Genomic DNA, 241,032 nt, shown 5'->3' on the forward strand with positions numbered 1-241,032 from the left:
TGCAGTAGTCCAACCTCGAGGAGATTGTTGCATGGATCACCGTTGCCAGATCGTCACGCTCCAGGAAAGGGGCCAACTGCCTCGCCCGCCTAAGATGAAAGAATGCGGACTTAGCAGTGGCTGCTATCTGAGCCTCCATTGTTAAGGAAGGCTCCAATAGTACCCCCAGGCTCTTGACCTTGTGCATCGCTGTCAACGGCGCACCGTCAAAAACTGGCAGGGGGATTTCCCCTCCCGGACCCCGACAACCCAAGCAAAGGACCTCTGTCTTCGCCAGATTTAGCCTCAGCCCGCTCAGCCTGAGCCACCCAGCCACGGCCTGTAACGCCCGGTCCAAATTTTCTGGGGCACAGGCCGGCCATCCATAAGCAGATAGAGCTGGGTGTCATCAGCATACTGGTGACAACTCAGCCCACATCCTCGGGCAATCTGGGCAAGGGGGCGCATATAGATGTTAAATAACATTGGGGAGAGGACCGCCCCTTGAGGCACTCCGCAATCAAGCGTGTGTCTCCAGGACATTTCACCCCCAATCGCGACCCTTTGTCCCCGACCCTCAAGGAAAGAGGAAAGCCATTGTAAGGCCAACCCCTGAATCCCCGCGTCGGCAAGGCGGCGGGTCAGTAACCGATGGTCGACCGTATCGAACGCTGCCAATAGGTCCAACAACATCAGCACCACCGAGCCGCCCCGATCCAGATGCCGTTGAAGGTCATCTACCAGGGCAACCAACACCGTCTCCGTCCCATGGCCCGGGCGAAAGCCGGACTGAAGGGGATCAAGGACGGAAGCATCCTCCAGGAAACTCTGTAGCTGCATTGCCACTGCCCTCTCGATGAGTTTGCCCAAAAAGGGCAAATGCAAGACCGGCCGGTAGTGTGCCAATTCGGCCGGGTCTAACTTTTTTTTAAGAGAGGACGGACCACTGCCTCTTTAAGCGGTGTTGGGAAATGCCCTTCCATCAGGGATCTATTTATGATATCCCGCACAGGATATCTAAGCTCCCTCTGGCAGGATTTAATAAGCCAGGAGCGGCATGGATCCAATTTGCAAGTTGTTGGGCGTGCAGATAAGAGGATCCTGTCAACTTCCTCCAGGCTGAGAGCACTGAAACCATCCAGAACACAATCCGAAGACAGGCACGGTGCCTTGGGTTCGCTAACTGTCTCTAATATGGCAGGGAGGTCGCAGCGGAGCGATGCGATCTTATCTGCAAAAAAATTCACAAAGGCCTCACAGCCAATCTCCAATTCATTAGAATTTGGTCTGCCTTGTGGCAGCGTTGTAAGACTCCGAATTATATTGAACAATTGTGCCGGGCGCGAAATTGCGGATGCAATCTTGGCCGCAAAGAATGTTTTCTTTGCAGTTTTGACTGCCATCTCATAGGACTTCATAATCTCTCTATAAGATGTTCGAGTCGCTTCATCTCGAGTACGCCGCCATTGCCTCTCTAGTCATCTGAGTCCCCGTTTTAATTGCCGCAAGTCTTGGTTGTACCAAGGTGTCGACTTTAAACGAGGGCGCAGAGGACGCCTAGGTGCGATCGATGGCTCTGGAGAGCCTATAATTCCAAGACTCCACCAGATCATCTAAGGAATTGCCAGGGGGCCAGGGATCCCGCAGGGCCGTCAGGAACCATTCCGGGTCCATCAGGCTCCGTGGGCGAGCTAAAATACGCTCTCTGCCTAAACAGGCTTGGGGTGGCACATCCACTCGAGCCTTGAGGGCATAGTGATCCGACCATGGCACTGCTTTAGCAGTAATATCGTTCACTAAAACTCTCGCCGCGAAGACCAAGTCTAACATGTGCCCTGCCTGATGGGTGGGCGTTGTAACAATTTGGGAGAGTCCCAGTGTCACCATGGATGACACCAGGTCCATTGCCCGGTTGGAGGCCACGTCATCGGCATGAACACTGAAGTCGCCCAAGATCAATAGCCTTGGGTACTCCAATGCCCAGCCTGCCGCGGCCTCCATCAGGGATGATAAGGCGGTGCGTTAGGCGGATGGTACACCAGCCAGATCGCCAACCCCTCCCCAACGTCCCACATCAGACATTGAACGTCCCACATTCAATGCCCTTGATCTCCGGGGCTGGGAGAGCCCGAAAGGAGTAAGCTTCTCATATGAATAGTGCCACTCCTCCTTCCCGCCCGCTAGTCTGTGACTGGTGAAAGACCGAGTATCCTGAGGGGGCCATTTGGGAGAGAGCTACGGTCTCCCCATCGCGCATCCAGGTCTCGGTCACGCATGCCAGGTCCATGTCCTGCTCCAGCAGGAATTCCCGAAGGATAGCAGTCTTATTATTGATGGACCTGGCATTACATAACACCAGTGACGGAGGCGAGTAATTTCGCCTGGACCCATCTATTTATGATGTCCCATATAGGACATCTTAGCTCCTCCTGGCAAGCCTTAATTAGCCAGGAGGGGCATGGGTCCAGATCACAAGTAGTTGGGCATGCAGTGACGAGGATTCTGTCAACTTCCTCCAAGTTGAGTAAAATAAGTAAGTAAGTAAAATTTTATTTGTATCCCACCCTCCCCCGCCAAAGCAGGCTCAGGGCGGCTAACAACAAGAGAAATAACAATACATTAATAAAACATTACATTAATAAGCGTTAAATTAACCTTAAAACCACTTAATACATTAATTAAACAATTACTAATCTGATAACATTAAGTGAATCGAAGCAATCCAGGATCAAACCAGAAGACAGACACGGGGCCTCGAGTTCATATACTGTGTCCACTATGGCAGGGCAGCCATGGCAGAGCGACTGGACCTTGTCTGCAAAAAATTTCGCAAAAGGCTCACAGCCAATCTCTAATTCCTAATTCCTTAACATTTGGCTTGCCTTGTGGCAATATAGTAAAATTACGGATTATCCTAAACAATTGTGCCGGGCGCAAATTTGCAGATGCAATCTTAGCCGCAAAGTATATTTTCTTTGTGGTCTTGACTGCCATCTCATAGGACCTCATAAACTCCCTATAAGATGCTCTGGTCGCTTCGTCACGAGTACACCGCCATTGCCTCTCTAACCATCTGAGACCTTATTTCAGCTGGCGCAGCTCCGGGGTATACCACGGCACCAGCCTAGTCCGAGGTCTCAGAGGGCATCAAGGTGCGATCTGGTCAATGGCCCTGGAGAGCTGGCTATTCCAGGTCTCAACCAGGTCATTGAGAGAATCGCCAGTGAGCCAGTGATCCCATAAAGCCATTTGGAACCGTTCCGGGTCCATCTGGCTCCGTGGGCGAGCCATAATAAGCTCGTCGCCTAAACAGTGGAGTATCTACATGAGCCTTAAGGGCAAGGTGGTCCGACCATGGCACCGCTTCTGCGGTTATATCGTCCACCGTAACCCCGGCCGCAAAGATCAAGTCTGGCCTGGTGGGTGGGGGATGTAACAAATTGAGAGAGTCCTAGCGTCGTCATGGATGACACTAGGTCCGTCGCCTGACTAGAGGCCGGATCATCAGCATGGGCATTGAAGTCCCCCAGGATCACCAGCCTTGGGTGCTCCAACGCCCAGCCTGCTACAGCCTCGAGTAGGGATAGTAAGGCACTGGCTGGTGCGTTAGGCGGAAATTGCCAACGCCTCTCCAACCTCCCACGCCAGACCGGCGCATTCAATACCCTCAATCCTTGGGGCCGGGAGCACCCTGAAGGAGTAAGTCTCTTGTATAAATAATGCCACTCCTCCCCCCGCCCACTGCTCTGCGATTGGTGAAAGACTGAGTAACCCGGGGGAGCTGTTTGTGAGAGGGCCACTATATCGCCCTCTCGGACACAGGTCTCAGTCACACAAGCCAGGTCTATGTTCTGTTCGAGTAAAAACTCTAGAAGGACAGAGGTCTTATTATTAAAGGACCTGGCATTGCATAACACCAATGACGGAGGCGAGTCATTCAACCTGACCCTACTACCTGTCACCCTCGGGATGGGACACAGACTGGAAGGTGATTGAGCACTGACTTGTCTCGGTCTCCTTCCCTTATATCGTTGTCTATTCCCACAGCCATACCTCCCCCTCCCCAGGAGCACTGGAATCCCTAGGCCAGTCAGCCCCCTCTAGTGGCAGCCGCAGTCTTAGCCACCACCAATGCACACTAACACTCCCCAATCCGCTCCGCCCCGCTAGATCCCAATATTCAAATCAACCCAATAAAACCCAACCCACAATCTCCCTTGTACATTGATTGGTAAAACATATAATTTAAATCTGATGGCAGTAATTAACTATAAATCCCACCCTAATTAATCACCCTCAAATTAATTTGCCAAAAAAATTATATAATTCAAACCCAATCTGTACAATAACAGCTAATCAAAAAGTTAATTGACAAAAACTCAAATTATAAACTATGCGGTTCATGAGTGGATGGAGGTAAAATGTTGTTGGGTTTCTGATGCAATTTCACTTCCTGTTGTCATGAGTTAATTAAGTGTTTGTAGATGCATGCTGAGGTTTAGCCAGTGAGAGGTAGAGCCAATGAGAATGTGTGCATGTCCTTCCCGCCAAGGCTCGGTGTCAATATGCATAGTGACCATTGAGGGAGAACCCTAATAGGCTAATCCATATATTTGGGCGGTGGTCTGAGGGAAACCATTTGGTCAGTTTTATTGCCCTTTGTGTGAAGCCCTCAGATCTCCATGCAGCTGAAGTTAGGACTCCAGAGAGTCGAGATGTAGTCTAGAAGCTAGACAGGATATTGAATCCTTCTTTGTTTTCTAGAAATCCCAGCCATACCTTTTCCTCATGAGTAAAGTAAACTACTTTGATTCTTAAGCTAAACCGTGTGCCTGGCTGTTATTCGTGGCTATCTCCATGTTACTCTGCTAATGGTATATCTAAATCCCAACAAATGTTGTTAAAAAGTGCTATTGTGCTTGTTAGTATAAGTTCTTCCAATTTAGAGTAAGTACGAGGTAGAGTGCTGAGAATGGTAAAATAGGAGGTAGAGTGCTGAGAATGGTAAACTGCAGAGTCAGGTGCCGGCTTCGAGGCAGTGCCGCGTCAGGTGTAACACTGAGAGCAGTGGTCGTTCCCCCTCCTCAAGGGGCTGCCCGTCGGGCTAATCTTGGCAGAAGGAAGCGTGGCGGGTGCCCGCCGCAAGTCCCCTGCAAGCCCCACGGCCTGGGCGTCTCCCCCTCCCCTCGGCGGGCTCCGGGGCCCAGGGAGATTTAGAACCTGGGAGGGTCTACATGGAAGGCAGATGCTGTGCCCCTGGGCCACAGGCCCTGGCCTGAGGGAGCTCCCTGCTGCCGCCCGCAGGCCTGGTCGAGGAGGGGGAGGATATTCCTGGTTCTTAACCCTGGGTGCTCAAGGGAATGGCTGCGTTCCCAAGCAGGGCGCCAAGAAGCTGCCGCTCCTGGGAGGCTGGGCTCTGCCTCTCCTCTCTCGCAGGGGCTTCTGGGCCAGCAGCCACACCCTCGCGGCCTTCCCCACTGGGAGGGGGGGCAAAGGGAGAAGGTGGGAAGCTGCTGCTTTGGGTCTCCCCTGGAGCAAAGCAAGTCAGCCCGGAAGGTTTCCGCTGCCGGCAGCACCTGGCTGAGGAGGAGGAGGAGGGCCACCCCACCGCCTCCAGCGTCCAGTTCTCCCCAGCCAGGTGTGGCCAGGAAGGCCTCTCAGCGCGGAGGCTGCCCCCGCCCGCCTGGACCTCCTCCCACTCGGAGCCGCTGAGCGAGCCGAGGAGGATCCCTGCGTGGCCCTTTCAAGGCCGGCGGCCCCACCTGGCGGCAGCGAATCCCAGCGGCTCCTCCACGCCAAGTCCTCGGCCTCCCCTGTCCCGAAGCCGCCGCCCACCCCCCGACGCTGGCCTTCCTACACCAAGGGACAGCTCTGGAGCCAAAGGGCTTCCTTCGCCAGGCCCGCCGGCGGGCGGGCGGCTGCCTTTTGGAGGCTGCCCAGGGCGTCGGAAGGGTTTGGGAAGGCCGGGAGGAGATGAAGCTGCTCCAGGAAGCCGGCGTGGGGGAGTGGCGACTGCCGCAACCCGTCCCCCCGTCTCCAGCAGCTAGTCCCCTGCAAGCCCCCGGCCGGGCCAGCGAAGGTCTGGGCGGGAGTCCTGGAGCAGAGCTCGCCTCTCCCTCAGTCCCTCTCCAAGGCGCGCTCTGCCCCAAGCGCCAGGCCTGCCGCTCGGCTTTCTGAATCTCCGGGGGGGGAGGGTGGGCGGGGGGGGGCAGACAGACAGGTTCTCTGCTGTTGGGTGCGGGGGCTGCCCTGCCTGGGGCTGGGGGCTGGAGAAGCGGGAAGGAGCTGCTTTGGCCCTCCGGCTCCTCGGTGCGCTCTGGAGAGAGAGCCCGGGCGCGCCTCCTGGCTCCCCGCGGCCCTTGCGGAGGGGGAGGGCGGCTGGGTCCCCTCCCTGCAGCTTCTGAAGCCCCACAAGGCCTGGGGGGAGCGGGGCCTGACTCGACGTTCCGCCAGGACTTCCCCGCCCCGAGAGGGAGCCGCTTTGCAGGGCGCCGGTGTCGGTGGCCCGCCTTGGGCATCTTTGCGCACGCTCCCCCGCCTCAAGGGGCTGCCCGTCGGGCTAATCCTGGCAGAAGGGAGCGCGGCGGGGGCCGGCCTCGAGTCCCCTGCAAGCCCCACGCCCTGGGCGTCGCCCCCTCCCCTCGGCGGGCTCCGGGGCCCAGGGAGAGGCCGGCGGGCTGGCGCGGAGACGGGGCTGGCCGGGGTTGGCAGGGAGGCGACGCGGGCGGGCGGGTGGTTAATGGATAATTGGGGCCAGATGGTGGCCGCCTCCCCCCGCCTGGCGCAGCCTTCTGGCTGGGGAGGCCGAGCCGGGGCCGAGGGGGGTCGAGCGCTGCCGGGCCAGGGCCAGCCGACGGGTGGGGGCCAGAAGGGCCCACTGTTTGCTCGTCAAATACGCTCGGGGCGCTTTGGCGGCGCTGGCCTGGCCTGGCCTGGGGAGGCGAGGAGAGGCGCGGCGGGGGCCATCTGGCTGGGCGGCCTGGGGGGATCTCCCTCCCCCCCCTCAAGGAAGAGCCGCTTCTGTTTGCTCAAGGCCGCCTGCCCCCCCCCCCCAGCAAGGGACTGCGCCCGCCTCGCTGCTCCTGGCAGAAGGCGCCCCGACGCTCCTGCTCCCGAGGAAGCGCGCCGCCGGCCCCGCCGGAGGAGGAGGGATGCCCCTTCCAGCAGGTGGGAAGCTCCGGGCAGCTTGGCGGGCCCCGGACGGAAGGAGAGCCCCGCCAAGAGGAGCCTCCTGCCGCCACACTCCCCCCCCCCCGGTCTGCTGCTCCAAGAGGCCCGGCGCGCCGCGTTTAGACGCCCCCCCCCCCCCGCCTGCCTGCCTGCCCCGGCGCCGGAGTCAGAGCGAATCCAAAGGGGAAAGGCTCTGCCGTCGCTGTCCAGCCGCCCCAGTGCTGAAACTCCGCAGCCGCTGCGGCTCCCGCGGGGGGCAAAGAGAGGCGGGCGCGGAGGGCTCTGCGGATGCTGCCCTGACCCCCACCCGGCCAGGCCCCCACCCCGCCTCCCCCCCTGCCGAAGCCGGCCAGCGAGCCCAGAGCCCGGGCCAGCTGGAGGGGGGCATCTCCTTTCCCTCCCTCCCTCCCTCCCTCCCTCCTTCCTTCCTTCCTTCCTTCCTTCCTTCCTTCCTTCCTTCCTTCCTTCCTTCCTTCCTTCCTTCCTTCCTTCCTTCCTTCCTTCCTTCCTTCCTTCCTCCCTCCCTCCCTCCCTCCCTTCCTCCCTCCCTCCCTCCCTCCCTCCGGCGGTGGAAACTGAAGCTGGGGGTGGGGGGGAGGGGCAGGTCAGCCCGCCCCGGCCAGGAGGCGGACTCGGAGGCCACTAGCAGGGCAGCTGCAGGCCCCCAGCCATGGCTTGTTCCTCAGCCTCCTGGGTGTGTGATTCCTTTCCGGAGCAGCTGCCAGTTCTCCCCTCTCTCCTCAACAGACAGGCAGACAGGCAGAGTGCCTGAAGAAACCCCCCAGCAGCACCTCCTTGGGGCAATGCAGCAGCACCACGGTAAGGAAGGGGCTCTCCCTCCCCCCCAATACCTTTAGCCCCCTCATGTAGGATGGAGAACTAGGAACCGGGAGGGGGAGAGGGGGGTCCCTTGGGCACCAGCAGCCCCCCCCCCCCTTCCCAAGAAGCAAGAGGCAGGGCTGGTTCCGGAAGTCCTGCTCAGCCGCTTCCAAGGCAGGCCAGGAAATCCCACAGCCTCAAATTGCACTTGACACCCACACTCACCCACCTCCCCCAAGTCAGACCAGTCTCTGGCCTTCTCCATTTCAGGCTACTGCATTGCTCTGTCTTGGCTTGCTAGGCTCCTCCTCCCCCCTCCTCTTTAGGCCTTTCTCTGCTGCCCCCTCCTCTCCCCCCTCTTCGGCACCACCAGGCCTTCCTCCTCTTCCTCCCTTATCCCCGCAGACCCTGCCTGCCTGCCCCCCCCTTCTGGACTTGGTGGGTGCTTCCTCCTTATTGCGGTCTGTTGGGTCTGGCTACAAGGGTGTGGAGGCTTGTGCTCTCTGGCCTCCTGCCTCTGCCAGCTCTCATCTCTCCCCGCCGCCCCTCCCGGTCTTGCCTGCCTCCCCCCCACCTTCCTCTTCCTTAGGAGGCAGAAGTTGGTCTCCAGGCCCTGAGGTGTGAATCCAGCCACTGGTGCTGGGACTCCAAGAGATCTGTGCACCAAAAGCCAGCTAGAGGACTCCAAGTCACGGGGCTCCGTGCTGTTCCCCAGTCTAAAAGCAGGTCTTCAAGTTAAAGGCTCCCAAGCCAGGCATGGGACGGCGCGACACGACCAGGAGGCTGGACTCAACGGACTTTTGGGGGTCAGACCCAGCAGGGCTCTTTTCATGTTTTAACTTGAGCAACTTGGGGGCAGAAGCAGCTGAGTCCAGTTTTGTGTTTTTGCTTTGTTGCTTTCAAGTCACAGCTGACATCTGGAGAGGAGACTCCGTGGTGCTTTAAAGCCCAGATACGCTCTGAAGCAGCTTGCCTTTGCCTGCCTCAGTGTGGCCACCCTCATTCCTTTGCTGTCTCCCATGGAAAGACTGGCCAGGACTAACTAACCTAGCTTGGCGTCAGGCCAGCCAAGGCTCTCCAGGTCAGAGTAAATCAAGGCAAAGGCCACTCGGAATCCTTTCCTGCAAGGGGACCGAGACCGTCTCCCCGCACAAAGCCCCCCTGAACACACACATCAGGTGTCCTGAACAGGGGCCTGGGGCAGCTGCAGCCCCCCTGCACCCCAAACATGCTCTGAACCACCTCAGATCATACGCCCCCCTTCTCTGGGAACTGTGCCCTACAAGGACACCTGGACGGCTCCCCAGCCCAAATCCTAATGGCTCCAAAACAGGGTGCCCACAGGGCAAAGTGGTGCATAAGATGCTTGGGGGAGCTACGACCACAAGAGAAACTCTGGCCCCACAAAACCAGGCCTCCTCCACTGCTTAGGGGACATGGACTGTAAGGGGGTGTACTTCAGGGAAAACCAGATTAGTTTCATTTGGGGATCTCAGGAAGGTGCATTGTTCCGTATCCCAGAATGTCAACTGGCTGAGCAAAGTTTGGTCTGTTTATGAACGACCATCTTTACAGGGTGCTTTTCTTTTTGACTCCAGTAGCCCAAAGCCTTCCTGCAGCCCAAGGGGCCACTTTCCAACTGAAGCATCTCTCCATCGGAGGAAGGCTCCCTTCTTACACTGAAGGAAAGTGAGGTGGAGACTGGTGGGACTAAGTTGCTGGCTGCTGGGCCAGGCAAAGTGGAGGAGACACCCCCCTGGAAGAGCAGCCCCTGTCCTGTGAGCCCGGAGAGAGGCTGCTGCTTCGCCCACCTGCTCTGCTGCTCCCTTTCCTTCCCTTGCAGGGCACGTTGGTGCTGCCAGGTGCCTTCCTTGTGTTTTGGCACACTGGTAGTTAAGGCTTCTTGCCTTTGTGTATGGTGAGCACTTGGAGCCTGCACTCAGGGGAGAATCACAGAAGCATAGAGTTGGAAGGGACCTCTAGGGTCATCTAGTCTAACCCCCTGCACAATGCAGGAAACCCACAAACTCCTCCCCCTAAATTCACAGGATCAGCAATGCTAGAGGGCCATCTAGCCTCTGTTTAAACACCTCCAAGGAAGGAGAGCCCACCACCTCCTGAGGAGGAAGCCTGTTCCACTGAGGAATCGCTCTGTCAGGAAGTTCTTCCTAATGTTGAGCTGGAAATTCTTTTGATTTAATTTCAACCCATTGGTTCTGGTCCTACCTTCTGGGGCCACCGAAAACAATTCCACCCCATCCTCTGTATGACAGCCCTTCAAGGACTTGAAGATGGTGATCCTATCACCTCTCAGCCGCCTCCTCTCCAGGCTAAACATCCCCAAAAGGGTCCAAATGCTGGCCCTGGTTTGGATGGCCCAGGCAAGGCCTGTCTGCTCAGATCTCGGAAGCCGCCTTTGGTGAAAACTTTGATGGGAGACTGCCCAGGGAATGGGGCTGCTGCACAGAGTCCGGCACAGGCAAGCCACTGCTCAACAATGTCCCTTCCAGACCCCTGGAGGGAGGTCAGTTGTGATGTGAGAGAGAGAGGGGCTTCTGCCCTTTTGAAGATTGCAAATGTGGATTTCCACACCCTTTTCATTTTCAGTGTGAATACAATATGAAGTGATCCAGCTTTAATTTCCACCAAGAAATCATGAATCCAATGTGATTCAAAGCTTGAACACAAACTTCTATAATCATCTTTTCACAGACCAGTCTTTTGAAGGAGACAGCTGTTGACGTTCCGTAATTAACTGTTTACAAGTCTTGCTTTTGAGTACATGATTCAATATATGGCTGATCAACGCCTGCATTGTGATTGTTTTTTTGGAAGAGTTATTTATAAGTAAATGATTGTACACGGTATTTACACTGTGCATTTTGTAACTGTATTATCACAAATGCTCTACAGTAACTTTTCCATGGGCTAAGATACCTAGTATACTTTAATAGTGAAGTCAACCAATCTTTAGATACTTAAATCTGGTGATTGGAGCTGTGAACAGCCAAGACAGATTGTTCTACAAACCTGGGAGGGAAAAGAAAAAAATACTGGGGAGTTCAAGAAACACAGAAATGATAAAAGGAGGCCTTGTACCTTTAAGCAACAGATTCCCTCAGTGGCCCTTGCTAAGCAACCACAGTATTCCAGGCTAGGTTCTGTCATTAAAAGGTGGGGATGTGGAGAGGGCTTTCTTCAGGCCTATTTTGGCCTTTGAAGAGGATTCATTAGGGCCAGACCTGACTAGGGTTGTCAGGTGCAGGTTGCAAAATTTCTGGAGATTTGCATAGAATCATAGAGTTTGCAGGGACTTCCAAGGTCATCTAATCCAACCCCCCGCACAATTCAGGAATTTCAGAAATACCTCACACACACACACACACACACACATCCTCAGTGACCGCTGCTCTATGCCCAGAAGATGGCCTGGAGAAAAACTGTTGACTGACCCCAAGGTGGTCACCCCCAAACATTTCCCTGGGTGTGTAAGAAAGGGCCACAAGAACTAAGCCCTGATGCAACACTTCCTGCCCTCTTTTTCATCGTCTGCCTAAGTTCACCAAATCAGCACTGCAGTCAGATGGCCATCTGGCCTCTGTTTAGAAACCTCCAAGGAAGGAGAGCCCACCACCTCCCCAGGAGGAAGCCTGTTCTACTGAGGAACTGCTCTAAACTCACAAACCCCTCCCCCTAAATTCACAGGATCCTCATTGCTGTCAGGTGGCCATCTAGCCTCTGTTGAAAAACCTCCAAGGAAGGAGAGCCCACCACCTCCCGAGGAAGCCTGTTCCACTGAGGAACCTCTCTAAACTCACAAACCCCTCCCCCTAAATTCACAGGATCCTCATTGCTGTCACATGGCCATCTAGCCTCTGTTGAAAAACCTCCAAGGAAGGAGAGCCCACCACCTCCCCAGGAGGAAGCCTGTTCCACTGAGGAACCCCTCTAAACTCACAGACCCCTCCCCCTAAATTCACAGGATCCTCATTGCTGTCAGATGGCCCTCTAGCCTCTGTTTCAAAACCTCCAAGGAAGGAGAGCCCACTACCTCCCGAGGAGGAAGCCTGTTCCACTGAGGAACCACTCTAAACTCACAGACCCCTCCCCCTAAATTCACAGGATCCTCATTGCTCTCAGATGGCCCTCAAGTCTCTGTTTCAAAACCTCCAAGGAAGGAGAGCCCACCACCTCCCCAGGAGGAAGCCTGTTCCGCTGAGGAACCCCTCTAAACTCACAACCCCCTCCCCCTAAACTCACAGGATCCTCATTGCTGTCAGATGGCCCTCTAGCCTCTGTTTGAAAACCTCCAAGGAAGGAGAGCCCACCACCTCCCCAGGAGGAAGCCTGTTCCACTGAGGAACCCCTCTAAACTCACAAACCCCTCCCCTTACATTCACAGGATCTCCATTGCTGTCAGATGGCCATCTAGCCTCTGTTGGAAAACCTCCAAGGAAAGAGAGCCCACCACCTCCCCAGGAGGAAGCCTGTTCCACTGAGGAACCGCTCTAAACTCACAAAGACCTCCCCCTACATTCACAGGATCCTCATTGCTGTCAGATGGCCATCCAGCCTCTGTTGAAAAACCTCCCAGGAAGGAGAGCCCACCACCTCCTCAGGAGGAAGCCTGTTCCACTGAGGAGGCGCTCTAAACTCACAAACTCCTCCACCTAAATTCACAGGATCCTCATTGCTTTCAGATGACCATCTAGCCTCTGTTTCAAAACCTCCAAGGAAGGAGAACCCACCACCTCCCCAGTAGGAAGTCTGTTCCACTGAGGAACCCCTCTAATGGTCAGGAAGTTCTTTCTAATTTTGAGCCAGAAACTCTTTTGATATAGTTTCAACCCACTGGTTCTGGTCCTGCTTGCCATGTTCTGTTCAATCCACCATGTTGGGCTGTCTGCAGGGACCGGCAGGGTGAACCAGCTGGGCAGGGTGTTTGTGAATGGCTGCCCTCTGCCCAACCTCACAAGGAAGAGGATTGTGGAGCTGGCCTCCTGTGGCTTGCGGGCCTCAGACATCTCTCGCCACTTGAAGGTAGGTAAGAGTGACCCGGAAGAAGGGAGACTGGGAAAAGAAGGGCGTCTGTCTCATCTCCATCCCGTGAGAAGTGCGGGAAGAAAACAGAAGGGGGGGATAGAAGAGTCCAGGCCAGAGGGCAGCCCTCTTGAGGGGGCCAGGCCAGGGGTGTGGCTGGAGAACCACAACCATGGGAGGGAGGGAGGGAAGGCCTTGTGGGGGTCTTCGGCTGAGTGAGCCAAGGAGACCCATCTTCTCAGCACCCTGTCTGAGTGCTCTGGTCCATCTCCCCCCCCCCCCCGCAACACACACAGACTCTGCTCTCTCTTTCTCTCCCCCCCCCCCCAGGTGTCCAATGGGTGTGTCAGCAAGATTCTCACTCGCTATTACCAGAGTGGAGTGATCGAAGCCAAGGCTGTGGGAGGCAGCCGGCCACGCAAGTCCACCCCACAAGTGGTGGCTCGGATCGCCCAGCTGAAGCAAGAGCAGCCGTCCATCTTTGCCTGGGAGATCCGGAGGGAACTGCAGAATGAGGGTCTCTGTGCCACCAGCTGGATGCCCAGTGTGAGTTGTTAAGTGCTTACCCGGGTGGGCTCCTGGGGGGCACGTGGGCCCATGGCTCAGCGGCAGAGCCTCTGCTTTCTATGCAGGAATTCCTGCTGGTCTCATTTCCCACTCAGGAGCAGGAGGCAGGCGTCCAGTGCATGTGACCCTCCTGTGGGGCAGTTACCTGGCCCTGCCTTACCTGGATTTGGTCCCAGGAACCCTCCAAGGAAGGAAGGAAGACACACCATAAAGCAAATGGAGCCTTGATGGAGGGAATCCAAGGTCCATCATCCAGGGGCAGGGAAATGGAGGACAAGCGTCACAAAACTAACCTGCTGCGCTTACTGGAATCCTCACACAGCACTGTTGACTCTTCAGACAAGGAGTCCCAGATAATAATGCAAATATCTTCTGGGCAGGGTGGGGAAAGGACAAGGGTTCTTGTCTCTACCCACACTTCTAGCAAATGCCGGCTATAGCCTCTCATGGGCAGCATCTGTGGTACTCTCTGGGGTGAGAGGGAGTGCCGCCTACCATGCCAGACTCTCAGCCGCCCGGGGTGAGCTGATTAAGCAGCCGAGCGGAGGGCCTCCAGGAGTAGCCGCCAGGGTGTGTCCGGGGTGGGGGGCTGACATTTGCAGAGCATCAGAGAACTTACTGGCTGGAGCATTCCTCTGGGGTGCCTTCTCTCTTGACAGTCGCTGCTAGGAAAGGCCTCTCCTGGAGAGCCACTGCTAGTCAGAGTAGACCAGGCTGAGCTGGCTGGACCAAGGGCCTGAGTCAGTCGCTGGTGTTCCAGTCGGGGGCCACACAGTGTCAGACACAGGAGTGTCTTCCTTCCTCTTCTCCACGCGGATTCTGCAGCGGTTTCCAGAGGATCTCAGGTGTTAGAAGGGTCTGGAGGGAAGCTTCGCCTCTGTAGTAGGTGTGATCCTCCGCAGGTCTACTCAGAAGTGAGTTGAGCGGAGCCTCTAGGGCAGACTTGGGCGTGGCCGCAGGTCCTCCTTGTCCCCTCTTGCCTCTGCAGGTGTCTTCCATCAACCGTATCCTGAAGAGGCTGCAGAGGAGGGACCCCCCTGCCACTCCCCCGGGTAAGCCGCCTCTGCTCCCAGGGAAGCCTGCCCAGCCAGGGTCCCCGTCCGCTGCTGCCTCCCTCGGGGCCGCGATCACTGGGCAGACAGGCGGGCGGGGGGGGGTGGCCTGCATCTCCGTCTTCTGCAGCAGCTGCAGGTAGGACTGCAATTAGGGCCAGGCCTGGGCTCCGACCGGGCCACTCGATTCCCTCCGTGAGGCCAAAGTGGGCCCTTCCAAGGTCAAGGCAGAACCAGGGCTGGACAAAGCGGAGGAACTCGGCCGATGCACAGGCTCTGCTGCTGGATCCCCCCCCGGGTGACTCAGGGACCGAGAGCGGTTTGAGGGAGGTCTGCTAAGAGGCCTGCTCTGGCCCATTTGGGGAGGGAAGGGTTCTCGGGGGGGGGGCTTGCTGGAGTCTCTCTGCTGGGAAGCCTGGGGCCTCCAAAGGCCTCCCTCCCTCCCCCCAAAAACAGGCAGGACCAGAAGTTGGCAGCAGATTTATTTATTATTGTATTTTATTTTAGGCAGTTTATAGTCCGCCCTTTCCCAAGGATGGGCTCAGGGCAGATAATAATATTCTAAAAACAGTATTAAAACAACAGTTAAAACCAGAGCAATTTGGACAACAGTTTGACAGATCAACTCCAGACCAACATTTTGCTTGTTTTAGATTTGGGATCATGTAGCTTCTTCTTCTTGCTGGGTCCCTCTTGTTTTGGGGACAGAATGTATAATAGAGTGGGTTCAAAGCATCAAGAAGACGAGGCAGCAGTGATGACAGCTCTTTGTTAAAGGCAGCGTGGTATAGGGCTGCCTGAACAAGACTTCTGGCTGGCCGGTGGGGCCAGAACTATATACAACTCTGGTTTCCCACATTAGCAGGTCATTGGGCCATTCTAACTGGCCGGGGCCCTCTGATTGGTGCAGGGCAGCAGGTATCAGGATGCTGCTCTCCATTGTCCCTAGTTCCCCAAGCTCCGTTCTTCCGGCTCCACTAAATAGGGATACCCAGATCCTTGATACAATTCAACATACATGACAGAATGGCTGACGGGACGTGTTCACCTTCCTTTCTGCAGGCCCCCCAGGCCCTTCCAAGGGCTTTGCAGCAACTCCAGAGCCCCCGCCTGCCCAGCTGGAGGGAGCTGGGGGGCAAAGGGGCAGGAAGAGACAGTCCCTTTCGAAGGAGCAATGGGAAGCCTTGGAAGAAGGTGACTGCGGGGGGCGGGCAGGGGGCCCAGGCCTGTCTCTGATGCACAGCTCCTCTTCTCCTGGGCTCCATGTCATGGGGGGGGGGCACATGCAGAGTGGAACGCACAGCTCCAGCTGCCCCCTCTCCAAAAGGCTCTGCCCCACATGATTGGGGTAGAGTACAATCTGAGAGAGGTCACTATAATGGATAACACAACAAAAAATGAAAGCTTGTGACCAATTTACTCAGAAGTAAATCAGTCCAAATCATGTACATTCAAGTCCCAAAGTAGTGGGGTGACAAGGCAATCGATTAAGTACTTGTTTCTTTCCAGTCTTCATCAGACGTGGGACCACTAACAAAAGAAAATATCAGGACATTCAGGCACCACCAACCCTCTTCCAGTGAAAAAGTATATCATACTTACATATTGATTCAATTATATGGATTTTTTACACAATTTTCAAAAAAGAGGGACGCGGAGCGTCTCCAGCATCAATTTCACCTCGGCTACAGCTATGTGGCTTCTTCTGCATATGTAAGTATGATATCCTTTTCCACTGGAAGCGGGTTGGTGGTGTCTGAATGTCCTTCTGATATTTTTGTATAATATTTTCTTTTGTTAGTGGTCCCAGTCTGATGATGACTGGAAAGAAACAAGGACTTAATCAATTGGCTTGTCACCACACTACTTTGGGACTTGAATATACATGTTTTGGACATTTGGACTGGTTTCTATATACTTCTTAGTAAATTGGCCACATGATTGGGGAGCTGCAGAAGAGGCTAAGGACTTTGGAAAGGGGAGGGGGTGGGGGAGGAGGGGACAGGGTTTGCATGAGGTAGGCAGGCTGGCTGGCTGGCTGTGCCCTCTCTGTGCCTCCAATGGGGGGGGCCTGGTGACCTCTTTGCAGCCTCTGCCTTCTTCAACAGAACAAGGGTTTGCTGGAGGGGGTTGCTTTGGAAGGCAAGGGGGTGGGGCTGAGGCCCTTTCAAACTCCCTTCCAGAATTCCAGAGAGGGCAGTACCCAGGGACAGCAACGTGGGAGAAGCTCTCTGCTGTGACCCAGCTCCCCAGGGCCACCATCCGCGTGAGTGAAACTGTCCCCACAGACTGACATTCGCATGCAAGCCCGGAGGACGTGCCAACCGACCCGTGGCTGCACTCCCTGCTCTAGACGCCCTCCCAGCAAGGGGTCCAAGGCCTGGCTTCTCCCTCCCGCCCAGCAGAGAGAGCCTCTTCCTGGGCATGCGGCCTTCTTGGCCAGAGCAGCAGAACCACTTGGCTGCCGCTTCTGCCAGGCTGGGTGGGCCGGGGGCGAGTCCTGCCTCCCTTCCCCAGACGCTCACCCACTTGGCATCCTCCCATCCCCTGGAAGCAGAGAGGAGTCCCCAGCGCTCCGCCGGCCTCCTGAGCAGCAAGAGACAGGGTGGAAGGGCTACCCAGGGAGTTCTGGACTTAAGAAAAACTGATTGGCATTGCCCCCCCCCCCCGTTTCTCTTCCTGCTGCGAGAGCCAGAGAGAGACTCCTATCAGGAGAACCAGTTCGATTCTGCACTCTCCCACATGCAGCCCGCTGGATGACCTTGAGTCAGTCACAGTTTTCTCAGAGCTCTCAGCCCCCCTCATCACCCAGTGCTGCATAACACTAAAAGACTTAGAACTTAAGGATGCCAGACGCTCTTCAACTCTCCTGTCTATACTACACACAATGCCGGATGAGGAGGATACTTATTATTCTTCCGGCTGCCTGGGCTCCCCCAAAGGGAGCAACCCCCTACCCCCACCCTCTCTGTCCCTGGCCAAAAGAGAATCTCGGGAGTGGGAGAGCCGCCTTTAGGGCTCCCTGGGAGGGGCCATTGGGTAGGCTCCTGACTCCCCCTCTCTCTGCCAGGGCCCCTGCTCTGGCTTGGCCCGGCCCCCACTCTGCTGGGCACACAGCAATCCCCAGGGGCCACTGTCCCCACACCCATAATGTCAAGGGGTCACTCCGTCCAAGAGGGATCTGGGACATGTCTCGTTAGTGGTCCCACTGAGACAAATGGCCTCCCTTTCTTGCTGCTAGACATTGGCCGGGGTTCTCCCCCATGTGCAGCCAGCCCCACATCATCACTGGCTCTGCAGGGACCCCCTTGAGCTGGGACAAGAGCGCCCTCTGCAGCTCACAGGGAGACAGAAGTCCAGCAGGTGAAACTTCCCCCAGGCCTGAAGGGGCTCCGGACTGGACGGGGGGGGGGGGCTGGAAAGGTCCTGCCAGGCAGTGGGCGTGCTCCTTGGGGTGCCAGCCAGGGTGGGCAGTGTTGTCCTGGGGGCCCCTAGGCCCAGGCCCTGGAGTCTGTCTTGTGGACGGCCTCACATCACTTATTGTCTGCCTTTGCTTCTGAGACTCAAGGAGGTCTGCGCGCTTTCTGCGGGGGGGGGGGGGGTCCTACTTTGATCCAGCAGCAAGCAAGGCAATGCAGCACGGGCAGGAGAAGGACGCAGCACTAAAACGGAACAGAGCGCCAGCAAAGCCAGGGAAATGGCCTCCAACACCACAGGCCGTCCCCCAGAATCCCCCCCCCCGTGCAGAGAAAGGGGACCCAGAAGCCTCCCAGGAAAAAGAAGAGCGCCACGTAGCCCCCCCCCCCCCAGACTCACTGCCTGAGATCCCAGGATGGGCAAGACCAGCTCCCCTCAGGACCAGCCCTGCAGAACTGGCTTCTGGTTGGCTTTGCAGGGGACCCCAGGCTCTGCTGTGCGGAAGGTGGGGGGTTGGGTCCCTCTAGGGTGGCTGCCTGTCCTCCTCCAGCAGGCCAGCCAGATGCCCCAGCCAGGCACAGCCTCCGCCTCCAGCACTCGGAGGGAGACTGCCTTGACCCTGGGAGGCAGCACTCACTCCTTGGAGTGTCCCCTCTAGGGTGTTTCTTGGGGGCCTCTGCGGGGGGGGGGGCTCACCCATCTGCCGGCTGACCCCGACTTCTCCCTCTTGCCAACTAGGTCTGGTTCTCGAATCGGAGGGCGAGATGGCGGCGGGAGACGCCTGCGGACTGCTCAGGTTCTGCTCTGCCCACAAAGGAGCACCCCCTCCCCTCGCACTGGGAGAGCCAGCCGCTTGCCCTGCCTCTGGGCCCCTGCTCTGGGGGTCTTGTCCCCTGCATGGCTGAGCAGGGGCCCGACGTGAGCTCCTCCTCCTCCTCGGCAGCCTGGCCCATCCCAAGATGCTCCTCCCAGGATGGGGTGGGGTGGGGCTGTTGCCCTGACACCCAGGGGGCATCATGGCGGGGAGCCCCCACGCAAGGGGCCCTTCCTTCTTCTCCCCCCCCCGCAGGGGCCGTGTGGGGCTGGGGGCTCTCCTCCGTGGCCCCAGCTGCTGCCCGGGGATGGGCTCCCGTCCCATCGGCCCCCAGCCCTGCTTCTCTCTCTGAGCAGGTAGTCAGACGCCTCAAGGCCCGGGGGGGGGGGAGTGGAGGGTTGCCCCATCCCTCCCTGCTGGCCCCCCCTGCCTGCCCTCCTGGCCAGAGCCCTCCCTCCTCCTCGGCCTGCCCCCCCCCAGCCCCAGCTCCCCGGGCCCCTTCCCCACCCACCAGGCTTCTTGGCAAGCCAGCACTGTGCTCTCCAGCAGCGCCCCTTCTGTCCCCACCACCCGCCCACTCCCGTCCTGCTCCACCATGGCCAGGCTCAGCCTCCATGACGCGGGGGAGGGGGGCTGCGGCTGAGGGGAAAGGACGGAGGAGGTGTCGGGAAAGACCTCCAGCGGAGGAGACCCCTGAGGGCTGACCGGAGGGTCTGGCCCAGCAGAAGGCAGCTTCTTGCCTCCATGGCCAGCTGGCAGGGAAGAGGGCTGGTGTGGAGAAGAGGGACTCCTCGTCCAGTCCTGCTGGGGGAGAAAAGAGCCTCTCCTGCAGGCCACGGAGGACGTGGAGCCCAGCCAAGCGGCTGCCACGAGGGCTTCCGGGGGCAGGAAGGACCCTCTTCTCTGCTCAGCTCTGCCTTTCCCGCTTGGTCCTGAGCCAGGCCCACTGGCCAGCAGACCCTTGGGGCCCAGCCCTCCTTTTGCGGCTCCGGCCGGCCGGCAGGGAGAGCCAACTGCCCCCCCTCTGCAGGGCCAAAGGGCCTCCGGCCTCCTTGCCCTCAGCTCTGCTGCCTGCCGCAGCTTCCTTCCTTCCTTCCTTCCTTCCTTCCTTCCTTCCTTCCTTCCTTCCTTCCTTCCTTCCTTCCTTCCTTCCTTCCAATGGCTCCTGCCATGGGGCATCCCTGAGATCCCTGGAAAGTCTTGCTGAGGGAACCCTGAGCAGCTGGGCTGGGTCAGCACCGGAGCACAGACAGGCCCACAACTGCTTTCCCCAGCAGCAGCAGCAGGAGGTGCAATGACTCTGCAAAAGGGGCCTCACTGTGGCCGCTGCCTCCACCTCCTTGGGGAGCGAATGAAGCCCTTCTGTTGTTTCCGCCCTCTGCAGCTGAGCTCGTGCCTGGCCCAGAAGCCCAGGGCTCCACCGCCTTCCATCTCCACCCGGGAACGGCACCTCGTTTACACCTGACCCCCTCCACGCCTTCTGCCTGCACGGAGCCCTTCTGCGGTAAGAGCAGCCTTCCGGGGGGGCTACTCAGTGGGGGTGGGAAGGGGGGCAGGGACAGGTGCTCCTTGACACCTGGGCACTGGGGGGGGGGCACTGCTCCACTGAGCAGGGGGCAGGTCTTTCCCAAGGCATGAGCTCTCCCTGCTCCGTCTGCAGGGCTGGCCGCTGGAGGGACCTTGCCTCCCTCACCTGGGAGACTGGAAGCCCCCCCTCCTCTGCCGCCTGGAGCCATGGAACCCCTGCCCCCCCCCCCCAACACGCACAAAGGCCTTTTCCTCCTGGAACTCTGTGTAAGTCCCCCTTCCTGCCCAGAGAGCAGACTTCATAGTTCAAGGGCTGTGCTGGCACAAAAAGGCTTCTAAACCCCTGGCTGAGGAGAGCGAGCACCAGGCTGTGTGGCAAGAGAGGCCTCCAGAAGCTCTGCATCGGGAGGAGACCTCCAGCAGGGGAGGTCCTCCCGGCCAGATCCCAAAGGGTCTTCTGGGGCCTTGGGTTGGATCGGTTAGCCGTGTCATTTTCTTTGTTGGTTGTCACTGAGCAGCCACAGATGGGAAATTCTGCTCAAAGGAACCACTCGTAGTCTCTGCTGCAAGGAGACAGTGTCCCAAGAGACCAAGCCCCCCACCCACCCCCTGCAGCATTCTGCTCACCCAGGAAGCCCCCTCCCCACCCAATGTGCACAGGGGGCGTTCCAGTGCCTTGTGCTCCAGGTCCTTCACCTCCCTTGGGCAGCCTCCCAGCTCTCAGAAGCGATCCGCGCATGCTGGGACTGGGTCCTGTGCCAGGGGCTGCAGTCGAACACTCGGACCCTGCACCCCCCCCCCACCGCCACCAACGGCCAGCCTTCTTTCCCTCGTCTGAGGCCTCCGGGCACCAGCAGCCCGCAAGCGGTCTCTCCTGGGTCTCCCCCCCCCCACCCCGAGGTGCCTTAGTGGCCTCATCCCTGGTCTTCTGCTTCCCAGTGGCTGCTTCCTGCCTTCACCCGACACTGGGGAAGGAGTGATGTGCCCCCTTTTCTCATTATTGTGTTCAAACAGTGGAGGTCTGTGGGGCACAAAGATCAGCAGCCAGCATTCAAAATGAGAAAGCACTTATTGAAAATAAAATATCTCCACACCGACTCTCAGACAGCACAAGTTTGGGCAAGAAATCCCAAAGCACAGGTGGGAGCAGGTGATCCTTTTGTCCCTCAGCCTGGCTGACCTTATGCTGCCCATTGCCTGGCTCTTGGTTCAGGCAGGCAGCCACGGATGGAGCCCAGAGGAGAGCCGCTTCCTCCGGCCGAGGTGGTGCTCCAAAAGGAGCCTCTCTTCTGTCTTCCCACTGCAGCTCCCCGCAGAGGCCCTGTTGCTGCAAAAGGAACAGGGCTCCTGGGATGGGGAGGGGTGGCCAGTTCTCACCCCGAGCTGCTTTAAGTCAGAGAAACAGCATGCGAGGGGAGGCAATTAACTCCCCCTTGAGGATGCCATGGGGCCCAATGGGTTGGGGTTCTTGGGGCTGCTATATCCAGCACTGTCATTCAAACCAGAGAGGCTGCAAGGGGGCGGCCCCCTTTCCGCCTTCGTGATGCCTGCCTGCAAGCAGAAATGGTCTCTGGGCCTTTGCACTGTTTGCCTTGGGGGCTGAGTGTGAGCCCAGGCAGTGAGGAAGCCGCCCGTGGCAGACACAAAGACCTGGGCACCAGGTGGGCTCTCCATGGGAGGGGCTTAGACCTGACTTTCTGCTATGGCCTGCTGGCTTGTTTCCTGATGCCCAGTGCTCCTGAGCCTTCCTCTGGGCATTGCACAGCACCCCGCAATGTCTCTGCTTGGGCTGCTGCCTGCCTTCTTCCAAATGCCACTCGCTCGCTGAAAGAGACTCCAGAACCAGCTGTCTGGACAGGGAGATCTGAATCCAGGGGGCTCAGCTGGCCAGAAGTGGAGAAGAATCCTCTCTTTCGAGGGGCTTTCTGTGCACCACAGTGGAGGGGAGGATCCTATAATGCAGAGATTGGTTTACTGCCTGTACAAAGACATCTTTTTCTCCCTTTCTTTTTTGGGGTGGGGCACAAGAACACTTCGATGAGCCCTAAGCGGGGCTGCAGCCTCTAATGCTGGGGCTGCTTTCTAGCTCTCAGTGCCGCCTGCACAATGTTATGCCGTCCCCTCCCCTCCCCCCCTTAGCTGTCTTGTTTGCTATACGGAACCCGCCCCCCCCCCATGCTTCGGGCTGGCCGCCTGGGGAAGGTGCTCTGGCTCCTGGATCCTTTCTGTTCCCTTCCCACACTGGCCTCTCAGTCTTTGCCTTCCTCCAGCTCTGCTATGGGGAGTATGTAAGGGAGACACTGCGCACCCCCCCCCCCCACATGCCAGAGGCACTTCAGGCATGCTCAGAAGCTAGAGCTGGCCAGGCAGCAGCAATAGGCCCCTGCCACTGGGACTCCTCAGAGGCAGCTGCCCCCCCCACTGGCTTACGGGCCAAGTCTGCTCCTGCTGGGCTCCTCCCCCCCCTCCCCCCCCCAGTCTTCTCCCAGACTGTGTCTGCGGCAGAGTGACCACGTCCCAAGGCATGCAGTGAGGGACGGGAGGGGCCTCCCTCCGAGGTTTAGCCACGGATGCCAAACCAAGGACCCCAGCAAAAGGGGAGGGCTGTCTCTTTCTTGCCAGTGCAGCTGCAGTGAAGGAGCCATCAGCCTGCCAGGCATGAAATCCGCAGGGGATTCATCTGCACGGATTTTCACTTCTTTTGGACCCCCCCCCCCCCCGAGTTTCTTCCCACCAAAGCGATTTTCATTGTTCTTCACTGGCCCACTTTATAGGGGAAGCATCGCCTGCATCCTTCCTGTAAGCTAAGCTGCTGGCAGCACCCAAAACCTTCACTGAGGACCCTCCCTGGCAAGTCCCAGCCCTCAATGGGATGCCCCTGACCCCTCTCCTGCCACCAGCCCAGTGGGGAAGAAGGGCTGTGGCTGCACCCTGGAGCAGGCTGGGCACGTCCTCAGAAGACCCGCCCCAGGGCCAAGCCCTCAGTTTCCAGAAAGGTCTGTAGGCCCTACCCCAGAACTCCGGCCACCCCCCCCCCCAGGCAAAGGTCACACGTTCAACTGACATGGGCCTGGGCGGTGCAGCCAGTGAGGGTCCACCCAATCCAGCATCCTGTTTCACACAGCAGCCAGTTGCCCTGGAAGGCTGGCCACAGCACATAAGAGGCCAAGGCCTTCTCCTGGCAGCAATGCAGATCCTGTGAATTGAGGGGGAGGTGTCGGAGAGCTTCTTGCATTGTGCTGGGGGTTGGACTAGATGACCCTGGAGGTTCCCTTCCAGATTCTCTGCTGTTGCCTCCTTCCTGGCCCTGGGATGCAGCGGCTGCCTGCCTCTGAAGGCGGAGGTGCCCTTGAGTCGCCACTGACAGACCAATTCCCAGGGCAGATGTCCAACTCCCTTTGCAAGCTGCTTCTTTCTGCATCCTCTGGCATTTTAATCCCTCTTTCCTTTGGTCCTTGCAGGATCAACTGGCCACCGACTTCGCTGGATGCCCTGGAGTGCTCCAGTATTTTGAGAGAGACGCAGGAGCCAGAGCCCACCAGCCCAGCATTCTGCTTGAGGGGCCACTTCTGATGATGCCTTGACCTGGGAACGGGTCAGTGCCGGCCTGGCAACACCCCCGCTGGCTCTGTGGAGGCAGACTCCACCCTTGGGCAACAAAACGGTCACTCAGCCTCTTTGACTCAGGAGGGCTTTTAAAAGCCAGTTTCCTTTTTATACACTGCTTTGAATGTTGAAATACAGCTTTAGAAATGTTGTAGAGGGGAAATTCTATATAAAGCACAGTTCTAACTCGGGGGAAGCGGGAGGGCGGGTTGGAAGCCAGTTCTTCTGTGTTCACTGACCCCAGCTGGGGCAAGGAGCTGGGCAGATGCATCAGCCATCTCCGGGGGGGGGGGGGGTCTGATCTCCTGGTCTCACCTGAAGGTGGGCGAAGCAAGAGCTTCCTGCACCATCCCCCCCCCCCTCAGTCTAGAACTCCCAGAGGCTCTCGCCGGTCACTTCCGTGCTGTCGGCCATGAGGGCGCCTTCCCGGTCCCCCCGCAGATAGTAGCCGTTGGGGGCCAGGATGGCCAGACGGTTGTTCCCTCGGACCTCCAAGCAGAAGTTCAAGCCAAACTTCCCCCAAGTCTGAAAGGTCTTCTCTGAAGTCAGCGACCAAAAGCTCTTGCCGTGGGCTGCAGGAGGAAGCCAGGCATGAGAAGACAAAGGGAAGAAGGGGTGGCCCCTTGCCTGCCCCCCAGGGAGGGGGGGTCTCTGGCCAACATAGCAAAAAGAGACAGCTGACCGTGAGTTCTCTCAAGGACCCCCCTGCAGCTGCAGCAGGAAGGCGGCAGCCCAGCAACCTCCCCACCACCTTGGGGGCATGCAGCATCACGCAGAGAACCAGCCCCGCCTGGCACGGGAAGCCGGGCTGCACTCCCCACGATTGAGGGTTGGGGGGAGGAAGGGGCCCTGCAGGGAGAGCCCCCCCCTTACTCTGGAGGTGGTAGACGCTGTGCTTGCAGGGCAACAGTTCGATGCAGTCGGGCTCCAGGAGGTTGCACTGCAGGACCTCGTGGCCGGGGGCACTCCCCACGTAGCCGTAGCAGCCGCGCAGCAACAGAAAGGAGCGGTTGGCCAGCCGCAGCTCAAACTCCTCACTGGGCCCTGCAGCCAGAGACAGCCGCGGTCAGCAGGAGTCTCTTGGCCAGAGACCCGGAGAGAGGAAGCAGGAGGCCTGGCCCGGGATGTGCTTCCCTGGCTTCCAAGGGCCCCTTCGTGGAGCCACAACAGCCACACGGAGCCTCCAGGCTCAGAGGCAGTCTCTCTGCAGCCATTGCTGGGGGAAGCAACCCACAGAGGGGGGCTCTTGTGCTCCCTCCCAAGTCTCTGCCCAGCCGGCAGGGGAGCCACCTCTTCCCCAAGGCGGGCACAGCCCTGGCAGGGCTGAGGAGGCAGCCGGACTCCCCCCTAGAGAGACAAGAGAAGGAGCTGCCTGCTGCTCTCCTCACCTGGGCGCCTGGCTCTGGCCACCACCAGCCCGACTGGGACAGTGCCCAGGAAGCAGCCGTTGGAAGCCCTCAGGAAGATCTTCCCATAATGCCACAGAATGTGGAAGCAGGTCTTGGCCTCTCTGCAGCAGCCGTTGGCCAATACACGCTTGCCGTCTCTCTGCAAAGAGGCAAAACGGGGCTCTTCTCTGGAGCAGGCAGTCATCTCCCTCCCCCCGCCCCCACAGCCTTCTCTTATTATGGTTGGAAGCTGTTTTGTTTTACTTCCTAAGCAGCCCCCCCCTTTTCCCCGAGACGGAAGGTGGGTCACGCAACTGAAGACAAGGCTGCCAATAACACAGGACATGAACAGCGCCTTGAAGCGAAGCCAAGAGTCTCAGACGGGAGGCAGGAAATGGCAACGCCACACTAGAAGCCCAGGCAGTCAGAGACGGGCGATCCACACGGTCCTGCGTACAGCCAGCCAGCTAGTCCACCCTCCCCTGCTTTGCAAAAAGCACCTTCGTGACCCTTCTGCCCCACGCCCTTGATGGAAATACTCTCCCCGTGCAATTCTGTTTTACGCAGTTTGGGGAAGTCTTCCTGACCCCCCCAGGCAGCCCATCCCACAAGGCAGAGGCCACCACACAGAAGGCAGGGGTTTATCTGGCTCCTTTCCGGGGGGGCCCTGCCTTGCAGGTGGCCCCCCCATGCCTGCAAAATGGCCTCCCACAGCAGGGGGTCTTCACACCCAAATAACAGCCTATACCTCTGCGCTGAACATCATCACTATAACAGATATACTTTATCTCTATTGTTTCAATGATGAATCTCAGAAAGGTCCCAATCTCCTTCACCAACCCGCCCCCCTGCCACCCACAACAGACACACTGTGATGTGGGTGGGGCTGAGAGGGCTCTCACAGCAGCTGCCCTTCCAAGGACAACTCCTACGAGAGCTCTGGCTGACCCAAGGCCATTCCAGCAGCTGCACATGGAGGAGTGGGGAATCAAACCCAGTTCTCCCAGATAAGACAGCTCTGGCTGACCCAAGGCCATTCCTGCAGCTGCACATGGAGGAGTGGGGAATCAAACCCGGTTCTCCCAGATAAGAGAGCTCTGGCTGACCCAAGGCCATTCCAGCAGATGCAAGTGGGGAGGGGGGAATCAAACCCGATTCTCCCAGATAAGAAAGCTCTGGCTGACCCAAGGCCATTCCAGCAGCTGCAAGTGGAGGAGGGAGGAATCAAACCTGGTTCTCTCAGATAAGAGAGCTCTGGCTGACCCAAGGCCATTCCAGCAGCTGCAAGTGGAGGAGTGGGGAATCAAACCCGGTTCTTCCAGATAAGAGAGCTATGGCTGACCCAAGCCCATTCCAGCAGGTGCAAGTGGAGGAGTGGGGAATCAAACCCGGTTCTCCCACATAAGAGAGCTCTGGCTGACCCAAGGCCATTCCAGCAGCTGCAAGCGGAGGAGTGGGGAATCAAACCCAGTTCTCCCAGATAAGAGAGCTCTGGCTGACCCAAGGCCATTCCAGCAGGTGCAAGTGGAGGAGTGGGGAATCAAACCTGGTTCTCCCAGATCAGAGAGCTCTGGCTGACCCAAGGCCATGCCAGCAGGTGCAAGTGGAGGAGTGGGGAATCAAACCCGGTTCTCCCAGATAAGAGAGCTCTGGCTGACCCAAGGCCATGCCAGCAGGTGCAAGTGGAGGAGTGGGGAATCAAACCTGCTCTCCCAGATAAGAATCCACACACTTCACCACTACACCAAACTGACTAAACTAGTGTTTTTATCACAGTATCTACCTCCTGCTGTTCAGTAGTCTCTCATACTGTAATCCTCTGTTTGTGTGTTGCACAACAGGAGTTCTAGCTTCTCATAGCAACTAAGCTGCAATGTTCTGCACCAGCTGCAGTCTCTGACCAATTCTGCACTAGACCCTTAATCCCGGTTTAGCCCTGGCCTATCCCCAAACTGACATTCTACACTAGAATCAGAGAAACCAACTCTGTGATTCTAAGAACGTCAGCTTGGAGGCGGGGCTAAAGCAGGATTAAAGGTCTAGTGCAGAACTGGTCTCTGCCTTTGAGGGGAGACCTATGTAGAGCGCATTACAGCAGTCTAGTCTGGATGTCACCACAGTGGGGATCAGGTCGCCAGAATTGACAAGTCAAGGTAGGAGGGAATCTTCCAGGCTAAATTAATGCTTCCTTGTCTGGAGGGTCCAGTATAATCCCTCAGCTCTTAACAGACTCCGCAGAGGTCAGTTTTAATGGTGGGAAGCACAAAATCTCCTTGGCCTGCTACTGCAGACTGGGCAATTTCCACCCTGCCCCCGAAGACAGTTTCCCAGCTGCTTCACCAGCCCTGTTGGCAACAGCCATACCAGGGGACCTGGGTAGCCCCTTGGAAACCATTCTGTGCCCTGGGCAGGGAGGATGCACAGCCGTAGGCCCCCGCTCTCTGTTCCAGGGCAGAAGGGATGGGACTTGAATCCCCAGCAGGAGATTTCTGGCATCTACAGAATGAAGAAGAGGCATCTGATCTGCCTCACCAGCTGCACTGAAGTTTTGTGTGGGGGGCGGAGGAAGTAAGGAGAAGAGGCTCTGGAGGAACCCCTCCCTCCCTCCCTCCTCCTATTCACTGACCCATTCGGACCCCCCCCAGCAGAACTGCTGGCCCCCATCCAGCCCTTGGCTCACAAGAACAGAAGAGAAGCCATGTTGGATCAGGCCAGTCGCCCATCCAGTCGAACTCTCTGGGTCACACAGCGGCCAAAAAACCCAGGAGCCATCAGGAGGTCCACCAGTGGGGCCAGGACACCAGAAGCCCTCCCACTGTGGCTCCCCCCCCCCGCCCAAGCACCACGACTTCTGGCACACCACTCACTTCCCCCTCCATACACCAAAGAGCCCCTACCTGCTTCACTTACCTGAGCCAGGTAACTGTGGTTGATGCCTTTTAACTGCACAGATTTGGACCTGGAGTTCACTTTCAAGTGAAAGATGGACATCGGGGTCACCTCCCTGGACCCCGCATACACATCTGAATCTGGAAGGGGGGGGGGGGAGAGAATGTGACAGGGAGGCTCGCTTCCCACTGATCTTATCCACCAGCACAGAGCGTTTGAATCGGCTCATTCACAGATTGCAACTTAAAATGCAGGTTTAATTAGAGCTGCCTCTTGGGAAAGGCAGTTTGTTGCTCTGGATCCACGCCAAACAGGCATTCCCCACCCCCACCCCCAGTCCACCATAGGCCAAGACAGCTCACAAAATGTAAATATATGCAATTATAAAACATAGCTAAAACACAAATTCAGACTGCCAGAGAAGTTCATTCAATAGTTGACTTCTGCTAAAAGCGTGGTAAAGTCAGTCCACTTGAGGGGGGGAGCTCCCTACACCAAGGAGGCTGGCAGGGGATTCCAGCCAGGGGAAAAGCCCAGTGGGTTGCAGCTGAATGAAAAGGGAGAGGTCTGAAGAAGAGGAGGCGGAGACTGGATTTCTCCCCCCCCCCCTCGCTCCATCTGGAGTCTGTCCCTTCCCCTCCCAACATCAGACACCCTGAGAGAACTTGTGACTGACCCAAGGTCACCCAGCTGGCGTCAAGTGGAGGAGGAGGAGGAGTGGGGAATCAAACCCCGTGCTCTTACCCACTACACCAAACTAGCTCTGATGAGTGCATTGAGGGCACGAGCTCATAAAGGGAAAGAGATATGGGAATCCCAGACAAGCACAGCGTTCTCTCAGCCAGTGATCAAATGTCTGCCTTTTGCACCAGCCGATGTTTCTTGAACAGTTTACAGGAGCAGCCCCGCATCGATCCCCACAACACCCTGTGATGCTGTCTAGACTGAGTAACGGCTTAAAGGCATTATGCTGCAAGGTCTCTGGCTGAGTGGGGATTTGAGCACGGGTCTTCACAGCTATAGCTAACAGCCACAGCTCTACACCAGCTAGACGAGCCCAGGCCTGTCTGCCTTTGTGAATGGGAACCACCTCTGCTTCTTGTGCGAGAAAACAGAGTCTACTTGCCGCATATGACCGTGACGTATCGTTTGGCCCTTGTCCTCAGACTGACCCACTGCGGACACCTCCTGATAACAAACCACTCTTCATTGTTCGCAGGGCTGTCTCCGAGGCAGAGGAGCCCCCGACTTCCATGTGGATACAGGAGACGCCCCTCCCTGTCCGCAAGGACCGCCAGGCCTCCTGGCTTCAGGGTCAAGTGGAAGGCAGTCTCCACAGACGGCTTCTGCACCAGCTTCTCTGATCTGGAGACAAACTTGTGGTTGGCCGTCTCCAAATGATAGAGCCCCCCCCTGAACCTCAGGATAAAGCTGCACTCCTCCAGGGACGGCACCTGCGTGTCCACCCAGACCCGGCTGAGCTCTGGATCAGCTCGAGCGTAGCGTTGCAAGTGGGGGTTGAAGAGGACCACGTGGGCGTGCATGGCCAGCTGAGGCATCCACATGTGCTGGGAGGTCACGGCCCGGGCGATGCAGAAGACATCTTCTCCGTCCGACTCCAAGTACTTCCCGCTTTGGGCCTGCTGGAGGGTCCATGTCCTGCTGGGGTGCACCTCCAGGAGGAACTGGCCCTGCTTCTCCGGCTGGGCACACCAGACTGCGCCATCGGGGTCCACCCAGAGAGCTTGTCCCTGGTGCCCCCACAGTTCCACCACCGTCTGCTCCCCGCACTTCCTGATGACCTTCAGCTCCCAGGTCTGCAGAGGCCAGAAGAGACCCTTCAGCCAAGCCCTCCAGACCCCCTCGGGCAGCCCTCCCTGCCCCCAGGCAGGACCAAGGGGCGGAGCAAAGGGCCACTAGTCAGCCTCAGGAAGGGGGGCAGGAGGGCAGCATCGTCGTGCAAACCTGCCTCCCCCCACGGCCCCTGGGAAACGCAAACCATGGGAGGGGGGCAGGACCAGCCCACCCCCTCCTCTTCCTCCCGAGAGCCCCGGGCAGGGCAAGGGCGGGGGCTGACCTGCTTCTTGCCCAGCGAGGCGCCCAGGGCGGTGAGGGCGCCGCCGCAGCAGCCCTGGGCCGTCAGGTAGCCGCCCGTCCAGTCGATCAGCCCCACCTGCATCGCCCCGCCCCGCCCCGCCCCGAGGAGGCACCACAGCCCCCGCCCCTCCCTCCCTCTGTGACCGCACAATGCCCCGCCCCGCCCCGAGAGGAGGAGGAGGGGGAGGAAGAGAAGAGGAGGAGGGAGAGGCCCCTCCGCACAAAGGGGGGTTTTCCCCCCCCCCCCCGGGCAGCTCCCGGCTCCCTCCCCCCCCCCCCGCCAAGACTCGGGAAGCGGAACTTTAAAAATTGTCGCGTGCGGACTTCCCGTCCGCTCTGGCTCCCTTGCCGGTCTCTATGACCCCGCCGCGCAGGCGCCCTCCGCCCCTGCCCCAGCCAGCCCGGAGAGCGCAAGCGCGACTCTCGCCCGACCCGGAAGGGGTGGGAGGAGCCGCCCTGTGGGCCAATCCGGGCGAGCGAGGCGGCCGGGCCCGGGCAAAGAGGCTCCCTGCGGCGGCTGCATGGAGAAGCTGGGCATGGCCTTCGGGGGGGGCGGCCCCAGCCGGCGGGAGCTGCAGGAGACGGTGGAGGCGCAGCAGCAGCAGCTGGCCCAGTACCAGGCCCGCCTGAAGGACGTGGTGCGCGCCTACAAGAGCCTGCTGAAGGAGAAGGAGGCGCTCGAGGCCAGCCTCAGGGTCCTGGGCGCGGGCAGAGCAGAAGAGCCGGGCCCCCGGGAGGGGGAGGAGGAGGAGGCCGCCAGCGCCAGCGCCCCCTCCCCGCCCAGGCTGGACGAGGCCAGCGGCTCGGAAAGCGGCAGCACCGGGGAGCCCAGCGAGGCAGACCGCAGGCTGCTGCAGCTGAAGACCCAGCTGGCCACCGTCACCAGCGCCCTGGCCACCGTCACCCAGGAGAAGTCGCGCATGGAGGCCTCCTACCAGGCAGACAAGAAGAAGATGAAGCAGGAGCTGGAGGAGGCGGGCAGGAGGGCGGCCGAGGAGCTGAAGGCCGCGCAGGAGCAGCTGGCCGAGACCAGGGCCCGCCTCATCACGCAGCAGCATGACCGGGCCCAGGAGCAGAGCGACCACGCGGTCATGCTGCATGAGCTCCAGAGGCTGCTGCAGAGCGAGAGGGCCCAGCGGCAGGAGGCCGAGCTGAGCCTGGAGGAGACCAGAGAGGCGCTGGCCGGCAAAGCGGGGGTGGCCGGCCAGATGGAAGGCTATGAGCGCCAAGCCAAGCAGCTGGCCCAAGAAGTGGACGGCCTCAGGAGGGCCCTGCAGGCCGCCCAAGAGGAGAGCAGCAGGCCCGACCCGCAGCTGCAGGAGCTGCAGGCAGAAGTGGTTGCCCTCAAGAACAGTTTCCAAGCTCAGCTGCTGCAGGAGATGAGAAAGGTGCTACTGTTGGTGCCCTGGGGAGGGGGGGCACCAGAAGACCCCTGGAGGCTGCCTGGGCACCTCTTTCAGCCTCTCTCTGGCCACAGACAGTTTCCTTTTCTGCGCTTGGGGGCTTTGTGAGGTTGCTCCTAGTCTCCCCTGGGGTTCAGACTCCTGTTGCTCCTCAGTGTCTCTTTTCTAAACCGAAAAGTGCCAAAGTCCTCAGCATTCCCTCAGAGGAAAGGAGCTCCAGGAACTCTTCAGCATCTTGAATGCTCTTTTCTGTACTTTTTCCAGCTCTGCAAAGTCCTTTTAGATACATGGTGAACTGCACAATAGTCCAGATGAGACCACACCATAGGTTTGCATAAGAGTGCTGTAATATTGGCCTTTTATATTTTTGCTCCCTCTCCTAATAAGTGCCAGCATGGAGTCTGCCTGTTTTGCCACTGCAGCACCTCGACATCACAGTCCTCTGCAGAGTTGCTTCCATCTACGCTAACTGAGGTGATGAGCTTAGACTGAAGCAGCTCTGCAGTGGATTGTGTGGTGGGTTTTAACTGAGCTTTCCGCTATGACCCCAAGAAGTGTCCAGATCATGCAAAATGATGGTATCACTTTGCTCTGGTTAGGCCTCTTGCGTTCAGCTTTGGGCACCACATTTTGAGAAGGATCTAGACAAGCCTGAACATGTCCAGAGGAAGGCAGTGAAGATGGCGAGGGGTCTGGAGACCAAGTCCTGCGAGGAGAGTGGAGAGGGAAACACGGGGACTTGCTGTCTTGCTCTTGATTCTCACCAACAGAGAAGAACTGGTTGATGAGGTGGAAGCAGTGGGCACCCTGGGGAGTAGGGACCGCATGATTGTGGAATTTACAAGTCTTTGGAAAACTGTACATAGTCAGATGTATAGGTTGGTCTTCAGGAAATGAGCTTAGGGGAATGAGCATAGAGCCAAAGGTCACTGGCGATGTATGTGTGTGAGGGAGTTTTGACAAACTTAGAGGGATGCTGGGTAAAATCCCATGGGCAGAAATACTAAAGGAGAAGGGAGCTCAAGAGAGATGAGAGTTTCTTAAAAGGGCAGTATTGAGGGCACAATTGCAAACAATTCCTATGAGAAGGAAAAATGGAAAGAGCCTAAAGAAGCCAAGTTGGCTCCATAGAAAGGGCTTATCATAGAGAGGGTGGGGCAGATTAGTCTTCTGTTGTCCCAGAAGGTTGGACCAGAACCAACGGGTCAAAATTAAATCAAAGAAGTTTTCAACTAAACAGTAGGAACAGGCTTCCTCCTGGGGAGGTGGTGGGCTCTCCTTCTTTGGAGGTTTTAAAGAGAGGCTGGATGGCCACCTGACTGCAGTGCTGAGCCTGTGAACTGAGGCAGATCAAGAGAGGGAGGACAGGAAGGGCTGCATCTGTGCTTGATTCTTGTGGCCCTTTCTTACATGTCACGGAAATGTTGAGCACCACTTTGGGGTCAGGCAGCAATTTTTCGCTGAGCCAATTTGGCAAGAGATCCTGGAGGTTTTTGCCATCTTCTGGGCATAGAGCCAAAGGTCACTGGTGATGTATGTGTGTGAGGGAGGTATCTGTGGATTTCCTGCATTGTGCAGGGAGTTGGACTACATGAGCCTGGAGGTCCCTTCCAACTCTAGGATTCTATGATTCTGTTCCTGCTCTTATCCTGTGACTCCTAAGTTTAACTCAGGAGTCTTTGGGGAGCTGCAGTTTGGCCACCCCTGGTGTATGCTGTCAGGGCCTGGAGACATACCGTTTTTAAATTTTCCCAGTGGTCTAGAACTTGATCTCTGGGCACCTCACTTGGGCTGAATCCTTCAGACTCCCTTCCTGAAAACAGTGGCTCTACAACTCCAAGATCTCTTTCCCTCTCAGTCCTGGCTCCATCATGGCAGCTCTGTTCTCACCCCATGTGAAGGAGGGGCGGGTTCTGCCTCAACACGCAGTACTTATTTCATCCTGTCCTGGGACATTCTGGCGGGCAGGACTCTTTGTGCCCATGGAGCTGCCTGGATCACATGATGCTAACATGGAGCCTTCAGACAGAAGAGGTTTCCCCTTTCTGGCTGCCGCCTTCTGGGGTTTGTGTTTCTCCGTCTCCCTCTGCAGCCTGTGTCCCTCAGAGCTCTTTTAGGCTTTGTAGTGAGGGAGCCATCTAACGCAGTGCCTGTCTGCTTTGTTCTTTCCAGACGGCTCAGGCAGAGGAGCGGGTCCAGATGGAGGAGCGGCGGGTCACCAACCTGGAGGTCCAGATGTCGGAGGTGTCCGAGCTCCTGGGCGCCTATGAGAAGGCCAAGCAGAAGGACCAGGTGGCCATCCACAAGCTGAAGGAGCGTGTTGCCCAGTTGGACCTCGAGAACAAGACGCTGGCCATGGCTGCCTCTGGCCGCTCCCCCCTGGACTTCTCCCTCGAGGAGAGCAGCTTGGACGTCAACATCCTCAAGGAGAAGATGGAGAAGCTGCAGCAGCTGCTGCAGGCGGCTGCCAAGCACGGCCAGTGCCCTCCGGCCCTGGAGACCTTCTGCCTGCCGGAGCTGCCTGCAGGTGGCGGCACGGAGAACGGAGACGGGGAGAAGGCCTCTGCCGCCTACTACCAGCAGGAGCTGAAGCAGCTGAAGGAGGAGTTTGAGAGGTACAAGCTGCGTGCGCAGGTGGTCCTGAAGAACAAGGCGGCCAAAGACGGGAGCCTGGCCAAGGAGCTGGAGGAGGCCCAGGAGCAGCTGGCGGAGCTGAAGGAGAAGTACGTCTCCCTGCGGCTCTCCTGCGAGGCGGGGGAGAAGCAGCACCGAGCGGAGCTGGAGGCCAAGAAGCAGGATCTCTCCCGCCTGCAGCAGCTCCACCGGCAGGAGCTGGAGAGGGCCCAGGCGGCCTGCCAGGAGCGGCTGCTCCTGCTGGAGGAGGAAATGCACAAGCAGCGGGACCGGGCCCTGGCCATGCTGGCCGAGAAGGACCAGGAGCTGGAGCAGCTGCGGACCGTGGTCTTGCCCTCCGGCCTCCAGGGAGCCAGGAAGGCCCTTGCCGGGCCAGGCCCTCAGGCCAGCAGCAGCAGCAGCCAGGAGCCGCAGCCGGAGGGGACAGAGTCTCTGGAGAGCCTCACCCAGGCGCTGCGCCTGACTGCTCCCGGCGAGCCCGGCTTCCTCCTGTACACGGAGCAGCTGGCCCGCCAGGAGGTGGCGGTGGCCGCTCTGAAGAAAGAGAAGCGCCGGCTGGAGGCTGAGGCCCACCGCCTGCAGGCCAGGCTGCTGCAGGAGGGGGAGGAGCACCGGGAGGAGGTGGCTGCCCTCCAGGGCCGCCTGCAGAAGAGCCTCCGGGACCAGAGCAGGGAAGGCGCCAACCTGGAGTACCTCAAGAACATCTTCTATCGCTTCCTCACCTGGACGGACCTGCTGGGTCGGCAGCAGACACTGACGGCCATCCTGACCATCCTCCGCTTCAGCCCCGAGGAGAGGCAGGCGGTGCTGAGGCACGTGGCTGGCAGCCGCAGCTGGTGGCTCTCGGGGAAGAGGTGAAGCGCCCTGCCCCTTCCCCTGCCTTCCCGGAGGCCTGCCCCCCAGGGGATGGCTGTGGGTATTCTTGTGCCAAGAAGGGGGCGACTGCCCCTCCACCTGGCTCAGGGCAGCAGGCTTCCCTGCGGAGCCCGTTTTCCTCAAAGGAGTCTCTGCTCAGCAGGATTGAAGCTCTTTTCCAGGACTCTTGCTTGAACATGAGAAGGGGGGGAGGATTCTGGTGGGATTTCTCCCTGTTTGCGACTGGCTAATAAAGCGAGCCTCCCCTGCCCTTCCTGCCCTCGATCTGCGGGCCAAGGAGCACAACAGCCTTCCAGGGAGGGGGAGGGGCGGCACACCTTGGCAGCTGGGGTGGGGGTGGGGAGGTGGGGCTTGCCAAGGCAAGCAGACTCTGGCTGCAGCAGCGACCAGCCAGCCGCACTGCCAGGAGGCCGTAAGAGCCAGGGTTGGGCCTGCTCCCCAGAGGAAGAGAAGCCAGGCGGTTCTTTATTCCGGGCATCAAGTCCTGCCGTGTGTGCCAGCCCAAGGTCACGCATGTTTCTCACTTAAGACTTGCATTTAAAATCAATCTTAATCATTCTTGAAATGAGTAAACATGAAATAATCAGTATGATAGAAAACACATTTGTTTCGTTTATACCTTGCACCCCCTTCCCCACGGGGGACTCGGGGCAGCTCACTCACAGCAGCTCCAATCCAATAGACAGAAGTGCAATACAAACAAGTAGGATAAGTCTAAAACAAGGCGGCCAATTAAAGCGTCAGCTTAACCGACAAGCTCTTCTGAAGGGTTAACCCAGCTGGCCAGCTCCCTGCTTCCTAAGGCTGACCAAAGGCCACCTGAAACCGAGCAGCCTTGCATGCCCTGCGGGGTGGGGGGTGGTGCTGAGAATGCCATTGCCCTGGTGCTGGGCAGGTGGGCATCTAGTCGGCCAGGTCCCTGTAGAGGGCTGCCCAGCGAGGATGAGCTGAGAGGTCTGGAGGGATGAAACTGGAAGCAGAAATCTCTGTCTCTCGTTGCTTATCCCATCTGGAGATTAGAAGATAGTGTGCAGTTCAGCCTCCTGCAGCAAGAGTAGGCAGCCCCACGCAATCTACAGCTGGGGAAATTCCACTTCTCCCCGTTTCCTGAACCTGGCAACTAAAACAAATAGTCCGTCGTGCTCTTTGTTCAGCCAGTGCCTGGAACGGGCAGGGGTCTCTTCCCTTCTAAAGTTGTCCTCCTCTGCTCTTCCATTCTCTACAGTTCCAGCTTTCATAAAAATACTCCCCGGGTTCTTTTGTGGGGGCTTTCATAGGCCCCCCGCCCCAGAGAAGGCCCCTGAATGGGCAGTTGCTGAACGTCCCTGTTGGCGAGGTGGGGGAAGCCGCTGCTGCGGTGGGAGGCAGCCTTGCAGGTCTGTGGCTCCAAGGCCACGAGGGCCATTGGTCTTAGGAAAGAGCCGTCCCCTGGGCTGAACTCGGCCACTGGGGAAGGGGCGAGAGGCGTGTTTTGTTGAGCCCCCGGTGGCAAGTGTGCTGCAGCGCTCTGTGCCAACTGGAGCTTCCCAATGTACTTGAAGGACATACCCAAGTGCCACGTGGTACAGTAGTCCAGTCACGCAGGGACTGTGGCTTGGATCACATGAACACACGAAGCTGCCTTCCACTGAATCAGACCCCCCTGGGTCCATCCAAGTCAGCCTTGTCTCCTCAGACTGGCAGCGGCTCTCCAGGGTCTCCAGCTGAGGTTTTTCACACCTATTTGCCTGGACCCTTTTGAGTTGGAGATGCCAGGGATTGAACCTGGACCTCCTGCTTCCCAAGCAGATGCTCTACCACTGAGCCACCGTCCCTCCACGTGGTCAGATTGGCTGAGCTGCAGTATGGAGCCATCTTCCAGAAGAAATGAGATGGAAGCAATCTTTTTTGTTTTATTTTGCAGCTGCATTAGCTTGTCTCTCCAGTGATACTGCTGGGCCCAGTGCAGTCTAGGCTCTGCAGGACGGACGTGCTGGCTGGCCAGGTGTCTGCATCCTGCCTTGTGGGGGAAGCCTCAGCTTTAGGGCACTTCTGGAGGCAGCATGTCAAAAACTGACATGGGGCTGATCTCCCCACACACACACACCCCTTTGATTTTCAGCTGCATGTCGAGCAGCTTGAGATACTCCAAGGTGCAGAACAGGAACAAGGGGATCCTGGCACGTCACTTGGGCACCTTGCAGGCCAGCGGGTGGAGGCTGTCATGCGCCTGCTTCCGCCCCCCCCCCCTCCGCCCTCTGTGTTCTGTCGCTCCACACCCACACAGCTGTCCTGTCCGCCTGAATCACACCTAACGTTCAGCGGTTGTGATTAAATTCCAAATGACATCCTGGTGCCATAACAAGAAGTTTGGGGTTCAAAGTCCGAGCAAGTCCTTGTTTCCAACACCTGGTCATTGCTTGACCCCCTCAGCTGGCCAGATATTTCAGAGCTGACCCGACGGGCCCATAAACAGGACACATTGTGCAGGGGACTGCAGGGGTATCTCCTGTTCACAGCACCAACTGTAGAATCCACACAAATATACTTAGAGGTTTTATTATTAAATGCAATTTCATCTCACAGTCCCACGATTCCCAAGGTGGCGAAGGACAAATGTAATAAAGCCCCCCACGCCCACCGCTAGCAGCAGCAACATGAACACAGCAGAAGCCACCAGGAGAGGCTGTTTGGCAGTCAAAAGAAGAGGGGAGAAACGGCATGCAGGTCATGGAGTGTTCATGACGGCCCAGCAGGACAGCTCTGTCGGGGGGGGGGGGGGTTGCCCTGTGCAGGTGTGGGCAGTTCCCCGCAAAGGCAGTGCCCCATTGCTCAGACACACGGGGCGGGGGGAGCTTTCCAGCCACTCGCTGCTCTCTCTCTCACTCGTGCCAGGCCCAGCACCGCAGAGGGGAACATTTGTGCCCCAGCAGCCCAGGCCCAAAGCCCCTGCTTGGCAGAGGTGCCAAGGGAGCTCGTGACCAGTCTCCTCAGATCCAGTCGTGCATCGATGCCCTGGGGGCTGCTCTAGCTGAGGCTCTGCTACTCTAGGGAGGCTGGGCTCAGGGGGGAAGCATCTGCTGCAAGCACTGGCGGGCTGAGACCCAGTGGAACGGTGCCCGTGGGAAAGAGGCAGCCTTTTGCCCAGGCCTGCCTGCCCGCCCCTCTCCCTGCCTGCACAGAAGTGGGGAGTGTGGCACGCAAAGGAGCCCACGGGCCATTTCCCCTCCATTGCTGGAAACGGCCTCTGACACCACTGCTGTGGCACAGCCTTAGCACGATGCCTTTCTTAAGCACTGTCCATCCAAATGCTCCCTGCAAACTCAACAGAGATGGTGCACGGCCTGGCCACCTCCTCGGACTGCCAGTGTTGATGGAGGCTGGAGACAAGTGGAGATGCCGGTGGGTGCATGGACCTGAGGCCCCAAGGAAGCATTTCACATGCTCCTCTAGTGCAGCTCCCTCCCCAATGCCGGGTCAGCCATCTTCAGGGGAAGGAGAAACCTTCTCAGCACCCTGGATGGCAAAGCAGGCAGCCCACGGGGTGGGGAGGGGAGCACCAGCCGATTCACACCTGAATGTGGCTCAGGATGAGGGAGGGAGCCGTGTGTGTGAATGAGGCAAGCCCTGCTCAAAGGAAGGGAAACCCTGTGCAGGAGAAAGGTTAACGGAAGATGTCCAGTAGACAGTCTTTGTCCCTTCAAGGAAAGCACATTTCCATAAAATACCAATGGCATTTAATGTCCCAAATTAAATCGGGTGTATTCTGCTCTCTGTGGGAAATGCAGCCATAGCAGATTTCAAGCATGTTTGGGAAGTGCTCAGTAGTGCGGAAATGTCAGGAAAATGCTCTCTCTGAAATGACCAAGTAATTCCAAACACCGCAAGGGCCGCTGGCCATCCCATTCAGAAAATTCATAACTGATCTTTTGATTACAGCAAAAATGTTACTTGGCACAGAACCAGTTAAAGACGGAAAGCCTGACGATTCGATCCTGGCTAAACAAGTCTGCAAGAAGACAGCGACATTGTCGACTCTGCCTGGATGGATTCAGCTGAGCCATTGAGCCTACCTTTCTAAGAGCTGCAACCCTTTTACTGAATAGCAGGGAAAAGAACAATGTTTAGATCTATTCAGCTGTGCTTTCTGGAAAAGAATGCAGAATAGAAGGAAGCAACGAGTGGTAGAAGAATGTGGGGCAGATGGCTTGTTCGTACAACGAATATGCAGCATTTAGCTTCTGCTGTGTTCTGTACAGGATGTGTGTTCTGATTTATTTACCACTGGCTTGGCTTGCTGAAGCTCATGTCCTCATGCCCATCATGAGAAAGTCCAACTGGTGCAGCACATCTTGACATGGCTTCTGCTGTTGGGTCACTTCCTGGGAGACTGCCCCTTCACACACACACACACACACACACACAGCCCATCCAGTTGCAGGAAAGCTCCTTCAGGGCAGCTGCTGGCTGGAAGGTGTCAGCTCCCCCCCCCTCCAAAGTCTGCATCCAAGCACAAGGTTTGGGGAGCAGATGGGCGGCACCACTGCTGCCCAGATCTGCTCTCCACAAGAGGCCGGCCTCTGGACACCCAACCAGCTCTTCTCCGCATCCCTTTCAGTGGGAGGGTGACACAGCGCTCCCCCCCCCCCGAAGTCTGCATGTGAAGCCTCCGTCCTGAGCCAGTGCAGCAGGACAGAAATGGTTCCACAAATAGGTAGAGCGGCAGAGGAGCAAAGGGCCCTCTCCTCTTCCTAGAAAGAGGTGCCAGCTCTCAAGCTCCCCTACCCCCCCCCCACTGGGACCGCCTCCAGGGCTTCCACCCAGTCTGATCTGCAGGCGGCTGAGGAAACAGCCCCTCCACCCCACCCAGGCAACGCTCCTCAGATCCAAAGCCTCTGAGAAGCAGCCCCGCATTCTCCTCAGCCTCTGGCCTTCACTGCATCAACCTGCTCGGGCTGCTGGGAGCAGGAAAGGCAGGCCCACCCCCCCATCCCCCCCCCCCTTTGCCTCCAGAGCCCTCCTGCCCCCAAAGGCCTCAGGGCCTCCCTCTGACTCCCTGACGTTGCTGCGGAGGCTTCCTGGACAGCTGAGACCCCTCCTGAGGATGGGCCGTGCCTGGTCCGTGGAAGCCCCGCCATCTCCTGCAGGGCAGCCACAACACAGCAAGCCCCCTGGCCCCCCAAGGGTATCCTGCAACTCCTGCCTTAGGCTCCAGGGGGGGCTGCTTCTTGGGACACTTGGCTGTGGTTCAAGGGAGGCAAAACACAACACAGCAGAAAGGCCTCCTGGACTCTGCCTTTACTCCTTGGGCTCTGCAGAACGGGAGGAGGAGGGCCCAATGACTGCAAGGGGGCTTGTCCAGAACAGCTGCCTGGGGGGGGGGTCTGCAAGCCCCTCCTCAGCCCAACAGACAGAAGCCCCAGGCCCAGTGTGGGCGGTGCATCGCAGGCAGGCAGACTTCCCCACGAGCCCCCGCAGGCCAGGCTGCAGACTGCTCACTGCGGACACAGGAGCGCCCGGAGATCCTCGGGCAGGGACCCAATGATGGTGGCGATGAACTGGCTCACGTGCTGGAGGGCCTCTCCCTTCACAGGCAGGTGGTGGTGCCTGGCTTGTGCCTGCAAGGGGAGACCAAAGGCCCGTTCAGAACACCCACCCCTCGCTCCATCCCAGGGCTTGCAAGCAGCCCCGGAACAGGGCCCACCCAGGGTGCCTTCACCAGGGGGCCGCGGCTGCCCCCCTTCCCTGCAGGCAGGTGCATCCCCGCGCAAGCCTTGCCAAGGAGCAGGTGTGGCTCAGCAGCCCCCGGCCTTGGCGCACAGGAGCAAAGGAAACCGAGCTGAAGCCGGAACCCTCCACCTTTCTCCCTCTGGGCATCAGGACTCCCAGAAGGCCACGGGGCCAGGAAGCGCTTTGTGGTTTCCTTGCTCATGGATCACAGACTCTCCAGGGTCTCTATCTTGGCAGTGTTCTCTTTACTTATTATTCCTATTTGTTATGTTATTATCCTGGTTGCTCATTTGATCCCTATAGCCATACTCCTTAGCATGGAATCCCCACGTTTATTATTCATCGCTCATCATCATGCAGCCCGGCTTTAGTTTGGAGTTTAACCTCGTGAGCTACAGGAGAGGCCTTCAAACAAACGTTCTCTCCAGGGGTGCTGTTCTCTGGTATCCCTGGGGCTGGACAGCTCCTACCCCTGGGAGGAACCCGAGGCCATGTAAAGGGCAGCTGAGAACGGTTCTGCCTGTATATAACTATGTCCCTTGCGGCCAGGATCTCCTTGCGGGGGAGTGTTTGCTGCTGATCTTTTCCTGCAGTCATCCGAGGAGCCTCCTTGACTGGATCTGGGCAGAAGCTCCAGAGGGGGAGGCAGAGCTTGGCTGGAGGCCCCCTGGAGCCCTCACACTGCCCCTGGACCGGACCATATTGCACGGGGGGAGGGGGGAGTAGTGTCTGCACACCTGACATTTATCCCAAGTGCTCCTGAAGTGGCTCTTTGGCTCCCCCCTTGAACGCAGTCCTGCCCGGCAGCTCCTCGCCGTTTCCCCCCAGGGGGCAGCCTGGAGTGGGACTCTACAGGAAAAGGCTTCCTTGGTTCTGCCGTCAACTGGGCTGTGGGATCTCGCCTCCTAACTCTGCCCCACTCCTTCCGTGGGGCCACCAGCCTGTGGCAAGTGGATCTCCCCATGGGCAGCAGGATGGAGCCTCAATGGCTGGATCCCATGAGCACAGCTCTGGCCGATCAAGCTCCCCGTCCTGTGGGTGGGGGGAGGCAGCTTACCAGCTTCTCGCGGAGTTTCAGCACCAGGTCGACCACCTCCACCTCAGACTTGTGCTTCACCCAGGCCCCGATGTTCTGCAGGAAGAGCAGTCCGCTCAGAAGGAAGGAAGAGAAGCTGCCCCCTGCCTCATCCCAAGACTGGGGGTGGGGCAGGCAGTGTGGGGCCACATCAGAGACCATTCCCCCGATACTCCGTCAAGATCCCCATCTTGCATGGCCAGCTTCAAGAGGGGACAGGATCAGAGGTCCATCAGTGGCCATTAGTCACAGCATATTGTTGGAACTCTGTCTGGGGCAGTGATGCTCTGTATTCTGGGTGCTTGGGAGGGGCACAGTGAGAGGGCTTCTAGCCCCACTGATGGACCTCTTGATGTCACTTGGGGTTTTTGGCCACTGTGACTGGCTTGATCCAACATGGCTTCTCTTCTTCTCATACCTCTGCAAGCCCAGCTCTTTCCACAAGAGGAAACCAGAGACCCTGAGGATGGCCTTGTCAAGGCAAAGGTGGGCATGGGAATCCCAGGACAATGAAAGAGGGTCATGCAGGGCTGCTCAGCCCCCCACCCCCTGCTGCAGAAAGACCCGCCTCTTTCTCCGAGCAGAAGCCAGCCAGGGGAGGAAGGAGGGATCAGAGTGGCGGCGACAGGACAGGCCCCTTGCCCCCTCTCTGCCAGGACCAGTGGGCCCCGCAAGGACTGGATGCCACCCTCCCTGCCCCACACCCCCCTGGCCCCATTGCAGGCTCTGCTGCTTCCCCACGTACTGCCTCCGAGATCGCCTCCAAGTGCAGCGCCTCCAGCTTGTGAGCCATCTCCTTGTGTCTCTGGCGGTACCAGCCATCAAAGTTGGGGGACCTGAAGAATCGCCTGTCCGGGGGAGCGGGGGGAAGAGAGGTGTCAGCTGGAAGAGGCCGGGCGGCAGAGAGAGGGCCCCACAGCCAGAAGCCATCCTCCTCTGCACAGTTGCCAGCCTGAATCAGCTGCGCAGAAGGCAAGAGGCTGTTCCCATAACGATGTGGCCACTGGGCAGAGAGCTCCAGCCCCACAACTGCAGCCAACTGCGATTCACTAGAAGCATGGGAGGAAGGGATGCCTCCCCCAGACATCCTGTTCCCGCATCACCAGGGAGCAGCGGAGAGCTGTGAGTCTGTTGCTAGGAAGGCGAGAAAAGCAGAAGAGCGCCTGTGGCAGGGGTGGCCAAACTGCCGCTTGGGAGCCACATGTGGCTCTTCACATGTATTGCGTGGCTCCTGAAGCTCCCACCGTCGGCCAGTTTGGAGAAGACATTTGTCTTTTTAATCACTTTGCCAAGCCAGCCAGTTAAAACTGCTTTCTTCCCACCTCTCCCTTCTTCCCCCATCTATTTTCCTTCCTTCCTTCCTTCCTTCCTTCCTTCCTTCCTTCCTTCCTTCCTTCCTTCCTTCCTTCCTTCCTTCCTTCCTTCCTTCCTTCCTTCCTTCCTTCCTTCCTTCCCTCCCTCCCTCCCTCCAGTCTTGCGTCTCCCAAACATCTGACGTTTATTCTAAATGGCTCTTCCAGTAAGCAAGTCCTGTTGCAATGTCCCTGCTGCCGGTTGTGGAGTAGCTGCCTCTGGAGCACCACGGATGCTCCTGGTTGCCTCGTCTCCGAAAGAGTCAGAAGAAGTGTGAAACAATCAAGGGCAGGATCCAGAAGACCCCAGGGCCTCCTTTCAGTCTGGAGATGATATTGGCAGGTGGGGGGTGGAGAGAGAGATGAAACCGCCCCTGGCAGGCATAAAGGGCTCTTCCTGCATGTGCCACAGAGGGAGGGGCAGCATCCAGGGGAGCTGGTGGGCAGGAGGTTCAGGCCAAAGAGAAGGATGTTCTGCTTCTGCACACGGCCGCAGCCTAGGGGATTTGTCCCCACAGAATGCCGGGGTGGTTACCTTCAAAAAGGGAGCTGCCAAAAAGAGAGCCAGTTTGGTGTAGTGCTTAAAGTGTGCGGACTCTTATCTGGGAGAACCGGGTTTGATTCCCCACTCCTCCACTTGCATCTGCTGCCATGGCCTTGGGTCAGCCATAGCTCTGGCAGAGGTTGTCCTTGAAAGGGCAGCTGCTGTGAGAGCTCTCTCCAGCCCCACCCACCTCACAGGGTGTTTGTTGTGGGGGAGGAAGGTAAAGGAGATTGTGAGCCGCTCTGAGACTCTTCGGAGTGGAGGGCGGGATATAAATCCAATATCTTCTTCTTCTTCATGGAGAAGAAGCCTGTCCTTGGCTCCTAGGCATGGTGGCTCAATGGAACCCCTGAAGACTGACGGCTGGGAGGTGGCTGTGGTCTCTGCCACTGGGTGGCCCCACCTGCATCAGGACGGGGCTCACCTGCCCTGCAGAGCTTGTCTGAAGGTCTGAGAGGAGGGAAGAGATCTTGGGATCAGGAAGGGCAGGATCAGTTCAGGGGGTTCCACCAGATGGGGCCACAGACTACCTGAAGGGTCACCAGACAAAGGGTGGAAAGGAGAGCGGGCAGCAGGGGCATTCCTGGCGTGTACAAAGGGACAAGGGCATCTCCCTTGGGATGGCTGCTTGCCCAACCTCTCCCAGGAATTGGGTGATACCAAATGGAAATGTAGCAACGTAAGCAGAACCCTGCTGGATCAGGCCAGCGGTCCATCTAGTTCTGCCTCCTGTTTCCCACCACAGCCAACCAGCTAACCTGGGGGGGGGCAGCAACAGGGCATGGAGGCCCAGGACTTCCCTTGATGGGCGCGGAGGCCCAGGGCTTCCCTTGATGGGCGCGGAGGCCCAGGGCTTCCCTTGATGGGCGCGGAGGCCCAGGGCTTCCCTTGATGGGCGCGGAGGCCCAGGGCTTCCCTTGATGGGCGCGGAGGCCCAGGGCTTCCCTTGATGGGCGCGGAGGCCCAGGGCTTCCTTTGATGGGCGCGGAGGCCCAGGGCTTCCCTTGATGGGCGCGGAGGCCCAGGGGTTTCCCATGATGCTGCCGCCTCCAAGCGATGGGAGTCCAGCGTTTACTGCCTCTGAGTGAGGAGGTTCCTCTCGTGACCACTAACGGACGTATTCTCCATGAATTGGTCCAGCCCCCTTTAAAGGTATCCATCATGCCCACTGGAAATCCCATAACTGGCATTAAGTAAGATTTATTTTAGTCTGTTCTGTGCCTGTTGGCCAAGAACTCCATCAGGTGCCCTCAAGTCCTGGTGTTATGGGGGAGAGAGAGCCCCCTCTATCCACCCCATGTATGATGTTATAAACCCCAGGGTGTCTTCCCCTTGCCTTCTTTACCCCATGATGTCAAAGGTCTGAGTCTCTTCAGCCTTTCCTTACAGGAAAGAGGCTCTGTGCCCCTGGTTGCCCCTTTCTGAACTCTACCCAGCTCTGCAATGTCCTCTGCAAAGATACCATGACCAGAAGTGCACAGAATCTTCCACACGAGGCCTCAGCAGAGCTCCATCTGGGCAGGACAATACGGGCCCTTTTGCAGCCAATCCCTTTCTTAATAATTCCAATTACGGAGTGTGCCTTTTTCACTGCTGCCACACACTGAGCTGATGTTTTCATCAAACAATCCACCACAACCCTGAGACGCTTCTCGTGGGGTTTTCCAGTCTCCAGGGAAGCCAGCTGCACAAGGCCAGAAAGTCCATTCCCTTCACAGAATGTTCCTGGCCTCTGGGAGTAACTCCCCACCCCCCGACATGACTGCTTTTGTTCCAGCGGGTAAAACAAGGTCCATGTTTAGCAGCCGGCCTCGAGCCCTGCTGAGAAGCAAGCCAGGACTGTCTCACCCCCGGCTAGGCTTGCCAATCCCCAGGTCCCAGCGAGGGTTCTTCCGCTTTCCCAGGCTCCTTCCTGCCCCCAGTCAGCTGGCCAGCGGGGGGAAGCCCCGCCCCCAAGCCACCATGTGATTTCCCCCCCCCCCGAGGCTTCCTCTTGGGATGGGTGTCTGTGTTACTTGTAAGAAGTTGAGTAGAGAGGCCAATCCCTCCCTTCAAAGTCACCAGAAAACGGGGGGGGGGGGAGGAATGTCTGCTGAGCACTTCATTATTCCTATGTGGAGATCGATTCTCATAGGGTATAATGGGGAATTGATCTGGAGGTTTTGGGGGCTCTGGGGGAGCTGTTTTTTGAGGTAGGGGCAACAAATTTTCAGTATAGCATCTAGTGCCTCTCCCCAAAGTACCCCCCAAGTTTCAAACGATTGGACCAGGGGGTCCAATTCTATGAGCCCAAAAGAAGGTGCCCCTAGCCTTCATTATTTCCTATGGAAGGGAGACATTTAAAAGGTGTGCTGTCCCTTTAAATGTGATGGCCAGAACTCCCTTGGAGTTCAATTATGCTTGTCACACCCTTGTTCCTGGCTCCACCCCCAATGTCTCCCGGCTCCGCCCCAAAGTCTCCTGGCTCCACCCCCAAAGTCCCCAGATATTTCTTGAATTGGACTTGGCAACCCTACCCCCGGCTCTTCCTGCTGCTCAGAGACCTCACGAGATCCCCCCCCCCGCTCCCGCCTGACCCCTGGAGAGGCGGAAGGCCAGGAGGGCTGCACGACCCCCAGCTGGTGCTGAGCAACAGGCTCTGGGCCTACCTGTAGAGGCCCATCCAGTCCCCTTTCGTCCCACAAGTCAGCTGCGGCCCAGCCTGCTCCAGAGTTTTGAGGAACTCCTCCTGCCGGAAGGGGCGGATGGGAGGGGGCTTCTGTGGGAGGGAGGGAGAACAACTCTTGCAGCACGGGTGCCCCCCCCAGCCAGATCCCAGCAAGCGCCTCCACTCGCCATCTGGACTGTGTCCTGGCCCACCCCAGCCCAGGAGAAGAGAAGCCCCTGAGCTCCTGCTGCTGCTTCCCTGCAGGACCCGGAAGCACCGGGGAGTGGAAGAGCCGCCTCCAGGTCCCCCCAGCAGCCCAGAAGAGGGGGCGCCCTCACCTTCCACGGCGTGATGGCTCTCTGCAGCGGCATGAGGCTGGCCAGGTAGTGCTCCTGGGAGGAGGGAGGGAGGGGGGAGGAGAGGAGGTCAGGGCCAGCCACACAGGGAGGGGGGGCAGAACCCCCAAGGGAAGCACAAGAGCAACACACCCTTTTTGGCGGGGGGCAGGGGAGAGAGGCGATGCGGCTGGATGCCACGGGAGGGGAGGGGGGGTCTTCTTTCCCCATCTCCTCACCAGGGGGATGATGAAGCTCTGGGTGAGTTCCAGGAGGTGTCTCCTCAGCAGGGCACTCTGGGCTTCGGAGGAGCGCTTCTTGTGGATGCCCTGCAGGGGGCAGAAGAGCAAGGCGTGGGGGGGGCTCTTCTCAGGCCTGGGCCCCCCCGCCAGTGCCTGCCCACGGAGAGGAGGGAGGTGACTTCTCCCTTGTCCTGGCCCCACCTGGGTGTGGGGGGGCATGGGAGAGGCACTGCTTCTGAGATGCAGGCCTGCCCGCCTGCAGCCTTGGATGCCACACAGCACCGTGGCACAGCCGGGGCTTAGTGCTGGCACATCTCAATCAGGGGCCGCTTCTCCTTGTGACACTCGGTGCTGGAAGGGCAGGGGCATGGGGGGCCCCAGCTGCAGAGACCTGCCTGGTTCCCGCCCCCCTCGGTAAGATCCCACAGCAGGGGAGCTGGGGGGGGGTGACCTCTGAGCACTCCTCCCTTCCCTCCTTCCTTTCCACCAAGAAGGGGCAGGGGGGTCAGAGCAGGAGCTTGGGCAAGGGAGGCAGGACACTGAAGCATGCCCCCCGCCCCCCCCCCCCCCGCCGACAGCAAGGTCAGGTGCTTTTGCTCACCTTCAGGAGTCTCTTGAGGAGGCCTTTGTCCTTGTGCAAGAAGGGTTTGTACGACGAATAAAGTCCTAGAGGCAGCGAGGAGCAAGAGACAGGGAGAAGGCAGGAGGGGGAGCCCTGCTGCCCCCTCCAAGACCGCCAGATACCACCACCACCACCACCCCTGGCACCCAAGCCCTCCCGAGGCCAGGCTAGGGGAGGCCGCAGCACCCAGGGTTCACCTGCTGGAAGCGTCTGGGGCCACCAGCAGCCCCTCCCCGGCTGGACCACCTATCTCTCCAGCCACAGGCAGGGGCCCTGCTCCAGAGGCTAGATGGGGCATGCCAAGGAAAGGGCTCCTCCGCACTGACACCCCTCCCCCCAGGAGAGGACTCCGTCTCCTTCTGTTGCTCTCGTGCCCACAGCAAAAGGCTTTCCCTTAGCACACACCCCCCCCCAGGCTTCCCACTCATTTCATGCACTGCTGCCAGAGCCGATCTGAGTATCTTCTTAACCATTTACCACTGTGGGGCTCTCACTGCACAGAAAAGAAGGATGAAACTGTTCTTAAATGCATTTGTTAAAAAAATACCCCTGCAACAGCTTCTACCCATGTAAGGGGGGTGCGTCTGCAGAAAAAGGCACTTCCCCAGGCCGGGCTGGACCGGAAGGCTCCTCCACCTCCCGCCCCCCCCCCCCCGAGGGACGGGGAGGCATGGGAGACAGAGCCCAAGGAGGCTCTACCTGGCTTTGCATCAGCGACTTCAGCTTGGCCAGTTTCTTCACCTTCACCTGCTTGGGCAGGTCTCCTGCAGGGAAAGAGAAGCACAGGCCGTGCCCAGGGACTCCACAGGAGCTGCCCCCCCCCCCCGCTCAGCAGTCCCAAGAAGAGCCCAGCCTCCTCCTCCAAAAGCCCCCCTCCTTCCCCCCCCGGCTCTCCACCCCCCCCAGCACGCCCTTCTCAGAGGAGCCTTCCTCCCCCTCCTGCCCTTGAGCCCCCCCAGACCTTTCTGCCCCCCCGCCAAACCCCCCCTCCAGCTCCCCACCCCCCCAGCACGCCCTTCTCAGAGGAGCCTTCCTCCCCCTCCTGCCCTTGAGCCTCCCCCAGGCCTTTCTGCCCCCCGCCACACACCCCCTCCCCTCCAGCTCCCCATCCCCCCAGCACGCCCTTCTCAGAGGAGCCTTCCTCCCCCTCCTGCCCCCAGAGTCCCCCCCCACAGACCTCTCTGCCCCCCGCCACACACCCCCTCCCCTCCAGCTCCCCATCCCCCCAGCACGCCCTTCTCAGAGGAGCCTTCCTCCCCCTCCTGCCCCCAGAGTCCCCCCCCACAGACCTCTCTGCCCCCCCGCCACACACCCCCTCCCCTCCGGCTCCTCACCCCCCCAGCACGCCCTTCTCAGAGGAGCCTTCCTCCCCCTCCTGCCCCCAGAGTCCCCCCCCCAGACCTCTCTGCCACCCCCGGCCACAGACCCCCTCCCCGCCCCCCCCCAGCACGCCCTTTTCAGAGGAGCCTTCCTCCCCCTCCTGCCCCAGAGCCCCCCCCCCAGACCTCTCTGCCACCCCCGCCACAGACCCCCTCCCCCCCCTCCGGCTCCCCACCCCCCAGCACGCCCTTCTCAGAGATTTCCTCCCCCTCCTGCCCCCAGAGTCCCCCCCCCAGACCTCTCTGCCACCCCCGGCCACAGACCCCCTCCCCCCTCCCCTCCGGCTCCCCACCCCCCCAGCACGCCCTTCTCAGAGGAGCCTTCCTCTCCCTCCTGCCCCCAAAGTCCCCCCCCAGACCTCTCTGCCACCCCCGGCTACAGACCCCCTCCCCCCCCTCCGGCTCCCCACCCCCCAGCACGCCCTTCTCAGAGATTTCCTCCCCCCTCCTGCCCCCAGAGTCCCCCCCCAGACCTCTCTGCCACCCCCGCCACAGACCCCCTCCCCCCCCTCCGGCTCCCCACCCCCCAGCACGCCCTTCTCAGAGATTTCCTCCCCCTCCTGCCCCCAGAGTCCCCCCCCCCAGACCTCTCTGCCACCCCCGCCACAGACCCCCTCCCCCCCCTCCGGCTCCCCACCCCCCAGCACGCCCTTCTCAGAGATTTCCTCCCCCTCCTGCCCCCAGATCCCCCACACACAGACCTCTCTGCCCCCCAGCCACACACCCCTCTCACCAGCCATCTTGAGCTCCCCCAGCCGGAGGATGTGGGGCCAGTGCTGCAGCATCTTGATGAAGAAGGGGTTGGTGACCCCCAGCACAACATTGGGCCTGGGGGTGGAGGAGGGGGAGAGAGAACCCTCAGATGTGAGCCCCTTGCCCCTCCCTCCCCACAGCAAAGGCCTGGGGGGGCTACGGGGCACTCACGGGGCCTGGGTGCGGGTGGTGTACTCCTTGAACTCGCTGTCGTGGATGGTGAAATAGGGCCGGTAGTCACAGCAGTACTTCAGCGGAGCCAGGCAGCTGGAGGAGGAGGAGGGCGCATCAGGCACAGAAGTCCAGCTCCCTGGGCAGGGAGGGGCTCTCTGGGGGGGGCAACCGAGGTGCTCTGAGTGACAGCACAGAGCCAAGCCCTGACTCGGGCCCAGCAGCCTGCCCATTACCTGGTGAGGGCCAAAACCATTTCTGAGGAGACGGCAGGTGACGGGGCCAGGACCACCAGGGGCTCCGCCAGCAGCATCAGCTCCCACAACATCTGCACGTGGCTCAGCACGGGCTGGAAACACCTGGGGGGGTGAGGACAGGTCAGCAGAAGCCACATGTGGCTGTTTGCAAAGCCCAGAGAGGCAAGCCCCGCCCTGACTGATGTGAGAGACGCCGTCCAGTAGCAAAACACACACGGTGCAGGTCCCAACCCTGCCATTTAAGACCCTGAGGGAGAAGATGGTGCGGAAGAGCCTTCTGGGCCTGAGAGCCTTTTTCTGGGGGGGGGGGGGGCTGTCGCTTGCACTACACTGGTTGGGCCTCAGAGCGCTCCCGGTCCCTGGGCCGCCCTGCAGGGGTTTGGGGGGAGGGGAGGGCAAAGCACTCACCTGAAGAGGTCCAGTTCGTGGACGCTGCTGAGGACAAGGGGGGCCGGCGGGAGGTTCTGGACACAAGACAAAGGCAGAGGACGTTCAGCCCCTCCCCTCCCCCCTGCAAAAGCTTCAGCTGGACATCGGAGTGTGGCCACCTGGGGAAACTGGGGTGGGGGTGGGGCAGCAGGCTGGCAAATCTGGAGGGTCAGTGCAGCGACACATCCCATCTCCTCAGTTCCAGCCATGGGGCGAGAGCACTTCAAGCTCTCTGAGGGCCACACTTGCCAGCCCAGAGAGAGAGACTGGGGTGAAGGCGCTCCCATGGCTTCAGCCTGGGTAGGAAGGGGGGTGGCGCTGGGAGGCAACGAGCTTCGCCAGGACAAGAACCTCCACAGTCTGAGGCAGCCAGGAAGCAATCTTGGGGAAGGCCTGGCCTCTGTGCCCTGAGCTGCTCTCTGGAGGAAGTGGCTGGCCCACACCCTTATATCTTCCCCTTCCCACCTCCAGACTGACGGGCTTGTCTGGGCTGGAGCCGGGCTTGTCTGCCCTCGAGGGCACCCGCACCTGCGTGGAGAGAGTGAATGGCATGAGGATACAGAAACACCGGCAGGACACACCCTCTCCTCCCCACCCCCGTGGGAAGCCAACGCCCCCCTCCCCGGACACCTGAATGACGACCCCCATCACGGGCAGGTTCAGCATCCGGCCGGGCACGGGTGGCGGCCACTTGTCAATCTCGCTGCACACTGGGGGGGAAACCAAACCACAAAAGCAGCCTCAGATGCCTTCCCACCCTCAGTGTGGCTCCACAGCAACCCCCCCCCCCGGCCAGGCCCCCCCTCGGCTTCACAGCAAGAGACACGACTCATTTGGAAAGGAAACTGCTTGTGAAGCCGATCTGGCAGGAAAAAAAGAGCATGCAACAAAACCCCAAAGGTAAAGCGCAGCAGCAGAGGCGAGACAGACGGCACTCTGGCCCATCATCCGGGACACACCAGCGAAGGCGCGCTTCAGCCACAAGTCTGGCAGTCCCAGCTGCCGCCAGGCCTTTTGCCCGCGTGGCACTGGCCAAGGAGGGGCTTTCCATCATCAGCCAGCTTGGCTGCTGGAGAAGGAAAACGATGCCACCACCGGGCAACCACCCCTTCCGTTGCTTCCAGCGGCCTTCTGCCAGCTCCAAGAGCCATGGCGCAGCTGAGCTCTTCTCCTACAGGCGAGCAAAGCATTTGTGTACCACTGGGAGGGAGGGCTCCCACCAGCCCCTGCCTAGGAGAAAGGAAGCAACCCCACTCTGCACCATCCCAGCAAGGCCACGAGGCTCTTGGACACATCCTCACGGCCCCCTCTGCCCCTGGAGAACAGCGCTTCTCTGTCAAGGAAGCATCCCCACCCAGCTCTGGGCAGGTGTAGCAATGAGCTGCCTCTTGGCGCTTAGGGCCTATTTCTCAGCCGGGACCACCTCCTCACCTGCCTCCAGGCATGGGTCCAGCTTGTCAAAGTACTCCGGAGCAATCAGCTGCAGCAGGTGCTGGAAAAGATTCACAAAAGGCAGGCGAGAGACCAGCACCAGGGACTGGAGGAAGAGAGAGAGAGAGAGAGTGAGAGAGAATGGCAAGAATGTGTGTGGGGGGGGTCGCACTCCAAAGCTCCGCCCACCAGGATGTCCCCTTGCCCAGGTGGTCCTGCAGGGTGGGGGCTGGGCTGCTTTGTTCCCGTCACCCTCCCAAAGTGGCAGCAGTGGGCGGTCCCTTCTTTGTGAAGCCTCAGGGCTGGTGCTGACAAGAGTGTTTGACCAGCAATGACACAGCTGCAGGCAGGCCACTCGCTTATAAGCAGATGCCAGCCTGCTCAAAAAGAGTACAAAGACTTCTGATGAAGCAGCAACCAGACTACAGCTAGTCACTAATGGAATGAATGCTGTTGGAAATGCTGTGAATGAGAGTTGTGAAATGTAAAAGTAATTCCATTTTAAAAAATAAAGTAGCCTATATATCACAGTCACAGAATGTTTTTTGTATTCAGTACGGGAATCATGCTGTGATCCAAATGTATTGCCTTTTGTTCCCTTCAGTGGCAGGTGTGTGTGGTGGTGGTGGGGGGGGGGGGGGCTGGTGCTGCACTGGCTGGATTTCTAGCCTGCATTTCTTCCCAGGGTGCTCTCAAAATCATCAGCAAGGACGCGTAAGTCGGGTGAGAGTCTGGCTGTTCTGTGAGAGAAAAGGATCCCTGCGTAGGAGTAGAGCTCTCCGTGGGGCAGGCTAAGAAGAAGCCTCTGGAAGAGCTGCCCCCCCACCACCACCCTACATGCCCAAAGGGCTTGTTCTCAGTAGTATTCCCAGCGGGGCTGACACACTGGGGCGTCCCCCAGCCAGGGCACCTTCTGCCCCCTTGGGATGAGAGGCCAGCAGGATCCAGCCACAGGGAGCACCTCTCCCCCCCCCCCCGCTTCAATCTCCTCCAGGTGAGAGGCCTGCCTGCCAGGGGCCCCTCCCCTCCAAGGGCTCAGGAGGTGGGGAGGAGGGAGAGGGGGGCAGCCTGGCCCCCCTGGCTGGGCCCTCACCTTCTGGAAGTAGCCTCTCTTGACTGACTGGTCCTTCACTTGCCGGAAATACACGTAGCCAAAGTAATGGGCAGGATCCCGCTGTGGGACAGAAGGGGGGGGAGAGGTGGTCCCTGGGTGGAGCTGCTGCTGCTGCTGCTGGCCCGCAGCCCCTCCCACCTACCTCCCACCAGCACTGCCCCACCCCCACCCCCCTCCCTCTACTGGAGCGCTGCAGTTTCCCCACTGAACCCCCCCCCCAGGCACCTGGTGGAGTGAGTGGACTTGGGGGGGGGTCACAGAGGGGAGGCTATTCTCCTCTGCCTCCCTCCTCCTCTGGGCCAGGAGTAGGATTGCCAATGGGGGGGGGGGGGGCAGGATACTAGCCCAAGCAACTGTGCCACAAATACGAAACACTTGATTCAAAATAGAAAAATATCACATTGTTTATGAATGCGTAAGCATCGAAAAATTTTTTACAGCAGTTCCAAAGATAATTAAAAATAGAAAGACCCCCCCACACACACACACACACTTCAGGGTCATCAGAAAGCAGAGGGGGGGGGAGAATTGATCCACAGGTATCAGGGGCTCTGTGGGGGGGGCTGTCTTTTGAGGCAGAAGCACCACATTTTCAGCATAGCATTTGGTACCTCCCCTCAAAACACCCTCCAGGTTTCAAAAAGACTGGACCAGGAGATCCCGTTCTATGAGCCAACCCATGATTTCCAATGGAGGGAAGGCGTTTCAGAGGTGTGGGGTCGTGATGGCCACGACTCGCGTTTGGAGTTCAATCGTGCTTGTCCCTCCCTTGCTCCTGGCTCCACCCCCAAAGTCGACTTGGCCCCCCTAGCCAGGAGCTGCCCTGCTCCGCCCCGCCCCCCCCCGGGCCTGCCCCCAAGCGCCGGACGGACCTGCAGGGCCGGGGGGGCGTCTCGGCTGCAGCCCTCCTCCTCCTCGCCCCCCCGCCGGAGGCCCCCCCCGCCCGACTGGCGGAAGCGGAAGCTGAAGTGGGTGTCCCCCAGGCCGCCTGCAGGGAGGAAGAGGCGGAGGGCTGAAGAGGGGGGAGGGGAAGAGAAGCCCCCCCCCCGCCCCCGCCCCCCACCCACCTGAGTAGGAGTCCGGGAAGGCCAGGTAGCACAGGCTCGTCTTCTGCAGCAGGAGGAGGAAGCGTCAGCTCAGGGCCCGAGCCCGGAGAGGGGGTGGAAGGAATCCCCCAGCCCAGCCCACCTACCTCCTTCTCGGTCAGCGGGTAGTCCGGGGGGTAGACCAGCTGCGCCACGGGAAGGCGGAGAGAAAGGGGAAGAGGAGGAGAAGAAGAGGCAGAAAGGCCGACGCAGGCCCCGACGCCCCCCCTCCCCCCGCCTCGCAGAGCGGCCGCCCCCCCCCCCCACCTACCTCCAGCGCCTGGCCCAGCTCCAGGTCGAAGGTGACGGCGCAGGCACACTCCAGCCAGGCCGACAGCCCCCCCCGGCCCCCCATCGCCGCCCCACCTGCCGCCCTGCCTGCCCGCGAGGGGGGGGAGCAAGGAGGAGGAGGAGGCGGGGGGCGCACTCTCGGCCCAGGCGGAGCAGCAGCAGCAGCGCCCCCAGCGGCCGCCCCGCCCCGCCCCTCTCCGCCTCCTGGCAGGGAATCCCGCCCTCTGCGCCCCTCCCCCGCCTCCAGGGCTTCCCCAGCCCCTTCAATCCCACCTGCCCCCTCACTCCTGCAAGGCCCCGGCCCCCCCCCCCCCGCGAGGACGCACGGAAAGGAAGGGAGACCAGAGAATCCACCCTCGCTCCTAAGGAAGAAGGGGAAACACGGTGGCCCTGAGGACAGCCCCCGCACCCAGACCAGAGAATCCACCCGGCGTGGCCCCTAGGGAAAAAGGGGGAAAACCAGTGCCCCTAAGCACAGTCCTCGCCCCCAGACAAGAGAATACACCCTGGGTGGCCCCTTGGGAAAAAGGGGAAAGACCGGTGGCCCTAAGAAGAGCCTTCGCCCCCAGACCAGAGAATCCACCCTGCACAGCCCCTAGGGAAAAAGGGGGGAAACCGGTGGCCCTAAGGACAGCCCTCGCCCCCAGACCAGAGAATCCACCCTGTGTGGCCCCTTGGGAAGAAGGGGAAAGACCGGTGGCCCTAAGAACAGCCCTCACCCCCAGACCAGAAAATCCACCCTGCGTGGCCCCTAGGGAAGAAGGGGAAAGACCAGTGGCCCTAAGGACAGCCCTCACCCCCAGACCAGAGAATCCACCCTGGGTGGCCCCTAGGGAAGAAGGGGGAAAACCAGTGCCCCTAAGCACAGTCCTCGCCCCCAGACCAGAGAATCCGCCTTGCGTGGCCCCTAAGAAAGAAGGGGAAACACCGGTGGCCCTAAGAAGAGCCTTCGCCCCCAGACCAGAGAATCCACCCTGCGTGGCCCCTAGGGAAGAAGGGGAAAGACCGGTGACCCTAAGGACAGCCCTCACCCCCAGACCAGAGAATCCACCCTGGGTGGCCCTAAGGGAAGAAGAGGAAACACAGTGGCCCTAAGGACAGTCCTTGCCCCCACACCAGAGAATCCGCCTTGCGTGGCCCCTAAGAAAGAAGGGAAAAGACCGGTGACCCTAAGAACAGTTCTTGCCCCCAGACCAGAAGATCCACCCTGCATGGCCCCTAGGGAAGAAGGGGAAAAACCAGTGCCCCTAAGCACAGTCCTCGCCCCCAGACCAGAGAATCCGCCTTGCGTGGCCCCTAAGAAAGAAGGGGAAACACCGGTGGCCCTAAGAAGAGCCCTCGCCCCCAGACCAGAGAATCCACCCTGCGTGGCCCCTAGGGAAGAAGGGGGAAAACCAGTGCCCCTAAGCACAGTCCTCGCCCCCAGACCAGAGAATCCACCTTGCGTGGCCCCTAAGAAAGAAGGGGAAACACCGGTGGCCCTAAGAAGAGCCCTCGCCCCCAGACCAGAGAATCCACCCTGCGTGGCCCCTAGGGAAGAAGGGGAAAGACCAGTGCCCCTAAGCACAGTCCTCGCCCCCAGACCAGAGAATCCGCCTTGCGTGGCCCCTAAGAAAGAAGGGGAAACACCGGTGGCCCTAAGAAGAGCCTTCGCCCCCAGACCAGAGAATCCACCCTGCATGGCCCCTAGGGAAGAAGGGGAAAGACCGGTGACCCTAAGGACAGCCCTCACCCCCAGACCAGAGAATCCACCCTGGGTGGCCCTAAGGGAAGAAGAGGAAACACAGTGGCCCTAAGGACAGTCCTTGCCCCCACACCAGAGAATCCGCCTTGCGTGGCCCCTAAGAAAGAAGGGAAAAGACCGGTGACCCTAAGAACAGTTCTTGCCCCCAGACCAGAAGATCCACCCTGCATGGCCCCTAGGGAAGAAGGGGAAAAACCAGTGCCCCTAAGCACAGTCCTCGCCCCCAGACCAGAGAATCCGCCTTGCGTGGCCCCTAAGAAAGAAGGGGAAACACCGGTGGCCCTAAGAAGAGCCTTCGCCCCCACACCAGAGAATCCACCCTGGGTGGCCCCTAGGGAAGAAGGGGAAAGACCAGTGGCCCTAAGGACAGTCCTCGCCCCCAGACCAGAGAATCCACCCTGGGTGGCCCTAAGGGAAGAAGAGGAAACACAGTGGCCCTAAGGACAGCCCTCACCCCCAGACCAGAGAATCCACCCTGTGTGGCCCCTTGGGAAGAAGGGGAAAGACCGGTGGCCCTAAGGACAGCCCTCGCCCCCAGACCGGAGAATCCACCCTGGGTGGCCCTAAGGGAAGAAGAGGAAACACAGTGACCCTAAGGACAGCCCTCGCCCCCAGACCAGAGAATCCACCCTGGGTGGCCCCTAAGAAAGAAGGGAAAAGACCAGTGGCCCTAAGGACAGCCCTCACCCCCAGACCAGAGAATCCACCCTGGGTGGCCCCTAAGAAAGAAGGGGAAAGACCGGTGACCCTAAGGACAGTCCTTGCCCCCAGACTGGAGAATCCACCCTGCACAGCCCCTAGGGAAAAAGGGGGGAAACCGGTGGCCCTAAGGACAGCCCTCGCCCCCAGACCAGAGAATCCACCCTGTGTGGCCCCTTGGGAAGAAGGGGAAAGACCGGTGGCCCTAAGAACAGCCCTCACCCCCAGACCAGAAAATCCACCCTGCGTGGCCCCTAGGGAAGAAGGGGAAAGACCGGTGACCCTAAGGACAGTCCTTGCCCCCAGACCGGAGAATCCACCCTGCACAGCCCCTAGGGAAAAAGGGGGGAAACCGGTGGCCCTAAGAACAGCCCTTGCCCCCAGACCAGAAAATCCACCCTGCGTGGCCCCTAGGGAAGAAGGGGAAAGACCGGTGGCCCTAAAAACAGCCCTCACCCCCAGACCAGAGAATCCACCCTGCGTGGCCCCTAGGGAAGAAGGGGAAAGATCGGTGGCCATAAGTACAGCCCTCGCCCCCAGACCAGAGAATCCACCCTCTCTCCTAGGGAAGAAGGGGAAAGACCGGTGGCCCTAAGGACAGCCCTCACCCCTAGACCAGAGAATCCACCCCCGCTCGTAGAGAATAAGGGAGACCACCCTTGCCAGAGGGAAGAAGGGAGAGCAGACTGTCCTTACAATTGATTGATGTTGGAGCCAAAGAACAGAAAGTTTTGAACCATTTCAATTCCCTCTTTGCTCTCTTAGAGGAATCTTCCTATATATGTGGAGACCAGCCCTCTCGTTAACATGGTCTCTATTATTCCCTATGAGCAAACCTGGATTCTCTGTTGCCAATCAAGTGTTGTCTATAGGCAATTGCTGTCCTTATGTTTAGCCTGCTCTCCATTATTCCCTATGGGCAAGTGTGGCCTCCATTATTCCTTATGGGCAATCACGTGTTGTCTATGGGTAATCCCTGCCCTTAGTCTTGACAGCATAAGCCCAGAAACCTCTCCTGCTGCTAGCGGGTGTGTGTGTGTGTGTGTGAGCTGTACCAGACCAGGCAGGTTGTCTGTGTGTGAATCAACAGAGCAGGGGAGCTCCAAATAATACAGTGCTGAGGCATCTCAGGCCTGGACACCTAGAGGAACCCCCACACCCACCCAAGATGGAGAGCGGTTTTACAAACCCTCCCACCACACCTTGCTGTGTTGTGCATGAGGCTGCCTCGCCCTCATCCCTTTCACATGTCCCAGGATGCAGGGGTCCATTTTAGTGCCCTCTTTTTGAGATCCTGTCATTCTTTTTAGATTATCTGTTGTCTTCTTGGTTATATGTTTATAGATCTAGGGGGGCAGCTGTGTTGATCTGAAGCAACAGAATAAGGTAGAGCCCACCAGCACCTTCAAGAACAACACAGTCTTATTCAAGGTAGAAGCTTTCCTGTGTACAAGCACACTTCTTGAGGTACAATTAAATGGGAGAAAAGCATTCAAAGTTGTAGACAGGGTAGAGACCCCCCCCCCCAAGAAGGAGGTAGACATTTGGAGACAAGGCAGGGACAAGAAGCCAAGTGCCAAGTGCACCGGTCAACAGCTCTATGGATCCAATTCAGGGAAACCACAGTTGAAGCAATAAATATGTCAAAATAGGAGATATGTGTAAGAGAATCTTTTCTACCTGTGAGAAAGTTAACTTTATGTCTGCCTCCCCTGAAGAGTGAAGGTGACAATCACTATATGTTGCTCTAGATGCCATGTTCTTCTTAGAGGTGTTGTGTCTGAAAAAATCTATATCTCTATATTGCATTCTATGACAAAGAGTATCCCATCCTATTATTCAAAAGAGAAGCAAAGAGAGAGAGGAGAGGAAAGGAGGGAAAGAGATAGGATGTAGAGTCCTGGGGCTCTTTAGCTTGGAGAAACGTCGACTGCGGGGTGACATGATAGAGGTTTACAAGATTATGCATGGGATGGAGAAAGTAGAGAAAGAAGTACTTTTCTCCCTTTCTCACAATACAAGAACTCATGGGCTTTCGATGAAATTGCCGAGTAGTCGGGTTAAAATGGATAAAAGGAAGTCCTTCTTCACCCTAAGGGTGATTAACATGTGGAATTCACTGCCACAGGAGGAGGAGGCGGCTACAAGCATAGCCAGCTTCAAGAGGGGGTTAGATAAAAATATGGAGCAGAGATCTATCAGTGGCTATTAGCCACAGTGTGTATATATATATGTATATGAATATATATAAATTTTTTGGCCACTGTGTGACACAGACTGTTGCACTGGATGGGTCATTGGCCTGATCCAACAGGGCTTCTGTTATGTTCTTATGTGACAGAGTGTTGGACTGTAGGGGCCATTGGCCTGATCCAACAGAGCTTCTCTTATGTTCTTATGTGACACAGAGTGCTGGACTGGATGGGCCACTGGCCTGATCCAACAGGGCTTCTGTTATGTTCTTATGTGACACAGAGTGTTGGACTGGAGGGGCCATTGGCCTGATCCAACAGGGCTTCTCTTATGTGACACAGAGTGTTGGACTGGAGGGCCATTGGCCTGATCCAACAGGGCTTCTCTTATGTTCTTCTGTGACACAGAGTGTTGGACTGGATGGGCCACTGGCCTGATCCAACAGGGCTTCTCTTATGTTCTTATGTGACACAGAGTGTTGGAATGGATGGGCCACTGGCCTGATCCAACAGGGCTTCTCTTATGTTCTTATGTGACACAGAGTGTTGGACTGGATGGGCCACTGGCCTGATCCAACAGGGCTTCTCTTATGTTCTTATGTGACACAGAGTGTTGGACTGCAGGGGCCACTGGCCTGATCCAACATGGCTTCTCTTATGTTCTTATGTGACACAGAGTGTTGGAATGGATGGGCCACTGGCCTGATCCAACAGGGCTTCTCTTATGTTCTTATGTGACACAGAGTGTTGGACTGGAGGGGCCATTGGCCTGATCCAACAGGGCTTCTCTTATGTGACACAGAGTGTTGGACTGGAGGGCCATTGGCCTGATCCAACAGGGCTTCTCTTATGTTCTTATGTGACACAGAGTGTTGGACTGGATGGGCCACTGGCCTGATCCAACAGGGCTTCTCTTATGTGACACAGAGTGTTGGAATGGATGGGCCACTGGCCTGATCCAACAGGGCTTCTCTTATGTTCTTATGTGACACAGAGTGTTGGACTGGATGGGCCACTGGCCTGATCCAACAGGGCTTCTCTTATGTTCTTATGTGACACAGAGTGTTGGACTGGAGGGGCCATTGGCCTGATCCAACAGGGCTTCTCTTATGTTCTTATGTGACACAGAGTGTTGGACTGGATGGGCCACTGGCCTGATCCAACAGGGCTTCTCTTATGTTCTTATGTGACACAGAGTGTTGGACTGGAGGGGCCACTGGCCTGATCCAACAGGGCTTCTCTTATGTTCTTATGTGACACAGAGTGTTGGACTGGATGGGCCACTGGCCTGATCCAACAGGGCTTCTCTTATGTTCTTATGTGACACAGAGTGTTGGAATGGATGGGCCACTGGCCTGATCCAACAGGGCTTCTCTTATGTTCTTATGTGACACAGAGTGTTGGACTGGAGGGGCCATTGGCCTGATCCAACAGGGCTTCTCTTATGTTCTTATGTGACACAGAGTGTTGGACTGGAGGGGCCACTGGCCTGATCCAACAGGGCTTCTCTTATGTTCTTATGTGACACAGAGTGTTGGACTGGATGGGCCATTGACCTGATCCAACAGGGCTTCTCAGATGTTCTTATGTGACACAGAGTGTTGGACTGGAGGGGCCACTGGCCTGATCCAACAGGGCTTCTCTTATGTTGTTATGTTCCTTCCCCCCAAAGTGAGCTGTCTGCAGATACGGTGGGTGGGCACCGGCATCCCTTTCGCGCCTGCTTTATTCGTGCATTTCTTTCCCTCCCATCCTGCCCCAGAAGCACAGAGTTGGAAGGGTTCCTCCCCCTCTCCTCATGGCCATCTAGTCCAGCCAGCTCCCTGCAGGATGCCTCTGCCCCCCCCCCGCCCCGTGACAAGAGCCCTGCTCAGAGCAGCTCCCAGCAGAAGAGGAGGGGGGGACTAAAAGGAGATCCCGGCCGCAGCCGCTTTAAGATCCGCCCAGTTTTGCCCCAGCAGGTAGGAGCTTTCGGGGGTGCGCACGCGCACACTCCCACAGTGACACTTTCTCCCCACCCCCCACGTGCCCTGCGGCCCCGCCCCTCCCTTCCCCGGCGGCGCATGCGCAGGAGCTCTCCGGCCGGCCGGCTGCCGCGCAAGCCCCGCCCCCTCCTCTGCTCTCCTCTCCTTCGGCGCCGCCGCCATTTTGCAGAAGCGGGAGAGGCCGGAGCCGCCTCTGACGCCCTCCGGCCCGCCCCAGGTGAGAGCCTCCCGGCAGGCGGCCGCTGTGGGGCGGGGAGGGGGCCTGTGGGGGGGGAGCGGGGGCCCTCAGCGCCCCTCCCCCCCGCCGCCCCGCCCCCTCCCTCCCCCCCCCCGAGGGCAGCCCGGGGTCAGCGGAGCCACAAAGAAGCACCTTCGCCCCCCTCTCCCTGCTGCGCGCTCGCGTCAGAGGCGGTCCCGCTTCGCCAAAGGGCGCTCTGGGCCACAGGGCATGGCTGCAACACTCAGCTGGGGCAGGGATGCTGGGGAGGGGCACAGCGGGAGGGAGGGAGGGCTTCTGGCCCCACACCTGGGGGGTTTGCTGCACTGGAGGGGCCGTTGGCCTCATCCAACATGGCTTCCCTTATGTCCCCCCACCCCTTGCTGCCAGCAAGTGAAGGAAGGGTGCCAGCTTGCCCCTCCTTGGCTGCTTTTGGAGAGCCAGTTTGGTGTAGTGTGAAGTGCGCAAACTCATATTTGGGACTTTGATTCCCCCTCCCCCACTTGCACCTGCTGGAATGGCCTTGGGTCAGCCAGAGCTCTCTTATCTGGGAGAACGGGTTTGATTCCCCACTCCTGCACTTGCAGCTGCTGGAATGGCCTTGGGTCAGCCAGAGCGCTCTTATCTGGGAGAACCGGCTTTGATTCCCCCCTCCTCCACTTGCAGCTGCTGGAATGGCCTTGGGTTAGCCATGGCTCTCTTATCTGGGAGAACCGGGTTTGATTCCCCCCTCCTCCACTTGCAGCTGCTGGAATGGCCTTGGGTCAGCCACAGCTCTCTTATCTGGGAGAACCGGGTTTGATTCCCCACTCTCCACTTGCAGCTGCTGGAATGGCCTTGGGTCAGCCAGAGCTCTCTTATCTGGGAGAACCGGGTTTGATTCCCCCCTCCTCCACTTGCACCTGCTGGAATGGCCTTGGGTCAGCCACAGCTCTCTTATCTGGGAGAACCGGGTTTGATTCCCCCCTCCTCCACTTGCACCTGCTGGAATGGCCTTGGGTCAGCCACAGCTCTCTTATCTGGGAGAACCGGGTTTGATTCCCCCCTCCTTCACTTGCAGCTGCTGGAATGGCCTTGGGTCAGCCAGAGCGCTCTTATCTGGGAGAACCGGCTTTGATTCCCCCCTCCTCCACTTGCAGCTGCTGGAATGGCCTTGGGTTAGCCATGGCTCTCTTATCTGGGAGAACCGGGTTTGATTCCCCACTCCTCCACTTGCAGCTGCTGGAATGGCCTTGGGTCAGCCAGAGCTCTCTTATCTGGGAGAACCGGGTTTGATTCCCTCCTCCTCCACTTGCAGCTGCTGGAATGGCCTTGGGTCAGCCAGAGCTCTCTTATCTGGGAGAACCGGGTTTGATTCCCTCCTCCTCCACTTGCACCTGCTGGAATGGCTTTGGGTCAGCCAGAGCTCTCTTATCTGGGAGAACCGGGTTGGATTCCCCCCTCCTCCACTTGCAGCTGCTGGAATGGCCTTGGGTCACCAGAGCTCTCTTATCTGGGAGAACCGGGTTGGATTCCCCACTCCTCCACTTGCACCTCCTGGAATGGCCTTGGGTCAGCCAGAGCTCTCTTATCTGGGAGAACCGGGTTTGGTTCCCCACTCCTCCCCCTGCAGCTGCTGGAATGGCCTTGGGTCAGCCAGAGCTCTCTTATCTGGGAGAACCGGGTTTGATTCCCCACTCCTGCACTTGCACCTGCTGGAATGGCCTTGGGTCAGCCAGAGCTCTCTTATCTGGGAGAACCGGGTTTGATTCCCCACTCCTGCACTTGCACCTGCTGGAATGGCCTTGGGTCAGCCAGAGCTCTCTTATCTGGGAGAACCGGGTTTGATTCCCCACTCCTCCACTTGCACCTGCTGGAATGGCCTTGGGTCAGCCAGAGCTCTCTTATCTGGGAGAACCGGGTTTGATTCCCCACTCCTGCACTTGCACCTGCTGGAATGGCCTTGGGTCAGCCAGAGCTCTCTTATCTGGGAGAACCGGGTTTGATTCCCCACTCCTGCACTTGCACCTGCTGGAATGGCCTTGGGTCAGCCAGAGCTCTCTTATCTGGGAGAATCGGGTTTGATTCCCCACTCCTGCACTTGCACCTGCTGGAATGGCCTTGGGTCAGCCAGAGCTCTCTTATCTGGGAGAACCGGGTTTGATTCCTCACTCCTCCACTTGCAGCTGCTGGAATGGCCTCGGGTCAGTTATAGCTCTCTTATCTGGGAGAACCGGGTTTTGTTCCCCACTCCTCCACTTGCACCTGCTGGAATGGCCTCGGGTCAGTTATAGCTCTCTTATCTGGGAGAACCAGGTTTGATTCCCCACTCCTGCACTTGCACCTACTGGAATGGCCTTGGGTCAGCCAGAGCTCTCTTATCTGGGAGAATCGGGTTTGATTCCCCACTCCTGCACTTGCACCTGCTGGAATGGCCTTGGGTCAGCCAGAGCTCTCTTATCTGGGAGAATCGGGTTTGATTCCCCACTCCTGCACTTGCACCTGCTGGAATGGCCTTGGGTCAGCCAGAGCTCTCTTATCTGGGAGAACCGGGTTTGATTCCCCACTCCTGCACTTGCACCTGCTGGAATGGCCTTGGGTCAGCCAGAGCTCTCTTATCTGGGAGAATCGGGTTTGATTCCCCACTCCTGCACTTGCACCTGCTGGAATGGCCTTGGGTCAGCCAGAGCTCTCTTATCTGGGAGAACCGGGTTTGATTCCTCACTCCTCCACTTGCAGCTGCTGGAATGGCCTCGGGTCAGTTATAGCTCTCTTATCTGGGAGAACCGGGTTTTGTTCCCCACTCCTCCACTTGCACCTGCTGGAATGGCCTCGGGTCAGTTATAGCTCTCTTATCTGGGAGAACCAGGTTTGATTCCCCACTCCTGCACTTGCACCTACTGGAATGGCCTTGGGTCAGCCAGAGCTCTCTTATCTGGGAGAATCGGGTTTGATTCCCCACTCCTGCACTTGCACCTGCTGGAATGGCCTTGGGTCAGCCAGAGCTCTCTTATCTGGGAGAACCGGGTTTGATTCCCCACTCCTACACTTGCAGCTGCTGGAATGGCCTTGGGTCAGCCAGAGCTCTCTTATCTGGGAGAACCGGGTTGGATTCCCCACTCCTCCACTTGCACCTGCTGGAATGGCCTTGGGTCAGCCAGAGCTCTCTTATCTGGGAGAACCAGGTTTGATTCCCCACTCCTCCACTTGCACCTGCTGGAATGGCCTCGGGTCAGTTATAGCTCTCTTATCTGGGAGAACCGGGTTTTGTTCCCCACTCCTCCACTTGCAGCTGCTGGAATGGCCTTGGGTCAGCCAGAGCTCTCTTATCTGGGAGAACCAGGTCTGATTCCCCACTCCTCCACTTGCAGCTGCTGGAATGGCCTTGGGTCAGCCAGAGCTCTCTTATCTGGGAGAACCAGGTTTGATTCCCCCCTCCTCCACTTGCAGCTGCTGGAATGGCCTTGGGTCAGCCAGAGCTCTCTTATCTGGGAGAACCAGGTTTGATTCCCCCCTCCTCCACCTGCAGCTGCTGGAATGGCCTTGGGTCAGCCAGAGCTCTCTTATCTGGGAGAACCGGGTTTGATTCCCCACTCCTCCACTTGCAGCTGCTGGAATGGCCTTGGGTCAGCCAGAGCTCTCTTATCTGGGAGAACCGGGTTTCATTCCCCACTCCTCCACTTGCAGCTGCTGGAATGGCCTTGGGTCAGCCAGAGCTCTCTTATCTGGGAGAACCGGGTTGGATTCCCCACTCCTCCACTTGCAGCTGCTGGAATGGCCTTGGGTCAGCCAGAGCTCTCTTATCTGGAAGAACCGGGTTTGATTCCCCCCTCCTCCACTTGCAGCTGCTGGAATGGCCTTCGGTCAGCCAGAGCTCTCTTATCTGGGAGAACCGGGTTTGATTCCCCCCTCCTCCACTTGCACCTGCTGGCATGGCCTTGGGTCAGCCAGAGCTCTCTGATCTGGGAGAACCGGGTTTCATTCCCCACTCCTCCACTTGCACCTGCTGGAATGGCCTTGGGTCAGCCAGAGCTCTCTTATCTGGGAGAACCGGGTTTCATTCCCCACTCCTTCACTTGCACCTGCTGGAATGGCCTTGGATCATCCAGAGCTCTCTTATCTGGGAGAACCAGGTTTGATTCTCCGCTCCTCAACTTGCAGCTGCTGGAATGGCCTTGGGTCAGCCATAGCTCTCTTATCTGGGAGAACCGGGTTTGATTCCCCACTCCTCCACTTGCAGCTGCTGGAATGGCCTTGGGTCAGCCAGAGCTCTCTGATCTGGGAGAACCGGGTTTCATTCCCCACTCCTCCACTTGCACCTGCTGGAATGGCCTTGGGTCAGCCAGAGCTCTCTTATTTGGGAGAACCGGGTTTCATTCCCCACTCCTCCACTTGCACCTGCTGGAATGGCCTTGGATCATCCAGAGCTCTCTTATCTGGGAGAAGCAGGTTTGATTCCCCCCTCCTCCACTTGCAGCTGCTGAGATGGCCTTGGGTCAGCCAGAGCTTTCATAGAAGCTGTCCTTGAAAGGGCAGCTGCTGTAAAAGCACTCTCAGTCCCACCTACCTCACAGGGTGTTTGTTGTGGGGGGGGGGGAGGTAGAGGAAATTGTGACCGCTCTGAGATTCAGAGTATAGGGCAGGATATAAATCCAAAATCGTCGTCGTTTTTTGCTTTTTGTGCAGGTGAGGGCACAGGGGTGCTTGCCAGTCTTCACACAGCACCTGTCTCTTTTATTGCTCCCCCCCTCCCTCAGGTGGCCCACTGAACTGCTGGAAGCGCCCGGGCTCTCTCCTCCACTTCCTTCATGGTGGCCTTGGGCAAGAGAAGCTGCAAGGCGCTGCCCGTGCAGAGGTGGTCGCAGGATTGCAGGCTCTTTTTTGCCAGTGCATCCTATCACTCTTTTCAAGGCCTTGAGCTGAACAGCCATTGCAGATTTTCCAAGCAGGCGTGTTTTGTAGCAAACTATCAGAAGAGTCTGCAAAGGATCAGACTGAAGGGAGCTGGGTTCTTTTAAGTTCCAAAGCTTATGAAAGCAGCCAGCAAGCTGCCACTACTGGGGGGGGGGGGGGGGGAGAGTGGAAACCCAGACTGTGTCCCATGCAGAATGAATTAATTTGTATCGACTGGGGAAACCCTGAAGGAGCTTCCTTTATTGCACCTTTGCTTTGCTACAGCCAGTACTGGACTGGGCAGGTGGAGGTTCATATGGAGAAGACAGCTGTGAAGCCCTCCCTTGGGTCAGCAGGGCCCCACCCTCTTTCTGAGATCTTGTGAGCAGGGAGGGGAGGAGTGCAGGGGCTGCTCTGATCTCTTTGGGCAAAAAGGCACAGAAGGCAAGCGGCTTCCCCTCCATTTTCCACCTTCCTTTCTATTTGGGACTTCATTTTCTGCAGAGTTGTTATATTCTGGTTAATTCCATCTTCTGCAGCTTCCCTTTCCCTTAGGTAAGTTACTTCCCCAAAAAGACATTACAGAGCTGGAAACAGCACAGAAGAGGGCAACCAAGATGATTAAGGGGCTGAAGCCCATTTCCCACAAGGAAAGACCGAAGGTTCTGGGGCTTTTCACCCTGGAGGAAAAATGGAGACGGGCTTGTCAGAGATGTATAAAATGATGTGTGAGGGGGAGCAAGTGGATGGAAACATTGCTTTTGCTCTCTTTCCTATAATACTAAAATCCAGGGTCACACAGTGAAACTGACGGGCAGTAGATTCAGGACAAACATGAGGAAATAGTGCTCCACCCAACAAGGAATCAGGTTGTGGAGTTCCCTGCCTGTGGAGGTGGGGCTGGCAAGGGAACTGCATTCAAAGGCAGTCAGCTGAAGACCAGCGGCAGGAGGAGGCAGCCTCAGAGGGAGGGAGGCCTTCTTTGCCCTGCTTGTTGGCCTCTGGCATTGAGGTGACCCTTCTGTTTCCTCTTGGCCACTGTGTGAACAGGAGGCGGGGCTTGAGGGACCCCCTTAAGACTCTTCTTGTGGTGGTTTTAATTTGGCTGTGGGGGAACCCAGGCTTTTAACTTGCACCCTGATAGCTAGTCTTTTCCGTTTGTGTCATGATTGGCCAAAAGGGGAAGAAAGGGTGGAATTGCTTATTCACGTCATGTCTATTATATTCTTTTTTTGAAAGCGGCTTGATTGCTGTTTTCTGTCCTTGCCTCCTTGTCATTTGAGTCGAGGCCTCGCATGTGTACAGCAGCACTCAGTATTTGGCATACTTGAGTTTGGCCATGACTCAAAGTAGATTATCCTTCTAGGAACTCACTTTCAGGTATGCAGAGAAAGAACCTAGCATGGGTTTTTACACAGCAGCAATGGGAAGATGGAATAGTGACAGGCCAAGTTGAATTTTAATGATTACAGATGGTATAATAACATGGGAACCTAAGAGCTGTGCTGGCTCCAACCAGTAGTCTATCTAGAAAGAGAAGAAGAGATTGGATTTATACCCTGTCCTTCATTTGGAGTCTCAGAGTGGTTTACCATCTCCTTTCCTTTCCTCCTCCCCACAACAAGCACCCTGTGAGGTAGGTGAGGCTGAGAGAGCTGTGACAGAAACTGCTCTTGAGAGAAGAGCTCTGAGAGAACTTGTATTTGACTCAAGGTGACACCATAGAATCATAGAGTTGGAAAGGACCCCCAGGGTCATGTAGTTCAACCCCTGCAGGAAATTTACAAATACCTCCCCCTAAGTTCACAGAATCAGCATTGCTGTCAGATGGCCATCTAGACTCTGTTTAAAGACTTCCAAGGAAGGAGAGCCCACCACCTCCCGAGGAGGGCTGAGGAACTACTCTATCAGACAGTTCTGCCTTATGGTTAGCTAGAAACTCTTTAGATTTAATTTTGACATCTGCAGGTGGCGGAGTGGAAAATCAGACTTGGTTCTCCCAGATTAGAGAGTCCGTGCTCTTAACCACTACACCAGGCTAACTCATCGTGCTTTTCACAGAGGAGGCCTCTCACCCTGAGGGTCACAGAAACTTGTTCCCCCTCACCAGCTGCCTCTTAGATGTTTTATTTGACCATCATAGATAACAACAGTAATTGATCCATCTGCCCTCCATGATACTCTGCTCTGGTTAGACCTCACCTAGAATACTGTGTTAAGTTTGGGGCACCACAATTTAAGAAGGATATGGACAAGTTGGCCTGGGTCCAGAGGAGGGTGACGAAGATGGTGAGGGGCCTGGAGGCCAAGTCCTATGAGGAAGGCTGAAGGAGCTGGGCATGTTTAGCCTGGAGAAGAGGTGGCTGAGAGATACTAGGTTCACCACGTTCAAGTACTTGAAGGGCTGTCATACAGAGGATGGTGCAGAATTGTTTTCTGTTGCCCTAGAAGCTTCGACCAGGACCAGCGGGTTGAAATTAAAAGAGTTTTTGGCTAAACATTAGCCAAACTTCTGGCCTTTAAGTGGCCTGGCTCTTCCTACTCTGAAGACGCAGAAGGTGCGGCAGCCCTTGATCATTTTGCTGGCCCTTCTCTGTATTTTTCCTGTCTCCATCACAACCTTTTTGAGATGGGATGACCAGAAGTGTATACAGTGAACTAATGCGGTGTAGATTTATGATATGTTCCAATTTATTTTCACTGCCTTTCCTAATAATCCCTGTGATTGAAGCGTCATGACCTCTAAATAACTCACTTTTCCAGGGAGACACCCCTGAGACTTGGTGGCACATAGATGGCAAGGAAGGGATTAACATTTGTCCTCTCCAGCAAGCCCCTTGCATGGCTCCTCATGACACCTCCCCCCCACCCCGTCTAACTGGTTTGGTTCATTCTATTGGGACTGGTCCAAGAGACCTCTTTTGAGACTGTGCATATTTTTGCTGCTGGGAGGAGTCTCTTAATTGGCCTTTATTCTAACTGGAAACTTTTCTCCCCACTTTTTGATGGGCGTCCTCAGCTTCTGTCGTTTCCGCTTCCACCCCTCAAATGAAGATGCCAGGGGGTGGGATTTTGTTTAGCTCCTCTATTTCCATCTCTGTACAAGTCTAAAATTGGGGTAAAAACATCCAGAGAGAAGAAGTCACTGCTAAATATCTCGCTATGCATGGCTTGGAATCTACACCGTCAACTTGTTTCTGGTGGAGACTGGAACAGAGGAGAGGTATTTTCCTTCCTCATTTGACCCAGCTCTGGAGAGCCATTGCTCAGATCAGTTCAGGGCATAGTGGGTTAATTTCCTGTGAGGACTATTGAGTGAAGATCCAGAGAGAGATTATGTAATGAAAAGGGCTCCTGGCACTCCGTTGCATTCTGAGATACTGAAGCCCAGAGCGACGTGCCTGGAGCAGAGATGGAATTTCAGCCGGGGTCCTCCCAGGGTCACACCTTGTTTACCTCTCGGGGAGAGGCCCCTTGGTTCATTCCTGCCTTCTTAATGGATAGCAAACTCTGTCCGAAGGGACTGTGGGTGAATTCTCATGATGTGATGGAACAAGGGGAAGTGACCTTTTGGTTTCCTTGGGAACAGATAAACTTTCCCTTGCCTGGTGATCAGATATGTGTCCTTGCATATCCACTGGAGGAGTCTGCCAGCTGCTCTGACCCAAGGAAAGTGGTTTAACTCTTGAGTTGCCACGTGGCAGCCCGCAGATGCTTTCCTGGGAGGAGCAAGCCCCATGGGACAGACTTGAGTGGGATTCTGAGCAGAGCTCCTTAGGATTGCTGGCTTATTTTCCAAAATGAACATGGCTGCAGCAATTCTGTGGCGTCTTAGCAGAGAATCCTAGAGCTGGAAGGGACCTCCAGGGTCATCTAGTCAACCCCCTGCGCAATGCAGGGAACTCCCAAACCCCTCCCCACATTGATCCCAGTCCAGTGAGCAGGACTGAATTCTGGGAAAATAAGCTCCAGTTTGAGTGGTGCACATCTGGGCCTTTTTAAACAAGCAGTGTGCTCTGCACTTTTAAAAGCGTGTGTGACTCCTTTTGTGGCTGCCTGGACCCCAGTTTCTGGCTTGGATTTGTAGTGCAGCTCTGGTCCCACCTGGTGCAAATTTTGCTGCTGTTGGATTTACACATAAACGCCTCCTGCTGGCTTAGTGGCTTCAGTTCATTTGGCAGTAATGTCATTTTTCTGTCTTTTAATTCCTCAAGGAATGCATCGAGAGACGCTTTGAATTAAATGGCCGTTCCTCACAAGGTGGAGAGCGTTGCAGGCGTTGGCATCTGAAGCACCTCTGGTGAACATCCCATTTTTTAAACATCCTTTCTCCAAGGGGTAGGACCTGTTCCAGTTTCTTATTTTGAGGCTACGTTTTTCATGTAAGGCTTCGATATATGATTTCTATGGAAGCATTATAGATGTTAAATTTCCAGGAGTTTAAAGTCCGCAGGGTGGGGGAACAGAAATCCGGGGTAAAATTTAAATATATGCAATAATTTATTTCCTGTCAATTAAGCTTATTTTTCTTGCTTTGACATCGTAAAATACATCATTTATAATTTCGTTACCATATAACATTGAACAAATTGGTGTATTTTATGGAATGTTATACTGCATGTGACTTATTTTTATATAAGCAAATTGCAAATATAGCAGATGATTACAAATGTCAGAGCCCTGCTGGGTCAGACTAGCAAGGGTCCATCTAGGCCAGCATCCTGTTTCACACAGTGGCCAGCCAGTTCCCCTGGAGGACCAAACAGATGGGCAGAGAGGCCTTCCCCAGATGTTGCTTCTCAGCACTGTAATTAAGAGGTTTGCTGCTCCTCTACTGGTCGGGTAAGTCAAAGGCTGAGAGCCGCCTTTCTGGCGTTGGCTTCATGGTCAGGAACTCCATTGCCTCCAAACTCGAAAACCTGCCAACAGGTCACTCAGATCGCATCATGTCCATGCACCTCCCACTTCAAAACAAGCAGCATGCAACACTCTTCAGTGTGTATGCCCCAACCCTTCAAGCAGATCCTGCAGAAAAGAACAAGTTCTATGCTGATCTACGCAACCTCGTACGGAAGACCCCTACAGAGGACAAGGTGATCATCCTTGGCGACTTCAATGCCAGAGTAGGTAAAGACTCGGAAGCCTGGAAAGGAGTACTTGGCAAACACGGCATTGGCAACTGCAATGACAACGGGCGCCTCCTGCTAGAATTCTGCATGGAGCACCAGCTCGCCATCACCAACACTATCTTCCAGCAGAAGAACAGTCTGAAGACAACCTGGATGCACCCACGGTCCAAGCATTGGCACCTTATCGACTACATTCTGGTGCGCCAGAGAGACCTTCGAGATGTCTTACACACCCGAGTAATGCCCAGCGCAGAATGTCATACGGATCATCGTCTTGTACGCTGCAATCTCCGTCTTCACTTTAAACCCACACCCAGGAGAGGAGGTATCCCTCGGAGGAAGTTTCAGGTTGGCAGCCTCCAGTCAGCCGAAGTTAAAGCTGCCTTCCAGGCAAAACTCCAGTCAAGAATTGAGGACCCCAGTTGCCCCACAGACCCTTCTCCAGAAGCACTCTGGGAACACCTAAAAACTACCGTCCTGCAGATCTCTGAAGAAGTCCTCGGGTTCTCCACAAGGAAGAACAAGGACTGGTTTGATGAGAACAATCAAGAGATCCAAGAATTACTGGCAAAAAAGAGATCTGCCTACCAAGCACATCTTGCTCAGCCCTCCTGTCCTGGGAAAAAAGCAACCTTTCACGCTGCATGTAGCAACCTCCAGCGCAAGCTTCGAGACATTCAGAACGAGTGGTGGACCAAGCTTGCAGAGAGAACCCAGCTGTGTGCAGACACTGGTGATTTAAGAGGGTTCTACGAAGCCCTGAAGGCAGTATATGGTCCATCATATCAGGCTCAGAGTCCCTTGCATAGTGCAGACGGCCAAGTGCTCCTCACAGACAAGGCATCCATACTGAACCGGTGGTCGGAGTATTTTCAGGTTCTCTTCAGTGCCAACCGCGTAGTTCAAGATTCAGCAATCCACCTCACCCCACTTCAACCGGTGAAAACAGAGTTGGATGAGATCCCCACCCTAGAAGAGACTGTTAAAGCCATCAAGCAACTGAAAAGTGGCAAGGCAGCGGGAGTTGATGGAATTCCACCAGAGATCTGGAAGCATGGGGGCACAGTACTACATAGCTCACTTCACAAAGTACTTGTCACCTGCTGGGAACAAGGCAAATTACCAGAGGACTTTCGCGATGCAATCATCATCACCCTATACAAGAACAAAGGGGAAAAGTCAGACTGCTCCAACTACCGGGGGATAACCCTGCTCTCCATCGCAGGCAAAATCCTTGCCAGAATACTCCTGAACAGACTGGTGCCCGCCATTGCAGAAGAACTCCTCCCAGAGAGCCAGTGCGGCTTCAGAGCTAACAGGAGCACCACCGACATGGTATTTGTTCTCAGGCAGCTCCAAGAGAAATGCAGGGAACAGAACAAGGCTCTGTATGTGACTTTTGTCGACCTTACCAAAGCTTTCGATACCATTAGCAGGAAAGGCCTGTGGCAAATCTTGGAACGTTTAGGATGTCCCCCAAGGTTCCTCAGCATGATCATCCAGCTACACGAAGACCAGCGAGGCCAAGTCAGACACTGCAACGACCTCTCGGAGCCCTTCCCAATAGGCACAGGTGTAAAGCAAGGCTGCGTTCTCGCGCCAACTCTCTTTACGATCTTCTTTAGCATGATGCTTCAAAGAGCCGCAGTAGATCTAGATGATGACGATGGTGTATACATCCGCTATCGCACCGATGGCAGCCTGTTCAACCTGAGGCGACTAAAGGCACACTCCAAGACAATGGAAAAACTCATCCGAGAGCTACTGTTTGCTGATGATGCTGCACTGGTCTCCCACTCGGTATCAGCTCTGCAGCATATGACGTCCTGCTTTGCAGAGGCTGCCAAGCTATTCGGCCTAGAAGTTAGTCTGAAGAAGACAGAAGTTCTCCACCAGCCTGCACCCCAGGAAGATTATCACCCCCCCTGCATCACTGTGGGTGAATCAGTTCTGAAGACAGTCCAGCAGTTCAGCTACCTGGGGTGCATCATCTCCTCAGATGCCAAGATCGACAAGGAGATTGACAACAGGCTGGCAAAGGCAAACTGTGCATTTGGCCGACTGCACAAAAGAGTGTGGAGCAACAAGCATCTGAAAAAAGGCACAAAGATCAATGTTTACAAAGCGGTTGTGATGACAACCCTCATCTACGGCTCCGACTCGTGGGTTTTATACCGTCATCACCTGCGACTCCTTGAGCGCTTTCATCAGCGCTGCCTTCGCACCATCCTCAACATCCACTGGAGTGACTTTGTGACCAACACTGAAGTCCTCAAGCGGGCGGAGGTTACCAGCATTGAGGCACTGCTGTTGAAGACGCAGCTGCGCTGGGCAGGGCATATTTCTAGGATGGAAAACCACCGCCTTCCCAAGATTGCCCTGTATGGCGAACTTTCCACCGGCCATCGAAATAGAGGGGCACCAAAGAAGAGGTACAAGGACTCCCTGAAGAAATCCCTTAGCACCTGTCACATCAACCATCACCAGTGGTCTGACCTAGCCTCAGATCGCAAAGCATGGAGGCACACCATCCACCAGGCTGTCTCTTCCTTTGAGAACGCACGCATAGCTGGTCTTGAGGACAAAAGGAGATTGAGGAAGAATCGCACTGCTACAGGACCAACCCTAAATCAGACTTTTCCCTGCAGCTGCTGTGGCCGGACCTGCCTGTCCCACATTGGTCTTGTCAGCCACCAGCGAGCCTGCAGCAAACGTGGACTATTGCACTCTTCTTAAATCTTCGTTCGCGAAGCCAAGCCGAGAGAGAGAGAGAGAGCTCGTAAAGACGAAGGTTCCCATTAGGCACCATGGGTAGTAACGATTCATGGATTTCTCCACAAACCTGCCAAGTTTCCTCTTAAAGCCATGTATGGTCATGGCCATAACCACATCCACTGTCGGTGAATTCTGCATCTTTATCACCCATTGAGTAAAGAAGTACTTTGTTTCTTGTGTTCTGAATCTGTTGCCCATCAGCTTCATTGGCTACCTCCAAGCTGTAGTATTATGGAAGAGGGAGAAAAAGCTTTCTTTCCACTTCCTTCATCTCATGCATAATTTTACAAACTTCTGTAATTCCTTCCACTCAGTGGTCTTTTTTTCTAAATCGAAAGCCCCAGGCTCTAGCCTCATCTCATAGGAAAGGAGCTCCAGCCCCAAAGTTCCTTGAACTTGCTGCGGTGCACTTTTACGATCTGCAAGAAACGGAACAAAGTTTGAGTGCAGTGATACCTTTAAGTCAAACCAGCAAGGTTTTATTCACGGTATAAGCTTTTGTGTGCAGGCAGACTTCTTCAGATACAGATACAGATCTCGGTGGGGTAGGGCGGGATATAAATCGAATAAAATAAATAAAAATAAATAAATACAGTGAATTGGAAATTAAACATATAGGTAAAGGGCAAGCAGTGAATTAGCATACAGCATAATGGGGATGTTTAACAAATTCAAGGACCAAACAGGAATCATAGAGTTGGAAGGAGACCCACAGGGTCATCTAGTCGAAACCCCTGCACAATGCAGGAAATTCACAAGTACTTCCCCTTAAGTTCACAGGATCAACAATGCTGTCAGATGGCCATCTAAGCCTCTGTTTAAAAGCCTCCAAAGAAGGAGAGCCCACCGCCTCCCAAGGAGGAAGCCTGTGCCATTGAGGAACCCCTCTAAACTCACAAACCCCTCCCCCTAAATTCACAGGATCCTCATTGCTGTCAGATGGCCATCTAGCCTCTGTTGAAAAACCTCCAAGGAAGGAGAGCCCACCACCTCCCGAGGAGGAAGCCTGTTCCACTGAGGAACCACTGTAAACTCAAAAACCCCTCCCCCTAAATTCACAGGATCAACATTGCTGTCTGATGGCCATCTAAGCCTCTGTTTAAAAACTTCCAAGGAAGGAGAGCCCACCGCCTCCCAAGGAGGAAGCCTGTTCCATTGAGGAACCCCTCTAAACTCACAAACCCCTCCCCCTAAATTCACAGGATCCTCATTGCTGTCAGATGGCCATCTAGCCTCTGTTGAAAAACCTCCAAGGAAGGAGAGCCCACCACCTCCAGAGGAGGAAGCCTGTTCCACTGAGGAACCACTGTAAACTCACAAACCCCTCCCCCTAAATTCACAGGATTCTCATTGCTGTCAGATGGCCATCTAGCCTCTGTTGAAAAACCTCCAAGGAAGGAGAGCCGACCACCTCCCAAGGAGGAAGCCTGTTCCACTGAGGAACCCCTCTAAACTCACAAACCCCTCCCCCTACATTCACAGGATCCTCATTGCTGTCAGATGGCCATCTAGCCTCTGTTTAAAAACCTCCAAGGAAGGAGAGCCCATCACCTCCCGAGGAGGAAGCCTGTTCCATTGAGGAACCGCTCTAAACTCACAAACCCCTCCCCCTACATTCACAGGATCAACATTGCTGTCAGATGGCCATCTAAGCCTCTGTTTAAAAACCTCCAAGGAAGGAGAGCCCACCATCTCCCAAGGAGGAAGCCTGTTCCACTGAGGAACCCCTCTAAACTCACAAACCCCTCCCCCTACATTAACAGGATCTTCATTGCTGTCAGATGGCCATCTAGCCTCTGTTTAAAAACCTCCAAGGAAGGAGAGCCCATCACCTCCCGAGGAGGAAGCCTGTTCCATTGAGGAACCCCTCTAAACTCACAAATACCTTTCCCTACATTCACAGGATCTTCATTGCTGTCAGATGGCCATCTAAGCCTCTGTTTAAAAACCTCCAAGGAAGGATAGCCCACCACCTCCCAAGGAGGAAGCCTGTTCCATTGAGGAACCGCCCTAACAGTTAGGAAGTTCTTCCTAATTTTGAGCTGGAAACTCTTTTGATTTAATTTCAACCCATTGGTTCTGATCCAACCTTCTGGGGCAACAGAAAACAATTCTACATTATCTTCTATATAATAGCCCTTCAAGTACCTGAAGATGGTGATCATATCACCTCTCAGTCATCTCCTCTCCAGGCTAAACATCCCCAGCTCCTTCAGCCTTTCCTTGTAGGACTTGGTCTCCAGACCCCTCACCATCTTTGTTGCCCTCCTCTGGACCCGTTCCAGCTTGTCTATATCCTTCTTAAATTGTGGTGCCCAAAACGGAACACGATATTCTAGGTGAGATGTAACCAGAGCAGAGTAAAGCAATACCATCACTTCATGTGATCTGGACACTACACTTCTGTTGATACAGTCTAAAATTGCATTTTCCTTTTTAAACACCACAACACATTTCTGACTCATGTTCGGTGTATGGTATACTAAGACCTCTAGATCCTTTTCACACATATTGTTGCCAAGACAAGTCTCCCACATCCTATAATGATGCATTTATTTTTTCCTACCTAAATGCAAAACTTTACATTTTTTCCTGTTAAAATTCATTTTATTAGTTACAGCCCAGTTTTCCAGCCTGTCAAGATCATCCTGTATCCTGACTCAGTCTTCTACTGCATATGCTACCCCTACCAATTAAGCATTCCCTCTATTCCTTTATTCAAATGATTGATAAAGATATCAAACAAAACAGGTCCTAGGACAGATCCTTGAGGCACTTCTCTCCAAGAGGATGAGGAACCATTCACAAGCCCTCTTTGGGTGTGATCTGTCAACCAGTTACAGATACACCTAACAGTAACAGGATCCAAACCATATTTTACCAACTTGTCAACAAGAATAATATGTGGAACCTTATCAGAAATCTTACTGAAGTCAAGATAAACTATATCTACAGTATTTCCCTGATCCAGCAAGGTAGAAACTTTGCCAAAAAAAAAAGAGATCAGATTAGTCTGACATGACTTGTTCTTGAGAAACCCATGCTGGCTCTTAGTGATCACAGCCATCCTTTCTAAATGCTCAAGGACTGAGCTATACATTCCAGTTTACCATTCCAAATTACATTACATTATATTCTATGATTCATTATGTTGCATTCAGTGTTCCCTCTAAGCTGCAGAGTCTTGTGAGCAAAAATTCCAGTTTGTGAGCTCCTGGCATTAAAGTTGTGAGCTGCTGCATAAATTAGTGAACTCTGGGGTCATCCTTCCTGAGCGAAGACAAAAATGTGTGAGCTAGCTCACGCTAACTCAGCTTAGAGGGAACACTGCTTACATTACAGTCTACTCTTCTAATCTATCATTCTAAATAAGAAATAAAATAAAGAGGATATATGGCCTTTTTTGTGTGGTTGGTAAGAATAGAGATATAATGTCTGGATGAGTTTAGCATATGTAGTGAGATAAAAAAAAAACAATATTCCTTTAATGTCCTGGGGATTCCATTGTTCTGAGTGTTGTAATAATGTTGTAGTTTGTTCCTGAAGTTCCTTTGCCATAAAACAGCTACTTTGGGGTCACCCATTGAATGTCCTGGGAGGCTGACATGTTCTCCTGCAGGTTTCTCAGTCTTGTGATTCTTGTTGTCAGTTTGGACATGGCCACACCCCTCTCTGATTTTGTTCAGGGTTAGGTTTCTCACAGTGCAAGTGTTCATTCGTGTTGCTATGGAATTAGATGGGAAAAGAGGACTTCAGCCACTAAGGCCTCACTGAAACTCAGAATTGCTGTTGAAAGCCTAATATGTGCTGCAAGTAACACAAAGACAGCGATAATGGATTACTGGATATTTATAGGAAATTTCCAGATGTTCCAGGAGGATTTCTGTGTCCATTATCTCTTGTACTCAAATAGATGCAGGGAGTGAGTTTTGATACATGGATTTTACTTACTTGTGATCAGTTCAACTATAGTGTTTTGTTTTGAGCTGTTGAATTTTCAGACAATGCAGTTCACTCCAAAAATGTCCAAAATGTATGTGTTTGTTGATTCACGATGTGTGTAACAAATCCCAAAAGCTGTCTGGAAAAATAGGAACTGCTCAGACAAGGAAGGCACCCGGGGGCAGTCACTTAGAAAGAGTTCTGAAATGTTGCAGACTCATTTTTAATATGGGCCAGTCGCTGGCTTTGCCTTGCAGCTTTTGAGCCTGTGATGTCAAACACTTGGGCTTGGGCCAGAAGCAGCAGCGTTCTCAGTTTAAATCTGCCTGGTTTTCCCACTGGCTCGGCTGTCTGCAGCCAGTTTCAGCCTTGCACTTGCAGCCAGAAGTGTCAGGCAAGATGTGCTCTGCTCCCTGAAGAATACGGCATCTTTGACACAATAGGAAGTCACCTTGGGAGGGAGGGAAGTGGGGCTTCCGTAGTACCCCAGGCCATGAGGGATGACTTCTGTGCGGAGTTCTCTGGCTCAGCTGTGTTGGTTGAACCTGGTTTGCAGAATAGCAGCTCCCATCATTGTCACAAGGAAGTGTTCAGACAGGAGAATGACTTGAAAGGTAACAAGGATTATAAGTAGTAATGTGAAAATCCAAGTCTTTATTTGTTCAGCCAGGTAGATGGATCCAGGCGGGCAGCCATGTTGGTCTGAAGCAACAGAACAAAGTAGGAGTCCAGGAGCACCTTTAAGACCAACAAAGTTTTACTGAGAACGCAAGCCTTCATGTGCTGAAAGCACACTTCATCAGTTAGACCAAAGATGCCATTTCAGTCAGCATTCCATAGTTCTGGGAAGCTCGCAGACAGGACCTGTTGGAAACGTTCACTCCATATTTGAACATAACTAGAGCCTTGCTGGATCAGACCAATGAGGGTCCATCTACATGGGGCTGCCTCCATGCCAAACTCGGAGGCTGCAGCTGGGGCAAACACGGTGGCTAGGCTGCTACTGGGGCTCCTGAAGTGGGAGCACATACAGCCGGGGCTGCGCGGACTGCACTGGTTGCCAGTTACATACCGGATTCGTTACAAAGTGCTGGTTATTACCTTTAAAGCCCTATATGGCCGAGGATCTGCCTACCTGAGGGACCGTCTTTCCCCATATGAACCCCAGAGAGCACTGAGGTTAGCAGGGAAGAACCAACTGACCATCCCCGGGCCGAAGGAGGCAAAACTGCAGAGTACTTGTATGCGGGCCTTCTGTATTGTAGCTCCACACCTATGGAACCAGCTCCCAGAAGAAGTGCGGGCCCTGCGGAACCTTGAACATCCCTTTTTGGGATGGCCTTTGCCGATTAAATGACAGAGGGACTCGCCTAAGTGATTTTCGCCATCATGCTTATTGGAAATAGCACCAGAATGTTAATTTTAAATTATAAATTAGACTGTTTTAAAGCTAAACACTGATTTTAAATACTTATTGTATAATCTATTGTATTGATGTTGTTAGCCGCCCTGAGCCTGCCTCGGCGGGGAGGGCGGGATATAAATAAAATGTTGATTGATCTAGTCCAGCATCCTATCTCAGATGGCAGCCAACGAGGTCCTCTGGAGGGCCAACCACAGAGCAGGGAGGTCGAAGCCTTCCCTTCATGTCGACTTTTTCTGGGATTCAGAGGGTCCCCTCAGTCACCATCAGACTCCCTCTAAGCTGTGGAGTCTCGTGAGCAAAAATTCTACTTCATGAGCTACTGGCATTAAAGTTGTGAGCTACTGCAGAAATCAGTTTACTCTAGAGCCATTTTTCCTGAGTTAAGACAAAAATGTGTGAGCTGGAGGCTAAAAAACTGTGAGCTGACTCAGCTTAGAGGGAACACTGGTCACCATGGCTCGTAGCCACTGACAGACGTGTCCTCCATGAATCTGTCTAATCTCCTGGCAGCAAATTCCACATTTTAGTAACTCTGTGTAAAGCAGTATTTCCTTTTATCTGTCCTGAACCTACTGCCCGTCAACTTCATCGGATGCCTTTGAGTTCTAGTATTTTGGGAAAGGGAGAAAAATGTCTCTTTTGTCAACTCTCCCCATCCCATGCATAACTTTATAAACCTCTGTCATGTCTCCCCCGCCCCTTTGAGTTGTCTCTTTTCTCAGCCAAAAAGTCCAGACTCTTCAGCCTTCCTCACAGGGAAGGTGCTCCATTCCCTTAAGCATCTTGGTTGCCCTCTTTTGTGTTTTTTCCAGCTCTGCGATGTCCTCCTCGAGATACGGGGACCCAAACTGTAGGCAGTATTCCAAATGAGGCTGTGCCATAGATCTATACAAGGGCAGTATTATAATACTGGCGTTTTGTTCTCAGTCTCTTTCCTGATGACCCCTAACATGAAGTTGGCCCTTTTCGCTGCTGCAGCACAGGGGCTTGACACTACTGTGGCCGCAAGATCTTTTCCCTCTCAGTCTCAGCAAGTTTGGTGATGTCTGAACGTGACAGTTGCAGCCCTGGCTGTTCTAGACCGATCTAATGAATAACCATCTCCTCCGTGAACCTGTTTTGTGCTGTGTGCTTCCATAGCATGTTCCCCTGAACCTACGGCTATTCAGTTTCTGGACTGGTCAAGTGTTAATGCTTCAACACACACAGCAGAAGTACTTCTTGTTAATACTGTTCATGTTGGTCAGGATTTCCTTAAGTGGTTTTGTTTTTGTTCAGGGTTTCATTTTCAGCCTCTTAAGCTTTTTGTGGTGGAGGGGCTTCATTTCCCATCTTTGAAGGAGGGAGGCTGTTGCAGGGCAGGGCTTTGGTCTGAGGTCTTGGAGAGGTGTGAGGCTGCTTCCCAGGAGACGCCCTGCCTTCTCCACAGAGGAAGAAGGAAACAAGGGGTGTGGTGACATGACTGCCTTTTCTTCCTCTGTGCTCTCTTTTGGCTGCCACAGAAGTGAAGGGACTGCAGTTCCTCAAGGTGGGGAGAGGGCCCATGGAGGTGCTGCTTTGAGGGCGCCTCCGCTGCAGTAATGCCCATCAGTCTCCACATGGGGAGCCTACTCATGTCCCAGGTGGCTGCAGCTGCCCCTGCACACTGGCTAGCCAGGGAAAGCCGTCTGGCGGGGCAGCTGCAGTGTGCGCCCAGCAGGGGCCACCAGCCTGGGCCCTGTTGGCAGTGGGAAGCCATTGGGGAGCCTGGGCACAGGGAGAGCTGTCACTACTGGTGGCTGGGCTGTTGGCCACTCGGGCACAAGGAAAGCCGTCTGGCGGGGCAGCTGCAGTGTGCGCCCAGCAAGGGCCACCAGCCTGGGCCCTGTTGGCAGTGGGAAGCCATTGGGGAGCCTGGGCACAGGGAGAGCTGTCACTACTGGTGGCTGGGCTGTTGGCCACTCGGGCACAGGGAAAGCCGTCTGGCGGGGCAGCTGCAGTGTGCGCAACAAGGGCCACCAGCCGGGGCCCTGTTGGCAGTGGGAAGCCATTGGGGAGCATGGGCACAGGGAGAGCTGTCACTACTGGTGGCTGGGCTGTTGGCCACTCGGGCACAGGGAAAGCCGTCTGGCGGGGCAGCTGCAGTGTGCGCCCAGCAAGGGCCACCAGCCTGGGCCCTGTTGGCAGTGGGAAGCCATTGGGGAGCCTGGGCACAGGGAGAGCTGTCACTACTGGTGGCTGGGCTGTTGGCCACTCGGGCACAGGGAAAGCCGTCTGGCGGGGCAGCTGCAGTGTGCGCAACAAGGGCCACCAGCCGGGGCCCTGTTGGCAGTGGGAAGCCATTGGGGAGCATGGGCACAGGGAGAGCTGTCACTACTGGTGGCTGGGCTGTTGGCCACTCGGGCACAGGGAAAGCCGTCTGGCGGGGCAGCTGCAGTGTGCGCCCAGCAAGGGCCACCAGCCTGGGCCCTGTTGGCAGTGGGAAGCCATTGGGGAGCCTGGGCACAGGGAGAGCTGTCACTACTGGTGGCTGGGCTGTTGGCCACTCGGGCACAGGGAAAGCTGTCTGGCGGGGCAGCTGCAGTGTGCGCAACAAGGGCCACCAGCCAGGGCCCTGTAGGCTGTGGGAAGCCATTGGGGAGCCCGGGCAGGGAGAGCTGTCACTACTGGTGGCTGGGCTGTTGGCCACTCGGGCACAGGGAAAGCCGTCTGGCGGGGCAGCTGCAGTGTGCGCCCAGCAAGGGCCACCAGCCTGGGCCCTGTAGGCTGTGGGAAGCCATTGGGGAGCCCGGGCAGGGAGAGCTGTCACTACTGGTGCCTGGGCTGTTGGCCACTCGGGCACAGGGAAAGCTGTCTGGCGGGGCAGCTGCAGTGTGCGCAACAAGGGCCACCAGCCAGGGCATTGTAGGCTGTGGGAAAGAGGGCTTCAGAAGCTACCGTGTTCCTCCTCTCAGGGATTGGCCGGGCTGTGATGTCATAGTTGTTAGGTGATGCAATAACCGATGTGCTTTTTTAGTTTAAAACAATTTATTATGCTGTAAGATATTGTAATAACACATTATCATTTGTTATTAAGGATTAATACATATACATTACATTTTCTCCATCCCTCCCCCCTTTTGGTGACCCCCGGCAGTGTATTTTATTTAAATTGTTAAAAAAAGGTAATAAACTTTATCTATTAAAGAATCTTACTTAATAGAAAAAAAACATCAAAAAGAAAAACATTATAATTGTAATCCATTTTCATTGTAGTCTTTTAGGCATTAACAAAAAAAATGAAAAGGATATATTCCAATAATCTCGCTTTTTTACTATAATCCATTTAAAGTTTCTTTAGAGATTTACCATTGTCAAAAATCGCCAAATATCCTTTAACGTTCCATTGTTTTTCAACATACTTTTGGAACTTTCCCCACTCATTTTTAAACTTCTCTAAATCTTGTTCTTTTAAGATTCTTGTAAGCTTGTCCATTTTACTCCAAGGCATAACTTTTAAAGTTCACTCCTACGTTTCTGGTATTTTGTGTTGTTTCCACATCTGCGCATATAATGTCCGTGCAGCTGAAAACATATACCAAATTATTGTTCTGTCTTGTTTTAAAAATGTTTCCATTTGTAATCCCAACAGAAAAATGTCTGGTGCCTTCTTAATATTATATCCCAAAATTTTCGAAATCTCTTGCTGAATCATTTGCCAAAATTGTTTTGCCTTTTCACAAGTCCACCACATACGGTAGAAAGATCCTTCTTGTTTTTTACATTTCCAACATCTATCCGACACCTGATTGTTCATTTTTGCCAGTTTCTTAGGTGTCATGTACCACCTATATAAAATGTAAAGCAATTTTCCTTAATTTTATAACATGTAGATATTTTCATAGAGTTCTTCCATAAGTGTTCCATGACTCCATCTGTATTTCTTTATTTATATTTATCGCCCATTTTATCATTTGTGATTAACTACTTCATCTTCCGTAGACCATTTCAAGAACAGCTTATATGTCTCTGAAATCAGCTTTTCATTTTCCCCAGACAGCATTCTCTCCAACAATAACCGGTGTGCTTTTGTTGCCTTGGCCTTGCAGGCAGGCACGTGTGCTCACCATGTTCTGGAAATTTGATGTGAACACGACGTCGCATGTTGACAAGCTGCTGGCCAAGCCGGATGTGACGCTGCGTGAGCTGATGGATGAAGATGACCTTCTGCAGGAGTGCAGAGCGCAGAACCGCAAGCTGGTGGACTTCCTGTGTCAGCAGCCCTGCCTGGAGGAGCTGGGCAGCCTCATCACTCACGAGCCACCCCTGGACATGGACGAGAAGGTCCGCTTCAAGTAGGTCACTCATGGCCTGGCAGGGGAGAGCCCTAAAACCAGCTGGGGATGCAGAAATAATCCATAAAGCCAGCAGAAAACTGCTCCCGCAATAGTCTCAACGCCCCAGGGTCTTGCCTGTCTCCAAAAAGATGCCCAAGTCAAAGCCAAGTGGGCTCGTTGAGGGAGGCATCGCCCCAGCAGTGGAAGTCCCTGTTCCTACTGAATGCCACGTTAGTGTCCATGTTTAGCAGAGCCTCAGTGCCTGATCTCTGCGCCTGTAGCAGTGGTGGAGAAAGATGCTCCTTGAGATATCCAAGGCCGAGGCAGTTCATGCCTCCTGTAAGTCAGAAACCAGAGCCTCACACTGAGTTTGGTGGATGTTGCGCGCCTGCCACTTTGCCTCAGTTAAGCAGAATAAGCCAGAGTCTCTGGGAAGCAGCACGTGAGACCCACTGGGCTTCAGGTGGGGGAGGGGGGGATGGGGGCGCCCTGTGGGGCTGGGAATGGTGGGCAGGGTCAGTGGCTGTTTGGGTCCTTATTGTGCTTACCCTTCACTAAGGTACGTTTTCAAGTCAGTTTAATACAAGTTAAATAAAGACACCAGGGGTGGCCAATGGTAGCTCTCCAGATGTTTTTTTGCCTACAACTCCCATCAGCTCCAGCCAGCATGGCCAATGGCTGGGGCTGATGGGAGTTGTAGGCAAAAAACATCTGGAGAGCTACCGTTGGTCACCCCCGATATACACACTATATAGAACATTTCAAATAATACAATTCAGAGTCAATACAGGAATAATACAGTAAGGTCACTCTTCAGTTTAAAGCTGAAATGACTGACTGGTGGAATAAACATATTTCCACTTGCCTCCAGAGTGAGCCCAAGGGAGGGCAGAACCAAGCCGTCTCTTAAGGGAGGAGTGTGTTCCGCACCAGACTGGATGAAGCCGAGCCCCTTACCTTTGGTGGGTTTTAGAGGGCAGCCTGACCCAGGCTGTACAGTCCCTGAAAGGAGAAAGCCAACAGTTTGAATCTGGCTTGGAAGTGCGTTTGTCAGAGTTGGTGTGTTGTTCTCGCTAGCTCAGCCGTCTTCTCCGGCTGGCAGGGGGGCAAAGTGTCCTGATGGTTTTCAAAGGCAGTTCCACATCAAGCATGTCCCAGCACTCCAGCCTGGCCTGGGCCAGCAAAGCTCAGCCTTCCAAGAGTGTTGATTCCATTTCCCTCAGATTGCAGGCAGGCATTGCTGGTTGTTTAAGAAACCACTGTGTGTGCATAGACTGGTGGATGAAAATGTAAGGCACGCTGAAACCTTATGGCTTAATGCTAGCTGCTCTGGGGACTAGGGGAGAACATAGTAAGACGCTTTTCAAATGAGATGGAATTGAAGGCGAGGGAGAGGACGGAGACGTGTCTCAGGGACGGCACTGGAGATCAGCTCTCCTTGAGAAGGGGAGGGGGCATCGCTCCAGGGAGAGCCACGTCCAGCAGCCTTCTGTGCAGGGCTCCCCCCTGCGGGAGGGCAGGTGCTCTCTGGATGAGGCAGCTGAAGCCAAGTGAGTCTAGTGCCACTGCCAGTGCGAGAGACCAAGGAAGCCTTCAGGGATGCTGTTGTGGTCCCAGGGACACGTGCTCTCCCTCCCAGGGCAGGTTTATTGCAGAGGAATGGCCGCTGGGCCCAAGGGCTGTGTTTGTGGCTTAGCTGATGCAGACCAAAGCCTTCTCCATCTTCTGGCTTTCACAGATGCAGCTTGTGCTACCGCAAATTGGCTTGCCCCAGAATTACCCCAGGGCTTTTTGTCACAATGAGATCTTAAGTCAAGCTGCAGCTTTCCTCTTTCGGAAAAGACCAGATTGCTTCCATAACCCCCCCCCCCCCCAAATCTGGGAGTACATGTTCCACGGAGGAAGATTTTAGGGTTTTAATTTAAACTATTTATTGTGCCTCTTTCTGTTGTCAGGCTCCCTGAGTCCTGTGTGCAGGGGAGAGGCGACCAAGTGAATCCAACCCAAGAAATAAGAAATAACTTTCCCCCGTGTGGTGTGATTTGTGGCTGCTTCAGAATGAATGAGGGCGGGGGGGGGGGGGGCTCATGGCCAGAGTGGCTGCACCGGCTTCCTTCCTCTGCTCTGCTGTAATTCGCACAGGTATCCCAATACGGCTTGTGAACTGCTGACCTCAGACGTGCCACAGATCAACGACAAGCTTGGGGGGGATGAGACATTACTGAACATCCTCTATGACTTCCTGGACCAGGAGCCCCCCCTGAACCCCTTGCTGGCCAGTTTCTTCAGCAAGACCATGGGCAACCTCATTGCGAGGAAAACGGAGCAGGTGAGTGTCAGTCCCTTTGCTCCTCTTGTGACTGTTCCCCCGGAAGTGGGCTGCCTGGCTCTCTGCTGATGCTGCTGCTCTGTGTGGCAGGCAACTCATGCTGTCTTTCATCCTTCCAGGTGATTTCATTTTTGCGGAAGAAAGCCACGTTTCTTGACCTGGTGCTGAAGCACATGGATACGTCCGCCATGATGGACCTTCTCCTGCGACTCATCAGCTGCGTGGAGCCCGCTCAGCTGCGGCAGGAAGTGCTCAGTGTGAGGGATGGGTCGCTTTTGGGGGTGTGCCAGAGGAGGAGACTAGAACTCTTCCTGGAGGAGTTGCTTTCCCCCTTCAGGCTTCTGGCCAGACTCCGCTCCGGCTGCTTCCAAAGCCAAGGCTTGCCAGGGCAGGGCTCTGCAGGGTCCGCAGCCAGACAGGTTCTTCCCCACTTGGCCAAATGGGGGGACCCTCCGTGACCTCAGGCAGCTTCCAGGCTGTAATGGGACAAACAGAAGGGAGAGGTGGTCTTGGTTCCCCTCAGCTGTATCAAGGCCTGGCACTGTGTGAGGCAGGATATTAAGTGATACAGAATATAACTGGGAGATCTGTGCAGTTTGTGTTTTTATGTTGGTCCAGATCACTGTCCTGTTTTGGAGTGAGAGGGAAGGCCCTGGGGGATAGTTGTCTTTGCTGCAGTGTTTAGTTTTTTGGGATGAATGATCTACAGCTGTTGCTTGCAGACTATGTTTCCTTTCCTGTAGTGTGTGCGTTGTCTCTGTTTTGTGGCACACTAGTCTTTGTTGGGATGGCATGGCGGGGAGACAGTGGCATCAGGTTGTCTTTTCCCTAGTGTGTGTGTGTGTATGCGCACATGCATGTGTGTTGGATGAGGTGGCCGCTGGTCTCTTCCAGCTGGGCTCATAATAATAATAATAATAATAATAATAATAATTTTATTCTTATACCCCGCCCTCCCCCGCCAAAGGCGGGCTCAGGGCGGATCACAGACATGGAATCCCATGATTCAGTAAAACAATACATAACTTTTGTAATGGAGCCTTTGCCCTGGCTGTCACATGATGTGGGGAGGGCGGTGAGAATCCTGAATGGGCTGCAGTGTTTGCAGGTGAGATAAAGAGATTCCCTTCCCAAAAGGGCACTGTGGATTTGGTGGTGTCAGTGGGACTGAATGGGCTGTAGTATCTGCAGGTGGGACAAAGAGATTCCCTTCCCAAAAGAGCACTGTGGATTTGGTGGTGTCGGTGGGACTGAATGGGCTACAGTGTCTGCAGGTGGGACAAAGAGATTCCCTTCCCAAAAGGGCACTGTGGATTTGGTGGTGTCGGTGGGACTGAATGGGCTACAGTGTCTGCAGGTGGGACAAAGAGCTTCCTTTCCCAAAAGGGCACTGTGGATTTGGTGGTGTCGGTGGGACTGAATGGGCTGCAGTGTCTGCAGGTGGGACAAAGAGCTTCCCTTCTCAAAAGGGCACTGTGGATTTGGTGGTGTCGGTGGGACTGAATGGGCTGCAGTGTCTGCAGGTGGGACAAAGAGCTTCCTTTCCCAAAAGGGCACTGTGGATTTGGTGGTGTCGGTGGGACTGAATGGGCTGCAGTGTCTGCAGGTGGGACAAAGAGCTTCCCTTCTCAAAAGGGCACTGTGGATTTGGTGGTGTCGGTGGGACTGAATGGGCTGCAGTGTCTGCAGGTGGGACAAAGAGCTTCCTTTCCCAAAAGGGCACTGTGGATTTGGTGGTGTCGGTGGGACTGAATGGGCTGCAGTGTCTGCAGGTGGGACAAAGAGCTTCCCTTCTCAAAAGGGCACTGTGGATTTGGTGGTGTCGGTGGGACTGAATGGGCTGTAGTATCTGCAGGTGGGACAAAGAGCTTCCCTTCCCAAAAGGGCACTGTGGATTTGGTGGAGTCGGTGGGACTGAATGGGCTGTAGTATCTGCAGGTGGGACAAAGAGCTTCCCTTCCCAAAAGGGCACTGTGGATTTGGTGGTGTCGGTGGGGCTGAATGGGCTGTAGTATCTGCAGGTGGGACAAAGAGCTTCCCTTCTCAAAAGGGCACTGTGGATTTGGTGGTGTCGGTGGGACTGAATGGGCTGCAGTGTCTGCAGGTGGGACAAAGAGCTTCCCTTCCCAAAAGCGCACTGTGGATCTCATGGTGTCCGTGGGACTGAATGGGCTGTAGTATCTGTAGGTGGGACAAAGAGCTTCCCTTCCCAAAAGGGCACTGTGGATTTGGTGGTATCTGAGGACTGATCCTTTGGCCTTTCCCCCTTTGTGTCCCTTCAGTGGCTGAATCAGTCGAAGGTCATCCAGAGACTTGTGGAGCTGATCTCTCCCAGCCAGGAGGACGATGTGAGTATGAGCCCTCCCCACTGATGGTTAGAGGCACATGGCTCCAATTGTGGGTACTTGTCCGTGCACTGTAAGAAGGGAGGTTTTCTTGCACTTGTGTTTCACATCACTCTTTCCTGCTGGCAGAAAAAGTATAAAACGAAAAAAGAATGCATGCCAAAAACCTGAACCTGTGGTCTGTTGCCTGCACAGGCCTAAAATACTCTCCACTGAATGCAGGCAGGTGTGTGAGGAGGAGGAGGAGGAGTGTGGGAGAGACAATCCCCTGTTGTGACTTGCAGGGGCCGTAGTGACTGAGCAGAGGGACCATGCCTCCTGTACTCTCCTCCTCTGGCAGTTCTGAGCTGAGAGCCAAAAGTATCCCAGCGGATTGCCTCCATTTGTCATTGCTGAATAAATTTCGTTTCTACACACAGAGGTGTTCCAGGAACTGACTCTTCATTTTGGATACATGCAGGCTGTGTCTTCACCAAATGCCCAAGCGAACAGGTTTTACCTGCTGCAGCTGCTCCCAAGTGGAGTGTGTTGATGTCAGGCCTCTTGCATGCCTGTCTCCACTCTCCCCCCCCCCCAATGATTTCCAGTGTCACCAGAATGAGAAGGGTGAGGTGTGGCTTATGTGACACCACTCTAGTTGAAAAAGCTTTGGTTTCTGCGCTTAGTGGTAGGATCAGTGCAGCCCCTCTGCTGCCCCCTGCTGTTGCTCAGCATGCTGAGTCTCAGGGTCCAGCAAACGCCCAGGCCAGGGGCATGGCCCTGTGGCGATTGACAGGCAGGCACTGTGAAGAAACTTGGCCAGAAGCGGCAGCCCAGCTGGCACTTTCTTGCCTTGCTAGACTTCTGCAGCTGGGCAGCTCCGCAGTCCCCTTGGAGAACGTTCTCCTGTTGTGGCGAAAGAAACGGTTTATCAGCCCCGGTGTTGATGCCGTGTGAGCTCCTAAGAGCGGCATTTCAGTGCTGAGCAAAATCAAGCCGCTGCTCTGGGCTCTGAGGATCACCCGCTGAAGGCGTCATAAATGTTGCCTTGTGGAGGCATTTCTTGTTCAACTGCCGAGTTCCACCTGGGGGGTTCCACAAATGGGGAGGACAGGCATAGCCTCACCTGTCTCTTCAGTGGCCTGTGGAGCTCTCCTGCCGATACTTATCAAGGCCGTGTTCCTCATAGCAAGAACGGCCCTGGAACTCAGAGCGTTCTTTGTCTCTGGCCTGGATGCCTTCTTCAGAGCGGATCTAGAATATGATCGCCATCTTGAAGTCATTAAAGTGCTGTCCTTGGAGGTTGGTGCGCAGTTGTTTTTTGTGACCCCAGAAGATCTGCACAGAACCAGTGGGCTGAAATTAAAAGAGTTTTTGGCTAAACATTGGGAAGAACTTCCTGACAGAGCAGTTCCTCCGTGGGACAGGCTTCCTCCTTGAGAGGTGTTGGGCTCTCCTTCTTTGCAGGTTTTCAAAGAGAGGCTAGATGGCCATCTGACAGCAGTGCTATTCTCTTACAGATCCTGTGAAATGCTAATAATCAGGCAGCAATTTTTCCTCAGGCCAGATTTGCAGGGTTCTCCCCCCCCCCCCCTCTTCTGGGTGTGGAGGAGGTGGCACTGGGATGTGGGGGTGAGGCATGTGTAAATTTCTTGCATTGTGTGGGATGTTGGACTAGAAGAAGAAGAAGATGATATTGGATTTATATCCCGCCCTCCACTCTGAAGAGTCTCAGAGCTGCTCACAATCTCCTTTCCCTTCCTCCCCCACAACAGACACCCTGTGAGGTAGATGAAGATATTGGATTTATATCCCGCCCTCCACTCTGAAGAGTCTCAGAGCTGCTCACAATCTCCTTTACCTTCCTCCCCCACAACAGACACCCTGTGAGGTAGATGAAGATATTGGATTTATATCCCGCCCTCCACTCCAAAGAGTATCAGAGCGGCTCACAATCTCCTTTACCTTCCTCCCCCCCACAACAGGCATCCTGTGAGGTAGATGAAGATATTGGATTTATATCCCGCCCTCCACTCCGAAGAGTCTCAGAGCTGCTCACAATCTCCTTTCCCTTCCTCCCCCACAACAGACACCCTGTGAGGTGGATGGGGCTGGAGAGGGCTCTTACAGCAGCTGCCCTTTCAAGAACAGCCTCTACCAGATCTATGGCTGACTCAAGGCCATGCTAGCAGGTGCAAATGGAGGAGTGGGGAATCAAACTCGGTTCTCCCAGATAAGAGTCCGCATACTTAACCACTATACCAAACTGGCTCTCCACACCAAACTGGCTCTCCAGGTGACCCTGGAGGTCCCTTACAACTCTGTGATTCTAGAATTGAGCCGGTTTGGTGTAGTAGTTAAGTGCGCATACTCTAATCTGGGAGAACCAGGTTTGATTCCGCACTCCTTCACATGCATCTACTGGTGTGACCTTGGGTCAGAACACTGTCAGAATCTGTTCTCTAAAGCAGTTTCTGTCAGAGCTCTCTCAGCCCCACCTACTTCACAGGGTGTCTGTAGTGGAGAGGGGGAGGGGAAGGAGATTCTATTTTTTTCCTTATAAATCAAATTTTATTATAGACTCATTATAATTCATACCTATTCCAACAGAAAAGTGTACAACAATAACAAATAAAAAACAATACAACTTAACATCTCACCTGAGTTAACATAAACTAAAGTTGATCTATCTCTTTGGAGATTAATTCATGTGTTACCATTCCACACTTATTAATATGTATATATGTATGTCTATTTATATATTTTTATTATTACTATTATTTTTTTTAGTAGAGGAATAATTAAGCTTAACAATACTATCTTTCCTAACGCATTTTTAATGTTTAATACCACAATCATTCAATATTTCCTTCTTCTTCTATAACTTCATTATTCCTTCTACTCTAAAAAAACACAATACAATTAAATTCTAACAAAATATCTCAGTCCCTGGAGACCTCAAGGGTTAAGGTCTAGAAGAGATACTTCCCTCCTTCCACCTGGACTGAATTAGCTATGGAGGGATATTACCCAGTTGCTCGCGCCAGCTGACCCCACCCAACCATAAATTCCGAAGGAAAAGTCTTTAGATATAAATTATAAATTTCGTCAACTTTTCCATTTTCTTATTGCTTCAGTTTCTTTTTAGATAGAATCCATACTTTCTTCCAAGTTTACATGATCTTCCTCAGTACAAGCACGAGTTGTCCTTAAAGAGACGAGAGGAGAGCAATCCTTTCTCTCGTTTACTCTCGGTGCAGGGGAGGAGGGAGTTAACTTGGAGAGTAATAATTCACCCGAGGTTGCGCAGTATGCTGTATATGAAGTGGAGCCTTTTTGGACATATAATTTGCCTGATTGTAGCCATTTATATTTAATTTTTAAGTCCCGCAGTTTGGCAGTTGTATCCTTGAGGTCTCTTCTGATTCTTAAAAATTCGGGAGGGAGATCCGGAAAGACCTGAATCTTTAACCCCTGATAGTCCAAGACTCCCCTCTCCCTGGCCTCTGCAAAGACTCTTTGCCTCATTTGATAGTCCTTAAACTGCACCAAAATATCTCTAGTATAAGACAAATTGTCTTCGCATACCTTGCCGACACGATATACTTTTTGAATGAGTGGGAGAATTTCGGCCTCCAGGTGAGTTGCTTCAGCAAGCCAATTTGCCATAAATACATATAAGTCCATTTTAGCTTCCACATCAGATTTAAAACCTCTAAACTTTTAAACACAGCTCCCAGTTACGAAAGTCCATTGTTAAAACCCGTTCCCTCGTCCATGCATCTGTTGTTATTTCAGATATTCTCCCTTCACACTCTTGAGCTCTTTTTAAAGCTTCTTGTGCTGTCTGGTAACTTGTTTATGAGAATCCTCTAGTTCATTCAGACGCTGACATAACGGTTGTAACATAGAGGTTATGTCCTCTCGTATTTCTTGTCTTAACCTACGTAAAAAAATTCAATGTGAGAGGACATTCTCCAGCTGGTCCCTCGTATCTCTCCAACCTTGTGTGGGAGGTGGATGGCAATTCCAAGAAGTCATTTAAAAGCTGAATGCTTTTTTCCTTCTGTTTACACTTTTTCACCCCTTTAGGAGACATCTCTCAAAGATTAAAAAAATATAGTTTAAAGGGGTAAAAAGAATATAACTTTGGAGCCAGCTGGGCGAGCGTTAGGCAAAGGCTCTTGACCGGATATTGGTCAAAGCCACTCCCATCGGGAAGGAGATTCTAAGCCACTCCGAGTGAAGGGCAGGGTATAAATCCAGTCTCCTCCTCCTCCTTCCTCCTCTTTGTCCTCCTCTTCCTCTTCTTCCCCCTCTTCCTCCTCTTTCTGCTATTCCTCCTCTTCCTCCTCCTCCTCATTTCAGACATTTATCATTTATTTCCTCACATTCTGACTGAAACCTCAGTGTGCAAAAGAGAAAGCATGACCTCTGTCTTGAATAGTTCAAGATGCATAGACATCTGCTTCATAGGTCAGCACACCTGGTAGCATTTGATAAAACCCCGCTTCCTAGTGGGCCTAGTCCAGGCACCCGCTTGAGCCTGGGCCAGCCGGTACAAGCCCCCTTCATCTAAAGTGGTGCAGCCATCAGGTACAGATAGTTTAACTGAACTTCTTTCTGTAGCTGATATTCTTTTCCCTCCCTCCAAGTTTAATAGCTTTTCAACATCCCATCCTGGAAAATTTAGAAAGGATGGCTGTGATTACTAAGAGCCAGCATGGGTTTCTCAAGAACAAGTCATGTCAGACTAACTTGATCTGTTTTTCCCCCGAGAAAGTTACTACCTTGCTGGACCAGGGGAATGCTGTAGTTTATCTTGATTTAAGTAAATCTTCTGATAAGGTTCCACATAGTATTCTTGTTGACAAGTTGGTAAAATGTGGTTTGGATCCTGTTACTGTTAGGTAGATCTGTAACTGGTTGACAGATCGCATACAGAGAGTGCTTGTGAATGAATGGTTCCTCATCCATTTAGAGAGGAGTGACAAGTGGAGTGCCTCAAGAATCTGTTCTGTTTTGTTAAACATCTTTATAAATTTTTTGGATGAAGGAATAGGGAGAATGCTTATTAAACTTGCAGATGATACTAAATTGGGGAGAGTTCCAAATACAGTAGAACAGGGGTGGCCAACGGTAGCTCTCCAGATGTTTTTTGCATACAACTCTCATCAGCCCCAGCCAGCATGGCTATTGGCTGGGGCTGATGGGAGTTGTAGGGGGGGAAACATCTGGAGAGCTACCGTTGGCCACCCCTGCAGTAGAAGATAGAAACAAGATACAGGATGATCTTGACAGGCTGGAAAACTGGGCTGCAACTAGTAAAATGAATTTAAACAGGGATAAATGTAAAGTTCTGCATTTAGGCAGGAAAAAAATAAATGCATCATTATAGGATGCGGGAGACTTGTCTTGGCAGTAGTCTGTGTGAAAAGCATCTAGGGGTTGGGTAGCCCAATCCAGACATAAGTGGCGACCGGCCATGGCTTAGCTGCCGCGCCGCTAGTAGACTTCCTGAGGACTTTGGCATGCTGGAGCGTGGGGAGGGGAGAGGCGTAGCTTGCCATGAGGGAGACAGTCGCCGTGGCAATGCCGCTGGCGGAGGCGCGGAAGGGAGGCGGAGACAGCTGGAGGGGAGGGCCAGCCCACCTACCCCCCATTGGCCAGTCCTGGCGCATGTGCCGCAGCTCATGACAGTCAGGGATGGGGAGAGGTGGCCCCAGAGAGGCTGATAGCCGTCCCCAACCTGCCCCAAACAGAGAATGGAGCCAATGATGGGCAGACCATCACAGGCAAAGGAGAGACGGCCTACCAACACGGGGAGGGAACAGGAATGAGGCTGGGCATGCGCACACGAGAAGCCTGGCTTGGGGGAGAAGTGGGGATGGGGGCGAGACAGGCCCACATGGGACCACAGAGAAGCCGTCAATCCCCTCACACCCTCCCACGAGTTTAAAGGGGTAAAAAGAATATAACTTTGGAGCCAGCTGGGTGAGCGTTAGGCAAAGGCTCTTGACCGGATATTGGTCAAAGCCACTCCCATCGGGAAGGAGATTCTAAGCCACTCCGAGTGATGGACAGGGTATAAATCCAGTCTCCTCCTCCTTCCTCCTCTTTCTCTTCTTCCCCCTCTTCCTCCTCTTTCTGCTATTCCTCCTCTTCCTCCTCCTCCTCCTCATTTCAAACATTTATCTCCTCACATTCTGACCGAAACCTCAGTGTGCAAAAGAGAGAGACTCTGCCAGTGGCAGGCAGACAAGCAGGAAGTACCAAGTGCAGCAGCTGGAATGTGTGTTTGGGAGTTGGCAGCCCAGCAGCAGACACCCCCCCCCCACCCAGAGACCCCCTGTGCTGCCCTGACACCCCCTGCCATGTAATGGAACATCTCTCCCAGAGGCCGCAGAACTCAGAGTGCGAGTGCATCAGCCACAGAAGCGCCCAGTACATAACCCGTCACCAACGTGCCTGCCTGTCCCTCATTAAGTCTGTATGGCCGGGAGCTCACCGGCAGAGCTTCCCACCACGCGCGCCTCACCCTAACAACTGAGTTATTGGTTTTTAAGGGTTTAATTGCTTAAATATTTAATTGTTTTTATACTTAAAATTGTTTAATTTTCATGTTTGATCAATTTTGGAAGCCGCCCTGAGCCACTTGTGGGAAGGGCGGGATATAAATCTCGAATAAATAAATAAATAAAATAAGTTGTGCGAGGCCAGAGCTGAAGTATTTCTAGGAGGGGGGAGACCGCGATTGGGTGCTGCGGAGGGGGCTCGTCAGCCCGAGGTGCGAGGGGATTGGCGAGGCAATCACGCTGCTCCCTAAGGGGTTTGTGAACTTCCGCAGCGGCGGAGGCAACCTTTGTTTTTGGTTTCAACGAGTGCCTATGGAGCACGCCGCCATTTTTGCAGGTGTAAAGTTGCGCCTCTCAGGGGGACATGTCTTGGGCCAAACTGCTCAGGAAGCTGCCTAAGCCTGGCCGTGCCCCCAGCTCCACCCCCTCCTCCGCCTGAATGCCGCGTTCCGCCTCACTTCTGTCCACACTTGGGCGCAGCCCTCAGGCGCCGCTGCTCTTGGGTGGAGTGGTGCTCAGGTGGCCCACCATAAGAACATAAGAGAAGCCATGTTAGATCAGGCCAATGGCCCATCCAGTCCAACATTCTGTGTCACACAGCGGCCAAATATATATATATATATATATACACACACACACACACACACACACGCACTGTGGCTAATAGCCACTGATGGACCTCTGCTCCATATTTTTATCTAACCCCTTCTTGAAGGTGGCTATGCTTGTGGACGCCACCACCCACGTAACTCCCCTCCACTGTGGTGGCACTGGTCGTACGTCGGTGCAAACTCTTCCTGCTCCCACGTAGCGGCTTGTCTGCTCCCAAAAGACCTTCTGCACCCCCACTCTGGATTGTGCTGTTAGTGGACCATATGCTGAACATGAGTCAACTGTGTGATGCTGTGGCTAAAAATGCAAATGCAATTTTGGGCTGTATCAACAGGCGTCTAGTGTCCAGATCATATAATGTGATGTTATCGCTTTACTCTGCTCTGGTAAGACCTCACCTGGAGTCTTGTGTTCAGTTTTGGGCACCACATTTTAAGAAGGCTATAGACAAGCTGGAATGGGTCCAGAGGAGGGCGACGAAGATGGTGAGGGGTCTGGAGACCAAGTCCTTTGAGGAAATGTTGAAGGAGCTGGGGATGTTTAGCCTGGAGAGGAGGCGGCTGAGAGGTGATAGGATCACCATCTTCAAGTCCTTGAAGGGCTGTCATATAGAGGATGGTGCAGAATTGTTTTCTCTGGCCCCAGAAGTAGGACTAGAACCAGCAGGTTGAATTTACATAACAGAGTTTGTGGCTCAGCATTAGGAAGAACTTCCTGACCGTTATAGTGATTCCTCAGTGGAACAGGCTTCCTCAGGAGGTGGTGGGCTCTCCTTCCTTGGAAGTTTTTAAACAGAGGCTATATGGCCATCTGACAGCGATGCAGATCCTGTGAATTTAGGGGGAGGTGTTTGTGAGTTTCCTGCATTGTGCAGGGGGTTGGACTAGATGACCCTGGAGGTCCCTTCCTTGCAACTCTCTGATTCTCTGATTCCTTTGTATCTCCTCCATCGAGTGGAGTTGGGCAGTTGGAGTTGAAGTGAAGTATTCTTGGTGCGGAGATCTTCCTGGGCCCAGGCTGTGATTTGATGGAGGACAGTGGAGGACTGTGCCATCACTTCACAGCGGACTAATTGCGACCCTGGGTGGGGTTTCTAAGGGAAGAGAGGTGGCTTGCCATTGCCTGCCTCCATGTCAGGGCCTTGGGGTTCTTGAATAGTTCCAGATGCTTAGGCAGTTTGGTGAAGTGGTTAAGTGTGCGGACTCTTATGTGGGAGAACCGGGTTTGATTCCCCACTCCTCCACTTGCACCTGCTGGAATGGCCTTGGGTCAGCCATAGCTCTGGCAGAGGTTGTCCTTGAAAGGGCAGCTGCTGGGAGAGCCCTCTCCAGCCCCACCCACCTCACAGGGTGTCTGTTGTGGGGGAGGAAGGGAAAGGAGATTGTGAGCCGCTCTGAGACTCTTTGGAGTGGAGGGCGGGATATAAATCCAGTATCTTCATCTACCTCACAGGTTGTCTGTTGTGGGTGAGGAAGGTAAAGGAGATTGTGAGCCGCTCTGAGACTCTTTGGAGTGGAGGGTGGGATATAAATCCAATATCTTCATCTACCTCACAGGGTGTCTGGTGTGGGTGAGGAAGGGAAAGGAGATTGTGAGCCGCTCTGAGACTCTTCGGAGTGGAGGGCGGGATATAAATCCAATATCTTCATCTACCTCACAGGGTGTCTGGTGTGGGGAGGAAGGGAAAGGAGATTGTGAGCCGCTCTGAGACTCTTCGGAGTGGAGGGCGGGATATAAATCCAGTATCTTCATCTACCTCACAGGGTGTCTGTTGTGGGGGAGAAAGGTAAAGGAGATTGTGAGCCGCTCTGAGACTCTTCGGAGAGGAGGGCGGGATATAAATCCAATATCTTCTTCTTCTTCATAGGTCAGCACACCTGGTAGCATTTGAGGAGGGAGGAGGAGGAGGAGACTGAATTTATACCCTGTCCTTCACTCCCATCCAAATACTAGGCAGGGCTGGCCTGCTTGGCTTCTGAGAGCTGATGAGATAGAGTAGGCTGGACCATCCTGGTCAGGGCATCTGTTGCCGACACCCCCCTCCCCTCCGCTGTGCAGACGGATGATCTCTGAGTGCTGTGCTCAGTCCCATCAGGGCTTGACGGCCCCAGTGTCAGTCACTGTGGGGCTGCAGGGGCTTCATTGTCGAGCAGTAACACTTTCACTGTTTCTTTTTTTGTAGCATCTCTTTGAGATCCTCTTGGTAGAAGTACAAAGACGATTGATGGTTTCTCTTCAGAATGTTTTGTTGCATGACGTAAACATGTGAAGTTTTTGTTATTGCTCGTCTGCCATCTTCACACCATAAAATGAAGCCGTTTATCGATCTGTTGCTTTCCATACTGACTTCAGTATTCACTTAAAGCAGTGCTGAAATGGTCATTAACGGACAGAGCCCTGAAGGCTGGAAAATGATTCTGGCTCCTGTGTTTCCACCAGGCTGGTTCTAGAGCCAAAGTTCTGTAACATTTTGGCATTACATGTTCTGTAACATTTTGGCACTCAGGGAGCTGATGAGCCCAGTGTTCTTGGGCCACTCTGGCTCTGACTTGTCTCCTTGTCCACAGAGGCAGTCCAATGCTTCCCAGACCTTGTGTGACATCATCAGGCTCAGCCGAGACCAGAGCAGTCAACTCCAGGAGGCAGCTGAGCCAGATCCACTCCTTGCAGTGCTGGAGTCGTAAGTAGATTTTTTACAGCCATTGGTTGCCGCTACTGACCATCCAGGAGGCACAGATAGCCTAGCAGTAGGCACTAATACTATCTTTAAAGGGCTGGGACAGTTTCCCCAGTGTGTTGGGCTTGACATTTCATAGCTGCACCTCCTTGGCAGCAAGGTCAGTGTGACTGTTTCGCTTCAGTGTTGTCTCTGAGAACATAAAAAGAGCCCTGTTGCATCAGATCATTCATGTGGTCCATCTAGCCCAGCTTCCTGTCTCACACAGTGGCCAGCCAGTTCCTCTGGAGGGCCAACAACAGGGCACAGAGGCCAAGGCCTTCCCCTGAGAAGAACATCAGAAGAGCCCTGCTGGGTCAGGCCAGGGAGGGTCCATGTAGTCCAGACTCCTGTCTCACACAGTGGCCACCCAGTTCTTCTGGAGCGCCAACAGCAGGGCAGAGAGGCCGAGGCCTTCCCCTGAGAAGAACATCAGAAGAGCCCTGCTGGGTCAGACCAGGGAGGCTCCATCTAGTCCAGCCTCCTGTCTCACACAGGAGCCAGTCACTGCCTCTGGAGGGCCAACAACAGGGAAGAGAGGCCAAGGCCTTCCCCTGAGAAGAACATCAGAAGGAGCCCTGCTGGGTCAGACCAGGGAGGGTTCATCTAGTCCAGCCTTCTGTCTCGCACAGGGGCCAGTCAGTTCCTCTGGAGGGCCAACAACAGGGCAGAGAGGCCAAGGCCTTCCCCTGAGCAGAACCTCAGAAGAGCCCTGCTGGGTCAGACCAGGGAGGGTCCATCCAGTCCAGCCTCCTGTCTCACACAGGGGCCAGTCAGTTCCTCTGGAGGGCCAACAACAGGGCAGAGAGGCCGAGGCCTTCCCCTGAGCAGAACCTCAGAAGAGCCCTGCTGGGTCAGACCACTGAGGGTCCATCTAGTCCAGCCTTCTGTCTCACACAGGGGCCACCCAGTTCCTCTGGAGGGCGAACAACAGGGCAGAGAGGCCGAGGCCTTCCTCTGATATTGCCTCCTGGCTCTGGGCTTCAGAGACTGACTCTTCTGAATATGGAAGTTCCCCTCAGTCACCATGGTTAGTGGCCTCTAATAGACGACCTGGCCACTTGGAGGGGGGAATCTTCCATGAATCTATTTAATCCTGTTTTAAAGCTGTCTGTTCCCATGACCATCACTGCATCCTCTGGCAGTGAATTCTGCATTTTAATCGATCTCTGTGTAAAGAAGCATTTTTGTCCTGAATCTGTTGCCCGCCAGCTTCATTCAGAGCCCTCAAATTCTAGTATTTTGGGAGAGGGAGAACAATTTCTCTTTGCCAGCTCTCTCCACATGCATAATTTAATAAAACTCTATCATGCCCCCCTTTTAGTTACCTCTTTTCTCAACTGAAAGGTCTCAGGCTCTTCAGATTTTCTTCATAGGGAAGGTGCCTCAACCACCTGATCATCTTGGTCACCCTCTTCCGTACATTTTCCAGTTCTGCAATGTCCTTTTTGAAATATGGTGACCGGGACTGTACACAGTACTGCAAATGAGGCTGTACCATAGATCTGTGCAAGGACATGACAATATTGGCCATTTTATTCTCAATCCCATTCCTAATAATCTCTGACACGAAGTTTGCCTTTTTCGCTGCTGCCACACACGGGGTCGACACTGTCATTGAGCTGTCCACTGTAACCCCAAGATCTTTTCCCCTCCCAGTCTCAGCAACTTCAGACTGTCTGCCTACACATGAAGGTTGAGGTTTTTGGTCGCAAGGTGCATCACTGTACACTGACCAACACTGAACTTCATTTGCCACATCGTCATCCACCCAGTTTGTGAAGGTCCTTTCAGAGTACTTCACAGCTGGTCTTGAGTAATTTGGTGTCATCTGTAAACTGCTCAGCCCCAGTTCCACCCAAAGGTAGTGAAAGTTGCTTCTGGCCACCAGGTGAGCAGCTTGGGGATGGAAGCCAGGGTAGAGGCTGGTCTGAGGAGGTAGAGAGGGGCTTGTCAGCGGGGTGCACTGGCTTAGCTTCTGGTTGTTCCTGCATTAGAATGTGGGAGTTCCGTGTGTCTAAACCTCCGAAGGAGCTTTCACTCATGTGTGATGTTCTCAGGCAGGAATGTGTGGAGCAGCTTTTGAAGAATATGTTTGATGGGGAGCAGACGGAAAGCTGCCTCGTGAATGGCACTCAGGTTTTGCTGACACTGCTTGAGCCAAGACGTGCTGGGTAAGGAGGACTGACTTCATCGTGGTCATTGCTGTGCTTTGGATTCTGTGTGTGTGTGTGTGAAGTATCGCAGCACATTTCTCAAAAGCCACCTGAGGCTTGGGTGCCAACAGAAAGCCCATTTCCCTCTTTCAGGCGTAGTGGTAAGGGTCCCCCACCCATCCCCTTGTGTGCTCTTTATATGGCTTGTAGCTGATTTTATTTCTGTATTTCAGCTGGTATTCAGATCACATTTCTAAATTTCAAAAGCCATGTAAGTTTTTAAAAATAGTGCAGAATAGAAATATTCTAAAGTGGCTAAATAAACCCCCTGCTCTTAATTTTACTCCGCATGGGCTTGTGGATGGTCCCCTCCTGCCTACCCGGTAGGAGTGTTTGATTTCTGCAGTGCTTTCTCCAGCACAGGCATTTCCCACTCTGCTGCTGTGAACTTAGTGGGTGAACTTGGACCAGGCATGTTTTAAACAAAGAATAACAGTCCTGCTCTCTCAGCTGTGGCTACCTCATAGGGTTGTTGTGAGGAGAATATGAGCTGCCCCAGATCTCCTTGGAAGGAGCGGGGCTGGGCATAACATATACTCTTGACAGCTCTTTGGCTGCGGCTGTGGAGATCACGAGTTTTGTAAGGCTCGATGGCCACCTGACAGCAGTGCTGCTTCTGTGAATGAGGCAGAGCTTGGGAAGGAGGGCAGGAAGGTTTGCACCAATTCTTAGTTCTCATGGCCGTTTCTTACATGCCCAGGGAAATCCTGATTGCTACCTTGGGGTCCATCAGCAGTTTTTCTCCAGGCCAGTTTGGGCATGGATCCTGGAGGTTTTTGCCATCTTCTGGGCATGGAGCAGGAGTCACTGGGGATGGTGTGTGTGTATGTGTGTGGGGGTGGTATTTGTGAGTTTCCTGCATTGTGCAGGGGGTTGGACTAGATGACCCTGGAAGTCCCTTCCAGTTCTCTGATTCTAAGGCAGTAACTTGTGTGGAGCTGATCTGGGCCTGGGGCCAGGGAAGTCTTGGCCTGGTTTGGTTCAGCAGTTGACCAGAGTTCCCCTTTTTGTGTGCAGGACGGAGGGGCTCGTGGATTCTGCCACTCAAGGGGCTGAGAGGTCTTATGTTGTCAGCAGCAGCATCTTGCGCGCCATTGAGTCCCGGCTGAAGGACTTCCACCACCTTCTGCTCAGCCCCCCCAAGGTAGGGGGTGGGTTTGGCCTCTCTTCCTCGCCAGGCTTCAGGGCTGCCTTCTGTGGATGTTCCCGGTGGGTGGGTGGGAGCCCTTTGCTTGGCTACATCATTGCTCTGGCCTTGGAGCCCTAAAAAGGCCGCTGTTTTCTGCTTGTGACAGAGGAGCTCCATCCTGACCACCATTGGGGTCCTGGAAGAGCCTCTGGGCAATGCCCGTCTCCATGGGGCTCGCCTGATCGCTGCCCTTCTGCACACCAACACTGCTGCCATCAACCAGGAGCTGTGTCGCCTCAACACCATGGGCCTCCTGCTGGTGAGTGCGGGGTAGCAGAGAAGCCATCTCCTCTTGGCGTCTGGATGGCAAGTGTCAGTCGTTGGTTTCCATGTCAATGGAAAAGGGCATTATGCTTAGAAAACGGCCTTTTCATGCTGAAAGGTTTGCTGGACATCCAGGACAACAGTTGTGGCCCTTTTCCGGCCTATAATGCTGGTCTAGATGGACCCCCTCTGGTCTCATCCGGCAGGGCTCTTCTTTTGTTCCTTTGTGTCCTCTGATATTGGCTGTCCAGAGGGACCAGCTGACCCCCGGGCGAGACACGATGTTGGACAAGAGAGGCCCTCCCTGGTCTCTTCCAACAGGGCTCTTCTGATGCTGTCGGCCTCTGTTTTTGTTGTTGTTGTTATAATTCATTTATATTCCGCCCATTCCCCCAGGGGGCTCAGAACGGAGTACATAATAAGTAATAATATCACAGTAACATCACAATAAAAACCAGTTACAATATTTGGTAAAAGTACAACAGGATGGTCCAGCAAGATGGTATAAATTGCTGAGAAGACGGGTTAAAACGGATAAAAGGAAGTCCTTCACCCAAAGGAGGTGGTGGCGGCCACAAGCATGGCCACCTTCAAGAGGGGTTTAGATAAAAATATGGAGCAGAGGTCCATCAGTGGCTATTTTTTTTGGCCACTGTGTGACACAGAGTGTTGGACTAGATGGGCCATTGGCCTGATCTAACATGGCTTCTCTTATGTTCTTATGTATAGCAAAATGGTATAGCAGGACAGTACAGCAGAACAGCACAGTGGAATAGTACAGTAGGGGAGGCCAACCGATCTGTGTCCTGTTGTTGGCCCTCCAGAGGAACTGGTTGGCCGCTGTGTGAGACAGGATGCTGGACTAGATGGACCCTCACTGGTCTGATCCAGCAGGGCTCTTCTGTGGTTCTTATGAAGGCCTCGGCCTCTCTACCCTGTTGTTGGCCCCTCAGGTTGGCCACTGTGTGAGACAGGAGGCTGGACTGGATGGACCCTCACTGGTCTGACCAAGCAGGGCTCTTCTGATGTTCTTATGAAGGCCTCAGCCTCTCTGCCCTGTTGTTGGCCCTCCAGAGGAACTGGCTGGCCACTGTGTGACACAGGAGGCTGGACTAGATGGACCCTCTCTGGTCTGATCCAGCAGGGCTCTTCTTTTGTTCCTATGAAGTCCTCGACCTTTGTGCCACCTGATGTTGGCTGTCCAGGGGAACCAGCTGACTCTCAGGTGAGACAGAATGCTGGACAAGACAGACCCTCATTGATCTGATCCAGCAGGGCTCTTCTGATGTTCGTAAAGATCTAAGTGTGTCCTGAGTGAACTTAATTCTCCTCCTTCAATTCCAGGACTTGTTTTTTAAATACACTTGGAATAACTTTTTGCATTTCCAAGTGGAATTGTGCATAGCAGTCATTCTGGCTTACTCTGCCAATGAAAGCAAAGCAGCCACAAAAGATACAGAGAATAAGGAGGGACTGGACGGGTGCACAGCTTCGGAGGACTTGGAAGCATCAGACAGCCATCCTGAAAACATCATGGTGACACATGTAAGGCTCTTTATTTTGTTTTTCTCAGAGCAGTAATGTTAGGTGGATCTTCTGGGACACACAGTCTGCCCTGTCTTGGAAGCCTCTTAGAAGAGGCTCCCTTCAAGGTCTTTTGTCATTCCATGCAAGGCATCCCCCATCCTAGTTCCTGCACAGCACAGGTTCATGGGAAATGGCACACAGTTTCAGTTTAAGATTTGGCTTAACACCATGCATTGCCCAGACTTAAATAAGGACGTGTGTGTGTGTGTGTGTGTATAAGGGTAGGGTGTGTGGCCAGGCAGCCTGGGCTCTGCAGTTCCAGCCACAGGACTTCATGGCGTGCAGGGGGCCGCCCACACGGTGGGGTCAGGAGCAGCGGGAGCAGCTGCTTTGAGAAGCAGCACTGGAAAAAGTTCTGTATCCCCCTCCTTCCCGCCAGGGTCCCAAGATGCCTCCTGCAGGGTCCCAGCAGCCCTTTGCCAGCGGGAACCCTCTGGCTTCCTTCCATGAGGAGGGGAGGGCACCCTGTAGGTTTATCCTGTGTCTTCAGGTCAAGCCTGGAACCATGCTCCGGTTCCGCGGCATTGATGGGCCAGTGGTGAAAGCAGTGGGTTTTGAGTTGTAGGTGGGTCTGGAACTCTTATAAAGCTTTGCAGATCCTATCAAAAAGGTGTGGGGTGTCTATTCTCCATGAGTGGAGGGTGGTCTCCTCGTGGTGGGTGGTGCCTCCCGCTTGTGTCTGCAAGTCTGCAGTTAAGGCTCATGCCTGTCTTCTTTGCAGGGCTTCCACGTCCTGTGGGAAGCTGGTCCTCTCAGCCCGCCTGATTTCCCTACTCTTCCCAGTCTTAGACTTAACTGATCCTGCTCCCCTGTTTGTTTATGTTTGTTTAATTTGATTTATACCCTGCCCTCCCTGCCGCTTTTGTAACCTCATGTTTGGATTAAGGTAACTTGCTCTCCATGAAGCTGCCCTTGAAGCCGTTCTGCAAACTGCAGCTGGTCCAGAAAGCAGAATCCCCTTTGCTCTGAGGGGCTGGCTGATGAGAACGTTTTTTGCCCATTTTGAAACACTGAGCTGGCTGCCAGGGGGATTCAGTTCAAGGTGCTGGCGATGACATGTAAGCCCTCTGAGTTTCTCTCAAGGACTGCTCCACCTGTTTCCTCGTGTGCACCAAAGGTGGCCTGTTCCACTTCCAAGGATGGCCCCCCTGGCACCTGCTGGAGGCCCCGGGCCTTTCCCAGTGCAGCCCCCAGACTGTGGAGGGTGCTCCCTGCAGAGGAGAGAGGGAGGAGGCCCTTCAGGGGAGAGCATCAGGAGGTGCTGCTGCAAGGGTTGCTTATTTGGAAGACTGCAATTACTAGGGGTGCGCACAAAAAAGATTAGGTATTTTTCAGGGTTAGGTATACTAAGGCTGGAAAATATTGCTATGTACTGATATTCCTGAATCCCAATATTGGTATAATCATGGGATTAGGGAGATAATGGGTACTTTCTCTTTACTCCCTGGGGGGTGCTGTTGCAGTGCAACACCGGGGTGGGGGTGGGGAAGGGAAGGTATTTAAATACCTTCCCTCTTTGAGTCATGTTGCATCAGGTAGAGAAGGGAAGCAGAGGGCTTTAAAGGCTTCCTCCCAGGGTAGCTGATAAGCAGATGGGTGACCCATTAGGCTGATCGGCTTGCTCTAGGAGGAAACCATTTAACTCCTCCATTTTGCTCTGAAGTGGGGGAAGGAAAGCAGAGGGAGTTTAGCCACTTCTTTCTAGGAGACTGATGTACTGACAGGTGGACCTGCTGGGCTGATTGGTTTCCCTGGGAGGAAGCCTTTTCGGTGCTTTTTCCCCACTTTCCGCGCTCTGGAACAGAGGAGAAAGGAAGCCCTGAAATGGCTGGTAGGCATTTAAACTGAATAGCTGACGGGCTATTTAGTTTAAATGGCTAGGGGTTTCGGTATAGCTGAAAGCACCCGAATAAAAGCCGAATAAATTTGGTTTATTTCATGCTTAGCTATATTGGTGGCTGAATATAGATCTCTGATACATAATTCAGCTTACATAATACCAGAAGAATACCGTTAAGGTATTTTTCAGGTATTTATTTGGCTTGGTTACTCATGAATGCATGCCCTGGTAATTACCCGTAGACCACCTCAAGCGAAGAGGAAAAGCAGGGTATGCATATTTCAGTGCATAAATAAAATGGCCACTACACTAGTCCTTTCTCCTCATGGGGTGGTTGCCACCAAACTGTTGGAGGATCCAGGGGTGTGTGCATAGCTATACCCTGGATGACTTTCCCATTGAGTCCCCCTCAGGATCCAGGGTGGCAGAGATGTGTAGAAGACTCCTGACCACTCCAGTGGCTTGGTCACCCCCCCCCCCCTCCAAAGACAGTGTCCTTTGATGGCTTAATAACATGTTCTAGTAGCTTACCTGGACAGATTTCAAAGGTTATTGGTTCCCCTTTGGCCTCCTCCGTGGAGTTACATTTGCCGCTTTCCAGCTCCCTGGCACAGAGGCTGATTTTAGTGGCAAATTACATACCCTGGTTAGCAGATCAGCAGCTTGAGCTCTTTAAGAACCCTTTGGTGCATCCCTTTGGACTCGGGGCCTCTGCTCCATGCCCTGCTCTTCCAGCGCAGTCATTTGTTTCTTTTCAGCCAGTTCCCCTGTTTCCTTCTCTTTATCAAGATAAGGCTCAAGGGTTTGGCCAGGGGACATGAGAATGCAGCTTCACTTTGAAATAACCCTTCGGTCCTGGATCTCCACTCACAGTCATTCTGTGGGGGGGTCTGCTTCCCCTGATGCTTCTAGCTTGAGTCTGTGTTCTCTTTGACAGACAGAGCAGCACCTCCTCTGGCCCCTCCCTCCCTGCCCTGGCTGTAGAGCTGATGTCCAGGGATAACAGCCGCCCATAGGTTTCCCCATCCACCATGTTTGACACCAAGCACTCTGCCCTGCTGCCCCTTGGCCTCTAGATCTGGAAACTAGACTTCTCTCCAATGCTCTGTGGCCCTTTGCTCCCTGCCCACGGTTCTCCTTTTCGCCACCTATTGTCAGACCCAAGTTCTACCAGAACTCCTGTCAACATCCCCCTCAGCATTTCCCACATCATCACTTTGGGATAAGTCATCCTGAACTGGGTTCACCTCAGCTTTTCTCTGTAGGTTTGTTTAAAAGCTGCTCTGCCATCTTTTTGAAATTGTGCTAGCAGTGCAGTTCCTGTTAGCCTCCTGGCCCCACTTTCTCACTGATGGATTGAGACCCCTCATCTCTGCCTGCCTGTGGCGTTCTGAGAGCGGCTCTGGCCTTTCGCCTGCTGCCTGGTTGCCTAATCCTCCTTCAACACGCGGCTCCATTCCATGATGTCGTCCGTGCCAGTGTGCACTTGACTCCTCCCAGCACTGGGAATCAAACCATCTTGCTAGCAGGTGGTAGCGGCAACCTTTGCACCTGACAGGCAAGTCACCAACCCCACTCTCTTTGCTCTTAATTGTGAAGGACTTGCAAGCCCCACTCTGAGAGCCAGGTTGGTGCAGTGGTGAAGTGTGCAGACTCTTATCTGATTCCCCACTCCTCCACTTGCACCTGCTGACATGGCCTTGGAGGAGTTGTCCTTGAAAGGGCAGCTGCTGTGAGAGCTCTCTCAGCCTCAAACACCTCACAGTGTGTCTGTTGTGGGGGGGGGGGAAGATAAAGGAGATTGTAAGCCGCTCTGAGTAGTCTCTGATTCAGAGAGTATAAATCTGCAGTCTTCTTCTTCTCTCTTTTTGTTTGAGGACCTTGATAAAGCACTGCAGACATCCCGGGTGTCTACCCGGCAAGACCAACCCTTTCCTTTCTCTCCAGGGAGGCTGACTTTCTGTCTCCTGTCAACAAATCTGAACAAGGATGGTTCATACATCCGGCACTTGGTGTCTGGATTGCCATTTAAAGGCTCTGCCTGTTTGCAGCTCATTCTGGCTGGCACCACGGGACAGTCTGTTGCATGGGATGGGTGGGCTCTGAGTTGCAGAGATGGGTTTTTCTTCTGTGGCTCTCGGGCTTCTTGGCCCTCTAGACCTCCCCCAGCTGTCTCTGGGACTCTGCAGCCTGTTCTGGCTTTTCTTGGGAAGCATAGCAAGCAACAGGCTGGAGCTCAGCTAGGTATGGAAGCTCTGAGAAGGAAATTTGCCTGAATCCTGCCTGAGGAACCAGTGAGAGGCATAACCCTTTCCCCACAGGTGAGAAGGAGGTGTTCCATTCTCAAATAACTGCACCTGGCTCATTGCTTTATCTGTTGATCACCTTTCAACTCAAAGTCCCAAAGAGAGTTGATAGCAGATGGGATGAAAAGTCATTTAGAAGAAGATGATACTGGATTTATACCCCACCCTTCACTCTGAATCTCAGAGTGGCTCACAATCTCCTTTACCTTCCCACCCCCCCTCCACAACGGACACTCTGTGAGGTAGGTGGGGCTGAGAGAGCTCTCACAGAAGCTGCCCTTTCAAGGACAACCTCTGTGACTGTGACCCAGGGCCATGTCAGCAGGTGTAAGTGGAGGAGTGGGGAATCAAACCCGGTTCTCCCAGATAAGAGAGCTCTGGCTGACCCAAGGCCATTCCAGCAGGTGGAAGTGGAGGAGTGGGGAATCAAACCCGGTTCTCCCAGATAAGAGAGCTATGGCTGATCCAAGGCCATTCCAGCAGCTGCAAGTGGAGGAGTGGGGAATCAAACCCGGTTCTCTCAGATAAGAGAGCTCTGGCTGACCCAAGGCCATTCCAGCAGGTGCAAGTGGAGGAGTGGGGAATCAAACCCGGTTCTCCCAGATAAGAGAGCTCTGGCTGACCCAAGGCCATTCCAGCAGGTGGAAGTGGAGGAGTGGGGAATCAAACCCGGTTCTCCCAGATAAGAGAGCTATGGCTGACCCAAGGCCATTCCAGCAGCTGCAAGTGGAGGAGGGGGGGAATGAAACCCGGTTCTCCCAGATAAGAGAGCTCTGGCTGACCCAAGGCCATTCCAGCAGCTGCAAGTGGAGGAGTGGGAAATCAAACCCGGTTCTCCCAGATAAGAGAGCTCTGGCTGACCCAAGACCATTCCAGCAGCTGCAAGTGGAGGAGTGGGGAATCAAACCCGGTTCTCCCAGATAAGAGAGCTCTTGCTGACCCAAGGCCATTCCAGCAGGTGCAAGTGGAGGAGGGGGGAATCAAACCCAAATAAAGAGTCTGCACACTTAACCTCTACACCAAACTGGCTGTCAGTATAATAACCATACAGTCTTCCAGTTGCCATTCCCTTTGCCATCTTGTTTCTTCTCAGAAGGCCCCCCTGCTCTGGAGAATCTGGGGGGGGATGGGGAAGGCAGGCAGCTTGGGAGGCACCTGCCTTCCCCCAGGAGTTGCTTGGCCCGCTGTGCAGCATGATCTCCAGGGGTGCCTGCTCCACCCTCTGCTGGCCTCTCGTGCCTCTGCGGCAGGGACAGGTCTGCCTCTCCCACCGCCTTGGTCACGCTTTACGAAGCAGCCAAAGCACAGCCCAGCCTAGGAAAAAGGCGCTTTCGTGTGCTCTTGTTCCTCCAGTCACAGTCGACAGTCATCCAAAGCATTGTCATGGAAACGGGGCTCAATAGACATTAAGCCTAAAGCTGGGCTCAGCACTGGACTTAATTGGAAAAGAATGCCTTTGGCAGTGTGGAGGGTTTTCTTGCCATGCATCCCATAGCGCAGTTGCTGTCAGCTGTGTTTAAAGAGTGGGGCAGGCATGGCTCTTAAGCAGCCAGCAGCCCCATCATCTTTGCTTTCACAAACTGGTATTTGTTAAGAAGTTCCAAAAAGAGGAAGGGTTAAAAGAGCGTTCAGAACATGTGTGGAGTGCCTTTATGATACTGCAGAGTAGATTTGGAAGGACGTTGGAGGCCTGAGCTTCCATCCCAGCAGCACTGGTGAGTTTGTGCCATTGGGTCCCCCTCCCGAGCCTCTCCCAGTGTTGCCAGAGTAGGTGAAATCGGGGGATGGAAAGAGGGTGCTGGGGCATCCACAGAGCACAGCTGCTCTGAAAGGAAAGAGGAGGTATGACCTCTTATACACAAAGGAGTATGAATTGCAGAGCTGTTAAAATGTATGCAGATAAATGCATCTCAGATGTGATCAGACCTTGCAGAGGAGTGCAACAGCTTTCCTGTTTTAATGTGACCATCTTCAGACAATTTCATCAGACTGCAGATAGAAGGTTCCTAAATTAATAACATCAGAATCTGTTATCAAAATCTCTTAAAATGAGAGCAGCTCGGGGCAGACCTGCTCTGGTACTGCTCAGCTTGCCTTTCCTGAACATTCTCCAGTCAATCAAACAAACAAAGCTGCTAGTGCAGTTCCAAAGACATGAGGGGCTGCAGTGGCTCCAGAGGTGCCGCTCTCTCTGTGAATCCGGAATCCAACCCAGAACGGGGTCAGATTTGTTTTTTGGACTCTTGAGTCTTGCCTCAGCTTTCCCTGGGCGACGCTGTTGCTGGCCCTCCTGCCGTTTTGCCCGTGGGGGACGTCCACCTGCGTGGGGAGCAGCACCTGCTTCTGAGGACACGCTCGCTTGGAAACTGCTGCGATGGTCTGCGTGGTCTTGCCAGGGCAGAGTTCTGTCTGATGGCCTCCCCTGCGAAGGCTGGTCTGCTTCTTGTCACCTCTGGCTCCGAGCTCTCCTCTTCCTGGGCTCCAACTTCTGTCAAGAATGCAGAGAAATCTCTGTAGGACTAAGCAGGTTTTGCTTAACCGTTCTGTCCCAATTCTACCATTGCAGACGTCTCAAGCTCATCTGTTACGAGGGCCGGATCGGACAGAAGTGATGTCTCTTTGTTGGGCTGGGCCAGGCATACCATAAAATGTAATGCCAGTACCGGTGACACAGACTTTATAAAGGACACAGGCAAACCTAAGTAATGACATTTTTTACTCAAAACGCAAACGTGTTCATGCATTAGCACTCCGGCAGCATTTCATGACAGCGTCTTCCTGCTGCCCCCCCCCCACTTCCCCTGCCCATTGTGCATTAGCCCTGAGGGACAGGAACCCTGGACAGGAAGCCTCTGGCCCACAGGCCCTACGTTTGACACCTCTGCCAGGCAGGGCCTGTATAGGAGCTCCTTTGGACAAGAAGGGTCATGAACAGGTGGATAAGGTGGAAAGGTTTACGCCTCATTGTCATTTAAGATCACCAACTAACAAGCAGTTATGGGGCGCTGACAACTCTTTGTGGAAGACTTTGGGCCCGTAACTTGTATTTTTAAAGAAAAGGGAAGAGGTTAAATGTTCCAGTTGGAATCCTCAGATGTTGTCTCAGTACCGGATTGCAGAACGTAGGATAGATGGTGCTGCCAGCAGTTTCTTGACTGCCCTTGTGTTGCATAGTCCTACTCATGTCCAAGTCCTATGAAGAAAGGTTGAAGGAGCTGGGGATGTTTAGCCTGAAGAGCAGGAGGTGGCTGAGAGGTGATACGATCACCATCTTCAAGTCCCTGAAGGGCTGTCATATAGAGGAGGGTGTGGAATTCTTTTCTGTGGCCCCGGAAGGTAGGACCCAGAACCAATGGGTTGAAATTAAATCAAAAGAGTTTCCGGCTCAACATTAGGAAGAACTTTCTGACTGTGAGAGCGGTTCCTCAGTGGAACATGCTTTCTCCTCGGGAGGTGGTGGGCTCTCCTTCCTTGGAGGTTTTTCAACAGAGGCTAGATGGCCCTCTGAAAGCAATGAGGATCCTGTGAATTTAGGGGGAGGGGTTTGTGAGTTTAGAGTGGTTCCTCAGTGGAACAGGCTTCCTCCTGGGGAGGTGGTGGGCTCTCCTTCCTTGGAGGTTTTTCAACAGAGGCTAGATGGCCATCTGACAGCAATGAGGATCCTGTGAATTTAGGGGGAGGGGTTTGTGAGTTTAGAGCGGTTCCTCAGTGGAACAGGCTTCCTCCTTGGGAGGTGGTGGGCTCTCCTTCCTTGGAGGTTTTTCAACAGAGGCTAGATGGCCATCTGACAGCGATGAAGATCCTGTGAATTCAGGGGGAGGGGTTTGTGAGTTTAGAGCGGTTGCTCAGTGGAACAGGCTTCCCCCTTGGGAGGTGGTGGGCTCTCCTGCCTTGGAGGTTTTTCAGCAGAGGCTAGATGACCATCTGACAGCAATGAGGATCCTGTGAATTTAGGGGGAGGTGTTTGTGGGTTTCCTGCATTGTGCAGGGGGTTGGACTAGGTGACCCTGGAGGTCCCTTCCAACTCTACGATTCTGTGATTCTTCGGGAGGTGGTGGGCTCTCCTTCCCTGGAGGTTTTTAAACAGAGGCTAGATGGCCATCTGATGGCAATGATCCTGTGAATGTAGGGGGAGGTGTTTGTGAGTTTCCTGCATTTTGCATGGGGTTGGACTAGATGACCCTGGGGATCCCTTCCAATTCTTATGCTTCTGTGTGTTGCTCAGATGAAACAGCAGCTCCTTGACAAGACCAAACCCTGAGTGGAAGACCAACCTCCCTCTCTTTGGAAGGCTTGGAGCTTTTCCTCTCCAAGACAGATGAGGCTCTGGTGGGGAAGACCAGACATTCTGCAGGGCCTGTGAAATGGAGCTGTCCCCCACCCCCCTTTCAGCGGAGCGGAGGCAGTGGGCATCCCCTGCGGTTAGTGGCTTGACGGCCAGCAGCACTGCTCAGAAGGCTCCACTTGAGGCAGCTGGCACTCTGGTTTGCCTGGTACTAAATTTAAAACGTTCAGGGTGTTTATATTGTCTGACCTTGGTATTCTTCATGGTCACAGTCATGTGTGTTCTTGCAACCGGCCCTGAGCCTGCCTGAGGAAAATAAGTAAATACACATCGGAGCATGGTGAAGTTCCAGGGGGCTAAACAGTACTCCAGATCTTCATGCCCCTTTTTGTGTAGGGGTCAGAGAGAGATCAACCCCAAATGTGGTTCCAGCTTTCCTGCAGCCCCCCTAAGCCTCTTGTCACGCCCAGCAAATCAGAAGACTCCATGGGTAAAAGATGACGTAGCTGTTGCTCTCCAAAAGCCCTTCTGTCTTCCCACAAGCAAGGTTCCCCTTCCTGGCAACTGAAATCCCTTCACTTCCCAGTGTAGAGGACAAGTGGAGTCACCTTCCAGCCATCTCTGAAGTGACTCCTGAAGCTCCTCCCCTGTGGTCAGCCCTGGCGGTGCTCCTGGCCTCTGGCTCTTTCCTCCTGCTGCTTCAGGCAGTGCCCTGCACCCTCCGGGGTCCCCGTGGCCAGACCCTGCAGGGGAGACTGTGGCCCACCTGAGCAGCGTGAGGGTGGGGAGGCATCTAGTTGGTCACAGGAGCCCTTAAAGGCCGACAGCATTTATCCTGCCATCCAGCTGACTCATCAGGTGCACAGAAGGTGTCCATGCAGAGCCATGAAACTGATGCTTCGTCAGCCTCAGTTCATGTAGAAGACCATGGTGTGGGTGGAGGCTGTGAGGAGCAATTGCTTGGAGCCTGTTTTGCTGTTCAGTAATAGATTATAATCCCTAGGGACCTCTAGCCTCCTGCTCGATGCAGGAAACTCACAAATGCCTCTCCACACAGACACCCCCAGTGGCACTTGCTCCACACCCAGCAGATAGCAACCCCCCCCCCCCCACCTCCCAGTGTTGTGTTCTTGTCTGTAAGGACAAGTTTTGAATTACCTGCGGCCACATCCCTAATTTAGGAAATGGCTTCCAAAGGGCTTCCACAATATTGTCAGTTTTAGACAGATGTTCTCCAGTGCTTGTCCTGGTAGCGTGTGGGAATTATCCTTTGTCTATCATTTTAAAGTTACAGAAACAAAGAGGATTATACAGCACATTGGTGCAGTTGTCGCATCAGACCCGTAATTGCTGATTGTCGTTTCATCCTCCCAGTCAATTGGAGATCAGTGGCTTTACTAAACCAAACTGGGAATGGGGTGTGTGTGTGTGTTTGTGGGGGGGGGGGGGGAGTTCCTTTAGCATTTCTGTTCCAGTGCTCATCTCCCATACTCTTCATCCAAGCCCTGCCACAGACTGCCCACCTGTCCCTCACAGAGGAGGCTGGAACACTGAGCAGCCCTCTGGAGCAGCTCGACATCCTGTCTGGTGGGTTGGCTGGTGAGCTTCCATGGGGCAGAAATGGCACCCCCTCCCCAGCCACCAAGCACAGTGTAAGCAAAGGCTTAGCTCTTGAAGCCTCCCTGCAGAGAAGCAGATAGCTGCTTGCTTTTTGGAGCCCCCTTTGCACCCCTCCCTTTGGTCCTTCTGCTTGCTTTGAAGGATGCCTCTGAGCCGGCAAGCCCCTCGGTGTGGCAGCAGCAGCAGGGGCTCTGCCTTTCCTGTTGCCCTTTTCTTCCAAGCCCCCCTCCCTGGCCATGACGTCAAGCTTCTGTCTTCCTCACAAGCCATGGCTGAGAACTGGCCCTGCTTAAGCAACCTGGGGAAAGGTCCCTCTGTTAAAATAGAATGGATCTGTTCTCCTGACGGTCCTGGGCAAGGCAGTGGCAGTGCCAGCTGGAGGATTGCTTGCCTCAGTGTCCTGATGGGCTGGTGGAACCCTGGCTGTCTCCCACCACGAGCCCAGCCCTTGTGCCGTGTCCCCTGCAAGGGCAAAGGAAGTGGCCATCGTGAATCCCACCCCGCCCCTTCTCTCTTAGGCCTTCCCGCCCACCTGGCCTGTCTTTCTCTGCAAGTGTGTGAGTTACATGTTGTTTCCAAAGGGAGATGCTCTTGAGGCTGTCCCAGATGTTGTCCTGATCTGGTGGTGAGCATGCTGTGCAGTTCATAGACCTTGTGCTCCTCTCCCCCTCCAGTTATTCCAGACATGCTGCCTGGTGCAAAGGATCCTGGATGCCTGGGAGGCAAACGACAAAATACAGTAAGGCGCTTTCTGCTTCTGCTGTAGCTCTGGGCTTGGATTGTGACAACTTGTGTCCCATTAACCATCCTCAGGTGTGGCTTTGCCAAGTCAAAACATTGATTGCATGGTGTGTGCAAGAGCAGCCCCCCCCCCCCCCCCCCCGGTGCTGACTGTCCCCGCCCTCTGGGGCCAACCACCAAGCCCCCCCCCCCCGTGCCGACTGCCCCTGCTCTCTGGGGCCGACCACCAAGCCCCCCTGTGCTGACTGCCCCCCCCCCCGTGCCGACTGCCCCCACCCTCTGGGGCCAACCACCAAGTGTCCCCATGCCGACTGTCCCCGCCCTCTGGGGCTGACCACCAAGCCCCCCCCCGCTTCAGAGTTTCCTCACAAACATGCTCCATTTTCCTGTGGGGCATCCCCCACCCCTTTCTTCTTCTTTTAGTGGGAGGGGAGCCCCAGAGGAGGAAGCAGGCAGGTGTTTATGGATGAGTAGTTCATAAATGTTTTAATGAGTGGTTTGTTTTCAGAATAAATCCTTCAGAAGATTGTTCAGAATATTATTGGCAGAATAAAACCATCTCAGAAGCAATGGGCAGAAAAGCTCCCTTGGCTTTACAGCAGAAGTGCCTTTGGGGACTCACCCAGCTCTCCACACCTATGAAAGCCAGAAGGAAGGTTTTCTTCCTTCAAACGGAGCTTTCCCGCTGCGTACCAAATCCACATGGAGTGTGATAATCCAGTGTGAAAGTAGCCCATCCAACACATAATGGGCTCTGGGCTGTGTCTGGCCCTCTGAGGCCAGCTGGCCTGGTGTTGCCAGGGAGGTCAGTCATGTTTGGCCAGTGGTCAGCCATCTTCTTCCAGAAAGGCCCCGTCTCCTTCCTGTTTGCAGCCCAGCAGCTGTCATTCAGTGGCACGGAGAAGCCAGTGCAGTCTGTGGCTCTTCTGTTCCAAAGCAGGTTCTCACTGGCTTGTGGAAGACATCCTGGCAGCAGATCAGTACCTTGGCTGAGCTGCTCCCAGATTGGTCTCCTGCTCTGGCATTTTGAGAAGTGTGAAGAAAAAGTTTTCCTTATTCACACTTGAATTGTACGGGAAATGTTGCAGGCTCAGTGGCGGGGCTGTGAGCCCTCCAAAGTGGTAGCATGGCCCGTCAGACCCACATTGAGTGGCCTCCTTAATAATTTCAGTTGCCTTTTCACAATGCTATAATATCTTTTTTGAGGTGTGACCAGAACTGTACGTAGGAGTCCAAATGTGGCCACACCATCAATTTATACAGGGGCACCGTGATACTGGCTGAGTTGTTTTCAGTTCCTTTCCTAATCCCCAGCATAGCATTTGTCTTTTTTATTGCTGTCGCGCACTAGATCAGTGTTTTCAGTGAGTTATCTAATACTCGAAGATCGGGTCAGTCTCTGCCTGTTCAGACCCCATCAGCATGTATTTATAGTTACGAGTTTTTGCACTTGTTAATTTGCACTTGTTCACATTGAGACTTCTTTGCCATGTTGATGCCTCAGTGGATCCCTCTGAAGCACCTTTGCCGCTCACTGCCTGTGTTCATTCTCTTTGATTTACCTCACTTGGACTAGCCTTCCACTGCTTAAAGAAATCCTTATCTTTTACTGCTTCCATTACTTTGTTAATCATGCAGGCCTTTTAAAATACCTATTTGTACCTTTCCTGACCTGTGATAACACATTTTACCTGAACTTCCAGGATTGCAGCTTTAAATAGTCTCCAGGCTTCCTGAAGAGATTTGACCCTCCTCACATTTCCTTTCAGTCTCTTCCCCACAAGCCCCCATCTCAGAGAAGCTACCCCTTTTAAAGTTAAAAGTGGTTGTGTTGGTCTTCTTACAGAAAGGTTATGGTCACTGGTTCCCAAGCACTGCAGTCACTTTTCCATCTCTCACCAGGGCTTGGGCATTACTTAGGACCAAGTCCAGGATTGCCTCCTCCCCTGGTAGGTTCTGTGGCCATCTGCTTCACGGCACAATCACTGAGAGAGTCCAGTCTTTGTCTCTGACTTGAATACATAATGGCCCAATCAACACGTGGGCAATTAAGGTCACCTATTATAACACAGTTATTTCATCTAGCTGCTTCCCTTTTTTGCTCTTTTTAAGTCCTCCTCTAACTTTGATCAGGTGGGCAAGAACAGACTCCTTTCCGTTAAGCTTCCTTTTGAGCACACTATTTCCACTCATAGTTTTTCTGTTTCTCTTACCTTCTCTGTCTTCCTGGGCTGTCTGTCCTCTCTGATGTACAGAGCCACTCCACCTCCAGCCCTTCCCTCCCTGTCCTCGCGATGTAATTTCAGTCCTGGGACCCCACTGGTTTTCCTCACCCCTCACATCCCCTTTGGAAGGGAGCCCCTTCCAAAGAAGAAGAAGAAGATGATGATATTGGATTTATATCCCGCCCTCCACTCCGAAGAGTCTCAGAGCGGCTCACAATCTCCTTTACCTTCCTCCCCCACAACAGACACCCTGTGAGGTGCGTGGGGCTGGAGAGGGCTCTCACAGCAGCTGCCCTTTCAAGGACAACCTCTGCCAGAGCTATGACTGACCCAAGGCCATTCCAGCAGGTGCAAGCGGAGGAGTGGGGAATCAAACCCGGTTCTCCCAGATAAGAGTCCACACGCTTAACACTACCCCAAACTGGCTCTCCAAGAGAGCCAGAGCTGTGATGGGAAAGGTCCAGACTCTGGTTGATGCCAGACAGCCCACCTTAAGTGGTGGGGTCAGCAAAAGATGTCTGCCTGGCTGTCATAGTTGGCACACAGGCAGGGTCACATGGGAAAAGGCAGTCCTTCAGATACTTGGGTCTGAGATTATGAAGGGCTTGAAAGGTCCTAACCAGCACTGTGAATTGAACTCAAAAACAGACCGACAGCCAGTGTAACTGTTTCAAAATGGGCAGTATATGTTCCCAGCAGCTAGCCCCTGGCTGTAGTCAGGCTGCCGTGTTCTGGACCAGTGGTAGTTTTCTGGTTGTCTTCGAGGGCAGCCCCACGTAGAGCATATTGTAGTAATCCAGCTGTGAGTTTACAGAAATATTGATCAACACAGCCAGGTCAGCTGAGAGAATTGACAAATCAGATGCATCTGATAGAAGTCGCTCCTGGCTGTTGTGCCATTCTTTCTATCACATACAAAGCCCTTGACCGTCTGACCTGTGGGGCTGCCTCTCCCCCATGCCCACTGGAGCAGGGCCTCCTGCAGGTGCCACCCTGAAAATGGGCAGCGGCTGCACAGCACCCAGTCTTCTCTGTTGTGGCCCCCTCTAATGGAACGAGGGCCGGAAGACTCCCACCCTCCTGGCTTTCTGTGCTCCATACAACACTGAATGAATTCTGGAGGGGATTTGGGCTGTACTATAACTGTGTTTGGATTATGAACTATACCACTGTTGCTGGAGTTACAACCCTGCCATGTAATCACTGCATTATTTAAGGTGTCCTGTTAATGCCTTGTGCTTCCAGAGCTCCGTTTTCAGATTTCTGAAGACCAACCCTTACTGCTTTGTCTGTTGGATGCCCCCTCCTGTTGAGAGGGGCTTTGACTTGTGCTGTGGCATCTGCCTGGAGTCTTGGGGGGGTGCAGGTGGACTATGAATAATGTAGATGAATAAAACCAGGGGCTGCCCTCCCAGCCTCCCTGTCCACCCCCCCCCCCCGGGTGGCTGCTGGAGGAGGACCCCTGTAGGGCAGCTGCTGCTGCTGCTGAGGGATCTGCCTCTTCCTCTGTTAGGCAGTCCGGCCTGGTCTCATTTGTTCTGCTGGAGACACTCTTGGCAGCTGTTTCTCAGCCATGCACCCCCACCCCCCCGGCTGGTGCATCTTTTCCACATCCCTGTCTTCAAGGGGAAAGAAACATTTGAGCACCAGGGTTTTTCCTCACCAAAGGATGGGCAGGTGTCTCTCCCCCCCAACCCGGCACAGTCTTCAGTAAAGATTCAGCCACATTCCTTCTTAAGAACATAAGAGAAGCCATGTTGGATCAGGCCAATGGCCCATCCAGTCCAACACTCTGTGTCACACAGTGGCAAAATTTTTATACACACACACACACACACACACACACACACACTGTGGCTAATAGCCACTGATGGACCTGTGCTCCATATTTTTATCTAAACCCCTCTTGAAGGTGGCTATGCTTGTGGCCGCCGCCACCTCCTGTGGCAGTGAATTCCACATGTTAATCACCCTTTGGGTGAAGAAGGACTTCCTTTTATCCATTTTAACCTTATTGTTCTTACCTTTTCTTCCCAGCTTCTCCCCCCCCCCCTTAGTGTTCAGCACTCTGTTTGGGATTGGTTGTTCTAGTCAGGTGATTCCCCCCTTGGGGAGGCATGATCGGATGGCCCAGCGCCAGCCAGCCTGATCCAAAGGCTTCCAGCTGATCCAGCTTCCTGGCATGTGTGCCTGGCTTTCCGGAGCAGGGAGGAGGCACAACTCCTCCTCCTCCAGTGAGATCGACACACCTCATGGTTGCGCTGGATCCTGCTCTTTTGCTGGAGAAATAGACAACCCAGCTGGCTCTTCAGGACTAGGGAGCTGTAAGGTGCTTTACCTGCCCGTGGAGAACAGCCCACACCTGGCTATTGGCAGGAGGGATTTGCTGCCCTGGCTGCCAGTTTGCTTCTCTGTTCCATTCCCTTCCATTTCGAGGGCTGGCTGGCATTGACCTTGAAAGAAAGACCTTCATTCACTGGGACCCTCCACACTGCAAGGCCTAACCCTACCCAGCCCACATGTGCCCACAAGGCAGCCACAATAACCAGGCCAGGAATTACTAGTAGGTTCTCCATCCAGGTTGGTGAAAACAGTTTTAGCTTGGGGTTTCTTTCTCTGTGACAGTACCTGTGTTAGGCAGTGGATTTCTCAAGAAAGTGACGAAGGCTTCTGCCAAACTTCAGCACGTTTTGGAGGCTCTGTAAAGCAGGTTTTCTGACATGCTTTTGATGGCCCATGAATGGGTCTCCTTTCCTGCATTTCTGCATTTGTTTCTAATTTCCCATAAGCTGCTTTGAGTCCCATTGCTCAGGAGACAAATAGGCTGTAACTGTCTTAAATGAACAGAAGAAGGTGCCAGCTGCAGACCGCCCCCCCCCCCCCAAATAAGTTTCTGTCTGGAGATCAGGGGTCAGTGGCCTCCACAGAGAATGGAGCTCTATGTCTTTGCCATCACCCCCCCTCCTCTCCTGGTGCTTTTGTGAAACTCTTTTGGGATGCAGCGGAGGCCTCGTCTTCTGTGACTTCCTGGATTCAGTGGTAGGAGGTGAGGTACTTGGGGGACTGGGTGGGTCTGCTGCCGCCTCAACAACCTGATCATGCTTAACGGGCCAAGCAGAATTTTCAGAGCAGGATCCTCCCCCGACTGTGAGCCTGCCCGTCCAGGTCAGCTTTGTCTCTGACTGCCTCTGATCTCATCTGGATTAAGCTTCTGTTGGATTGCTCACATCTGGCTCTTTACACCACTGATTAGAGGTCTCTGCTGGCTTGTTGGAGTCAGATGAGAAGGAAGGACTGGTCCAGATCTTTGGGTCATTTCTCTCATTAGTTTCAAGTGGAGAGTTAAACAGATGGGAGAAGAGTGGGAGTCTTGTGCCCCCCCCCATTGTGGCAAAGAGCGAGGAGTGGGACAGTGTCGCCCTGGGGCACCTGTCCACCAGGGGGGAAGGCGGCCCTGGCAAGACACCATGCCAGCGGAGGATGCTGTGGTGGATGGTCCCGAAGGCCCCTGAGAGCCCCCTGTGTGCTCTGCCCCCTGTGGCCCTTGAACGGCACAGCCAAGGCCATACCCCAGAGAGAAAAGCATCTAGAGCTCGTGTTTCATCCAGAAGACCATGGAGCTGTACTGTTACCCCCGTCTCTATCCCCGTGCCCTGGGAAGTGGAAATTCAGTACCTGTGAATGCTTAAGGACAGATATGTTTCCAGAGCAGTTTCTAGTTTTCCCAGGGAACTGATAGGATGGTATTGAGTTCAGATGAAACTGACCGTAGGAAAAGCATTCTGGGCCTGGGTGGGGGATCTAGCCCAGCAGCAGCAGCCACTTTGGGGTTGGTGTCTGTGTTCCAGCTTAACCCTGGGGTTTCCTTTCCTTGGTATGAAAGCAAAACCAGGGGAGGAGTTTTGTGAGATGCATGTAGAGAGTCACTGGGTGCCTTCAGCCTGACCTGACTCTGTTGCTGTGGAAATAAAGTAGTTGAGGAGAGAGCTGTGGCGAGTCAGGCTGGAAGTGCGTCACGTCCTGCATTCAAGCACACTGTTCTTAGTGGGGAGGCTGGTGTTCTTCCAGGCAAAAGGTGTCCATGGGCTGCCTGCCTGCCTGTCTGTGGCTGCAGCCCCAGGAGAAGTCTTCGCTGGCCCTGTGTCAGATCTTTTTGTGGCCCCTCAGGAGGAGTCCCCCAGCAAGAAAGGGAAGGAAGGCTGCTGCTGCCCAGGGGGCTCTGCTGCCAGGGCCTCCCCAAGAGACCCTCACGACAACCCAGCAGAGCAGGTGATGCCGGGAGTGGCAGCAGGCAAGTCTGAGCCTCCTGAGCTGTCTCGTTCCTGGACGCTCAAATGACCACACTGGATTGGCTCTGCAGGCGAAACACAGGCGGGGCAGCACTGTGGCCCACCTTCCGTTGGCTCTTCTCTCGGCTTCCTCCTTGCCGGGACAGCTTGGGCAGGTCACGCTGGCTGGAATGCGATGCGGAAGAGCTTCTGGCTGCTGTTTTGCACCTAGCTGTAGTCACAACCTGAGGATGGCAAGCTGCTTCCCCTTGGCCTGACCACTTCTTTTTCTCCCTCCCTCCCCCCCCCCCCCCCAGGGCAGAAGGTGGAATGAGGAGGGGCAACATGGGCCACCTGACCCGCATTGCCAACACGGTGGTGCAGAATGTGGAGAAAGGCCCCATGCAGGCCCAGCTCTGCGAGGTCATTCGAGGTAAGAGGGAGGGGAGGTGTTGCTGTTGCCCTCCACATTGCTGCTTGGGTACCCGCTCCTTCTCTCTGCCAATCGCTTCTGCCAGCAGGAGCTGCCTTGGGGGGCTCACTTGGTTTCAGACTGCAGGGCTGCTGAGATGAGGGCAGCTCCGGCTGGTGAGTAGCAGCTCCCTGCTTAGACTGAGGTGCCGTGGCCTTCCTTGGCCCGTCTTGTTGTGACCCCTCCCAGACAGAAATGGGTTTGCCCATGCTTGTCCACATGCAAGGACAAGAAGGACCCAGTGGGGTTCGATCAGTGGCCCGTGGAGGTGGTTCCCTTTAGTAGCCATTGATGCCCCCCCCCGAATGCCCTCTCCACTTGTGGCCACCCCGACCACATCCACTGGCTGCGAATCTCACCATCACTGAAGGGATCCCCTTTCTTCTGAATCGGTTGCCCGTCAGCTTCATTGGATGCCTCCAAATTCTGGTCTTCGTTTGCTCCACCCTGTGTGTCATCAAGAGACCTGATTTCCAATCTGGATACTGAAATCCGGAGCCCTGGACAGACAAGACAGACGTGAGGAAATTGCCAGGTTTGCTGAGAAATCTGCCACAAGAGCAGCAGCAGCATGGGGTGTGCTGTCCAGGCACAGTGAACTCATGGCTGTCCCACGGGGGTCTCAAGGCAAGGGAGAGGTTGAGAGGGGGGTTCCGGAGTCCTTGGTGGTCTCAGCCAAGTGCTTATTCCTGACTGCTTAGAGCAGCCAGGCCAAGGCAGCGTTTTCTTCCACTTCAGGAAGGGTCGATCTAGCTGTGGCCGCAGCCAGGCAGGATGCCGGAGTGGGGGTGGGGATACATTTTTGCCAGCGAAGTTCCAGATCCCTTAAAAGGCACCCTGAGTATGCATGTGTCCTTTGGGTCTTTTTCAATTTGTGTCTGGAGCAGTGTTTCCTCTAAGCTGAGTTAGTGTGAGCTAGTTTTTTAGCCTCCAGCTCGCACGTTTTTGCCTCAGGTCTGGAAGGATGGTCCCAGAGCTAACTAATTTATTCAGTAGCCAAATTGCTCACTCACAACTTTAATACTTCGCAGCTCACAAAGTAGAATTTTTGCTTACAAGACTCCGCAGCTTAGAGGGGGTATTGGTCTGACATGGACAAATTTATTTTTCTGCAACTTTTTCCTGTTAGGGTTTGGTGTTTGTTGCAGTTCCCTTTTTTGTAGTTCTATTGTGAGTCCTGTCTCAAGGACATGCAGCTTTCATAGAATCATAGAGTTGAAAAGGTCATCTTGTCCAACCTCCTGTACAATGCAGGACACTCACAAACACCTCCCCTAAATTCACAGGATCCTCATTGCTGTCAGATGGCCCTCTAGCCTCTGTTTAAAAACCTCCAAGGAAGGAGAGCCCACCACCTCCCAAGGAGGAAGCCTGTTCCACTGAGGAACCCCTCTAAACTCACAAACCCCTCTCCCTAAATTCACAGGATCCTCATTGCTGTCAGATGGCCATCTAGCCTCTGCTGAAAAACCTCCAAGGAAGGAGAGCCCACCACCTCCCCAGGAGGAAGCCTGTTCCACTGAGGAACCGCTCTAAACTCACAAACCCCTCCCCCTAAATTCACAGGATCCTCATTGCTGTCAGATGGCCATCTAGCCTCTGTTGAAAAACCTCCAAGGAAGGAGAGCCCACCACCTCCCAAGGAGGAAGCCTGTTCCACTGAGGAACCCCTTTAAACTCACAAACCCCTCCCCCTAAATTCACAGGATCCTCATTGTTGTCAGAAGGCCATCTAGCCTCTGCTGAAAAACCTCCAAGGAAGGAGAGCCCACCACCTCCCCAGGAGGAAGCCTGTTCCACTGAGGAACCGCTCTAAACTCACAAACCCCTCCCCCTAAATTCACAGGATCCTCATTGCTGTCAGATGGCCATCTAGCCTCTGTTGAAAAACCTCCAAGGAAGGAGAGCCCACCACCTCCCAAGGAGGAAGCCTGTTCCACTGAGGAACCCCTTTAAACTCACAAACCCCTCCCCCTAAATTCACAGGATCCTCATCGCTGTCAGATGGCCATCTAGCCTCTGCTGAAAAACCTCCAAGGAAGGAGAGCCCACCACCTCCCCAGGAGGAAGCCTGTTCCACTGAGGAACCGCTCTAAACTCACAAACCCCTCCCCCTAAATTCACAGGATCCTCATTGCTGTCAAGTGGCCATCTAGCCTCTGTTGAAAAACCTCCAAGGAAGGAGAGCCCACCACCTCCCCAGGAGGAAGCCTGTTCCACTGAGGAACCGCTCTAAACTCACAAACCCCTCCCCTAAAGTCACAGGATCCTCATTGCTGTCAGATGGCCATCTAGCCTCTGTTTAAAAACCTCCAAGGAAGGAGAGCCCACCGCCTCCCAAGGAGGAAGCCTGTTTCACTGAGGAACTGCTCTAAACTCACAGACCCCTCCCCCTAAATTCACATATCCTCATTGCTGTCAGATGGCCATCTAGCCTCTTTTCAAAAACCTCCAAGGAAGGAGAGTCCACCACCTCCCGAGGATGAAGCCTGTTCCACTGAGGAACCGCTCTAACGGTCAGGAAGTTCTTCCTAATGTTGAGCCGGAAACTTTTTTGATTTAATTGCAACCCCTTGGTTCTGGTCCTACCTTCTGGGGCCACAGAAAACAATTCCACCCCATCCTCTATATGACAGACCTTCAAGTCCTTGAAGATGGTGATCCTATCACCGCTCAGCCGCCTCCTCTCCAGACTGAACATCCCCAGCTCCTTCAGTCTTTCCTCCCATCTTCCATTCAGTCCCTCAACAGAGAGCATCTGGACCATTTCAAGCCATGATCACTGGCTGTGTTCTGCTACAGCCAACTTTTAGTGGCCTACTTAGTTGCCGTTACTTTAGCATGCTGAGTTAATGAGTTGTAGACTGTCAGTTCCTGAAGATCCAGAATCCAGATAGTTGTTTGCCCTTTTCTCTGGTTCCTGCAAAAGGTGTTTCTTCCTTCTTTCCATTTAAACCAGTGTTTCCCCCTGCCCCAGGATGAGAACAAGCACCCATCCTGCCCTCTGGTTGTTAGATGTGCACAGAACAAAATATTTCTGAACCTGTCTGCACTTACTGTCGTTTTCCCTTTGTTTCTGATGTTTAAAGGAATATCCCCATTTGTAGGATAAACCTGCATTGCTAAAAGTTTCAGTGATGTATTTCATCAGTTGTCTGTGATTTAAGCGTCTGGGGAGATAAATTGGAAGAAATGCGGAAGTCCTGGTATGGGAAGGAGTCCCTTTTTCCTTGCGCCAGCGCAATGTGTTTGTGGTGCAGACAGCCAGTAATCCCTCCTTCAGTGGGAGGCCCTTCCCTGGGTGCATGTTTGAGGACAGGAGCCATCTTCCTTCAGGGCTCATGAGCGGGGAAAGGCATCTGGCACGGTCGTTTTCAGAGTCTGTCCCTCTAAACTTTAAAGTCAAACCTCCCCCCCCCCCACCCTGAAGTTATAAAATAGCCCTTATTTTCCAGACTTGAATTTTGAATTTTCAGTTTTAATTGTTCTTCCAAATGTTATCAAGCTTATATTTCTCCTTGAAAAGTAAAGCAGTAAGGGTTGTCTGCAGATGGCTAATTTCCAGCTTTGTGGGTTCAGGTACCCAGTGTCCTTTCTGTGGCAATGGGGTCATCGTCAGTCCTTCTGATCACTTTCTTCCTGCCTAGAGGAAGACATCAAGAAGGTGACCACCTGCATGCACAGTGGGGAGGCCTGGTAGTACCTGAGACAGGAAATGGGTGTGTGCGGGGGTGGGGGAGGGCTCCTGCATTACCTGAGACAGGCCCATGGTGGTGGTTTTCCTTTTGATCATCAAGTCATTGCTGACACACAGCAGCCCAGGAGGGTTTCAAGGCAGTAGATGTTTCAGAGGTGGTGTCACAGGGAGGTCCTCTACTGGCTACTTGCTGCCACCACTCTGGGCCCACTCTGGACCCACCCCACTTCTGGGTCTTCGCTGTTAGGAAGTACCTCTTAATCATGGCTGAAGAGGCATGCAGACCCAGGCAGTATAACAACAATAATTTTGTTATAAGTGCTCAAGAACAAACAAGTGGGTTTTAATTATTTAGTGCAACAATGAACAAGGAAACAGAAAGGTGCAAAGAAATAAAAGCCCTGACTCAACCAAGTTTACTCTCCCTTCCTGTAAATCCAACTGACTTACCACTCTTTGGATGAGGGAGCCATCATGACTGCAGCCTCTCCAGAGAGAACAGCCCTCCCTCTCTAGCTAGTTCTTTTATAGTTTCCTCCCAGGTCCCACCCCTCTGTTCTTCACTGGGCAAGTTTTCCCTCCTAAACTTCTGCCCACCCTATCAGAGGGACAGAAGGGATCCTGGGAAATGTAGGTCTGGTCACTACTACACTACAGGCTTCCCTGGAGCTTGTAGACTGCACTAGGCCTAGGATCATGACTGGTGGTTAATGCCATTGCCTGCCTCTGCCTAGAGACCCTGGCTTGGTTGCTGGCCTCCCATCCACATACTGGCCAGGGCCGACCCCACCTAGCTTCTGAGACCGGGTTAACCTGGGCTGTCATCTGGGTCAGGGTGAAATGGCCCTGGGGAGCTGCTGCTGGCCCCGTTGGGGAGATGCAACATGTCCCAGTGGGCTACAGGGTCCCAGAGGGAGTCACCAAGGCTGCTGCTTCAGGTTGGGAAAATGGCATGAGGGCAGGGAGACCGAAGCCTTAGCTCCTTGCGTGCTGCGCTCCTGGTCTGTCCTGGGAAGCGCAGAACTTCCAGACGATGTCTGTAGACTGGACCCAGGAGTCAAAGCGGGCTTCCTTTCCCTGCAGGGCTTCCTGAGGACTGCCGAGGGCGATGGGAGAGCTTCGTGGAGGAGACTTTGAGCGAGGCCAATCGGCGGAACACGGTGGACTTGGTGAGGGAGACCAGGCTGGGAAAGTCCTCTGGCTTGGCTGTGCTTGAATCTCTGAGCGGGGACTTCTGGGGTCTGGTTCTGCACTGAGCAGAGTGTGGGGCTTCCTTTCCAATATAGGGAGCTGAGTTTTGATCGCCCACCTTGCTAGGCTTGTCGCGTTCCTGTTGAGAGGCAGTGGGTGGGGTGGGGGAGGCAGTGGGGGGCCGATGCTGCTGGCGGCTTCCCTCACTCTTGCCACTCATATGTCAGTTCTCCTTCCAGGTGAGCACCCACCACCTGCACTCTTCCCGCGAGGACGAGGATCTGGAGGCAGCCTTCCCCAACGACCTCTCTCTCCAGCAGGTAACCCTCCCTGTGGGCAGGTGGTGGAAGTGCTGCAGCACCCATGGTTGGAGTACCTGGTGCCAGGTGGAGCCTGCTCTAGGGCTCACAATGGAATGGGGCTGGATGCAGGCTGCAAGTCTCCCAGCTGGCTCGCGCCTGGAGAATTCCTGTGGTGGTTGTCTTCTTGCCAAACCCTGGAAGGCCAGAGGAGAGCCAGCCCTGGACCGGCAGCCGAAGGAAGGAAGCCTGCTGTGTTTGGGGAGGGGGCAGTAGGTGCAGGGGGCTGCCTTTGTGCTGGACGAGGGAGCTCTTGCACAAGGGGCTCAGGAGGCCTCTGCTTGGTGTGCAGAAGACCCCCCATGCAACCCAGGGCACTGCGGGATGGATGGATGGATGGATGGAGAGAGAGAAGAGCTCTCCCCACTTGCCACTCACTGCCGGTTGGAGGAGACAAGGCTCCCCTGGAGAAGCCACAGAAGGCAGAGTCACGTTTGCGCGCACACCTCAGGCTCCAGCATGGAAGAAAGGCTGGGAAAGTGTTCAGAACCAAGACCATGGTGTGGTTGGATGCCTTAACCCGCCTTGCACACTTTGGCTCCAGGGGTCAGGATTGATTGATTGATTTTCATCTGATTTCCGACTTTCCTCCCGCTTTCCCGCAAGCAGGTAGAATGAGGAAGAGATTCACAGCTTGCCAAAACCCTGCCTTCGAATCGTATCAGAATGTTTATTTGGTGTGCTGTTCTGGGCCTGCTGATGAGGACTCAGCGGCCGCTGCCCTTTTCTGTCCCCAGAATGCCTCTTGCGAGGAGCCAGCAAATGAGCCTCTTGAGTTCATCAGATCTCTTCATCAGGCTGGCTGTGACCAGTTTTTTCCAATGAATTTTGTTTTGGTAACATCCAGCCTGAGGAAGAGTTCTAATGAACGCAAAGGCTCACACACTGCCGTGTCATTTGGTTGATCCTAATAAAAGGTGTTAAGTGGATTGTGCCTTTTTTAAAATTGGATTTTGCTTTGGGATCCTCAGCTCTCCCACATTTTTATTTTAGCCAACTTTGGCAGCCAAAAGGTTAGAAGAATCTTTTGTTACAGAAACCAACCTGCCCTCTGAGGTCTTTAGAATGCCAAATGGTGCTTTCAGGGGTAGGTGAGATTGGCCAACTGCGGCGCTCCTTTGCCAGCTGTTGTGTTTCCCCCCCTCAGCAGTGAGGCAGGTGGGCTGGAGGGGGCACTGCAGTGACGGCGTGCTTGTTCCCGCAGGCATTCTCGGAATACCAGATTCAGCAGATGACAGCCAACTTTGTGGATCAGTTTGGCTTCAATGACGAGGAGTTTGCTGACCAGGAGGACAACATCAAGTGAGCCGTGCCTCCTCCTTCCTTCAGGGCTTGTGTGTGGAGGCCCTCCTGGAGCTCTTCATTTGGAGAATGGGGTGGAGGACGTCTCCCCCATAGGAGCTTGTCCCCATAAGAACTTTATGAGGGTGACTTGGGGGGCGATTTAAACTTTACCCTCCCTCGTCCGGGTCCAGCTCATTGGCTGTGGCGGGAGGGGTGGGGGGTTGTGTGCATGTCTGTGGTGGGCAAATCAGCAATATTTGCATGAAGAGAGGCATTTCTGCACCACATTCCATCGCTGCTGCTGCCCCTGACCGGCACGCCTCCTTCTTTTCCAGCGCACCTTTTGACAGGATTGCCGAGATCAGCTTCCATATCGCAGCAGATGACGACAGTGTGAGTATCTTTCCTGGGTGAGTCCGCAGGAAACGGTCTTCTCGGTTGTAGGAGGAACAGCCTCCAGTCTCCTGAGGAAGCGTCAAAGGCCTTGAGATATGAATGGTGGCAGGGCTTGGTCCTACAAGGAAAGGCTGAAGAAGAGGTGATAGCATCACCATCTTCAGGTAGTTGAAGGGCTGCCATAAATGGATGGTGCAGAATTGTTTTCTGTTGCCCCAGAAGGTCAGACCAGAAATTAAATCAGAAGAGTTTCTGGCTCAGTATTAGGAAGAACTTCCTAACCGTCAGGGCGGTTCCTCCTTGGGAATCCTGTGAATTTAGGGGGAGGTGTTTGTGAGTTTTCTGCATTGTGCAGGGGGTTGGACTGGATGACCCTGGAGGTCCCTTCCAACTCTATGATTCTATGACTAACAAATTTTATTGTAGTGTAAGCTTTCAAGAAACATGGCTCATTTCATCAGAGGCATGGAGGGTATGCAGGAAGTGAGCGCCATGTCCATGCAAAGCAGTCGCAAAAGTCATAAAGACCAAAAGGCTGCATGCGCAGTCCAGCCTGGGTGTGATGACTTCCTTCTGTTGATGAATCTGAGTGGAGTGCCTCGATGGCAGCTCAGTTACTTCTGGTCATGAGAGAATTATCCAGAGTCCCTGTTGCATGTTGGGTGTTTTCAGGGATTCTCTTTGTGACTTGGAGAGAAATCCTTCATGGTCTCTGTGCAGGACATGATCTTGGTGACCCTAAAGGAGGCACAAAAATAAAATAACTTCTGGTTAGATAGCTGGAGAAATAACTTCTAGAACTACAAGAAAGCTGTTAAACTGTTGCTTGGAGCCCAGGCAGTTTTTTCGGGCACTGCATTCAGCCACCTGCTCCACAGCGGCATCTCCACCTAGTGGAGTCTGGCAGCTGGTGAAGGCACTGTGGGCTGCGTAGTGACTTCAGGGGGCCCTCCTTTGAGGTGGCCTTCCTCATCTCCCTCTGCTCCACGTGAGCAGCAGCCCTCCTGAGACACGGACGGGCCTCTTCTTCTGGAACGGAGCCTCAACTGTAAGGGCCACAGGAGCTTCGCTTGTTGTTTCTGGCCGCATCTGCTGAAACATGTCAGTACATTGTATGCCTTGTATATGGGCAGGCGGGTCTAGAACTCGGTGCCCACGAAAGCTCACAGGTGCTCTTGGGCTCTGATTTCTCACAAGGTCACAGAGAGTCAGCGTGGCATCGTGATGAAGACCCAGGTTCAAATCGCGCCTCGTGCTGTGGGAGTTGGCTGGGGGACTCCTTGGGGGCCAGGCACACCCACCGAGCCCCACCCCACCTCACAGGGTTGTTGTGAAGATAAAATAGCGGAGAGCAGAGGGGGGCGGAGCGTCGCGAGCTAATGGCGGACGCAACCTAAGCTAGCTCCGATCTCCTCCTTCCTCAAAGCCTCCAGAAATCAACGAAACAAACTCTAATGTCTACAAAAACAAAAGGAAAAGCCGTCCGAAGCAAACAGAAGCAAGCTCCGAAAAAGAAAACCCTGGTATCGGCTTTCTTCTTGCCTGAAAACGCTTTAAAGGTGGGTGACCCGACCGCGTGCTCCCCAGACGGCCCTAATATGGCGCCCACTCCAACCTCTCCCAGGCCCGCTGACGCTGCTCAGTCTGATAGCGAAGCAGAAAGACCAATTACTAAAAAGGACTTAGATCTATTAAAAATGGACATTCACAAGTATTTTAATGAAGCCATTATAGATCATATTAAGCCACTGAAAGAAAAGATTGGGGAACTCACAGAAGACCTCAATACGACTGCAAACATAGCTGAGCGCTCAGCGGAGCTGGGCTTGTCGTTAAAAAGGGAAGTCACCACCTTAAAAGAAAACGAGCATAAATTGCAAAACAGACTGGCAACCTTGGAACATAAATGGCGTGCCCTAAATATTAAGCTTCGCGGATTTGACGAGAGAGTGGAAGAGAAACAGGACTTGCTGCTTTTTGTGGCAGACTGGCTGAGGGAGACATTTTCCCTTCCCGACAACGTGGCTGCTAGCATAGTTCGAGTTCAAAGACTGGGCGCCATTTCCTCGCAACGGCGCAATTTTACTAGAGACATTCTAGTCCAATTTACTAACTCTCGACTGAGAGACCTTATACTTCAAAAATCAAGGCAAATGGATGCTATCGTATACAGGGGGAAGAAAATCCTGCTCCTGCTTGATCTTTCGCCAGAATCACTTGAGAAAAGGAGAAAGCTAAAGATCGTTTCCAGCAAGCTGCATGAGAGCAACCTGAGGTTCAGATGGAGCCCGACTTCGGATCTCCTGTTGTTTAAAAATGGCGCCTTTTACAAGATCCATGATGCGCAGTCAGGAATCATCGCGTTGAACGCTCTGGCCATCAAATACTCAGAAGAAGAAGAAAAGGAGCTACGAAAGAACTTTGAAGCGTCTGTAGACAGTCAGCCATCTGAAGATGCGGTTTAAATCTCTGTAACTCTACATAAACTCCACTGGAGCTAACAAAAAGTTAACTTGCCTCAATAGCCCCGTTGGGCTTTTATCTTATAAAACTGTTATGAAACTGTTATATAAATGTTAACCTTGAGAACTCTGCTTTACAAAGCTCAGCAGAAGAACTGATTACTAGGGTAATGCATCATTTAACAAACAGAGGTATAAAACATGCATGTTAGCTAGCAAAATCAATGAGCCCAAGCAGTTCTGTTGGGGGGGGGGGGAGTTTGCCTGTGTGAAATCACTTTGAATTTGTTATGAAACTGTTAACCCTTAGAAAGCTATTTTACAAGTCGCATCAATAGAGCTGCTTGTAAGGGAAATGTCTTCACAGACATACCTTCATTGCCTTAGAACTTTTGATGAGGCCTTTTTCTGTTGAATTAATGGACTTTACTAACCGTTAACATTTATTGTGTTTCTCCTCACTAGCTCCACAGGAGAGGTTATACAACTAACTTTTATTTCCAGATCTGACAACAGTACTCTTGCCTTCGATATCCATACAGCAACTAATGGTGCAAAGCACGCATATTAAGGCTTAGTTCACCTCTTCATGGTTTCTAAGGTTGATATTTATATTACCCAGATGTTAGAGTTTTTAAGGCTTAATAAATGAGGATGGGGGAGGAAGGTTAAAGTATTTGTGGTTTACTTATAGCTTTTGCCCTCCTGGTAGGGACTTGAGAGTTTCAAATAAGGGAAACCTAAAGGGGTTTTTTCCCTAGCACCCTAGTTACTGGGTAGCTGTGAAACTTCACCCAAGTATTGGGTGTGAGTGAGTAGAATATAGTTGTTCTGTTCTTTATTGGCGGGTGGATTGGCATTCCCCCCTTTTTCTTTTTCTTCTTCCCCTTTTTTCTCTTTTCGTCTTTTTTCCTCGTTTTTTCTTTATTAATTTAACTCTGCTATTTCCCTGAACTAGTTACCAGCTCTTATAAAATAGCAGTTCACATTAGGATTGATTTAGTTTGCATTAGTGAAACAACACCTTAAGTCTCCTGGTAAAGTGTACTAAACCTCATGCTCAATGCCTATAATGCCTAAAAGTCTGAAACTGTTAACTTGGAACTGCAGAGGGTTTAAACACCCAATTAAGCGCTCTCGCATTTCTAACTTTCTAGCAAGGCAGCGACCGCACGTGGTCTGCCTGCAAGAAACTCATGTGAAGAAACAAGCCCCTTTTGGGTTGCGCTCTAAATGGTTCAATCAGATCTATCATGCGCCAGGCTCATCTAAAGCAAGAGGGGTGGCAATCCTATTTTCTAAGGACACTGTTTTTGATTTGCATGATACCAAATCAGATCCTAAAGGACGTTATATTTTTGTTAAAGGCACTTTGAACGGTAAACCAATAACGGTGGTTTCAATTTATGCACCCAACAGCAGCCAATTGTCCTTTTTGAAAGAGACCTTCGCAGAGCTGATGGATTTCAAGCATGGCGAGCTTATTGTTGGAGGCGATCTTAACTACATCGCAGATCTGAACCTCGATAAGACAGGGGGTAAGAAGCCCAAAAAGAGACACACTAAAGAAACAGGCCTAAACAACCTCTTGCAATCCTTAAATCTAACTGATGCCTGGAGGGCATTACACCAAAAAGCAAGAGATTACACCTACTTCTCACATGTGCACAACGTATACTCCAGGATTGACTACATTTTAACTTCCCCAGCTCTCTTAGCCTGTATCCATGATGTTGAAATCGGTTCCCGGACCATTTCAGACCACTCATGGGTATCAGCTAATTTCATGTTGCAAGAGCTAAATAGCAAAGGGCAGACCTGGACTTTGAATAAACTCTTGTTGACGAAAGACAGTATTTGCGATAGGGTAGATAAACAGATTCAAGAATACTTTCAACTCAATGATAACTGCGGAGTTGCACAAAACGTAGTATGGGATGCCTTCAAGGCTGTACTTAGAGGCAACCTTATCTCTTTGGCTGCATTCTGCCGCAGAAACAGAAATAAAGATATTTTGGAACTCAGATCCAAAATCACCGAATTGGAAACAAAACACAAGAAATTTGGAGGAAAGAAAACCCTTAAAAAACTAACTATGGAAAGAAATAAATTAGACCTAATTGAAACCTCAGACGTCCAAAAAAATCTACTATACTTGAAACAACGCTATGTTACTAAAACAGCAAAATCCCTGAGGTTATTAAAATTTAGACTCCAGCAAACTAAGGCAAACTCTCAAATCCACTCTATTAAATCGCCTCAGGGCAATTTGCACGTCATACCCCAGGAAATTACTAAAGTTTTCCAAGACTACTACTCCACCCTGTATAGTACAGCTATTGAGACAGATTTGGACTTCAAAAAGTATTTAAGAGACATGAAATTCGACCGGAAACTATCAACTAACGATGCTGAGTTCATGGATAGGCCTATTTCAGAAATAGAAGTTCGTGAAGCGCTCTCCTCAATCAAAAACAACAAGGCGGTCGGTAATGATGGATTTCCTATCGAATTTTATAAAAGATTTAGTTCTAGTTTACTACCCCCTTTAACGAAAACATGTAATTTGGCAATGTCAGAAGGTATTATACCTGAGACTTGGAAAGACTCAAAAATGATAGTTATTCATAAGGAAGGGAGAGACAAGCAAGACCCTAAATCTTTTCGACCAATTTCGCTCCTAAATCATGACTTTAAAATTTTTTCCACAGTGCTAGCCCGCAGACTAAACAAAATTATCAATGCATATATCCATCCGGATCAGACAGGATTCATTCCTGGCCGGTCCATTGCCGACAACATTAGGAGAACACTCAATCTTATTCATTTCGGCAAATCAACACAAACAACTTCTCTTATTGCTTCATTAGATGCCGAGAAGGCCTTTGATAGGTTGGAAATTAAATATTTGAAAGCAGTGCTGGAGCAGATGGGCTTCGGGGAAAAATTTCTAAACTCAATAGCTGCCATTTATAATCAACCGAAAACACAGATTAGTATTAACACCCTCAAATCAGAAGTAATCACCTTATCTAGAGGTACGCGACAGGGATGCCCCTTGTCTCCGATCCTATTTGCGCTCTCACTGGAGCCTTTAGCTCACCTAATACGGATGGACCCCGAAATTGAAGGCATAAAAGTTGCTGGAGTAACCCATAAAATTAGTCTGTTTGCAGACGACGCGGTCATATACTTAAGCAACCCTTTAAAATCTCTAACTAATTTAATGCAAACAATAGAAACCTTTGGAAAATTTTCTGGCCTTGCTATTAACATATCTAAGTCGGAAATCTTTCCAATTTATGTTCCTGCTGAGGTGCGCCGGGACATTATGCTTACCTTCCCCTTTAAATGGGTCGATAAAACCTGGCGACATTTGGGGGTCCAAATTCCTACAGACCTTGCTAACTTGATTAGTGCAAATTATGGGCAACTCTTTAAAAAGGTCAAATTAGATTTACAGTCCTGGGCAAAACTTCAACTCAACCTGCTGGAGAAAATTGATTTATTAAAAACTTTTGTGATGCCTAAATTTCTCTTCTTATTTCAAAACATTCCTGTAGATATTCCAAGAGGTGAAATGAAAATGTGGCAAAAGAGCTTTTCTCTGTTTCTGTGGCAGAATAAAAAACCAAGAATAGCATATCATCTTCTGGCTAAACCTAGTGACAGGGGAGGTCTGGGTGCGCCAATCTTAGAAAAATATCACCTGGCGGCCCAGCTGCGGAACATCCTAATATATACTAAGAAAAGCTGTGACCTACCCTGGTTGCAAATAGAGGCAGCAAGTGTTCTTCCTGCCCATCTCAATGAATTTGTATGGGTTAGCGAAACGGACAGGAAAAAAACCAACTTATCTAATCCCTTCCTACGTTACACACTACAACTTTGGGACAAGTATAGATCTGTAGTGACTCAGCCATCAACCCCGATTATGTCTTTCTTGGGGCAACCCTGGTTCCCGCCGGGTATGCCCAAAGAAAACTTCCAAACCTGGAGAAGAGGGAAAATTATGAGAATTACTGACATTAGCGCCAAAGGTAAATTATATACGCGTGAGCAGCTCAAGACCAAATTCAAAGTCGAAATCCCTTGGTTTGAGTATCATCAGATACACGATACTCTAAACAATGTGATCCCTGTGATGCTACCAGTTAATCAGTTGAATGCCTTCGAGAAATTAATACATGATGAAAATACGACAATGAGAGGTGTAATTGCAAAAATATACTTTTTATTAAATCAAAAAAATTGGGCACACCCTACATCACAGCAAAATGCCTGGGCTAAGGACTGCAGCACTCACCTGACTGAGGAACAGTGGCATACAATTTGGACTTCATCTTTATGTAAATCTAGATGCATTAATTTTAAATTACAGCAATACAAAATAATCTCGAGATGGTATCTGACTCCACAAATGCTAAGCCATGCACAGAAAAACATCAGCTCTCTCTGTTGGAAAGGGTGTGGGACTCCTGGCTCCTTCCTCCATTGTTGGTGGTCGTGTCAAAAAGTGCAGACATTCTGGAATAGCATAATTACCAAAATTGAAGCAATTGTACAGGAAACCATCCCTCGTACCCCTGATTTTGTCCTTCTTAATTTATGGCCGAAAACAGCCTACTCCAAATTGAAATCAGAACTCATCTCAATCTTGCTCTTAGCAGGAAAACTGCTGCTTGCAAAACTTTGGAAGAACACTAAGATACCTTCAATAACTCGCTGGTTTCAAAAGGTGTGGGAACTTATAATACAGGATAAGATTGCTTCTCAACTCGTCGCGGGGGACAACCCCAGATTAGGGGGAAATTTTATGGAAAGATGGTTTCCTTTTTTAGACTTTACAAACAAAAACACATCTAAGAAGTATGCAATGCCGAAAAAGTTCCTGGACTTTGTTTTATACTGAAACTTGACCTGCACAGGCTGGGCCTGCTTGAAAGTGTTTAGGCAACTGCCTAGGGACAAGACTTTGTTTATAAGTATAGATGTCAATGCATAAATGTAGATTCATGGTTAAATGCAAACATATGAATGTGTATGCTGGTTATTATCATATTTTTGCCACTCTTTTATTTATTTTTTTATTTATTTATCTATTTACTTTTTCGTTTTCTCTGTTTTAAAAGTTGTGGTTGTTACACCTTTGTCGACATTTGCATGGAAGCTGTGTTTGAGCCAATCACTTGTGTTTGTATAAGAAATGTTATTATCGTTCTTTTTCTTATAAAATAAAAAAATTTTAAGTTTAAAAATAGCGGAGAGCAGGATGTCAGGAGAAGGGTGCGCCACAGATGTGAGGAGGGCATTGGCTTTCAGCTTCGGCCACTCCGCCCTCCTTTGATTTGCTTGTCTCATACCTTGTCAGCACTTGAAGAACTTCAGACGATTCCCAAACTCGTTACAAAGTATAGGATCTTTATTGAGAACTATAGTGCTGGAGGTACGAGATAACAGTAATGCATTTGGTTACATTTTATGCAGTCAGAAGAGATACCATAAAGTCATCTTTCACACGGATTGCAGACAAGTGTCTCCTTCCCAGGCCCTGTTATCAGAAGGGAGGATGCTCTCCTGCTGTGAAGGCCAAGCGGCCTGGCTTCAAAAGGCCACCTGCAGATGTGGACCCTAGGCTATCGGTTACCCTTCAGTGATCACAGAATATTGCCAGGCCCTGGGATCTTGTGTTAGTTGTTTATACAGCATAGCATGGGTTAGTATCAGGTTACAGCATGGAGTTGGTCTGGCTAACAGCACATAGGAAAGTTACAAGTTCTGACAGCTCAGGCGGTTGAGCTCCCACGCCCCCACTGGCACAGAAGCTGCCACCCCACCCCCAGGCCTAGAGCACACTTGGTGAGGATCTCTGCAGGGGTGGGCATGGCTTCCTGGACTGCAATGAGCAGCCTCGGGCATGACCCGCCAGCTTTGTGGAGCACAATGCACTTGGCATCGGGGCATGCAGGGGGGATGCTTCTTTGGGGCAAGTGGCCGTGCAGTCTGTCTTCTCTTAAGTAGTGCCTGCAGTGCCTCTAGATGAGCAAGCTTACTAATCTGCTTGAATCAATGTGATGCACACAGACCACAAGGACGTGGAAACAGGCTATGCACCTGTAACTGCTATTCTTTGAGTGGTCGTCTGTGCAGAGAGGGGCTCTCCTTTTAGTGGCTTCCTCAAACTGGGAGGAACTGAGCAGAAGAGACATTATTGCTCCTCCCCCTTGAGTCTGGCTCTGTCCAATGGGGCAGGCGGGGGGAGGGAGAATTATCACACTTTTTTGTACTTCTAGGAGTTTCTCAGGTTGTGTACCGTGTGTGCGCAATGCATTAGTGTCAGTGTTCAGAGGTCCATGAAAAACAGGTATGGGCAAGCCAACTGCCTTTCCCAGTGATGTGATTCAGGGAGGAAATGTCTTAGTGGTGCAGCTCATTCAGGGAACAACAGCAGGGATGCCCCTGATCCAGGGGCTCCAGAAGTGCCCCCACTTTTGCTCTCTCCACAGAATGACTGATTTCTTCAGCTGCTGTGGTCAGGCAGCTTCTGTTCCTGGCAGTAGGTGCAGCCCGCCAGCTTGCAGCCAAGGGGAAAGGCCCCACCCCCTTCTGCTCCCCAGGGGCCCCCTGCTTCCACCTCTCCCAAGGGTGACTGCCTGAGTGGTAACCCTGCCTGTGTTGACCTTCGTAGCCCAACGCCTCCCTCTTTGAAGCCTGCTGCAGTGAGCGGATCCAGCAGTTTGATGATAACGAGGAGGACGAGGAAGATATCTGGGAGGAGAAAGAGATCAGCTATGCCACCCACGTCAAGTCCAGGACTCGGTAAGGCGAAAGGGGCTGTTTCTGGGGCCTGCCCTGGTCAGTGGCAACACGGACACATGTGGCCATTTGGCTGCCCGGAGCAGGTGTGCTGAGCACGGAGGGTGGGGGGTAGAGTTCCCGGTGCTCCCTCAGCCTCAGGCGCTGCCAGGACAGCCAGCTCCGCCTTGCCGGGTGTTCTGAGCCGGGGCTTGGAGTCAGGAGGGGAAGCTGCCAAGGCAGAAGTGCTCTGGGCACGTAGAAGGGCAGGCATCCCCTCTGGCTTGAGCAGAGCAGTCAGAGGCCGAGAAGGAGGGGCTTGAGCCTCTGGGTTGTGGGCACTGTGGAAAGGCAGGCTGTACTTGGATAAACGGCCTGTTCTTCTGGGCGGGGCTTGTGTAGGGAGAACTGGCTGGAAGAAAAGGTTGAGGAGTGTCTGTCTCCATAAGGTGACCCCATCTGCCCAAGGCGGGGGAGCCACCCGTCATTTCTGCCTGAAGGCCTTCCTACAAACCGCTGGCCTTGCTCCTTGTGTTGGGATTATAGAGCAGAATCACAGGCATCTCCAGGGTCATCTAGTTCAACCCTTTTTATAATGCAGGGAATCACAAGTGCCTTCCGCCCCGCCCCCCACCCTCCTGGATCCCTGGCTGAACCGGCCTGGAGAAAAACGGCTTCCTGACTCCAAAGTGGCAACCAGCATTTCCCTGGGTGTGGAAGAAGGGCCATGAGAACTAAGCCCTGGTGCAGCCCTGCCTGCCCTCCTTCCCATGATCTGCCTCATTCACAGAATCAGCCTTGCCCTCTAGCCTCTGCTTAAAGACCTCCAAGGAAGGAGAGCCCACCACCTCCCCAGGAGGAAGCCTGTAATGTCCGTTGTAACGTGCCCTGAGCCCTGCTGTGCAGGGAAAGGCAGGACAGAAAGAAACAAATGGGGGAGGGGGGGCACGCTGGATGTGATCTTTTGAGCCAGATCCTCTGAGGGCTGATCTGTTTGGGGGGCTGGAGGTTCCGTGAGTGCTGGGACCTGAGCATGACCTCCTCCTCGGGGCACCATGAACTTGGCACTGATGTCTGCAGGGAACAGGTGAGAAAGGCTCTGCCCACAGAGGCTGGGCTGCCACCTCCTCGGCCCAGCTCTCTCGCTCTCTCTCTTTTGCAGTTGAATGGAACAGCCAATGATCGATATCAGTCCTGTACTGTTGGTTCTGATTTTGTGCTTCAGGTTTGGGGTATCTCATTCCTCAGAGGGGTCATCAAAGAGTGACTTACAGAACGGCGACTGCGATGACCGTGGGGATTCGGGAGGAGAGGAAGCAGAGCAGGCGTCTTCCTTGGCCGCTGTCAGCGCTGATGGGACCGGCAGCCCTTTGGAGCAGGAAGACTCTTCTGGAGGTAATGGAGACTGGCTGGGGGCAGGTTGCCTTCTTCCCTCTGCAGACACTTCCGGGGTCACCTCAGCAGCAGCATCTGACCCCTGAAAAATGGGTGGGGGAGATGCCTGGCAAGGCACCTCCAAGGCCTTCATAGTGCCAGGCAGCCGCTTTGTGTCTTGTCCAGGGCCTCCAGACGGAGATGATCCATCAAGACTTCTGGCAAATGTTACAGGAAAATAGATAGGGCAGTGGTGTCACAGCAGTGATCGGAGGGTCAGATCAGGCCCCTGGAGGGCTCCTATCAGGCCTTTGAGCAACTCACTGTCACCTTCTTCCTTCTCCCTCTCTCGCTTCCTTCTGCATCACAGCTTGTTTTGCAAGGCTTGCTCAATCACACAGGAGCTACAGAGCAAACCCTCTCTTTTCTCCATTGGCTGCCCAGCACATGAAGCAGCTTATGTACAAAAGCTCACAATGCCCAGCCATTTCATGTTTTCCCCTTGGTCTTAGGCTCTAAGTATTGACCATGAGATTTCTGTAATGAATGTCAGTAAATCAAAAGTAGATTTGCAACTTACAGATGCACCTGAACAGCATACTCAGGATTGCTGCAGCGCAGATGTCGTCCCCAGATTGTGATGCAATAATTCAGAGCAGGAGGTGCCAGTTAGCAGAGACAGTTAAATAAACAAAATATTGCAAGAGTGCTCATCTTTTGAGCATATTTAACTTTTTAAAAAATCTTTAATTGTGTTGGTCTGTGTCCTCTGCTACTCGGCATTGCATTTCATGACACCCATGGCCCAGCCCAAGAAGGTCTCGTTCATGTCAGCTCCAGCCCTTGTAGCAAATGGGTTTGATAGGCAGAGCAGGCGTGTTGCGAGTGTTGCAGCCGAGGGCCACTGGGCCAGTCTGATCACACAGCTGGGCATTTCCCTCACGTTGCTGCTGTCCCATGTAGATGAGCAGGTGTTTCCAGGCCTCCCAGGGATGGCTGTGTTGAGTGCCATGCTTGACGGACTGTGAACAGGCATGGCGGGAGGAACCTTTGTCTTGTAGGGAGGACTCCTAGTGGGCTAGCGTTGAAGGCTGGAGGCCCATTCTCATAGTGTTATCAGGACTCCGTCCTTGTTTTCCCCAGATGTGCCACACTCACTAACGGGAATGTATGGGAAGGTGCTGATTACTCTTAAGTTATTTTCGTTTCTCTCTACTTCTACTTCACAAGCAATAAAGCAAGAAGGGGGAGGGGAAAGAATAACAGAGCTAACAGACCTTGGTCCTTCATGATATTTCACAGACCAGTTTTATGGAGGACCCTAAAACATCAATTACCAATGGAATTTTACCATGCTTGACAGCCTCGCCATTCGGATCCTGTGTTCTGTCTGGGGAGCAGATGGAGCTTCCTGCTCAGAGAAAGAAAGAAAGAAAGAAAGAAAGAGAGAGAGAGAGAGAGAGAAAGAGAGAGAGAGAGGGAGGGAGGGGGAGAGGAGAGAGGAAAAGAGAGAAAGAAAGGCCTTAGAATTAGCTTGCTCCTGGGCTCGGGGTGGGGTGGGGTGGCATGGAGCTTTGACTTGCCTTTTATGTCCCCGAGCTCTTGCTGTTGACAGAGCTGCCTTCAGCGCAACTGGGGAGCAGGTGCCTCTCACTCAACCAATGACGCAAGGTCAGGAGGCTCTCTGAGATCATCTTCCTCAGCTGCAGGGGGGCGGGGTAATGGATGGTTTTCATCTGGCTTCAACAGGTGGGTGGGGCTGCTCACTTTCTTCCGGGCCCTCATCCTGCCCAGGGCTTCACTCTCCATAACGCTCTCTGTGGATGCCTTCTGCAGAAGATGGGAGTGTGATCTGAGGGGGAAGAGCCACCTGGGATCCTAGAGCTCCTCGCAGGGGCAGCCATCTTAGCCCTTCTGGTCTCCCGAGTGGGACACTCTGCCTGCTCTGGCACCCTCACTTGGCTAAAGAGGAGAGGGGGAGGTGGGTGAAGAGATTCTGCTTCTGGCCCAGCCTCCTCCATCTTCTGAGGAAGGCCACTCTGGCCTCAGGCTCTGCAGAACTGCCGAAGGAACAACAACTCATCTCCTGCCCTGGAGCCCTGGGGTGGAGGGTCCCAGCTGCATCACTGCACACACCTCACTCACGCTGGCTTCTCACATCCTGTGGGCGCTGCATGGAGCCAGCATGACTTTTCCCACGCCTCCTCCTCCACCTGAAGCCAGCTGGGTGACCTTTGGTCTGTCACAGTTCTCTCAGAACTCTCACAGGATGTCATGGGGAGGGGAGGGGAGGGAAGGTGACCTCAAGCCCCTCTGAGAGGAGAGAAAAGCAGGATATAAAAACCAACTCTTCTTCTCCTCCTCCTTCTCCCCCTCACCAGAAGGCCTCAAAAAGTATATGTGATGGTGTCTACCATTTCCACAGGATGCGCTTTCCTTGTTTTCTCCTCTCTGTGTGTGTGTGTGTTATTGTACACAGCTCAGCAGATCATGGACCAAAACTGGGATTGTGTTTCCTGCACAAGTCACTTGCCAAATGACTTCAGCCCTCCTGTGGGGCAAATGGGTGGCATGATCCATCCTGGATCAGCCCCGCCCACCACCAGGAAGGTGGATGACAGGCCAGCCGCAAGCCCAGCAGGGCTGGCCAGGCCAAGTGCTTGGATGGGAGCCCTCCAGAGAATGAATACCAGGGATGGGAGGCAGAGGCAGGCGATCAAGTAGAGTCGTCAGGTCACCACGACTTCCAGGCATGGACGGGCACGCACACACACACAGATGCAAGAAAGAAGAGAAGGTCTCTCCACAGTAGGCACCAATATGCCATTCAAGGATGGGTGCCGCCTTGTGTTTTTGCAGGATCCGAGTGGACAGCCGTGTTTGAGCCCGCCAGTGGGAAGCTTGCCGCCTCCTGTGTAGCCATGGACGTGGGCTCCAGCGTGTGGGATTCAGCAGCCTCAGACATCAAGACTTCAGAAGAGAGAGGCTGGGCCAAGTTTGCGGACTTCCAGCCATTTTGTTGGTAAGTGGGATTGACGTTCTGGAGCACTGAAACAATAAGCAGAGTGTGGCGGTGGATGTCCGAGTGTGACCTTTATATGACTGTCCAGCGCAGCACTGTGGGTCTCGTCAGTGGTCAGGCTACACTCCTGGGGAACTCGTAAGGCAGACATCATGATCACAGTGTGCTGGAGAGTTCAGTTTTTGATTTTGTGGCTAACAGTCCCATGAATGCAGCCAGGCTCAGTCCAGGGGTAGTGCATAAACACTGGGCTCCTTGAAATGAAACTGAGGGGACTGCATCCAAGAGAAAATGGCTGCCTTGCTGGAGACATCGTTCATCTTGATCTCAGGAAGGCTTTGAGAAGGTTCCATATACTGTCCTTGTTGACAAGTTGGTAAAATGTGGTTTGGATCCTGTTACCGTTAGGTGGATCTGTAACTGGTTGACAGATCGCACCCAAAGAGTGCTTGTGAATGGTTCCTCATCCTCTTGGAGAGGAGTGACAAGTCGAGGGCCTCAGGGATCTGTCCTGGGACCTGTTTTGTTGAACATCTTTATCAGTGATTTGGATGAAGGAATAGAGGGAATGCTTATGAAATTTGCAGATGATACTAAATTGGGAGGAGTAGCAAATACAGTAGAAGACAGAAACAGGATCCAGGATGATCTTGACAGGCTGGAAAACAGGGTTAAAACAAAAATTTCTTAACAGGGATAAATGTACAGTTCTGCATTTAGGTAGGAAAAAATAAATGCATCATTATAGGATGTGGGAGACTTGTCTTGGCAGTGCAAAAACGATCTCAGGGTCTTAGTGGACCGTACGCTGAACATGAGTCAGCAGTGTGCTGTAGCTAAAAAGGCCAATGTGATTTTGGGCAGTAACAGACATCTAGAGTCCAGATCACGGGACTTTACTCTGCTCTGGTATGACCTCACCTGGACTATTGTGTTCCATTTTGAGCATCGCATTTTAAGAAGGATCTAGACAAGCTGGAATGGGTCCAGAGGAGGGCAACGAAGATGGTTAGGGGTCTGGAGACCAAGTCCTGCAAGGAAAGGCTGAAGGAGCTGGGCATGTTTAGCCTGGAGAGGAGGCAGCTGAGAGGTGATACGATCACCATCTTCAAGTACTTGAAGGGCTGTCCTATAGAGGATGGTGTGGAATTGTTTCTGTGGACCCAGACGGTTGGACCAGAACCAACAGGTTGAAATTAAATCAGAAGAGTTTCCGGCTCAGCATTAGGAAGAACGTCCTGACCGTTAGAGTGATTCCTCAGTGGAACAGGCTTCCTCCTAGGGAGGTAGTGGGCTCTCCTTCCTTGGAGGTTTTTAAGCAGAGGCTAGATGGCCACCTGACAGCAATGAGGATCCTGTGAACTTTGGCAGATCATGAGAGGAAGTGCAGGAATGGCTGCATGAATTCTTAGTTCTCGTGTCCCTTTCTTGCATGCCCAAGGAAATGCTGTTTACCACTTTGGGGTCAGGCAGCCATCTTTCTCCAGACCAGTTTTGCCAGGGATCCTGGAGAGGTGTCTCTCCCCCCCCTTGCCATCTTTTGGACTTGGAGCAGGGGGTCACTGGGTGTGTGGTGGGGGGAGGTACTTGTGAGTTTCCTGCATTATGCAGGGTGTTGGACTAGATGACCCTGGTGGTCCCTTCCAATGCTGTAATTCCATGAATATATAAGTGACTGTCCCGCTTTGAATTACCTTGTACTGAATCTCATCTGCTATTCCGTTGATTTGGTTGCCGATTCTGGAGGCAGCTTTTTTAGAGAAGGGGAGTCTTCCCCATCCTGAGTGATCTGGTGTCCTCTGAAGGAACCTGGCTGCCTCACTCTCCTTCCCCGGTCACAGCACATTTGTCAGCCAGTGAGGAGGGAGGGCAAGACCTTCTGGGAATTGGCTTTTCCATGTCATTGGCCTGTAGCTTCCCCAAAAGACGGCCTGGTGTTATCTTGAGTCTGCTGACCCTTGAGAAGAACCTTAGAGGTTCTTTCCTGGGTCATCTCAGAAAATCTCATATGTAGAAATGTTTCAGTGGCTTCTTCCATGAGATTAATTATAAAGGAAACTTGGGTTGTGCTTCCAGGGCTGAGAGAACACGGGAGAGGAGGGAGAGGGGCTCAGAAATGCCCATCCAAGTCCCTCACGGCTCCTGCGGATCGATGGCCCTTTGTCCTCTTGGGGACTTGGCTTTCTTCCCACCTTTTCCTTTCTGTGCTGTGGCCTGATGAGAATGTGTGTGAGAGTCTGGCTGCATCTCATGAAGAAAGGTCTTGCTAATTGGGTCGCAGGAGCACCAGCCAACTGTTTTTCTGTTGTGTGTGTGGAGCCCAGTCCTGGAATCAGCTGTTTAGAGAAGACCTGCTTCCTGAAGCCCTTTCTGCTCAGCTGTCCATGGCTAGAATCCTTGCTGTGTCCTTTCCCTGGACTAGGCTTGACCGGGGGTGGGGGGGCGGTCCCTTGTGTTCTCTGGTCCATCACAGAGTTCATGTGTTGCTTTTTGTTCCTTTTGTAGCACAGACATCAGGTGGAGATTCTGGTGGAAGGAAACCGCTGTGTGGCTTCCTCCCCCTGGCCCCGTGAACTTTTGAAGAATGGTAGTGTGCAATAAATGCGAGTGGCCACTGCTTGTATTTACGGAGGGTCACAGAATGTGCTGAGGCAAAATGTAGATTAGGGGAGAGCAGCTTCTGCTTCCTGAGATCAGTTACTCCTCCTCCCTCCCTGCAGGCAGCTTTAATTGAAGGAAACCGCAAGGTTGTTGTCAGATGTTAGAGCTGAAATGTGTCCTCAGCTACGTTGGGTGGCAGTTTCTGCTTTGAGAGGGTTGTGGTGTTGAGAGGAGGGGGAGGAGTTTGCATCCCTCGGCTGGTTCAGTCCTCACTTCCCCCAGGACTGGGCCCCGAAGGCCAGGTCAGCTTCAGTCAGACCTCCAGCCTCACCTCCTGGCCCCTTTGCTTCGTTGGGATGCCTCCCCCCGGCCTGAGATCTCCTCACCTCTTGGGTCTGAGGCTCCTCCCCTCCCGCTTCTCCCGTTGGCTGATGTTGCTGGGAATGGCCATTCCCCTCCCCCCCCCAGGCAGGGACTGGCTGTGACACCAGAACAAAAGGCTGTCCATCTGTCTGTCACAAGCCAGGTCCGGCAGCAGAGGTCCCATTTGGGCTTTCCTGCAAGCACTTTTTGGGGCCAGGGTGGGGAGCAGACCTGCGCCGTTCCTGCCTGTCTTCCTTGCGCATGTCGGGCTCCCCTCTGGTGCTTGGGGGGTGTAGGTGGGCTCTACTAGCATCAGGCAACCTGAGAGAGAGACCCTTGGAGACAGAGGCTTCGGTGCCTTTCCCTTCCAGCTCTGAAGCGGGCCCCAGGTGCAGTTCCCCCGTGGACACAGAGAGCAGCGATTTGGAAGGAAATGCCAAGCAGAGCCAAGACGAGAACCGTAAGTGGTGGCCCCCGAGCATCGGCCCCTCAGCCATGAGGAGGAAAGAGGCTGTGTCCAACCCACAGGCTGAAGCCTCACCCCTTCCCGGGGCCCTGGTGGAGGGGGAGGCTGGGCAACAGGGGAATGCTCCCCCTTCCATGCCCCTGGGAGGGTCCCTGCTCTCTGTGCCTCCGGGGAGGGTCACTGCAGGGCCTGTCAGGAGAGCCATGCCTCCTGGTCCGGATAGGTCAGCTCCCAACCCTTGTGACAGATGCAGGAGCAGGGATAGGCCTTCTGCTTCTCAAGGAAGGGTGTGTCCGTCGCCTCCCACTGGGGTGTCCCCTGAGCCAATGGGAGCTGTGTTTTCTGCCATGTGTGCTGTGAAATGCTCAGGGAGCTGTTCCACACAGTTGTTGACGTGTTCAGTGATGAGGGTGTCCCAGCCACCCCCAGTGTTTCTGCTGAGATGAAGATGACTGTAAAAGGAGGCAGGCATGGCTTGACGGTGCTCTGGGGTTTTGGTAGCAACAGCAGCCTTCAGAACAGGAAGAGTTTAGCCTTGAGAACAAGGATATTTCAGTCCCGAAGTCACCCGTTTGATTCCTCCCTGTCCTCAGAGCAGCGGCTGGAATGCTGCCAGGCAGCTGTCCTCGCGTGTTGCTGACCGCTCAGCCGGGGGGGGGGGGAGCCCTCCTCTCCGCATCATCACAGTTCGACTCCATAAAGACCAGCACATTTTGCCAGGATATCAATCTCCATTAGTCGAAGCACTCTTCATCAGATCTGAGCAAGGATGAAGCTCTTGTCAGGTGGGAGAGGAGAGGTGTGGCCAAGAAGGTCCAGGTGGAAGGGAGGCGCAGAGCTGGTAAATGTAGAAAGTGAGAGGAGAGAAGACTCCTGTGTCCCTGCGGCACTCTGGCGGGAGTCCCTTGCCCTTCACTTATTAAGGATTTCTTAATAAGTTCAAGACAAGGATGAAGAGGACTTCGGTGAATTTGGAGCTTGTCATCATTTGAAAATGTCTAACTGGCAACCGTCAGTCTGATTAGAGTCCTTGGTGTTTAGCTGCACTTGCACGTTGCTCAGACTGGAGGAGGCCGGTTGCCAGATGGGCCACCTTTCGGGCGGGGGGACCACGTGGCCCTGTGGGAGGCATAACCTGCTTTCTCCCTGTGCAGTTAATGCTGCCTCCCCTTGCGCCTGGAACCTCTGCCTGGCCCAGAAGGCGCCTCTGGTGGCCTCGGGCAGCAGCTCCTCTGGTGGTGACTCAGGCAGCGAGGAGGAGGAAGCGGATGTTATCGCAGGAATGCTCAGCCCAGGTTCAGGCCAGGAAGCCGTGGATGTTGAGACTGAGAAGGCGGTGCTCACCAGGTGCGGAAGGCCAAGGCAGCAGGATGGGTGGCAAGGGCCGTGGGGCAGGGAAGGAGGGCTCCAAGAGGAAGTGGGGTGCAGAGAAGGGGTGTCCAGGTAGAGGAGGCTGTGCTCTCCCTTTGGAGCAGAGAGGAAGGGCTCCAGTCCCCAAGGGTGTGGCTTCCTCTTTAATGGTTCCTGGTGGTCAGGAGCTCCACAAACCAGCGCGGGGGTGGGGGGGAGCAGACTTGCTTAACAGAACAGGTGTTTGGGAGCTGCAAGGCACACATATCTTTATTAAAAACGTTAATGCTTTCTTTGCACAGAAAGATGGAATCCATATGTATGCATTTTGCAACGTGACCATGCTAGAAGGAGCCTTTTTAGAAAACAAAAGCTGGGAATAACAGTCCCCATAAGGCCAATTTGGCCACCCCTGTCCTAGAGAGACCCTGGCCTGGAGGATCATGGATCTTTCTGAAAAGATGCTGTGGCAAGACGTTCAGCCCTGCTGTTGCTGCACAAGGGAGGTGGGGCTTCAAGCACAGACAGCCCTTCTGCTTCTCAAGGAAGGGTGTGTCCGTCGCCTCCCACTGGGGTGTCCCCTGAGCCAATGGGAGCTGTGTTTTCTGCCATGTGTGCTGTGAAATGCTCAGGGAGCAGTTCCACACAGTTGTTGACGTGTTCAGTGATGAGGGTGTCCCAGCCACCCCCAGTGTTTCTGCTGAGATGAAGATGACTGTAAAAGGAGGCAGCTCTTTCGGAGGAAGTCGGCAGTTGGATCTGATGGCTGGGGTAGTTCAGAGAGGCTCCCGTTGGAGGGATTCAGCTGCAGCAGGCGAGCGCTTTGGGCAGAGGGCAGTGTGACTGGCAGCTCCTTCCCTTCTGCGTACACCCAGCATGGGGTGGGGGAGACACGTGGAGTGCATCTGTCCTGACCGCTGTGCTGCCAGACTGGGCAGTCCCCATTCCCCTTCCTCCCCCAAAATTGGCAAGTGTGGGTTGGGGGCAGTCCGGGCATAAGTGGCAAGAAACAAGGAGCCAGCCCAGCCCAGCCTGCTGCTGGTTAGAGCCGACCTTGCTGCAGCCAGGATTGGCAGGAGGAGGGGAAGCCTCCTGCTGTGAAAGGCTTGTCTGCCGGGAGTATCTGCTGCTTGCTATTTGTCTCTTAAGCTGTCATGCTTTTCTTGGTCCCATCTCCTTTCCACAGCAAGGCTGCTGAGGTGGTCTTGAAAGCCCTTCCGAAGACAGGTGGTCCCGATCCCAGGTGTCCTTTCAGTGCTGCTACAGAAGCTCATGAAAGCCTGTTCGAAGTGGCCCAGGGGTGGCGGATAGGAAGATTGGGAAGCTGCTTGGATGGAGGGGGGGGGAACACCACCCCTCCTCTTCTTCCACTTCTGCTGACAATCCCCGTCCCCCCAGCCTCAGCCTCATAGTCTTGCCCCTTATCTGTTTCTTGGCAGCTTTGACCACACAGACCCTCCTCACTGTGGGTGCCTCCTCACCCACTCCCCCCACTCTGAGCCGTCTCCTGCCTTCCTTCCTCACACCAGTTGCTTGCAGGCCGGACAGGAGCCCCCCCCCCCCGCCCCCGGCTGTATGTTTGACACCCTTGCATCACGTAAGTAAAGGAACCCCAAATTTGGATGGCTTTCCTTAGCGGAAAGGTCAGCCCAATCCCAGCACGAGTGGGGTTGATTCTGACATCTCCTGCCTTGATGCTGTGTCCAGCCGCCGTCTCTGCCACATGGGATCCCAGAAGAGGGCCACAGGCTCTGTGGCTGAGCTGGGTCTCTTGAGGGCCTGCAGCTTCTGAACAAGACCCCCAGTCTGACCATTTGTGTGCTCCCGGCCGTTGCTCTGCTTCCACCACTGCTGTGGTGAAGCCTGAAGCTGCTGGTGTTTGTCCATGGGGAGGGGCAGAGCAGCTCGTCACGGGCGCAGATGGTCCCCACTTCGATCCCTGCCAGCCTCTCCACTTAAGGTAGCAGGTGGAGGGGGGAGAGCGTAGCTGAGTGGCCAGTGGGTGGAGGCAGCTGCTTGTGGTCAGAGCAGGCCTTCCTGTCGCAGCCCGTCTCACGGAGCTTCAGCAGCGAGGCAAAGGAGGGCTTGACTGGCCAGGAAGAGCTGCATGGGGAGGGCCTCTCGTGCGCTCTTGTAATACATTCTCTCCTTAAGTGGAACCTCCCTCTTGAGTCCATCTTGCTGCAGCGGCGTTGGCTGCTTGGACCTCTCCATCATGTTGGGAGGCAGGACTACTGCTGCAGGGGGGAGGCTGCAGGCAAGCAGCAAGAGAATTGTTCTCCTCTTGCGGAAGAGAGTGGGACAGATTCCGCTTTCGGATCTGGACTGGGGGAGAGGGGCTCTTGTCATCACAGTGGAGGGCCAGAGCTCTCCACTTCCTGTGTGCCTGCTGCATGACAGGTGCCTTCCTCTGCCACGAGCCAGCTGTCTCGCTTGCCCTAAGTCCACCCTGGCTGGCTGCCTGCCTCCCTGCCAAGAGGCAGCTCATGAAGTAGCCCCGTTGAGGCAGCTTGGGTATTTTAAAATTGAAATGAATAGAATGGGAGCCAGCTGCAAATGCTGAAGTCCTTCCTTTGCCCTTATTGTCATGTGTTGGGTGAGCAGAAGCTGTTTCAGGGCGGGGGGGGGGGGGCTGAAATGGCCCTGCTGCTCCAGCTCAGGGAGGCTCACTGCAGTCTCGCTCTTGTGCTTATAACCCACCTGCCTTCTGTTGGGGAGTCAAAGCAGCCGGTGGAGATTCTGAGGTCCTCCCCCCCTCCTGGCATCAGCAAACTCTGAGCTGCTAAGCCCAAGGAGGTGGTGGGGCCTTCCGGCCCTTCCTGGGCAGGGACCCTTCCAGTGCCTTAGCTGTGGAACGTGTTTGTTATGAGGGCCAGATCTGACATCAAGGAGACCTTGTCGGGAGGGAGCAGAGATGGAAACTCTTTCTTTCTTTCTTTTTTCTTTCTTTCTTTCTTTCTTTCTTTCTTTCTTTCTTTCTTTCTTTCTTTCTTTCTTTCTCTCTCTCTCTCTCTCTCTCTTTCTCTCTTTCTCTCTCTCTTTCTCTCTTTCTCTCTCTCTCTCTCTCTCTCTCTCTCCCTCCCTCCCTCCCTCCTTCCTTCCTTCCTTCCTTCCTTCCTTCCTTCCTTCCTTCCTTCCTTCCTTCCTTCCTTCCTTCCTTCCTTCCTTCCTTCCTTCCTTCCTTCCTTCCTTCCTTCCTTCCTTCCTTCCTTCCTTCCTTCCTTCCTTCCTTCCTTCCTTCCTTCCTTCCTTCCCTCCCTCCCTGCCTCTCTCCCTCCCTCCCTCCTGTGGAGAAAAGGGGCTCATTTAATAGTGTCCAGATCATACTATGATCCTAGAAGCTCAGATAAAATATATACCACAAGTTAGGAAAGGTACAAACAGGCATAAGAAAAGGCCTGCCTGGTTAACAAACAAAGTAATGGAAGCTGTAAAAGGTAAGAAGGACTCCTTTAAGTGGTGGAAAACCAGTCCAAGTGAGATTAGTAAAAGGGAACACAGGCTGTGGCAAACCAAATGCAAGACTGTGATCAGGGACTATGAGGAGCATATTGCAAAAAAACATAAAGACCAACAATAAAAATTTCTTCAAATATATTAAAAATAGGAAACCAGTCATGGAGGCAGTGGGGCCCTTGGATGACCATGGGGTAAAAGGATTACTGAAGGAGGATAGGGAAATGGCTGAGAAGCTGAATGCATTTTTTGCCTCCGTCTTCACTGTGGAAGATGAAAACTTTTTGCCCGCCCCAGAACCACTAATTTTGGAAGGGGTGTTGAAAGACCTGAGTCAGATTGAGGTGACAAAAGAGGAGGTCCTACAACTGATAGACAAATTAAAAACTAATAAGTCACCGGGTCCGGATGGCATACATCCGAGAGTTCTGAAAGAACTCAAAGTTGAACTTGTGGATCTTTTGACAAAAATCTGTAATCTTTCATTGAAATCTGCCTCCGTTCCTGAGGACTGGAAGGTAGCAAATGTCACCCCCATCTTTAAAAAGGGTTCCAGAGGAGATACGGGAAATTACAGGCCAGTCAGTCTGACTTCAATACCGGGAAAGTTGGTAGAAACCATTATCAAGGACAGAATGGGTAGGCATATTGATGAACACGGGTTATTGAGGAACACTCAGCATGGGTTCTGTAAGGGAAGATCTTGCCTCACTATCCTGTTACATTTCTTTGAGGGGGTGAACAAACATGTGGACAAAGGAAACCCGATAGATGTTGTTTACCTTGACTTCCAGAAAGCTTTTGATAAAGTTCCTCATCAAAGGCTCCTTAGAAAGCTTGAGAGTCATGGAGTAAAAGGACAGGTCCTCTTGTGGATCAAAAACTGGCTGAGTAATAGGAAGCAGAGAGTGAGTATAAATGGGCAGTCTTCACAGTAATGGACGGTAAGCAGTGGGGTGCCGCAGGGTTCGGTACTGGGTCCCATGCTCTTTAACTTGTTCATAAATGATTTAGAGTTGGGAGTGAGCAGTGAATGGCCAAGTTTGCGGATGACACTAAATTGTTCAGGGTAGTGAGAACCAGAGAGGATTGTGAGGAACTCCAAAGGGACCTGTTGAGGCTGGGTGAGTGGGCGTCAATGTGGCAGATGCAGTTCATTGTGGCCAAGTGCAAAGTAATGCACATTGGGGCCAAGAATCCCAGCTACAAACACAAGTTGATGGGGTGTGAACTGGCAGAGACTGACCAAGAGAGAGATCTTGGGGTTGTGGTAGATAACTCACTGAAAATGTCAAAACTGTGCGTTTGCAATAAAAAAGGCCAACGCCATGCTGGGAATTATTAGGAAAGGAATTGAAAACAGATCAGCCAGTATCATAATGCCCCTGTATAAATCGATGGTGCGGTCTCATTTGGAGTACTGTGTGCAGTTCTGGTCGCCGCACCTCAAAAAGGATATTATAGTATTGGAGAAAGTCCAGAAAAGGGCAACTAGAATGATTAAAGGGCTGGAACACTTTCCCTATGAAGAAAGGTTGAAACGCTTGGGACTCTTTAGCTTGGAGAAACGTCAACTGCGGGGTGACATGATAGAGGTTTACAAGATAATGCATGGGATGGAGAAAGTAGAGAAAGAGGTACTTTTCTCCCTTTCCCACAATACAAGAACTCTTGGGCATTCGATGAAATTGCTGAGCAGACAGGTTAAAACGGATAAAAAGAAGTACTTCTTCACCCAAAGGGTGATTAACATGTGGAATTCACTGCCACAGGAGGTGGTGGCGGCCACAAGCATGGCCATCTTTAAGAGGGGTTTAGATAAAAATATGGAGCAGAGGTCCATCAGTGGCTATTAGCCACAATGTGTGTGGGTGTATGTTTGTGTGTGTGTGTATATAAAAAAATTTTGGCCACTGTGTGACACAGAGTGTTGGACTGAATGGGCCATTGGCCTGATCCACCATGGCTTCTCTTATGTGAAGTGATGGTATCACTTCACTCTGCTCTGGTAAGACCTCACCTGGAGTCTTATGTTCAGTTTTGGGCACCACATTTGAAGAAGGATATAGACAAGCTGAAACGGGTCCAGAGGAGGGCAATGAAGATGGTGAGGGGTTTGAAGACCAAGTCCTATGAAGAAAGGTTGAAGGAGCTGGGGATGTTTAGCCTGGAGAGGAGGCGGCTGAGAGGGGATAGGATCACCAACTTCAGGTACTTGAAGGGCTGTCATCTCTAGAGGATGGGGTGGAATTGTTTTCTGTGGCCTCAGAAGGTAGGACCAGAACCAATGGCAGGACGCTGACCTGGCATGCGTGACCGAGACCTGGGTTCAAGAGGGGGAGACGACAGCACTCTCCCAGATGACACCCCCAGGTTACTCGGTCTTTCACCAGTCGCGGATTAGCGGGCGGGGGGCGGTACTCATACGGGAGGGTTACTCCTTCCGGGCTCTCCCGGCCCCAAAGATCGACGGTATTGAGTGTGTTGGCCTTGCGTGGGATGTCGGGGAGAGGTTGGCGATCTGGCTGGTGTACTGTCCGCCTCACGTACCGGCCAGCGCCTTACCATCCCTGATGGAGGCGGTGTCCGGCTGGGCGTTGGAGTACCCAGGGCTTTTGGTCCTGGGCGACTTCAATGTCCATGCCGATGATGCGGCCTCCACTCAGGCGATGGACCTAGTGTCTTCCATGGCGACACTGGGACTCTCCCAATTTGTCACGACTCCCACACATCAGGATGGGCACACATTAGATCTGATCTTTGCGACTGGGATTCAAGTGAACGAAATCGCAACGGAGGCGATACCATGGTCGGATCACTTAGCCCTCAAGGCTCGTATGGAGACGCTACCACAACCCTGTAAGGGCAGAGAGCCTATTTTGGCTCGCCTGCGGAGCCTGATGGACCCGGAACGGTTCCAAACGGCTCTTCGGGATCCTTGGCCCCCTTGCGACTCCCTTGATGCCCTGGTTGATGCCTGGCAAGATCAGCTATTCGGGGCAATCAACGAGATCGCACCCCGACATCCTCTGCATCCTCGTTCAAGGCTGGCTCCTTGGTATACCTTGGAGCTATGCCGGCTGAAACAAGGACTCCGACGACTAGAGAGGCAGTGGCGGCGCACTCGTGGCGAAGAGGCGAGAATATCCTACAGAATGTTTATGAGGTCTTACGAGATGGCAATCAAGGCAGCGAAGAATAAGTACTTTGCGGCCAAGATTGCGTCTGCAAATTCGCGCCCGGCACAATTGTTTAAAATAATTGGACATTTAACCATACTGCCCCAGGGCAGACCAAACGTTAGAGAATTGGAAATAGGCTGTGAGGCTTTTGCGAAATTCTTTGCAGACAAAATCACGTCGCTCCGCCAGGACCTGCCCATCACCTTAGATACAGCACATGAGCCCGAGGCCCCTTGCCTGTCTTCCGATTTAACTCTGGATCACTTCGACCCGCTCAGCCTGGAGGAAGTTGACGGAATCCTCTCCTCTGCGCGCCCTACAACTTGTGATTTGGACCCATGCCCCTCCTGGCTAATTAAATCTTGCCTGAGGGAGCTTGAATGTCCTTTATGGGACATCATAAATAGATCCCTCTCGGAGAGGCGCTTTCCATCATCTCTAAAAGAGGCTTTGGTCCGTCCCCTCTTGAAAAAAAGTACAGCAGACCCGGCCGAATTGGCAAACTACCGACCGGTCTCTAATTTACCGTTTTTAGGTAAAATCATAGAGAGGGCAGTGGCGTCACAGTTGCAGAGCTTTCTGGATGACTCTTCCATCCTAGACCTTGCCAGTCCAGCTTTCACCCGGGTTATGGGACGGAGACAGTACTGGTCGCCCTGGTAGATGATCTCCAACGGCATCTGGATCGGGGCAGTGTGGCGGTGCTGATGTTGCTGGACCTGTCGGCCACATTCGACGCAGTCGACCATCAGCTACTGACCCGCCGCCTCGCCGATGTAGGGGTGAGGGGGTCTGCCTTACAATGGCTCTCCTCCTTCCTCGAGGATCGGGGACAAAGGGTGGCAATTGGGGGCGAGCGGTCCCAGAGGCGCACACTGGACTGTGGAGTGCCTCGGGGCAGTTCTCTCACCAATGTTATTTAATATCTATATGCGCCCCCTTACCCAGATTGCCAGGAGACATGGACTTGGGTGCCATCAATATGCAGATGACACCTAACTCTATCTGCTAATGGACGGACGGCCTGACTGCGTCCCAGAGAATTTAGACCGGGCCCTGCAGGATTTGGCAACCTAGTTGAGGAGGAGTGGGCTGAAACTGAATCCAGTGAAGACAGAAGTCCTTTGTCTAGGTCAGGGCGCTCGGGGAGGGGAAATACCTCTCCCGGTCTTCGACGGGGCGCTGCTGAAGGCGACGCACCGGGTTAGGAGCCTGGGAGTTTTACTGGAGCCTGCATTATCAATGGAGGCCCAGATTGCAGCCACTGCCAAGTCAGCCTTTTTCCATCTAAGGCGGGCAAAGCAGTTGGCTCCCTTCCTAGAGCGCCAAGATCTGGCAACGGTGCTTCATGCAACAGTCACCTCGAGACTGGACTACTGTAATGCCCACTACATGGGGCTGCCTCTGTACCGAACCCGGAAGCTGCAGCTGGTGCAGAATGCAGCAGCTAGACTGTTGTTGGGGCTTCCTAAATGGGAGCACATACAACCTGGGCTGCGCGAACTGCACTGGCTGCCAGTTATATACCGGGTTCGTTACAAAGTGCTGGTCATTACCTTTAAAGCCCTATATGGTCGAGGACCTGTCTACCTTAGGGACCGTCTCTCCCCATATGAGCCCCAGAGAGCACTGAGGTCAGCCGGGAAAAACTTGTTGACTATTCCCAGACCGAGAGAGGTGAAGCTGCAAAGTACCCGTAACCGGGCCTTCTCCTCTATAGCCCTGAGCCTATGGAACCAACTTCCAGAGGAAATGCGGGCCCTGCGGGACCTTGAACAGTTCCGCAGGGCCTGCAAGACCTTCCTCTTCCGACTGGCTTTCGCTGATGAAAATGAAAATTGCTAAGGAAACCGCCATCATAAACATAAACGGCAAACATAGCATTAGCACTTTTACTAATTTTAATTTAATTAATTTTTAAAAACTTAAGTAGAATTTTAATTAAAATGTTTATAATGTTTAAACGTAATTTTATCTTTTTCTATATAACTAAACCTGAATTATGTTGTTAGCCGCCCTGAGCCTGCTCCGGCGGGGAGGGCAGGATACAAATAAAATTTTGTTGTTGTTGTTGTTGGGATGAAATGAAATCAAAATTGTTTCCAGTGCAACATCAGGAAGAACTTCCTGACTGTTAGAGCGGTTCCTCAGTGGAACAGGCTTCCTCCTCGGGAGGTGGTGGGCTCTCCTTCCTTGGGGGTTTTTAAACAGAGGCTAGATGGCCCTCTGACAGCAGTGAGGATCCTGTGAATTTAGGGGGAGGCGTTTGTGAGTTTCCTGCATTGTGCAGGGGGTTGGACTAGATGACTCTGGAGGTTCCTTCCAACTCTTCTATGATTCTAACAGGCTTCCTCCTGGGGAGGTGGTGGGCTCTCCTTCCTTGGAGGTTTTTCAACAGAGGCTGAATGGCCATCTGATAGCAATGAGGATCCTGTGAATTTAGGGGGAGGGGGTTGTGAGTTTCCTGCATTGTGCAGGGGGTTGGACTAGATGACCCTGGAGGTCCCTTCCAACTCTAGGATTCTCTGATTCTAATTATCCCTTGCAGGGGCTCTTAAAACACCGCTTGAAAGGACAGCCTGCCCCTCTGGGACTGAGAGCCCTCTGACTTGAAAGAGAAGCCTCCCCTCTGCTGGGTGAGGTCTCCTTAGGCCTCTCTGGTCTGGCATCCCGTCTTCAGCAACAGACACTCAGAGCATGTCCCTGCGGGGGGGGGGGGGGGGGTGAGGTCAGGAAGGGAGCAGTTTTCCCAGGGCTTCCCTCTGATGCCAGCCCCCCCCCCCCATGTGGCCATTCCATGGAGCTCAGTGGCACTGCCAGAGTTTCTGCTCCAGGGACCTCCAGCGGGGTGGGGGGGGGGCGTAGATGCTTCCACCGGATTCCACCAGCCTCAGCCAAGGAGAGGAGTCAGGGAGGCCATGAGGGAGGGACCTTTTCTCCCCCCCCCCCCCGCAGGATCCTAGAGATTCTGAGCTGAAGCTCCTAACCCAAGAGGGCGGGGTGGGAGGGGGGCTTGCAAAGTTTGTTCTCCAGTCGGGGGCCAAGGCAAGTTGTGTGTGGCTTCGCCACAAAAATGGTTCTGCAGCCCTGAATGTGACGGCAAGCATTCGCCTTCTCCACAGTCAGGGAGATATTTAGAAGCCGCAGCAGAAATAAATCTGATACAAAAACACTAGTGGGTATAATATTACCCAGAAGGTCCACTTGGGGTTGTCTGTTATAATTTGTACTTTAGAAACAGAATATAAATCTGAACAAAAAATTCACATGTGAGCGCATAGTGTTTGTAAGCACTCTGTTTAATACTATTGTGCGTGGTGGTGTGTTTGCATTAGGTTCTTCAAACAGTTGTGGCTGGCTCCTCTCCTTTGCAGGCCGTGGGGCTGAGATGCTGCTGCCGGGGTGGCCCCTGTGCCCAGGCATTGTGCGTGAGGCTTTCCTTTTGGCCCAGCTGAGGAGTGGGACCAGGCAGGAAGAGCGGCGCCTCTTTTCCTCCACGGGGGGGAGGGGGTGCATCTCCTCCCTGCCTCCAGTGTGGATTTAACCAGAGCTTCCCTTCCCTTCTCTCCCTGCAGCAGCACGGCTGACTCGAAGGCTCCTGACAAGCTGCCCATCCTGGAGGCCGGATCCTGTAAGCCTCAGCCTTGCATCGACCACGTGCCTGCCTCAGCTGCGGCCACCACAGAGGCCACGAGAGACAGGTGAGAGGAGGAGGAGCGGTTGGGGCCTTGCAGTGACTCTGGGCCAGAGGAGATGTTGCCAGCCGCACAGCAGCTGAAGGGAAGGGCAGCTCACCATCACCGTGGCGAGGAACTTCGAAGAGGAAAGCTGAGGTTGCCAAAGGGCTGTGTGCCGGTGCTTATTCTACACTGCCAGTGGGTTGCGTCCTGCGTCCAGCTCAGCCAAGGGAAGGGTAGTGAAGTGGGGAGCTGCCTGCCTCTCCTGCTTCCTAGTGCCTGGGAGTGCAGTCGCTTTGCATGCCTGATGAGTCATGTGCACTTTGCATGCATTTGGGCTGCTGGCTCCAGAGGGAGCCTCAGCAGGGGTCTCTCCTGACCTCCCACCCCGAAGCTTTTGTGCTGCTGGTCCCCTGACTTCTCTCCAGCTCCCCCGAGTGAGCTGCTCTGGCTTCCTGCAGCACTGCAGTCGCTGACATCTGATGTTTTGGAAACAAAAGACTCTTTTTTAAGAAAAAGAAGATACTGGATTTATACCCCGCCCTCCACTCTGAAGAGTCTCAGAGCGGCTCACAATCTCCTTTCCCTTCCTCCCCACAACAGACAGCCTGTGAGGTGGGTGGGGCTGGAGAGGGCTCTCACAGCAGCTGCCCTTTCAAGGACAACCTCTGCCAGAGCTATGGCTGACCCAAGGCCATGCTAGCAGGTGCAAATGAAGGAGTGGGGAATCAAACCCGGTTCTCCCAGATAAGAGAGCTCTGGCTGACCCAAGGCCATTCCAGCAGCTGCAAGTGGAGGAGTGGGGAATCCAACCCAGTTCTCCCAGATAAGAGAGCTCTGGCTGACCCAAGGCCATTCCAGCAGTTGCAAGTGGAGGAGTGGGAATCAAACCCGGTTCTCCCAGATAAGAGAGCTCTGGCTGACCCAAAGCCATTCCAGCAGCTGCAAGTGGAGGAGTGGGGAATCAAACCCGGATCTCCCAGATAAGAGATCTCTGGCTGACCCAAGGCCATTCCAGCAGCTGCAAGTGGAGGAGGGGGGAATCAAACCTGGTTCTCCCAGATAAGAGAGCTCTGGCTGATCCAAGGCCATTCCAGCAGCTGCAAGTGGAGGAGTGGGGAATCCAACCCGGTTCTCCTAGATAAGAGAGCTGTGGCTGAACCAAGGCCATTCCTGCAGGTGCAAGTGGAGGAGTGGGGAATCCAACCCGGTTCTCCTAGATAAGAGAGCTCTGGCAGACCCAAGGCCATTCCAGCAGGTGCAAGTGGAGGAGTGGAGAATCAAACCCGGTTCTCCTAGATAAGAGAGCTCTGGCTGACCCAAAGCCATTCCAGCAGCTGCAAGTGGAGGAGTGGGGAATCAAACCCGGATCTCCCAGATAAGAGAGCTCTGGCTGACCCAAGGCCATTCCAGCAGCTGCAAGTGGAGGAGTGGGGAATCAAACCCGGTTCTCCCAGATAAGAGTCGGCACACTTAACCACTACACCAGACTGGCTCTGTGGGGCTGTGGCTCAGAAATAGCTGCATGCTTTGCCTAGAGGAGCAGGTCTCCTCGGCTCAATCCCTGGCATCTCCAGTTGAAGGGAGCACATTTGTCTCCCTGTGAACCGCTTCCAGTCAGACTGAATACCGAGGCTCATATGACCATTTTGCTGTGCCACTAACCAATACATCTAGTTCTCAACATGGCCAGACCTGTAGATACTTAAATTCAGAGACAGGAGCCATAAAGAAACAGGACTGAGATCCTTACAAACCTGAAGATCACCCCGCGTTTGCAGAAGAATTTGAACTCTTAAGGGAAAAAAAGATAAAATCGGTGTGCTCAAGCCCTCCAAAACGATAGAAGCCACGCCTGTAACTTGAAGAAACTACCTTTAGTGGCTGCCGACAGCAACTACAGCAGTATTGCCAGCTGTCAGTTCTCAGTTTCTGTCCCCAAAAAGGCAATGCCTTCAACCCGCTTCTCCCACCAGTTAAGCCAATGGCTCACAATCCCAAACAGCAACAATATTGGCAGCCTTCAGGCCTTGGTTTCCCTCAGCAAAAGGCAAGGAAGAGCCCTTTCCGGGGCGATTTTGGCCTCCCTTTTAGCGGAGGGCTCACCTGGGCCACTGAGCAGGTTGCTGCCAAGCAGTTGGGGCAGGGTGATGCTGATTCCACATCATGTGCTTGGACACAGGAGCACCCTCTGTGCAACTTGGCCAGGCTCAGCACTCACCTGAGCAGCTTCCTCTGGCACAGGACTTTTCAGCTTGGCCTGGTTTCTTCCGGGGTGGTGCTGGGGTGGGGGGGGCGGGACTGAGAGCCAGTGCAGTGCGCTGGTTTAGTGTTTCAGACAAGGATCTGGGAGACACAAGTTAAAATCTTCACTCTGCCATGGATGCTTCCTTAAGGACCTTGGGCCAGTTTCTCTCTCTGTGGGGTGGTTGTGAGGATAACAGATTAGTGTGACCTGCCTTGGGGAGGAAGGTGGGGCTGCAAATGAAGTAAATCAGTAATTCAGGGGGAAGGACATGGGGGCTGTCTGGAGGAGAGAGAAAGGAAATGGTGTGTGGGAAGGGGCCACAGAGAAAAACGATGGGACCCTTGTTGTAGTCATAGATAAAGAAGGAGCTGGTGGTTGATCCCGCCCCCCCCCCCCCCCGACTCTCTAGTGCAGCAGGCATATTCTCATCCCTTGATAGAAACGGCGTATTGTGTGTAATAAAATGCCGGAAGGCTTTTGCAGGACTTGTGGAGCCCAGCTGAAGGGCTTCCTTCACCTCGCCTGGTCTAGAGAGTGTGATGGGAGAAATCGCCTTTCTCTGCTGTGCATTTCTGTAGGAAAGAGGAGCCCGTGCCCGAATCGGAAGCTGCCTTGAATGGCCCCGCATGACGAAGCAGCGAGAGTTGGAGGTCCTGAGCCTGGGGGGGAGGCCGGTGCCCTTTTCTGACTGCTGCCTTAGAGGCTGATTCTGCACCACTCCCCTGTCGTGAAAGACCTGCCAGGCTGGTGTGGAGCAGCCGCCATCTCCCCAGGCCTGCAAGGCTTGAGAAGGAGTCCCCTCTTTGGGGTGTGACCTGCACCAAGGACTCCACTGCTCTTCAGGAAGGTGGAAGGCTGCAACTGGAACGGTGCCGAGGCAGTGTGGTGGAAGGTCCGGGCGGACAGCATCTGGCACCCTTTTGTGTAGCAATAATGCCTTGTCCGAGGTCTTCTGTTGGGGGGGAATCCTCTTGTCCCGCTGGGCTGGGCTGGGCTGGGTCGGGCTGCGAATGGTGTTTGCAGGAGCCTCTGCCGTCCAAGAATGGCTCCTTCCTTCCCTCCCTCCGCCGGCCAGGGGCTGCCCTGCAGCAGTTGGTGTTCCTGGCCCTGGAGGAGGCCCAGAAGACGCAGAAGAGAGGAGGGGCCAGGAGTCCCAGTGGAGCGAGGTGTCTTGGGAGTCTTTTGGTTTATTTTATTTCTGGAGTTTGTAATGAATGCTGGAACTGCAACACTTTGCACTTTGTATCTGATGCGGCCTGGAGCTTGCCAGGGAGGGGGCCTTTGGGGAAGGGCAGAGACCCCCCGCAGCTCCAGGGCAGCAGTCCTCCTCGGCCCGGCTGTGCTGTGGGAGGCTGGGAGTGGCCCCGCCTCCTCCTCTGCGTCTGGCTGCTGCAGTGGAAACAGAAGGCTTGCCAGGATCGGAGCCACATGAGCTGTGAGGAAATAAAGCTCTGTGCACATGTTGCGGCCTCTGGGCTGGTTTTAGGGGCGGGGGGCTCGGGAAATGAGGGCCGTTGCCTGCCTTCCATCACAGGGACGTGTGCTGGCTGGGCCCAGGGAGAGGCGGGGGGCAGGATGGTCTCTGAGGGCCAGGGACCGGCTGGGGCCTTCTGCAGCAGCGTGGTGTGGTGTGTGATGATGCCCTTGGGATGAAGACAGGCCACGGCCCCTGTGCCTCTGGGGTTGGAAGAGGAGGCGCCCAGGCTGTTCAGGGAGAGAGCATCACAGAGTGTGAGGAAAGAGGACGGGGGCTCAACTCTGGGTCACTTGATGAGAATGGAGGGCGGCAGATCCTTGACAGGCCAAAGAGGGTACCTCACCTGTGCTGCCATTCTGGATTAGCCAGGGATGGCGGCTACTTTGTTCAGGAGGCGGCCTGTCTGTGGCTATGAGCTGCTCCAGCACTGTGGAACTTCTGTGCTCAGGTTTTGGGAGCAAACCGGCAAGAAGAGCCAGCGGGGCGGCCCAAACAGGACAGTGGCCTGGTCCCTTACCTGGGCTGCCCTCTGACTTCCAGCTGTAGAACGGTGATAGAGCGGCAGCTGAGCCCCCTTCTCCCACTGGCCTTGTCAAGACACGGGTGGGGAGGAGAAGGAGGGACACTGTCTTGGCTCTGGAAGGGGGCTGAGCAGCTGCAGGCGTTGTGGGTGTTCCAGGCCTGCCCCAGGGGCTCTGGGAGGGCTCAAGAGAGAGAAGCTGGGCCAAGTTAAGTTGGCCTTAGAACAGGCTCCTAGAAGGAGGCGGTGTGGATTATAAACGCAGGTGTAAGGGCTCATTGCAGGCACTGGGGTCAGTTTGCAGCCAGAGGCCCTCCCTTGGTCCATTTATGTGGGATTTTTGGCCCAGCCGTTTAGTCCTGGCCAATGACTTGGAAGCCCCAAAAGGCTTAGTCCCTCTCTAGGTTCCCACCCAAGCAATGCCTGGGATTAAGGCAGGAAAGGGAAAGGGAAACAATCACAGCACAGTCTGTAATGTCGCAGGAGAAAAATGGAGGCAGACCCCAATTTTTGAGAATCTCAGTACTTATAATGGTTGAACATCAAGAGAAAACGGTAGACCTATCTGCTCAGGAAAGTCAAATGATAAAAAAATTAGGAATTTTATTTGATTTAACCGAAAACAGATGGAAGGAGAACTTGTGCCTTTTGGTAACAGCACCTGGTCCAACAACTGGACACCTGGAGAAACTAGTGTTTGTCACCTAGCCAAAATTGACAGGACCAGAAAGGAATCACTTAGCAAGTATATTCTCCCCATCCCCCCTAAAAACCCAACCATCCATCCATTGATATTTTTGGTAGATTGACTTTTCTTTTAGCCAGGCTAGTGACAGATCAGAAAGAAAAAATAGGAGGTCTTGGTTTACTTGAAATTGTTCTATGGTTTTAATGTATTCAATTCCCACGATCTGTTCTGGACACACACTTCTCCACCACCATTCAATTGGTAAGTTACAGGGAGGGTTCATAAATGGAAATTTACTCACATACTATTAGTAGTTGGATAAAACTGGGTTAATATATAATCTTTAATGCAAATTAAATACTTTTATTTGCAAATTAAATCCTCTGGCAGTTTTACAGTGACTGATGGGAGGCAAACTGTAATCTTGTCTTCTGCAGCTGCAACAGAATAGTCTTCTGATGCGAAGTTGCCCTGTAGGTTGACCATTTGCTGGTATCTTTATCAGTGAATGACAAAAGCTATTGTGGCAGAAGGTGTCCTATCTTTGTACATTGGTAGAATCATGGAGTTGGAAGGGACCTCTAGGGTCATCTAGTCCAACCCCCTGCACGATGCAGGAAACTCACAAACCCCTCCCCCTAAATTCACAGGATCTTCATCGCTGTCAGATGGCCATCTAGCCTCTGTTGAAAAACCTTCAAGGAAGGAGAGCCCACCACCTCCCAAGGAGGAAGCCTGTTCAACTGAGGAACCCCTCTAAACTCACAAACCCCTCCCCCTAAATTCACAGGATCTTCATTGCTGTCAGAGGGCCATCTAGCCTCTGTTTAAAAACCTCCAAGGAAGGAGAGCCCACCACCTCCCAAGGAGGAAGCCTGTTCCACTGAGGAACCGCTCTAAACTCACAAACCCCTCCCCCTAAATTCACAGGATCTCCATTGCTGTCAGATGGCCATCTAGCCTCTGTTGAAAAACCTCCAAGGAAGGAGAGCCCACCACCTCCCAAGGAGGAAGCCTGTTCCACTGAGGAACCGCTCTAAACTCACAAACCCCTCCCCTTAAATTCACAGGATCTCCATTGCTGTCAGATGGCCATCGTGCCTCTGTTTAAAACCCTCCAAGGAAGGAGAGCCCACCACCTCCCAAGGAGGAAGCCTGTTCCACTGAGGAATTGCTGTAACCGTCAGGAAGTTCTTCCTAATGTTGAGTTGGTAGCCATGCTAAGTTGCTGTAGTTTCTGGAACGAATAAGGAAACTGTTTTTGTTCTGTTTCCTTCCCATACTTGAATTCCTGTACAAATCAATGTTTATTTCTATTCAGTTTCTAGCATGCTGTTAGCCAAATTGCCCTCAATAGAGATGTGAGGGAATTAATTAGGCGAGCAAAGATGGCAAAAATTGTACGGGAGCGATAACTTATGTGTACCAGAGTCAGTCCTCCCAGAAGCCCATTAAGTAATGAGGGGATCCTTATACTAAAATAGAATTTATTAGAAAACTCTCAAGCATACAAGAAAACACATTCTCAAAACACATACATGCCTAAGAAAAATAGGTCGGAAAATAGACTTGCATTAGCAGGAATGGTCACGATGGGTAATACTGATACCTGTCTGACAAATTGAGAGGTTTCTCAGCGAAGATAAGGGGGGGAGGGACAAGAGACAACCAGCGTCACTTGCAATAAGGGGCCCAAACTGATCAGGACTGAGGGTGGCTCCGTCAGCAAGGTAGGGGTGCCTGAATTCCCCAAAAGCTGGCCTAATATACCCAATTTCATATCCCAAAGCAACAACATTTTATTGGGAGAAAGATTCTCATTGATGGGCGTCAGGATGATTCCTTTGTCTTTGAGGACATTGCACTGCTCCCCTTCATTAACAGCTAGACATTTGCATCTCCGAAGCTTATGCTGGATTCTGGAATGTGGTGGGTGAGGAAGAAACCTCCTCTGCATGGCTGCTTGCAGCAGTGTGTTGTCTTGGAACTCCTCAGGAACATTTCTTCTCTCAGGGCTGCTTCCGATCTTGTCCTTCGGAGACAGAGGTGCAGTTGCTGATCTGCAGGGCTGGGCAGCTAATAGATGAAGCACAGTCCGAGGTTCATGTGTCCTTGTGGTCACAGGTTAGCCATAGTATAGCAGGCTAGGCAAGAAGCAAGTTGGGCCTGGCCTGGTTTAAGGCTGTAGTTCATGAGGGCCAAGTGCCCATTAGCTGGCCTGGCATAGGTGCCACGTTGTTAGTCCGCAGCAGTCCAGTCCAATTGAAAAGGGCCCAGGGCTAACGAGGCTCACTGCAGATAGTGCCAGCACCTGCTCCTGGAATCACTACAGGCATTCAGCAGTGTTGGCACTCCACAGTTTAAGAACAGTTCGGTTCAGCCGTTTACACATGACATTACCTTCCACTCTGCCATCTTAGAAGTATTATCTGCTATTTAATAACATGAGTAACATGCGGTAACAGTTGACAAGAAGCTGACAAGGCTGCTTTGGTGAATCCCGATCTTTGGTTGAAAACGCAATGCCCGTTCTTGTTCTCATGACTATTATTCCCAGTACCCAGTGATGTCCAGGCAACCTACTTTTTACTTCTCCTCCATGGGGCTGGGAGACCAAAACAGCACTAGAAAGGGCCTGACGACCTCAGACTTGCTGGGTCAGGCCTGGAGGCTACTGCTGAATGACTCAGCTAGCCCGGGGGGGGGGGGGGCACTCCAGCAGTCAGCCCTGCATCCAATGGCGCTGGTGAAGGATGAAAGTCTAGAATGACGGGAAATTAAAAACCAATCATGGCATACACCCAAGAGGTCTTAAGAAACTCAAATGAGAGACTCTTGATCTACCAGCCTGTCTGTTCAACCTCTCAGTTCAACCAAAAGACTGGAGAGTAGCAGATATACTGATTTTTAAAAAGGGATCCGACCAAAGGGTAACCAGGAAATTACAGGCCAGTTAGCCTAACTATAATCAAAGAATTATTAGGCACATGGAGGAACAAGTCCCACTAAGGCAAAATCAGCATGGCTTCTGCAAGTTCTGCCTCACCAATCTTTTGGAGTTCTTTGAGAAGTGAACAGACATGTAGATAACAGTGACCTGGTAGATATTTTGTTTTTTCAAAAAGCTTTTGGCATTAGGGGAAGGCCTCAGCCCCTCTGCCCTATTGTTGGCCCTCCAGAGGAACTGGCTGGCCACTGAGTGAGGCAGGAGGCTGATCAAGATGGACCCTCAATGGTCTGACCCAGCAGGGCTCATCTTCTGTCCTTGAGTTGCAGAAAAGAGATGCTGAAATTACTGTAACAACAATAGAAATCAAAGGAGATCCCATTTATTCTAAGCACCATGTAAGCCAAGTGGTACAAGTCTTTGTTATTTTGCTGACTTTTGAACATTTTTGTTCAAAATTTTTTAGCATGGTGATGTTATGACCATGTGGCCCAGGGAGAATGTAGCAAAAGATTCTAAGCTTCCCCCAAGGAAATGTCAAAACTGTGGGGTGGGGATGGGATAGGAGACATCAGGGAACAGCCCTGGCCTTCCACCTGCTCTACAAGCTGCTACTCATTTCTCTCTTATTCACGTTGCAATTAACTAGCAGTAGAGAGTAAGGAAACACAAAAGCTATTTTATTTTGTTCATATCCACACAACTTTACAAACTTGATTGAATGCCCGGGGCAGTTGACCTCCGGGATTAAAAAACTGCTCGTTTCCGGTAAGAGTTCTGTGCCCCTTTCCCACTGGGCTCTGCTTCCACATGACCCTCCGGAACAGGCACAGGCAACACGGATCGAGACCAGCCAGGTCACTTGGGCCGGGAGGCAAAGTCGGTGCTGAGCTTCCTCATGATGGCTCCGTGGCTCAGCCCCTGCTGCGACTGCTTTGCGGCGGCATAGTTTTCCTTCACATACTTAGCAAAGGGAGTCAGGGACGCCTTAGCTGGTGTGCCATCCTTCCGCATGGTCTGCTGTAGCACAAGCTGCCCCTTGCAGAGGGCACAGACAAAACGCTGGGTGTCCAGGGATTTGGAGTGTCGGCCAATCCTGACAAGGCAAACAGGAGAAGAATCCGTGAAGAAGCAAGGCTATAAGGGGCCTTCAAGGGGACTGGAGCAGTGGCTATAAGCCACAGCATATTGATGGAATGCTCTGTCTTCTTGCTGCTGGGGGGGCTCCTGGTCCCACTAGTGGACCTCCTGGTGGCGCCTGGGTTTTTTGGACTGGAGGGGCCACTGGCCTGATCCAACATGGCTTCTCTTCTGTTCTTATCTTTGACACTGTCGAGATTGTCTACTTCTAGCCGAATAACGGTTCCGGCTTCTTTACGCTGCTTTTAATGGCTTTTTCAGTTTTTTTATAACTCTATGGTGGTTGTTTTTACGGTTTTATAGCATTTGCTTTTACTTTAGTTACCTCAAGCAAGTCTTTGGAAAGGTGGCACAAAGTTTCTAAAGAAAATATATATGTTTTTAAAAAAACAGGCCCATTTCAGAGCCAGGCTGGGGGGCTGAAAGCCACCTATGGATCCCCTCCACAGCAGACAGACAGCTGTGAGAGGGCTCTGTTGGAGTCTATGTCACAACAAGAAACTGGACCCACAAACGCAGAAAAGTTCATTAAATTGACTTCAGGGATCCTAAACTATATGAACAAGTCGCAAAGTGGCAGAAACACAGAAGTGAAGGTTTGCGCCACAGTGCCTTGAGAATTGTTGCCCACTTGAAATAATGGTACATTTAAGCAGTTTGGACATATTGCCAAAAGCAGGGAAGTTCTAGGGATCTGCAGGAAATCCTACTTACATGTTTTGACACTGAGAACACTGGTAGGTGAACTTGTACTTGATCTCATAGTTGTGGCACCGGGACACCACAGGCAGCTCGGGGTGGGTCAAGGCAGCCTTCTTCGCATACAAGCTCCAAAACCGGCCGTGTCCGTCTTGAACGCCGTGGATTAGCCAGGCAGCTGCGTGGCACAGCTCATGGATCAGAGTGTCCCGAAGCCGATCTGAGCAGGAGACAAACGAGAAGCATCAGATCCAGAGCTTTCACGAGAGGGCCGTGCTCTGAAGGCCACAGCCCATCACCAGCACCTGACCCCAGCGAGATTTGATATCCGTGCTCAGCCAGGCCTTTTACAGAGGGAATGCAGAGTAATAATGCCAACTTAGCAATCAAGATGGAAATCCTACCACTTAGTACCATTCTTTGCTCTGGGCTGACCAAAGCGCTTATCATCAGCTGAGTCATAAAAAATGTTCCAATCCCCTTATGCTTGATGCAATAGAGAGGTGGAAGCCAAATACAGACCTTGGATGAGCCATTTAATATTTAAAAAGACACCGTAACCAGGGTGAAGCACCCACTGGACGGGGAATGCTGGCTTGCCTTGAGGGATTTCTATCTGTGGGGATGTGGACTGCAGGAAGGAGCTGGGGTGACTCCGTCATTGGGAGCACATTCAGTCAGTGCTGAAAGAGCTGCACTGGCTACCTGTTGTGGTCCGAGTCTGTTTCAAGGTGTTGGTATTGACCTTTAAAGCCCTTTATAGTCGGGGGCCTGTTTATCTACAGGACCGCCTTTCCCCGCATGTTCCCCAGAGAGCACTGCGTTCAGGGACACAAAATCTATTGTCCATCCCTGGACCAAAGAAAGCCAGGTTATGCTCCACGAGGGCTAGGGCCTTCTCGGTGGCCTGCAAAACAGAACTGTTTCGACAGGCATTTAACATCTGATCTGGGAGACTGCCACCCACATCTCTAAAGAGCTATGATTACTAGACGATCATCATCAGGAAAAGAACATCTATATTGAAGACAGCACCATAGAATTTTTTTTTTAGAATGTTTTAATTGAAATTGTATTTTATTGGTTTTAACCAGGGGTTGTTTTGTAGAAAAATAGGCGGTGGAGCTCATCCAGGGATTGTTATGCAGCTGCACCCACTATTCAATGGACAAGGAGGTGGGACTCTCAGGAGGAACTCTAAGAAAGGTGCAGGAGCTACGCTCCTCTGAGCTCCCACTGAATCTGAGGCCTGGTTTTAACCTATAAATGTAAATGTTGGAAGTGACTGTTAGCCATGGAGAGGGCGGGATAGAAATTTAAGGTAAATAAATAAATAAACAAACAAACCATCCCAGCCCTACACTAGAGGGTCTGGATGCATAAAAGGAGGAGGAGACCACATGCCCACTTCAAAAGTTATCATGTTGTTTTGCTGGTCTGTGTGTGTGGGAGGAAGGAAGGAAGGAACACAAGAGATGAGCCCCTCTGAAGCAAGAAAAGCTTGTCTTTGCATAGCACTGCAAGTACAGCTTATAATAATGGCCACAATTCTACAGCACTTTAATTGGAAAGAAATCAGCATACAATAGAGTAAATTACGGTGCTCTGAGATGCTGGTGGATAGAATAGACCACCTAGTGGGTGCTCTGCTGTTTAGATAGTCCAGCTTATTCTGTTTAGGAAAATCAAGCACTTCCATTCTAAGAATCAACAAGTGTCCTTAAACGAAGTTTGTATTAATTATGAGCATCACGAATAATCTTTGCCTACCAAGATAAATAAATGATTTGGTTGTTAAAATATGAGGGAACCCCAGAGCAGGCCACAACAGAAACTCTTCATTCTCACCTGAAACAAAATCCTGTGACGAAGTCCCCCCTCCCCCAAGCGTTCCAGAATGTCCCCTCTGCTCTAAGACCCGGGGGTGGGGGGCGTGTAAACAGGGGCTTGGAAGGAGGAGCGCCAAAAGGTTTGCTCGGCTCCCAAGACAGCTGGACGGGGAATTCAGTTTCCACTGTTGGAGCAAATCCCTCGGGGCGTACCTGCAGAGTCACAGACCTTCTCCGACAGCATTATCCGGGCGTGACGCTGCCCCGAGTCTGGCTCCTTCTGCTGCCCAGTTATGCAGCACCCGGCTGTCTTCCGCATCTTCTTATTCCAGCCGATTTCCATTCTTTCTGGCAACTGAGACAAAGGGCAGACCATGTGGCTGAGATCTTAGCTGGCAGAAGCTGCCTCTCTAGGGCAGACAGCACAGCTCCTCACCTGGAGGTCCACTGAGCATTTAACAGCAGTGAAGAAAGGGCCTTTTCCAACAACACACAAGGCAGGGGTCATACACTAGCCACTGGCAGGTCACACAAAAGAAAGGAACCTCTCCTCTCTATGACTCTCTACGGGGAGGGGGGGGGAAAGGGGGTGCTTTCTCCTTCTACAAGCATTTGGCAGGAAGTAGGCAAAGCACAGCCAGACAGCCAGCACCCCTCTCTTCCCCAAGGTCTGTTCACACCTCAGAGGCCCTCTATGATTCCATGACTTGGGAAGGGAGGCATCGGGGGCGGGGACTCGGCAGTCATGGCATCCGTGTGCTGAGGCCAGTGCAGATACTCCCCCCCCCCCCCCGCTCCCAGTGGCATACCTTCTGCTCAAACACAGTCCTGTTATAGAAAGCATAGAGCCTCTGCGCCATCTCCTCCTTCTTGGTTCGGAACTCTTTGGCTTGCTGGGATTCGGGATCTGACAGCTCTTGCAGGAAGCAGCCATGGACTTGGCAGGCAGTCCTGCAGACAAACGCAAGGAGCAGCCTTTGGCAGCCTCAGACTGGCTGAGGAAGGCGGAAGCGCCACCCCCACCCACAGAGCTCAGCTCAGGGGACAGGCTAGAAGCCCCTCCCTCCCCACGCAGCTTCCTCATTGTGTTCAGCTCCACCTCTGGAACTCCCGGAGCATTTGGGGGGAGCCCTTTGCAGCGGGGGGGGGGGGGGGGCGCATATGAAAGCTTTCAGTTCCAGGGGCCCTACCAGGGATTTTGTGAGGGTTCCAGGGGGCTGGGGGTGGAATCCCTTCGTGTTCCCATCCCCAGAGACAACGCGGAAGAGGATCCTCCCCACCCCACCCCCCAGCACAAGGGGCTTGGGCGTCCACTTGCATCCCAGGAAGGAGCTGAAGAGCTCCTCCTCATCCCTGTGAGGACCTTGAGGCTATCTAGTCTAGCCAGAAAAGCACTGGGATTGCGGGGAGAGTGTGTGTGTGTGTGTGTGTGTGACATGCTTAGTTTATTGGTGACACCCAACTCTCCTGTTCAGTGAAGCAAAGTGAAGCAGGCAGGACAGGCCCAGAGGGGAAGCGAACTGGAGAGGAAAGCAGCACAGCTGCACACAGTCCCATCCCAGTTGGGGGGAGGGGGGTCACAGCTCCCCCCTCCCCCGCCCTAGATTGGGGTCAGCATTGCTTCTGAATTCTCAGGTGACAACAGCTGCGCCTAGGGGAGTATTTTAGCAGCTGCACTTCTGGAGATGCACATATCAGGCTAGAGTCTCCAGTCTGCCAGTTTGGTGTCGTGGTTCAGTGCATGGACTCTTATCTGGAAGAACCAGGTTTGATTCCCCCCTCCTCCACTTGTAGCTGCTGGAATGGCCTTGGGTCAGCCAGAGCTCTCTTATCTGGGAGAACCGGGTTTGATTCCCCCTCCTCCACCTGCAGCTGCTGGAATGGCCTTTGGTCAGCCAGAGCTCTCTTATCTGGGAGAACCGGGTTTGATTCCCACTCCTCCACTTGCACCTGCTGGCATGGACTTGGGTCAGCCAGAGCTCTCTTATCTGGGAGAACCGGGTTTGATTCCCCCCTCCTCCACTTGCAGCTGCTGGAATGGCCTTGGGTCAGCCAGAGCTTTCAAGGAATTGTCCTTGAAAGGGCAGCTTCTCTGAAAGCTCTCTCAGCCCCACTCACCTCTTAGGGTGTCTGTTGTGGGCGGGGCGGGGCGGGAGAGAAGATTGTAGGCCGCTCTGAGATTCAGAGTGAAGGGCGGGTCTTCTTCACCCAGCAGAGCCCACTCCCTCCTATTTGCAGCCTCTCCTGCTTTGACAGCGGAGGTGGGGGAAGGCTCACTGGTGGTCTTCAGGACAAGCTGCAAGGCGGTGCAGATCACCAGGGTTCAAGGGGCCGTGAGGACTCTGTTTGAGGGTTTAGCACTCTGTAGTGAGCCCATGTGGGAAAGGCAGAGGTCTCAGTGTGTCCATAAATAAAGCTGTGGCTACAGTGCAGAGAAGGTCAGGGCCTGGCAGTTTCTCAGCTTGATCACCGTCGCTTGCCTTGAAGGCAGGCTGGAAATTCCCGGACGAAGGCTCAGTCCTGCTCCAGCTGGCCCACCTGCCTGTTCTCCAGGGCATGTGCTGAAAACCTTCTGGTGACAAGTGATGCCTCTTCATCTTTACAGCTCTTAACCTAAGTTTGAGGCATCTAAGGGGCTGCTGCAGCAAAGGCACCTGCACAAGGATCAACAAAGGGGGCCTTTTGGTCAGAAGAGATGAAACATCATCCTTGGCCAAAAGGCCAAGCCTCATAAACTTGGGGCCTTTCACCAGAGTTCTCCCTTGCCAAAAACTAGGGCTTTCCATTGCCAAGAAGGCTTCCTTAAGAATATGCCTTGCCTATACTTCGTTGATTACTTCCAGACCTGCTCTTCCCTTCGGCCCCTTTCAGGATGTTCAAGAATCCATTTTAAATCTGAGTCATCTGGGGCATCCATTGTATAATTGCCAGGCCCTTGCACCTTATCCCCCCTCTCTGCCATGGCTCAGCTCCTGCCAGGGTGGTCTCCAGGCCAGTAAGGTCATCCAAAGACTTGCTTTCTCCTCTTCCAAGAGCAGGAATGCTCTCAACTGCACAACAAGCAGAACCAGTCAGTGCAGTTAAAAATGAATATGATGCAATATGGTAGTTGCTTCCTACAAAATCATTGCAGTTTTACATAATCCTAAACTTTCTGTAGTGTGCTTGTAATTTCACAACAAAATCTGCGTCTCTATGCTCTGCACACAGATCAGACGTGTGTGTACCTCAAGTGTCTGTGCTTTTGTATGATGAGACGGGCTCCCTTTCTACTCAAACTAACAATAATCGCATGTGCATAAATGTGTGTGTCTGCAGGAATAAATATGCTCAACAAGCTTTATCTGTGTGAAAAGCTTTAATTTAAAGGAAAATCCTTTTCTGCAGCACACAGAAGTTTGATTCCCACTCCCCCTCTCAATTTCCAAATCACTTGTTTACTGACTTTAATATTAAGGAACCTTTTCAAGCTTAGACCATCCTTTAGTTATGAAAAATCCATATTGCTAACAGAAGTCCTGCTCTGGGACTTTCAGACTATCACTTCAGGTCCCCCTCCCCCCCAGTCCTCTCCTCCTCTCAGACCTGCTGGGAAAGAGGCCCCTCGTGCTGGTGTCACTAAAGGGTTTGTGGTTCCAAATGGCTGCTCAGAAATTGAACACGCCATGTTATTTTGAAGCAGATCCTTGGCCATTCTGGAGACCAAAAACCATTTTTAAACTATTTGCACCCCACTCCCCTCTACAGTGGGGGGGGGGGGCGGTAGAACAGCTTATGACAGTTGCCTCCCTTCCCCAGCTTCCATGGCAGAGGAGGGCTTTGAATGCCCCCCCGCCCCAATCCTGGCCTGGAGGGGTGATGAAAACCAAACCCAACATTTCAGTGAATGTTGCCACAATGATCATTTATGAGAAATCTGATGACTGCCCTCCAAAGGGGTCTGCAGCTCATGGAAATCAACCAAAGAGTGTCAGTGGCTGTGACTTATGTCCGGTCCACCGACTTCAACAAGACTCACACAAAACCGCATCCTTTGGCTCACTCAGTGGCTTTTGCTTTTGTTGTCAGTTTGGTTCTGTGGCTTTGGAAAGAAAGAGGGCTGGAGGGCAACAGCCCACCTGAGATGGCAGAAGATGGGCCGAGAGAGACTAACTCAAAACGGAATCCCAAACTACAGCATGGAAATCATACACGATACAAGAACAATGCTCTGGAGTGCAAGGAGCAGGACACAAAGACGTCCACCTAAGGACCAGCAGACAAACCTGCACTGACTACAAAGAGAAGCAGAATAAGCAGGGTGGTTTTAGCCCAGCGCTGGCCTTGGAAGTGCTGGCTGGGAGGCAGCAGGTAGAGGGTGCTGCAGAGCCCAACATGCAGCCCCCGGGAGGGACAGGCACAGCCCCCCTTAGCTGCCTGCCTCCCCACCTAGGAACCGCTCACGGATGGCTGCCTTGCATGGAGATGAATTAGGGCAGGCCTGGACAAGAGCTCTTGCAGCTAGGAGCTGGCCCCAACATGCAGGAGCCACAGTCGAGAGACCTCAAGCATGAGCCAGTCTGAAATTCAGAAGCTCCTTGAGGGCTTCTTTCGCTCACAATGCTCATCCAGAAAAGGTGGTTCTTCACAAGTTTGGGGGTAAAAGCAGGTTTTGGGAATGCCATGCCAGGGGGGTGTTATTTCAGTAGAACCGCAGCAGACAGTGTGGTACGGTGGCTGAATTGGTGGCCTAGGACCCTGGAAGCCCAATGTGAAGCCCCACCTCTGCCATGGAAGCTTGCTACTGGGAGCCCTTGGGTCAGCCTCACCTCCTTCCCCAGAGGGCTGCGAGGATAAAAGGGGGAAGAAATCAATAACAGCCGCCAGTGCAGATCCCGGCTGGAATACCCACTGGCCAATCCTAATGTAACCAAACAAGAAGACACCTTATTCCCTAGAGCCACTAACGGGTAGGTCAGTGGAGGGCCGATTCCAGCAAGACTGGTAGTTTCCAGCAGAAGTGCACTATCCAGCATTAGCTCAGGCAGAAGGGATGGGGAGCAGACATTCCGGTAGCCACACTGCTCCAAAGAAAACTCCAAGAACCATCCAGCAGTGCAGAGAACACTAACCAAAGAATGTGCTTTTCCCACTGAGGGCTGAGCCGCTAACAGAAGGGCTGGCCAGGGTGAAGTGGGGGTAACCTTTTGCTCAAAGGCATGCAGTACAACTTGCCTTCCCTGCATGGAAGCCACAACCAGCAAAGAGCCTGACAGATGTTCCTGACAGCTGCCTGACCTTGTAAAAACTGCTCCACTTCTCATCTCTGCCAGAGATCCCGAGGAGCACAACTCCAGGCCCCTCAGGCACCTGCTCCATCCTGCGGGGTTATGCAGAATGGGCGGGAGGCCATCAACGGAAGCAGAGAGTTCTGGCTCATCAAGACATCTCAGATGGAAATAATGGCTCTACCTACCACTCCGTTGTTTTCTTTTGCTCCAAAGCTGACCAACGCAGCTACACTTTGAAAGCCTGCCATAACAAAGGAGCAAGCGCCATTCAATGTCCCCGTGGGAACTGCAGCTGAGCAGAAATGCATACCATCGGACTGAAGCTCCCAGACAAAATCTTAAGGCAGGAATCAGAAGCAAAAGCGATTGTAAGTTGTTCACAAAGAACTCTCAAACCAACGGCTAGATTAGCATCATATGGTTAGCAAAACCAAAGACAGACTTCACGGCTGACTCTAGGTTTGCCCAGAAGGTCCTGCCTGCCAGCTGCCACCAGCCCACTCGAACAAGGCATTGCAACTGGGGGGGGGGGCATAAGGACAGCTCCCCTTTCTTTCTTCCTGAGCCAGGGCTTCTACCTCCTTTTGCCTGATGGGTGCCTGAGGGGTCGACTGAGGGGTGACATGATAGAGGTTTACAAGATAATGCATGGGATGGAGAAAGTAGAGAAAGAAGTACTTTTCTCCCTTTCTCACAATACAAGAACTCGTGGGCATTCGATGAAATTGCTGAGCAGACAGGTTAAAACGGATAAAAGGAAGTACTTTTTCACCCAAAGGGTGATTAACATGTGGAATTCACTGCCACAGGAGGTGGTGGCGTCCACAAGCATAGCCACCTTCAAGAGGGGGTTAGATAAAAATATGGAGCACAGGTCCATCGGGGGCTATTAGCCACAGTGTGTGTGTGTGTGTGTGTGTGTGTATGTATATATATATATATATATATATATTTGGCCGCTGTGTGACACAGAATGTTGGACTGGATGGGCCATTGGCCTGATCTAACATGGCTTCTCTTATGTTCTTATGCTGCTTGGCCCGCCTTTCCACACACACACACACAAGGGGGGGGGGGGCGACAGGAACCTGCCTGGCAGGATGCCCTTTTGGCATTCCCCAGGAGCAGAGGCTGCCTGTTTTGACAGGCTTCACTGGTGCCAGTTCTGTTAGGAGACAACCTCCACCCCAACAGCTGACCAAGAGGGCAGTCGGGACCCACCTCCTCCTCACCGGCACCTGGAGTACCTGGGTGACATCAGTGAGCACCTGCTGGCTTGTGGGTCTCTGCGCAGGAAGAGGAGATTTGAAGAGCTCCAGCGCGGCATTCTCACTCTTGGTGGCAGCCGGGATGTTTTCGCAGGAAGTCTTGATGCCTCTCTGTCCTGCCAGGCACAACCCAAAAGTTAAAGGCAGACCAGACCCCAACCCATGAGCAGATCCTTGGCCTCCCCCTCCTCTCTGGCAGCCCTCAAGCAGCAGCTGGACAAACATCTGCCAGGGAAGTTTCAGGCTGAGCGGGGGCGGGACTAGATGCCCTGCAGGCCCAGGATTCTTTGAGCCACCGACAAGGGTTCAAAGACAAGGATTGGGCATCGTGACCAGACTGCTCCACTCATCTCTCCCATGGCCTCCCTTTCAAGAAGCAACATGAAGGCTTCTCTAACCCCACCCCACAACCCCCAGGATTCGAAACTAACTTTCCAACATCACTCCTCACTCCCTCTCTTATTCAGTAGGCTCTCAGAAGCCTCTTCCCTCCCTCCACATTCCTTTTTTAAGGCCCAGAATCCTGGGCTTTTCCAGCTTTAAATCTTTCTTGTGAAAGCTAAAAGTATCCCTGTTCCCTTTCTTCAGTCCTGAACAAGCAGACCAAGTGAAAAGTTGTATTGCTCATTGTTACCATGAGCTATAAATGGTTGCTCTTCTGCCAAACTAGCTCTGAACTCAAAGAACAATGTCACGCAGTCAGTTTTAGGCCAAGAAATCCCAATGTGAAAACAGTGTCTATCTGCTCAGAGAAGTATTGTCTTGTGTATTTAGAGGGCATGAATGAGAAGGTTCGGCTACATTGTCTGTTCACCTTTGCAACAGCATTTGTATAAACTGGTCACACCTTATATTCCTTAATCTCTCAGATTTAGAATTTAGTGAAATCTGCTTTCCCCCTTTTTCACAGTTAAGAAGCATGAGAATTTAACATTCTTTCTTAAAAAGAACTTAGGAAGAAAAATAATGACATGTATGTTTATACAGGATTACTTTCTGTGGGGTATGCCAGTGTTCGGTGTATCTCTTTAACAATGCTTTACTTAATCATATCCAGCATTATTAGATTTTTAAATAAAAGTTAATAAATTGACTATTGACTGGGAAATAAAGAGCTTTCACTTCTAATCTGGAACAAATAAAAAACTCTCAACATCTCTGTGACGGAACTGGCTCAATTTGACCTTCAGACCCAGCGCCGTCAACTCCCTTTTGGGTTGCCAACTCCTGGAGGGAGCTAACCTTGCTGCCACCACCTGCTCAATTTAGGGGTTCCTGACTGAGAGGAACAGGACTCCCAACCCCCCTTGCCCGTTCTGAGGTCTGGCTTCAAGGTCCTCTTTCAGCACCTGGTTATCACAGAGACCAAAGTCCTTCTTTGGGAGACCCCTGGAGGCTTGGCACCCTTGCCAACTGCCTGCTATCCCCCTTCTCTGGACTCCCCTCTTGCAGTAGTGTGGTCTAAGGCGGTTGGGGAAACTACGTGGTGGCACAGAAGGACTCCACTCTAAACAAACATAACATTTATTTACAACAAACAACTATTTACAGGCATTTTTAAAAAGTGAACAGAAGCAACAAATCATAGTAGGAAGAAAAAACACTCCTTCTCACACTACTTGCTCTCACTAGATGGCCTACAGGGCAGGGACCTTACTTGGACTGTTGCAAGCCTGACTATACCTTCTCAACTAATTCCTCTCCAAGACTGAACTCAAACTCCGCCCAAAATCTCCAATATAAAACCCAGGAACTGGTTTACCCTGCTGCAGCCTTCTGGGAGACCAGCCCGAAAGATTTCCTGTCTCTCTAGGAGGCCTCCTTAGAATTGCTGGTTCCAGACAGGAGAGAAGGGGGGGGGGGAGGATGAGACGAGGCCAAAGCCATGCCTAGAGTTTAATAGACTCCTCCAACTAACTCCCAGACAAGCACAGGCCTAAAATGATGTTTCTCCAGTCTCCCTTAGAGCTCATTTATTATGAGAGCCAGATTTGACATAAATGAGACCTTTATTGATTGGGGATTTTGAACTCAGACTTCCCAGATAGTAGGTTGGTACTGAGCACTATAGGCAACAGCTTTTCCTTGCTAGCCCCACAACTCTCAAACGTCATCTCTTCCAGCTCCTCAATGACCAAAGCCAGAACAAGGACAGAGAGGTATCTTACCAGAGATGCCAGGCTGCCCTTCAGCGCTCTTGAAGGGGGGAGGAAAGACCATCCTTTGCTTCACACGGACAATAAGACTCTCAATCTCATCGTCGGAGCTATCACAGCCAAAGACGGCGCTGGGCCTCGGTTGCTGGGCTTTGCCTTGAGCACTCTCCTTTGTGGGACCTTTATCTTCCACGCTTTGGGAAGACTTTGGCCCGCCCTTGGACGTGATAGGCTTGTCCTGCGAAGAGGCAAAGAGCATGCCCCTCGGGTTCCACTTCTGCTGGCCAACTTGGATGGACTGGCAGGGAGACCTCGGTGTGTGTTTGCCAAAGACACAATCATCATCGCTGTCACTAAATGCTAACAGAGACAGACATGATTCAGAGTAAACCACAGATTTATTTGGTGTGTGAACTTGTCTTGCTCCTGCAGTGCAAAGAATCTGTGAAGACTCCACTTCGCAACTTCTTCCTGAACATCAAGTCGTATAATCGCAAGAACTAATTGTTTTATTCGGCGAGTATGACAGTGCTCAAATCTACATCAACACTTTATTCTTCCGCAAAGCTATTGTAAGATGGATGAATGCGCACACACGCGCGCGCGAGAGGGGGCATCAGGAGGGTGCCCAATGAGCAGACGGGCTCCCACAGAAGGCCAGATGGCTTCTTGTGTAGGGAAGTTGGGCCTGATGACTTCAACCCACCAGGAGCTGCACCTCTGCCAAAGGTGGCATGTCCTTCTGGGGGTCTCCCTTTGCAGCCTGAGGCAACGGCAGGCCTTTGGGAAGCTCATTGGCCCCCCTCCCACACACACACACAACGGGTGAGAAGAGGGCACTGAGAAAGCGAAATAACCAAAATAGGTGTCCCCCACTCCCTCCCAGAGCCACGACAGCATTGCCTCCTCTGACAGGAAGCACTTCCCAGGGCTGTGCTGGCCGAGCTGCCCGAGAGCCTTTGGGGACTTGCCTTCTTGCCTGGAGAGATGCTGGAACAGGTTCTCCTTGGAGTCAGCCAAGCTGGGAGGGAAGAAGGAGAAAGCCTCTCAGTGGCCTCAGGAGACAAGCCAAGATGCAAAGATGCCCCCAGGCAGCCTTCTGGCTCCAGCTGAGGTCTGGGATCAAAGCCCCCCCTCCACACCCTCCTCAAGGCAGGGGGAAGCACGCAGTCTGGCTTACTAAAACATTTATGTCACATCTTTCTTCTTGCTCAAAATGGCTTATAAGTAATAATCAAACGAAACTGAAAACCACAAACTCCCCCCACCCCCCACCAGATGCTCTCTTAGCATCTCAAGAAGAATCCTAGAACCAGTAATCCAAAAACAAGCCTGTTCCACTAGAGATGCCCATTCAGCCATCCCCTCTGAATGCCCCCTTGATGTGCCCCCTTTCCAGGCAGGCCACCCATGTCTTCTGGAAGGGGAATGCCAGAGCCCCCAGCGCAATGCACAGATGGGAAAAAGGCCCACTGAATGTCTGAACTGAGGGAGTGGGGTGGCCGACAGCCAAGCAGAGAGAGCGAGCAGCCTGCAGGAGCCTCGGGGGGGGGGGCGGAATGGTGGTGGCTCCTGGCTGCTGGCTTCGGCTCTCCTGTACTGAGCGGGGGGGGGGGGGGGGCTGGAGCGCCTGTGAGGCTCTGTGCAGATCCCTTTGCTTATTGTGATCCATGTATCGGGTCTCCATTACAGCTTCAAGTGGATGGAACTTGGAATGTAACAAGGCACAACCACCTGAAACATAGCCATGTTTGTCTTTTTCTCTGGCACTTTTAAGACCAACAAAGTCTTATGCAAAGTAAAAGCTTTTGGGTGTACCTGCACACTTCTTCACCAGAAAGCTTCTACCGTGAACAAAACTCTGTTGGTCTTAAAAGGCTCCTGACTGGACTCAAACATTGTCCTGCTGCTTCAGACCAATACGGCTCCCCCCCCCCCCCGAGGCTCTCTTTTCCTCTGTGTTCCTAACAGAAGATATGCAGCAAAACCAAGATTCTAGAGGCTCAGGCTTGAACCAATAAAGAACGTTTTAAAAATGTTTCTCATGGAAGAGAATTCCTTCCCTCTCGCACACATAACTACAGCAGCATATTCAAATCCAGCCACAGCAGAAGCAGTTTTCAAAGCATACCTGTTCTTTCCTGCCCTTGGAGTACAGCATGTGACGGACTTGGGAGTCTTCATTCTGGATAAAACTAAGACAGCAGGAAGGAATAAACAGCCGGTTTTTGCTTCCTGAAAACTATTCACCCTCCAAGACGGAACTTTGAAAAGAATCAACTTTTTATTTAGTTGAATTTAGCAAGCTGGAGGAAGTAATTTGATCCTCATTCATCCAACTCTAATCTAAGCAGAAACTGTTCACAGTCAGAAACCTTCAAACCGCGCATTTCAGTCAGGAAAGGAGAACTCCCAGTCACTGGGCTGGCCCTCCATGGTCTTCACTGCTCTGACAGGCTGCCTGGGCTCTTGCGCCCACAAGAGGCTGGCTGGGGGGACTCTTGTAGTCCACCCACAAGAGGAACTAACAGCCAGGGGTCTCCCCCCCCACCGCCACACACTGCAGCTTCTGGCCCCAGGGAAGTTTATTCCTCCTGTGTCATCTCAGGCCCACAAGGTCAGGAGTGGGAAAGGGCGATCAAATGGCTCCAACTCCACCTCCTCCATCAGTGCAGCCTGGCTACTGGAAGTGAGAAGAGAGGACGAGTTCCCCCCTGCCCACCTCCGCCTCTCAACTCACATGGCTATTAGGCGATACAGGAGGGGTCCGTGACCCTGGGAACAAACTTCCCTGTGCGGGCAGCGGGGGGGGGGGGGGACTTGCATCCATGGGGTCCATCTGTTAGTCACAGGAACATATCACATTATATACGTCCAGGTTCTTAAAGGTACAGCCAATAATGTCCCTAAATAGATTTATGGTGCTCCCTCCTTTGAAGTATTGTGTGCAGTTCAGGAAACCACAGTGCAAAAGGGTCACTGCAAAGTTGGAAAAAGTACAGAAGAGGCAACCTAGATGATTAAGCACCTTTCCTATGAGAACAGCCTGGGGGGTTTCAGTTTAAAAAAGAAAAAAACAAAGGAGGGGCACAATAGAGATTTATATAATCGCGCACTGGGTAGAAAAAGTGCACAAATGAATTTTTTCTCCTCCACATCCAAAAATATAATCCAAGGGCACTCCATGAAGGTGAGAGGCAACACATTCAGGACAGACAAAAGGCGACACTTTTCACAAGGAGTGATGAAAGGTGCTGCCAGAGGACACAATGATGGCCATGAGCACAGAGGGCTTGAAAGGGGGAATAGACAGATTCATGGAGGAAAGGCCCAGAGGAGCTAACGGCCTCGATGTCTAAGGGGAACCTCATCCTCTGAATCCCAGTGCCAAGAGGTATCATTAGGGAAAGGCTGCAGCCTTTACGCCCTGTGGTTGGACCTCCAGAGGAAATATGTGGTTGCTGGTGGGACAGGATGCCCGATTAGATGGACAGCTGCTCTGATGCTGCAGACTAAACTATGCTTATTATGTTCCTTATTAAGCTTAGTCAGAGAAAAGCACAGAACACAAATGATTTAGGAATCACAGCTCAAGGCTCTAGAACTCCTTAGCCAATGCAGTGCAGTCAGGACAAGGGGTGTTGAGCTCATCTGTTATGAGGGATGGCTCTGACATAAATGAGACCTTGTTGGGCCAGGCCAGGTGTGTCATGAAATGTAATGCCAGGTAGCAGAGATATAAACTTCATAAAGGACACAAACACACACAGTTAATTTTTTTTTAAAAAACCTAAAAATAAAACATGCTTAAAACATTAGCACTTGTTGGTCTTAAAGGTGCTTTCTTTTTATCTCTCCCATGGGATCCAGAGAACTGGGCAAAGGAAGCTCTGGCCCTTTCCTTCCTTCCACAGAGGACCAGCAGGAGCCTCAGCCAACAGAAGGAAGAGGCTTGACTCAGTAGCTCTGCTATATGATTGAGAGAGCCTGGCAAAGCAAACTCTCCCTCCCCCCCTTCCTCCCCATGGGAGGAGCCTCAACCAATGAAGGAAACAGAGGTTTTGCTCTGTAGCTCCTGTGTGATTGAGCAAGCCAGGCAGAGCAAGCTATGATGCAGAAGGAAGTAAGAGGGAGGGAGAAGGAAGCAGATGACAACCAGTTGCTCGAGGACCTCACAGAAGCCCTCCGGGGGCCTGATTCGGCTCCAGGCTGCATGTTTGACACTGTTGATTGCCCTCTACAGGAACCACTTGTGTGCATCCTCAGGGGAGGGGATGTGGGGCCCCTGCTGTGTGTGGGAAAGGCCCCCAGCACAGTCCCTGGCATCTGCCTCCAAGACTTTCAGGGGCAGAGAGAGGGCAACACTGATCTGTGCCTGGCTCAAGCATTCAGGAAGTGAGCAACAAGGGGAAAGGCATGGGGGGCCCTGTATGGATTGGCTGGGCGACATTTTGGCAGGGAAGTGTCCCTGGGCAATCAGCCTCTTGCCCTGAACAAGGACTGCAGGCAGCCCGTAGCCAGAAAATTTTAGCGAGGGGGGGGGGGGAGGACAGGGGAGACAATTTTAGGTGGGGGGGCATGGGGCCCAAAATGACTTCTGACTTTGAGGGCTCCGAGCAGGACTTTGCTATACTTACTGCTAGGGTTGCCAAGCTCCCGCCAGGGGATTCCCCGCCCTTGCTTCTGAAGAGCCCCATTGGCACATGCCATCTCCGGCACAATGACATTGTCACGCTGGGGACACTCTAGGACTTGCCCTAAAAACTCTACGGTACCACAGGGTTTTACTGCAAATCCTAGAGCATTTCTGGTGTGACACTCTATGGTACTATAGAGAAAAAGGGTTGCCAAGGGTTCCAGGTTAGGAAATTCCTGAAGGCGTAAGGGATGGGGTCTGGAGCCGGCGGGGTTTGAGGAGGGGTGGGGCCATTTCCTCCAGGGAAGCTGCTCTCTGGATGGCAGATGGGTGGGCGGGGCGCTCCCCCAGAGCCTCTGGCGTAATGCATGTTTATGGGCAGCCTTTACATTGCTGGTTACAAACTCCCAGGCGAGGGATGTGCACTCCCATCTTCTGCCGCGTGAGATGCGTGTCCCGGAGCCCCGCGCTGGGGGAGGCAGGAAGAGCCCCGCACTGCGCAGAATCACTTACGCGCCTCGAAGTCGCCGTCGCTGCCCGAAGACGGCGAGCTGCAAAAGAGCCACACAAACTCCGTCAGCAGCGCGGCCGGCGGGTCAGGCGGGGGTTTACGGGGCCGGGGCGGGGAGCTCACCTGGGCGGGGGGCCGCGCGCTCTCCTCCGGGCCATGCTGCCGACCCCCTCAGCCGAGGCCTCTTCCCGCCTTCGCCGCCGGCCGGAAGAGGAAGGGCGGGGCTCTCGCGCGGCCGCCAGGGGAGGGGATGCGCGCGCAGCCTCCCCTCCCCGCGGAGGAGGCTGCAGATTGACGCCCCGCCCTCCCCGCCCCGGACTCCCTCATCTTCCTTCCCCGCGAGCGCCCGCAGAAGATGCCCCTTCCAGGACTGGGGCTGACCCAACACCATCCCAGCACCAAACTGGCTCTAGTGGCCACCATCAGCCCACTCATCTGAGAAGCCCAGGCTGAAAAAAGGCTACCAAGGAAATGTGCTGAGGGAACTTGGTCTGGAAACACACTCTAATCCACCTGCCTTCTGCTTATTCCTCATCTGCAGACTTCACCTTGCTTCCCTACTGAGGGAAAACTGCACCATGAAGCTTTTATGTATCATTTCCCTTTCATCTTGGCAAATCCAAGCTCCCTCATTGGGTGCATCAAACTTTGGCCTGTCAAACCATCAATCCACTACTCTTGCATCACAGTCACTGGACCTAACAGTATTCACTACACTATCTCAGGCTCATTCACTTTATTTTATTATTTATTTATTTAATTTATATCCCACCCTCCCCGCCAAAGGCAGGCTCAGGGCGGCTCACAAACCAAGGGGCGACACAAACGCATTAGTGTGACCGGTAAAATAACCAACAATAAAACAAAAACAATTGGTTAAAACATTTTGCAGGTGCTACTATCATAGTTTCAGGCAGCCACTGAATTCTAGTGGTCACTGTGCTCAGGGTCGCCGTAGTGTGGTAGGAGAGGCCACTGGTGGCGTTCTTATGGGCCAGTCCCGTTGCTGCAGTTGTTACCATCATGTGAATGCCTGGCGGGAGAGTGCCGTTTTGCAGGCCCTGCGGAACTATTAAAGCTCTCACAGGGCCCTAACCTCCTCCAGCAATTCATTCCACCAGCTAGGGGCAGCAACAGAAAAGGCCCCAGCTCTCATTTTGAGCCTCGCTTCTCTGATTCCAGGGACTGCCAACAGGTTTTGAGACCCTGAGCAAAGTGCTCGCTGGGGCATGTGCAGGGAAAGGCAGTCCCTAAGGTATGCAGGACTCTGGCCATATAGGGCTTTAAAGGTAATGACCAGCACCTTGAAGCAAATCCGATACCGTATCGGCAGCCAGTGCAGCGCTTTCAGTACAAGCTGGATGTGTTTCCGTGGAGGAACTCCCACCAAAAGTCTGGCTGCAGCATTCTGCACTAGCTGAAGTCACCGGATTTGGGACAAGGGCAGCCCCATGTAGAGAGCATTGCAGTAATCAAGTCTCGAGGTGACCGTCGCATGGATCACTGTTGCCAAGTCGGCACATTCCAGAAAGGGGACCAACTGCTTTGCCATCCGCAGATGGTAAAAGGCTGACTTGCCCATCTTCCAACATTATATATGCCATTAAATGCCAACAATACCCTTCAGGTGTCTACATAGGGCCAAAGAATAAATGGACACAAATCTGACATCAGGAATTACAGAACTGAGAAACTTGTCGGAGAACACTTTAACCTTCCTGATAATTCAATGGGTGACCTCAAAGTAGCTGTTTTGCTGCAAAGGAACTTCAAGAACAGAATGGAGAGAGAAATTGCTGAATTACAAATTATCAGGAAACTTGGAACAAACACCTCCCCAGGACTGAACAGGAATATTGATTTTTTTTTATCTCATTACATATGCTAAACCAACTCTGAGTATAGCTATGCATCCACAATATTCCAATGTATTTCTCTTGCACAGAATAATGTTTCTTTTGTATTGACATACTCAAATAAGGCAGGGGTGGCAAGGGTAGCTCTCTAGGCGTTTCTTGCCTACAACTCCCATCAGCCCCAGCCATTGGCCATGCTGGCTGGGGCTGATGGGTGTTGTAGGCAAAAAACATCTGGAGAGCTACTGTTGGCCACCCCCGAAATAAGGAATTTGGGCTGTTTATCGCATTACATATACTAACCCAGCTTCCAGTATATTTTAATGTACCCTTTTTTTTCTAATGGCAAACTAGAATGTATTTCTCTTTTAGAACAGTGTATCAGAATATTGGGGGGGGGGTGTATTTACATACCCAAATAAGGGATATTGGCTGTTTATCCTATTACATATACTAACCCATCCTCCACTATATTTTAATGTATTTTTTTCTAATGGCAAACTATATGATGTTATAACCTCTGTAAATGGTAAGAAGGACTCCTTTAAGCAGTGGAAAACCAGTCCAAGTGAGATTAGTAAAAGGGAACACAGGCTGTGGCAAATCAAATGCAAGACTGTGATCAGGCAGGCAAAAAGGGACTATGAGGAGCATATTGCAAAAAACATAAAGACCAACAATAAAAATTTCTTCAAATATATTAGAAGTAGGAAACCAGCCAGGGAGACAGTGGGGCCCTTGGATGACCATGGGGTAAAAGGATTACTGAAGGAGGATAGGGAAATGGCTGAGAAGCTGAATGCATTTTTTGCCTCCGTCTTCACTGTGGAAGATGAGAACTTTTTGCCCACCCCAGAACCACTAATTTTGGAAGGGGTGTTGAAAGACCTGAGTCAGATTGAGGTGACAAAAGAGGAGGTCCTACAACTGATAGACAAATTAAAAACTAATAAGTAACCGGTCCGGATGGCATACATCCGAGAGTTCTGAAAGAACTCAAAGTTGAACTTGTGGATCTTTTGACAAAAATCTGTAATCTTTCATTGAAATCTGCCTCCGTTCCTGAGGACTGGAACATTTGCTTCCTAGGTAGCAAATGTCACCCCCATCTTTAAAAAGGGTTCCAGAGGAGATCCAGGAAATTACAGGCCAGTCAGTCTGAATTCAATACCGGGAAAGTTGGTAGAAAACATTATCAAGGACAGAATGAGTAGGCACATTGATGAACACAGGTTATGGAGGAAGACTCAGCATGGGTTCTGCAAGGGAAGATCTTGCCTCACTAACCTGTTACATTTCTTTGAGGGGGTGAACAAACATGTGGACAAAGGAGACCCGATAGATGTTGTTTACCTTGACTTCCAGAAAGCTTTTGATAAAGTTCCTCATCAAAGGCTCCTTAGAAAGCTTGAGAGTCATGGAGTAAAAGGACAGGTCCTCTTGTGGATCAAAAACTGGCTGAGTAATAGGAAGCAGAGAGTGAGTATAAATGGGCAGTCTTCGCAGTGGAGGACGGTAAGCAGTGGGGTGCCGCAGGGCTCGGTACTGGGTCCCATGCTCTTTAACTTGTTCATAAATGATTTAGAGTTGGGAGTGAGCAGTGAAGTGGCCAAGTTTGCGGATGACACTAAATTGTTCAGGGTGGTGAGAACCAGAGAGGATTGTGAGGAACTCCAAAGGGATCTGTTGATGCTGGGTGAGTGGGCGTCAACGTGGCAGATGCGGTTCAATGTGGTTAAGTGCAAAGTAATGCACATTGGGGCCAAGAATCCCAGCTACAAATACAAGTTGATGGGGTGTGAACTGGCAGAGACTGACCAAGAGAGAGATCTTGGGGTCCTGGTAGATAACTCACTGAAAATAACAAGACAGTGTGTGTTTGCAATAAAAAAGGCCAACACCATGCTGGGAATTATTAGGAAGGGAATTGAAAACAAATCAGCCAGTATCATAATGCCCCTGTATAAATCGATGGTGCGGTCTCATTTGGAGTACTGTGTGCAGTTCTGGTCGCCGCACCTCAAAAAGGATATTATAGCATTGGAGAAAGTTCAGAGAAGGCCAACTAGAATGATTAAAGGGCTGGAGCACTTTCCCTATGAAGCAAGGTTGAAACGCTTGGGACTCTTTAGCTTGGAGAAACGTTGACTGCGGGGTGACATGATAGAGGTTTACAAGATAATGCATGGGATGGAGAAAGTAGAGAAAGAAGTACTTTTCTCCCTTTCTCACAATGCAAGAACTCGTGGGCATTCGATGAAATTGCTGAGCAGACAGGTTAAAATGGATAAAAGGAAGTACTTCTTCACCCAAAGGGTGATTAACATGTGGAATTCACTGCCACAGGAGGTGGTGGTGGCCACAAGCATGGCCACCTTCAAGAGGGGTTTAGATAAAAATATGGAGCAGAGGTCCATCAGTGGCTATTAGCCACAGTGTGTGTGTATGTGTGTGTGTGTATATATATATATAAAATTTTGGCCACTGTGTGACACAGAGTGTTGGACTGGATGGGCCATTGGCCTGATCCAACATGGCTTCTGTTATGTTCTTATGTTATGTTCTTATGAGAAACTAATGCCCTCTATTTAAACCCACAACTAACAAAGCCAGAATGATACCCAGATTTATGGCACACCTACAACATCTATTTGCTTTTTATCACTCTCCACTGTTGTTTCAGCCCAGTTAACAACACTAACAAACACAGACCCCAATTTGTGATTCTTTTAATCTGCTAAAAACATTCCCATGACTCTACATACCAACTCACTACCCACTTCCTCTATATTTAGGACTGCTTGCCATTCCAATTTTGTCTGATGAAGTCTGCTTAGAACATACAAAAGCTTGCATTCTGAATAAAACTTAGTTGGTCTTAAAGGTGAAACTTGTCTACTGTTTTGTCCTATTGGCTGACTCTACTCTCCCCCACCCATTGGAGGCCCCTGGACAGATGACAATTGTCCATCTGGGGAAACTGCCAGGCAGTGGCTGCTGCTGGGTAATTAATCTTGCATCTCTCAGTAAAATCAACCAAACATGAGTCAGTGGGGGAGGCCCTTCCAAGTCCTGTTTGGTCTTTGAAGGAGAACTCATTGGTTCACTCCTCTCTCCCACCTGAGTGGCTGTTGCTAGCCAGCCAAGCTGATTCAGTCAGTAAAAGGCAACCAACCTTGTTTCAGGCATTGCTGCCTCCCCCTACTCTCCCATTAGCTTAGCTGCCTGTCACACAACTTTGCAGACAAAGAAAGCCTTCCCTTGACTGGCTGAGTGATGGAGGAGGAGGGAAAGAGCCATAGAGAAAGCCTTCCCACAATTGGTTGAGGGAGGGAGGAGGAAGGAAAGCTTTCTCTCAATTGGCTGAGGACTCCTCCCTATCCTCCTCTGGGAAGGAAACACCTAGGGGGGGAAATGGTGTCCTGTTGCAGTAGGCCAGATACAGAGAGGGAGAAACAAATAGGGAGAAAAAACAAGTGACAGAGATTGAAGTCAATGTTATCAGACTGTTCGTCTGAAAGGTATCACTAAAGGCCTCTGAGGGAGAAGTCATTGGGGCCACTCCTGAGCCAGTTCCAGGTTGGTGGGAAATCTCTGGAGATTCTGCTGTGAAGTTTGAGGAGGGCATAGGAGGAGTTTGGGCTTCAGAGTGGGATACCCCAGACCCAGGTTCTTGCTGTGGAAGCTGACTGGGTGATTTCAGACCAGTCACACACACCCAGCCTCACTTACCTTCCAGGGATGTGCTGCAGATCAAAGGGGCGAGAGATGGATGTAAGCTTCTTTGTGTTCCTCCCCACACACACACTGTGCAGAAAGACTGCCCTTTTCCTAGGTAGAGGCTGCAGGGAGTGGGGAGGCAATCGAAAGCTGAAGTCAAAGGGGCAGATAAAGGGAGGAAGATAGGGTTGCCAACTCCAGGATATTTAAGGGGTGGGGTTTTAAGAGGGGTGGGACCTCAGACAGGTAAAATGCCATACATGCCATCCTCCAAACCAGCCATTTCTCCTGGAAAACCACTGTTGCCAATCTCCAGGTGAGGGCTAGATATCACTCAGAATTAGAACTGCTCTCCGATGGCAGAGATCAGCTCCCCTTGAGGTGGTGGGTAGTGAATGCCTTCACTTAGGGAGTGGGAAGACACCAAGGGTGGGAGGGCACTCACCAGAGCCTCTTTCCAGATCCCATTGTATTTTCCTTCAAATTGGTCTAATCCCTAGTACAGTGATAAAGGGGAGGCAAATCCAGTTGCAGCCAGGAAAGCCCTGGCATTACAATCCCAACAACACACACACTTTGTAGCAAGGCGAAAAGTTCATACCTTGAACAAAACTTCATTGGTCTTAAGTGCTCTCTTTTGTGTTTTGGATTGAGGGAACTGGGCAAAGGAAGCTCTCAACCTTTTTATCCCTCCCCAGGGGACCAGGAGGGGGAGGAGCCTCAGCCAATAGAAGGCACAGCGGCTTGGCTCAGTAGCTCTGCTGTATGATTGAAAGAGCTTGTTAAAGCAAACTTTCCCTCCTCCCCCTTCCTTCCCAGGGAAAGAGCCTCAGCCAATAGAGAAAATAGAGCCTTTGCTCTGTAGCTCCTGTGTGACCGAGCAAGCCTGGCAAAGCAAGCTGTGCTGCAGAAGGAAGCAAGAGAGAGGGTGAAAGAAGCAGACGACAGAGAATTGCTCAGCAGCCTGATAGGAGCCCTCTGGTTATTTAAATTAATTTCTTGGTTATTTAAATTAGATTACTGTTTCATTAATTGGCTAATTTGAGGAAACTGTATCTGTGGCAAATTAATTGGGGAAGAGTAATTGATTGGGAGGGTTTTATACTTAAGGAGCCAATGGAGTTAATTAATTTATTATTTTTTAGCTAATGAATTAATGGGTAGATTTGGGGTGGGGTTTTTAATTAAATAACCATTAGACACTATTGGCAGGTTAGCATAATTGATAGATTGGCTAGAGAAGGGAGGGTTGAGGAGGGAGTAGGTTCAGCTATTTCACCGGTCTGAAGTTCTGGTGGACACCAGCAGAAGATGACTGGCCTGGGGATTCCAGTACTCCTGGGGAGGGGAAGGTATGACGGTGGGAACAGGCCAAATTATAAGACATGACAGTGCTCGACCCCCTTCCAGCCTGTGTCTCATCCCGACGGTGACAGGTAGTGGAGCCAGGTTAAAGTACTCGCCTCCGTCACTGGTGTTATGCAATGCCAGGTCCATAAATAATAGGACCTCTACCCTTCAGGAGTTCCTGCTTGAGCAGGATATGGACCTGGCATGCGTGACCAAGACCTGGGTGCGTGATGGGGAGACCGTAGCTCTCTCCCAGATGGCCCCTCCAGGATACTTGGTCTTTCACCAGTCACGGACTAGTGGGTGGGGGGGAGGAGTGGCTCTATTCATATGAGAGGCTTACTCCTTCCGGGCTCTCCCAGCCCCGGAGATCAAGGGCTTTGAATGTGCCGGTCTGGCATGGGACATTGGGGAGGGGTTGATGATCTGGCTGGTGTACTGACCACCTAATGCACCAGCTGGCGCCTTACCGTCCCTGGTGGAGGCTGCAACAGGCTGGGCATTGGAGTACCCGAGGCTTTTGATCCTGGGTGACTTCAATGTCCATGCCGATGACGCGACCTCCAGTCAGGCGATGGACCTAGTGTCATCCATGGCGACACTAGGACTCTCCCAAATTGTTACAACGCCCACTCACCAGGCGGGGCACATGTTAGACTTGGTCTTCACGGCAGAAGTTTTAGTGGACGATATTACTGCTGAAGCAGTGCCATGGTCGGATCATTATGCCCTTAAGGCTCGTGTGGATGTCCCACCCCAAGCCCGTTTAGGCGGCGAACGTATTTTAGCTTGCCCATGGAGCCAGATGGACCCGGAATGGTTCCAGATGGCTCTACAGGATCCCTGGCCTCCTGGCAATTCCTTGGATGACCTGGTGGAGTCTTGGAATGACAGACTCTCCAGAGCCATTGATGAAATCGCACCTAGGCATCCTCTGCGCCTTCGTCCAAAGCCGGCACTTTGGTACAACCAGGAGTTGCGGCAATTAAAGTGAGGACTCAGACGACTAGAGAGGCAATAGCGGCGTACTCGAGACAAAGCGACTAGAACATCTTATAGAGAGTTTATGCAGTCCTATGAGATGGCAGTCAAAGCTGCAAAAAAACCATACTTTGTAGCTAAGATTGCGTCTGCAATTTCGCGCCCTGCTCAATTGTTCAATTTGGACTCTTACAATGCTGCCACAAGGCAGACCAAATTCTAAGGAATTGGAGATCGGCTGTGAGGCTTTTGCAAATTTATTTGCAGATAAGATTGCATTGCTCCACCGCGACCTCCCCACCACATTGGAGACAGTATGCGAACCCGAGGCTCTGTGCCTGTCTTCGGATCGTGTTCTGGACTGTTTCAATGTTCTCAGCCTGGAGGAAGTTGACAGGATCCTCTTGTCTGCACGCCCTACAACTTGTGATCTGGACCCTTGCCCCTCCTGGCTTATTAAAGCTTGCCAGAGGGAGCTCAGATATCCCTGTACGGGATATCATGAATAGATCCCTGATGGAAGGGCATTTTCCAGCACCTCTTAAAGAGGCGGTGGTCCGCCCTCTCCTGAAAAAATCAACACTAGATCCAGCCGAATTGGCACACTTTTGGCCTGTCTTGAATTTACCCTTTTTGGGTAAACTCACCGAGAGGGCAGTGGCGTTGCAGTTACAGAGTTTTCTGGAGGATGCTTCCATTCTCGATCCCCATCAGTCCGGCTTTCGCCCAGGTCACGGGACGGAGACAGTGCTGGTTGCTCTGGTGGATGACCTTCAGCGGCATCTGGACCGAGGTGGCTCGGTGGTACTGATGTTGTTAGACCTATCGGCAGCGTTCGATACGGTTGACCATCGGTTGCTGACTTGCCATCTCGCCGACACGGGGATTCAGGGCCTGGCCTTACAATGGCTTTCCTCTTTCCTCGATGGTCGGGGACAAAGGGTGGTGATTGGAGGTGAACTGTCCCGGAGGCACACGTTTGATTGCAGGGTGCCTCAGGGGGCGGTGCTTTCCCCAATGTTGTTCAACATCTACATGCGCCCCCTTGTTCAGATTGCCCAGAGGTATGGGTTGGGTTGTCACCAATATGCTGATGACACCCAGCTCTATCTACTCATGGACGGCCGGCCTGACTGTGTCCCAGAAAATTTGGACCTGGCATTACAAGCCGTGGCTAGATGGCTCAGGCTGAGTAGATTGAAACTAAACCCAGCGAAGACAGAGGTCCTTTGCTTGGGTCGACGTGGCCCGGGAAGGGAAATTTCCCTACCAGCCTTTGACTGTGTGCCACTGACAATGGCACACAGGGTCAAGAGCTTGGGGATACTATTGGAGCCTGCCCTGACAATGGAGGCCCAAATAGCGGCCACTGCTAAGTCCGCATTCTTTCATCTTAAGTGGGCAAGGCAGCTGGCCCCTTTCCTGGAACACGACGATCTGGCAACAGTGATCCATGCAATGGTCACCTCAAGGTTAAGAGAAGCCATGTTGGATCAGGCCAACGGCCCATCCAGTCCAACACTCTGTGTCACACAGTGGCAAAAAAATTTATATATACACACACTCTGGCTAATAGCCACTGATGGACCTGTGCTCCATATTTTTATCTAAACCCCTCTTGAAGGTGGCTATACTTGTGTCCGCCACCACCTCCTGTGGCAGTGAATTCCACATGTTAATCACCCTTTGGGTGAAGAAGTACTTCCTTTTATCTGTTTTAACCTGTCTGCTCAGCAAGGTTGGACTACTGTAATGCCCTCTACAGAGGGCTACCCCTGTGCCAAACCTGGAAGTTGCAGCTAGTGCAGAATGCTGCTGCCTGGCTGTTATTAGGGCTCCCCAGGTGAGAGCACATTCAGCCGGGGCTCCGGGGACTGCACTGGCTGCCAATAATATACCGGGTTCGATACAAGGTGCTGGTTATTACCTTTAAAGCCCTATATGGCCTAGGACCTGCCTATCTTAGGGACCGTCTCTCCCCGCATGTTCCCCAGAGTGCGCTTAGATCTGGTTCTCAAAATCTACCAACAATCCCCGGGCCGAAGGAGGCCCATCTGAAGTCAACCAGGGACAGGGCCTTTTCGATTACAGCCCCTTGCTGGTGGAACCAGCTACCGGAAGAGGTGAGGGCCCTGCGGGACCTTGGGCAGTTCTGCAGGGCCTGTAAGACAGTCCTCTTCCGGTTGGCATATAACTGACCGGTACCTGAAAAACCCCAAAGGAAGGTTGTAGGATAGCACATTGATAGTTTTCTTGTTTTAACTGCTGTAAACTATTTAATGTATTTAATATTCGTTAATCTGATTGTTAGAATTTTATATTGTGAGCCGCCCTGAGCTGCCTCGGTGGGGAGGGCGGGATATAAATTGAATAAAATGAAATGAAAATACTTCCTCCATTGATAGGAACAGGAAGACTTACTGGATGCCAGCCAGACTTCTCAGCCAGCAGCTCTCCAGGGTCTCAGCCAGAGGAGAGGAGAGTCATTCCTTCCCACCACCTCATGAGCCACACATTTGCCACTGCTGATCTAATCTCAATGTTACCATGTTGACACACACCAGAGTGGCAACATGTTGTATGTGGGGCTGCCCTTGAAGGTTGTTCGGAAGCCACAGTTGGTACAGAAAGAGGCAGCCAGTGGGCCATGGGGACCGTATCACTCTAGTCTTGTTCCATCTACATTGACTCCCAATTTGCTTCTGGACACAGTTCAAGGTGCTGGGATTGACCTTCAAAACCATATAAGGCACCCTGACCTGGATAGCTGAGGCAAGCCCAGTCTCAGAAGCTAAGCAGGGCTGACCCTGGCAAGTACTTGGATGGGAGACCTCCAAGGAATACCAGAGCCAGGGGCAGGCTTTATTCAGCCACCTCTGAATATCCTCCAAGCCCCCAGTAAGGGTCAATCACCAGAGGTCACCATGGCGTCTAGGTGCAGACACACGCACACACACGCAACAATCATATCCCCCCCCCAAACCCTGTAAAGCTTGGGGCCCACATACCTGAAGGCCCCCCTCCTCTTCCCATGTAAACCTACCCAATTAATCTGGTCCACTTCTGAGGCCCTGCTTCGGGGGGTGGCTACCCAAGAAGGGGCTACCTTAGTTGGAGCACCAAAACCTTGGAATTCTCCTGCCCAGAGAGATTTGCCCGTCTCCATCCTCCTCTGTTTTGTTCAGCATTCCCCTCAGTAACTCTTGTTAGCCCTCCTCCGTGTGTGTGTGGTTTTATATATTGATATCATTTTTAATTGTTTTGTATATATTTGTATTTTAAATACTTTTTAATGTTTGCCAACTTGGAGAGACTGGACTGGGTGGAAAGTCACGATAGACATGCTTGTAATAATAATACCGATAATGACGACAACCACCGAATGCCCTGTGGCAGAAAGGTCACCTGACAGGCACATGGGGTAGTTCCACAGTGGGCATGCAGAACACCAGGAGGCACCTCCTCCGTTGACAGGAACAGGAAGGCCTACTGCCAGCCAGAGGAGAGGAGAGGAGAGCCATTCCTCCTTCCCACCACCTCCTCTCCGCCTGAAGCACAAGCCCTTCCACGTTTACGCCCACCTGGCCAGTCAGAAGCTGGGGAAAGGTGGGTTGTGTGGTTGACAGGACAAGAAAGCTTTATTTGGCCTCCTGACACACATTGGGAAAGGGCCGAATTTTGACTTTGAATTCTCGCTGAAGAGGCCAGAGCAGAGCTCTCTGTGTCCCCATGACAAGCTGGGTCCAAAATAACCAAGTCCAGATCCCCAAAATGTTAATTGACCAAGTTTACGCACACAGCAGCCTACATTTCAGTTTGTTCCACAATCAAGGCAGAGAAGAGTTAAGAACTGTGGTGCAGTGTGGAATGCCTATCCACCCCCCCCCCCCGCCATGGTGTAAAGATTCTCGAAGGCCCCCCAGATGTGCACCGGCCTCCCTCTTCTGGCGGACCAGGGGTGATGACCCAGAGCTGTCCGTGCTTGCTCTGGATGTGTGTAGCCAAGTGCCACCCCATTTCTGATCTCTCTTCCAAGTATTATCCAGGGATACAGTTACGTTTATTTCAGATCCCTTCTCTTTCCAGTGAACAAACCCACCCTGCGGTCCAGAAGGCAATGCAAACAAAGACGAGTGGGGATTTGGGGGGGTATCCTTCAAACAGTAGATGCTATGTAGAGTGTCTCGGGGGGGGGCGGGACACGTGCTGTAGATGCTGTGTAGTCCTGGGCAGCCATCTGCCTTCAGCCGTAGCTGTGTGGGCTGTTGGGGTTCACGGGGGAAGAGTCCTGACCTCTTGGCCGCCCCTTCAGTTGCCAGAGCCGATGTCTGAGATTCTGCACTTGGCACGTCCCCAAGACGCAGCCAATGCGCATCAGCTGAGCACGGAGGCGGTGGGGGCGGCGGGCAGCTGCATGTTGCTTTCTACAATGCAATTCTGCCCATGCAGCGAGGCCAGAGTTGCTGCTGGTGAGATGCTGAAGGAAGGCAGGAGGGTCTTCTAACGAGCTGGCTAGGATCAGCAGAGGTTGCTTGCCAGTCAGCCAAGACTTGAGAGCATTGCGGAAAGGCATCTCCGTCATCAGCCAGGCTGGGTGCTGGGCTTTGTCTGAAGGAATCCTGAAGCAGACAAAGAAAAGAGAGGTTACGTGGCAGCAGACCTTGCCCCCCACGCTTGCAGTGCAAGGCAAACAGGCTTCTGAGAGCACAATCAGGCATGCAAGAGACCAGGCCCTAGTTGCTGACACAGTTGCTAAGCTTGGGTCTGGATTGTCCTGCTTCGCAGTGTGGGTGGCCACTGGAACGATAGAAGACTAGGACACCCAACCCAGCCCTCCTGTGTTTCTATTTGCGGTGTGTGTGTGTGTGTGAAGAGGTTCAGGGGTACCAGAATGACCCCCAGCCTTCCAGGAGGGATGCTCCTTGAAGCTCCCAGAGTTTGGGGGTGGCCTGGGGAGCTGCAGCCTGGAGCAGAGAGGGGGAGAAAGGAAGGGCCCCCGGCAAACTTCTGTTTGGCATCCTGTGTGCGCACTTAAATTTTAAAGGGCTGTCACTTTCTATGGGAAGACCTGGCCCTTGAAATCCAGAGGCCAGGTCCACCCCACTGGAAAACAAAGGCACCTGGGACACCACCAAACAGCGGGGAGCCGACTCTCTACATAGCTGTTCCACAGAAAGCCTGTGGACTGCTGTGTTCTCAAGCCCAACTGAGAAACACACTGAAGGGTCCTGCGAGTAGAGAAAATAACCGGAAAAGCTTTTATTAGAATACCAGTACAGGTAGGGAGCTATTGGGCCCACAAGGCTCAAGAAAACCTCAGGACATCCCAAGTTCTTCAGCTAATACAGAGGATGACCGAGGCTCTTATTCCCCTGGTGATGCACGCATGCATTAAGCATTCAAACAACACTACATGGCTTGGCCTCTCTCCATTGGTGGATCTGAATTTGGGGCCTGGAGAAACCAGATCTTGTTACCCATCCAGGAAAGATTGCATTGACACCTTGGAAAGGGTAATAAGCTGCTCTGCCTTCTTGATTCCAGCCACTTGGCGAGGGTCTCCCCAGCCTTCAGCCTTCAGTCATGCCCTTCCCTATTGGAAGGAAGTCCTTCTTCACCCAAAGGGTGATTAACATGTGGAATTCACTGCCACAGGAGGTGGTGGCGGCCACAAGCATAGCCACCTTCAAGAGGGGTTTAGATAAAAATATGGAGCAGAGGTCCATCAGTGGCTATTAGCCACAGTGTGTGTGTATATGTAAAAATTTTTGCCACTGTGTGACACAGAGTGTTGGACTGGATGGGCCATTGGCCTGATCCAACATGGCTTCTCTTATGTTCTAGGAGGCAGATGGAGAACCACACCAAGGACCCTCCTCCCATCCTCCTGCTAGCCTGGGAGAGACGGGACCTTTATGGCGCTGCTAAGATATCGAGGGCATTTGGTCAAACGTGGAATGCAGTTTCCATTTTGTAGCTAAGTCAAGCAGCCACCAGCCTGCCTATGGATCCCACCCATCCAACTCCGCCTCTTGCAGGCAGCAAAGGAAGGAGAAAGAAATCAAAGTGCCCCTTCTGAATGGCTTTATTTTCAGTGGGAAGTAGACCCGGCCTCTGACTCTGGAGTAGCCCCTCATTCTGAGGAATCAGCGCTGACAGCCCTTCTCTTTCCAGGCACTGTTCAAAGTGCTGGTTTGGGGGGGGGGGGCAGGCAGGGTATCTGAAGGACCGCCTCCTCCCCTACGGTCCCACCCCCAGTCCACACACTCTGCTTTCTGTGTCTGTGGTGTTTGTGTGTGGTGGTGTGGCATCCAGAGACACGGCTTGGTCTGTGGTGGAAAGGAATGCCCTTCTTGCCCTCAAGGTTCACCTGGGGCCGACCTCAGCATCCTCTGGGCACCGACCCATCACATTGCTTTGAAGCCGGGCTCTGATCTCCTAACTTTGCTTCTGGCCTGGCTCATAACACTGCAAATACTACTTTATCCTGGGTTTCCGGTAGCTAGTCACTTTTTTTAAATTTTACGCCTTTTAATGGTTTCATTCGAGCTCAGGGGAAGCTCAGCAGGGTGGGTACTCGGGTGGGAGACCCCCCCTCAGGAAGGCCACAGCCGACCCCACCCCCCTTCACCACTTGCCTGGAAAGCCGCTGGTTGGGCTGCCATGAGCTGGTTGGGACACACACATGCCCTCTCACACATTACTTGATGTGTTCTACTGTCAGCCCCCCCTGCCCCTCCCTTTGGTCTTCAGCTTTAGGAGGCAGCCTGATGAGGAGGGAGGGGGAACTCCAGTGCTGGCTCCCGTCTTTATTTTGCTTCAGTTAGTCCTAATATCACTCATGACATGACTGCAGCTTACTGACCACAGTAGTGCAGCCTTGAAGAAAGCAATCTAATTCCTTTCTCAGCCTCTTGCTCTGAAGAAAGGGTGGGCGTGTGTGTGTTTGTGTGCGCGTGCAGCTTTGCAGGATGCACATTGAAGCTGGCAGCTCTCTTTCTCCCTTCCTTCCTCCATGCAGTCAGGCTCTACCCAGTCACTAGACACACCTGTGTGACTGGTGTGTGTGTGCATGCTCCAGAGGTGAGCAGGCGCCAAGCAGACCTGTTGTGGGGCAAGGAGAGTGGGCCGTACTGTCCAGCCTGCCCACAGCACAGACAGCAGCAAGTGGTGCAGCAGGAGATGGGGAGGCTGGCGGAGGCCTGAGGCCTCTGAGATGGGGAATTCCGGCCTGTCTGGGGATGGGGAATTCCGGGGAAGAGGGAGGGACTTCAGCAGGACCATCCGCTCCCTCCTGCTGCTGGAGCCTGTGGTTGCATAGTGGGAAGTGCTCTGCTTACAGCTCCCTCCGGAGTGTTCCTGTCCCCATCAGCCACCCTTATGGATCTTTCCCGTCAGTGTTGCAGAAAGAGAACTACAGGCAAGTTGCTTGCTGCTGATCCCCACGGGGGCCCCCAGGGTGACTTGGGGCACTGGCAGTGTTGTCCCACTCTCCTCTTCCTCCAGTTCCCCCCCTCACCGTCTCCATGATTCCCACGGCTTCCCTAAAACCAGTGGACGGGCGGGCAGGCAGTCACTCACGTGAGGAAGGGATGTCACAATGGGAGTTCAGGAGGTTCTGTCAGGCAAGCACAACTCGCCGCGCTGGTTTCAAAGCGGTCTAAGGCGAGGAAGATGGGCAGTGGGGGCGGAAACGAACACCGCCCTGGTTTTGCAGACCTGAAAACAGCACCAGTAAAGGGGAGGAGGAGGGGTTTCACATGCTGCAATCTTGGGATCTTCTGCAGGCAAGAAACCCTCAACATGGGACTTGCTGGCAACTGAAAATGCACAGGCTTTGGGAGCCCAACAGGTAAAGGAGCAGAGCTGATCCCCACAGAAGCCTGTCACAGTGTTCGTTCATTCAGCTGCCTAAGAAATGGTTCCTGCTTCCCATCTTTAAACCATTTGCTGTATCGCAGACAAGGGCCTGGTCAGGTTCTGTGCAGCTCTCACCAACTCAGCCTCATTGCTTTGAATCAAAGGAGGAGTTCATTGAAAAGATACATGTTCACAGCAAGACCTTTCTTCTTAGAGCTGACTTCCAAGGGGAGGGTCAGTTACTTATACCCTATGCATGGCCACTAATGCCATGTCAAGTCAAGTTAGCCTTTATTGGCATAAAATATATAAATATATATATCAGAGCAAATTAGTTTAAAAAGGTAAAACAACTGCATATATATATCTCAGAGTAAGCGTAAACATAAACTGTTTCTATGAGATCCCTTGGTGTGCCTTTAAAAGAGAGTAAAGAAACTTAGCCACTTTCTCAGTGACACTAGATGAAGAATTGTTCAAAAGTCTATGGACCTTAAATGCATCAGAACAATCAACCATGCTAACTAAAAGAGAATGTAAATACTTGTGACGAAAATCTGTATCCAAACAACAATAAAGACTATGAGTAACTGACTCCACACATTTTAGTTTACAGAAGCCGTATCTGACTGAGTAGGCTGTCTTGTTGAATCTGCCATAAAGAATGGCAGAGGGCATGGCGTTGCATCTGGCAAAGGAGAAAGCTCTGTGCTGCTGTGGCACCTGCAAGACAGATAGATAGAAGGCCCTTTCCCCAGTACTAAGAGGGATCTCAAAGCTCAGTGGGAACAAGTTTTCTTAGCCAGACTGTATAGTTCTTGGTGCTCAGTATCTAGCAACCTGTTTTTAATTTGTTGGGCTGTGGCGGTGAAGGACAGTCGTTCTAGAGATAGACCCATTGCTTTGATTTCTTTCCTCAATATGTGCTGACCAATTTGACAAGTTAAGCTCAGAGAGCATTTGATAGATATAGCTCCTCGGTTCAGAGCTGTAGTGCAAGCGTAGCCAGAATTTGAAGCTCATGAGCCACGCACCAGTAACCATTAGGCTGCTAATGACATAAGCAGTTCAAGCCATGACAAAAACTCAGCAAAAAGGAGAGGCTGAGAAATGTGGGCTTGGTCTCAGTACAGAGCTCGTGGCCCTATTGCAGTCCATGGCACAAGCTGGCAGAGTTCACATGCATACAAAATCCACCCATTTCAGCTCCAGACTTGTGCTGGATTGCATTTTCCCTTCACCAAAATAGACTGCTGTGAGTGAGGGACTCACACGGATTTGTGGGGGGATGGACTTCATTTTCCTCCCCCCCCCACCCCTCTTATTTCCTTTTCCCCTTCCTGAAAGTCTCCAACAGGCTTTCCTGAAGGGAGGGATGGTGAGTCAGTAGTAGAGCTTCTGCTTGGTAAGCATAAGGTCCCAGGTTCAATCCCCGGCATCTCCAACTCAAAAGGGTCCAGGCAAGTAGGCATGAAAAACCTCAGCTGGAGACCCTGGAGAGTGGCTGCCAGTCTGAGCAGACAATGCTGACTTTGATGGACCCAGGAGTGTCTGATTCAGTAGAAGGCAGCTTCATATGTTCCTCTTTTCCTGCAGCCTTCCCACGCCAAGCAGATGCTCTGCCACTGAGCCGCAGCCCCTCCCTCCCTCCTCTCCTGGCAGCCTCTCTGCCTGCCTGCAGGGAAACTCTGCCTAGGCTGCCAGGCAGGCTCCGCTCTGCTGCACAGCAGGGCACCCACGAGGACCTTCCCGCCTATTCCCTTGGCTGCCGCCATGCTGCTTCCTCTATAGACTACTCCCTGTTGGAGTGAGGATGCTCCTACTATAGAATTTTTGCTTTGTTTAATCCGTCTTGTTTTAGATGCACGTTTGATTTGGCTGCTTTGGGTTTCCACGTGTTTTCAGATTTCTGCACCCCAAACGCCACTGCCCTGTTGACTGGATGCCTCATCCTGTTGACTGTATTTGACTTACATGACATAATCTGCCTTCAGACTCAGTGACAAAGGTGTACTATTAAGTATGTTTTAAACCAGGGCTTTCTTTTGTAGCAGAAACTCCTTTGCCTGTTAGGCCACACACCCCTGATGTAGCCAGTCCTCCAGGAGCTCACAATAGTCCCTGGACTGAGCCCTGTGAGCACTTGGAGGATTGGCTGCCTCATGTGGGGGATGTGTGGCCTCTCTCTTCCCCCTCGCCAAAGGAAACCTCACCACAGGTCCAACCTGCAGATGCCACCACCACTTTAGAACAGGACTTGAGGCATTTAAAAATGCCACAACAGAACCAGGAGTTCTTGCCCCCCCATGAGCCTTTTCACGTGCCAAAACAGTGATGGGGTGGGGAACCATGGACATCAAAATGTCTCCTTCCACCCATAGTGGGAAGTCAAATGTAGGCCTCACGCCTGAAGCTCCTGGCAACTAGATCACGCTGGCCACTGTGAGGAGGATGCTGCAAGCAGCTAGGTCTGGGTGAGTCATGCCAGTCATATGGCAGCAAATTACCTGGAGGTGCTGTCAAGCCTAGTCCCGATGAATCCTCCCTCGCAGGCTGAAAGGGCCCTGCCCTGCCCTGCCCTTCCCTATCCCACTCTTTACTGACAGAAACCAAAACTTGAAGGCTGGCAATACTGTGGTAGTTGCCTAGCAACATTTGTTTCTTAAAGCTACAGACACCATTTCCATCCTTATGGAGGGTTTTCACACATGAGCGCGCACACGCACACACACTTGTGTGTGTTTTAAGATTTCAGATTCTTTTCTGCACAGCTGGTGTTTTTCTTAGGGCTGTGGAAAGCTCTGTCTTGTCTGTCCATGGCCCCAGTCTCTAGGTTTAAGCACCCACAGTTGGAGACACACGGAGCATTAGATATATTGATTTTGTCCTTGGCTACTGCAAGGAATAAACACATCTGCTGGCTCTCATGTGCTTAGAAGGGGTGGTAAGAGACCAGAATGAACCCACTGTCCTTCGTGTCTGGATGAAGCAGCTGTGTGCCTGAGGAAACCTCTGGGCCTCATCTGAGACAGCCACAATGTCAGTCTTGAGCCAGGAGGAGCAGTGGGGCCATCCCTGGTGGATCAGCTCTCACTTGACTGGGGGGGGGGAGGCTCTGAGGGGCACCACAGGGTTCCATCTTGTCTCCCTGCTGCTTGAGATTTTCATGAAGCCACTCAAAGTTCACCAGGGCACCTAAAGTGCCATCAATATGCAGACAAACTCAGCTCTATATCTCCATAACAGCGGAGTCAGGTGGGTCTGCAGAAGTGCTGGGTGTGTGTATGAATCACTGGAGAGCGAGTCTGGTGTAGTGGTTAAGTGCGTCGACTCTTATCTGGGAGAACTGGGTTTAATTGCCCCCTCCTCCACATGCACCTGCTGATGTGACCTTCAGTAGTAATGCGTTCTCACAGAGCTGTTCCTCTCAAAAGCAGTTTCTGTCAGAAATCTCTCAACTCCACCCACCTCATGGCCATGTGTGGGGAGGGGAGGGGAAGGGAAGGAGATGGTAAACCACTCTGGGACTCTTTGAGGAGTAAAGGGTGGGGTATAAATCCAGTCTCTTCTTCTTAATAGGTGCCTGGAGGCAGTAAGGGATGGATGAGGTCCAGTAAAACTAAAGCTCAATCCAGACAAGACTGAGATGCTGTTGCTCAATGACAAAGCTGCTCCAGGACTGATGAGCTAGCTTGTCCCAGAGGGTCTGTACTCCCTCAAAAGAGCAGGTCAGTCGCTTGGGAGGGCTGCTGGATCCTGGCCTATAGTTGGAGGCCAAGTCTTCTCTGCAGCGCACAGAACTTCTAATCAACTTCAGTGGATACACCAGCTGTGGTTATTCCTCTGAAAGCATGAACTGGCCACAGCCATCCACGTTAGATTATTGCCAAATGCTCTACAAGGGGCTGCCTTTCAAAACAGTACAAGAATTTCAGTGAAAGAAGGCTGTGTCCCTCTGGTGTGGAAAGATCTACACTGGTTGCTCATTTGTTTCCAGGATCCATATAAAAGGCTTGCGGGGGGGGGGGACAGTTCTTGAAGGACCATCTCCTCCCAAGCCGCCCAGCCTGCCAGTGGAGATCTGCCTCACAAGCCCTGCCCCCTGTCCCCCCGCCCACCTACAGAGGAGAGCCAAGGGGCAACCACAGCGGGGCTTTTTCAGTACTGGCACCTGGCTGGTGGAATGCCCTTCCCTGGAAACTTCCCTGGCACCCACGTTGCTCTCTTTTTAGGCATTGGGCAAAAAAGGTTTCTGTTCACCCAGGCACTTTATTAAGGGGTTGATGTTTTAAAGGTAAAAGGTATTCCCCTGTGCAAGCACGAGTCATTTCCGACTCCAGGTGATGTTGCTTTCACAATGTTTTCATGGCAGACATTTTTACGCGGTGCCTTCCCCAGTCATCTACACTTCCTCCCCAGCTAGCTGGGGACTCATTTTACCAACCTCAGAAGGATGAAGGCTGAGTCAACCTTGAGCCGGCTACTTGAACCCAGCTTCCACCAAGATCAAACTCAGGTGGTGAGCAGAGCTTGGACTGCAGGACTGCAGCCGACCACTCTGCGCCACAGGGCTACTTGATGTGTTACCCTCCTTTTAATAGTCAAGTTAGCCTTTATTGGCATTATATATATATATCAGAGCAAATTGGTTAAAAGGCATAAAATGGAATGATTGCATATATATACATCAGAGTAAGCAAAAACTATTTCTGTGAGATCCTCTGACATGCCTTTAAAACAGTAAAGAAACAGAGCCACCAGATGAAGACTCGTACAAAAGTCTATAGACCTTAAGTGCATCAGAACAATCAACCATGCTAACTAAGAGAGAATGTAAATACTTGTGACGAAGATCTGTATACAAATTACAGTAGAGGGGCTCACTGATGAGTTACTATCCTTTTAACAGTGTGTTTCACTCTGAAAACTGGTGTTCATTTTAAACTGCCTAATTATGTTCTCTATTCTATTTGATTGATTTATGCTGGGTTTTAATTAATAATTTTTAACATTTCATGCTTTTATTATGTTTCTCTTTGGAAGCAGCCTAGGGTGGGTTCCCTGGAGAGGTGACATACAATGAGGAGGAGGCGGAGGATATTGGATTTATACCCCACCCTTCACTCAGAGTCTCAGAGGGACTTCCAATCTCCTTCCCTTCTGCTCGCCCTACCTCTTCTAAGCTCCTCAGCAGAGGCCCCCAGCTGGGTGGGGCAGTCCTCTTTTGCAGACCACAGGGGCAGGCCTGTAGCTACAGGCCAGGGGAGGGGAGCCACTAAGTGCCCCCTGGCTTTTAGAAATGCCCTCCCCCAACTTTTAAAATCCTGGCTGCGGGCCTACGCAAGTGAGACCAAGCCTCCTCCTGCCTGTATGGCCTGGGAGAGTGGGAGGTCAAGACCTGGCAGAACGAGGGGAGACGTGGTTGCCCCACCCCCGCATCTCCAAGACCAGGAGGGGCGGAAGGAAGGAAGGAAGGAAGGAAGGAAGGAAGGAAGGAAGGAAGGAAGGAAGGAAGGAAGGAAGGAAGGAAGGAAGGAAGGAAGGACTTTCTTCCCCCCCCAGTCAGTCAAGGGGGTACTGCAGGGAAGTCTCCCGGGGAGGGAAAGGGACAGAGAGCAAAGCCCGCAGAGAGAGAGGAGGACACACAGAGGAAAGGAGCTACCTGCAGGAGGCCACATATGCCAGTCAGGTGGGGGGGGGCGGATGTGAATTACTGAAACCAGCAGCATCAAAGGCTCTTGGTCTGCCTACAGAGGCTTTCAAAACAGTCACCTTCCCTGTAGGAGAACAAAGTCAGAGTCCAGTTAGCCCACCTCTAAGACCAACACAGGTTTATTTAAGGTGTGAGTTTTTGTGTGCATGCATACATGCTTCCTCAAATTGGAATGAGACTTAGGGGAGAGGGAGAGAGAGGGGGTGGGGTGCATAGGGCACAGAGACCTCAGAGGCCGCCCTGAGCCCGCTTCGGTGGGGTAGGGCGGGATATAAATCGAAATAAATAAATAAATAGAAAATCCATCCCACATTTTCCTTGCAACTGTGTGTGCTGCAAGATGTTGAAGCTCATGCTCCCTGGAGTTGAGTCCTTGCAAATAAAGGGTTGATGTTTTGAGCCAGCTTGTCTCTGTTCAGTGGACCTGAGAACTGGTGCCTAGTGAGTACTTTGACCTCCGAACCCATGGCCAAAGGGGGATATTACATTGGAGAGTTGTTGCCAATCTGAGTAGACCCCGGGGGTGGGGGGAAAAGCTTGCAATGCCAATTCATTGTTTTCACAGACTCAGAGCATTTTATATTTTTAGTTTCTGTTGTGATTCTTGTGATGATGATATTGGATTTATATCCCGCCCTCCACTTCGAATCTCAGAGTGGCTCACAATCTCCTTTATCTTCCTCCCCCACAACAGACACCCTGTGAGGTGGGTGGGGCTGAAAGGACTCTCACAGCAGCTGCCCTTTCAAGGACAACCTCTGCCAGAGCTATGGCTGACCCAAGGCCATTCCAGCAGGTGCAATCAAACCTGGTTCTGCCAGATAAGAGTCCACACACTTAACCACTACACCAAACTGGCTCTCCTAGGAGTGGGGAACCAAAATGGGTTCCCCCAGATAAGAGAGCTCTGGCTGACCCAAGGCCATTCCAGCAGCTGCAAGTGGAGGAGTGGGGAATCAAACCCGGTTCTCCCAGATAAGAGATCTCTTGCTGACCCAACGCCATTCCAGCAGCTGCAGGTGGAGGAGGGGGGAATCAAACCCGGTTCTCCCAGATAGGAGAGCTCTGGCTGACCCAAGGCCATTCTAGCAGCTGCAAGTGGAGAAGGGGGAATCAAATTCGGTTCTCCCAGATAAGAGAGCTCTGGCTGACCCAAGGCCACTCTAGCAGCTGCAAGTGGAGAAGGGGGAATCAAATTCGGTTCTCCCAGATAAGAGAGCTCTGGCTGACCCAAGGCCATTCCAGCAGCTGCAAGTGGAGGAGGGGGAATCAAACCCAGTTCTCCCAGATAAGAGAGCTCTGGCTGACCCAAGGCCATTCCAGCAGCTGCAAGTGGAGGAGTGGGGCATCAAACCTGGGTCTCCCAGATAAGAGAGCTCTGGCTGACCCAAGGGCTCAAAGCTGGGAGCAAAGCTGAGCCGCCTCTTTCCTCCACCCAAGTCTCTGGTGGGGGAAGAGACAGAGCTGCGCTGGCGGGGTGTGAGGAGGGGGCATCTTGCCGCCAACAAGACCTACTCCCACGCACCAGGCCTGCCTCCATCAAGTGGCAAAATCCGCCTCTGGGACCAGCGCAGAGGGGCAGGCTGAGGTGCCTCTGTTGCTGCCCTCCTCACCACCCAAAGCCTGCACCTGGCATTGCCTGGTTCTCCTTCAAGCAGCCTTCCTCCAAGCGTGCCAGGCTGGCTCCCAGACCACAGGCCCAGGGCAGGGGGTGGCGGCATTGGAAAGCAGCACAATGTGGTTGAGACCTCCATAGGCCCAGGGGGAGGGGCTGGGGGGCCGCTTTGCTCAGGGCCCACAGAGCAAGCCCCCTACGACCTTCCCTCTGGGCATGGACACATTTCCCTTCATGCCGGACCACACAGACCCCAAGTGCAGCTCGTCTGCGGAGGAAGACTGGACAGGAGGGGGAAAGACAAGCAGCCCTCGTTCCCACCAGAGCTTTCACGAAGCAGAGCTGCTTTCTCGGATGCAGAGAAGCACCAACAGCAATAGCGGCTGCTCCCCCTTAGCCTCGGTCAGCCACCCAGCCGGCTCCTCCTGGGCACACCCAAAGGGTCAGCACCCACGCAAGGGGGTCTTCTGCTGCGCACCCTTTTCCATGGGGGGGGGCTGATTTCCCCATCACTCCCTCCCCACACTGCATCTTCTCCGAGGAGGGGACCACTCAGCAGCTGAGCTGGAAGGAGCCCAGGCCCCTGGCATGGCGACGCCCTAAAGCTCAAACCCCGACCCGACGGGCAGCCGGGGAGGCGTCTCACTCCCCCCAGCCACGGCTGCTGCCCCTAAGCCCCGCCCCTCCCCTCCGGCGGCCAAGTCCGGAGCCAGCCCCAAGAAGCCCCTGCCCTCCCCCCCCTTGGAGGGAGAGCCGGTGGAGCCCGGCCGGCGGCGGCAGCAGCAGCAGGAGCAGCGCTCACCTGGGCCAGCGGCAGGCGGGCGGCGGTGGCAGCGGCAGGCGGAGCCCCCTCGACGGAGCGGCGGGCAGGCCGCGCAGCACCAGGAGCAGCAGTAGGAGGCGCCCCATGGCCAGGCCGCAGGAGAACGAGACCCCCTCCAGTGCTCGCTGCCAGGGGACAGCCTCTCTCGGGGAAGCAGCACTGGGGAGGCGGCGGCGGTTCTCGCGGAGCCGGTCTGGGCGGCCGCGTCTTAAATACCCTCGAGGAGCAGCGCAGGCCGCCTCTCCCGGCTCCAGCCCTGCAGGGCGGGGCGTCCCTCCTGCTGCCCTCCCCAGGACCGGCCGGCCCGCGGGGTGAGGGGGGCTCCAGCGGCAGCCTCGTGGGGGGGGGGAGATGCAGGGGCGCCCCCCTCGCCACGTGGAGCTGCAGGTGCCCGGCTGAGCGAAGGGGCCGCCCCCCCCCCCCGCGGCAGAACTGCGGCCAGCCAGGCCTGACCTCCTGGGCTCTGCTGGACGGCCCCTCCGCCCCCCTACAGTCCCCTCGCCCGCCAGCAGGCGGCAGCGGCCTCCCGTCCGATGAAAGGGAGCTGGCCCGCCCGCCCGGGGTCCTAGGAGAGGTCAGGGCAAGGGAGCCGCGGCTGCGTGCCAGCCTCCCGGCCAGGGTGCTCTCCCCTCCCAATACTTGCATCTGGAAGGAGGGCGGGGCCCGCAACTCCTACTGACATAGTGAACTCTCGGATGGCGCCTTCTCCCAGAGGCACTCAGCTCCCTCCAGAGCCGGAAGCCTGGCAGCCCTTTCTCGCTCATGGCGTTGGAAGGAATTCCACACATCCCCAGAAGATGGCAAAAACCTCCAGCATCCCTGGCCAATCTGGCCTGGAGGAAAAGTGGCCACCAGCATTTCCCTGGGCATGTTAAGAACGAAGCACTGATGCAGCCCTTCCTGCCCTCCTCAGATGGCCATCTAGCCTCTGGTAAAAACCTCCCAAGCAGGAAGCCTGTTTCACCGAGGAACTGCTCTGCCAGCAAGTTCTTCTTCCCGTTGAGCCTAAAACTCTGATTTAATTTCAGCTCAGTTTCTGGTCTGACCTTCAGGGTAGAAAACATTTCTGCACCATCCTCTAGATCAGGGGTCCCCAACCCCTGGGCCGGGGACTGGTACCCAGCCACGGCCTGTTTGAAATGGGCTGTGCAGCCTTCCCCCCCCCCCCCACCACAGCGCTTCCTCTTCCCCCCATTTTCACCATTTTAAGGCTGGGGAAGGAGGAAAGGGCAGCATTGCTGGCTGCTGCTGCAGCGGTTTCCCTGCCCATCAGCTGATGGGGGGGTCAGCCTGGGAGGCACTTCACAGCCCCCTCTCCAGCTTTAAAATGGTGAAAACGGGGAGGAGGAGGAGGCAGTGAGGCTGCGTGGGGGGATGGCAAAGGAGAGAGGAGGAAATGGGGAGGAGGCTGCATGGGAGGTTGAAGGAGGAAGGAACGGGGAGGAAAACAGAAGGCAGCAGGACTGCACGGGGGTGGGGCTGTGTGGGGGGTCAAGGAGGGAGGAGGAAACACCACAGGGGGGAGGCTGAATTGGGTGCCTCCGTCCTGCCGTCCCTGGGGCCAAAAAGGCTGGGGAGCACTGCTCTAGATGACAGTCCTTCAAGTCCTTGAAGATGGTGATCATATCATGTCTCAGTCGTCTCCTCTCCAAGCTAAACATCCCCAGCTCCTTCAGCCTTTCCTCATAGGACTTGGTCTCCAGACCCCTCACCACCTCTGTGGCCTTCCTCTGGACATGTCCCAGCTTGTCTAGATCCTTCTTAAATTGTGGTGCCCAAAATGCTGAGGTGAGGTCTTAACAGAGCAGAGGAAAGCAATACCATCACTTCACACGATCTGGCCACTATACTTGTTGATACAGTCCCCAAAAAATTGTGTTGGCCTTTCAGCTACCACATCAACTTCTGATTCATGTTCAGTGTATAGTCCACAAAGACCCCTAGATCCTTTTTGCACATACTATTGGGAAGCCAAGTCTCCTACATCCTATAACGATGCACTGGATTTTTCCTACTTAAATGCAGAACTTTACATTTCTTCCTGTTAAAATTCATTTTGTTTCAGCTCAGTTTTCCAGCCTGTCAAGATCATCCTGTATCTACAGTCTTCTACTGTATTTGAAACCCCTCCCATTTTAGTATCAGCTGTAAATTTAATAAGCATTCCCTCTATTCCTTCATCCAAATAATTGACAAAGATGTTGAACAAAACAGGTCCCAGGACAGATCCTTGAGGCACTCCACTTGTCACTCCTCCCCAAGAGGATGAGGAACCATTCACAAGCACTCTTTGGGTGAGATCTGTCAACCAGTTACAGATCCACCTAACCGTAACAGGATCCAAACCACATTTTACCAACTGGTCAACACGAATATGTGGAACTTTATCAAAAGCCTTTCTGAACTCAAAGTAAACTATTTCTACAGCATTCCCAATCCAGCATGCATTTTCATCCAAGGTTGCCAACTCTGGGTTGGGAAATGCCTGGAGGTTTGGGGTGCAGAGCCTGGGGTGGGCAGGGCTCGGGAGGGAGGGGCTGCAGTGGGATGTATCATAGATAATTCCCCAATGGTGGTGGCCAAATGGAGTGCTGTTGAAGCTGGGTGAGTGGGCGTCAACGTGGCAGATGCGGTTCAATGTGGCCAAGTGCAAAGTAATGCACATTGGGGCCAAGAAGCCCAGCTACAAATACAAGTTGATGGGGTGTGAACTGGCAGAGACTGACCAAGAGAGAGATCTTGGGGTCGTGGTAGATAATTCACTGAAAATGTCAAGGCAGTGTGCGTTTGCAATAAAAAAGGCCAACGCCATGCTGGGAATTATTAGGAAGGGAATTGAAAACAAATCAGCCAGTATCATAATGCCCCTGTATAAATCGATGGTGCGGTCTCATTTGGAGTACTGTGTGCAGTTCTGGTCGCCGCACCTCAAAAAGGATATTATAGCATTGGAGAAAGTTCAGAAAAGGGCAACTAGAATGATTAAAGGGCTGGAACACCTTCCCTATGAAGAAAGGTTGAAACGCTTAGGGCTCTTTAGCTTGGAGAAACGTCGACTGAGGGGTGACATGATAGAGGTTTACAAGATAATGCATGGGATGGAGAAAGTAGAGAAAGAAGTACTTTTCTCCCTTTCTCACAATACGAGAACTCGTGGGCATTCGATGAAATTGCTGAGCAGACAGGTTAGAATGGATAAAAGGAAGTACTTCTTCACCCAAAGGGTGATTAACATGTGGAATTCACTGCCACAGGAGGTGGTGGCGGCCACAAGCATGCCCACCTTCAAGAGGGGGTTAGATAAAAATATGGAGCAGAGGTCCATCAGTGGCTATTAGCCACAGTGTGTATGTGTGTGTATATATATATATATATATATATATATATATATATATATATATATATATATAGCCGCTGTGTGATACAGAATGTTGGACTGGATGGGCCATTGGCCTGATCTAACATGGCTTCTCTTATGTTCTCCCGTTGGTTGTCAGGTACAGTCAGCAAACCATTGGCACATCGTGTCAGCCACCACCTCTGGATTCCCACTGGCTGACTCCTGTTCCCTGCCTACTGCAGGCTCGGGAACACTGAACAAACTGCCAAAACAATTTTACCTCAAAGGTAGACACATCTCCAACACCTCTCTGTGTCCTCTCCATCAACTGGCCTCAGAAAGGGCTGCCGCTTTACTGTGGATTCATTAAACATTTCCTCAGATGCCATGGCGGTTGCTTCTTTCCTGTCACACCCTTCAGCCTTGCCCCAGGACAGATGGGGCCTGGCTACTGGGTAAGCTGCTAGCCAGAGGCTGTTGATAGGCTGTAAAGGGAGGGCCCTCAGTTGAATAGAGTCCACCCTCCAAAGCAGTTATTTTCTCCAGGAAGGGGAGAGATATGTTATCTGGAGTTCAGTTTTAACTCCAGATCTTCAGGCTCCACCTGGGGGTTGATTACCCTAGGCCAGGCAGCACCCTCTGGGTAACTTGATGTTGGAATATAAGCTATGTACATTCCAGCCATTATAGGGTTAACGGTTTGTTTACCTGATAGAGGAAGTGATGTATTGTGACCTAAACCCAAATGTGGGCTGATGCTTATTTTACCCAGGAAAGATGTGATCACAACATTGGTCAGAGAGGATGTTAGGTGTGAAACGCTTTGATCTTGTATGCAAGCTGAATTGCTCTTCTTCCTGGCGAAATGCTCTTTGGGGAGAAGAACAGTTGAGAACAAAGGATGTAGCCATGTAGTCAGACATAGTTAGACTAGCTGGTAAGCTAAATTGCTTTTCTGTTTTATCCCAAGTACCCTATCCTGATGTTTTCTAGTAAACTTTATTTTTTTTTATAAGCTCAAGCCTCGACTCCAATTATTACCATTCCAAAGCCTCAGATTAACATGTATTTCCCAACACTTGATGCCACCTGACTGTCATGACTTAACTAGGCCTGGCTATTTGCTCCTGTTCAGTAGCAGTCCCCTATGACAGCTAGTGTGACATAGCAATTGCCAGCTCCAGGTAGGCAAATTCCTGCAGATTTGAGGGATGGAACCTTCAGAGGGTGGGTTTAAGGAGGGGTGGAACCTCAGACAGGTACAATGTCATAGACTCTACCTACCAAACCAGCCATTTCCTCCTGGGTAGCCATGGTTGCCACTCCCCAGTTTGGGTTGGAGTTCACTCAGTTACATCTGCTCTTCAGATGGCAGAAATCAGCTCCCCTGGAGAAAATGGCTACTTTGCAGGGTGGTCTCTGTGTCATTATACCCTTCTGAAGTTGCTTCCCTTCTGCTTTGGTACCCACTATGAAGAAAGACTGTACTTTTCCTAGGTAAAGGCTGCAGGGGTGGGGGAAGTGATGGAAAGCTGGTCAGATCATTTCCGCTAGAGAAAATGGCACCTTGAGGCGCATACACTATGACAGGGGTAGTCAAACTGTGTGGTTCTCAAAGCCCCCATCACCCAGACAGCTGGCTTGGATAAGGCATTTGTTTCTTTAAATAGCTTCTCCAAGCCAAATCAGCCAGCAGCTTGGAGAATGCATTTGAAGTTGTTTTCTTTTCACCTCTTCCCCCAATCTATTTGCCTTCCTTCTCTCAAACATCAGACATTCATGTCTTGTGGCTCTTAAACATTTGACGTTTATTCTTTTTGGCTCTTGCATTAAGCAAGTTTAGCCACCCCTGCTCAATGGTATACCATAACACAATCAGGCCAAGCAAGAAAACCGGGGAGGGACGGTGGCTCAGTGGTAGAGCATCTGCTTGGGAAGCAGAAGGTCCCAGGTTCAATCCCTGGCATCTCCAAAAAGGGGTCCAGGCAAATAGGTGTGAAAAACCACAGCTTGAGACCCTGGAGAGCCGCTGCCAGTCTGAGAAGACAATACTGACTTTGATGGACCAAGGGTCTGATTCAGTATAAGGCAGCTTCATATGTTCAACCCCAATTATTCCACAAGCTCACGCTGATGCTAAACACCACAAGGCTGAACAGGACAGGAAAAGGCAGCAACAATGCACTGCAAATAAAAGGAATGCTGAGCTTCAGCATCTGTGTGACTGCTGTTATGCCCCCCTCCATAATTATTTTTCTGACTAGCATGACTTGCTCCTGTTCAGCAGCAGGCCCATGACAGCCAGTGTGACTTAGCAGTTCCCAACTCCAGGTTGGGAAATTCCTGGAGATTGAGGGGTGGAGCCTAGAGGGGGTAGGGTTTGAGGAGGGGTGGGACCTCAGAAAGGCGCAATGCCATAGACTCCACCCTCCAAATCTGGTATCATGTTGGGAATATTATGCAGCAATATACCCATTTCCCCTGCCAGCCAGGTAGTCCACAGCAGGGAGATCCCCAGGAGGCTGGTAAACTGCCTGGTTCTGCCCACTTTGGTAGGTAGTTGCCAAAAAGTGTCCACAGATGCAATGGCACCTGCAGGCACCACGCTAGGGGACCCTGAGCCAGGCAGTCCAGTAATCCAAGGGTAGCTCTCCAGATGTTTTTTGCCCACAACTCCCATCAGCCCGCCATTGGCCACGCTGGCTGGGGCTGATGGGAGTTGTAGGCAAAAATCTAACGGCTCTAAAAATACCCCACCCCCCTTCCTCAATGAACTATTCTACCCCGTCCCTTGGGGAGCTGCCTATCCCCCCCTGCAAAAGGGCGCTGCAGGGGTTTCGCCTGGAAGGAACATGCCACGTGAAGCGGCCGCAGGGCAGGGGAGGCCCCGCCTCGCTCCGTCCTAAGGAGGCCCTTCAGCGCACGTGGGCCTTACGGGCCAGCCTTCCCCCGGCACTCCCTCCGGGCACCATCAGGCCCGACCCCGCGCCCTGCTCCCGTCTCTCGGCCTCCCAGGGAAGCCCCACGAGGGCAACGAACGGGCGGCCCGTCGAGTCTTTCCCGCCTTTTCTTCAAGCCCGCCCTCTACGGCGCCTGCGCGGCCAAACGCTTCTCGCCCCCCACTGGGCCCCGCCTCCTTCTGCGCGCGTGCGTAGAAGGACTCCCTCCGAGGAGGCGGGGCGACGAGAAACACCGCCTCGAGGGAGGGCCACGAGGTCCCCGGATGGAGGCGAAGCCCCGCCCCCGCGCGGCGCACGCCACCCGTCCCTCGGCCGGCGGACTAATCGGCAGGCCGTGCGGAGGCGGAGCCGCCTCCCATTGGCCCCTTGCCGGCGAGCCGCGCGTGCGCGCCGCGCCCGGGCTGGGTCCGGTTCCGTCGCCGAGGCAAGATGGCGGCGGCTGAAGGGGCGGCGGCGGCAGGAGACTGGGCGTCAGTGGCGGCGGCGGCCCGGCCGGCGCGGAGGGGATGAGATGAGAGGCCGCTGCAGCCGCCATGGCCCGGCTCGCCGACTACTTCCTGGTGGTGGCCTTCGCGCCCGGCAAGCAGCGCGGTGAGGAGGGAGGGAGGGCGGGGGTCTCCTGTCAGTCAGGCCCGGGGGGCGGCCGCTGGGCCCTGGCTGGAGCCCCCTCGTGGCTGGGCGGCGGGGAGCCCTGCCCGCATTCAGGGGGTGCTTCTGCGCTTGCGCGCGCGGGGGGCGCTCCTTCCCTCTCCTTCGCCTGCCCCGCCCTGCCGGTCTCCCCCCCCCCCCTCTGCTGCGGCGCGGAGGGAAAGGCAGGAGAAGAGACGGGGAGGTCATAAAAACATCAGAGAAGCCGTGTTGGATCAGCGCTGCCAACGGCCCCTCCAGTCCAGCAGTCTGCATCGCACAGTGGCCAAAACCCCAGGGGCCATCAGTGGGGCCAGGACACCAGAAGCCCTCCCACTACTGTCCCCCTCCCAAGCACCAAGAAGACAGAGCATCACTGCCCCAGACAGAAGAACATAAGAGAAGCCATGTTGGATCAGGCCAATGGCCCCTCCAGTCCTGCAGTCTGCATCGCACAGTGGCCAAAACCCCAGGGGCCATCAGGAGGTCCATCAGTGGGGCCAGGACACTGTGCCCCCCCCCCCAAGCACCAGGAATAGAGCATCACTGCCCCAGACAGAAGAACATAAGAGAAGCCATGTTGGATCAGGCCAATGGCCCCTCCAGTCCTGCAGTCTGCATCACACAGTGGCCAAAACCCCCAGGGGCCATCAGGAGGTCCATCAGTGGGGCCAGGACACTGTGCCCCCCCCCCCCAAGCACCAGGAATACAGAGCATCACTGCCCCAGACACATAAGAACATCAGAGAAGCCATGTTGGATCAGGCCAATGGCCCATCCAGCCTGTCACACGGGCCAATACACACACACTTTGTGGCTAATAGCCCCTGATGGACCTCTGCTCCATATTTTTATCCAGTCCGCTCTTGAAGCTGTCTATGCTTGTAGCCGCCACCACCTCCTGTGGCAGTGAATTCCATGTGTTAATCACCCTTTGGGTGAAGAAGGACTTCCTTTTATCCATTCTAACCTGACTGCCCTCCAATGCAGCCCATCGTGGCTATTTGGGGCAAAGCAGGGTTAACGCTCTGCCCGGGGCCAGCTCAGCTTTCTGTCCTGGGGGGAAGAGGAGCAGTGGGAGAGCAGCCCAGCGGGGGCGGTGTGTTCTCCTAGGAGGCCTTCCAGGGCCTGCATTTCATTTGAAGTGGCTACAGATGCCCTCCACCGATGGCAAGGAGGCTCGGGGGGTGGGGGGTGGGGAATCTATGCTGTCCTTTTTATTATTATTTTATTTTTATTCCACCCATTCCCCCATTGGGGGCTCAGAATGGAGTACATCATTGCTAGTAATAACATCACAATAATATCACAATAAAAACCAGTTACAATGTTTTGTAAAAGTACAACAGGATGGTCCAGTGAGATAGTATAACAAATAGTACAGCAGGACGGTACCACAGTAGAATAGCGCAGTAGTGCTGTAGGGGAGGCCAAGTGATCTAATGGATAGACACCTGTCACCTCTTCCAAAAGCCTGGCGGAACTGCTCCGTTTTACAGGCCCTCCGAAAGGCTAACAAGCCAAAGCCGGGGAGCAGGGGCCATAAGCATACCAATCAAGATGAAGAAGTCTTCACCTACTGGCAGAAAGCAACTAGAGAGGGAGACCAACAGATCCAGTAGGCTTTCTGCTTTTTTTAGTGCCAGGAATTCTGTCATTCCTTATTTACATCTGGTTAAGATGTGTTGTTTGGTTTTTGTCTGAGTATATGTCAAGAGTAACTGGGTGCTGCTGAAGCACTTACAGGTGATTTGCTGGGCTGGCTCTAGGGCACATGGCGCCCCAGGCAGACTTGCTGCCTACTGCCTCCCTCCACACCTCCTCCCTCCCTTCCCCACCTTTTCATTGCCTGTGAAGGAGCAGTGGAGCACTGCACTTCCCAGACTCTTTAAAGCCCTCCCCCCCGCCGATCAACTGACCAGCGGGTAAAATAGTGCCAGAGACTCGCTGCTCCAGTGCTGGCATAGTGCGATCATGATCAGTGTGGGGTTGAGGGGGCAGCAGCAGTGGGAAGGGCGAGCAGCTGAAAGAGCAGCCTCCTCCTCCCCACTTCCTTCCTGGATTGGGGTAAGGAAGGGGGGAGGAGGCAGCGGCGGCTGCTCTTTCAGTGGCTCATGTCCTTCCCGCTGCTGCTGCCCCCTCAATCCCGCACTGATCGTGATTGCGTCGGAGGGCTGGCATAGGAGCTGTGAGCCTCTGGCACCATTTTACTCGCTGATCGGTGGGAGGACCTTTAAAGAGCCTGGGAAGTGTGGCACTTCACCCCTTTGTGGGCATTGAAATGGTGGAGAAGGGAGGGAGGAGGAGGAGGCATTGTGGAGCACAGGCAAAGGAGGCATTTTGCCTAGGGGGAGGGCTGAATTCTGTGCCCCCACCCTGCCGGCACCATAGGAAAATGCCTAATTTGCCTAGTGGGCAGGCTGTTCCTGGTGATTTGTCATTTAGGGAGGCAGTGTGGTGTAAAGAAGGCCAGCTTCTGCACTCTTGGTGGCCAGTCTGTTTTCCAGACTGTGGACTAGGGCAAACATTTTACCACCCGTACTAATTTTCCTGTGATCTGTACATCCTTCTTGAGCCTCAACCAGAAAGGCAGACTGTAAATAGAAAAGAATGGCAGAAGAGCCCTGCTGGATCAGACCACTGGGGGTCCATCTAGTCTGGGATCTGGCCTCACTTATTGGCCCTTCCAAGCTGGTGGCCCTGCCCTGTACAGGTCGCTGCTGGGTTATCCAGGTCTCCAGCTTCTTCTCAGGGCTGGGCACTGCTCCTGGGTTCTCTGCTGCACCCAGTGGGCACTGAGTTGTTTGTGGCTTGGATGGGAGCTAGCCCCAGACACCCAGAGTGGTGTTGTCATTAGGAAAAAGAACACATACACTGCCTAAAGAGGAGATGTAACTAATGTGCTCTGTAAATGTTTGGTGGAATCCCTTTTCTGTGTGGGGTGGCTGTGTTCCTTTAGGAGGGGAGTGTCGGAGCGGGAGTAGCAGAGTGAGGGAGATGACTTGCCCGACACAGGGCTTCAGGAAAGAAAATCAGGCCGACACGTGCAACTAGTGCCAAAAGGTGTATTAACATATATACACGACAAGTGCTCTCTTGTGCAGTCTATACAATATCACCTCCACGGACAAAGTGCTTCGCCTAACCACCATCTCACAGGGAGAGACCTGTGTGATGCACACACAGATCATATATAGTCCAAGCAGCCAATCCTGGCCATGCTGACTCAGCAGATTGCATCACTTGGCTTCTGCCGGCTCAAGCCGGTCTGCTGATCAGGTCACTGTGACCTAGCCTGGCAGCTAGATCACCAGCTGTCATACTGTAGCTGTCAGACTGGGTTTATGTAGATTCTTGCTCCAACACACCTCCTAATCTATTTAAACCCAGTACACCAAAACACTTTACACAGTTTACATACATGTCCACCAGCAACATTACAGTTCATATTTACGTAGCTCGGAACCCTTTCCGGAATTCGTTCAGGAACTCATCATGATTGTAAAACACATCATCGTGTTCCTGTTCAGCCAGCTCTTTCAGACGCTTGGCTTCAGCCTCCTTCTCCCTTGCCTCGCATTCTGCCACCCAGGCTTTCCATTTCTTAGCCTTTTCTTTTAACATTTCCTCAAATCCGGGTGGGTCTGGATTGACAGTCAGAGTGACATAGGGACACTTGTACCTAGCGGGACGTTGGCCTTTGGTGGACCTGGCAGACACCCGTGGCCCTGTGCTTGGACCAGCTTTGTCTTCTTCGGGTTGCTCTGTTCCCACCTCCTGGGCTGGTTGCTCTGCCCCTGTAATTGGGTGTTGAACCTCCTGACTCTCACACTTTACCTCCAGTTCCTGCATTTGAGGCTCTGCCTCCTGACTCTGCTCGTCAGGCTCTGTGCCAGCATTCGGCTCACCTTCTCCAGCCCCACTGGGTGCCACCTCCTGGGCTGGAGTTCTGGGCTGCGCTCCAACATCGTTATCGCTACTTGGCAGCAGGACAAATTGTTTCTGCAAGGAGTGCAACCTTGGCCAGCTGCTTTCTTCATTGAACTGGGCACTCTTACTAAGTGTTATCTTGCATTTGCTATTGCAGAAACGATAACACCTGGCCCTTGGCTTGTAGCCCAGAAAAATTAGGCTCTCTGCCCGGACATCCCCCTCCCCGCTACTCGTGGAGTGGGTGCCAACCCGAGCCCGTGACCCAAAGACTTTTAAAGAACTCAAATCTGGGGTCTTGTTCAACAGTAACCTGTAAGGCACATTTTTCACAGTATTACACCAAACCCTATTTTGCAAAAAAACAGCTGCATGTATGGTTTCTGCCCAATAGGTCATTGGCAGTTGTGCATCCTCTAACATGCAATACATCACATTCTGCAATACAGCCCCATGCCCATTTTCTCGGGGCGTTGCCGGGTTCGTCAGACGGTGGGCTATGCCCTTGTTCTCCAGCCAACGTTTCATCTGGTTAGATAAGAATTCCCCCCCTCTGTCGGTTTGTACAGCCAGGAGATTAACCCCTAATTGTCTCTCCACTGCTTTGACCCACTTGGTGAATGTCTTATACACCTCAGACTTATGCACCATGGTGAAAACCCACGCGTACCTCGTGTGGTCGTCGGTGGCCACCAAGCAGTATCTCCTCCCCGACAGACTCTTTGGCAATGGGCCAATAACGTCTAAATGGACTAGTTCCAGGGCTCGTGTGCTTTCCCTTGAGCTTTCTTTAGCAACAGCACACGCCTTGCTTTTGGTCTTCTTGCAGACCTGGCAATCCAAGTAACATTTGCAAGGATTTACTTTCAAACTAGGCACAAGCTCCAGGGTTTTCTTTAACGCCCTAAATCCGCAGTGCCCAAGTCTCCTATGGAGCAAATGTATACAATTATTGTGCACAGGCTCATTCGACACCTGAGCCACCTGGGCACAATCACTCTGGACCACATACAGTTTACCTTCCCTCTTTCCTGTCACAAGCAACTTTCCCCCACCTCCCAGGATTTTGCAGCAGGTTTTCTCAAATCTCACCTGGTATCCCTGGTCAAACAGTGTGCTAACACTCAACAGGTTAGACTGCAGTGAGGGTACATACAACACATTTTGCAACATACATTTCAGTGCAGGAAATTCCACATTGCCTGAGCAAACAGAATTGGCAGTGGTCCCATCAGCCAATCTCACATACTTATGCTCAGGACTGTCAATGTTTTTCAACAACTCCTTCTCGCAGCAGAGATGGCTCGTTGCCCCGGAGTCTAAAATCCAAGCAGACCCTGTGCTCTCTACTGCAGACGTGACCAGCCGGGTTGCTTCCTCACACGGGCTGGCGGTCCTCCGCTCTCGCCGCACACGCCCCCGCCTCTTCTCCCTCTCAGGGCAAGCTCGGAGCAGGTGCTGCGACGACCCGCATCCATAGCAGCGACGGACTGCAAACGCAGTCGGCTCCACTTCCTCCACCTTCGGACGCCTGCCAGCAGCAAAAGCTGGCTCATTCTTGGCTGTCTTCCCGGACACACCGATAACAGCACGCTGCCTGGCCGACACCCCCGGACAGCTCACGGCCGCAATTCTCTCTTGGAAGTCAAGCAGGTGGGCACAGACGTATTCCATGGTCAGGGTCGCTACGTCCACCGTCTCCAGAGAAGTTATCAGGGGAGTGTACTCAGGTGGCAACGACGACAGCAAAATGTACACTCTGTCGTCTGGAGCTACAGTCTTGCCTCTTGCCTCCAGCTCAACGAAACAGTCCGTTAGCCGTTTGATGTGATCTTTCACACACCCTCCAGCCGGCATAACGGTGCGGAACATCCTCCTTGTCAAGGCCATGAGGGAACCAGCAGTGGTGCTAACATGCACCGCACTCAACGCGTCCCAGGCAGCCTTGGGAGTGTCCTTCCCTCGCACATAAACCAGCTGGTCATCTCCTATAGATAGCACTATGTTGGCCAGTGCCTTATCCGATAACACAGTCTCGGCAGGAGATAAGTCAGCAGGGGGGTTACTCACGAACAGCCATTGCCCTTCACGCTTGAGGTAGTGTTGCATTCTCAGGCTCCACACCGCGTAGTTGGCTGAGGTGAGCTTCTCAACGGCTACTCCAAGCTGTTGCTGAGCCATCGTGCCGACTCCTCCTCACAGCTGGCTGCCGACGTCCCTCTGGCTCTCAAACAGAGAACGGTGGTGCTTCTGTGTCCTTCGCCGGCGTTCCTCGCCTCCGGCTCTTTCCAAACTCACAGTCAGCTCAACTCGCAACTCTCTCCTCCGCGCAGCGGAACCGCCCTGGGCCCATAACCCTGTCGGAGCGGGAGTAGCAGAGTGAGGGAGATGACTTGCCCGACACAGGGCTTCAGGAAAGAAAATCAGGCCGACACGTGCAACTAGTGCCAAAAGGTGTATTAACATATATACACGACAAGTGCTCTCTTGTGCAGTCTATACAATATCACCTCCACGGACAAAGTGCTTCGCCTAACCACCATCTCACAGGGAGAGACCTGTGTGATGCACACACAGATCATATATAGTCCAAGCAGCCAATCCTGGCCATGCTGACTCAGCAGATTGCATCACTTGGCTTCTGCCGGCTCAAGCCGGTCTGCTGATCAGGTCACTGTGACCTAGCCTGGCAGCTAGATCACCAGCTGTCATACTGTAGCTGTCAGACTGGGTTTATGTAGATTCTTGCTCCAACAGGGAGGTGGCTGAATAATTGGGTGGAGATGCATTTCTACTATGAAGAAGGGAGGAAGGAGCTGCAGGCTGCTGTCTGGGGAAGGTATGCCAAGTAAGGCTGCTCTGATAGGGCTTCTCTCCTGCATGGTGGCTGTTTTTTGGTCCTGAGGCGGGACAGTTTGTCTTTGTCAAGCCCCCTGCTTTCCTTGCCTTTCTGTTTCCTAGTGCTTGTGAATCAGCAGAGAAAGGGCGATGTATCGTGAGCTGTCAGCTGTCAGTGGCTGAGCGGCTAGACCTGGTGGAGGTTGAGAAACACTTGCAAATAGCTGGACCCTCTGCTGCCATTGCACATGGGTTCTAGTTTTTGCCAGCTAAGGAGTTGGAAAAATTAAAGTTGGAGGAAGAAAAGAATTATATAGGAGACCAAAGAAAGTGTATTGTTTGGACACTCTCGTAACCTACCAGCATGTTTGGATATTGAATTAAACTTTATACATTTGAAAACACTGAGCCTATTAATAATTTATTATCAGATACATTATAGGCATATTGTTGCCAAAATGGTTCATGTTTAAACAAAAAAGATCAAAAGTGTTATGTGTAAGTCTACAGCATATATAGGAATTATTATTTAATGCTGTAGATTTTAAATAAGACATTTATGCCACATATTTTCAGTAAATCTTGTATTTTTTCAGGGGGGGGAAACCAGCAGGTTTTTTTAGTGCTCCCTAAATCTTCTTGGACTTTTTCTATACATTTGGAGTGACTGAAATTAGTAGGATAGAAATTCTAACTTTAAGAGAGAAAATGTTTCACAGCAGTTTTCTCCCAATGAAATCCAAATTTTCCATTTTTCTGTTTGAAAATATGTAAACCTCATATTTTTTCTTGTTATATATCTTCAGTGTTTCCAACAAAACACCTCAGGGCGGGGGGGAGAGAAGACATAAGATTTCCAAACATTTTTTTCCAAAAAATATTATGTTTTTCTCCCCAGCTCTTCACATTGGTGCCTGCAGTGTTCTGAGGCAAATAATGTTTAGGTGTCTGTCGCTGAAATTGCTCTGCTGAAAGAAATTTTATAAATGTCTGTTCCTACAAGTCCCTTTTCTGCCCAAGTGAAACTGACTTGTTCAGACTTTAGTGACAGAGCTGCTTGTAAGTCCCTTTTAGAGAATGTACATCTGTCAATGATACTTTAAATGGTGAAGTAAGGTGGTTGGTGAGTCATTAATTCTAGCCGAGGCCCCAAATAGGGTATCTTTTGCCCAGATCTAACACTCTAGAAAATCTCTCCCCCCCCCCATCCCATTGCTGAGCCTTTCCCTGCCTCACCGCCCACCCAGAAGTCTGGCAGCGGCAGCATCTCAGCTTGTGCAGAGAACACTTTAATTTCCCCAGCCTGCTCTCACAGTCAGTGCTCTGAGCCTAGGACCCAGGAGAAGGCATGAAATGACTGGGTATTGTAAGCTTCTCTCCTCCTCCAAGCCTACTTAGAGAGAGGGGCAGTGGCTCTCCAAGTCTTTCTCATAAGAAGCCACAGCCTGATTCTTTTAACTGGAAATGCCATGGAGGCTTTTCTGCTGCACCATGACCGGATAGTCCAGGTTTACAGACAGGAGAGCAACTGTGAAATTTGTCTTTTCCTTTATACAGGGAAGAATACTATGTGAAATTGTCTTTATTTATTGCACTTTCTTCCCTTCTAGAATTCAATGTGGCATATCTGTGTTTCCCTTGTGGTAACCTATCCCTGTGGTGACCAGACCACAACCTGCTTGGCTTCACCAGGGTATTTTAATAACCTGACTGAAGTCTGGGATGATGCCTAAAGCCATTCAGGAGTGTGACACAGTTACTGAGCAGGAGAGCCAGTTTGGTGTAGTGATTAAGTATACAGACTCTTATCTGGGAGAACCGTGTTTGATTCCGCACATCCACTTGCAGCTGATGGAATGGCCTTGGGTCAGCCATAGCTATCGCAGGAGTTGTCCTTTGAAAGGACAGCTTCTGTGAGAGCTCTCTCAGCCCCACCCACCCCACAGGGTGTCTGTTGTGGGGCAAGGAGATAAAGGAGATTGTAAGCTGCTCTGAGACTGTAATTCAGAGACGACTCCTCCTCCTCCTTCTACTACTACTACTGTTACGTAAAGTAAATGTGTGTGCTCTTTGAGGGTGCCTCAGTCAGGGGTCCTTCAGGCATCTTTGGAATTCTGATGTGGCCATACAATGGCTGCCGTGGCTTATCTTCAGTCACAAAGTGGAGTTTCTTGTATTGTGATGGCAGTTGGTGCCAAAGCAGTATTTTTTTAAACAATCCATGTAGCTAATCAAACCTCTGTTGGCCCGTCAGCAGCCCTGCTAGGCAGAAGCCCCACCTGGCCTCTCCCGCTTTCTAATAAAACTTGGCAGGCAGCACAAAAGGTGTTGGCAGGTGCCATGGCACCCCACGGGCACCAGGCTGGAGACCCCTTGCCTAATAGTCTTAAGTTGCCCGGTAGTACATTGTTGTATTACATTTGCAGGGCCTGATCTCCAGTGTGTTGCCCTGATTCTCCGATCTTTGGGAACTACTAAGGAGGGATCTCTTTGAGAGATCTATTAGGACCCAGGGCAGGGCTTTCTCTGTGATGGCCCTGCTGTTCTGGAGCAGCCTCCCATCAGGGCAGCTGACTGCTTGCTTGCTCACTCGTATTTATACCCCGCATTTCTCACCAGTAGAGACCCAAAGTGGCTTATATTATCCTCCATCTTCCATTTAGACTGAGAATGAGTGCCTGGCCCTTGGTCACCCAGAGAGCTTTTGCAGCAGAGTGGGAATAGAGAGCTGTACTCTGCTGCTCAGTATTGCACAATTTGATGTAGTGGGTAAGTGCATGGACTCTTAATCTGTGAGAACGGGGTTTGAGTCCCCACTCCTCTACATACAGCTGCTGGGTGGTCTTGGGTCAGTCACAAGTGCAGTCAGAGCTGTTCTACTCAAGAGCAGTTTCTGTCAGAGCTCTCTCACCCCCACCAACATCATAGGGTGTCTGTTATGGGGAGGAGAAGGGAAAGGAGATTGTAAACCGCTCTGAGACTCCTAGTGGAAGGCAGTGTATAAATCCAGTCTTCTCTTCTCTTTCAGTGTCAGTGGTTGGAAAAGTTTTCAATGTGGCGATAACAGAACTCAGGATTAGTCAGTGAAGCTGATTAGTAGGCTGCACAGGGGTGTTTCACAACTTCTCCAACAGTATTGATAGAGCACCTGGTATCTGCTGGTTGGTGTCAGAAGTGCAGACTATTCCTATAAAGAGGCGGGCAAATGTTGCCCCCATCTTTAAGAAAGGGGAAAAGGAGGATCCAGGTAACTACCAACCCGTCAGCTTGACGTCTATACCTGGAAAAGTTTTAGAACAAATAATCAAACAGTCAGTTCTGGAACATTTAGAAAGGATGGCTGTGATTACTAAGAGCCAGCATTGGTTTCTCAAAAACAAGTCATGTCAGACTAATCTGATCTCTTTTTTTGAGAAAGTTACTACCTTGCTGGATCAGGGGAATGTTGTAGACATAGTATATCTGGATTTCAGTAAGACTTTTGATAAGGTTCCACATGCTGTCCTTGTTGACAAGTTGGTAAAATGTGGTTTGGATCCTGTTACCGTTAGGTGGATCTGTAACTCGTTAACAGATCACACCCAAAGAGTGCTTGTGAATGGTTCCTCATCCTCTTGGAGAGGAGTGACAAGTGGAGTGCCTCAAGGATCTGTCCTGGGACCTGTTTTGTTCAGGATCTTTATAAATGATTTGAATGAAGGAATAGCGGGAATGCTTATTAAATTTGCCGATGATACTAAATTGGGAGGGGTTGCAAATACAGTAGAAGACTAGAGACAGGATCCAGGATGATCTTGCCAGGCTGGAAAACTGGGTTAAAACCAGTGAAATGAATTTCAACAGGAATAAATGTAAAGTTCTGCATTTAGGGAGGAAAAATCCAATGCATGGTTATAGGATGTGGGAAAGTAGTCTTAGCAGTAGTATGTGTGATAAGAATCTAGGGGTCTTAGTGGAAAAAGGCAAATGCAACTTTGGGCTGTATCAACAGAAGTATAGTGTCCAGATCATGTGAAGTGATGGTATCGCTTTACTCTGCTTTGGTAAGACCTCATCTGAAGTATTGTGTTCAGTTTTGGGCACTGCATTTTAAGAAGGCTATAGACAAGCTAGAATGGGTCCAGAGGAGGGCGACAAAGATGGTGACAGGTCTGGAGACTAAGTCCTATGAGGAAAGGTTGAAGCAGCTGGGCCTGTTTAGCCTGAAGAAGCGGCAGCTAAGAGGTGATAGAATCACCATCTTCGAGTACTTGAAGGGCTGTCATATACAGGATGGTGCAGAATTGTTTTCTGTGGCTCCAGAAGGTAGGACCAGAACCAGTGGGTTGAAATTAAATCAAAAGAATTTCTGACTCAACATTAGGGAGAACTTCCTGACCGTTAGAGTGACTCCTTAGTGGAACAGGCTTCCTCAGGAGGTGGTGGGCTCTCCTTCCTTGGAGGTTTTTAAACAGAGGCTAGATGGCCATTGGGGGAGGGGGAGGTATTTGTGAGTTTCTTGCATTGTGCAGAGGGTTGGACTAGATGACCCTAGAGATCCCTTCCAACTCTGTGATTCTATTGTTAAGGGAAAATGGGAGGAGTCTAAAGAAGCCAAAGTGGCTCCATAAACAGCTTTCTTAAAATTTGAGAGATTAAAAAAGACTCATTTAGGAAATGGGTCTTATAACAAAGGATGGATATAAACAAATGATTAGTGCTTGCAGAGTGAGAGAAAAGTTAAAGCTCAATGTGAGCTTAGGCTAGTGAGAGATGCTAAAAACAACAAAAAAGGGTTTTTATGTTCAAAGTAAGAAAAAGAGCAAGATGTGGTACGCCCATTGTAGGGACAGGAAAGATAAATTGGAACAGGTGATGAAGAGAGGGCAGAACCGCTCAATTCTTACTTTTCCTCAGTCTTCTCTTGTAATGAAAATGTTGTTCAACCTGACAAAAACAACACATGATGAGGGAAGGGAGTTGCAGTCTAAGAATGTCCTTGAGACCAGATGAATTGCATCCATGGGTACTAAATGAACTTGTGGATGTAATTTCTGAGCCTCTGTCCATTATTTTTGAGAATTCTTAGAGAACAGTTGATGTGCAAGAAGATTAGAGGTGGGCGAATATAGTTCCCATGTTTAGTAAAGAGGATCAGGGTAACTACCATCCTGCCAGCTTGACGTCTGCACCTGAAAAAAGTTTTAGAAGAAATCTTCAAATAGTTCTTGAGTATTTAGGAAGGATGACTGTGATCATTAAGAGCCAGCATGAATTTCTCAAGAAAATGTAACGTCAGACTAACCTTATCTCTTTTTGAGACAGTTACTACCTTGCTGGATAAAGGAAATGCTGTAGACGAGTAGTAATCGTTTATCTTTATTTCAGAAAGGCTTCTACATAGTATTCTTGTTGACAAGTTGGTAAAATGTGATTTGGATCATATTACTGTTAGGTGGATATGTAACTGTCGGACAGAGTGCACCCAAAGAGTGCTTTTTGAATGGTTCCTCATCCTCTTGAAGAGGAGTGACAACTTGAGAGCCTCAAAGATCTGTCTTGGGACTTGTTTTGTTCAGTCCTTTCTACAATAAAAGTGTAGTGGTATTGGAAAAATGGAGCCCTCCCATTGACTGTGGTGTGTCCTGACCCCACTGATGGACCTCCTGATGGCATCTGTTTTTTTTGGCCACTGTGTGACACAGAGTGTTGGACTGGATGAGCCATTGGTCTGATCCAACATGGCTTCTCTTATGTTTTTATGTGTACTCCATCAACCATTGGCCTGTCAACTGCCGCTCAAGGTCTGTTGCATTCTATTGCTCTGTAGCTCCTGTGCAATTGAGCAAGCCTGGCAAACAAGCTGTGCTGCAGAAGGAAGCAAGAGAGATGGAGAAGGAAGCAGACGACAGCCAGTTGCTTGGGGGCCTCATAGGAGCCCTCTGGGGACCTGATTTGGACTCTGGGCCGCATGTTTGACAGCCCCGAGAACTAGGCTAAACCAATAAAATGAATTTGAACAGGGATAAATGTAAAGTTCTGCATTAGGTAAGAATAATCCAATGCATGGTTATAGGATGGGGGAGACTTGTCTTGGCAGTAGTGTGTACGAAAAGGATCTAGGGCAGGGGTGTCAGACTTGCAGCCTAGGACCTGGATCAGCCCCCCTCCTCCCCCCCTGGGCCTCCTATCAGGCCCGTTAGAAAGTCTGCTTTCTTCTCCCTCTCTCTTGTTTCCTTTTGCATTTCAGTTTGCTTTGCCAGGCTTGCTCCATCACACAGGATCTATAGAGCAAAGCCGCTGTTTTCTCCATTGGTTGTCCCCTGGGGCGCAAGGGAAAGAGCCAGAGCTTCCTTTGCCCGGTACCCTTGATCCAACGGAAGAGATACAAAGAAAGCACTTTTAAGACCAACAAAGTTTTATTCAAGGTAGGAGATTTCTGCTTTGCTATATAGAGAGAGTTTTGTTATCCCAGACTCTCCTGGATTGAGCTGAGGATGGCTGAGCCTGTCTTGAGCCTCTGTCTCATCAGAAGAGTTTCCAGCTCAACATTAGAAAGAATTTCTTGACAGTTATAGAGTGGTTCCTCCTCCGTGGAACAGGCTTCCTCCTTGGGAGGTGGTGGGCTCTCCTCCTTGGCCATCTGACAGAAAGGCTGATTCTGTGAACTTAGTAAGGAGATATTTGTGAATTACCTGCAGTGGGCAGGGGGTTGGACTAGATGACCCTGGTGGTCCCTTCCAATTCTATGATTCTAAGTAGGACCAGAGATATGGGTTTACTTGAACAATCTGAATTGTAAGATTCCCCAAAAGAATATCTGGTGCCATAAACAGATTGTGGTCTGATTTAGTATGTTTATTTTGCAGTTAGTAAAGAATATTGAAAGTCCCCCCATGCGATTGTGCTTGCCCAATAGGAGTAAATACTTGAGCTGAAATGTTGGGTTAGGGAGGGAAATCAAGTGTGGTCTGAATGTTCAAATACTTGCAGAATTTGAAACACACTCTAGCAGAAAGTTCCTTTAAGGGTGGGGGGGGGCACTGTAAGCTGCTGATACACTCTTAGCACACCCAAGGCACACCCATGTGTCATGAATGTATCATGGATGTCTGCTCAGCTTTAATTTTGGGAGAGATCCTTGTGGCAGCCTGCATACACTCTCATTCTCCATAGCTTCACTTGCATTACAGAAGTTGTGGTGGTTATGGGGAACCTTAAAGACAAACATTTTAAAGTCCACTTCATCAGATACAAATGAGAGTGAGGATGGCTGAGCCCTTGTGCCAGGTCAGAAGGTGGGGGGGGGGGGCAAGGGTCAGCTGGAGTCAGAGTGCAGAGGGACAGTGCAGATTTGCTTCTTTTGAGCAAGTGCATAAGCACAGAGGTGGGGACACCTCTAACGGGGTAAGAATCAGGTGTTCCTGTTCCCCCCGGGGGACCGATTGTCTGGGACTTTTCTGGGTAAGAACATAAGAGAAGCCATGTTAGATCAGGCCATTGGTCTATCCAGTCCAACACTCTGTGTCACACAGTGGCAAAATTTTATATATATATACACACACACACACTGTGGCTAATAGTCACTGATGGACCTCTGCTCTATATTTTTATCTAAACCCCTCTTGAAGGTGGCTATACTTGTGGCCGCCACCACCTCCTGTGGCAGTGAATTCCACATGTTAATCACCCTTTGGGTGAAGAAGTACTTCCTTTTATCCGTTTTAACCTGTCTGCTCAGCAATTTCATTGAATGCCCACGAGTTCTTGTATTGTGAGAAAGGGAGAAAAGTACTTCTTTCTCTACTTTCTCCATCCCATGCATTATCTTGTAAACCTCTATCATGTCACCCCGCAGTTGACGTTTCTCCAAGCTAAAGAGTCCCAAGCGTTTCAACCTTTCTTCATAGGGAAAGTGTTCCAGCCCTTTAACCATTCTAGTTGCCCTTTTCTGGACTTTCTCCAATGCTATAATATCCTTTTTGAGGTGCGGCAACCAGAACTGCACACAGTACTCCAAATGAGACCGCACCATCGATTTATACAGGGGCATTATGATACTGGCTGATTTGTTTTCAATTCCCTTCCTAAGTCAGACTGACTGGTCTGTAATTTCCCGGATCTCCTCTGGAACCCTTTTTAAAGATGGGGGTGACATTTGCTACCTTCCAGTCCTGAGGAACGGAGGCAGATTTCAATGAAAGATTCAATGAAAGATTACAGATTTTTGTTAGAAGATCCGCAAGTTTAACTTTGAGTTCTTTCAGAACTCTCGGATGTATGCCATCTGGACCCGGTGACTTATTAGTTTTTAATTTGTCCATCAGTTGTAGGACCTCCTCTTTTGTCACCTCCATCTGATTCAGGTCTTTCAACACCCCTTCCAAAATTAGTGGTTCTGGGGCGGGCAGAAAGTTCTCATCTTCCACAGTGAAGATGGAGGCAAAAAATGCATTCAGACTTAATGCTTTGTCCTCTGCTGGGTAGGAGCTGTACATGTATCAGTGGGGTCCTGTTCTGTGCTGTTGTCTTTGGGCTATGATCCTGGCTTTCAACACACTGTGATGTCTGTCCCCTTCTGTTGTGTCTGTTGTGGGAGAGGAAGGTAAAGGAGATTGTAAGCTGCTCTGAGACGCTGAGATTCAGAGTGGAGGGCGGGGTATAAATCCAATATCACCTTCTTCTGTATTTCCACACAAGATCACTCTATGGTTGTGCTGTCTAGCCAGCCTTGGGGTGGGGGATGCATGTTTCATGGGAAGCGCCCAGTCCCTGCTTGGTGGCACAGCAGGACTATAAACTTACTATCCCACCTGGCAAGCTAGAAATGTTACTCCATGAGGAAGCTTTTTCTGGGGCACCCCTGCTGGTGGAATGAGCGCTGTTGGGGGGCTGGAGCTGGGGGTTTCTTTTGCCACATCTTTTGCTGCTGCTGCTACACTGTTGTGGGGAGCAGAGCAAGCAGGAAGCTGAGGGTTTCTGAGGCGAGCGCAGTGTCACTGCTGATTTCCTTATATAGAAGCAACCTTTGGGCTGCGGTAGCCGTGGCTTCTTGCTTGGGATCGGGGCTTACGGCATAGAAGAAGAAGGCAAAGAAGAAGATGCTGTAGAGTCGCCTCCGTGCTTGAGGGGAGACAGATGGCAGGTCTCAGTCACTTACTCAGCATTCTACAGTTAATCTCCAATTTTGACATATTTCTCTCCTTCACTGTTTTTGCCCCAGAATTGAACCCAAACAAATGGTAACCCTATAAACTGAGCTTATTAGTTCTGCTTGATCCTCAAGTCTGCTAAACATCTTCATTATGCTGTTATGAGGCTTTACTGCTCACCCTCTGGCTGTGTGTATGGAGGGGGCACTTCCAGTTTTGGTTGTCTCTTGTTTTGACTCTAAGTGGCCCTTTCTGTCAGCTAAACCCCCCACCCTCTCTTCCTATATGTAATACTTGAAGAAATTCTGTTTCACTGCATCTGAAGAAGCGTGCCTGCACACAAAAACTTATACCTTGAATTAAACTTTGCTGGTCTTAAAAATGCCACTGGACTCAAAACTTTGTTCTGCTACTTTGTCAGAACTTCCTGACAGGGCGGTTCCTCTTTGGAGGTTTTTCAACAGAGGCTACGTGGCCATCTGGCAGCAATGAAGATCCTGTGAACTTACACAGATCTTGGGAAGGAGGGCAGGAAGGGCTGCATCAGTGCTTAGTTCTCTTGACCCTTTCTCACATACCCAGGGGTGTGTTGTTGGTCACTTTGGGGTCAGGTCAGGCAGCAGCTTTCTCCAGGCCGGTTTGGCCAGGGATCCTGCAGAGGAGTTTTGCCATCTTCTGGGCATGGAGCCTGCAGGGGTCCCTGGGTGAGGGATTATTTGTGTTGGGATGGGAGTATTTGTGAATTTCCTGCATTTTGCAGACTGTGGGACTAGATGACACTGGAGGTCCCTTCCAACTTTTTGGTTCTATAGACCAACAGAGCTACCTACCTGAATCTGTTTGTTTCAACAAAAACTATAGGCAGGAATACCAGCACATGTTTATATTAAGCTGGGCCATAATGTTGAGAACACTGACTTTAATAATGTATTATCATTAAGCATATTGTTGCCAAAATTACTTATTTTTAAACCAGAGCAGTCTTGAAAATGTCATACTTTTCTACCGTTCTAAGAGTTAATTGTTAATGCTTCCAGTTTCTTGAGAGTCAGTTTGGTGTCATGGTTAAGAGCAGTGGGCTCTGATCTGGAGAACAGGGTTCGATTCCCCACTCCTCCAGTTGCAGCCAGCTGGGTGACCTTGGGTCAGTCACAGTTCTCTCAGAACTGTCCGAGCTCTCTCAGCTCCACCTACCTCATAGGGTTTCTGTTGTGAGATGAAGAAGGGAAAGAGGTTCTGAGCTGTTCTGAGGGGGGGGGGGGTGTAAATCCAATTTCCTCCTCCGGCCTCCCCAGATTTTTCAATTTTTCCATTGGTAGAACTAAAAACTCAGACATTGTCATGCTGTTCATTTTGCGGATGAAGAACCTGAAAGGAAAAAAGAGGGGGGGGGGCGTCTGGGGGCGTTCTCTACATTTTTCCAGTTTTTGTTTCAGGCGCACCCCCCCCCCCCTAATTTTTCTGTTGATAATGTTGGATTGGCCGGCTCAGTGTAAATCTGCAGTCCTGTGCTTGGTTAAGCCCAGTATGACTTCTGAATACCAGTATGTCCATGATCAGTTAAGAATATCAATGAATTCCCCTAGCCCAGGGGTGGCCAAGGGTAGCTCTCTAGATGTTTTTTGCCTACAACTCCCATCAGCTCCAGCCAGCATGGCCAATGGCTGGTGCTGATGGGAGTTGTAGGCAAAAAACATCTGGAGAGCTACTGTTGGCCACCCCTGGGCCTAACCAATAGATTTGAAAAGGTTTTTTAGCAGAAATTGGTAGCTAATCTGATCTCAATATTAGGGGTAGGGGAAAAGAAAACTCTCTCCTTGCAGGTGGTAGCAGGCAAGGCACAGTGTCTGGGCTGCTGGTTGACAGACAGAGAGGTAGTTGAGAAGCAGCTGGCTGCATTGAATGAGTGCGAATCCCCCAGGCCAGAGGGTGGGTACCCAAGAATGCTCAAAGAGAGGTCTGAGAGGAGCAGAACAGAGCAGAGCAGCTCTCATAGCTGAGACAGCTGGAGAAGTTGCTGAGAATTTGAGTTTTGAAAGATTTCATTCTCAGGTTTGTGGGACTGCCTAAAATTCTGAGTTGTGATAGCTGGGGAACTGTTCTTTGTTTGGTTGAGTGGGCTAAAGGTGAAAGAGATTGAGAGTGATTGCTGCTGATTGCTTAGGAGTGCCTCTGCTCCACCCTCTTTGCATTTTAAGCTGCGCCTTGTTAAAGGCGCGAGCCTTTGGCGAGAGCTAAAGGGCTCTTCGCCTAGGGGCTCTCTAAGGACCAGGAACCCAGATCCCTGATTTCCTTGTTCTCCCAATAAGGTAAGTTGACCCTCTAGAAGGGGAGCCACTTAAACAAACAGCATTTAAAGAGGACTGTATATTTAAAAAAAAAATATATATATATATATATATATATATATATATATATATATATATATATATATATATATATATATATATATATATATAATGAAGATAGAATGCCAGCAGGGGGCTGGGGGCTTTCCAGTGTTTTGCACTGAGTGTCACATGTACGACTATCTGCCCAAAGGACAGAAGTCTTGGGTGTGTGCTCGATGCAAGGAGCTCCTGGTCCTCAGGGAACGAGTTCATACTCTTGAGGCTGAGGTGACTGCCCTGGGGAAGCAGAGACAGTCAGTTAAGCACTTGGGGAAGATTCTCAAGGGCGTATTAGATGAGCCCCGCTCTGAACGTAGCAGCCCTGTTGCTGCCAGAGAGCGTGAGGGTCGAGAGGGAACAGGGCACCGTGCTGAGGATAAGGGGAATGCGCCCTCAGAAGGGACCTCTTCTTCGGTTGGTGAGCGGGAATCCTTTCGCGCCAAGGAACCATCCCTGGGCAGGGGGAGAGGGGGGGTTTTGGTAGTTGGTGATTCAATCCTTAGGCAAGTAGACAGCTGGGTGACGAAACCGCGTACTGACCGTATGGTGACTTGCCTGCCTGGTGCGAAGGTAGCAGACATTACGCGTGCAGTAGATAGGCTGATAGACAGTGCTGGGGAGGAGCTGGTGGTCGTGGTGCATGTTGGCACCAACGATGTGGGGAAATGCAGTCGTGAGGTCCTGGAGGAAAAATTTAGGCTGCTTGGCGGGAGACTTAAGGCCAGGACCTCCAAGGTAGCCTTCTCGGAAGTGCTACCTGTTCCACGTGCAGGGCAGGAGAGACAGGCACAAATTAGAAGTCTCAATGTGTGGATGAGACAATGGTGTAAGGAGCAAGGGTTTAAGTTTGTTAGGCACTGGGATGCTTTCTGGAACAAGTGGGAGCTGTACAAAAGAGACGGTCTCCACTTGTCCCCGGATGGAACCAGGCTGCTGGCGCTTAAAATCAGAAAGGTGGCAGAGCAGTTTTTAAACTAAATCTTGGGGGAAAGCCGACAGGAGATGAAATGTCTCTGGTTCGGGAGGACTCGACTCAAAGAGATGAAGGGTTGACTGCTATTTTTCTACCGGGTAACGGATCAGAGTTGTCCACTGTGATGGTGACAAGCAGTATGGACTGTCTGCCGGAGTCTCGAGGCAGCAGGAGGAAGGTGGCGGGCCTAGCTTGCCTGGGAAATTATAGATGTTTGTATGCAAATGCTAGAAGTGTTCGAAGTAAAATTGGTGAATTGGAATGCTTAGTGTTGGGAGAAAACATAGACATTGTGGGAATTTCAGAAACTTGGTGGAATGAGGAGAATCAGTGGGACACGGTGATTCCTGGATATAAGTTATATCAGAAGGATAGGGAGGGAAGGGTTGGAGGTGGGGTGGCTCTGTATGTCAGAGAGGATATACAATCCAGTAAGACTGAGGTCAGAGAATTAGATTCCCTTTTAGAAATGCTTTGGGTTGAAATAGAGAGCCCCAAAGGAAATTTAACTATGGGAGTTTGTTATCGCCCACCAAATCAAAAGAGAGAGGACGATTATAATATGATGGAAGGCTTAAAGATAGCGGCTAAAAGTAAAAACTGTGTCGTAATAGGTGATTTTAACTACCCGCAGATTGATTGGGTCAATATGTGTTCTGGTCGAGAGAAAGAGATTGAGTTTCTTGATGCTCTCAATGACTGTGCAATGGAGCAGATGGTCTGAGAACCTACCGGGGTGGGGCGATCCTGGATTTGGTCCTAAGTAATGCCCAAGACTTGGTGAGAGATGTAAAAGTGATTGCGCCGCTTGGGAGCAGTGTGGAAGATGAGAACTTTTTGCCTGCCCCAGAACCACTAATTTTGGAAGGGGTGTTGAAAGACCTGAGTCAGATTGAGGTGACAAAAGGGGAGGTCCTACAACTGATGGACAAATTAAAAACTAATAAGTCACCGGGTCCGGATGGCATACATCTGAGAGTTTTGAAAGAACTCAAAGTTGAACTTGTGGTTCTTTTGACAAAAATCTGTAATCTTTCATTGAAATCTGCCTCCGTTCCTGAGGACTGGAAGGTAGCAAATGTCACCCCCATCTTTAAAAAGGGTTCCAGAGGAGATCCGGGAAATTACAGGCCAGTCAGTCCGACTTCAATACCAGGAAAGTTGGTAGAAAGCATTATCAAGGACAGAATGAGTAGGCACATTGATGAACACGGGTTATTGAGGAAGACTCAGCATGGGTTCTGTAAGGGAAGATCTTGCCTCACTAACCTGTTACATTTCTTTGAGGAGGTGAACGACCGTGGAGAAAGGAGACCCGATAGATGTTGTTTACCTTGACTTCCAGAAAGCTTTTGATAAAGTTCCTCATCAAAGGCTCCTTAGAAAGCTTGAGAGTCATGGAGTAAAAGGACAGGTCCTCTTGTGGATCAAAAACTGGCTGAGTAATAGGAAGCAGAGAGTGAGTATAAATGGGTAGTCTTCGCAATGGAGGATGGTAAGCAGTGGGGTGCCGCAGGGCTCGGTACTGGGTCCCATGCTCTTTAACTTGTTCATAAATGATTTAGAGTTGGGAGTGAGCAGTGAATGGCCAAGTTTGCAGATGACACTAAATTGTTCAGGGTAGTGAGAACCAGAGAGGATTGTGAGGAACTCCAAAGGGACCTGTTGAGGCTGGGTGAGTGGGCGTCAATGTGGCAGATGAGGTTCAGTGTGGCCAAGTGCAAAGTAATGCACATTGGGGCCAAGAATCCCAGCTACAAATACAAGTTGATGGAGTGTGAACTGGCAGAGACTGACCAAGAGAAAGATCTTGGGGTTGTGGTAGATAACTCACTGAAAATGTCAAGACAGTGTGCATTTGCAATAAAAAAGGCCAACGCCATGCTGTGAATCTTGAGGTGTGTCAACAGAAACATAAAATCCAGATTGCAAGATGTCCTAGTCCCACTGTACACTGCATTGGTCATACTGCACCTGGAGTATTGTGAGCTGTTCTAGAGTCCTCACTGCAAAGGGGATGCGGACAGAACAGAGTGGGTACAGAATAGAGTGAAGGCCAGTCGGGGCCTGGAGACCAAGCCCTTTGAGGAAAGGCTGAAGGACTTGGGAATGTTCTGTTTGGAGAAGAGAAGGGGAGCGAGCTGTTCCTGTTGGCAGCAGAGGTGAAAGGATCACCATCTTCAAGTCCTTGAAGGGCTGTCATCTAGAGGATGGTGTGGAATTGTTTTCTGTGGCCCCGGAAGGTAGGACCAGAACCAATGGGTTGACATTAAATCCAAAGAGTTTCTGGCTCAACATGAGGAAGAACTTCCTGACTGTTAGAGCGGTTCCTTAGTGGAACAGTCTTCCTCCTTGGGAGGTGGTGGGCTCTCCTGCCTTGGAGGCTAGATGGCCATCTGACAGCAATGAAGATCCTGTGAATTTGTGGGGAGGTATTTGTGAGTTTCCTGCATTGTGCAGGGGGTTGGACTAGATGATCCTGGAGGTCCCCTCCAACTATATGATTCTATGATAGGAGAGGACTTGCAATTATGGGTTTAAATTAAGGGCAGGAAGGTATCGGCTGGATATTAGGAAAAACTTTTTTACAGTAAGCGCTGTTCAACAGTGGAATCAGCTACTGGTGGTCTTTAAACATCAGCTGGACAAACACTTGTTAGGGATGCTCTAGGCTGATTCTGCACTGAGCAGGGGATTGGGCTAGATGGCCTGCATGGCCCCTTCCAACTCTGGGATTCTCTGGTTTTATGCAAGCAGGGGCAAAGGAGGGGGAGGGTTCTTTAGTGGCAGTCTTCTCTTGCCTTTCCCCCTTTGTCTTTGAGAAGGTATCTGGACAGTAGGGGAAACCAGACTGAACCCAAGAGATAGCTGCGGATGCTTTAAGGCACAGAAGAGCTGAAAATGAAAGTAATATTGTTTGTTTGTCTAAGCACTTCATGGCTCTTAAATGCCTGCTATAGCAAATTCCTTTGCCATAAAAAGCTATCTCCTGGAGGAAACCTTTCTTTGCTGCTCGTAACCTAGTGTGTAATTTCGCTAAATGCTGGCACACAGTTAGGCAGCTATGCAGTCCATGAAGAAGTTTTTTCTTTTTGGGTGATTCTGAGTGTCCTGTTGTGGGCAACGGAGAATCCATTTTCTTCAAACTTCCATAATTTTGTATACGTCTAACACCCTCTCCATCCCAGTTGCCTGTCTTCTAATCTAAACTAAAAAGGCTCAAACCCTTTCACCTTTTTGTATGCGGAAATTGTTGCAGTCCCCTTATCACTTGATGCTACTGAACTCCAGTTCCCCCTTTTCTGAAGGATGTTTTTTCCCTTGTTAGGGAAAGTCAAACTGTAGTATTCCAAAGACAGCTGCGTAATATGTCCTGAGCCCATTTTGGGGTAGGGTGGGGTATAAATGAAATGAAATTACATAAAAAGGATTACTGTAGTGTCAGCTTTATTTCCCCTTTTCAAATAGTTCCTGGTGTGCAGTTCACTAGATTGGATACTTTGTCAGTATTTGCTTTGAGCTATCCTGTGGTGTTTTCAGGTTCCCTTTCTTGCTTAGTTCCTGGCATCTGAGACACCACGTATTCGTCTCTCTCAGGTTAGGATTCCTTGTCAGAACGTGTTCTTACTCACATTTCTTTTTCTTGTGTTTAACATTCACAAAGAGTCTCTTTTTGAGAGTCTCTCTCTAGTGCACTTCTCACTATCCTGAATGAGCAATTTGATGATCTTCATCGTGGTCTCTATGCGGTCCCACACATGGGTCTTGCCTTCGGCAACGGATCCTAACCTTGGAGACTCCAAAAGCTCGCTTGAGCATTATTTTTGGCGCGCTTTCTGGCTCGCCCTGGGGAGCAGACACCGACTGCGCATGCTTGGAGCAAGCGGAAGGCGCCCCTCCCACTCAGTTTCTTCCTAACTGCCACTCGGACAACATCTACCTCGTTGCATTCCTCTCCTTAGCTCGTTCTTCTCTTCAACTCTTCGTCCCTGTGGTATCGTATTCTTCTTTCTTCCCTACTATTTCGTACCTATCTGGTTTTTTTTTTAAAAAGCCTTATTCTGCGCTTTTCTTTCCTTTTCCCCTTCCCCCCCTCCCTTTTCCGAAGCGTATGGAAGGGAAAACTACATTTAAAAAGTGCCGCCGCTGCGGAGCTAAAATCCCGTCCACCGACGGTCATTCCCACTGTCTTTTCTGCCTTGGGGAAGCCCACAGGGTCGACTCTTGCACCCATTGTGCTAGTTTCAGCAAGCAGGCACGAAAGAACAGGGCAGCCCAACTTCAGAGCTTTCTCCTTGAAAAGTCTCTCGGGCTATGACTTCCGGTTCATGGCGTAGTGAGATGACAAGGAAATTAAAGGAACTAAAATCAAGGATAACACCTTTAAAATTCAAGCTTTTGCTGATGTTCTATTTGCTGTAGAAGACCCTATTTATTCAATCATTCAACTTAAGAAGAGACTTGATCAATATAGTGCTGTATCTGGCTTTAAGGTAAACGTTTTTAAAACGAAATTTCTTTCACAAAATATGACAAGGGAACAAATAGTCTATTTGGAAAAAGAATCCGGGTTTAAACATGAGAAGAAAGTGAAGTATTTGCGTATTTACATAACCAGTGATTTGAGGACACTACAAAAGGATAACTATGATAAAATATTAAAAGAAATTCAAGGTGACCTGACCCGGTGGAAAGATCTACAAATTTCACTGTTGGGTAGAGTTGCCTCCATCAAAATGAACGTACTACCCAGAATACTCTTCTTGTTTCAGATGATCCCAGTTTCATTACCCCAAACCTTTTTCCAGCAACGTAACAAGATCAAGCCAAGAATTAGACTTAAGATTCTACAAGACAGTAAGCGGAGAGGTGGCTTAGCCCTACCTGACTGGAAACTTTATGATCGAGCTTGTTGCCTGGTGTGGGCCAAGGAATGGTTTTTTCTAGAAAATAAAAGACTATTGCTATTGGAAGGTGCCGGCCTAACTCGAGACTGGCATTCATATATTTGGTACCAGGCCCCCTCTGGAAATAAGATCTTTTTAAGACATACACTAAGGAAGCCTATCTTCAAAGTGTGGATGGAAATTAAAAAAACATTCTATACTCATGTACCCTACTGGGTATCCCCAGTCGAAGCCTCTCTGCACCCCAATGTCTATAATTGGGACTCCAGTTATAACTATGGAGCATTGCTAGATAATACTCACAAATTATTGTTAGAGGAAGATAATATTAAAGTAGATTGGTGGACTAAGATGCAAATCAATTCAAAATTTCAAGCTGATGTAATGGGGTTTTATAGTAAATTAAATGAATTGGATATGATACTACAAGATAATGAGAAACTTATTTCTAAAATTTATAACTGGCTACTGAAGGAAAGAATGCAAGATGAGTTACTTAAAGAGTGCTGGATAAAATGGCTTAAGGATTTTGGCTTTAATATAGAACTGAAGGAGTGGGATGAAATTTGGCGACAAAATATACAATTAACTAAATCAGCTGTATATAAAGAAAACCTTTACAAGATGGCATACCGCTGGTATCTAACTCCAGCCAGACTGGCTAAGATTTATACGAGTTATTCCAATAAATGTTGGAAATGCGGTAAAATAAAGGGTACTCTCTATCACATTTGGTGGCAGTGTAATCATGCTAAAAAATTTTGGGCTCAAATCCATGATTGGTGTCAGAAAATTTTCAAATTAAGGTTTTCTCATAACCAAGAACTTTATCCATTGAGTATTGTCAAAGAGAAAATGTCTAAACTATCCAAAAAACTATTGTTGCATATCATTACGGCAGCTAGGATGTTAAATGCCAAATATTGGAAACTCCTTAAAATACCTGATAAGAATGAATTTTTACTTAAGGTTTTAGAAGCCGCCGAACTGGATATGTTAACGACGAGATTAAGGGAGGGAAACCTACAGGATTGTAAAAAAACATGGGACCCATTGTATCTATGGATAAACAGTATGGGAATTGATATGAGGAACCTGAAATGATGTTTTGGATCTACCCCTCCAACTCTAGGGGAAGGGAGGATTGGTGATGGGTTTTGATTGTATACTGTCTTTGTGTATATGTATGGTGAAGGTATTATTGTATTTATGTGTTAAGAACATAAGAGAAGCCATGTTAGATCAGGCCAATGGCCCATCCAGTCCAACATTCTGTGTCACACAGCGGCCAAATATATATATATATATATATATATATATATATATATATATATATACACACACACACACACACACACATACACACTGTGGCTAATAGCCACTGATGGACCTCTGCTCCATATTTTTATCTAACCCCCTCTTGAAGGTGGCCATGCTTGTGGCCGCCACCACCTCCTGTGGCAGTGAATTCCACATGTTAATCACCTTTTGGGTGAAGAAGTACTTCCTTTTATCCGTTTTAACCTGTCTGTGTTGTTTAATAAAAGTTGTTTTCACAAAAAAAAAGAAAAAGAAAAGTCTCTTGGGCTATGCCCACTTCCAGCAATTCCCTGCCTCCCCCATCTAGAGAGGGAGATTCGGCCACGTCAGCCGCTGTGGCATCGCTACGAAAGCATAAGTCTGACAAATCTGCTTCTGGCCATTCTGAGTCTGGTCACAAGTCTAAGAAGTCGAGCTGTCACTTGGATCCATCCGCTTCGGCGTCCAAGAAACATCGGGAGTCTTCAGCCAAGACAAGCAAACCTTCTACTAAGTCTGCACCTTCAGCTTCGATGGCCTCGACTTCCACCTCGACTCCGATGGCCTCGACTTCGACGCAGCGTACAATCCCAACACTGTTGCCTGCAGAACTCATCGCTCCCACTGAGATGCCCCAGCTCGCTCATAAGAATGTAAGAGAAACTATGTTGGATCAGGCCAGTGACCCATCCAGTCCAACACTCTGTGTCACACAGTGGCCAGAAAAATTATATATATATACACATATATATATACACACTGTGGCTAATAGCCACTGATGGACCTCTGCTCCATATTTTTATCTAACCCCCTCTTGAAGTTGGCTATGCTTGTAGCCACCACCACCTCCTGTGGCAGTGAATTTGACCCGCAGATGTGATTCCGATCCCATCCAGATCTCCATCGCTCCACGGCTCCCTGCCTCTGGATATCCTGGAACCAGACCCTAGGCATCTTTTGGATCCGAATGCATTCTGGGACATCGGGGTTTCTCCCCTGTATAAAGTACCAAGCACGTATCGAGACGTTGGGGTTTCTCCCCTGTATGGAGAGCTTCGTGAGTCATCCACCCAAGTCTCAATCCAGCTTTATAGAGAAACGACTCAATTCTCAACCGGGACTACAGGGCACCTCTTGACAGAGAACTTTCTCACCATTCTTGCTCACCCATCCGCATGGATCTCCGCTATGACTACCACTACCGTTACGACTATTCCTCGGCCTTGAGATCGCCTTCGCCTTGGTACCGTAGGACTTACAGATCTCCTTCACATGAAAGACTTCAACGCTCTCGGTACCGTGATTATGCTGAGTACGGGCACTCTAGGAGTCGAACCCACATATGTACCTTGACTCCAAGCCTTGGCCTCAACCTCCACCTCGGCCCAGCCTCCTAGGTCTCTGATCCGAGCTCCTCATTCACCGATTGCGACTCCTTCCTCGGCTCTGATCTGAGCCCCTCGCTCACCAGTGGTAACCATGCCCTCGGCTCCTATAGCATAACCGATAACTTCGAACCAGCCTCTGCTACCTCCAGATGGCTCCGACTCGGAATCGGTGAGTTCTAGGTCCTCCGGCTCCGATAAGCCTAATTTTCCAGCCTCCTGCGGCTCCGACACACCTCACCCCGACCGCTTTTCTCCATCCAATGGCTCTGAGGCCTATCTCAACCTAATTTCCACCATGGTGGAGGCTCTCAATGTCACCTTACCCTCTGACACCTTACCCTCTGTGGTGCATGACTTAGTGCAATCCGACCTGCCTTTTGGATCTTTACTGCCAATGCTCCCTGTACATCTGTACGGTCACCTCAAGAATAGATCACTGTAATGCTCTCTACATGGGGGTACCCTTGACGCTGACTCAGAAACTACAGTTAGTGCAGAACACTGCGGCATGGCTGTTAATGAGGCTCCCTCGATGGGAGCACATTCAGCCAGTGCTGAAAGAGCCGCACTGGCTACCTATTTTGTTCTGAATCCGTTTCAGGGTGTTGGTATTGACCTTTAAAGCCCTTTATGGTCAGGGACCTGTTTATCTGAGGGACCACCTTTCCCCATATATCCCCCAGAGAGCACTGCGTTCAGGGACAAAAA

At 52.5% G+C, this 241,032-nt stretch overlaps 6 protein-coding genes across 6 annotated transcripts; 2 read left to right on the plus strand and 4 right to left on the minus strand.

The window, feature by feature from the left end:
• Positions 1-24,062: 24,062 nt before the first annotated feature.
• On the minus strand, positions 24,063-30,447 carry FSCN3 (fascin actin-bundling protein 3). The gene is made up of 6 exons (XM_060246066.1): positions 30,346-30,447; positions 29,395-30,085; positions 28,290-28,408; positions 25,380-25,539; positions 24,865-25,035; positions 24,063-24,563 (listed from the first exon to the last, which is right to left on the minus strand). Exons 1-6 carry the CDS (start codon positions 30,445-30,447, stop codon positions 24,358-24,360), a joined length of 1,449 nt encoding a protein of 482 aa, XP_060102049.1. The 3' UTR covers positions 24,063-24,357.
• A 439-nt stretch (positions 30,448-30,886) lies between these two features.
• Positions 30,887-35,260, plus strand: GCC1 (GRIP and coiled-coil domain containing 1). The gene is made up of 2 exons (XM_060246067.1): positions 30,887-31,753; positions 33,941-35,260. The coding sequence occupies exons 1-2, from the start codon at positions 30,887-30,889 to the stop codon at positions 35,258-35,260; spliced, it is 2,187 nt and encodes a 728-aa protein (XP_060102050.1).
• Positions 35,261-40,532: 5,272 nt separating this feature from the next.
• DENND6B (DENN domain containing 6B) lies at positions 40,533-54,778 on the minus strand. The gene is made up of 20 exons (XM_060244534.1): positions 54,695-54,778; positions 54,531-54,569; positions 54,406-54,448; positions 54,211-54,326; positions 53,318-53,398; positions 52,225-52,330; positions 51,424-51,503; positions 51,259-51,321; positions 50,773-50,828; positions 50,344-50,466; positions 50,108-50,203; positions 49,917-50,011; positions 48,504-48,568; positions 47,784-47,897; positions 47,180-47,269; positions 46,944-46,997; positions 46,607-46,716; positions 42,808-42,910; positions 42,045-42,119; positions 40,533-40,875 (listed from the first exon to the last, which is right to left on the minus strand). The coding sequence occupies exons 1-20, from the start codon at positions 54,776-54,778 to the stop codon at positions 40,753-40,755; spliced, it is 1,716 nt and encodes a 571-aa protein (XP_060100517.1). The 3' UTR covers positions 40,533-40,752.
• Positions 54,779-70,701: 15,923 nt separating this feature from the next.
• Positions 70,702-147,762, plus strand: PPP6R2 (protein phosphatase 6 regulatory subunit 2). Its single transcript, XM_060244535.1, has 22 exons — positions 70,702-70,761; positions 83,763-84,008; positions 86,133-86,319; positions 86,439-86,576; positions 88,602-88,667; positions 98,398-98,510; positions 100,607-100,720; positions 101,780-101,906; positions 102,058-102,210; positions 103,560-103,760; positions 114,528-114,592; positions 121,405-121,520; positions 126,340-126,425; positions 126,687-126,767; positions 128,011-128,108; positions 128,426-128,483; positions 137,637-137,767; positions 138,969-139,138; positions 141,977-142,139; positions 145,475-145,563; positions 146,724-146,916; positions 147,552-147,762. Exons 2-22 carry the CDS (start codon positions 83,782-83,784, stop codon positions 147,760-147,762), a joined length of 2,787 nt encoding a protein of 928 aa, XP_060100518.1. The 5' UTR covers positions 70,702-70,761; positions 83,763-83,781.
• Positions 147,763-165,773: 18,011 nt separating this feature from the next.
• Positions 165,774-182,842, minus strand: GCNA (germ cell nuclear acidic peptidase). Its single transcript, XM_060246069.1, has 10 exons — positions 182,747-182,842; positions 182,626-182,663; positions 179,608-179,671; positions 178,448-178,497; positions 177,489-177,836; positions 175,274-175,436; positions 169,592-169,733; positions 168,996-169,137; positions 166,969-167,173; positions 165,774-166,210 (listed from the first exon to the last, which is right to left on the minus strand). The coding sequence occupies exons 1-10, from the start codon at positions 182,779-182,781 to the stop codon at positions 165,973-165,975; spliced, it is 1,425 nt and encodes a 474-aa protein (XP_060102052.1). The 5' UTR covers positions 182,782-182,842; the 3' UTR covers positions 165,774-165,972.
• Positions 182,843-194,573: 11,731 nt separating this feature from the next.
• On the minus strand, positions 194,574-206,672 carry ADM2 (adrenomedullin 2). The gene is made up of 2 exons (XM_060244654.1): positions 206,521-206,672; positions 194,574-195,149 (listed from the first exon to the last, which is right to left on the minus strand). Exons 1-2 carry the CDS (start codon positions 206,625-206,627, stop codon positions 194,774-194,776), a joined length of 483 nt encoding a protein of 160 aa, XP_060100637.1. The 5' UTR covers positions 206,628-206,672; the 3' UTR covers positions 194,574-194,773.
• Positions 206,673-241,032: the final 34,360 nt, after the last annotated feature.

Source organism: Heteronotia binoei, chromosome 8 (assembly GCF_032191835.1).
Source record: "Heteronotia binoei isolate CCM8104 ecotype False Entrance Well chromosome 8, APGP_CSIRO_Hbin_v1, whole genome shotgun sequence".
Lineage (NCBI taxonomy): Eukaryota > Metazoa > Chordata > Lepidosauria > Squamata > Gekkonidae > Heteronotia > Heteronotia binoei.

What these genes read in the sequence shown, in the direction of transcription:
- FSCN3 (XM_060246066.1), bottom strand. Translation starts at nt 30,447, where the DNA reads ATGCAGGTGGGGCTGATCGACTGGACGGGCGGCTACCTGACGGCCCAG. An exon ending in ACCACAGTTACCTGGCTCAG is followed by an intron (nt 25,540 to 28,289) that starts GTAAGTGAAGCA and finishes GCCTCTTTGCAG; the next exon opens with AGAGACGGCAAGCGTGTATT. An exon ending in GGCCAGAGCCAGGCGCCCAG is followed by an intron (nt 25,036 to 25,379) that starts GTGAGGAGAGCA and finishes CTCTGGCTGCAG; the next exon opens with GGCCCAGTGAGGAGTTTGAG.
- GCC1 (XM_060246067.1), top strand. Translation starts at nt 30,887, where the DNA reads ATGGAGAAGCTGGGCATGGCCTTCGGGGGGGGCGGCCCCAGCCGGCGG. An exon ending in TGCTGCAGGAGATGAGAAAG is followed by an intron (nt 31,754 to 33,940) that starts GTGCTACTGTTG and finishes TGTTCTTTCCAG; the next exon opens with ACGGCTCAGGCAGAGGAGCG.
- DENND6B (XM_060244534.1), bottom strand. Translation starts at nt 54,778, where the DNA reads ATGGGGGGCCGGGGGGGGCTGTCGGCCTGGCTGGAGTGTGCCTGCGCC. An exon ending in CTTCCCGGACTCCTACTCAG is followed by an intron (nt 54,327 to 54,405) that starts GTGGGTGGGGGG and finishes TCCTCCCTGCAG; the next exon opens with GCGGCCTGGGGGACACCCAC. An exon ending in GACTGGATGGGCCTCTACAG is followed by an intron (nt 42,911 to 46,606) that starts GTAGGCCCAGAG and finishes TCCCCCGGACAG; the next exon opens with GCGATTCTTCAGGTCCCCCA.
- PPP6R2 (XM_060244535.1), top strand. Translation starts at nt 83,782, where the DNA reads ATGTTCTGGAAATTTGATGTGAACACGACGTCGCATGTTGACAAGCTG. An exon ending in GCAGAGCCAAGACGAGAACC is followed by an intron (nt 145,564 to 146,723) that starts GTAAGTGGTGGC and finishes CTCCCTGTGCAG; the next exon opens with TTAATGCTGCCTCCCCTTGC. An exon ending in GAGAAGGCGGTGCTCACCAG is followed by an intron (nt 146,917 to 147,551) that starts GTGCGGAAGGCC and finishes TGAAATGCTCAG; the next exon opens with GGAGCAGTTCCACACAGTTG.
- GCNA (XM_060246069.1), bottom strand. Translation starts at nt 182,781, where the DNA reads ATGGCCCGGAGGAGAGCGCGCGGCCCCCCGCCCAG. An exon ending in CGACGGCGACTTCGAGGCGC is followed by an intron (nt 179,672 to 182,625) that starts GTAAGTGATTCT and finishes CTGCTGTCTTAG; the next exon opens with TTTTATCCAGAATGAAGACT. An exon ending in TGTTCTCAGTGTCAAAACAT is followed by an intron (nt 166,211 to 166,968) that starts GTAAGTAGGATT and finishes TTGCCTTGTCAG; the next exon opens with GATTGGCCGACACTCCAAAT.
- ADM2 (XM_060244654.1), bottom strand. Translation starts at nt 206,627, where the DNA reads ATGGGGCGCCTCCTACTGCTGCTCCTGGTGCTGCGCGGCCTGCCCGCC. An exon ending in CCCGCCTGCCGCTGGCCCAG is followed by an intron (nt 195,150 to 206,520) that starts GTGAGCGCTGCT and finishes TGTCTGCTTCAG; the next exon opens with GATTCCTTCAGACAAAGCCC.